At 38.9% G+C, this 226,723-nt stretch overlaps 2 protein-coding genes and 1 long non-coding RNA gene across 10 annotated transcripts; 1 reads left to right on the top strand and 2 right to left on the bottom strand.

Moving 5' to 3' along the window:
* The first annotated feature begins 8,894 nt into the window (after positions 1 to 8,894).
* palld (palladin, cytoskeletal associated protein) lies at positions 8,895 to 198,500 on the top strand. Of its 4 annotated transcripts, XM_018095837.2 has the most exons (22): positions 8,895 to 9,003; positions 9,834 to 11,544; positions 83,746 to 83,924; positions 84,958 to 85,024; positions 91,182 to 91,287; positions 91,824 to 91,898; positions 95,866 to 96,007; positions 100,845 to 100,868; positions 104,700 to 104,819; positions 110,058 to 110,400; positions 165,493 to 166,182; positions 169,182 to 169,317; positions 170,794 to 170,895; positions 172,384 to 172,434; positions 175,902 to 176,123; positions 181,916 to 182,065; positions 186,794 to 186,888; positions 187,039 to 187,171; positions 192,352 to 192,559; positions 193,948 to 194,113; positions 195,045 to 195,178; positions 195,387 to 198,500. In XM_018095837.2, exons 2-22 carry the CDS (start codon positions 9,848 to 9,850, stop codon positions 195,551 to 195,553), a joined length of 5,007 nt encoding a protein of 1,668 aa, XP_017951326.2. In that variant the 5' UTR covers positions 8,895 to 9,003; positions 9,834 to 9,847; the 3' UTR covers positions 195,554 to 198,500. The 4 variants fall into 4 exon arrangements, with proteins under 4 accessions (XP_017951326.2, XP_017951328.2, XP_031751316.1 ...); XM_018095839.2 differs by lacking the exon at positions 172,384 to 172,434 and having other exon boundaries at positions 8,896 to 9,003; XM_031895456.1 differs by lacking the exons at positions 8,895 to 9,003; positions 9,834 to 11,544 and adding an exon at positions 59,168 to 59,472.
* Positions 44,919 to 61,302, bottom strand: LOC116408470. Of its 2 annotated transcripts, none has more exons than XR_004220958.1 (3): positions 61,205 to 61,302; positions 48,635 to 48,701; positions 44,919 to 46,783 (listed from the first exon to the last, which is right to left on the bottom strand). It is a non-coding gene; the product is annotated as an uncharacterized LOC116408470 (long non-coding RNA). The 2 variants fall into 2 exon arrangements; XR_004220957.1 differs by lacking the exon at positions 61,205 to 61,302 and adding an exon at positions 51,064 to 51,330.
* Positions 198,501 to 200,689: 2,189 nt separating the features above from the next.
* cbr4 (carbonyl reductase 4) lies at positions 200,690 to 209,706 on the bottom strand. Of its 4 annotated transcripts, none has more exon segments than NM_001007872.1 (6): positions 200,690 to 201,732; positions 202,330 to 202,464; positions 203,533 to 203,669; positions 207,498 to 207,615; positions 207,714 to 207,855; positions 209,455 to 209,484. In NM_001007872.1, coding segments are annotated over 5 exon segments (711 nt in total). In that variant the 5' UTR covers positions 209,455 to 209,484; the 3' UTR covers positions 200,690 to 201,553.
* Between the last annotated feature and the right edge of the window lie 17,017 nt (positions 209,707 to 226,723).

The raw sequence follows: 226,723 nt of genomic DNA, 5'->3' as shown, positions 1-226,723 counted from the left end.
TTACCGTTTGGCTTACATGGGGCCCCAGCTACGTTTCAGAGAATGATGGATCGCATTCTCAAACCACACAGAGGGTATGCTTCAGCCTACCTGGACGATGTGGTTATCTTTAGCCCGGACTGGGAAAGTCATTTGCCTCGGGTACAAGCGGTCCTTGACTCTATCTGGAAGGCTGGACTGACAGCAAACCCCAAAAAGTGTGCCATGGGGTTAGAAGAGGCCCGCTATTTGGGGTATGTTATTGGAAGAGGGGTAGTCAAGCCCCAGGTGTCCAAAATTGAGGGAATTCAGCAGTGGCCCCGGCCCAATTCCAAGAAGCAAGTGAGGGCTTTTCTTGGGATAGTGGGGTATTACAGGAGATTTGTCCCCAATTTTGCCTCCCTAGCATCCCCACTTACTGACCTCACAAAAGGGAGTAAAGCTGGAGCAATTACTTGGACCCCAGAGGCAGAGGAAGCCTTTCTAAACCTGAAGGCATCCTTGTGCAGATACCCGGTGCTAATAGCTCCTAATTTCAAGAAAGAGTTCCTTGTACAGACTGATGCCTCTGAGGTTGGGTTAGGGGCTGTTCTGTCACAAGTGGTGAATGGGGAAGAGCACCCGGTAGCATACCTAAGTAGGAAACTAACCCCCGCTGAATGCAGGTATGCCATTGTTGAGAGGGAGTGTCTGGCCATCAAGTGGGCATTGGAGAGCCTGAGATATTATCTCTTAGGGAGGCAGTTCAAACTTATCACCGACCATGCCCCACTTAAATGGATGGCCCAAAATAGGGAAAAGAATGCCAGGGTCACCAGGTGGTTCTTATCGCTTCAGAATTTTAAGTTCTCAGTGGAACATAGACCTGGAAAGTTGCAAGGTAATGCAGATGCTCTCTCCAGGGTATATTCATTGATGGCATGCTGTGCTCAGCCCCACGGGCTTGAGCAGAGGGGGGGGATATGTGGTATGGTGACAAAAAGGTCCCCGGTTTCCTGGGGAAAAGTGATTGACAACAGGTATGTTGGGCCACGGATTCTCAGACATTTTTACTGAGGTGAGACCAGCAGTGTTTGGGGCATAGAAACACTTTGTTTCTCTGCAGTTTTTTTAAATTGTTGATCCGGGGCTGGTCTTACTGGGAATCCGCAAGAGCAGGGTGGGTGGATTCCCAAATCCATAGGCCAGGTTTTTCAGGAGGCCCTAGGCCTATTTGTAGTACACCTGAAGCTGTGCAGGGGAGCTGATGAGCCTGTGTGTGTGTGAGAGAGACACGCTGCTGGATTTGCTCAGCTTCAGGAGAAAGAGAAGCATTTATTTTTGTGTTAGCCAGGAGGCTTGATATTTCTGTTCAAACCGTTGTTTTATACCCCCTGCGAGGGGAAACTTCTGCAGCCGCTGAAAAATAAACGCGGGCAGGAAGCCCTTACACCGGTCTTGGTGTGTGAAGTTGCCTCATTTGCAGCCTACCAGCGAGTGAATCCCCACAATATATACATTATATAAACACCTTACCTTTAAATACTCCCCCTTTAGAGTTTCGACAATGGTATTGCACGTTTCAGGTATAATATGTCCTAGAGCTTGAGCAGAAATTCCTGTTGAGAATTTGAGATCTTCAAATGACCTCCCAGTTGCCAGAAACCTCAAAGTTGCAATTAGCCTTTGTTCTGCTGAGATAGATTTTCTCATTACCGTATCTTCTTTTTGAATAAGTGGACCCACCATCTGGAGTAGGGATCGGAAGCATGATTCAGACATCCTCAAATAATTTTTTAAATCATCAGGGTTATGCGCTTTTAACTCCTGCAGAAGTGCCATATGAGACAATGTTTCACGCTTTAAAAGCCATTGCTTACTCCAACATGAACGCTTTTTCTTCTTCTTCTTCTTCTTCTTCTCCTGATATGCTGATGTCAATACTATTGCAAGTGCTGCTCTGTATTTTGCACCCATAAATATTGGACTCATAGTCAGCAAAAACAGAAATAAAACCACAAACCACGATACCTCGTGCACAAACGAAAGATCGTTCGCACAATGAGCGCGTCTTTTCGTATACCGCCGTACTGTATGTACGTACATACGTCATTTCCGGGGTCAACGGATACCTACGCCACTACAGTTCAGTTCCGGGGCATAAAGTTCGTACGGCTATTGTCTGTGCGTTTGTGGTTAGAAAATCGTTTGATTTGTGTTTTAGCCAACTATTATCCTGCTGTTGTGATCGGACTGTTTATGTTAGATCGTTGCAGTTTAACGTACGACCGAAATACGAACGATCGGCGATTGTTCGTCGGCGCAAGACTGAAATCTCAACGTGTATGGCCAGTTTTACTTTCATTTTAGATAAAGGTCAAATTTTAAACAAGGGTACAAATTTTACATGCTTGTAAATAACATAGTTATCATTCATTAGATAAAGGTAGTTTGTAAGCATTTTACATAGTAACAGTCTACGATTAAGTAATAAAAAACTGAGCACTGGCTCTTTCACAAGGTTGCAGTAAATGGCAACAGCAGAAATAGGCTAGGAGGTCTGGGCATACAGTGATAAGATTCATACAGATTACAAGCAATAGACAGAGGCAGGTAACAATAGAATAACATCAGTAAATAGGTTGGGCAGGGGACAGAAAGGAAACACACCAAAGACTATACAGAAACCTTAACTAAAGGTGCCCATACACCTTCAGATCCGCTTGCTTGGCAATGTTGCCAAGCAAGCGGATCTTCTCCCAATATCTTGTTATAGATATTGTTACCCGCCTCTGTCTTTTACTTGTATTCTCTATGAATCTTATCACTGTATGCCCAGACCTCCTAGCCTGTTTTCTGTTGTTGCCATTTACTGCAACCTTGTGAAAGAGCCAGTGCTCTCAGTTTTTTTATTACTTAATCGTAGACATCGGGAGAATCCAGGCTAATTCGATCGTTTGGCCCTGGGGTCAAAATGATGCTGGGGTTAGCCGATGCGGTCCCCTATCCGACTAGATTTTTTAACCTGCCCGATTTATATCTGGCCGATTTCAGGACAGATATCGATAGGGCAGGCCCATGGGTAGTGCCCATACACGGGCCGATTAGCTGTCGAATCGGTCTAAGGGACCGATATTGGCAGCTAGAATCGGCCCGTGTATGGGGACCTTAAGGGTTAGCTGTATGTAGCATTTTAGCTCATTGCTGTCACATAATCACTTTACCATAAAATCGGTACACATATACCTTTGGGCTGGCTGGTACCATGTTTGAGGAGCCCTTGGTCATGCTTTAAAATAGCAAGACATGTGAAAGTGCTTCTAATTATTATGCAGGAGTCAACTCTAGGTAAGATTTACTGTAAATACAACAGTCCAGCTGTATCCAGTTTATCAACTCTATGTCATTGTCTCATGTCTTTTTGCTTTTTATGTGCCTCCTTTTGTAATGATTATATTTATGCACCTAAGCTTCTGTTCTGTTGCATCTGTGAGGTTGCATTTAGGAAAGGAACTACTATTGTTGCAGGAAGTGCATAATAATCAATGAGCCCTATATATTGTAAATACAACATTCACAGTTGCTGTGTACACACCGTCATGACTCTACTAGCCACTAGGCAAGGTTGGCCATGTCCATCAGAGAGCAGCCAGAGCAAGGCTTCACCTCTAGAGAGTGGGAGGGCTGAATCTAGCATCTTTTCTTTCCAGAAAATGAGTTTTCATCCAATGCAAAACATGTTTGGTGGCTAGACCACAAGAGGGCACAGTGCATAAAGATTCGGATATGAACCTTTTCAGAAAAAACATTTACACACATAACATCTCCTGTATCTCTCAACTTTGTTTTTTATGCCAAATTAAAGTTCTGAAATCTTTAGTAACTATCAGGTCAATAAAATATCTCAATAATTTGTATTAGAAACCTCCATTTATATTAGAGATTTACAGTGTAAGAGTGCATTGCCCACCAACCCTGCCCCAGCAACAAAAGGAACTCACCCTCCACTCGTAATTCTGTTTCCAAATTTTGCCCTTAAGCTGTCACCATAGGCACTGGCACAAACATATGGGTAGTATGGCACTGCCTGTAATACAGGTCTGGAATTAGAGAATAGGAGGCCTTACAAATCGAAAAAGGCTGGAAACCCCATCTGAATTAGTAATGTCCAAACTGCTACACTTAAGCTGGTGATGGACAAAAACTCTTAGCACCCCTTTTCATTTGTGTATATTGGGTGCTAGATAACACTGGGTTAATGACATCCTTCCATTGTACCCCATGGGGGGTGTGCCCTGGTGCAGGTGCACCTTCTTCTCCTTGGTAGTTTCACCACTAATTCTGCACACGTTTGCTACTAATTTTCGTGACCCTATAAAACAAAAAATAATCTTGAAATTATATTGTCTAATACAGTTTAATGTATTTTTATGATTCTCCTTTTAGTTGCAGTTATCTAAGTTCTTTTTTTTTGCCAGACATAATTGTAATGACATGTTAGGGTGGTGGCAAATGAAGAGATTTGTTGGCGGCAATAAATCTGCTCTAACGCTGTCAACTAATGTACCCTAAAAAGCTTCCCCTCCAGCAATACTGGTAGAATACGAACCGGTAAATTTCCGGTAATTTTGTAATTACTGGCCAATCCGCTCCTGGCCCACATTTGATCCACTCCTTTCTCCCCTTCATAGCTACAATACTTACCAAATCACCTCAAAATTCCAATCTTGATGACATAACTTCGTCTCTTGACTTCATGACCCCACCCCCATGACATCACTGGCCCTCCCACATGAACCCTTCCCCCACACTGGCAGGTATAGTTTTCCAACATAAAGCTGGCAGCCCTAGTGGCAGGGGGACCCAGTGGTTCAATGTTATACCTGAGTGTTACAGTAGCAAACATAGTTGCTAAATTATACCAGTGCAATTAGCCATAGAAACCAATCAGATCTTTGCTTTCATTTTCATACTTGCAGCAAACTGATTAAAACTTATTGTTGACTGGTTACTCCTGGCAATCTCACTTGTGCAATTTAACTCTCACTTTAGCAAATTAGCCCAAGAGTGTTAAATAGAGGCTGGTTAAAGGAAGTGTATTCCCCTAAACAATGTCAGTCTCTATAAAAAATATATTGCATAAAACTCCTATGTAAAACCCTGATTCATCCAAATAAACAATTTTCATAAGATATACATTTTTTTGTAGTATGTGCAGGCCCAGATTTACATATTGGGTGCCCTAGGCCCCCATCTCCATGCATCAACCCCATCCCCTGTTGTCAGGTATGGAGAATGGTACCAGGGATTGGTGTGTGTGGCACATTTAGTTGGAGCTGCCCAGGCCTTAGTGGTCTTGCCACAAATCCGGGCCTGACAGTATGTGCCATTTGGTAATCCTAAATAGAAAACTACCATTTTAAATACCCAGGGCCACATCAGCCAATTAACAAACACAGGCCCGGATTTGTGGAAAGGCCACAAAGGCCTGGGCCTAGGGCGGCACAAATTTGAGGGCGGCATGCCGCCCCGCTGCACAAAAATATTACGTTTTTTTTCCCATAATGAGCAATGGGTATCTGTGGGCGTCGATCGCGCATTCGTGCATGCACGGGGGGGAGGGGTTATGCAACGGAGGACAGGGGGCGGCCTCGGGGCACCCGGATTACAAATTCGGCAGTTCTGTCTGTCTATTCTGTCTGTTCTTGCTTCCACACTTCTTCCTGTTAAAGTTAGAGCTGCATAATTTCTGGTCATGTGATCTCTAAGGGCCCATCAGAGAATGGTGGATCAAGAGAAAGGATGTAATGGGGCAGTATTTACTGATATACAGTATATATTCCAGTTTGACAAGATTCTTTAATAGGTCACTTAACATAATATAAACTGTCTGTTGGTTAAGTATTCATTCTGAGGGTATAGTTTTCCTTTAATGGACAAAGTTCTGTCTTCCACACTTCATCCACAGTCAGAGCTGCATTATTTCCTGTCAGCTGATCTCTCAGGGAGCGCACAGCCCATCACTAAATGGTGGCTCAAGGGAAAAGATGTAAAAGGACAATATTTACTGACTATATATACACACCAGAACCTTTAAAGGGGTGGTTCACCCCTTTAGAATGTTAAAAAATGTTCTATTCCTAGCAACTTTGCAGCTGATCTAAATTATTTATTTTTTTATAGTTTTCAAATTATTTGCCCTTCACCTCTACCTTTTTTTAATTTGTGGTCACTGACCCCAGCATCTTAAAATGATTGCTCTGTGATCTTACAATTGTATTATTATTGTTGTTTTTTATTAGTTATCTTTATATTCAGTCCCTCTCCTATTCATATTCCAGTCTCTCATTTAAACCACTGCCTGGTTGCTAAGGTAAACAAGACCCTAGCAACCAGATAGCTGTTGAAATTCCAAACTGGAAAGATGCTGAAAAAAAACAAATAATAAAAAATGAAAACTAACTGCAAACTGTCTCAGAATATCACTCTCTACATCATACTAAAAGATAATTTGAAGGTGAACAACCCCTTAATATACTTAATTATACTTATGTATACTTTAATTATACTTAATACAATATACAGAGCTATCAACTTTTTACTGGTGGTGCCAAGGGGGGCAAATTTTTTTCTAATGCCCGGAAGTAACGTCACGTACGTGCTGCACAATTCCGGAAGTGACGTCGCACGCATAGGCAAAATCGCCACTGAAGCCAAAAAATTCTACCCACATATGCACAAATGACATCACCAACTGTTTATTGTGCATGTGTGCCCTGAATTCGTTGCAGGACTTTGTGAGATTTCTGAAGAATTAGGAGAATGCTGCTGGGGGACGGGAGACCGGGGAAGAGCCATCAAAATCTGGTTGGCTAAGTACCTATTCTGGGAGTAGAGTTTTTAGGTTTAGGAGCTACAGAATCTGCTACTGATATTTAATATTGATTTGATTGTATCTTATAAAATAGAATGAAGTAGCACAGTAATTTCTAATTATTCAATGTATGCCTTAATCCTTGTTAAGACGAAGCATTCATAGCTGCACACCAGATATCTCCAGCAACATTCAGTAGGATGTTACATTATTCCTGAGCTGTGTCCGATGCTATTTAAAGACTGTTTTGAGTGCCTGCCTTGCCAACTTACTTTGCAGCTGTGAAACATACTGTGCTGTCAAATGACATTTTTGAGCCAACACAAATATTTAACACACACTTCTTTGTTCATTAGAGGCAGTTCCTCGACTGTTTAGAGATTTCCACCATGCATTTTTTTCCAAATATATTAGGTGTGCTTGCAGAATTAAAAAATTATTTTTAGGCACTGCTCAATGCATGTGTTTTTCACAGTCTGCATCATATAAATAGATCTTGGTACTGTAGGCAAACAAGAGAGCCACAGACAAGCTGAGAAAGGTGGAAACACAGTAGAATAAAGCCACCAACAAAAATGTAAACTGGAAATTACATAGAGGTTCTTTCTTCTCCAACCTTTATTTTCCATTCCCCTTTAACTACGTTCATGCATTTTGTTATGCAATTGTGGTTGCATGCTTTTACAATTTGGACTTTGGATTTGGATTTTTTAGCTGTGTTTCAAAAATTATGTTCTGCTGCTGTCCTATTGATGGAGCCCATTCTGGACACTCTAGAATTACCACCAAGGTATATGGTTTGGTGGCACCAAGGCTTCAAGGTCCCCCTGTGTCAATAGGTGCAATTGTTCATCAGAACAGATTAGATGGGTTCAATAATACTTTGCAAGGAGCATGTTTAGACACAAGTTCCATTAATTAATAACAAACAAAACATTTGGTTCCAGTTTTGCATTACCAGGATCATAAATGAAAGTTGTAGATAAGCAATGCAAAGCAAATGCCCAGAGTGCCCTGCTCAACCAATTTGCAGCTTATCTGCCCATGTATGGGGCCCCTGACAGGCCTGCCTGAACGATATGTGGCCGAAAATTGGCTTGGTGTGAATCAGGCAGGTATGATTTCCCTGTCAGATCAGGGACAGCATCGGCACATTGATGCAGTCCTTGCTTTAAAGGCTCCTATACCTGTTGTTGTAATTAGCCCGATATTGCCTACCTTAGGTGGGCATATTGGGCGAGAGATCCTTTCGTTTGGCAACCTTGCCAAAGGACCATATCCTAAAGTGTTTTAATGTTTAATTTAATGTTTAATTAAATTAATTAAATTTAATGTTCTACCTTTTATTCACTTTATCACACATTTGTTATTACTGTAGTTCTCTCTGTGGTAACCACAGCAATCAACATGGTCTGCTCCACAAACAACTATTGCCTATTTACACACGTGTTTATACAATCATCACTGTTTAGCGCCCTCTATGCCTGCCTTCAGCCAGTTGAAAAGTAGACATTTTTCTAAAAGGTCAAGTTGCTTCCACACAAGAGGAAAAAAGTACATATTCTCTCTATAAGATAAATAGGCTTTCATCTGAGTCAGTTGTTGACTAGGTGTTTATGATGAGATGATTTATTAATTTATTAATCCATCTGCCCTTGGCTGGATAGATAGATAGAAGATCAATTGGAAAGTTAAAGTTACAGGGGTCTTGAATACACAAAGTATTCTACTTTGGCTCTCAACTTATGGTGTACATTGCCATAAAGAAAGAGATCAATACAATTCTATATTAATGGAAACTTTTATACAGTAATAAGAACTGTGTATTAAGCTCTTTTTATAAGGAATAGGAGACCCAAATGCTGTAAGCTTTGTAGAGATAATAAAATGTAACATAGTCCCTCTGATATCTAAGAGGCAAGTGTTGGTGAGTTTATTTTAGCAAGAGCCAATAGCTTTCCTCTGGAATTCCAGATAGCAGCTCACTGAAACATGAGTTCACTTACCAAATATAGATTGCTAGAGGAAGAATGACATGGTCCTTTGGGAACAGATGCAACTTGCAGGCCACAGTCACCTCACTCACTTGGGACAAAGAGGTTTTCAATGCATAAAAGCAGATCTCCTTTATTTCATTAAAGTAAAGGACCAAGCGTGGGCTGTTTGTTAAGGTAAGTGCTTTATTCTACATTTCATAGGCTATATTTTCAACCCTGTCTTTATTGTGAAAGAAGGTTTGTGCTTTGCAGATTCGATAATATTAAAGGTTAGAAACTCCTATTTACCTAAATGCTGCAGTAAAGATTGTTTAGAAAAAATAGGAATATATAGCTGCTGCTGTATGTAGCAAACTGGGAATACGGAGGGTTTTAGAAACCATTCATTCAGCTTTCTAGCATTTTCATTGTTGACTTGAAATTTGTACAGACAAACAGAATTTGTATTGGCAATAACCCATACATACATCACAATCTGTCAAACATCTTACTCATATTACACATAACATTGGGTCTGTGTTTGTGTGTGTTTATATATTATATATATATAATGCTATCTAGCATTAAGCACATTTAAGTCCATGTAAGTTTAGCATTAAGTACATTTAAATGCTTTTACTCTAATTTATATATACAGATATATGATCTGCTGGAAAACCCCAGGTCCTGAGCATTCAGGATAACAGGCCCCATACCTGTATATGTTCTGAATTCTAGTTTAATTTTTTTTTGTTTATTTTTACTGAGTAATGTTCAGCATTGTATGCTATGAGTCCATCAAGCTAATTCTCTTATTCTTTTTCTTATTTTTCTTGTTGTGTTCAGTTATTTAACTACTTAAAAATTATGTTATTATACATTTATTATATTAAATATTTTATTATATATATTATTTTATATTAATACTCGAAAATACATAGTTCAGCATTCATAATTTTTATATATGACTCCGACTATGCATTTTACTAGTTTTAATAGCAGAATGTGTTTTCTTTCTCTAACAGGATTTGTGTCTAAAATGGCAAATAAAATTCTAGATCAAGCTCTGCCTCTTCCGTTAATGCTCAAAAACTCCTACCCAAATGAAACAGCTATGCAAGAAAGCCTCTCGGGAAACATTTCGGAAGCATCCTCGCATGACTCCTTCTATGATTCATTCTCAGATTTGAATGATGAGCCTGCCGATGCCAATTTCCCAGAACTCTCTGCCTTCCTTAGTCAAGATGAGATGAACAAGAGTCTTGACATTGCACGTGAAGCTTTTTCTGGCTCTGAACATGAGGAATCATTCCAAGAACATTTTGCAATCCCCGCTCCCTTAAAAACAAAGGATAGTTTTAAGGATCTTAAACTGAGCAACCCAGAATCATTACGAAAACAGGATAATATAATACGTAACAATGTGCACAATAACCAAAATACTCTTCCTATTACTTCCTGCAAAGTCGTTGCTACTGATGTGCGTAAAATGATATCACCATTGTTAACAACTAGTCCAAGTATAATCAGAACTCTGCAAGCCCAAAAAGCTTCCAAAAACATGGGCAAATGTGATATAAGTAAAACACCCATCCCAAAAACCAGAGCAAAAGCTTTCCATGGGGAATCTGGCACACAGAACAACGAGTGCACAAAGGCAGCTACTTTTATTGATGAGCTTTCTGCAATATTTCGAGAAACTACCAAAGCTAGAAACAGGAGGACAAACGGCGATTCCTCTTCACCAGATAGTGGTTATCTGTCGCCTAAAAAAGACATGCCGATTAATATGACTTCTTCAGTGAATGAAAACGAAGTTGAAATTAAGCAGGAATTAAAACCTAAAGATAGACAATGCATTAAAGAGATTAAGAACAGTTTTCATGAAATCCAGAGCCAATCCAACCAGCCTGAAGAAAAGGTTATCCATGGTAGACAATGTATTAAAGGCATGGAGAACAGTTTTCAGGAAATCCAGAGCCAATCCAACCAGCCTGAAGAAAAGGTTATCCACAATAAACAATTTATTAAAGATATGGATAACAGTTTTCAGAAAATTCAGAGCCAATACAACCAGCCTGAAGAAAAGATTATACAGAGTAGACAATGTAATAAAGGTATGGAGAACAGTTTTCAGGAAATCCAGAGCCAATCCAAACAGCCTGAAGAAAAGGTTATCCACAATAAACAATTTATTAAAGATATGGATAACAGTTTTCAGAAAATTCAGAGCCAATGCAACCAGCCTGAAGAAAAGATTATCCAGGGTAGACAATGTATTAAAGAGATGGAGAACAGTTTTCATGAAATTCAGAGCCTATCCAAACAACCTGAAGAAAAGGTTATCCAGAGTAGAGAGTGTATTAAAGGGATGGAGAACAGTTTTCATGAAATTCAGAGCCTATCCAACCAGCCTGAAGAAAAGGTTATCCAGGGTAGACAGTGTATTAAAGGGATGGAGAACAGTTTTCATGAAATCCAGAGCCTATCCAACCAGCCTGAAGAAAAGGTTATCCAGGGCAGAAAGTGTATTAAAGGGATAGAGAACAGTTTTCAGAAAATTCACAGTCAATCCAACCTGCCTGAAGAAAAGGTTATCCATGGTACAGCCAATAAATCAGTTAATCCTCCGGCAGCTGCTCGATTTATTCAGAAGCTCAGAAGCCAAGAAGTTGCTGAGGGAAGTAGAGTCAAACTAGAATGCAGAGCAACAGGAAATCCGTTGCCAGAAATTAGGTAAGTCCAAAAACTTAAATTTTAAGTATATAGAATAAGCCTCGGTTTTGGTGGTCACTTGTGTGAAATGTGTTTTATATCACATTCTCAAAGCTGTAGAGAGAACTGAATATCATTTATTGTATAATGTGAGAGAATAATCTGATTTTTTACACCCAATGCTGCCTCTACAATAACAAATGTTTCCTGATATGAAAGTATCTTTATCAAATGTATTGTATAATTTACAACAGAACCTACTATAGGTATTGTACATACCCAGGTCTAGAAGACATAAAGAATTTGCGATATGTAACCTAATGTTAACACTTCAACTTGCTTTATACCAATGTGATGACAAAAATGATCAAATTATCACAGGCTTCTGGGATCTTATAATAATAATAATATACACACAATGTATGCGTGTCCGAATGCCAGATATCAGGTGAAGGGATTACAAAAGTATATTTTGTAAAATATACAGATGTATTTTCATGCTTTAAATCAGTGAAAATTATGATTAACTATGCCCTGGCACAGGGTGTGCAAAATGTGCCCCATAGTACTCATTTACATTAGATAGGCAGGATGGGCATGGCTGTGCTCTGCTACTCGTGCCAGAATACAAATCTGGTGTGAGGGGGAAACAGGGGGCTATGTGCCTCCTTTATGTGCACCTCTAATAAACACAATGCTGCTGAAGACAGGCAGCACTGTATTCATAAGGCTCCACTTTGGGGCAAAAAGCTCTCAGCTGTTCTTGCAAGAGCAGCGCAGGGTGTTAAAAAGCAGTTTTTCCCATTTTCCACCCTGCTCTGAACTATGTAAATAAGGTAATAAATTTTTTAAATACTAGGTTTAAATGATCACCAATCAACAGCTCATTTTATACAAAATTATCCAAAAACTGACTCATGTAAAAACGACTACTGACATGTTTTGGTTCATAGTTTGTTACCAAATCTAAACATTTTTCAGTTTAGAGTGACTAGCATGACTATTTCAAAAACAATGTATTTTTTTTTTATTTTAGACTGATTTTCTTTTAATCTAGAGAGTAGCAAGACTAGCAATATATGCTAAATCAAAACTATATATTTTTTTTCTTTCAATACTCTTAAGATATAGTGCTTGACATTACGAAAAGACTCCTTGAAACATCCCAGGCACTTAGGAAATTAGATCCCATATCCATAGTAGTAAATAACTGACAAATCTTGCTATTGTTATTATTTATTATTGATTGTCTATTATACCAACAATAAAGAGATCCTGATCTGCCAGTTAATTGCCCCTTCAATCTGATAGTCACAGGGAGGGCATTTACAAACAAATCTGCTCCTACTGCTGCTTGAATTTTAACAGTACTGCTGGTTTAAGTTGCTTTCAGCAGAAGTGAGAGATCAGTTGCTGCACATGTCTCCTCAACACATGATCCCCACCACTATATAGTAGCCAATTAGTAACATACAGGAGTGCTTCTTTAATAATATGGGTACTAACTGTAATGTTTAACTTTTACTTTACCTTTAGCAGAGCAGAAGCAAAATTAAAGTATATATTATCTGCAATGAATAGATACATTTCTAGTAATATATAACTATATATATCCTTGAGAAAGGTCCTAATGAGGACTGTAACGTTGGGCATTTGTATAATGTACTTACAATAAAAGTATAAAATTTTATTAAGGGTGTGCTGGTCTGGAAACAACATTTTTTATAACTATATATTATATATATATATATATATATATATATATACAGTATATAATATACTGCTCTATCTCCCCTTATACATGCTGATATTCTGTATCCAGTGAACAAATGACAGAGACTAAGCTTCTATCAGTGACAAAAACAGTTGCTGGGTGATGTGACGAGTAAAAGAGAAAAAGTCTGGTCTTAAGTAATAAAAGTAGATCATCCTTGGCAAGAATTATGGGTAAAAAATAAGGTGCTACAAATCCATCCCCAAAAAAGCTAAACACTCTAGAAGAATTATTATAAGCCTTTGTGATACTAAAATTTGAACTGGATGTGAAAGGTCACGTCATTTCTTGCCAGTGTTTTCTGTTAATGCACAAGGAACTCACTATTAATGTGACAATCGCAAGACTTTAACCCATATTAAACCAAACTGGTGAAACATAACCTTTTTTTACTTTGCAAGTCATGACAGGTCATTATCTCTATAACAATAATCTGGGGAAACTTGATATACATTATCTATATGCACGTAATTAAGCATAGCAGTTTTGCATATGTCAATCTGCAACTGTAGGTTGTGATCAAGATCGGGCATCAGTTCACACATACAGACAACAAAAACGTTTTGCAAGTACACCATTTATTTTACAATAGCATTTAACCCTTCTTTTCCGTAAAGGGAATAATTTACAAATGTCGAAACTCACTTTCGTACAGTTGCTAAGTGCAACCAATCGACAATTAGTTTTGAAACGTTTACCACTATGTCAAAATGTTGTGTAACTAAAACAAAACAAGTGTGGTTGCTTTAGTAAGAGATAAATAAATTAAATAAATATTTATTGTTTTATAGCACTATAATATTATGAAGATTAGGAGACATTATCTTGAATAATAGCTTTATAACTGAAGGAAAGAAGCCTTTCTTAGACATGTGGGTAATAGTTTCCAAATCAGAATTATAATTAGCAATAAGCTTTCCTCAGGAGCATCCCAACTTTAGAACAGCGTACAATGTCTTGGAATAGAAAGCAAATAAAACCCAAGTGTCTTGAGTCTCATATCTCCCCTTTCCTATATAGACTTTTCCAAAAAGCTCTAGGCAGGAGGGGTGCAGAATACAGAAAGGTAAATTATGAGCCAACCCCTAAGAATGTTTTTAAAGTGGGAATGTTCAGTACAAATACTTCACTAGACATCTCCCACATTAGATTGTGTTGTGCCCAAAATGTTATCTGTACCAGTGAATAACTTTAGTAATGTACTTTTAATGCCTGGTGTGTTCTTTTTATTTTCTTTGCCCTCTAACTTCAATATGTAAAGGCCACCTACTGCCTGTTTTAGCTAAAACCTTCCCCCTCCCTATCACTACATTTTCCACCTGCTCACTCATTGGTGCAGTGATGGATGCACAGGGCCGGAGGTAGAAAAGGCAGCAGAAGTATCAAGGGGGCCTCCTGAGTGATCTGGACCTTAAAGTTTGCTTTAATGGATAATCCCACAAGTAAACACACCAAGAAGCACTGGGTACAGAGAAGTAACCTAGTCTATTGCAGGTAGAATAATAAATGGATGGGATCTATTGGTGGTTCTGTTCAGATTAGCTTAGGCACTTTGCCTTGTTGCCTGTTTCAAAATAAAACAGAGAAAAATAGCATTGTCTTTTCCCACTTTGCCCAAATGAAGTACCTTAATCAAACTTTTTAGCACTAAAAATTGTGTGTTTTGATTATTTCTCTAAAACACAATTTTTTTTGTTATTTGTCAAAAAACAAAAACTATAGTACCATGCCAGTAGCAAAAATAATAAATAAAAAACACAAATACAAGTATTGTACTGTAGAAATGATACCTATATTGGCTAACAATAGATAAAAGATACATTGCAAGCTTTCGAAACTCCAAGGCCCCTTCGTCAGGCAAAATTTATTAAGTGTAAAAACCACAATAAAACTACACTAAAAACTGGCAAGGTCATGTAGAAGTCAAAGGGAGCTGTCCTTAGCAAATTGAGTTTAGTTGGAGATGAGAAAACCTCTAAAATTACACAAATTCAAATTTTGACAAATCTTCCCCAAAGTCTTTGTTAACATATTTCATTGATACATTAGCCAAAGTTCTTTATATGCAGGAGAAAGAGAAAAGTGGTCACTGATTTGTCAATGTCTAATGGAATGAAAAAGAAAACACACCATATTTGCATATTTCTGCCATTTTCCAACTTTGACACTTGGCCCCAAAGACTTTGGAGGAGATTTATTAAGACACGAACGCTTGAAGCATTCTTTCGAACACTCTGAGAATATTTTCGGCAATTTTTTCACACTTTCGTGATTTTTTCGTACGCCTGCACGACTTTTTCGGAAAGGTTCGCCTGTTGTTTACAATCGTTCGGTACGAAAATTTTGTGACTTTCAGATCGTCAATACAATATTATCGTATACAATTTTTTCGGAAGCATTTTCGTGATATTTACAATCTTCAGAAATGATCGTATCCAATCTGAATTTTTCCCATTTGGGATTCGAATCCCACTTACAATCTGATAGGCCTACCATTATTTTCTTACCAATAAAACTATAGATCTAATAATCCCATTATAGTACAGTTCAATAACACAGTTCCTTTAGCAAACAGATGACATTTGGTAAATCTTCCTTGGAGATCTGAATAACTTGTCAATGCTGTAGAATTTGTGTTTTGAATTATTATGGTTGGTGATTTTGCCCTTTATTTTTTCATTGGTCGGGTGTACTCTGCCTTTACACAGAAGATCTCTAACAGGGTTGCACACAGCTGGAGTAAAGGTCCCCATACACGGGCCGATAGTAACTGCCGATATTGGTCCCTTAGACCAATTCGGCAGCTAATCAGCCGTGTATGGGCACTCCTGACGGGCCTGTCCGACCGATATCTGGCCTGAAATCGGGCAGATCTCGATCGGGCAGGTTAGAAAATCGAGTCGGATCGGGGACCGACTTTTCCTATGCCCATCCTATGCCCCAGGGCCAAACAATCGAATTATCCGGGGTTCTCCTGATATCGCCCACCCGTAGGTGGGGATATCGGGAGAAGATCTGCTCACTTGGCGACCTTTACTCATGGGAACTGCGGAGCAAAGTGAAGCATGTATCTATAATCTCACATGCTACAGCTAAATATAAAACAACCAGGAGGAGCATACATATAGTGTAGTATTTGCTGCTTCCCCAATGGTCATAAAATCAATGCCAAACACACTGTAGAATTCACTTATATTAACATGAGCAAAAACAAGCTCTAAAATAATAAAAAAAAGTTAATGTTTAATAGGAATGACGTACAGGTGTGGGACCTGTTAGAATGCTTCGGACTTCGGACTACGGGGTTTAGCGGATAAGGGATCTTTCAGTGAGTTGGATCATCAAACTTAGGGGCTGATTTACTAAGACACGATTTCGAATCCGAATTGGAAAAATTCCGATTGGAAACGAACATTTTGCGACTTTTTCGTATTTTTTGCGATTTTTTCGGCGTCTTTACGAATTTTGTGTTAAAACGCGAGTTTTTCGGTGTCTTTATGATTTTTGCGTAAAAACGCAAGTTTTTCGGCGTCTTTACGAAAGTTGCGCAAAGGCGCGATTTTTTCGTAGCGTTAACACTTGCGCGCAAAGTCGCGCCTTTTTCGTAGCGTTAAAACTTAAAAGGCGCGACGTTTCGCGCAAGTTTTAACGCTACGAAAAAATCGCGACTTTGCGCAACTTTCGTAAAGACGCCGAAAAACTCGCGTTTTTACGCAAAAATCGTAAAGATGCCGAAAAACTCGCGTTTTTACGCAAAAATCGTAAAGACGCCGAAAAAATCGCAAAAAATACGAAAAAGTCGCAAAATTACCGATCATTACGGAAAAAACGCAATCGGACGCATTCGGCCCGTTCGTGGGTTAGTAAATGTGCCCCTTAAAGTCTACCAACCATTGCCCCAAATGATTACATTTTATTTGGGATCTAATAACAGAGAGAAAGGAAATACGGTTTACATTTTTGAATTATTTGATTCTAAATACATTTTAAAAACGTTCTGGATAATGAGTTTCAGGATAAAGGATCCCATACCTGTATAAGTATGGAATAAATATAATAATCAATTGATGATAGAAATAACAAGATGGTGATGGAAGCAATGAGAAAATCCTTGTTTATTATGGTGTCTTTTAGAGCAGAGACAACTTGATAGGTGTGGCCGGTTAGTAGATTCTCATACACCTTCAGACAAAGCTGAATGGGTTTAAATTAAGACAAAATTATTGTTCATTGCCATCACATTTTAGAGAATTTGGGTTTGCATTGTAGGCAGTGTTTTTGAAGAATTATTTATGGACTTTATTTTCACAAAATTATTTGAATTTGGTGGAAAATATTACAGGAATATTTATGAAACAGCTGTGGGGATCTTTGTGGGTCCATGGAAGAAGGAGCTTATTTGAACTGAATGTATATTATGTTGTTGGACTACTAGCAGACTTTTTTTAGTTACCCCAATGAGATTTCCCTGAGGTTGAGAGATTATATGTGATTAGGGCTTCACATTACAGAATGCATTCAGCAGCACTGTGTTTATAAAGGACAGACCTGAGGGGCAGAATGTAGGCATCCCCTGTTCACCCCCTGCCAGGAATGGCAGGGGGTGAATGCTTGGAAATTAAATTTGAGATGCAAATAGCAATATAGCTACCTTATAACCAACCAAAATGACACGGTGACAGGGCATATATTTTAACATTTCTAAAAAGCATTGGCAACCGTTAAGTTTGGAAAGATATACATTTTAAACTGTATTTGAACAAAAAACTAAAATCAACTGGAAATGTCAGCTGCTTCTATTAGCAAATTAGTAAATATTGCATAAGCCTGCAGGTGGCGCACTAAACCCATGGAAAGGTTGGGCTTACCGTGACACTCATCAATTGTATGTCTGGTAACAAAAAATTTTGAAATTGCAGTGGAAGTTGGAATTGTGCTGTATACACAAACATTGTACTGTACATATTATTCAACAAAAATAATGACATTAAATGAAAGAAAAAGCAATTTGGAGCAAACTAATACTAATACACAATATCTTCTTGGTCCCGGCATGCAATTATCTTGTTTTCAGATGGACAGGGAATAAGAGAGGGGGCACACACACAAGATTTCTATGCACCCAAAGCAGCAGCAAGGATATTGTGTGACCTCAGTTCAGGATTAAAAAACGCTCAAGTGCAGGGTCTCCCTAGCCATGTAAGCAAAAATTATCTTTATTTCATACTTAATAAAATGTATACACAGAGTGGTAAGTGGCTCCAGACTAGAATTAAATGATGTGTAATTTCTCAGGGCACTGATCAATTTGTTGTACAACAACCTTAGAAATTGTGTGCATGCACCAGCAGACAGCTTAGAAGGAGCATCAGCTGGTCAGGAATGTTTGTTGGGACGCTCCACTTTTCCTGGATGACTTTCTAAACAACTGTTAATGGATTAGCTATCAGGTGTTTGGTTCCTTTAGTTTGCCAGGCAACAGCTCATCTCCAGCAAAATGGGGTTCAGATTTAGCAACAGCTGTTCCAAAGCCTGTGAATTCAGTATTACAAGATTGCTGAACAGATAAATCCTGTAAAAAGTCCACTTTCTGTTTGTTTGGGTCAGTGCTTCATAGAAGTTTACTTATAGATATCTGTGTATTTGTTAGGTTAAATTATTTAATCTCTTGTTCTTTTGATTATTTCCATAGTTCCTTTGTTAAAACAGGCACACAAGATATTTCCTGTATGATCCAATAAGTAGGACAAGTAATGTGTGAAGCTTAACTAGGACGCAATGTAGAACCTCTTGTATAGTTGACAATTTACCCGGTAAGAGCTAAGATTAAACTTGTAAAGAGATGGTCTCAAAAAGTATCATATTATAGTATCCTATTACTAGATAGTATCCTATTACTAGATATTGTAATCCTTCCTACTGAGCTTGGCCATTTCTGGTAATTCATTCATGGTGGTTTTCCCCTGGTTGACATGGTTATATATATAATAAATACTTGCTACAAGTTAATTTTAGCATTCAATATTAGTATTCAGAAAGATTATCCAAATAAATCTTCGTTGGGTTGCTTTATTCATTATGTTGGGGATATAAGAAATAGTAAAATTTTCCACTCTCCATACAGAGTGGGACTGCATTAAGAGCAACAATTAGAGGTCCTCTGCACTCACTCATTATCAATATATGTAGTTGGCCAGCTTGAAGTATATTGCAATATATGGACAAACAATTCCTGTTTTGCTTTAAGGGGAGGGCATTTATTTGTAGCTTAATGCACAGAATGTCTTAATGTCCTATATATATTGATAATGGGGGAGTACAGAGGACCTCTTGTTTGTCTATATGAATTTTATGGTCACAACCTCATTGCACCCCCGCCTAATGGTTTAAAATTTAGTGGTGAGCACATCTTTCCCTTTTTTGTTATGTGCATTAAAAGCAAGGTTTGATATACAAAAGGAAAATAATACAGAAGTTTAATGGCTTCAAGCTGGTGTTACTGCCCTTGTGTCAATGTGTGCATGTGCACTTCATTTTACAGAACAGGCTAGGGGTGCAACTTGTCTGGTTTTGAACCAAACAGCCCTGTTTTTGCACAGGCTGTCCAATTAAAAACAACTTTGGAAATCCAGACAAAACTCTGGGCTGATGGCAATTGCAGCCAACCCCACCCACCCAGATTTGGGTATAAAGAAAGGTGGCAACCCTAGAACAGGGTGAGTGGGTGTACTGGTCTAGTTTAAACCACAAGCTGCAACCATCTTGCACCTGTATAGCAGGCTGAGGCGAGGAAGCCCGAATGTGACTGACAGAAAGTTACAAGACACTGGGGCACAGTACATTAAGAAGGGGATGAATCTGGGATATCTGGGAAAAATGGGGGCCTAAGCATTTTCAGTGGGGGCAGAAAGAGACTGTCTTAAGCACTGTCACCTTCAAATGCATTACAAGAAAATGTGAAGCAAATCAGATGCCCACATATCAAACTGGTGCAGTTATTATATGAAAAAGTCCAACTGTATGCAACATTGTAAAAATATGCAGTCATTGTAGTATATTCTAATGATATGAACAGATAAAAACTTAACTCACGTGCAACTGGACAAGCTTCTCAAAGGACATGTATACTTACAAATATCCATCTAGAAGAACATAAAATTAAATGGTTCCAGATGGAGATAGAATAGGTTTCAGATGTACTGGCTGTCAGACATGTATAGCACTCTGTCAGGAAGATGCAGGTGATGCTCATGTTCAATGAAAAATGACGCTGAAGTCTAAAAGGATAGTTTTATGTAATTAATGTGTAAAAAATATTGATGAATGAATCTGTCCCACTTCGCCAAAAATTCATGAAACTGTGGAAAAATTCAGGAAATTGGGCAACCGCATGACTTTTTTGACGCACGAGACTTCTTTGACACGACTGTGACTTCTTTAACGCGACCGCAATGTTTTTGACATGACTTTTTTGCTGCAAATTTTTGACACAACCGTGACTTTTTGATACAACAGCAACTTTTTTTTCCTCTGTGAATTTTTTGTTGCAGCAAATTTTTTTCCAGCAGTTTTGCTGAAAAATTTGCCAATGGTGAAAAGCGGTATTTTCATAGCGGATCTATGCTTGAAAAAAAATGTCCTCATCACTAGTACAAAAAAGGTAAAAGTAAACCAAAAAGCTGTTTTTTTTTGTAAATCTGGCAAACTTAATATTGGCTTGCTTTTAGGATTTTATAATATCAGGCCTCACATTTGGCAGTGGATGGTCAGTTTGTTCTGTACAGGGACACACAATGCAATAGGCATGTTGTTTAGTTCAAAAATGTATTAAACAAATAAGAACATGAACCTAGTTTTCTGTAAACCTTTAAAATAAAAGGACTTATTTATAATTATTAGCTGGTAAAAATGGATGCAGGATTGTGCTCACAAAGTGCTTGTACCTACTTGTGTTCAGCTATACTAGCACCATGTAGGAATTTGCTGGCTAAGCTTGATTTGGTGTATAAGGATCATGCTATAGGCAAGGAAGCACTAACTGTAAGTACCAGTCTCCCTGGATATGTTGCACCTAATACAAATCCTCTTTGTGGCATAAGTTGAATTGCACACAGTTTTGGAGGGAGCACATGTGCACACCCATCTATATGATGCCCCATATGTAAGGATTTGGTTTGGACATTAAAGGAGAAGGAAAGTCATTTTGGCATTTTACTGCCAATAGATTTGCCACATTAGTGCCACCTAGAATAATATATTTATTCTGCAGAAATCATTACCATACCTGAGTAAACAGCTTTAGAAGCTTTCTCCCTTTGCTTAAGGGATCACACAGTCCTAAGGGAGGGGGTGGGAGTTCTTAGCATTCTAGTAGGAGGTCGAGCAGGAGAGAGAGGAGAGAACTGAGCAGACTCTGGCCACCGGAATTAAGGATTTTTCTGAGAGAGGAAGTCAGACACTGGAACATCATGATTACAAAAAAAGAGTCAAGAAATCCTGTGTTTCTTTTGATAGAGGACTCAGCCCAGCATTACTGTAAGTGCTTATAGACCTTTCTGATAAAGCTTACTTAGTTTTTACCTTTCCTTCTCCATTACGAGAATTTGTAATGTTTCTGTGCACCTACTGCTGTGGTTCCTTGGGCCATATACTTTATGCTTTAACAGTGACCTAGAGGGCAATACTTTGTCTGCAGAGACCTCAGGAGGAAGGGGACCTCCCACCATTTTTGGGTGCCAAGAGACCAGAGGTAAAGCTGTCAATGATAGTTACAATATAGGTATTTTTATCATGCTGTGTCAGAAGTGGAATGAAGCATTACCGGTGATGTAGCCTGGATAAATATACCCCCTAGTGTCCTAGGCAGCTTCAATTACCTTTCTCACAATCACTCAGGATCAGGCCCCAAAAAATAAATATCCTGGGTATTTAGATCTCAGAATGGAGGGATTTTGTTTTCTGATGTATTTTCTTATCTTTGGGTTTTTACTCAAACACTGTACTCTGTATGCACATGAATTCTCTGGAAATGTTAAAATAACATTCCATTTTTGAAACTACGGAGGTCAATTAACAGTGCTGAAATATCGAAGGCTGCATTAAAACCATATGTTCTAACAGTATATTTCAGTGAGTTGTCCTTTCAATCACTCTATAAATTTACAGACTGCATTTCGACTGTCCTCTTTTTATGCCTCCTTTGTGATCTGATCACTATTAGAGTAAAATTACTTGAGTGGAAACAGTTTGATGGTGATATGTTGAAATACACAGTCTAATTTATGTATGCAGAGCCTCAGGAATGGCTGCTATAAATTATATAATGTTCATTTTAATAAACCCTGGGGAATTCCTCTAATAGGACCTGCACTATGCAACTACAGAACCCATTTCTTGCATTTCATAGAGCAGGGATAAAAGAACAGTTAGCACAAATCAGTTCAGCTATTATACTTTGCTTATTTTTCATTATTTATTAAGTAGCAATAGTTGCCAAACAATTGCATGGCCGCCCAAGGTAAGGCCCAGCTTGAAGACCAGTTATCATTATTTGATGTGCTTTATATTAAAACAACTATGGCTAAATGGCTGAAAATCACTGTGTTATGGTTTAAGGGGAACCTTGGTCAAATGTTGGGTGTCAAAAGGCTTTGTAAACAAATACGTTTAAAAATCACTGAGGATGTTTCACCTAAATGTCATCAGAAATTGTGAAATTGTACAGACCGCAACCTTTTCATTCAGTTCTTTTAGATGCTTTCCCCAGTTGCAGGGGTATAGCAATAGGAGGAACACATATGTCTGATGTGCCATATTAATATATAAGTGTGCAAAAGTCATGTTCTAGAAGGATTTGGTTTGAATGGTTTTGCTTTAGGGCTTTATAACTTCTATTTTCTCATTTTGACAAGCAACCAGTGAAAATATACTGTATGTTGTCAGTAGAGGTATTTGCCCTGGGCCCCATGGGGAGAGAATGGAGACACCTATTGGGTGGATTCAGGCCATTGTAACTGGAAGGCTGTAAACTGAATTGCAAACTGAATAATTCCAACGCCACTTGGTGGGGGCCACAGCTTTTTATATTGGCATGGCTCTCTGTTCCTGAACTCTTCAACTCAAGCTTTAGAATCTCTAACTTGTGTACTAATAATGATATAATACAGGCATCCAACTGACTTTCAGCTTGTTAGGAATGTAGAACACAATAATTACAGTACCTCCTAGAATACTACTATTTTAGGCACAATTATCAGTTATTTTGGTTTTAACTATGAGTTTTGTTGGACCTAAAGTCAAATCTGGAATGAATCAAAATATTTTTAGTTTTATATCACTGATCCCATGGCTCAACCAGCATATAACCATGCAATCTGCACAAAATGCTGCCCATTGCCAGCTCACAGAAGTGGTTTACCGGTATATAAAAACTTGAAACACTTAAAGCCATAGGAAATTGGACCCCTCTTAGCACTGTTGTCACTCCCTCTTATATAAAAAAAAACAAACCTTTTGAACAGTCATATTTTTTAATAGATTCTTACACTAAGTGGAACATGAAGTAATTATTAACAACACATTTTCACCTAAAATCCTTGGGAAATAGCTGCTAAACATTAAACATGTCTAAAGCTGCCCTCTTTGCATTCCATGCCAGATAAACTAAAATACCTTGGAGCAGATAGCATCCATAAACTCTTGGGCTCATGGCACACATGCCACTGGTGACAGGAAGTTTCCATTAAAACCAAGGATAAGATTTACCAATGGGTTCAGCTGAAAAACAGCATTGGAGAATACTCCATATACCATCAACCTTAATATCAAGGTTTGTGTTAGGTAGGAGAGGTCTAGCTTCTGGTTTACAAACAGCTGTGAAGCTGCCTATTCATGTCCACACCCACCTCGTGAGCAACCCAACCAAGAAACTACAGTTTTTAATTAGTATAGAAGGCTTATTTTATGTATGTATAGTATTTACTCTATGGATAAAGGATTAAACATATAGTATGTGTTGCTTATGTTATTCACAGCAAGCCAAAGATAGAGCTCCCTAGACAGAAGATCTACAGATTTCCATTCACTTATGTAGGATAGTTAGGGGTGCATTTATCAAAATGCTTTCAATCGCCCTGTAATAAATATGCCCCATAAAAACATTAAATAAGGTGAGCTCTAGTTTAGGTTTCATAGTTGTATTGGGTGTATCATTACCTTAATACATTTGCCTTATTAAATTGGGATGTTGAATACAGCTAATGTAAAGCTGCAGAGATTTTATGTAGCAGCCCAAACTACATTTGCTTTAAATCCACATACTCAAGAAATGACTTGTCACTGTACAGCAAGTAATGCAGTACATTCGTAAGACAATGGGGCTCGTTTATGACCACTAAGCGCAGTTGCGGTTGTGCAAAATAGACAGTTGTTGTGCAAAAAAAAAAACATTTATTACTTGCATCTTAAGCCATTCCTTGCCCTTCCACATAGTTGCAATAAACTCCTCTTCTATTGCTGCAGGGGTGGTAGCTCCAGGGTTTCCACAGCAACCTGTGACAAACTTGCAGATAAAGAATCAGGCATGGACATCATTTTGATGCCTAACTCTGAAAATGCCAACATCCCAAAAAGTTTCTTATTTGCAATAAAGCGCACTTGCAACTACAAATGTTTTAGCACATCGGCCACAATAATTTCAAGCACATTGCCACATTATGGCCACAATTAGAGTTGATTTTATGCATTACACAATTTTCCATTCTGAGAATACCTTGAATTGTTCCATTGCAGAAATATATCCAAAGTCAACCAATAAGATAACTTATAAAGCCAAAGTTCTGCTTTCCACAGAACCATAAGGAAATAGCTCTTACCTGAAAATATTATCAGCTAAGAATCACACAATAACTTCCCTTATCAAACAGGAACATGTTTAGGTCTTATTCTTATTGTGATCCTTCTGTAGCCCATATGTGCTTAGCAACCATGCAAATACTGGCCATGGTTTGCTTTGGACCAATAAGGGCAGAAAATGTGAAACTTAATTTGTGTTGGAAAAGATCTGCGTAAAGTCTCCCCATTGCTCCTGTACAGTAATTCTACATTATGATCTCATCTGTAGCCATTCAGTATTTGGCTCTGATCTGATCTACATTCTTTCCAGAGAGCTAACACTTCCTGCAATATAATTCAAGTGAAATGATTGTTTTCATATAAATGTTTAGTAAAGTATGTTGGTAAAGGATAAGGTACACAGAGTCATAAATATCCATATGTTTGTATACAAATATGGCATATATTATTTTGAATCCTGTTATCCAGAAAGATCCAAAATGTAGCAATACCAGTTCCTATTGTGTCTTATTTTAGCAAACAATTATTTGCTTTTACTAGTATGCTAGCCCTCAGTTGTGACAACAACTGCACTAAATATTGCCCCCTTCAGGGTCAGACTAGCGTACCAGAGACTTGGTGCTACCACGCGCTAGAGGACCCCAGCCTAGGATAATTTCAATTAGCTCAACCTTCTTTCCTCCATGGGCCTATATAATAACTGATTCCATTTTGCACTTTCTATATATAATTGGTGTGAGAGAGGGTCCTGTTGTCAGGTAGGACCTTGGAGTCCCAGCTCACCTTGTTACCAGCCACATATTAAATCTTCTTGCTAGCCACACTACATAGGATTCTAAGCTGACTTTTAACTTTTTAATCAATCAATAATCTACCATGTACCATGAGGAACTTACATGTGGTCACTATTCTTGGGATAAGTTAAACCCTACCTCTGTGGTCCACATTTACATGAAAACTGATAAACAACTTTGCATTGTTTTACAAAGGAATACATTTTAAACAATGTCTCAGGCACAGGATTCCCCTTTTGCTTGGAATATAAAATTCCATAAAAACAAGTAATTGTTTTAATGTATAATCAATTAGTATAATGTCCCTTAAATATGATAGTCAACCTCACTGTTTAATTTGACATGGCAACAATGATTAAGACATTTTAATCTACTATAGTCAATCTAATGGTCACATTCTCACTCCTGTGTGTCTATTCAAATGATCTCTGTTTCTGTATAGGATGCAATTGTGTAGGCCACTTCAGTTTCAGACACATCATATTCAGTGGTTTTAGGTATCGGCCCTCCAGGTAACACTTTTCTAAAATCCCACCAACATTTTTTCAATTGACAAAAAGATCACAGTGTCTTAATAACAGTCAGCACATTCATCTTTGCAGTCACCAGGCTTGCTTTTGCCAAATCATTTTAAATCCTTAATATTGTATTTAGCTTCAAGTGAAATGCTTGGGTATATACTGTAACTCTTGTAGGTGTCTATAGGCAGGGATGTCAAATCTGGTTTAAAATTCCCTGCCTTCTATTTCATCTCTAAAGTCCATTATCTCCACCAGCTTTTCTTTCAATCCTTAAGGTGGCCACACACGTGGCGATTTCCGATCTTTCGCAAGAAAGATCGTACAATCGGCCACTAACCTTCAGGGCTGAAACGGCAGATAAGGAGGTAGAAACAATAGGATTTCTACCTCCTTCTGCCGATTCAGCGCTGAAGACAGATTTTGATCAGGCGCCTTCTATGGCGCCCGATCAAAATCTTTTAACCTGGCCGATCGGCAAGTTGACCGATATCAGCAGCCTCCTGCGATATCGGTCGACTCGCCAACTTACCATACACACACCGAATATCGTATGAAACGAGGTTTCGTACAATAATATCAGTGCGTGTATGGCCAGCGTTAGATGCAACCCTTTATTTTGACATATGGCTATTAGTGTATCTTAATAGAATGTTTTATTGTAGTGGATTGTAGTGCATCAAATAAACTTATTTGTAGCACTAATACAATACAAAAAATGTTCTTATGCATTTGTAGGAATCCTATATCTATTATGGTATACAGCTGCTTCAGTGAGTTGTTCAGTAACAGAGACAGTTTGCCTCAGTCCTGTAACACATAACATGAAATCTTATTAATTTTTACTTTATGTTTACTTCCCAGGACCAGTAAAACTATTATGTGGTTGCTCAAAACTGCTTGACTAGATGTTGTCAGTTTTGCCAATGTTACTGCATGTTCACAACCACATGCTGGCACTGGCATCTTCTTTGTTCTGATTTTTACAACCACAAATTCAATTACACAACATCTCAAAGATGTACTAAAATGTAAGGAAAAATGAGTTACATCATCCCCTGCATGCTTTCCAACTGAAACAGCAGGTTTTTTTTTCCAGCAGTAGCCAAACAAATTGACATCTCTTATAAAAGATTTTAAAATTTAGAGTGTTGACCAGGTTGTAATCACAAACCCATAATACGTTGACATCTTTAGACAATTAAAATTGCCATGCATCATGGAGAACAGACATATGTGATATTAATGTAGAAATAGATTAAATAAGCCATCTGGTTATTTACAAATGCAAACGGCTGCAAAACTGAGCACAAAGGTACTTAAAGGACAATGAAAGTTTAATTTAAATTAAAAGTAAGTCTAAAGGCATTCTTTTTAAGTACTTACTGCATATCTAAATTCCCAGATCCCTGCTTGCTTCTCTGAGATATGGTGCTGGCAGCCTACAGCAGTGTGAAGACTACAGTGACATCACTGAAATCTCTCTCCCCTTCCTGTAGGTGCCAGCGGCAGCCTTCCTATTCTCTGAGCATGTGTGTAACTTGATCCTGTCTGCTGTTCTGAGCTACACATACCCACCAGCCAATCAGAAGCGGATCTGGCAGAGGGGAGGGGGGGAAGGGAATGAAACACATGTGCAGTATGAAGCAAGGAGGGAAAGGAAGGGAGAATACCTTTTTAGAGATGGCTGCCTGTTCTAGAAAATGTGAAGTAAGTGTGACTGAGTAAATATTTGATTAGGTGAGCCAAAAGTGTGGCGTTTTTACTAAACAATAGGAGGACTATTGGGCAGTATGCTTTTTAAATTTTGACTTGCATTCTCCTTTAAATTCATTCATGTTCCTTTTTAATTTTTGGTGAGTGCCAACACTCCCTCCTTTCTCTGATGAACTGCACACAGCTGCACACGTAACACTGCTGATTTGTGTACATATTGGTACATTGCAAGCAAGTTGTGGCAGATGCAACTTAGGAAGTGCTGGAATAAAACCATGGTGATTTGAATCCAAATCCTGCACTTTGCATTTGTGCTTCCATTCATAAATGAGCCATCTGGTCTTAAAGATATTTTCTCAGGACACATCTATTGAGCTTTATCAAATGAGTGAGCTTTGAATACAAGGTACTTTTCCTTTGTCAGTGCTTTTTTACAATCCATTGTTGTCAAAGTGACTCAGGGTGATCTTACCGCTTTTGGGCAATAAATTGCTCTCATTCATAACAGTAAGAAGCCTAACTAAAGGATAACAATATTTTAAGGCCTGCATCTTTAATACACAGTGGAGAATTTACCTCACAAAAGTTGAACCGGGTTGATATAAGGAAGAACAAGTTGATATACAGAAAAAGAAATAGAATATAACACTGTTGAGAAGCACTGTTACTACACAGCAGAAATAAACTACAGGCCCCTGTATGACCCTAAAAGGATTGCTTCATTGACAGATATCTAATCAGAGATCATTCATATATCCACAGCCCTGGTTAGGAAATTTTGTAGGCTAAAGATCAGGAAACAGACAGTTATGTGAGAGACAAATCTACACGGGTCTCCTATGTGATCAAATTGTTGGCCCAAAAGAGCAATAAAAAGATCAATACAATTTGATGCGCTACTTTGGTTTGCAAATAAGGCATAACGTTTCTGATATAGTGATCATGCCAATAAAGCATATGTTTCTGTAAATGGCCAGCTTTAGTCTTTTTCAGCGCCTGCAAAACCAACACCATGGATCTCTTAAGGAGTTTAGTTGAAATATTAGAATTAAGGTGGTCATACACTGTAGGATCTGCTCATTTGGCAAGGTCGGCAAGTGAGTGGATCTTCTCCTGATATACCCACCTTCAGGTGGCCGATATTGGGCTAATTCGTTTGGCCCTAGGAATTAGGGTAATTCGCTAATTCATTTGGCCCTAGGAATTAAATCAGCGTGCATAGGCGACATCGGTTCGGGGACCACATCAACGAGTCAATGCGGCCCCTGATCCAATGGAAAAATCAAACCTGCCTGATTTTAGGCCAGATGTTGGTCAGGGAGTCCCTGCCCATACACTGGCAGATAAGCTGCTGAACCTTGGTCTAAAAGGCCAATATCAGCAGATTAAATTGGCCCGTGTATGGCCACCTTGAGAAGGGTTCCCTTTACCAGGTTACCAATGTCCATTACCTTAATTTTTTTACCCCTTTAAAAAAATGTTGGAAACTTTTTCAGGCTAAAACGCTTTTATTTCCCATTTGCTTTGTTTATATTTATTATTGAGGGTTGGCCAGATACAAACAGCTGATATTGGTTTTTCCATGGTCTAGTCTGTTGGAAACAACTCCTAGATTTGCCTTTAGTTTGTACAGTGAGATAGAAAAAATTGTAACAACATGAGAAGTCCTCTGGACAGCATACAGTTTAATAGTACATATTTTCGTGTATAGTGACCTATTATTATTGAATATATTGAATAACTACTTCTACACGGCACTTATGCAACGCATGTTATTCATTTTTATCTAATGAATAAAATTGACTGTGCATTATCGTGGTATTTATAACATCAGTAATGTGAATTGTTCAGGCACCACTATGTCTGTCCTGTTATACAATGAACTCTCTTGTGGGCTTGTCTTAAGTTTATGTTCTCATCTAGGTTCTTTAAGTGTTCCAAACACTCCCACAAGATTTGGAAAACAAAATTTCAATAACTTAAACCTTATCATAACATGCACCTCTTTAAGTCAAGCTATTTCAGAAAGTCAACAGTTGCAGAGTTCAAGTATGTGGACAATAAAAGGGGAGATATAAAAGAGCTATAGACTAAATATGGGCTATATTTAGCAGCACTGTGTGTTTCCATTTAATGTTCCAAGTATTCATAAAAAAACATTGTCTAACCAAACGCTTACACATTTATGACCTGTCTGGTGCATGCTCTAACATTTATTCACCACCAGTTTACTATTAACCCTTGTGAAAATACATTACTTCATTTATTTTACATGGACACCAAAAAATAGGTCTCTAGTGTCTGTTTGTAATCACATTTTTTCAATTTAAAGAAATACCACTTACAAACTGGTCTTTAATTGCAAGGCTTGACCTTTACCTCTTATGAACAAGAAGTAAAATGCTTTCAGCCTTGATCCACATGCAATATTGTCATTATCGGAAACTTTCTAAGTGATGCTGACAGCTGTAGTGGCATGCAGAAAAGGGTTGTTTTTTTTTTTATAAAGCATGCCTATTACATTTTATTCATGCATTCACAGCACTACTGATTTAGCTCTAAAGTTATATCCATCTCTTTGTAAAACCACTTCTTAATTTGCCGTTTGCAGATCATACAATAACCTTGTTAATTTACCACCTAAGGAATTATATAATCTCCAGAGAACTGGCACAGAACCTGCCATTTAAAACTGAATAAAGAAATGTTTTACAGAGACAAAGAAACAGTTAAATGAAAAGTAACCGGTGAATAAATGTAAGAAGATAAGTAAGTTATTTAATGCAAGATCTAAATGACAGCAAAAAGATGAATGCGGGTGTTACTATCCTGTCATTCAGCCTTGAAGTCTACCATCAGGCAAATTTCAGACTAATAGGAATAGCTGGAAAGTATGTGAATATGGTTCTCATATAAATGAACAGTTGATCTTGGTTCATTAGATGATTGCTAAGCTTGTTCTCTTTTCATAAAACCCTGGCTCCAGTTCCGCAGCAGTGAATCTTCTGGGCTTTGTGCAATTTATCTGGCTCCAACATGGCCACATTGCTCTACTATTATTCTACTTTTTCATTATCAAGCTATAAAAAAATACTCCTATAGGCTCAATATATCCCATGGTATTCAGGGTTAAACAAAGTGTGGATTCCAGAAATTATATGTTTTTATTAAGCAAAGTATTTCAAATATTTTATACATGCAAAGCAGAAACATTAGTATGAAAAAATGATAGAAAAAAAAGAGAAAATTTTTTGCTAAAGCAGTATTCCATTTACTCTCTGTGGACCTTAACAGAAATACGTGGATCTTTGGAAGTCCTGGTTTTTCTCAGTCACTCCTTATAGTTATAGACTGAATATTATAAAGGTGTTTTCTGATGCACTGGGAATAATGCTTGGGCTTTTAAGATTATTTCATATTATGTAATGCCAGGGCCAGACAGGTGTCTACCTATTGAAATTACAGCAAGCTAATCATAGGCACAAAATGGCAGCATTTGACTGGGAGCATGCCTGCCATGCTCAGTGTAGTAGGCTACAAACAAAACTAACCTAAATCATTTTCCTATAATAAGTAAATATTAAAAGAAAACTATGCCCCCGAACAATGTAGATCTCTATAAACATATATTGTATAAACCAGCTCATATGTAAAACCAAGCTTCATCTAAATAGACCATTTTCATAAGAATATACTTTTTTAGTGCTATGTGCCATTGAGTAATGTTAAAGATGTAAAAGAGCAATATTTAAGGATATAAATATATATTCCAGGTAGGTGATAGTCTTTAATAGGCCACTTAATATGATATAAATTATCTGTTAGTTAAGAATTCATTTTGGGGTTTAGTTTTCTCCCAGGGGAAGTGGGAGGATGATCCTGTAGCGCCACTGTAGGGTCCAATAAGGCCTAGGCAAAGATCTCATTAGTAGGCCCCTACTGCCAAAAGAAATTTGTAACAGGCAATAAATAAATAGTTTGTCCTTACTAAATTTAATATAATCCCCAGGTGTGCTGTCCTGGACCATCAGCCAAATGATCACACAAAAATAAAAAAAAGTCTCTCTAAAAAAAAGCAGAACAGGTTGGGTAGTAAAACGCTTTCAGTTGATGGAAATGAGGGATCTCCCATATCAGAGGTATATGGTATCAAACATTATTCCAATGTCTGATAGGGGTTCCTTTGTTTGGGTGGACCATTAGCAAATATCCATATTGCCCAGTTATTTAAATGACCCTTGTTACCAGCAGCTTTCATGGTCAAGTGTTTCAACAGGCATTCATTTGTGTGTCACCCACCTGGCCCCTGGCTCTGTCACATGGATATTAGGTGGGATTTACATGTGTAGTTGCTGCCATAGGGGGGTGCAGCCAAGTATTTCCACCTATCTTGCCCCAGCCTTGAACACTTTTACAGTTCACAGGCTGCATTGCTAATTGGAAATTGGTTCAGAGTCATGCTGCAAACAGCACCGAGAAACTATAGATAGTATACAGCTTCCATTTCCAGCGTTAAAAGCAGGTGTATGTTGTAAGCAGTTGCTTCACACAGAGATATTAGGTTTATATTTATGGTGTCAACATGGGCAATTTTAGCACATAGTGGACATGTGATCAGCCAAAAATAGTTCAAGAAAATAGTACAGCAAATGAAAATGAAAGAAAATGGCAGCCTTAGAATGAATCAATGAATGGCTTAACTGGTCCTTTCGTGGCTTTATGTTTTTCCCTTATTATTACTCAGCTCAGATGTATTAAGATGAGCCATAATTGTCCCAGACCAAGTCAGCAGCTTAGTGGCCCCTTCCATGTTTTATACAGAACAGAAGAACTAAAATTTATGGACTTTAATAGCTTACCAATTCATTTTTTTTACTCTTCAGTCTCCCTTTGTCTGCATGGGGTTTTCCAGCACATATTTTTTGTTTCCTCCCACATAAACAGACAAGCTAATTGGCTGCAGATTTAAATTGCCCTGTGTATCTATATGTTGTTTAAGTATGATAGGGTTCTTAGATCATAAGCTCCACTGGGACAGGGACTAATGTGAATGATGACCAATCTCTTTGCATAAATGTGTAATGAAGGATAATAATAATAACTTTTGCATTCAGGCTTCTCAATTCTAAAATGTTTCCTTTGATAATAAACATAGATGCTTATCTTTAGGTGCTGCATTTGGATTCATTTGCTGTAACCTCTAGCCCCACATTCAGTGTATATTATGTCTACAAAATTTTCATTACAAATATTTATTTTTCTATTTAATGAAGCCACATCTAAGAATATAAAAGGGTAAAAAAAAGTAGAGAACCACTCATTATGGTTCGTTTTGATGGAAATAAAATATTCCATACATAAAAGGATATGATCATTTGGGATAATATGAGGAGTTTCTTGTGGTAAGCTAATGCATTTTATAGAGGATTTCCTGTTTCAAGCAGACTGATTATTTTGGTTTTTAAAGGAAATAACAGACGATCAAGGATTCTTTTACAAATTAACAAACTGGTGAGTCACTTATTTTAAGACCTTTTCTAACCTGAAAATCAATTAAAGTACACACTTGTGCACTCTGCTGATTTCATCCTTTATATGCTTTGGATAAATGCAGTAGATAGATCTATAGTGGCGAACTGGCCAACACTTCAAAGCCCACATTTGTTTCAGCCAAAGGCCAGAGTTAAGAAAGGACATATACTTTTTTATACAATCTATACTTTATTAGTAATATGATATTTCCGATTACCAAGAAGAGTGTTGGAACACATAGGTACAATTAATCATTTTAAGGACACCCCACTTGCAAGGCATATGCGGTACTTTCATAAGACTAATCCACAATTTGTACACTTCTTTGGAATTGTGGAACTGCTTCTAAATGCTAGAAAAGGAAACATTGACCAGATACTATTAAGGAAGGAATGTCAGTGACTGAAAACTCGTTCCCCTCTTGGTTTAAATGTGGGGTTTTACCTTTTTTCCCTTTATAAAAAAAATAAATTAGATTAGGACTGCTGTGTTAATCATCTGTGGTTTTGGATATTTCATTATTGTTATACGTCTACTGTGACACTTACACGAACTGCTGCCATGTTCTGCAGATTTTGCAAATGGGCTGTATGGCATTTATTATTACAATATTATAACCAGTAAATGGCCTTGTTATCAGTTCTAGAATATAATGTGGAAATATTGCTCGTCTCCATCTATGTAGTGTTAATGAGGTAGGATTCAAGAATTTGCTAGTGATTTGACCCAAAAAGTTTGATTCCTGACTGTATTCCTTGGTGGTTTATTGACAAGCATTCTCACTTCCTGAATGACGCCTTCTCACTTGTCTCTCCACACAAGTGAGACAGGCTGTTTTATAAGGTTGCGCCCCGTGCGTACTGATGTCACATGAACATATGGGGCGCGATCAATCAGATTCTACTGCTGAGACAGGGCCTGTAATAGATTAGTGGGCCGAGTTCACCCCAAGATCACCCAGGCCCGGGACGACTGTCCCCCCTGTGCTCCCCTGATGGCGGCCTTGCTACACCGAGTCTCCCAGTCAACTGTTATGTCACACCTGTTTAGATATTTAAGGTTTCAAATGGAGGTGATGGATCGTCTATGGCTCTGACGCACTAGGTAGCTGAGTAATGGCCGTTCGGGGGGGGGGCCCATACACGGGCAATTAAGCTGCAGAATTAGTCTGAGGGGCTGAAATTGGCAGCTGAAATCTGCCTGCATTTGGCCACCTTTAATTTTAGAACCAGAAAGCTTCTGAAATTGCAAACTGGTGAGCTGCGGAAAAAAAAGCTAAATAATTCAAAAACCACAAATAATGAAAATAAAGACCATTTGCAGCTTGTCTCAGAATAGCATGCTCTACATTATACTAATGGACCCATTTATAATGGTGTGTTAAAAAAAGGTGCCAAAATTCACCACACATCGCCAGGCTTGGTGTTCGAACAGTGAAATTTGCCATTTAGTTTACAGCTTTTTACATCATTTTTTCCAGAGGATTTCATTTTACACAGCATAATAAATAGGCCCCTAAAAATTAATTTTACGGTAAACTACCACTCATTTTCATAGTATCATGGAAGATTTTCTCTGCTAATTCTGGAGATTAATTACTGCATCTGTATCACTCCAGTAAAAACTCAAAACCCACCTGGACCCACCAGCCATGGTAAGCAATATATATAAGCTGATTTTATAGAACTTGTCACAGTCCTCAGTCCCTTCCAACTCCATGGGAGATAGGCCTTTAACCCAAGATAGAAGTGTTATTACCCTTTGTTTGCAAGGCATCTAGATTGCTGCAGCTCAGTAGGTTGAGGTCTTAGTTAAAATAGGCATTTTGAAGTTTCATTAAAAAACTTTATATGCTAGACTTCCATTTCAGTTTCACTAAATTAGATATTTTTGTAACGTAAACCAGTGATGTGCCATGAACCCAATCTTTTACTTAAAAAACATTCTATTTTTAGCAAGCCACACAAGGCAATTTTTCTTTTACCACTATGGGCCTCCTGGCAGGAGACAGATAATTATTATTACAAGACACAGTCAGAGGTGATGCAGTATTCAGATTCACTGCTACCCCTTTTTGTAAAGATGCTTAAGCAGCAGCAACAGAGATTGTGTTCTGTATAGCCATCCCCTTAATAAAGAATGTGAACCTTCCAGGTAATAATGACAGCACCTCATCACTTTACATGACCTTGATGTCAAAACAAGACCCACACAACTTCCTAATTTTATAGCATCTTAGAGTGCCAACCATCTCTCACCACTGAGGAAACAGCTACCACTAAGCACCAGGGCTTGACTGTACAAGTAACTCATGTAATGCCTTTCTTAAGCATCTTCTTCTATCCCTTTAATATATTATGGACCCTGACCCTTAAAATGCTCTTGCCTGACATTTACTCAACTATCTCTGATATAGAATAAATGGACAAATTTGGTACAGGGAGCATAAGCAAACATGTTTCTATGTGATTGCTACCTTATAGAAGATAACAACTTTATGGTTTAGAATTGCGGAACCCTTGGCAGTAGGCTGTTAACATAAAGTAAATGAAAACATAGATATGCATACTATTTCATTTTATGGTTTCTGTAAAATGTTCTTTTTATGACTGAAAGACAATATTTTTTCACACTTCTAGAGATGCACATTGTACCGCTACATTGATTCTGTAATGTCTTAATTTGTGTAAATAAAAATAAAATATAGTTCTAAAAGTAAAATGCTCTTGCCTTACAACTACCTTACTCATTGCCCTGTTAACACTAGCACACCTATTGCCAGTGCAGCTAGTTTATTCTCTCCTATCCATATCCCCTTCTTTCTCCACTTTGACTGGTGCACTCCTGGTGCCATTAAATCAATGACAGTTCAGCACTTTAGTGTACATACCTGCACCTTAAAAAGTATATTATATTAACCAATTATGGATAAAACATGTCAATAATACATTTTGCATTGTGCTTCTTGATGATTAAGGCAAGGGAATGCTTTGTCTGCTATATAAAAATCAAATAGTTTGAAACACAACCATTTTGCGATACTTGGCACTTGCCACTGAACACACTGTTTATGTTTCACTTTACATTATCAAATTAGGCAGTATGGCAGATCCCTTTTATATGGCATATATACATGGAGACAAAATAAACTCATTAATAATGTGTAATGGGAGTATGAGTTATTCTTATAACAAGGATATGTTTTTCTGTTGAAAAATAATTTATGATATTGAGCTGCAGAGTTATGGAGTTATGCATAGAAACCAATAAACATTTGTCTGTATGTGTGTATATATATATATATATATATATATATATATATACTGTATATGGCATATACATTTATCTTGTCCCTATACCATGGTGTGGAACCTTCCCTACAAACCATGTGAAAGCATAGTTGGTGGTAGCATGGCCTTTCTATTGTTGTAGTATCATGCTTCTCCCACAGGGAGTCCTGGGATTTGTACCAGATGTATTTATTTCAGCCAGCCACATGTTACACCCAGCTCCCTCCGCAGGCTTCCTTATCCAGCCCACTCATGTTTCCTGAATCCCCAGTACTCCCTGTGGAGAAAATAACACCTCAATCCGAAACATCTAAAGAACTTAAACAGTTCATTTGTTGACTGAAATTAATCTTCTTTGTGTGTGGGCAATATTACCATTTCCTACAATTATGCAAAAGACCTGTCAAGAAATGCAGTCATTTTACACAGTCACTTATGGTGTTGTCCTGCTTTTTCGTATAAATAAATATGTATGGAATACACATGACAGGCAGCTCTGACTTGGCTTAGCTGACAGATTAATCCTGTATATTCTCTATACTTGGACATGAAATTATGTTTTATGTTCTGAATATTTTAGCACAGGGGTGCTGAGTAATGCAGTTTATCAATTGCTTAATAAAGTGGTTCCCAAACTACAGGGAAATCCTCCCTAAGGGCCAAATACTTATGTTCCTAGATATTCAGAGAAGAATGACTGAAATATCTGTTGCCTTGTTATGAGCCAAGGTTGAACCTGTTTAAATACTGTGACTCTCAGGGAGCTTGCATTTTTACCTATAGTAATACAGTAAATAAAAGAAGTGGTTTAAATACATAATATATACTTAAAGTAGTGTTTAGCTAGTAAAATGGTCCTGCCTTTAAAGATCCAGTTATATAATATCTTCATATGAATGATGTGGATGTGGAAGGATCATGCTAAAAGATCTTCTCCTATTAATATTATGGCATAGGACCGCTGTGCCACTTAATATAATAGTTCAATTGAACCTGTACCTCCCTCTTGAGTCCCTTATGTTATATTTCATCTTGCCTCTAAGCCAAAGCTCCCAACCAATCTGCACATACAGCACAGGAACTGCATAATATAGTGCTAATATAAAAAGCAATTGTTTATTTGGGACACTACTTAACACTTAAGAACATTTATGCAGTAGAAATCTTATCCCTAAGTTATGCACTGGCTGTGTGGGTTGGTCAGGCAGAAATGTACACCCTGAACTGCCAGTTAGATGCTACTTATTGTCTATCTTGTCATCAATGGATGCCCTGACAAATATGTATCAGTGGCCTATTGCTATAAACACAAATGGGAGCTCAGAGTTTTCCAATAGTTTTAGCATATAGTAGCTAACAAGGGAGTGTCTTTGCTGACAATTATTTATGTGGCTTTTCCCATAGATACCTATAGCATGGTATATTAATGATTAAACACAGCAGTAAGTGTAATGATTTTGGGATGGTTGCACCCAGGTATATCTAATATAACCAAAACAAGTATTACATTCCAGTTTACTTGATACATAACTTTATATGCTGAGAAAGCATATATTAACATTATATAATTTATTATGTTTGTAACTGTTTTTGTCTATGTTTTAGAGACCAAAAGAGCTTCAGCTACAATGTGAGTAATAGTGGTTACTTGGCTACCTAAACATACTACATTTGGTATTTGTGTTTAAAATATAGCATATCCTGCCCAAATGTAAAACACCTAAATGGGACGCTCATATTCTTGTAAGATTACAGGGGTCATTCTTCATCCTAGGGGGTGCAGGAGCACACTAGTAGCATTTGCCCCCCACCCACACACACACACACTGCACCCTGCATTGAGCGCCAGACTCCTGTGTGCATAAAGACAAGGTACGGGGTTGGTAGGGGAAGGAGGGCACCTAGGTTGTTCCCTACACCACCCTTCACTAATACAGCACTGACTATCGCAGTTAGGTCTGTATTAGTGATGCGAGCCACAGGTGTCTGTTCTATGAAACAGAGGCCTGTAGCTATTTGCACTGAAACACAACATGCAAAGTGCAAAAAAAATGCAATAAACAAATTGCCGCATTTGATTTCCCCCTGTTTGAAAATACTTTGCTACCTGTCCTTCCCCCGTCCTCCACAAAAGGCCCTATGGGGTTAAATAGATTAGCACAGGGTATCACACTGGCACAGGCAACTATCATGGTATACATGTTTGTGTTAATTCATACGTGTAGGAGTTACCAAATAGTAAAATATAATATTATCTACAGACTACAGGGCAATGCCTCCATTTATCCAGAGAGCTCACCCTGCCATCCCAGCATGCAGAACAAAAGCTCCTGGCTGTCAGGCAATATTAAGATATCTGTGCATAGCAAACTTTTTGCACGAGGGCAGTTAATTTTCTTGCTCTGGTTTCTTCTCCAGCACATTTCAAGATAATTGCTGTCTCTTTTAAGAATTACAAGTCTGCTCCTTCATGTTCTTTAATGGCAAACAGAACTCACTACAGTATCATGCTGTATATCAATTTGCACTTGATTAATTGACACAAGACCCTAAGACATAGAACAATATATACTTCCCATAAAAAGAGGAATTTGTTCTTTTGAAGACTGCTGTTATGAATTGGGTGCCAATAGTACACTTATCAGCTGCCTGACACCCAATAACCTTTGCAGAGGTTGTGACCCGACCAATAAAATGTTCCAAAACTGGAATGCACAAAAACACTGAATGGAATGTAGAAAATCTTTCATGACTTTCAGTTCTTAAATTCTTTTCTTATCATTTTAAGAGAAAGAGATTTGTTTGCTGCTACACATTGTTTTGATTTATTATTGGCTCCTTTAAAGTCCTGCAAAATAATCAAGATTTACTTTTTTATGTTTTTCATAAAATATTCCTGCTGTTGATTGCCAGCGATACATTTGACCATATTAGATTTCTTACACTGGTGCTTAATTCATCATTTGAACAGATTTGCCTTGCTATAGTTCACTCTTACAAAACTTGTTGCTTTCAAATCATACACTATACATAATTACTTTTTCAATTACTTTATTTTATCTTTTACAGTTTCAGATTAAAAAATGAACATTTTAAAAATTAATTAGTTACATTTCTCCTCTTCTATGTTTCCCAGTGGCAGGTCAATCAGGCAGTTGGATAATAATCTAAACTGTTATATATATTGTTACTATATATTATTTGCTGGCATTTATTTGCAGTGGCACTTCCTAAGCATGTTTCCTGACTTGAAGCTTTACTAATGGCTATTACAGAGCAACAATGTGACCCATTGGTTGGTGGTAAAGATTAGAATCAATTTTTTTTTTTTGGCTGCCCAAGTAAAACAGGTGCAAATCAGCTTTATGTTGGAGTGGACATGTATATGGGTTTTATCCCAAGGGAATCCTCACTGATTTCACTGCTTTACAAAGCAAATATTCCTATTTTTTTTACTTCTGCCACCAGGGAAATACAACTAGAGTTAGAATCAAATTAATTTTTGGCTGTCCAAGTAAAACAGGTGCAAATCAGCTTCATGTTGGAGTGGACACGTATATGGGTTTTATCCCAAGGGAATCCTCACTGATTTAATGCAAATATTCCTGATTTTTTTACTTCTGCCACCAGGGAAATATAACTGTTAAGTTATTTCATCTCCTTGCTCTGTTCTGACAATTGGATGGAAGACAAGTCATATTGGGAATTGTCAGAAAATTATGATTCCAAATGTATTTCCCCAAATTTATATCTGCAACTTAGACATTATTCTTTGTCAATATTCTAAAGGCACAACTCCCTCCTACCCTCCCAATAATAAAACTCATTAAGCATTTGCCAACACAGGTTGATCTTATGGTGGTATTTGTTTATAAACATGTCTGATGTATCACAGAACCCATGAAGAGATGACTTGTTGGGGAGAGACCGCAGAGAAAGTGATTCCTCTATCCACATAGGAGAGAATTCGGGATAATACGAGGAGAACATCACTTTGCACTACCATGAGGGAAAACATATATAGGGTTGTAATGTGATGGTACCATCCCCCCTGCTATTGCACAAACTTTTTTCTGACTCATCATCCTCTGTGTGTTGGCAATGTGAGGAACAAGAAGGCTCATTCATACTTATGCTTGGGAGATGAGTGGAGAGAGTGATCATGATTAATATAAAAGTTAACCCAATGAAATTTACACTAGTAGATAAAATGCCTAGACTGAAAAATCTTCCACAAAAGATCATATAAGAGATAACTTTAGACTTTAGAGGGTATCTATGTATTAGAAATGCATAATGTTAAAAAGATGTAACATGTGGCTTGCCTGCTCATATGTTATATATATATCCTTTGTAATCTGTACCCAATGGTTAATGATGCATAATTATACCCTTTTACTTTCCCTTTATGATACAGATCCTTGGGGCAAGTTGTAAGTTTAAAAGACAAAAAAAAATAGAATCTGACAAATGCAAGCAAATAATACATTCAATTGTAACCATTTGTCTGTAACAGATTTAAGAATGATTTAAGTCAAGCTGCTACTGCTGAGAAATGCCAGCAACTACTGTATCAAATGGTAACAGTTTGCAGATTCCATGACTTGCTTTACTGAGATTACTGGGAAACATTAGACATGGGAAAATTAAATAAACTAATTTTTTAATGTATATTTTAGTAAGTCTTTAAAGAATAAAAAAGAGAAAGCTTTTGCAAAAAAGTAATTATTCCAATAAATATGCTTTGTGAACGTGAACTCCTGACAGAGACAACCAGGCTAACACAGGGATGAACATGTGTGTAATGAACATGTGTGTAGTAAACAGTTAAATAGAAAGGACAACACAATAACTAAGAGAGACCAAAGCTAAAGGTAGCAAAGGTAGAATGTGCATATGTGAAAAATGCACCCAATTTGCTTTCAGCTGGAGATGGCATCGACTAATGTACTGAATCAGAACAGTTTACAGAGTTGGTAAACCACTTCCATAGCTCCCATAGGAAGACATTAGAAGATAAAAAAAAATGAAACTATTCTCTTTGCATTTTTATTTAGAATAAAATGATACTACAAATCATTCCAATATTGGCTATTTTCAGTCAAGTCTCGCTTCACTAGATGCTGCAGAACACCCCCATCATTACCTTCCTTTGCATCTAAATTAAGTAACTGTTATTAGCTAATTATCTGTTACCTAGAAAAGTAAGCAAAAAACCTAGAAACCACAGCACTGGAGCTACTTGCTTGCAGGAGCTGTGAGGAACACAACCTTGCAGGAAGGTAAGCAGAAGGATGATGCACTCACCACCTACTTTGAGAATTATGGTAAAAACACAGTATAGATTATACATTTATATACCACAAAATGTTCTCTCAGCTAAAGTACATCTACTTAAAATCTGGTATCTGCAGCTATACACACCTGCAGCATATTTGCTGGTTTAGGCCCCCCACAATTATCATTGAGAAGCATGTTCTGTACATCTGCACATTTCCCTTATATCAAAATAACTGTCAGTTAGGAACAGGCAAGTTTGGCCAAAAGATTTCTTTGCCAAAGAAAGTTTATTTCATAGCTTAACCACAAGCTGTACAAAAATAGGCAAACATTTAAGGTTCAGGAATAGGGGGATATAAAAGCAACATCTGTCATTCCCCTGAATTCATTTATCAGTTTCCATTTAGTTTTTATTTGCTTTGAAATTGATCAGATAACATGTAATGGTTTTTTTTCTCTTATTGTGAATGGGTTATCATAAGTCTCACTGGTCAGTTATGTAATAAAAAGCAGATTTCCTATGAAATGGAAGTTATGAGGCAGAAATTGGTCTTTAAGTCTTGGGCTTAGTAGACTAACATTTGTCAGGCTACCTTTAAAGTGGACCTGTAACCCAGACATGAAAATCTGTATAATAAAAGTCCTGTTCAAATTAAACATGAAACCCAAATTCATTTTTATATTAACACATCCAAACCCATTATAAAGGCATTTAAAAATCACAGCTGTCAATCATATATTGCTTGCCCCGCCTCTATGCCTTAGGCATAGAGGCGGGGCAGACTATAACTTTAGCTTTCCATTCAGCACTTCCTAGATGTGACTGCACATCTCACTTTTCCCCACCCTCCTCCTCATCTAATTGTGTAGCCAATGCATGGGCCTGGGCAGGTCCCCCATTCTGGAACATAAACAAGATTTTGGCATGATACAAAGCTTGCCTTAATAATAACAGTGTCCACAAAATGGTGCCTGCCTGCTTGCTTTGACTGAGTAATTCCAAGACGGAAGGAAACAAGATTGATATTATTTATATAGAGTAAGTAAAGTTTATTTTGCTCAACTAACAATATAGAAAATAATTTGGACTTATTTCTTAGGGTGACAGGTCCGCTTTAAAGGGGCATAGTGATAACAAACGATGGCTGCTAATAATGCTGTGTAATGGTAAGCAAACAAGGCTTGTGCTGATGATGTGTTTTGACTATTCTTTAATTAAAACATCCAAAGTTTTCTGTTTAAAAAAGGCCAAGTGGATTATTTTTTGGTATTCGTGTTTCCTCTCACTGGAATTTACAGAGTTAGTTTAAGATGAGATAATGAAGTCTGTATAATGAGCTTCTTTCAGTCCCAGTGCTACAGGGCTTTAAAGGGGATCACATTAATCTGCATGGCCCCCAAATGAATATGTGTGACACTCTGCTGTGACTTTCTCCACCCCAATAGCTCACTATGAGTCCTGTATATGTCTCCACTCCTTTGTTAATTTATTGCTGCTCAGGGGTGGGTAAGAGAAGGAGATGTAGAGTGAGTAAAGAAGCTTAAAGGTCCCTACAAATGACATTAGAGAGGTGCATAGAAAGCCATATATACACACCCACCAGGGAGCAAGGGGACCAGATAGAGTACAGAGTCAGTAGCACACAGCCAGATGGGTATACCTAATTTTGAGTATCTTTCTACAAATAATTTCCCATGCTACTTATTTAGATTGAGGGCACAGTTACAACAGACCCATCTGTACATAGAAAGTGACGTACTAATATGTGCTAATCCTGGGTTGCTACCTGGCATGTGTTATAAGTCCATCTCAGAGTTGCTTTCTTGTCAGACTTTGGTGACTGTTGCTGGTGGATGAAGCATCAGCTCCAGTCTTAGGGTTAGATGATCTCAATATGCTGGTATCATACATACTCGAATTTATATTAAGCTGCTGTATAAAGTTTTCTGTGTGGCTCTTTCCCATGCAATATACATAACATGAGTAAGGTAGGAATACACATATTTGGGCTTGGTGTTACTTCCATGGCTCCCCTTGTGTATTGCACCTTCAAACATAACTGACTTGTACTTAATGAATCAAATACGGTGCCAGAAATGATGCAATTGGCACATATGGAGGCAATCAAAAATAATAATTTACCCAAACTGTAAAGTATAAGGATATATGGAGTCCCCTTGATGCTCTACACAGACATTTATGGGTTGTTTTGCTTAGTTTTGTTAGTTCATTTTACTCCACATTCAATTTCTTCACCAACATGCAGGCAGTGCCAAAGATACATAGCAGTTATAAATCCTTGTTGTAACACCTTTATGCTTAGCTAACTGGTTAAACATTAATTATTTTCTCTAGTAATACAGCAAAAACTCTGTAGTTTTTAAATAAGTACCTTGGTGTCACTGGCTTTATACAAGCCATATTATGCGTGACTGCAGTTGGCGGAACAGTGGACGGTTAGAATAAAAAGGCAAATATTACGTTTCTTTACACCTCCTTAAGTTCTCGGAACAAAAAAAGTGATTTATCAGCAGCTGTGTTGACAGAAAGGCACTAAAGTTGTCAGAAGTGCACTGTACTGTTTGGGTGATGATGCACTTGCCGCACCTGCTTCCCTGCTACACAGTTATATAACGTGTTCGCCATTGAAATTCTGTAAAACTTATAGACACATTTGTGTTTGCATAGGGACACGTTCTATCACAATCATCAGTGTTTGAGATTCTGTCTTCATAACATTCTGTGCCACAGTAGTCATACATTATACAGTTATGGGATCTATTATCCACAATGTTAACCCACAGAAAGGACACAGACTGTAATACTCTCCTACATCACAGTTTTTTTCCAGCCTCCACATCTATTAGAGCATTCCATTCTCGCAAATGATCTGGATGGTCAGAAACAATTCACAATTACCACAGTTACACCAACAGCCAGATGAACTGATTTGCTGTTTTTGTGAAAGAGGCTATGATTTACAGGATTATTATTATGCAAAGAAAGAGCCCTGACATACAACCAGGGGGGAACTCCTTTTTATGGCAACATTATAAAGTTTATGGAAACACAATGTTATGATATATTTTAAAAAATGTTTAATTTCAATTGTCAGTATCTCAAGTGCACTAGTAAGACTGTTGCCTTTGATATCTAATTGCTACTTTGACACTTGGATACTTTCTATAACATGTTATTTTCTGTGCACCTCTCGTTGTCACAATATTACAAATACGGCTTGCAGCTTTGGCGGTTCCACAATACAGCTTTGGTTCACTTTAATATTAAGATACTGATACACATGAATATCTCTTTTTATGTGGAGGGTGAAGTGATCAGAATGTGGTGTTGGCTTATGTCCTGGGAATTTGGGGTACAAGGACCACACCACAACAATTCCCTCATGTCTTTAAGTCACCACTCTATTCCACATCCGCAGTCTGTAGTCTATTATCTACTTTCCTCTTTTGCTTTTGAAGCCACTACCCTTTTTCATATTTGTGTCTATCTCTACTCATACAGACTCAAAAGGTTTATTCAGATTTATTGACCATGGAATACACAACAGTTGACTTGCTCCATAGTCACAATATGTGGTTATTAAGTTCTCAGTGATTGGTATGTATACTGTAAATATTACCTCACCGTGGGGTGCGGGTGAGGTGGTTTTGGGTGGTATTGCTATGCACAGCTTTACGTCACATTCTTGTGTCTCCCACCAAACAATGGATATAAGGGTCACTATGAATTATTGTTGTAACCTTGAGAAAGGCTGGTGTAACAGTTGAAACATCAGTTTTTCTATTTTATTATTATTATAAGGGCTCACTGATTAAGGAGATTATTTTGCTATCCCCTGTCTTCCTACCACTTTCTATCCTATGGTACTTTTACTCTGAGCACCATGCTGCCATATTATTTCAGTGCCCCAGAAATCCCCTGCACCTACTGCAGTTTGGGGCATTCACAGTACAGAAATCAACAATAGAAGTTCTGTACTCCAGAGGAAAGGTTCCCTGGGCTATTACATTTTTTTTAAATGGAAGCACTGGCAAGCAACAGTCAGCCTTAATGTAATATTTTTATTCTAATAAAGACACAAAGATATAATTTTGCATGAGATTAAATACAGCTCAAGACTTAGCACACATCATTTTTTGTAATTTTTACTATACATCTTTACACAGGCTGAAGTTGTGTGCTGGCATTTATTTCTGTATGGATTAAGGGAATGTATGACAAAATTAAAATAAAAGTTGATGGTGAGCAATAAAAGGGAAATAAGTAATTTTCCCCATTGTAGCTAAACCTTTTGTCATCCAAACCTTTAGCACTTAGAGCATACCAAAATATATTTTCACTAGGGCACTTTAATCTTGTATCCACTTCAATAGGCAAGAAGCCTCATGCTGAATCTGGATGGCTGCAAATCCTTCCATTGGCAGAAAGAATTCTGTTGTCCATAATGAATCCGGCTATGGCTACAGCTGATTTACATTGTGCTGCAGAACAAAACATATATCAGAAGTGGCATAAACTGAAACTGCCTCTCTTGACAATTTATAACATTGACTTGCAACATGTAAATAACACTTAAAAAATGTTGCTGTTTTACAATCCACCTTGATTGCAATACACAAATCTTGGTTATATTTGTTCTTTTTTTATGGATATAGTAAAAATTGTTTAGCTATGGCACAAGTCTCTGAGTGAGCATTTACATCCATATGAGTGATAGAAACACACAGGACCTGACATGGTTTGGCCCAACACAAAGTACTTATCACATTGCAGATATATAATAAATAACACAACTGCACAGACGTGTGTCTGCACATGCACCTGCATGCCTGAAGGAAAGAGGGCGTGCGGGTGCACGCAGTAATGTTTTGGCGCCCAATTCAAAGTTAAATAGTGCTGAAATGTTTGTTTTATTGAGTATCCAGACCTTACCTAAAGCCTTGTTTTTGATTGTCTCATTGGTTTTTGACTCCCTGCCTGTTTTTTGATGCTGAATCTTCGCTGCCTGTCCCGGAACTTTTGCCTGACTCTGAAATTGCCTCTGCATGATCCCTTTTGTACCGTTTTTCTGTATCAACCATGTATCTGTGCATAGAATCCCTGTCTGACCTGCAGCAGAAAGCCTGATGCCCCAAAAAGGTGTTGGTGAAGACCAGGGTTGCCAGGGCTCTTCTATTTTACCTAAAAGGTTGCTACTAGCAGTCTATGGGCTTTCTCATACTCCAGGCTCGTAATAGCTCTAAACTCTGTGGTTTTAAATAGAGAGGCTACTACCTTATGTTTATGCAAAGTAATTTCTATAGTACATACTACTGTATATATTTACAGTTTACCATAACAGAGAGTACACTAACACCAGGCAGTCAATTACATGACCCTTCATCAGCGTGTGTATGCTCCTCCAAAACAGTGTATTTTGATGAGAACATGCCCCAAAAGATGAAGCAATTATTGCTGGCTCCAAGTCTTATGCAAACAGCAATTTCTAGGGAAGGTTCTCCAAGGGCACAGTACACATATATGGATTTGTAGCATGGAAGCAGGGCCGCCGCTCCCTATAAGCAGAGTACTCAGTCTGCATAGGGCACCAACTCTCAGGGGGGCACCATCCCAGCTGCTCCAAAAAAAAATAATTTTTGTATATTATAACATACCCCCCAACGATGTCCTGTCGGTTTTTATAGCGCATCCCGCTATCCCGGATAGTTCTATCAATCTATGGGGGCTATTGGGGGCACTTACTATGGGGGCAATTGGGGGCACTGTGTGTGGGGCCCCTATAGTAGGTGTTTTTTTTATTATTTTATTTTTACTTCCGTAATATTTGGGGGAGGGGGCACAAAAGTAAATTTCTGCTTAGGGCAACCATTTGGCCAGCAGCGGCCCTGCATGGAAGCAGCATTAGTCCCTCCCAATGGCAAGGCCAAAAAACTCACTTTAGAAAAGGAATCTGCATATCTTAATATGAACTTAGGTTTTTTTTTTGTAACTTCTTTTTTATTAAACATAATCAATAATGACAGTTTACATAGTTTCATTCAGTAAGAAAAGCATGTAATATTACTGTCTTTGATTTATATATGGATAACAAGAGATATATATATAGGGATAGGTTGGAGGTGTAAGTATGGTTCGCCTTTATTGATAGTTAGGTATTAGTTGGGTAAGAGAGGAGAAGAGGAGGATTAGTAACTGAGGAAATAAATTGGGGTAAAGAGAAAACACCGGGTAATATGAACTTAGGTTTAAAAAATGTTTCTTTAATGTTAGCAAGTTACATTAACACATGTTTAGGTTGAATTGAGGTAATGAAGAACAAATTAACAAGTTACCTGTGCATTTGCATTGTTTGGTACACTGCTCAAATTATCCTTCTTCCACAATGAGATTTATCTTGAGCTGAAAGATACACAGATATTCTTGTTTATGCAGCTGACTCTGATCAATAGCCCGGGCTGTAAAACAGCACCATTTCTAGGCAGCAGGTGTTTATTTTTGCATTGTGGCTCTGGAATTCTTGCTTTCTTCAACAAAACATTTACTCCTATTCCTTTAAAATACTTCAAAGTAGGCAGCCCAAGACAGACCAAATGCCTCACATATGCTGGCAGTCAAACATCTTTGAAAACCATTTTTTAGGACTGGGGTAGAATTTTCACCAATGAACCATAATTTAGTAGTATGCATATTCCTAAATGGGGAATACGTACAGTACATAACAACTGAAATTTTTTGTGACTTTTATTCATAAACAATTTAGATTTGAAACAAGTTGATAGAAACAACCTACATTTGGATGTGGCTTACACTATAAAATGGCATCTAGAAATGGGGAAGAACTGGTCAAAAGACAAATACATATGACACTGATTGCTCCAGATAACATGAAGGAGCTTAAACAGTGCAAACAGAAAAAAATGTGTCCAATGGTGCAGAGAAGACTTCTGGAACCAGGGCTAAAGGGCCATGTACCAACAGTTAAGTAGGAAGGAGGTAATATGCTTTGAGTATTTAACTTGCTCAAAATTTGGGGACCTGTAGAGAGTGACAGCAATCTGAAATCAAAGAAACTACAACAGTATATTAGACTAAACATAGTTCCAAGCTCTATCAGATCTATCTGAAGGAAAAGGAAGATAAAGGAAAGCTTAGTGATGACCAAGTTCACATGTGGGTAGTTCTACAACACTAGTTAATTGAACTTTCAACAAATATGTTGAACTTGATTTGCTGTGATCACTACAAATGGTGGCCATTTCCATGAGTTCTGACCTATTTTATGAGTAGCGCTTTCTTTTACCAATTTTACCTGTATCAATTATCAGTTATGTACTTTAATAAATACATACTTCTGTATGTACCCTATACTGTATGTTCAGTGCATACACCATTCTATTGTACAGCACTGGAGAATATGTTGGCGCTTTTTAAATGCTTGTTAATAAGAATAGTAATAATGTTAGTCATTTGTTAATTGGTTGGAATTTATTTTGCCATTCTGTGAGGTTTTACTTGAGGCACTGAATTAAAACATATACAAAAAAACTACAAGTGTTCAACTTTAATTTGAGAAGAGTATATTGCAGCTTTCTGTTGATGTAATTTGTCGTAGTTGGCCCCTCATCTTTCTGTCACAGACACTGTTTTAGGGCAGAGAGGTCATTTGCACTGGGTGCTGCCTAAACCATTTGTAGCTTCTAGAGTCCTAATTAATGTCATACTTGTTTCATTTGACCCATATGCTTATGCTAGTCTAGCCCACATAGAACCAAAATATCCATAGTGCTAAACATAGGTGTACTTTTAATTTGAACAGGGTACTCTTTTGTGGATGAAAAAAACATCACTAGGGATTATACTAGTGCCATGGTCACACTGTCTGCCAGCAAAGCTCTTTTTCTTATTGGCCTCAATGTATTTAGCATAGGCATTTCCTTCTTCTTGATAAAATATTACTAGATGATCTTCAGGCAATTAAAAGATAAAATAGAGAACCCAGCAAACACCCTATTACGTATTGGTGAGTGATGTAAAATAGTCCATTCATATGTATTTATAAAGCGCCAACTTATTGTGCAGCACTGTACATTAAACGGGTATATACACTGAACATATGGTATGGGATCTATTACCTGGAAAACCGTTATCCAGAAAGCTCTGAATTACAGAAAGGCCATCTTCCATAGAACCCATTTTAAGCAAATCATTCTAATTTAAAACAGTACCTTGTACTATAGAAACTAAACTGCATGAATCCATATTGGTGGAAAAACAATTCTATTGGGCTTATTTAATGTTTAATTTATTTTTAGCAGACTTAAGGTATGGAGATCCAAATTATGAAAAGATAAATTATCTGTCCCTAAACATTCTGTATATATACCTGTAGAAATTGCATCCAAATGACCTATACATGAGGTAGAGAAAGCCTGAAAGATCTAAGTCAGATTTTTCCAGGAACTTTATATAAGGCCTTTTGCTTTCTAACACATAGAATTTAAATCCCATTGGTTTTGAAGAACACATTATGGCTTCTACGTACAGTAAGTCATAAAGGGGGGTTGGACAGAGACAACAAGAATGTTTTATATGTATTTTTCTCCTTTGTTATTATTAATATTTCACCTGATTGTTTATTCCTTTTGTCCCAACTGGTTTCAGCTCAACAGGGAAACCAGATACCACCTTGTAACAGATAATGCTATGGCCTGAATGCCAAGAGCATAACACTTTAGACAATCACTAACAATGAGTAATATACCTGACATCCAATGTTCATGCCTCAAGCAGACACACATTATTTTCAAATACATGAAAATCAGTAATGCTCTTGTTATAGTGCATTCCATTAGAAGAATGGTGATATATGTTCCACAATTGAATTTGTCGTAAGGAAACCAGAACTTTACATATTTGTATTTTCGTGGGCAGGAACATATCTTGAGCTCTCCTTTGAAGTTTATTCTCATTTTGGTACACTCTGAAGAACAAAGACAATTTCTGTTCAGTGACGTTTGTCATTGTTTTCAAAACAGAAACTTTCATGTACATAAAATTACATCACTTTTTTTTTTTTTTTACTTATTTCAACAAAAATCAGGTCAGCAAAAAGCAGGCCATGAACATGTGGCTATACAGCAGGATTAACTACACTTAGAGCAAGACTTGGAAATCTGAAAAACAAAAACTAGAACTGGCCAGTAATAAGTAATCATTCAGTAGGAAAAAGTAAAACAAATGATAAGGCTCTGTACCATTTCAAATAATAGTTCTCAAGTCCAGCAGGTTTTGTTAAAATACAAATAAGTCCAGTTTCACATGAATACATGACAGTCTAAGGGGCAGATTTATCAAAATATAAGATTAGAGCTCACCACAGAAAAATTCATCTACTTTCTTTCCATTCCTATGGAATTTTTAGGAGTGTATTTATTAGTGGGTGAAAGAGTTCACCATTTGATAAATACGCTACTAAAAAAAAGAGTGAATAGAAAGTGGGATAATTTTTCTGTGGTAAGTCTAATCTTACTTTTTGGATCAGTCCAATATTGCACACCTGTATGACCAGTTTTAAACTCATTTTTATCTGATTTATTAACAATTCTAGTATTTAATTAGGCATTTCTATAGGAACTATGTTTTACTTGAAACTTGCTTTCCAGGTTTAAAACTCCCAAATGATTGCCCTTTGTTACATATATACCATAATGTTAGTGCATTGAGTTTTTACAAGCCTGTTTAAAAGCAAAAAAAAAATCCTGGTAGAAGCTGGCCTCTTTGTTTACCATACTGTTAGACATGTCTATAAAAACTACAGGGCTCAGATACCAAGTAAGTGCAAAGTGCACACATCAGCATTATTTTCCATATTCCAGTATAATTGCAGGTGCCTGCAAAGTAGCTTACGCTGCAACTTGTGCACCATTTACATTCACAATGGGAAATCACATGGTTGCTATGTTCACATATTTAATTGTAAATACAGGTGACAATTACTAAAGACATTAAGGTGCAGGTATAGGTACAACACCATTAAAATGAAACATCCTAACTCAGGTATAAATTCCAAGGTACCTGCACCATTCCTGATCTCCTACACAGGGAGGGATGTGGTCAACACAATTGCACCACAGCCCTAAGCACCACACTAACCAGTACTGTTTGTTCTGTAGGAGGGCATTTACTTAACCCTCTGCCTCCAACAATGCTTAGTCACCAAATGAACATTATATTAATCTGTGAGCAGTTTGTTTGTGCTACTTGGGTTATTTTATAACAATGTGCCACTCTCAGTCTCATGTGTACATTTTTAAAATATATACATTCCAGCAGAAATGTAACAATAGGGAAAGTGACCATGCGAATGCCAGAGGACCCAGGAACATAGAAGTCTGACTGCTTGCAATTTGAATGGGACATAAACCCTCTTCTGGTGCTCCTCTGAGCACTTTTGCAATTCACATACATTTTATATTTTTATTGTTTTCTCAGCTCTCTTTCTAAGCTGCTGTGTCAGCAACCCTAGGGTTAACAGGTTCCCCCTGCACAGTCAGTCACTTTGCTTTAGATCTCTTTCGAATGGCTATGACTATGACCACTATGACCACATGGGGCTGATACTTGTCTTGGCTATGACCACGTGGGCTGATTCTTGGCTTAAAGGAGAATGCAAGTCAAAAAAAGCATACTGCCCAATAGTCCTCCTATTGTTTAGTAAAAACACCACGCTTTTGGCTCACCTAATCAAATTTACATAGTCACACTTACTTCACATTTTCTATCTGTTTTCTTGAACAGGCAGCCATCCTTAAAAAGGTATTCTCCCTTCCTTTCCCTCCTTGCTTCATACTGCACATGTGTTTCATTCCTTCCCACCCCCCCACCCCCCTGGCAGATCCGCTTCTGATTGGCTGGTGGGCATGTGTAGCTCAGAACAAGAGACAGGATCAAGTTACACACATGTCCATTGCTACTGAAGCCTGCCGCCGGCAGCCTGCAGGAAGGGGAGAGAGATTTCAGTGATGTCACTGTAGTCTTCTAACTGCTGTAGGCTGCTAGCACCATATCTCAGAGAAACAAGCAGGGATCTGGGAATTTAGATATGCACTAAGTACTTAAAAAAATGCCTTTAGACTTACTTTTAATTTATATTACCTTTCCTTGTCCTTTAAATGCAGTCCAAGAAGCCTACACAAGCAGCCTTTGCTCCAAACAGCCTTTTCATGTGCCTGTACTTGGCCCAGGAGCAGGCACACAGAGCGGATTCACGTGTTTCATGTGCCTGCACTCGGGCTGCACAGTGGCTCCAGGTGCAGGCACATCCAAATGCTGAAAGTGGATTTCAGTGCTGCAACGCACAAGTATGCTTTTCAGCAAATAATTCCCTTGTGGCTGTAGCCTTAAGCCTTTGTAACATGGCATAAGCAGCTTTTGGGGTTCTTTGCTTGGCAAAATCCTACCTACTATAGAAGTTATATTTAGTGATGAGCAAATCTGTCCAAATTTTGCTTTGCTGAAAAATCCACAAAACAGCAAAAAACTGTGACTGTAACAATTTTTTTACCAAGCAAATTCACATTTTTTTTTGTGGCAAAACCTGATGAAAAACTTCACTCATCACTAGTCATATTGTTTATTTAACACTTATGAAATACAATATAAATTAACATGAAAAGTATAGTCTGCAAAACCCTTTGTAAATCTGTAGGCACTAAAGAAAGGATAATAAATATGATGGAGTTAGACAGTTACCTTATTGAAATATAGTACTTTGAGATTTAAGTACTTAAAAGTTGATCTGAAGAAGTTAAAGGAAGAGTGCATGTAAATAAGTTGCCTTTAGCTATAGTAACAGCTGCCAGTAAGTAAATCCCATACACTACAGAATTCATTACTGTGCAGAATGTATGCGGTTTTACTTCTTACAGTTCAAGCCAAATATTAATTTAAGAAATATTTTTTGACTTTGGATCTGGCGTAACCGATCTTTGCCCCTTTTACAGGAAATTAGAATACAGAACAGGCAAAAAGTGAAATCCCCTACCAGACAGCGCTGTATCATATTTCATTTACTTGCATTCCTCTCTTGCCCTAGTGAGACCTGCGCAGGTTTGGTGTCAGTCTTTTCTTTGCTTCTAACAAAATGATTTTTTTCCTGACGTGCATTGTGAATTGCCTTCTAAAAACACAGCCGTGCTGAGTGTTTCTTTTCTTCATTCATAAATCACCAGAAGTGTTTTACCTCTTTTGCTGTATAGGTGATATTACAGCAGACAAACCTACTTTAGCACTCACGAGCCCCAGATGCAGCACTATTATTTTAGACTTGCTAACACCTAATACCTAGCTGACACTTGAGCTGAAGTAAACAGCTTGAATGACAGTTTAAAGTAAAATCACATGGGATAATAAGCGAGCAGCACTTACATTTATTCTTTAATGACAATACCATTTTTATTTTAAATCCTCAATGCTTGGTAGGACAAAAATACAGTTCCAGAGGTATTAAACACTTCTGAGATGGCTTCTTTCCAATTGGCACAACTCATTTATATAAGTTTATATGTTACATAATATAACTGATTCAGTAAAGATAGTGCACACAGATATGTGTACAGGTAAGGGATCTGTTATCCAGCATGCTTCAGACCTGATGTTTTCCAGATAAGGGGTCTTTCTGTAATTTGGATAGCCTATAAAAATAATTTAGTTGGGATCAAGTACAAGGTACTGTTTTAATACTACAGAGAAAAAGGAGATCATGTTTTAAAATTTGAATTTTTTCGCAATGCCATGTCCTGGCAAATGAATTAGAAAAATCCACCTTATACTGGACACAAAACTGTTGAACAATGTTCAAATAAACTGGCTCCTGTCAGTGTACGAATTCCAATCTGGCATATTGATAAATACATTTCCCCATAACTATAGGGCCTTTGGCCTAAATTATTTAAGGGCCTGTTTGATTCAGGTAACTACCAAATGATCAGTTCAGGGTCTGGATTTGCCAATCTGCCTTTTCTTCTTTTGTTTCTTTGTGTCTCCTTCTCCCCTCTGCAGTACTTATCTGTATAACCTTTAATTACATTTATTGAACACTATTTCTGTCATCCCTGAAGATGAGGGTAACAATTTAGTTTACAATTACATACATACTTAGAGAGTGTGTTGTTATCTATTTACGCAGTAGTTATTCAAGGCATGTGTAGTATGAAAGCAATACTGCAATTGTCAGAAAAAACTGCTATAGAATAAAAAGGGTGATTCCCACAGTCTTATGTCAGCGGTATCAGAGGAAAGGTATTCGCAATCATCATTATGTATAAAAAGTAGAACAATGCAGCAGGGAAAGCCAGTAGGAGTCAGTTTCAGAATGTTATGACAGTTATGAGGATTTAAAGAAACAATTTCTAACTGGCAACCTGGGATAATACTTTTTTTAATTCTTTGTTTCACAGCCAAATATTGTGCACATTAGTAATGTCTTCAGTTATTCCATTATACTACAATACAATAGTACTTAGATATTGAACAGGTCAGAAATGAAGGCGTACAGTAGGTAAAAAGGGAAAAATCAAGGGAAGGTGAAATGACTACATCTAGGGACGATTACATTAGCCCAAGTCACTGAGAACCAAAAGCTATAAAACACATGGTGTAGGGCAGTGCTGTCCAACTTCTACGGTGCCGAGGGCCGGAATTTCTCTAGCATACATGGTGGAGGGCCGCTAATGGAAGCCAGTTTTGGCCACTCCCCTTTTTGAAACCACACCCACTTCAAACCACACCTATTTTATCACAATGGCGGTAGCACAGCAAAATCCCAAATGCTTGGTCCTTACTGTGTGGATATCAACCATCATTCATATGTGAAAGAATTATGTCATACTAAGATACCCTTAAATTCCATATGCCTCCTCCTCCCCTGTGGATAGCAGAGCAACCCCCAGTACATAATTACACACCTTAGGGACCATTTAATGGTTATTTCCAACTTCTAACAAACTACCACAAACCCCTGCCAGGTTCACCTCCCACAAGCAGCATAGGGCAAGCAGAGTATGGCACACACAGGCAGCACTCTGCCTGTCCTATGCTGTCTGTGTGTGCCATACTCTGCCTGTCCTACCCTGCCTGTGCGTGCCATACTCTGCCTTCCCTATGCTGCCTCTGTGTGCCATACTCTGCCTTCCCTACCCTGCCTGTGTGTGCCATACTCTGCCTGCCCTACCCTTCCTGTGTGTGCCATACCCTCCCTGACCTATGCTGCCTGTGTGTGCCATACTCTGCCTACAGTACCTATGTCTGAGGTGTGAAGAAGTAAACAATGGGAGTGATTACAGTCTGAGCCTGAGGTGTGAACACTGCAGGGGGTGAACAATGCAGGTATTAAAAGGTGTGAAAAACACAGGGGATTACATTTTTAAACAATACAGAGGGATTACAGCCTGAATCTGAGGTGAGAACCATGCAGGGGGCCAGTTAATCTCAGTACTGATACCATTTAATGCTTACTTAAAGGTAAGCCATCAAAGCAGCCAGACAGGTGGGGGGCCACACAGAGGGGGGTTGCGGGCCGCCAGTTGGACAGCACTGGTATAGGGTATCAAACAAAAATTTTAAGATAAATTATGACCTGGTGAGACACTGAGTTGTAGTAATGCACTAGAATCCTCAAGAAAAGCTGAAAGAAAGTGAGTTTCCTATATATAATTAACCCTTGAGAAAAATTGTGTCAGTGATAGGGTGGAAGAAATCCAATTCAAAGCTTTAACCCAATGGACCCAGTGCTGATTCTGGGGCTGCTGCAGAGGCAGGATCCCCAATGTTTCCCACCACTCTGCTCAGTGCAGGGCCAGATTTAAAAGTTGTGTACACCTGGCTGTTCACACTCCCACCCAGCCTGTACTTACCCTTAGCTGCTCACACCACCCTCCAACCACCACAATATGTCCCCAATCCACCCCGCCACCATTGTCAACACCCACTCCTATGCAACCTTCTTCGCTTGGGACTGGGGAGGCAGGAGAGTTGCATTATTTTGCCGCTAAAGGCCTGGGCCTTTGTGGTCTCCCACAAATCCGGGCCTGACTCCGCACTTACAACTTCAGCATTGGAGCAGGTCAAGGAGGGGCACTTTTGCACTCTGTGCACTAGCAGAGCCACATTGCCATTTTAAAAAATTGAAATTTGGCTGTTAAAGTTACCAGAGACTGCTTTCTGCCAACCCTGGTAACTGGGTGCTCATTGCCACCTAAGACAATTGTGTTAAATTAGTTGTAGAATATTTGGAGAGGCCCTGTTTGGGCAAACATAAAAGAGCATGTTGAGCCTGTGTAAGGCAGTGATTCTCAACCAGTGGCTTGTGAGCAACATGTTTCTCACCAACCCTTTGGATGTTGGTCTCAGTGCCCCCAAACCAAGTAGTTATTTTTAAATTTATAACTTGGTGGCAAGCCTCCTGTAAGCTGATAGTGTGCATATAGGCTACCTAATAGCAAATCTTAGCCCTTATTTGGCACCTCCATGAACTTCTATGAAACTTGTGTTGCTCTCCCAGTCTTTTTACATTTGACTGTGGCTCACGAGTAAGAAAGGTTGGGGACCCCTGCTGTAAGGTTACAGGCTCTCTAAATATTGTTTTCTATTGGGCAGATTCACATTATTTATATAAAGGAGGGCTGACCTGCCTGGGACCCTTAAGAATTGTTTTATCTACAGTCCTCGGCATCCTGGCTGCCTTAAAAGACAATTAAATGCCACAAGTAGGGTTACGCTAATATAACTGCCACAATTTTTCCATACTGTATCAGTTGCCATAGCCATTTCCCAGATCCTTTTCTCCTTGCCACTACAGACTCTGCAAGGTAAACATAAGACCAGACGGCTACTGCTCTTAATGTTTGAACCCGCTTACCCCCCAGAGTTAGAGAAGGTGGGCCTGTGGTAATGTAGAAGGAATGATGCCCTTATGTGATGGGGCAAATAACATTGGGATTATAAGCTCTAATGGGCAGGGTCCTCTTTACCCCTTGTATTAGTGTTTTTTTGTTATCTACATATTAAATATATACACCCATTTACTGTAAAGCACTGTGGAATATGTTGGTGCTTTATAAATACATACATACACAATAAATAATAATAAAGGGTGTCCAAATTTCATTGCAACATATGTTGTTAAGTTTGACCTCCCAGCATCCCTCTTCCCATCTGCAGAATGATGGGAGGTTCAGTTCTTTCCTGGCTTTAGTGCCAGCAAGTTTCCCAGCGCTTCATATGAATTAATGGCAAACAGGAGGTTATATAGCACAGCTTTGTGGACAACTAGTGTTTCACACTACCCAACCTGAGCTTGTTGTACATACTAAAAATCAGCCTTCTGAAGCCTTCAGGCTGGGCATTTGTGCAATTAATCTGTCCCGATATCCATACTCTTATATACTTGGAATGATGTTTCCCTATGGAATTCACACTTCATCCACACACAGAAACATAAATAGAAGAAACGTGATCCAGGAACTATGTTATTGCCTGTGGTACCCCAGTAAGACAACAAGGAATGCTTTTATGGACTGGTTATTATCTTTGCCATGACATGGGGACACATAGCTTTCTGTATTTAGAATGTGGGAGAAGCCGTGCATGTGTACCCCCTGTGTATCCCATGTGAGAGAGCGCCCTGTGTCTCCCTTCTCTGTGGGAGTGCACATCCCGAGACAATGAGAGAGATTCTAACTTTGCACAAGTGATAAAAGGGAGGGGAGGACGAGAAGGAGGATCACAGCAGTCACTTTTGTTATTTTTGGATGCTAACATTCCTCCCCAAAATACACACCCTGCCTGCCCTATCAGCCCATGCCCACACACACACACACACGTCGCTATACGAGCAACAGTTACACTGGGCTTTTGCCAGGAAGATTTAGCGCAGGACTTGCCCCTCCTATAGCCGGGAGCCTTTTGTTCTGCACATTCAGGGTCCGAGAGAGAGAGAGAGAGAGAAGGGCTTCCCCTGCCTGTGACTGACTGGAATGTTGGCGCCCTAAGCACCTATCACTCGCCTCTTATATTACTGGCCAGAGCAGGAGGCCGCCTGTACCGGGGCCAAGCTGAGCGCAACGCAGCGCTGCCTCCCCTAGGATCATGCTCAGTGCTGCTTCGGACTCCGGTAAGTGACACAAGTGCAGGAGTTGCAGGGGGCTCTTGTTATCCATCCGCGGCCGGGTTATGTTAGTGCGCGGTGCTGAATGCAAGGTGTTTGGCGCTGGGAGGGGACAGGTGCTTTCCTTACCTGTATACGCAGCTCCTAGCCCTAGCTCTTGCTGTACGCAAATAGGCTGCGCTGGCACTTTGTGCACTGCTAGATATTAAACCTATGTCATTAGGGTGATATTGGTCCATTTTGAGACCCGAGTTCATGCCACTATAAAGAGTGAAGGGAGCGGATCATTATTACCCTAATTATATTGGGTTGTTGACTTGTAGGGGATGCTGGGAGATGTAGTCCACCATCAAACGGGTATGGAATTAGGGAGCCTTCAGCATGGTACAACCATAGATTGTGCACGTTGCCAAACACATCAGCTGCTCCAGGGTCTGGGAGTTTCAGTGTAAGGTGTGTATATGCACCTACAGAAACTGTGACCTGAGGTAATCTCTGGCTTAGCTCCCTTCTGTGCCCTCACAAAGTAGCACTGACTGTAATTCATTAACACACAGGGGAGTTTCCATTCTGTGCCCAGGGACACCAGGAACTGTGTTTATCCAGCATTACCTGCACTCACTGGAGGCGGTGACAGGGGTGCACAGGTTGGAGCAATGGTGCAATAATGCAGGCTGTAAGCCAGGTGAACGTGATAAAAGAAACACTGTCATTTTTGCCTTTATTGTGTTTCCCTTTGTTGTGATCATTGTCTCAGAGAGCCTGCACTAATTATAGAAAGCGTGAATGTCCAGGTGCTCTTGTTTTTGTTGGTTTTTATGTATTTTTTAATCCTGTTTCAGCAAAATGAAAGTACAAATATTCCTGTTTTTTTAGTGGGCAGCAAGGGAAGGTTTGTGAGTGAGGCAGATTAATCCCTTGCTACAGTGATGCCAGCAGCAGGCATCATATATCAGGCCGGTGCCAAACAGGTGTATAAGTGTGTGTTCAGTTGGGGCCTGATTGTCTTACTCATTTCCAGTGGAATTCACACACATATTCACTTCTGTGCTGCATCTGTTACTTGACATACAGTATGTATTGCTCAGATACAGTCTGCCATATTGGATTCTTATTGATAAGAAAGGCAGATCTCATATTTTCCCCTTAGGTTTCTCTCTTGCTGGTGTGTTTAAAGGTGCAGTGATGATTTTGTATATGATGAATCCCCAGCTCTTAAATGTAAACAAATGTGTGCTAAATATGGATAATGGGAACACACTTTAATCGCATTGCTGTTGGCAGGCTGAGATACCAGTGTTTGTTTTGTGCTCTGGCTTATTATTGTGATAGGCCTCTGGGCACATATATTAAATCCTGACCATTACATTTTTTAATCTTATTAGAATAAATTGACTTTTTCTAAGTCATTCTGTTTCCAAAGCCCAAGCATGAATCTTATTTCAAAGCATCTTATAGGGCAAGGCCAAACGGGGATTTTGGATACTTTTGCCATACATTTGGGTATTCTGGGCATTGGACATCCCCTTAAATTACCTAAGATGAATTTATCATTTGTTCGCTGTCAAAGCTGTTTACCCAAAGGTACTGTACATGCAGAGAGACGATTCATACATTCATATAAATGCTACTTTTAAATGGGTATTGTGCCCCTTTTAAAAGGCAACCTGGTGGTCCAGTATAGAATGGCACAATAAATCAGAAAGGCATAACATGTAAATGCTGTTTATTTACTTACATAGTGTTCTTGCCCTGTTTCAGCTGTCACTCATAGCACATAAATGTATATACAGGAGAGCGGTGACCCCTTGGTGTGGTCTGTGCTGAAGCATTGCTGGTGGAATGCAGGACTAAGTGACTGACCTTTCCCCTTTGTGTACTTCACAAAACATTTACTATCTGCCCTACTGTTTCAGTAGTTTAACCATTACTGAGCATTTTATAGACTTGCAAGCAAGAACTAAGCTGAGAATTGAAGTATTCTCTGTAGTTCTCCTTTTTATTTGCTCAGGCTCCTTATGCTTTGCTGAGCGTCTGCTACATCACAGGGTCATTGCCTCTAATTATAGCGTGTTAATGGGCAGGATGAGAGTATCAGTGCAGAAGGAGCATGCGGTTTCTGCAGATTTTCTTCTTTTCCGATGTGGCACGTCACCAGCACTTGTCCATCTCAAAAGCAGCTGGGACTCCTGCAACAACAATGTTGCCAAACTCCACAGCCTTAAATTAACTGGAAGAGGTATCCAATTCCAAAGGAGCAACAGGAGAAGTAATGGAATGGCCCTTACGCCCTTACAACAAGCAATAGGCAATGGTCTTTGGGTGTATATGGGCACATTTACAAAGGGCAGGATCAATATATGTTTTCCCTTTCTTTATGCAGAGACCATAGGTTTCCTTTGCCTGCAGTTGGCATGAAATTGGTTGTGAAACGTCCAGGGAGAGGTGCTAAGAGAGGCATCACTAGCTATTATTTATTATTATAATATTATTATTCTATATGTAGCTATAGTCTTATCATGACCTCACACAGAAGGTCAGGTCAGCATTTTTTGGCTTGCCGAATATATGCGCCATACGCTTTGTGTGGCATTAGCTTTACAATCTAAGCTTCCTATCACATTCCTATAACATTGTGATTGATTTAATTAAAAGCCAATTAACCTGCCTGTATGTTTTTGGAGTGTGGGAGACATCCAGCATAACTAGAGAAATCCACACAGATATTAGGAGAACATGCACAGATAGTGGCTGCTTCCAAATTAAAAGATCCGATTCTGCAAACTACATACCCAGTGTGATTGTTTTGCTGATATGCCTACAAATAGGACATTACACAGCAACTGTTGGAGTGTTGAGTTGCTTCTGTTCAGGGGAGCAGTTTGTCCCAGTTGGTACTGTAAACCTTCTTGATTTAATCACTGCGGGAAAATCTCTGCTATAAATTTCCTCCCTTGTTCAGGGATGCTAAGTCTGGGCTCCCGGCTGTTTTACAACAACAAACCTAATCTGATGAAGGCAGTCATAGTTCTAAAGCAGCTGGAGGCCTGAGGCTGGCCACCCCAGCTTTTTTTTCTTTTGCTCAGGGCCCTCCTTAACTTAAAACAAGATTAAAAATATAGTAAAATAGCAGTATATGAGAAATTCAGCCATAGATCCAAGAATGCCAAGGAGAGCAAATATGTTTTCACCCAGAATCTCACCCTAACTGACCATCAAGCTGAGCTTTCACATGTATGTATAATTTTATTTATAAAGTGACACAAGGGTACGCAGCCCTGTACAATCTTACAATGTACAAAATTACACACAGGGAGGACAAGTGTTATACAGTATCTAGTAGAATTAAATCTAAAAACAACGGGACTTTTCTGAGTTTTTCAAGAGATACTGTATATCATGACCTGGATGAATGAGAATCTTCATAGAGACAAGTGTTATAATAAATACAATAAATAAATATAAATACACATGTGCCATGTGGTATGAGACACAGTAGGAAGGAGGTCACTGCCCCGTAGAGCTTACAATCTAAGTGGTTGGCTAACATACAGGCACAATTGGAAGGTAAGAGTGCACTAGGTATGGGCATTTGCCCTTAAGGGCAGGACTAGGCAAAATAATGTTTTAGTGCTCCAGAAGGTAGCATCTGAGTTTCATCTTAAAGAGAGTGGGTGAGTGTTCCCTACGGAGGGATTCAGGGATAGAGTTCCAGAGGTAAGCAGGATAGAAAGGTTTAAGACGAGAAAGCACAGTGGTTGTAGATGGTGTAAAAAGATTGAGGCTCTGAGAGGAGCGGAGAAGACTACCAGGAACGTGCAGAGAGACCAGTGAAGAAATGTAGTGAGGAGCAGAGGAGTGAAGGATTTTGATTGCTTAAATTGGTACTGTGTGGGGCTGTTAGGCCTTTCATTGGGGCAGCTGGACACAATGCTGCAATATGCAAGTTGTATGAATTGACCAAGCATGGCATTATTGGTTCATTAACATGTAAACAAGGCCAAATAGTAAAAACTGAATTCAATATTTAATATTTTTTTTGTTGTTATTTATAAATATTTGTATAGATTATTTTCCGTGTTGGACAGGGAGTCTTGATGTTGCAGCTAAATAACAGCAAGAATGTTACAGGATAGAAAGCCTTGGTTTTGTTTAGGATGTTTGGATTCCTAGCTCCTTACAAATATGCAGATGTGTAAACGATGGCAGCAGTTTTCTGCTAGCATCCATAGAAAAAGTGGAAAATCTATTTTCAATTTCACATTAGATTTGTAGGAACCTTATTGAGCTCTGTGGTCATTTTGAGCATCACCAGTAGTCAACTAAAAAAATAGGCTTCCTTGTGGTTATATAGGAATTTATGATTCAAATATGATCAGAAGGATACAATAGGCCTCTGTATATGCAATTAGAAGCACAATTGCCAGCTGCCTTGCGGTGTGTGTGTGTATGTTTCTGCAATAAAAGTTTCTTGGCAGGAGAGTACAACGTGCGGCTTGTGGTACAGAGAACTGATTTCTTTTGCAGGACTTGCAGTATTTGCTGAATAGCAAAGAAGTACCCCAATTCTGCTTTAATGAACAATTTATCCTTGCATTTTAAAGTATTAGGATCCTGTGTGGGGTCTGCATGGGCCAGTTTTCTTAAATTTCCTGCCTTCTGTTAAAATATTTTCCCTTTTGTTTTAGTATCTGAAAATCTCTCCAGACCCTTTTGGCCATAAAATCATGACATGTGATTATTAAACGTGCGCCTTAGTCTCCACTCATCCTGAGTAGTGTCCTCATGAGGGTATCAGAGAAAAGCTATATTGTTAAGAAAATTCTTCTGCTTCTGAGCTCTTGCTTAAAGGAGATGACCAGGCAAATGGGTGTAACTAAAGGTTCAAGTGCAGTGTTTAGGAAGTTTGCTAGAGTTAGGTTTACCATAAAAAGGAAACCTTGTGTTTCCAGGCTCTGAGGGGACTTGGTAGAACTGTCACTTTTGAAAAGACATTCTTAGAGGTATTGAATGAAAAATGCCTCTGCTAATATAAGCAGTTTGCAATACAATTTTCATGTCTGGAGTGACTTTGTTTCAAATTGTTTTAAGTGCAGCAGAGCTATGCAAGCGGATAAAGAGTGCAAAGGCAACATTTGGTCATTAGCAGGTGTATAGTACAGGTATGGGATCCGTTATCCAGGAACCTGCTATCCAGAAAGCTTCAAATTACGGAAAGGCCATATCCCATAGATTCAATTCTAATGAAATAATTCTAATTTTTAATAGTGATTTCCTTTTTCTCTGTAATAATAAAAACAGTACATTGTACTTGATCCCAAAGATATTATTAATCCTTATTGGAGGCAAAACAATCCTATTAATGTTTAAATGATTTTTTAATAGACTTGAGGTATGGATATCCAAATTATTAAAAACTCCAGGTCCCATTCTGGATATGTCCTATACCTGTACTCTCTCTGTACCTCTTTTGTGCCATTTTGCACTGATACATTTTATATGGGATTTTTTGGACACCACTAACAACATTAAGCACAAAATATCCCTGCTTGGTGTCAGTTATCTCTGTCATTATTGCTTTTCATTTCAATGTTCGCAAATTTCAAGTTTACCAAATAGTTGGAAGTTTAAGTCGGAGTGAGATGTTGGGTAGTAGATTGTTAGAAGAGTGGTTTGGTGAGTACTTGGAGATCAGTTCAGTTTCCGTTACAGCGTATAAGGGAGACTTTCTGTCTGCTTAGAAGGAGCCATAAAATAATTTGGTCACATTTTTCTCTTCCAGGATGCTCGGAAAGCTTACAGACCTAGCAAAATGTACCATTTGCAAGATGTGTTTTTTTTCTTTGCTGATTCTTAATGGCTCAGTTTATATATTTCTTCTAAAACAATTTGGCAGGAGCAGCAAGATATTCTTTCCAGACTATATGCTGAGTGCTGAAAACTGATCATTAAAAGTCAGGTCAGGTTTTCAGCAAACAAAAAGTTGCCAGGGCTTTTAGTATGGAGCGAGAGTGAACATGGGGTGCAGTATGCGATTATAATTGAAGATAACCGGAGTCAAATAACTCAGGAGAACTGACAATTCAAATGGGAGTCAGGGGCATCTTTTCATTCAGCAGCTGACTAGAATACTTGATGAAAGGCCCGGTCATATGTCACTGAGACTACTTTACTTAAAGGCCTGCCATTCATTTTAGGAACAAAGACTCGAAGGTGTAGCTTAATGAAAGACAATGTTTACTCCTCTAGACATTGTTATATTTCTCTACCACTGTGGCTCTCTTCACTATATACAACGTGCCATAGTGATTAAAGGATATGTGGCAGAATTAGGCACACCACACCCCAAGTGAATGCACAAAAGCTTTGTTGCCATTCACTGACTGATCAATGACATTTTGCTAAATTGGTCTAAATTAATTGTGTTGTCAAAAATGTTGACAGTTTATAAATAAAATATTGTAATAAAATATGAACATATTGTTTAGTATGGGGGGACATGCCCTAGACAGAACATCTTTTTATTGTTTAAAAAATGTTAGGGAAGTCTGGACAGCCAACCTTGAATAAGGGCTGTGATGCATTTCACTGGTATAAGTCAACATCCTTTGAGAGGGGCTGATGTGCCTAGCAGTGGCTGTAGTCTAACCTTGTCTCAGACTGTTTTATTAGAGTCTTGTAAGAGTACCTCCCCCAGCCCACAATGGGCAGAGGATTCTAGCTATGCAACGGACTTTCATTAAGGAGGTTTTTCTACAGGCATGAAATGCTGGTGTTTAAGGTCCTTATAACATAGTACTTTGCTGTAGTTTGTTTTACGGTCTCCATGAATGACTGTGGTCATCAGTGAATTTTATTCACTAAGTCCCGCCGTTTGTGTTATCTGAGTGTGATGTATCTGCTATACTGCATTTATACTACATATAAGAGACAATCTTTCTTACTTCGAAGGTCAAGTGCGATTTTTTTTCCTCTTAAATATGTATCTTCCCTAGTGAAAATGATGTGCTAAAAACACTGACACATTAGCAAGTCTTATTGTTGGAGCAAATACTTACTTTCTGCCCTTCTTCCTTTTCACTGGTCTGTTCAGCATTATTGCAAGCGCAAGTAATGATGGATTGGGGATTTGTCTGTTTTTGAGAAATAAGTGAAACTTTCACAGACAATCACCCTTGAATCGAACACATTCCTCGCAAATGTACTGAGCTTAACAGGGGCATTCTTGTGTTTCAGTCACCTTGAAGCTGTAAGCCATTGAGCATAATGACTCGAGTTCCCTATGCTGCTGTATTCTGTCAAGACTAAACAGATCAGAATAGGTCTCAGAATTATTGTGGAGATGGACCAACTCCAACCTAACACACACAATCATAAAACATTCTAATAAAACTTTAGGTGTACCTAACTATTAAGTCAGTTAAATATATTGTAGTTTTCAGATCCATTGAGGCAACCTAGCTTCCCCACACTCACAAAACAGTCTCCAAACTTTGCAGTTTAAACAAATCGAAAGCAATGTGAAATCAGATTTCCTCAAAACATTTTAAATGTTATTATGTCAGGATATTTTTGCAATTGTCAGTGCCCAGCAAAAGCAATAAAATATTTTGTCTTTTGGGGTTAAGTTTTGATTTTTTCTGATTCAGTTTTTAAAACGTGTTTTTAGGCAGCCAGTCAAAGTTAGTGACTGCTCCCAATATCATACTGCTGAATATTATCAGGTTGATGTTCAGCAATGGACATCATGACTGACAGCCAACCCACAACCAGAATTTCTACCATTTTCCAATTAGTGTTTTACAGTAAGCATATAAAACTTGGGTATCTGGCTGTGCCACAATAAGGAAACATTACCTAGTAGTTTTATAGGACTTCTAAATATTGTCCAGGATTAAGAAAAGTATAGGGCAGTCACTCTGCTTACGGCACACACAAGCAAATGTACTTACACAAAGCTTTGCAAAATACACAAAGCATTGCAAATTCCCTGTGTGTAGTCATCAATAGGAAAAATATATTTTTACTATCGGTCTTCCAGATAGCAAACAGAGTAAAGTGGCCATACACAAGCCGATTTAAGCTGCCGATATAAGTCTTTTAGATCGGTTTGGCAGCTTATCTGCCCGTGTATGGGCACCAACAAAAGGCCTCCCCTGCCCAATGCCTTTACATTACCTTTCTGATCCCCCATGTTTCTTTATGAGGGGTTTGCCATATTTGTGCAGCAGGAGTCCATTAGAAGCTATAACTGACAGTTTGAGAAGGGACAGTCAGGTTGAAAAACAGCTTGTTTAGGAACTTCAGGTTTAGGAACTTCAAGCAACAATTACTTACGAAAGCAGCCCTATCATGATCAGAATGACCTATAGGTAAAATTCATATTTTGAAGAGTAGATTACTGTCAGTATTAGTGTAAGTGAAAGAATAAAATACACAGCATTGTGAAATCCTGGAAAAAAATGAAATGATGACAACATTCCTTTACTAAGTGCAAACATTTGTGTTAGAATCAGTGCCAAATGAATGTAGGTCACTTGGCTTTCTGCATGAACTCCAAAACAACTGCCTAAAAAAACTAACCAAATGAGGGGGCCTTAAAATACCCATAATCACACATGTTATGTGAAGCTTCAGCAACTTTAAAGTGGCATCTGCTTGGTGGCAAGTAACAAGCTGTTTTTTCCCACAGTGTTGCTGGGGAAAGATGTAGTACCTTACAGACCATACAGACTTTGATTCCACACATTAAGTTCTACAACTATACCAGTGGATAAACCATCTAGGACGGTGGACCATTAGAAAAACTAAATACTAATACCCACAGAATAAGCTTATAATAAACCTACAATAGGTGGCACCAGGGCAGATATATCACAAAGTGTTTCAGAAGGGGGTAAAATCAGATGCTGTACAATTCTTCAAAAAGATATGGGCATATAATTTGAGGCTATATATATAATTAGTGTAGTATTTGTAAATGCTCTTACACAGTGAGCCATTGCTAGATACCCAAGAACCAGACACAGGCCCACACTTATATAGCATAGAAAATCATATAAGCATTTTGTTGTACATTAATTGTGCAACATTTATTGCTGATGCACCTTATCCGAATGTTTGTGGTGCATCAGCAGATGATGATATGGAGAGGAGCCAAAGCTGTTCTGTAAGATATTTTGAGTGGTTGGCCCGTATATGGTGTTAATGCAGCATGTAGACTTCCAACTGATTCACCTCACTCAATCTTTGTGCATTTGCCTTTCGGTAAGAGTGAACTACACTCTTTACCCAATCAGAGTAAAGCTCATTCTTGAAGGTAGTTAATCTATGAGGCCCATTGTATAAAGACTAGCAAATAAAGCACCATGGGATAGTTTCAATGGATTTAAAAAGTGTTTGCTCTTAGTATGGAATTAGGCAAGGTGGAGATAGTCACAATCTCCCCCTTCCTCGCCCCAATGAACCATCCCCACCCCCTTTCCATGTGACCCATTTTGTCCTTCTCCCAATTTTTCCTTTCTCCCCCTTCCAATGTACTTACCCTTTTCCATTGAACAATGCTGCACACCACAAGAGCATGCTGCTTTATCCAAACAGACAAAGTCAGAAAAAATGCACAGCCTATAGGGGAAACAAACACCCTGTAAATAATAGGTGTAAGGCAGAGTTGTCTACTGTCATCTGCCAGAAATAATTTAGTGGTCACTTGCCACAGATGAGTACAGATGAACTCCTCCTATTTTTTTGATTTGCACCTCACACAGAGACACACAGGTCAACTAGGGGTATAATGAACCCCCTTGTGATGTACATCCCAAATGAGTCATACCAATAGGCCAAGGGATGAGACACACCTTAAGGGAAGGAAAAGATTATTTTCTGCCTTTTAAACATGTGAGTTGGGTGTTTTGTGACATCTCTTAATTGAGCGTAACTAGAGGTGCTTCCCACCCTGCTTGATTACTTGGATATTACTAATCCTGAAAGCCTTTACAGACGTTACATTGGAAGACAGGATACATAATTAGAGAGACACTCCCTGATATAAGAAGGCTATATTGCCAGACAAAATAGTCATTTTTGGCGCAACTCCAAAAGGAACACATTGAAAACTGCTTCTTCAAATCCCAACTTCTAAACGCCAGAGGAGTAGCAGCATAATGATGATTTTTGTTGCTGAGATTACAGAGGAAAAGCAGGTAATTGCATACAGGGCACTGAGCCAAAAGGGAGACAATGAAGCTGCTCTGGTGTGACCGCATGCTCAGCTCATGCTCTGTTTTGTAAATGTCACAGTTTCAACCACAATTAGAGCCCTTTATAAGACTGGAGAACAGTGCTTTAATTAAAGATCCAAATTTTGGATTCGGTCAAATACTGTATGCTTCACTAAAGATTTGGCCAAATGTTATACCAATTCTGAACCCTAATATGCATATTCAGAGAGGAATTATCATCTTGCACCATCTTTCAAGTCACATGAATTTAAGTGGTTTAACCAAACCTTAAATTTAAATTTACAATTTATTCTCTTACCTGTCTAGATCCAAAATAAACAAAAGTGGGTGTTTTTGTGGGCAAAAATTGTAATGTAGGAACCATTATAAACCTTTAATATAGGATATGTTTTCACTGGGCAGTGTGCAGTGAAATGGCATTAGACTTTCTGATCTTTCATACAAGTAGCAGTAATCAATCCTCTGGGAAATGTGGCAGACAATGCAAAGCACAGTGAGAAGCTCAGGGTTCATTATTATCATGCTAACAATGTGTTTTTCAATTATGGTGGTCTTGTTTCTTTTTTTGAAGGTAAACTTTCGAAACTTTTCTCACGCTGCTATTTAATCCTTTAAAGAGCTCTTCATGCTATAGCGGTGTCAGCAATAAAACATAGCTGCTTTTTATTCATTAATCGTGTTCTGACATGTAGTTATAAAACATATATGAGGTCTTTGTCATAAAAACATAGCCAAAATGTTTAGTGCATTTTACACTAAAAGTATGAAATCTGTATCTTACCAAGAACATTTTCTCTTTCTCTGAACATTCTCTCTTTTTCTCTGAAAGGGGTGCAAGAATCAGAAAAACAAAGTGGACAAAATATTGTCATAGACAAGAGAACACAAGTAAATGCTTTTGCAAATTGTATCACCTGTTGCTTTGTTATAAAGCATATCACAAAAAAAAAAAGTATCTTTGGCACAAAGTTATGTGTAATCAAGTCCTATTGCTGTGAATATAAAGCATTCTGCTTCATGGAAACTTGGCAAGTGAAATAACTAATAACTGGATGATTTATATTAGTCTTTTACAAGAAGAAAGGGACATGAAAGGGTTGTTTGTTGGTTTACTTACCTTTACTGCTGAGCAGTAAAATAATAAGTAAAACAAATATTAATAGGTAGTTTTTTTTGACACAGAAAATTTGGCGTGTTGGGATTAGTGGGCCAATATAAATAATAATAATAAACATATACAGAATCTTTGTACATAAGGGTGAAGGGTATTTGGGAAACTACCAGCAGTAATTAGCAACAAAACAAAGCAAAATAAATAAAACTACACTAGCTAAAATAGCCACGTAACAAATATTTAGACATATCCAGATGTGGCATGACTCTATGATTGTGTAATGTAAGACACAGGGTAATCCTATCTTTCTAACAAAGACATGTGTTTTTGTTTTTTTGCAATCATTTTCATGATAATAATTTCATTTAATTTCAAAATGAAATTCCAAATGTGTTTGTCAACAGTGCAAGTCTTGGTTCAGCCATACTAATGGTACTTAACTGTAAACATTCAATGTGAAGCTAAATAAGAATTAAAGAGTTTGGGTAGAAGATTGCATTAGTGACACTTCTAGTGCTCTAGTATTTTCATAATGTTTATATGCAGCAGTGTCAGATCCTCTCATATTGGCAACAGATACAGTATGACCCATCAAAAACCAGGCACCACATACCTTGAAGCAGTTTGGGTTACATCAGAAACCCAGTTGTAGCTGGATAGAAAGGACATGTTGTTCTTTAGGCCATCTCATTGTTTTCTTTTTTGTTCAGGAATCTGCTAATAGATGGAAATTATGAATATGTTTTTTTTAATTTATTTACTGGTTTATTATTAAATCAATTAGACTATTCAATATGGATATGATATATACGAAGATACACTTGTAGTTACACCTCATGTTCCATGCCTGTGTGGTATACATATATTAGAAATGTTGCGCAGAGCTGTGAAGTCATTTTTTATAGCAGAACCTGTGTTTTTCCACCTAGGATTTTTGCACTTACTAGAGGAGGAACTAACTATCACAGATGTTACTGCTGCTTAAAGAGCAGTGTAGGCACTAATTCAAATGTTCTAGTAATCTGTTCTTAATACTAAGGAATATTTTTATGCTCCATTAAAAGCCTTTTATGGATGATTGGTGGATTTCTCAGTGTGATTCCTGAAAATGGCTTGTCAGTTTCTTTTATCTGTTAATAGAAGGGAGTTATAAGTTCAGCTAGTATAAGATCAGCTAGTAGGAACTGTAGTTTATATAACCCACAATGTCTTTGAACCCTGCATAATCTCTGTAGAAGTAAAATTTATGTTAGTTTGAGCTTGTTTTTAAAGGAGAAGGAAAGGCAAAGTCACTTGGGGGTGCCAAAATGTTGGTGCTGTTTTCTCCTAACAGAGGCACTAGCCCGGGGTACGAGGTAAGCGATTAAAGTTACTTGGGGGTGCCTAACATTTTGGCACCCCCAAGTGACTTAGCCTTTCCTTCTCCTTTAAGGGGTAATCTCAATCTTCTTTTCACCTTTGCTTACTGTGAATGAAATGCATGAGTTCTGTGCATGCTTTTAACCCATTAACAACAATACATTTTCAAATCTCTGGTGTTGGCTGTCCAGTACTGGAATGCCATATTTCTGGTTCTATGCCACGCCCTGTGTTGTTGGCATAATCAAAGTAGCCAGGAAGGAAAGGGTTAATGGCAACTAAAGTGGGCTCCGGATTAGAATGGATACAGTTGTTACATGTATGTGAGTAACCTAGTTGTCTAGTTAAGCATATGTTGGAGAACAGTATAATAGTAAAATTGAGTCAGATATTTCGGTCCTTTACTACTAGTGGATGTTTGCCAATTAATTCAGAACAATGCACTAACTGCTGTCTCATTTCATACACTAATTAAATGTGCAGCAGTTTTAAAACATTGGTTTTCAATATGTATTAATCCTAATAAAAAGGCAAATGATTTGGATGAATCATGATGAGACAGCAGTCTCAACCCCATTTAAGCAATGGAAGACAAGGCAACAATAGACTTGTTTTGAATTTTGTTGACTAGATCAGTAGGCAAGCTCTGTAGACCAGCCACTGGGTGGAACATCTTCCTTCCTCTTCTTAAATCTGCATGACCATTTAATGACTGTGGCATTAGGTGGAGTATAATTCCCTAAATAACCACCATATCTGTATAGATTTCTGCAGAAGCTTAATGCATATAATCACCTAGTATTGGATACCATTTCCACTGATTTCTTTATCTATTTAGTGGCAGCAACTCAAAAACTGCATATTTCTCAATGAGCTGAACATATTCAATTGAAAAGCAGAGCACTTTTGCACCATTGCTTTCATGTCAGGACAGGACATATTAATCACCCCTCATAGCTTTCAGTGACCTAGTGCAGTTAGCATAATGAATTGATCACCAAACGTGACCACCTACATAAAATGACATTTATAGAACCCCAGCGTACCTCCAGTGAAAGGGCTGCACGACAAGTAAAAAATATCTGCTCTGCAGCTCACTATACCTGTTTTTAATCCACTTTCATCAAGGAGTGTGTGTGCTACATTGATAAAGGCAAATAAACCTTGCTGGAAAAATAAACAAGCAACTGTGTGGTCCTTTCTATTTGCCTTCAACTCCTGCAAGCTGGTCAGAGCTATAGAGCAGCAGGCTACCTTCTCAGTCAGAAAAATGCATTAGGCTGAACTGAGTACAAGCAAACAATGACGGTCCTAGGAAGCCTGGGTAGCTAACAATTTCTTGCCTCTTTTTTTCTCTTTAAATAAAATGTGATACTTAAGTGTTTTGTCATTGCAATACTTTAAACCAGCTATTCTTATTACAGTTTCCCTGTAGTATGGTGTAGACAGCATATGTTTTTTAGGGGGGATATATTCAGCTGTTCACTGAGAAATGTTCATTTGTTCATTCTGCAGCAGTTCAACTTGGAAACTGAGCTGTTATTTAACCCCTAGAAACCAGGAAAGAGTTTAGAAATGAAAGTGGAAGATGATAGTAGAAAGCCTGAAAATACAAATAAGCAATAAAAAAAAAAAGGACTGTGGAGACTTGTTCCCTCCCATTATCACTCTTGCCCCGTTGCACCTAGCTGACAAAAGACGCAATGACACCGTTGTGTGGGTGGAGTTCGGCCACAGCTTTATTATCAAATACAACGTCCAAAATTAGTCCTTGCCATGTATATTCAAACTTTTCCAAACAATAAACCATTTTGTTAACGAATTCCGGCCACTGCGAACGCAGTGGGCATGTAGAAGCCATAATACAACATCAGAACTTAAATGGCCAAGGACTACCCCCCGCCATTTGCTGTGACAAACCACAAAGTTATATTGATATGATAATTTTTTTTTTATCTATCTATTTTTTTTTTTTTTTTTTATATAAACAGAGTGTGCTTAAACAGGGAGGGTGGGAGGGGGATGCAGCTCGGTGGAATCCAGGAAGCAGAGTGGCAGCAGCGCAGGAATGCAGGCACAGAGGAGGGAGGAGGAGCAAGCAAGGGGGGGGCTGCCCTTTCCTGATTGCACTGGTAAGTTAACCCCTTACAAGCACGGAGGGAACTGGGCCACGGCTGGCTCCACAGTCCCTCTGCGCTTTCATTATTTATTTCAGCGCTCTCTAAATTGCAGACTCAGACTTAATTCGTTTTTGGATGCTAGGGTCAGTGACCCTAAGATAACCTGTCAACTTTTTCAGTGGCTGGCTGGACAGAGGCATAATAAAAATTTGCCCTGTATTTTCAGAGTAAAGGATCCTAAAAATAGACAGTTCAGTGAGCATCGTAAATCAAGTTGCTTCCATATAGAATAATGACTCTGTTTATAGTTGGGGCTGTATTTTTGCGCTGCTCTTGCCCCAAAAATACATATATTTTTTAGCAAACAAGATGCAGATGATTTTTTTATGTGGAGATGTAAGTATTGCCTATTGGTGCTCCCTTGAAAGATGTCAAGTTAGGGAACAGCTATGGGCATGCTTTCCTAGGCCATGGAAACAGCTCTGTTCAAAGAGCACCATGAAATCATGCCAAAAGCACAGTTCCTTGCACTTACATTCTGTACATTACTATAAGTCTCCACTCCACACTTATTTGTTTAAAATTATTGCAACCAAACCAAATTGTAATGGGTTGTGACTGGGTGTGACTCTGGGAATTCTAGTATGACAGGAGCTGGAGGGCAGCATTCTAAGGCTGCGGCCCGAGGCAATGGCATCTCTATACTTCCTTACAACTGGCCCTGGTTACAGAATATACTGGCATGCTAGCCATAAGCTGAACACATACATTTTCGTTTTCAAGCAGAGACTTGTGCGAATATATTGAGATTTAGCAGGATACTTTAATCCATACAGGATATTTTGCCTTGTAGAAACGCAAGTCTCACATTGCATCTAATGGGCTTTGCAGATGATAAGTGTGCTGGCTATAAACTCCAGCTGTATTGTTTTAATAAGGGGTAAAGCAGCCTGCTGCAGGCCACTACCTGCTTCTCTTTGGCATATAAACTGTAACAACTGTAACACCACACGGTGATAACATTTACAGCTCACAACGTAAATCTTTTAGCAGATTCCCTTGTCCAGTCCTGTTCAGGTGCTGCATCACCTCAGGAGAACTTGTATAGCTTAGTTGTTATCATATTCCACTTATGACACCAACTATAAACAAAGTTGTCTAAGGTGTGATTACACAGGGCTCCTACTTAATGGAGAAGAGATTTGTAGGTTGGAAGAGCAAGGGATAGTATGTACAGGATAGCAGGATGGTGAAGGTATTACATACCACATAATGTTTTTTTGTTATTGGTGAAATATCCCTCTGGATTCCCCAGTTCGATTTTAAATAAATATGTTCCTTAGTGATTGGGTTTCCCAATCTGTGATCCTCCAAGGACCCCCAGAAGGCCAAGGCTTATATACACTGAGCAAGTCAGTTGCTTTTTGTACACAGTGTTAGCTAGGAGATGTGTTCCAAGGTTGGGCAGTGCTCTGTTATATGCATAGAGTGTTCTGCAACAGCAAGCATTTTAGGCTCCCACTTAATTGTAAAAACAATAAATGTGCGTGTTATTGTAACGATGTGTCATATTATTTGTAGAGCTACACCAGGATACGCACGTTCTAACATACTTACATAATGTTAATACAAGCTATGAAGTAAGTTTTGATAGCTGTATTTCAATAAAAAGGGTGGTAAAATGCTCCAGTAAAAGGAAAGGCTGCTTATCCTAGCCAGTTGGGATAATCCTGCTGAAGTCACTGATTACACCATCCATAAGCACGTGAATAAGCTGAAGCATGTGTAACCCTCACATTTGACATAAGGGGCAGATTTATTATTAGTTGACATTTGGGTTTGGGCATATCAATGTAATAACATGCGATTGTTATCTTTATCTAATTAACTGCTTTTTTCGTCTTTCCTTCAAAAAAATAAGAGAGCAGGTGCTTTATTTCTTGAAAAAAAAACATTGATAAAAAAAGCAATGGCAGATAATGTGATTGTGATAAAGATGACAACCATGCTTTCTTATATTGATATGCCCAAAGCTGAAAATTGACTAATAATAATAAAAAATCTGCCCCATGGTGCTGGAAACAAACATCCAATTGGTTGCCCTTGGTTACCATACCTCATACAAGCTTTAAATAGTTCACAATTCAGGTTAATTTGCATCATGCCTGGTAAACCATAGCAACCAATTAGTATTCTATGTTGATTCTATTCCCCTGTTTATAAAATAATAACATCACAATAACATGGCAATTAACATGGGAACTGTTTCATATTTTTACTTGATACAGTTTACATAAGTTTTTTACTGCTACCATGTGATATATACCAGTTTGCAAACTTTCCCAACGTCCTCAGGTGGTAATTGGACTGTTGTGTAAATCTGTCAATACTGCTTCCTGGGATTAAACTATTGTAGTTGGCCTTAAAGAGGATCTCCATCCAAAAACAGTTTTTTTTGCATAGTGTGGAAAATGTAATTTTAGACAACTGTCCGGTATTGAATAATTAAACATTTTCTGTGGTTTTAAATGTATTTGTAAATGTAGTTGTTACTAAAAGCAGTATCTGTCTGGCTTTATTCAATGGGCTTCTGGTTCTGACTCCTGAAACAATGTAGCAGAAGCCAGCTGATTAGCAGACCTGGAGGAGTACTGCCTTCTGACACATTGCCACACTATGCTTTAGTTAAAAGTTAAACATCATCAGTGATGCTGTTTCAGTAACCTCTGTGACTGACAGGTTTACTGATTTGCTTTCCTGGCCCAAATTTCCATGGCCAATTATCAGTACAGCACCCCAAACCCCAAGGCCTCTGGACCAAGCAGATTCTATAGGATCAAAAACTTTAGGATATTTCCAGATTTCCAGCATTGTTGCAGTTGCCCGGGGGGGGGGGGGGGGGGTTGTTTCTAACACAATTGCAGCTAATATGTAAAAATTTACACATTTGTCTTTATAGGAGACCTACCCCCCCACCAAAAAAAAAATACCCAGTCATCTTTTCTTGTAATGCTTTCAATAAAAAACATAAAAACCCTCACCACAGAATCTTTTTCAGTAAACAGTGTCTCTGATAATAAAGCTGACCCATACAAGCGGAACAGTTCAGCGGAGCTAGCAGGCCACATCTTCTGAATCTTCACGTTTTCTTCGGATCAGTTTGGCAACAGAGAGCTACAGAACAGGGAGCAGGGGGGAGGCAGAACCTGTAAGCATAGTTATATGAAAGTGCAAGGGGCGAATTTTGACACAAGAATAGGCTTTTACACGCAACTGACTGCAGGGAAATTTGCACAAATGTAACTGCACTTTTGCAGAAGGCAGTTTCATATTAGCATAGAATGATCATTATTATTTTACAATACGCTGTAGTAGAAAAATAAAAGGCAAGTGACAATTTCCACTATGAAATTAAAAAAGCAAATTAAGAAAAAGTAATGTTCACTATTACATTAACTTTTAGTATGATGTAGATTATGATGTTCTGAGACAATTTGCAATCGGTTTTCATTTTTTATTTTTTGTGTTTTTTTTTTTAGTTATTAAGCTTTTTGTTCAGCAGTTCTACAAATTTCAGCAGTTATCTGGTTGCCAGGGTTTTGTTTACCATATCAACAAGGCAGTGGTTTAAATGAAAAACTGCAATATGAATAGTAAAGGGATTAAATAGATAGATAAGTAATAAAAAGTAACAACAGCAATAATAAAAATTGTAGCCTCCCAGAGCACTGAACGCTGTGCTGTGATGCTCCCATTGCGCTAGAGATAATTAATTGCACACTCCTGAAGGAATTTGTTACACTAAGGAGATTAGGCCTAATTTCAGGTCATGTCCGGTGTAATCAGATGACGATTCCTGCTTTAGATTAAAGTCCAGCTGAGGCTGCACAGATAACATCACAAGTCCAATTAGAATCTTTAAACATTAGAGCAGCACAAGGAGATGTGTTTTTGTAACATTAATGAGCCATGGCTCGTGCATTTCATATTTCATTTAAGTCGCCTGTTCCTCACTGGACTAAACAAGTGATTTAAGGGGAAAATACTTAAATCTGTGTGTTGGGTTTGTTGCATCATTGGGCCCCTAGCAATGAAGGGCAAATATCCTTCCTTTCATTTAAGTGAGTGATGATAATACATCCCAGTTCAGCCTGTGTGCCGGATGATCTAACTCACAAGCTCTGTGTCATTCTTCTAGTGTTTTTCTCTGCTTTCCACAGAAATGATAGCAGAGCGGTGACAAATGTAACGTATAGCTGTTAGCATACCGTGTTTCCCCGAAAATAAGACACTGTCTTATATTTTTTTAAGCTCCAAAATATGCACTAGGTCTTATTTTCAGGGGATGTCTTATTTTTCCATGAAGAAGAATACAGTACACATTTATTCCATTGTTTGAGTGGGTGTCTTATTTTCGGGGGGTGCCTTATTTTCCGAGGGGGGTGAAAAATCGGGGGGTGCCTTGCTTTTGGAGGATGTCCTATTTTCGGGGAAACAGGGTAGTTTCTTATCTTATAGAATATATCTTTATTGTCATTGTCACATAGTAAACAACGAGATTTAAAAGAAGCAAGCAACAACTCAAAGCAGTGGCATAGTAAAAGATAATATCAGTCTACTGTTACATATTTAAAGCCATAATTGCTCTTGGATAAAAGCCTTCTCTGTTTCATAAGGCTTGTTTTTATTGCTGCGGTATTGCTTTATATGCAGTGTGTAGAACATGCTTCCTCATCACTATACCCTCGTACCTCATGTCTGTACCATGGGTGTCAGATTGGTTTAATATCTTGGGAATTCTAAATTGCAGCTGTTTGTTACGCATACATACATAAGATAAGCCAAACATGCATAGACTGTACAATAGATTATCTGGTCCAGTCTTGAGGGTTGCCACCTTACTGCTTTAATACTGGCCACGTATTGAATCCACATCCTGCACAGTTAATTAGAAAATAATTTAGAGACATTCTGCAGACTGAACTAGTTCATGAGAAGCCATGCAGCATGCAGCTAAATTCATCGCTAACTAGCCATGCAGGATGTGGATTTAAGATGTGGCCGGTGTTAAATGGGTAAGGTTGCATCCCTACCAGTATCAGAACCTAAAGGCCCCTCCCTAAAAACTTTGTGCACTTTGTCTTCCTATTTGTGCCTCCATGTTATCCACCTACTAAGACTGTGAGCTCTAGGGGGCAAGGACTTTCTATTTACTTTTTTTCTTACCACGTAATCTCTGCAGGAAGAGTGGGCTGGGAGCTATAATTTGTTAACATAGAGACAGAGGCAAGATGGAAGCAGAAAAATCTTTATATTACTGTTGCCTAACCTGTATCCCTTTTATGGCTGCAGTATGTACTGGCATTTGTATTCCAGACTGCAAGATTTGGGGTTTATGGGGGTGGTAGTTAGACATCTAATCAATTAATCAGTAGTGATTAACATGCAAAGTTAGTTAAATTTATGTAAGGCAAGTCATATAGGTTTCTCCCAAATAACAAACACAAGGAATTATGGGAATTAATCTCAAAGAGCTCCAGATAGGCTAAAGGTGCCCATACTCCTTCAGATTGGATCTTCTCCCGATATCCCCCACCACGGATGGGCGATATCGGGAAAATCCAGGCTAATTCGACAGGTATAATACAACGGGTATAGGCAAAGTCGGTCCGGGGACCACATCAACGAGCCGATGTGGTCCCTGATCCGACTAAATTTTTAATCTGCCCGATCGATATCTGGCCGATTTCAGGCCAGATATCGGTCAGCAGGCCCGTCGTTAGTGCCCATACATGGGCCGATTAGCTGGCGAATTGGTCTAAGGGACCGATATCGGCAGCTAGAAATGGCCTGTGTATGGGGACCTTAAGGCACACCCGCTGGGTTGATCTCTTCAACCCTTTGATTTTGTTGAGGTTTTTCCCAAGAAACTCTCTGATGAAAGCTTTTTGATGATCAATGAGATCAACATACAGTATAATGTACGTTAACATCAATGTATGTGGCCCACTCATTCAGTATGCAGATATCTTCCTGTAAATGTTTTTACATTTGTTGATAAAATGTTCCTTTACATTGCTGCTAACCTACATGCAAATTGTTTTCCTGTAACACATTTACATTATCTCCACAATGGCACATTTACATTATCGCCACTATGGCACATTTACATTACCGCTACAATGGCCATATCAGGAGTTACTGGGGCTTTTAGTTTTCACCTAACTAATTGGCTTAGTTGAGAAAGGATTATGTGAACCCTTCATGTTTAGATGATTAAGTGTTACACGGAGCACATTATAACCTCATAAGTCAGAAGTGAGACAGAGTGAAAAAAGAATTCTGATTATATAGTCACGTGCGCAAGACAGATGTCATCTGAGCTCACCTCTTTGGCCTTGTTGGCTCCATTATAAACATCAGTTAAAAAAATAGATTTGTTTAAGTCTGTCTTGCCGCTTTGGAATTTAATGAAGGAAAGCAGCTTCCTGTCAGATTTCTGAGCATGTGGCATATGTAGCTAACACTTTGTATCTTGTTAAGCGTACAGTAGTCCTGATAAGGTTCTGAGTGCTGTGTGTTGGGGATCATTTGTGATATGGTTATTCCTCAAAGCCAGAGGCTTACACAGCCATTTCCAAAGGTAGGGGGTTTCTTTTGTTCAAGGTATCCCATTTCAGTGCAACGGCATTGTCAAACTGCTGTGGTGGTACTATTAACAATGATCACAATACAGGTATAGGACCTGTTATCCAGAATGTTAAGAATGTTAGGGACCCAGGGCATTCCGGATAAGGGATCTTTCTGTAATTTGGATCTCCATACCTTAAGTCTACTAAAAAATAATTTAAACATAATTTTAACTCAATAGGATTATTTTGCCACCAATAAGGATTCATTATATCTTAGTTGGGATCAAGTACAAGCTACTGTTTTATTATTACAGAGAAAAAGGAAATCATTTTTAAAAATTAGAATTATTTTCTTATAATGGTGTCTATCGGAGATGGCCTTTCCACAATTCCGAACTTTCTGGATAATGGGTTTCCGGATACCTGTACTTCATGCGCAATTGCCCCTAAGTGCCATGGAAAAGTAATGCACTTTGGTTTTCTGGCATTCCTGCACTGCGTTGATATTTGGAGGGATAGCAGCAACCTTCCACTCCAGCTCTCAGTATGTTTGCAGCCCCCACAGCTACTTTTAACTAATGCTTTTAACAGTGTAACTTGGTGAGAGTATCTGGTCAATATCAAGTCATAAGAAAAAACAGTGTGACTTACTTAGTATAACTTAGTATAACTTAAAGATATTTATGCAAGATGGGCAGTTGGCGATGCTCATGTTGCTCCATGTTGACATTAAGAGGGGAGGGGAATACTTTGTAACAATTCTTAAAAAGTGCATGCTTTTACAAATAGAGGGTCTGCATTTACAGGCCATGCTAAGGGAAATCAAGAATAGCAATACTATATAAATATATATATATAATATATAGAGAGCAATATATAGCTAAGCAGATAGTGAGATATATAGTAAGAATCTACTTGTGTTTCTTGATTGGTCACTCCTAGTTTATTTGGGTAGAGAAACCAGAGAAATCCAGAGAAAGTTATTTTAAAGGAAAAGAAAAGTTTCTTTCAGTCCTGTCCACTGGCTGAATCCCAAAATAATGACAGGGACATCTTAGACCTTAAGCCTAATTCAATCATTAAATCATTTTTTGAGAAAAGAAAACTGTACCCTGTACTAATATTTTCATGGTGCGTCTAATTAAAACCAATAGTTGTGGATACGTCGTTCTTCTATGTGACCGATTCAATTATTAAGAGAACTTTCAGTTTCAGTGGTAAAATGGAGAAATTCCACCATGGAAATATTTAGAGTGTCGTTTTACTGATGAAAAGGAATCTCCTATGGGGAAGATTTTCTAGTGATAAGGTAGAGACAACACAGAAGATGATGTCTCTTGGTTGGAGAAAAATTCATTTCTGTCCGGCCAATGAGAGAAGAGCATACATGGAAGGTATTTAAATATTTAAAAATAGTTAGCACCAGACAATATCGCATTTAGACATATTTTACTCTGCTATATAGTTCCAGGAATAGCCTACAGAGTAAAATCATTCTCCCACAAATCTCACCCTAATTAGCTGCAGGTTGCCCCCACTCGATCTACAGCACTAGGCCACTCTAGGGGGCCAGCCCAGGAGTATAGGGACCACTCTTAGTGTAACAGAGTCCAAATGTTGGTGATTTATGGATGCAGCGATCTATAACTCTATCTGTTACATCTCCCTACACAAATATAAATGCATGCCAAGCGAGGTATATATGGAAACTAAGATTTCCCCTGAAGCACAAAATCATAAAGCTAGTGTTGCTTTCAGTAATCAAACCAGATGATAAACTTAACAGGACAGGAGAGAGGAGGGGTCTCCAGGCTATGCAGGAAAGCTGGGTCCCAGATGGAAAAACTAGTCAAACCTGTGACTGTTTTTTGACTCCTTATTCAACTACAACTCCCAGAACCCATGAGAACTACAGGTTGCATATTCCTGATTTAATATATTTTGTGGGCAAACTCTCTGGGGCTGGGGGTAGGAAAAATGCTCTGCTTTAACAAACTTGCCTTACCTGGTGGGTAAGATGAGGCTTGGCTGAAAGTAAAAAGGTTAAGTGAAGTCATTTTAATATTAAATAATACATCAAAAATGCCTTCATAGGATAAATTTCTGCTCTGCATACTCTCTTGCCTATGTCTGTTTTTGCCGCCCTTGACCATAATTTCTCCTGCCTGTTTTTCTCAAGTAGAAGACCACTTTGGCATTTTCACCAGCAGATATTAGCAGCAGCCATTGATGCTGATTTTAAAAATATTCACTAGCCACTAATTGTAAACAAAAGTTTTGAAATAGGAATTTTCTGAAGTGTTGCTTTGCTGTTTGTAACATGTTACAATATAAATAATAAGATATTTTCACAAATTTGCATGTAAAGATTGGTAAAATGTAATGATCTTTAGTAACATAGTAACATGCTGCTATAATCTTACTGAGTTATACGGTATATTGTTCTGTAGTTGTTATGCAAAAAAATTGTAATTCGGGTGCAAGTGTAATTTGATCCAGGTTTGATTCTGGAGTCTAGACAGAGCAGCCATAAATCTTTCCAGCTTATATCATATCCAAGACCTCATAAATCTGTCTTGTCCAATTCAGACACATCCTAAAGCAAGTTGTGCTGTCTGTAGTGCTTTAAAGTACAAAGCATTTATAGACGTATATTCATTTTTGGGAATATATGTTTGTATCCGTCACATGTGTGACTCACTGGCAGTCTGTTCTCTTTACCCATTTGTTTGCAGGCTGCCTCCTTCTCTCTATCCCTGCACCCTTCCCCCTCCTGAGCAGTTTAAATATCTGAGATGCTTTTATGTCTTTAGGTGGTTCTGTGAAGGAAAGGAGCTGAGTAACTCACCCGACATTCATATCTCATCTGATAGCAACGGTCTTCACACCCTAGTCATCGCAGAGGCTTTTGAAGAAGACACAGGACGATATACTTGTGTGGCATCCAATTGCCTTGGTTCTGACACATCATCAGCAGAAATATTTGTTGAAGGTAAATCCAAAGGAAAAATTAATACATATTTACACAAACAGCAGGCTTAATTAAGCATCTGGCACACACTGGAAAACCCTTCATCCCACTTGGTGTGTGTATTATGCACCCGATTCATCATAAGACTGCATCTTATAGATAAAATCTTATTGGTATGTATTTAACTCTTATAAATGAATAATGCTCGTATACTGATGGGCTGGCCCGGATGTATAGCTTAAAGGGGAGAAGTGCCAGTGTCTAGGGCCAGGAGTGTTTTAATGTTGAGCCTGATATGCTCTCCTGCCCAGATAAACTCTTTTACTATATTGTATTGTGAACAGGGTGTAAAAGAGAGAAATAATGGAATATATATGGGGACAGAGGAAGGTTCTGCCAAAGCAATTGGTTATTAGATTAGTATTTGGTTAAAGATGGCTATTTACTGAGGTGCTTGTAACCAATCACTTTCAAATACCTAAAGGAAAGATCACTGATTTTCTATAATTGACCCCTTAGCTTACCAGAAGTCTAAAACTAGTTTAATAAGAATATTAAAAGAGTTTCCTCATCGGCAAAGTTCAGTACTTATTAAACTTGTATTCTCCCCATATATTGTAACATGTAGGCTGTAATGGAATGACCTTTCAAAATAAGAAATACTTTTGAAAACAAGGGTACAGCTGTGTCTGAGAAGTGCTCAGACCAAAACTTGGTTTGGTAAAATTCAGCCTTTGTTCATGACGGTTGCCCACTTCAGTGCTGATACTTAATGGAAAACAGTTTGGCAGACTAAGAAAGTCTAAAAATAGTTACACTCACATGAAGCAACTAAAAAAACACAAATTCGAAAAGATTTCTCATTGTCCCCATATAGACAAGATGGTGCCTAAAGGGGGTGTTGTTCACTAGAAAATGGTTAGGGTATGGTATATTGGAGTCTGTCGCTTGGTCTGGCCAGGCATATCGGATAAGTATTGTCCTGATTTTCCATTAATGAATGTAAATGTTTGGCAACTGGTGTCTTATTCTTAATTTTCTGCTTTAATCCTAGGTGCCAGCTCATCAGACTCAGAAAGTGAAAGTTTTGCTTTTAAATCAAAACAAGGAGCAATGCCGCAGTGAGTTATGTTTTATTCTGTGACATTTGCAAGGATAGGATTTCGAAGACAGAATTAAATGTGTGATTTACATAACTGCCTTTGTTGAATTTAATCTCTTATATACACTCCCCCTTCGGTTTTTAAACTGTTCGATCCCCTACAGTGCCCCTCCTCTAGCCACATTACCACCTTTGGCTTCCAGTGTGCATGCTATTGGTCACCAGAAGTTATGCAGTCAAACATGTAGACCTGTAGATATTTAACCAGTGGGGTTGATGCAGTTGGGGAGACACTTCACAGGAAGTCTAACAGTTAAAAACTGAGGGAGGATTTAGTGTTCCTTAAATTAGACAAATACAAAGGGAAAATAGAAATTTAAAAGTAGAGGTGCCTTTCAAAAGGAGAGATCTTGTATCCTAATGTCATTCTAATTTTGGTGTTCTGACTTAAGTAAATATAACATTGCGTAAAATAAGGCTGGCATCATTCCTTTTCAGACCTTTCTGCCTTTCTGTTCAACATGCAGACTCAGAGTCAGGTGTCTGCCTTCAGCCTGACACATTTGGAAACTTCAAGAACAACTGCTAAGCTATTGCTTGCAAGAAATTAATCAACAAGTTGTCAGCTATGAATTTTTCTCCTGGGTGTTAGACTTTGTACAGAGCTGTGAACTAGTCAGGAGATGGGCTTTTAGGTATATGATAAATGATAAGGTGACAAAATATGCTGGTACAAAAGCATTCATCACATAGCGGATAGTGCAGTAATGATCTACTATGCAGACTGTTCCTTTCTAAACTAAAAACCTTTTAGTTTAAGAGAGAAAGAGAGTTTCTGAATAGGTCAGTGTTTCAGCTAAATATATCCTGTCAACGCTGCGTGGCAGATTTATCAACAAGCATTATGGAACAATTCATTCCAGTCTATCCATAACCACTGTTACAGTCATTAGGCCCAGTATGAAATCTGAATATGGGAGACTTGCTCACAATTCCAGAAAAGTGGAAGTGGGGTGCTGCTTATTATTCCCTATGGGAACCCAAGCAATAGCATATTTATTATAGATAAAAAATGGGTAACCAGAAGTATTCTCAGCAGTTCCTTTTATTTTGCTGATTACCAGCCCCATGCATGAAATAAGGGTTCTGGCCCGAGTAGTAAAAGTAATACATTCAATATTTTTGTTAATAAAAAAAGGAAGCAACAATTACAATTAGAATTGTATTTTTGCAGACAAGGTGACTCCTACCTGCAGCATGACAATAAGTAAAAATAATAGATTTTTCAATGTTATTAATAAGTAAGATAGCCTTCAATCAAATGCCACACCAGTGACTCCCAGCATCAAATAGTACAGAGATCCCCAATGTCAGATAATGTAGTGATTCCCCAATATTAATGGGCACAGTGACTCCAAGCAACCAACTCACATTTCTGCTGTGCTGGTGGTTGCCATCAATTGGTAGGGGCTGTCTTTATACAGGGAAGGTAGCAACTGGCTAGGCCTACACTACAAAGAGGCAGGAAAGGATAGCAGTGCACTACAAGGGCCTAAAGACTAGTCAAGTATAGGGAAGCAGCCAGAATGCAATAATTAGACAGTTTGCTGGAGGGGCAGACTGCTTTTATCTCATTAAATTTTGCTGTTGAAAATGCTAGAAATGGTTTGATGTGTGTCAAAGGGTTGTGAGCCAGTCAGTATTTCATTGGCCTACATTGTAAATATCTGGCCATACATGTCCTGATTTGGTCTGGTAATTTGGCTAATTTCAACCATATAACCCAATCATCTGGGCATCTATGGCTAGTTGAGAGGCAATTTAGACAGATAATCCTGTGATCCTGGTGGTGGATTGATTATTATTTATACAGATTGTTTGGGCAGTCGGATAGAAAGATTGAAACAATAGAAAGGTGACCATGCAGGTGTCTTTGTTTAGGCCTACATGCCTGCAGCGTTTCTATGTACAATATGTTTGTAACTTTGAAAGAAATGTCACATTCTTACGTAGGTTGAATGCCAGTTGGTCAGAGCCATAAAAGTCAGCCTGTGTTTGATCACTTAAAGGCATGGGTTGGTAGAAACAAATTTACTGGCAATACACTGACTGGGAAATTAGGCACCACCATTGTTGAGCAGCCAAGCCAAACCTAATCCAATCCAAGCTCTGTTCAATGCCAGTGTCCCCTAATCTTCCCACTCACTCTCTTTTTTAATTATTCCTATGATTAAAAAAAAAGAAAGTTCCCATAATGCCTCACTTCTGCACCAAGACCAAGACCAGTGAACATGCTCAGTTTGTAAGACTATGAGGAACCTTCCTGCTGATTGACTCAGATCCACATTCCAAGGAGGGGGGGGGGGGTTCTTAGCATTCTTGAGGGAGGGGGGAGCAGTAGAGAGGAGAGGGGGAGAGCTGTGTATCTCAACAAAGAGACAACAAATCCTCTTTCTTTTGACAGAGGACTCAGTGCAGCTTTTCTGTGAGTGCTTATGGCTGTATTTACATGAACCTTTCTGGTAAAGATTACTTAGGGGCTGATTTACTTACCCACGAACGGGTCGAAATGAGTCCGATTGCGTTTTTTTTGTAATGATCGGTATTTTGCGATTTTTTCGTATGTTTTGCGATTTTTTCGGATTCTTTACGAATTTTTCGTTACCAATACGATTTTTGCGTAAAAACGCGAGTTTTTCGTATCCATTACGAAAGTTGCGTAAAAAGTTGCGCATTTTTCGTAGCGTTAAAACTTACGCGAAAAGTTGCGCATTTTTCGTAGCGTTAAAACTTACGCGAAACTTTGCACCTTTTAAGTTTTAAAGCTACGAAAAATGCGCAACTTTTCGCGTAAGTTTTAACGCTACGAAAAATGCGCAACTTTTTACGCAACTTTCGTAATGGATACGAAAAACTTGCGTTTTTACGCAAAAATCGTATTGGTAACGAAAAATTCGTAAAGAATCCAAAAAAATCGCAAAACATACGAAAAAGTCGCAAAATGTTCGTTTTCAAGTCGGAACTTTTCCAATTCGGGTCGGATTCGTGGGTTAGTAAATCAGCCCCTTAGTTTTTACCTTTCCTTCTCCTTTTTTTTTTTATGTAAATAGTTTTTATTGTATTTTTAGCATAGAACAAAGGGATATTCAATTACAGATATTTGTGATTTACAGTCTTGTACTACTCATACTTGTTACAGAGTCTCATATAGTAAACAAGTCTGCATGAAATTGGATTTTTAGGAACTGTTAAACAATAAGGTTATTGTACATAAGAACAAAGTATTAAACAAATAACAGATATTGGGATCACATAATAAATATGTTTCTCTTCATTTTAGCTTGATTGTCTGTATTAATATAAGGTATCAAGTTATCTTGATTAAAATCATATTTTGTTGAAATCACTACCATATTTATTTAACCATTCTTGCCATTATTTATAGAAATTTACAGGGTTTCCCATATATTTTTGATATAGACCTTCCATTGTTGCTTGTGACTTAACTCTTTCTATTACTTCTTGGAGTGAAGGGGGTAGTGAGCCCTTCCAATTCTTAGCAATAGCAAATCTAGCTGCTGTCAGAATGTGCGATAAAATCGCTTTGCTATTATGATCTACAGCATCTATTCCTATATTTAGTAGAGCTAATTCTGGAGTTAGGTCCAGTTTGTGAGGAAGTATTGATTGAATTAAGTTTGATACTTCTAACCAAAATTTTCCCAATTGTGGGCATAGCCACCACATGTGGTAGGAGTCTGCTATTTGTCCACATCCTCTCCAGCATATACCTGTAGAGGATGTAGATATTTTGGAGAATCTTACGGGAGTTAGGTGCCATCTTAATAAGATTTTTCTGCTCAATTCAACATGGTTAATACATTTGGAGGCTTTTTTTGGCCATTTCATAGCCGACACCCATTGTTCCCAAGGATACTCTTTTGCCAGATCTTTTTCCCATTTAATAATGAATGTTGGTTTTCCATGGTAAATGGAGTCATTCAGTAACTTGTAACATACAGATATACCTTTTTGTTTTATGTTTTTTAGATTTAAATACTGTTGGAAGGGAGATACTGTGTTTGTGGTATACAGGATCAATGGGTGTAAAATGTGTCTGATTTGTAGATAGAGAAAAAAGTTATGTTTAGGTACTTTGTAGTTGTTTACAATTTGTTGAAAGGACCATATTGAGGTATTATCTAAAATGTCGCTTACATGGCTGATACCTTTTTCTATCCAAGCCCTAAGTTCAGGGGCTTGAATAATTACTCTAATGGCAGACATGGGGATTTCGGAAATTTTATGTTTCCACCATTTTTCTTGGGATACTACTTCCTTCCACACTTGGAGCATGTGGGTCGTTGTGGATAAAGCTTTGAGTTTGAGATTTGGTTGTATAGTTAACGCACATAATATGTCTTTAGTTGTATTACCTTGTAGAGAGGCATTTTCAATTTCTAGCCACAATTTTTGAGAGTCATTTTCCTAACAGCTTCTACATTGTTCTAAAATAGTAGCTTTCATATACGCAAAAATTAAGGGCGATAATGGGCAACCTTGTCTTGTTCCGTTAGATATTTTAAATTCCTTTGAAATAAACCCTTAAGCTAACACTTTAGCTGTTGGGTTAGAGTACAGAGACATGATAGCGTGTAAAATGGAGCCTTGGAAGCCCAAGGTTTTTAGTAAGCTTTGTAAGTAGCCCCAGTGGACCCGATCAAATGCTTTTTCTGCATCTAACGCCAATAGTATTGAAGGACCTTTCTTTCTCCTTTAAGAGAAATTTTGCACTGAAGCCAATGCACTTATATTTCCAGCACTAACTATGATGCTATATACATTCTAAAACAAATTATATATCATCTTATTTTTAGACTTATATTTATAATATTTAGACTATATTTCTACGTAGCTAAGATAACTAAGCTTGGTGCTTGGACCTTACAAGCAATAAAAAAATGCCATTGTTGAATAGAACATGTGAAAATCCCTGACTTATTAAAATATACTGTATATGAAATAGATTCTATGAAACTGGCTTAAAATTACAATTGTGCTAATTCTTGCTGGGATCCCTTTTGATCTATGTGTGTCGATTGTTTACTGGAAACTGTGTGGCAAGGTCAAATAACCCCTGGGGAAAAAGTCTGCTCTGATCCTGTAACCAATCAACAGTTGCTGTTAGGGCAAAGACACACACAGCAATTATCAGCTGCGACTTTTTAAAAAGTTTCAGCAACTAATCTGCAGCAGAACAAATTGTGCGCGATTAGCTGCAGCGACATGTATAGTAATCTATAGCAGGTACGTTGCAGCGATTTGGCCCAGCAACCAGCTTTTTAAAAAGTCGTGGCAACTAATCGTCCCATGTGTCTTCGCCCTTATAGTAATGAGTTTCTGAAGTTGGCCAAACTGCAGAATTTCTATATACAATATGTTTGTAACTTCGAAAGAAGGTTGAATGGAAAAAATACCAAAGCTGATTAAGTTCAACCTCTCCCAATGAACCCCTGTGCACAGTTGTTTTTTTATTGGAAAAATCACTTAAATACACACTGTTCTCAAGCAGATATTTTAAGACAGCTTCTAGCATAGTAAATTAAGCATTTATTTTGTATAGTGTTACAGGGACACTGTACTCAATTTTCTAAAATGTGAATAATATTCAGCAATGCAGAAAATACCATTTTACATTTTTACTCTTTAGTTACAATCTACATGATCATAATTTAGGATGGATTTTTACAAAGTAAAAGTGCTTTCATTTTTAAAGAAATGTCTACATAATCAAGGCCTGGATAGTACTTGGCTTTATAACAAACAGATGTCGTAGTGTTTGTTTTGCTGTTTCTTTAATCATGTAAAACATTTTCTGGCCATCCCATGTCATTTACAGTTTAAAGGAGCATTAACGTAAATACAAGTTCCCAAGTGAGTTGTGTAACTATCACTTGTATACTTGAATAAACATGTCCATATACACTAAATAGAGATTTTTGTTGTGTTTACGTCATGGTGGGGAACATGCCCACCATCTGTTTTGAACAATAAGCCCCAGCATTCATAGCCATCTCTTGATTGACTGTGATTACAACTTAGTTTGAGCATTTACTCACTTAAACAAAAAAGAACCAAATAACAGGGCAGAAATGTTGTTGTCATCTTTTCCTTAGGGCACAAAAGAAAACATCTTCGGTTTCCTTGACGATAGGCCCATCTTCTCCAAAATGTGGTATAACAACTGCAGTAATGCAGCCAATTTCCATACCTGTTCAGCAGGTAAGTTGACTAACGTTAAAGCGGATTTCTAAGAGTACTTAAACTATCAGATATCAGGTATTCAAAGTAATTATTCTAACGGAATATCCTTTTTTTAGACAGTATTTTTGTTTACAGTCACATGAAGTGCAGGGTTTCTATTCTGTGATTACATTTTATCTGTGACACAAACACATCGGGGGGACTGCTCAAGTTCTAGTAACCCATAGCAACCAAATAGAAGGTAGCATGCACTGGTGTGTTCTTTGAAAGCAAATATCTGATTGGTTGCCTGGGATTACTATTTATACAGCAAATAAATGCCTCTATAAATGCATTATGCCCCATAGTAATATATTCCAGTTAGGAATATCACTGACACGGTGAGAAGTAGAGAAGACTTCTTTCATGAGAGCCTGACCTTGGGGAGGAAAAGCTTCTGGATAGAGGTGGGAAGGGTAGGCTAAATGAAAGTGATAAAGGAAAGAAATGAATGAAATAAAGTTAATCTCATAATCCCCTGATACAGTTAATTTAACAGTGGCATTTATTGACAGGTCAGAAGTCCTACATCCTACCTATACCAAGACAGATCCAAGACACCCACTTTCTGTGCTCCAGCATTTACAAAGGTTTGTATTACTGTTTAATTGCTTGTAAAGTACCTTAGAGTGGAACACACCACTGGCCATTGGCTTCCACTCAAAGAAAATAAATGAGGGATCAAGGGAAATTACAGCAGTATGAGAGAGGTTTTGTTATCTAGTATAGGTAGTATAGGTATATATTACTCGGAATGCTTAGGACCTGGGGTTTTCTGAATAAGTCCTTCTTCTGTGGAGCACCATTCCTTAAAAATAAAAGATTAAAACGTTTAAAAAATAAAAATAAATATATATATATATATATATATATATATATATGATTGTTTTGTTAACAATATGGATATATGCTATATAAATTACCATGAAATACATGCCCAATCTTAATATCACAGGAAAAAAAATAACTCAAAAATGAAGAAACAGCAGTACTCTATTCTGAATCTTTCTGGATAACAAGTTTATAAATAATAGTTTACTACCCTATGCTAATGCGCAAGAATTAAAACCTATATTATGCCCATATGCTTTTGTCTAAAATATATATCACTGATACAATATATATTTAAGCAAGCTTTTACATGCAAAATATCTCATTCTTTATAAACATTTTTCCTGTTTATTTTCCCTCAAACAGAAAACTGTTACATATACAGTATAAAATTCCTTCTTTGCATATTTTCATAAGTATTTAGAAAGTGGCACATATTAGCATCGGAATAAAACATTCTTAAAGAAAAAAAGGTTGAGTAGCAACTAATCTTCCAATAAAAGTATTATATTTTATTTGCTCAGCTTAATAACAAACCAAAGCCTTAATTCTTTATACATTTCGAGTGCTATCACCCTTAATCATAGGCACTCCTGGATAACAGGTTTCTGGCTAAGGGATCCCATCTCAGTAATTTCCACTGTTAATTCTCCTTAAATGATTGTTACAAAGCCAGAAGCTCTGGGGTTATTTTCTTATGCAAAAGGCTTTCCTTATCAAAAGCTTTCTGCCTAAGGCATGATTGTACTAGTCATCATTTATTCTATTGCATTGTTTTTATTATAGTATAATTTCCATGTTGGAGCACTATAAAAAACACAGTACTGGGAGGTGAAAGACTTGCTAAACTGTGAGCTATACTGTGAGCCCTCCAGTCTAGCACAGTAACAAAATAAAGTAAAACGGTGTCAAATAAAGTGAGCAATTTTTTTGCAGTGTCTTATGCTTTCAGGCTTAAATAAAGCATGCTGTTATTTGTGCCAAAAGAAATGTGGATCATCCCAATTACTTGCATGTTGGAACAAATCTTGGCAAGGTCGGGGGGTACCCCATATGTTTTGAAGCTGGGACAACTTGCCCTAAAATAGCAGAAACGGATAAATAATTCAGTATGCTGTCTGGCACTCCTGCACATACATTTCTGGAAATATTGCCCATTGTGTATCCTGGATATGTTTATCTACCCGAAACATAAAGTGTATGGAAAAAAGAAAGCAGTTATTATCACTGAAGAAACTCATTCAGGAAATATTAAGACATTTACTGTTGATAATGGCCAGCTGTTGTATCCAGCACTTGTCTGGTTAGTGCAGAAATAAGTTTGGCAAACAAATCTGTTCGTCTGGTTTTAAAGCAGTGGCTGATTATTTGGGGATGATGACCTAAAAATAACTTATTGCTAATCTTCACAATACAGAATGGTTAGCAGTCACAATAATTGCTGTATAGACGTAAAATTGTGCCATCAATCAGTGGCCACCATGGTTATCAGTATTGGGAATTTTAACATTTAAAAAAGCATTTTGTGTATCCTTTTATTATTGCATTAATATTTGGTTTATTTGTGTTACCAAGTAAATTACATTATAAATTCTGGACCAGAACCTCAAAGTGCCCACCTGTCCACATTGTCTAAAGCAATCTAAACTGAGAGGCCAAAGTGGGTGTAGCTCAAATACAACCAGACACATATGTTTGCTCTAGTTAATATTTAGCAGAAAACAGAAAATGGGGGAATCCCTTTTGAGTCAGAATGAGAAACTTAATCCGGCTGTCAATTTGGTTTCAGTGATTGTCCTGTTGAAGGTGAGTTGTTGGGTGTCTTAGGGCTCTGGCAGACGGGGAGATTAGTCGCCCGCGACAAATCTCCCTGTTCGCGGGCGACTAATCTCCCCGGATTGCCATCCCACCGGCGAAAATGTAAATTGGCGGTGGGATGGCATACGCAGCGGCATGATTTCAGTAAAATCGTGGAAGTTGCCTTGCAGAGAAAACTTCCGTGATTTCACTGAAATCACGCTGCCACGTATGCCATCCCACCGGCGATTTACAATTTCGCCAGTGGGATGGCAATCCGGGGAGATTAGTCGCCCGCGAACAGGGAGATTTGTCGCGGGCGACTAATCTCCCCGTGTGCCAGAGCCCTTAGGCGGCACCATAATTAGGTCAGGTTGGGTGAGTTGTAATCTCTAGGTGTGAGTTGTAATCTCTATAAAATTGCCATAACTTCAGTGTAGGTAGATGGAGAGTATTGTTTATACTGTAGGTAAACAGAAGTCAAAATGGAAATCCCCATCTGTAAGGAATGTTACTATATTGTTATTAGGACTGGTTTAAGGGCTCTCCTTCTTTGTATGGTTTGGGGAGCCAAGTCAGTAAAGATTTGTATTGAATATGAGTAACAGTATTGTATTTTATATGAAATTTGTCCTAGATCTCAGATTGCTAGTATAAGCGATTTTTTTGATCTGGAAAAAGTGCAATTTTGCAATTATGTCTTCTGGGAGGTCTGATTGGAATGATTTGCTCAGGAAACGGTGAACCCTATCTATTTCCAGCCATGTGACATATCAGGGGCAGTTGTTTGGAATAGTTCTGTAATGTCCTGGTCAAGATATTAATATTATTCTGGAAGGCTGCAGATTCTCAAACTAGATCTTCAGGTCTGTTACTTAAAGTTCAATAAATAACTCCAAAGTGCCCTCTTCTGCTTTAGACTTAGCGATGCGGTCTTATGAGGAAAAGAAAAAAGAAAGAAAAAAAAAAATATATAGTGTAATACTGTTATTACTTCACAATGTGCACTCTCATGTGCTTTTTAACACCAGTGATGACTTTTACTTATATCACCCTTTTGTGCCCAGTTGTGATATCCCTTTCCGATTGCCAATCTACTTACAGACCCCCTTGGGTTTATATGGCATCCAGTTGGTTCGCTTGTAGCTCACGACTCTCTGCTTTCCCACCTCTTAATTTCAGGCAGTGTTAGGAACCACTTCACATAGGTAAATTTCCAACTTTAGCAACTTTAGGTTAATTCCACGACCTTTCTGTTTCCCTTCCCCTTCTGTGCATTTACTGCAGTGTCGTTCCTGGGTTCAGCAGTCCTGCCCTGTATAGTGCTCCTCCTCTGCGTCCTCTCTCACCGCTGATGTGTTTTGCCACTTCCGGCTTCCTCCTGAGCGATCAGCGATCTGTTACTTACTTTGTTAGTTTTTGAGTATCAGATTCATGTCGGCCAGGACAGTGAAGCATCGTCCATTTTGTTTTCTGCGTCGTCTGTCTGTTGGCCCAGTTCTTTTATTTCTCTTTTTATTGATTTGATTATTTTATCCAAATCAGTTTGTTTTTTTAACATTTTCATTGGAATATCTGTAGGCAAATACGCATCCACTATGTTTTTAAAAGCACAGCACCATATTGCTGGGCAATAATTGGGCAATTTAAAGTCTTCTGACGTGTCCCTTTCTGATTTGCCAAAATATGAACATTATAATGAATAATTATAGTTCTAGTTAATTTTATACTTTGAGAAGTGTTAGAAGTAAAATTTCCATTTCCTGGTTTCAGTTCAATTTTTATGCTTTTGAAATGTCTCACAGTGGGAAACAAAGTCATGTATTATCTTTATGTTGCTCACTGTCTGGCAAACATTCTAATGGGGATTGGGCTAAAACCCCATCTTGAAATGCAAATGATGAAAACAATATTTGTATTCATATTCAGGAGCTGCAAAACCTGACAGCATCGGAGGGGCAGGTTGTAGTTCTGGAGTGCAGAGTGAAGGGAACACCCCCTGTAAAGGTCAAATGGTTCAGACAAGGATCTGAAATACAGGATTCACCTGACTTCAGAATTCTACAGAAAAGTAAGACCAACTTGAACTGACTGCAAAGCATTAACATCTAAACATTGGCTGCATGTATTCATTTAATTAACCATCAGAATTTTTTGTATTCTTACAAAAGGTACATTGGCACTTACCATTTGGTAAAAACCCATTGGGTGAAGTTCTCCACAGTAATCCCACTGATTCCAGATGATGATCAATACATAAAACAAGATTAAGTTTATTTTTCCCTTAAAGGTGATCATTGTGATGAAGGGAGGGTCTCCCATAATTTTAAATGTTTCTTACTGGTCACATCTATGGCTGGAATAGAGCCTATTTGCATATAATAAATGTTTGTATTTCCTATAGCTTTTAAACTGGGTGGTCAAGTGATAAAAAAAAATTAAATCGATTTTTTTTATTGCAGTGTTTTTTTTTTTACAGAATAGTTTTCTGTATTTAGCTCATTTTAATCCCAACTATTTTTGTCCTTCATTACTAGTAACTGCTTTACTTAAAGAGCATGTCAAGCCAAAAAGTAATTTTTTGCCTAATAAAATAAAATATACTTCCAAGTGACTTTACAGTGTATATTTATTGAAACTTTTAGTGCTTTAAAAGTTATGTGTAAATGTAATTGCTACTAACAGCATTTGCTGAACTCCTGGTTGTTACTTTTTAAACAATGTTGCAAAGGTCAGTCTCCTCCAGCAAGACAGGTCTGTCAGTCTGCAGCCTTGTGTTACATTGTTTCAAACGCCAGAGCTACCAGGGCAGGGAATAGAAAAGGACAGACAAACACTACTACTAATAGCAATTATGTTTACAAATAACTCATAGTAACATAGTAAGTTGGGTTGAAAAAAGACATACGTCCATCACGTTCAACCATAATACCTATATATAACCTGCCTAACTGCTAGTTGATACAGAGGAAGGCAAAAAGCCCCATCTGAAGCCTCTCTAATTTGCCTCTCTAAAATTCCTTCCTGACTCCAAGATGGCAATCGGACCAGTCCCTGGATCAACTTGTACTGAGAGCTATCTCCCATAACCCTGTATTCCCTCACTTGTACTGAGAGCTATCTCCCATACCCCTGTATTCCCTCACTTGTACTGAGAGCTATCTCCCATACCCCTGTATTCCCTCACTTGTACTGAGAGCTATCCCCCCTACCCCTGTATTCCCTCACTTGTACTGAGAGCTATCTCCCATAACCCTGTATTCCCTCACTTGTACTGAGAGCTATCTCCCATAACCCTGTATTCCCTCACTTGTACTGAGAGCTATCTCCCATACCCCTGTATTCCCTCACTTGTACTGAGAGCTATCTCCCATACCCCTGTATTCCCTCACTTGTACTGAGAGCTATCCCCCCTACCCCTGTATTCCCTCACTTGTACTGAGAGCTATCTCCCATAACCCTGTATTCCCTCACTTGTACTGAGAGCTATCTCCCATAACCCCGTATTCCCTCACTTGTACTGAGAGCTATCTCCCATAACCCTGTATTCCCTCACTTGCTAAGAATCCATCCAGCCCCTTCTTAAAGCTATATAATGTATCAGCCAGCTCGGGGAGGGAATTCCATAACTTCACTGCTCTCACAGTAAAAAATCTCGAAAACCATTGTAAATTTGTAATGAATATATATTGCAAAGTTGCTTAGAATTAAGTTTTCTTTTATTAGGCAAAACATTATCTTAGGGTTGACTTGTCTTTTAATGCATGTTTAGCATTTGTGACATGCTAAACACAAGGACCATCACTTGTTTTTTCTCATTAGACCAAGATGGGATGGTTACTGCTTTAAAAATAGATTTCTGTGTGACCTCGCTGCTAGAATATTTTTAGCTATTATGTGTGCCAGGATGATGCTAAAATTGTATTGACACATGTCAATTATATAATCACTTATCATCACAATTATATCATCACTTACGCTGTAAACATGTTTATGGAATAAGGACACAGAAAATGTTGACATTTTTATCATTTTGGAGGCTGTAAGCAAATGAAATTTGTATTAAAAATGTACTGAAATGTAGTAACATGCTATGAGATGGACCCTCAAACTCATACAGGAATGAGATGTTGGCCCCTCTGCTAAAAGTGTCTGGTATTATTAGAACCCTGTGCTACCACCTACTGGTACTAGATAAAATGTGTGTCAGGTACCTGACCTTATGAGGTGGGGACAAGGTGCTAAGTGTAAAAAAAACTGGCTCAGATTGCTATATATTGTCCAAAAGCCCTTTCCCCTTTATGGAGCCTGCCCTGTGCTGTTAGTTCAACTCTTTGCACCACTGTTAGTTGTATCTGATTTAAGTGAAATAGGGTGGCCATACACTATAAGATTGGCTTGTTTGTCGAGATCACCAAATGTGCTGATCCTTCTCCAATAAGCACACCTTGGGTGGGCAATATCATGCTAATATCATGCTAATGTGATCATTTGGCCCTAGGCATCACTGAGGCAATGCGGTCCTTGATCCGACGGGAAAATCAAGCCTTTTTGATAGACATCTAGATTATTTTTGGCCAGATATCAGTCAGGGAGGCGGAATTGGTCTAAAGGACTTGAATTGGCAGCTTAAATCTGCCTGCGTATGGCCATCTTTACACGATAGCAGGATGTAAGGGTCACCAACTTATTCTCAAGTCAGTCAACAGGTACAGAACTTCTTTGCTCAGACACACCTGCCTGTAGTGAATAAGCATTTCAGTTTGGTATTACATGTACTCAGTTAAAATGTATGTAATACACACTATGCCAAGGGAGTGTCTAGTGAAATCCTAGACCTCAGTTTGAAGTTGACTGAAACCCATGACAGCGGATGGTAAATCCTGGTAAATTGGCAGTAAATTGGCATTTTCCATAATGTGCTTCTCTAACGAATATCTAGAAAACTGCTATCTTTGTAAACAGCCTTAGGATAGTGGGGATGCTTTTTTTCCCCATGAGACCCCATATATCATTTTCAGTCCTGTACATAAATACTGTAAGGGCAGAACTGTCAAGTACTTATTGTTCTCTCTCTTGGCTCCTCAGACGAGGGAGAATTATACATTGTACATTGTGGGCCCTAGAGTCAGGAAATTAGTCTGATTATGTTTATTATTACAAGTAAGATACAAACGCACGCGTGTTAGAAGTACATGTTGTTTGTATGTGAATTTTAAATACTCGTAAATGGGAACCCATTAAATGATTCAAAATGTGGCTGGAAATGGTGCAACAATTCAATTTTACTGTTGCTCACCAAATACAATTAGCACATTAATGCTTAACTGTGACCACTGCCCAGCATTGTGATGCCTGCAACCATTTTCTGTGCAGATGCACTTCCAATATTTTGTGAGGCCTCTAGAAGGAATCAATTAAACACAGTGTGCCATATTGCCTGGGTGTGCATTTTATTGTTTAGTAACTGTAAATTGTAGATTGTACAGTAGTAAATGTAAATTGTTTAGTAACTGTAAATGTACACATTCTCACACATAAATATATGCTTTTTTCCTGTGATGATATGATAAGAGCACCTTGTACATAAAGCAAACTAAGCTACCATACATCCATATTAAAGTCTAAACAGTAATGATATTAATGGTAATGGTCTTTTAATGTAAAATCATTTATGGCAGCCATGTTTGCCCAGAATCAGCACCAAAGCAGTCAGTGAAATTGGGCTGGTACAAATATTGAACACTCAAGCCAATGTTAGGATGACATGGAGTTCCCATGTTTAGGACTCAGATCACCTTCAGAAACCTTCAGTACAACAGTTCATTTCCCACACATTGTTTTAAAGTGACAAATAGAGAAAGAGCAACATCTGTTCTCAGAGTTGAAATTCAGACACTAGACACCTTCATAATGCATTTTTCCAGGCAGTCATTTATAACTTGTTATTCCTCAAAGTCATAAATTAACATAGTGCTTTCATGCTTTAAGACCGCCTCTTCTTTTTTCAGCTCAGCCAAGATCAATGATCTTTAATATGAATGGCTTCTGTCACACAGAGAGATTAGTAGTTGTTACTTTCTGCTTCCATTTCTCTAATGGAGATAGCAAATGTTTTTCAAATAATGTATTTAATTCTATTTATGTTTTCATTTAAAAGTAGTACATATTTATTATTTAGTATTTAATGGATTCTGTCATGATTTTCTGGTGTACTTTTTATTTCTAAATTACACATTTACATAGTTTACATGTTTACATAGCAAATAATTCACTATACCATTTAAAATGTTATTCTTGAACCAACAAATGTATTTGTTTAGCTGTAATATTGGTGTGTAGGCATCCATCTCAGTGCATTGTGCCTGAGTCTGAGCTTTCAGAAGGAGCCAGCGCTACACTAGATTAGAACTGCTTTCAGGTTACCTATTGATTTCTTACTATTGAGTGCTATTCTGATATCTACTGGGAGCTGCTATCGTACTGCCTTCCCATTGTTCTGCTGATCGGCTGCTGGGTGGGGGGTGGGGAGGGGGGTGATATCTCTCCAACTTCATGCTCAGCAGTGAAAAATGACTGAAGCTTATCAGAGCACTAGTCACATGGCTGTGGCACCCTGGGAAATAAGGAATATGGCTAGCACCATGTGAAATTTCTAAATTATATATAATTTAAAACACAGATTTCAATGCAGGATTCTACTGGAGAAACTCTATTAACTGATGCGTCCCTGACAGTATTCCTTTAAGCAGTCTAATAATTTGATGGCCTTAACTTTTGCTACTACACATTACTAAAAATGTTTCATAAAAAAGTGTGTTCTGTTGTGGTAAATTAATGCTGGTAATAAACTGTAATTTTTCTCTATGATATTCATTTTTATTTCTCTTTTCTCTGTTTTTCTGTAGAACCTCGTTGTGCGTCGGAGCCTGGTGAGTAGTTGTACACATATAATCCAATACCCCCCCCCTAGAGTGTTGCTAAAACTGCTTGCTATTAAAACATTAAACACACTTTAGGATTTGACAAGCTGCCATAATAACATTTATAATAACTATTTTAGATTGGATATTCAACAAGAGCACAACTGGTGACTTTTAGTGCAGAGTGCATCAGGTACAGGTTGAAATTCAGCTACAGTTTAGCTGCTGCCTGTCCTCCTCTCTGTAAAAAGAAAGAGCCCCTTACTTAATTCACCTTAGGAATTACCTGCACCTTGAATGTTTTCTCATGGTTTCAGGGCTCTGGCACACGGGGGAGATTAGTCGCCCGCGATTAACTCCCTGTTCGCGGGCGACTAATCTCCCCAAGTTGCCTACCCCTGCCATCCCACCGGCAAACATGTTCGCCGGTGGGATGGCAGGGGTAGGCAACTCGGGGAGATTAGTCACCCGCGAACAGGGAGTTAATCGCAGGCGACTAATCTCCCCCGTGTGCCAGAGCCCTCAAGGTACATGCAATATTATTGATTAATACAATGGATTTCCCTGTTCATTGTCTAGAGCATTGTTGCATTAAATCCTCTCAACTGGGAGATTATTTTTTGGTAAAAAGAGCTGCCAGTGGTCTCACTTAGACAATGATATCCTCTGTGGTGTTTACCTTAGTGCATAATTGCCTTTGTAAGTCCCCTTCATAAATAGATTGGGCTGCCCAACCCTTAAACCAGTGATCCCCAACCAGTGGCTCCTGGGCAACATGTTGCTTACCAACCCCTCAGGTAGTTATTTTTCTATTCCTGACTTGGTAGTTTGGGTTTAATAATAACAAGATTTACTACCAAATAAAGCCTCCTGTAAGCTGATAGTGTGCATATAGGCTACCTAATAGCCAATCTTAGCCCTTATTTGGCATCACCATGAACTTTTATGATGCTTGTGTTGCTCTGCAAGTCTTTTTACATTTGATTGTGGCTCACAAGCAAGAAAGGTTGGGGACCCCTGCTTTAAACCATCCTACCATTGTTGAACTATTACTTCAGGAATTTCAGACACCATTTGAATGCTGGTTGATGGTGGTAGGATTAATCCAAAAACAGCTGGAGGCTGCTTCCTTTTGGGGTATCACTCAAAGCTAACACCAAAGCAAATGCCCCTACTTGCAACCTTCTAAAGAAAATTCTGGGTTTTGGCTGTCTGTGTCATATTGGTTTTATAGCAATGCAAGGAATAAAATCACAACCTGTGTCTGTGACACTGATTCACTTATTTCTGGTTTAGGGTTATATTGCTTTTATTAGGTTTCTCTCATGCCAAGTAAGACATGCCTTAACCGCCTATGAGTTCATATTGCCTGGGGCTCCCAGTAGCAACAGGTTTTTCGTATCACTCCTGCCTTCTGTCTGGTTAATGTGCTCTGCACTGATTCTGTCTAGACTGAAATCACAGTCTCACAATCTCTTCAGTTTTGTGACTTAATCAGTTGTCCAGTTTTTTGTTTTTTTTAAAACTAACATCCAGGTTTGTCAGATTAACTGCTTTGTTCTTTTTTATGTTTATTTTGACACAATGCTGACTGAATCCCTCACAGAATAAAAAATGAATCATTGGCCAGCTGTTTTTGGCCATAATTCAGCTGTCTAGTTGTAGCCGCAAAGCCTATCATATTACCTCAGTGTATTGTCTGCAAAGAGACACACTCAAAGAATTAAGTTTTATTTAGATAAAAGGGAATAACTTTATATTATAATGTCAAAAACACAACCATTTACCTTTTCATTACTGCCAATGCAAGCATAGAAAGAGAATGTGTTCTCAATTTAAATATGAATACATAAAAATCAAAGCAAAAAACAAAGATTTTTGCTAACACAAAGAATCTGCAACAAACTAATTATGACTTTCGAATTTAGGGTATAGGGTTACCTTACTAAGTTCCTTACTAAGTTATCCATTATGGACTTATTTAAGGCAGTCGGCGAATATAAAATAAAAGGTATAGGTAATGATGTTGTAGAGTCATAGTAGGCACTAAAGTTTGGATTGGACTTGTTGTATTTTCTTGGCTAGACCCTCTTTGGTTTATTTTACTAGAGTAGAGCTACATCTAAGAGGAGTTGCAAACAGGCCTTGGTCTGTGATTGTCACCCACAAATAATGGCAATCAAAATATCTTGTGTGGGATAAATGATACCAGAATCAGAATAGTTGTATGTAAAAAAAGAGCAGATGCAAAAAAGCATAATGTCAGCAAAATCTAATATTTGTGTTTAATGGAATACGCAGCTGAGCAATGATGAAAAGTTTATCTTTTCGGAATACACAAATGAGCAATATTTTTTAAACATTTGTAAGTAATAGTGTTTAACTTTTTTATATATATATTTTGTTATTTGAGATGCTTTGACTAAAATATACCTCTGGTTTTTCTTGTAAAATGTAAGACGGTATAGTGCAGCCAGGAACTTTCCGACTGATCTGATACCTCCCTTAGTGAATTGGCCGGAGAGATTTCAAGCTACTGAAACAGACATTAAAAATCATTTTGGATTTGTTAGCAGACTGATGTAGGGCAAACTGGCTCCTGTTAGCTCACGCAAACATAGTCTAATGCCTAAACAATTTGCTGGAAGGTACTCTGGGGCTTACAAAGATGCAGTTGCCAACCTTTTATAAAACATAGAGGCTGTATCAACCCCTGGGAATATGGAGTATTAGGCTGACATATCGGTGTCACTTAGAGGAACAATATTGTTCTTTGTGAGATTTTTTGCCTACAGTTTTTCCTATTGCACCTGATCTTTTTTTTCCATAATCAGTATAGCCTCTCCAGCTTTTTTTTCTTTTGCACCAAGTCCCTGAGTGTGCGGCACTCTTTCTCTCTCTCTCTCTCTCTCTCTCTCTATCTATATATATGTATATATATATATATAGACACAGAGCGTTAATGGAGGCTAGAAGTGTTTCAGATTTACCCAAGGTCTTTTTTAGGGATGGTAGAATTTGCATTTTTGCTTGAAACAAGCAAGTGATCTTATAGGGACAGATTTACTAATCCACGAATTTGAATCATGAATGGAAAAATTCGGATTAGAAACGAAAATTTCTGAAGATCGCGAAAAAATCGGCAAGGATACGCTCGGACCGTTCGTACGAATGCTCCGAGCGTTCGTGTCTTAGTGCATCTGCCCCATAGTGTATAAACAGCTTCAGTATTTCTAGTATTCATTTGGGAGATGTCCAACCTAAGACACTAAGCCCCATGTGTAACAAAATGCAATAAGTTTGCCCAGAAGCAATAATCCTTAGCAACCAATAAGATGTTTGCTTTTAAACAGGTGACCAGTAAATGCTTTCTGCTGATTGGTTGCTATGGGTTACTGCACCTGGGCAAACTTAGGGCCTTTAATTACATAACCCCAATAACCTGTTGTTGCACTACAACTGCTATAACCTGAAGGCTGTTTGGGAGAAAGTGGGGTTGCAGCACAGCAGCCGCTGGAGGGTTACAGGTTAGACATCTGTGATTTTAAAGTACATATTTGTGTTTCTCCTGGCTTCATCAGACATCTTTGATTGACCTAGGCTTACAGTAGAATACATTACTACAAACGGGGTAGTAAGATAATAATAGATAAATACAAAGTATTACAATAAATACAGAGTATTACAATAAACACAAATACAAGATACAGTTGCAATAAGATAAGAGTCAAAGACACAAGAGGATGGAGGTCCCTGCCCCGTAGAGCTCAACATTCATTGTACTACTACAGTAATTTTGTGTGCTGTGGCTTCTTCTGACTCCCACCTTGTCTTTTTCAGAGGAGATCTGTACCCTTGTCATAGCTGAGACTTTTCCAGAAGATGCGGGCATTTTCACTTGTACAGCAAGAAATGATTATGGATCGGTTTCTTGCAGTGCTCAGCTAACAGTCCTCTCTGGTAGGTCAGCTGTCCCACTGTGATTTACCCCATTAAGTGTGATACTTTGAACATTATTTGTTAATGCATTGCGTGTTACTGCTCAGTTCATCATGATTCTTTTGTTTAATATTCACCCGGGTACTAAAGTAACTGAAAACAAATTTAAAAAAATAATTTATTTTCAAACTAAACAAAGATAAGGTTTCATTGTGATCTCATATGAGATCCTTCTCATCCATTGTCTAGACTGTAGTTGGGTCAAAATAAAACTTGTGTAGAAATAAGTTTAAAGCTACTTGAATTTCTGAATAATCTTGAAAATGTTTCACCACTAATCTGAACAGCTTCATCAGTTCAACTGAGTGGTAGGGACTTGCCCATCATTTAAACCCCTAAGAATAATACAGTAACCATCATCCAAGCACAGTAGTTCCATAAAAATGATTCAGGTAGGTGTTATCTGAAATTCACAGATGTGTAATCCAATCCCAAAGTAAATGTCAAACAGTTGGATGCTCAAAACTTTAGGGCAAAGGGACACGGTGCGTGTATCCGTTTCTCTTAGCCATGGGTTTTTCAGTCAAGCTGAGAGAAGCAGATGTTTCTTGGATCAGATTTTGGCCTGAAAAACATGAAAGCGGATGTTTTACAGGCCAACCTCCGATCCGCTCCTCTGTATGCCCGCACTTGGACAGTGTGCTGTACTTTAATGCAGGCACACAGAGGAGTGTATTCAAGCGGATCTCTTAGCCTGGCTGAAAAATGCAGGGCTGAGAGAAGTGGGTATACACACCGAGTGCCCTCGCCCTTAAATGTAGTTTGTAAATGTGTTTCTTGTGTAGCTAGGAACTAGTAGTGAATAATTAACTGTAACAAAGTATCAATGCTACAGTAATCATGATTCTTACCACTTTCTACGTGTGGCCCCTGTGCATAAGCCCCAGACCATTCCCCACTTCATCATTTACAATGACTAGGCTACTACAGGTGTGCTGTTTTGACAAAGAGCCAGTCTGGGCACCCATACGTTTTTAAAGCTCCTTTGAGCTGCTTGTACTCATTGTGTTTAGACTCTCCATTGGTTGTCAAAGTTTTAGCCTAATGGTGTTGGGTTCTTATAACCCTCAACTTATGTACCAGAGGGTGGTGGGAATTTAATTCTGATCTGTGGGTTTTATTCATACTTCAATATTCAGGCTCCCCCATTTGAATGCATATAGCACAGTCTAAAATTGTCAGTTTTCTGTCTTTCACATCTTCATTTGTGAATGTTTTCATTAATATTATAAAGTATGTATGTATATATACAGTATATATATTTGTATTTATATAATTCTGCAAAAACTTCAGTCTATAGCTGAAAATGTTTGTGCATGAGCAAGCAGAGGGCTTTGGTCAGGGAACTCATTTTGCAAAGCTCTATAAGTTAAAACCTCCTGACAAGTTTCTTTATGTACTTAAAAGAATATATATAGCCGTTTATAAATAAAATTTATTTTGGTTTTATATATGTGGACATTATGATAATGTAATGTAAAAGGTTAATGTCAATATCCATAGAACAGGAGCCCTAGTGCTGGGCTATACCAATAAATTCCTTTAAAAGAATTATCTGTCATTCATGATCTTTTGGAAACTGATAGTTTATATATGTATAATACTTTTTAACATTTATTATATGCTTAACACTAAGGGGCCAATTTACTTACTCACGAACCGGCCGAATGCGTCCGATTGCGTTTTTTTCGTAATGATCGGTATTTGGCGATTTTTTCGGAAAATTATCGCGACTTTTTCGTTGCTATCCGAATGTTGCGCAAAATCTGGCGATTTTTTCGTAGCATTAAAACTTGCGCGAAAAGTTGTGCCTTTTCCGTAGCCATTCCGAAAGTTGCGCAAAATGTTGCGATTTTTTCGTAGCATTCGGATTCATTCAAGCTTCAGTATGGTGACTTTTCTTGGGCCAGGTTGGAGCTGCAGAGTGCCATTGAGCCCTATGGGTGACTTTCCTTGGGCCAGGTTGGAGCTGCAGAGTGCCATTGAGCCCTATGGGAGACTTTCCGTGGGCCGGGTTGGAGCTGCAGAGTGCCATTGAGCCCTATGGGAGACTTTCCTTGGGCCGGGTTGGAGCTGCAGAGTGCCATTGAGCCCTATGGGAGACTTTCCTTGGGCCGGGTTGGAGCTGCAGAGTGCCATTGAGCCCTATGGGAGACTTTCCTTGGGCCTGGTTGGAGCTGCAGAGTGCCATTGAGCCCTATGGGAGACTTTTCTTGGGCCAGGTTGGAGCTGCAGGGTGCTATTGAGTCCTATGGGAGGCTTCCAAAATCATGCTAAGTCTGAAAGTTTCGGCCGCCGCTTACGAGCGCTCAATACGAAAAAGTCGCCACAAGATACGAGTGAATCGTAATGGCTATGAAAAACTCGCGTTTTTTCGCGAAAATCGTATTGGTAACGAAAAAGTCGCGACAATTTCCGAAAAGTCGTAAAGGCGCCGAAAAAATCGCAAAAAATATGAAAAAGTCGCAAAATGTTCGTTTTCCAATCCGAATTTTTCCAATTCGGATTCGAATTCGTGTCTTAGTAAATCAGCCCCAAAGGCTGACTGTTTTCATTTGCTTTCTGTGCTGAGAAGGTTGATATATTTTCCATATCTCCATAGTGTTAGCACTTCATCATGATCATCACCATCATCATTTATTTGTATACCCATAGCCATGCACATCTTTCATTTGTAGTGATTCTGGTGTTTGATGGATGGTCAGAGATGATACTAATGGAGATCTTTAATAATGGAGAGAGGCCCATGATAATGGCTTTTCCAGACAGAGGGCAGATATCTGGTGGCTAAAATAGTGATCTTTCTAACCCACTAAAATAATAGGGGAAATAAAAATTCTCGCTATAATAGTTACATTCGAATCCAAATGGGAAAGATTCGGATTGGAAATTTTTCGTCGCCGTTACGTTACGTTGCGCAAAAAGTTGCAACTTTTTCGTAGCCGTTACGATTTGCTCATATATTGTTGCGACTTTTTCGTATTGAGCACTCGTAAACGGCGGGCAAAACTTCAAAACTTCAACCTGGCCCAAGAAAAGTCACGATACTGAAGCTTGAATGAATCCGAAACTTTCGTACTCGGCGTGAAGGCTACGAAAAAGTCGCGACAATCTGCGCAAGTCGTAACGCTACGAAAAAGTCATGACAATTTGCGAAACAGTCGTAACGGCTACGAAAAAGTTGCGACAATTTACGAAAAAAAATCGCAAAATACCGATCATTACGAAAAAAACGCATTCGGACGCCTTCGGACCGTTTTAGTTTTACTAAAATTGGAGGGGGGATTAACGAAAGTGGTGATATTGAGACAAAATAAAAGTGGAGATTTGTCAGATTTTTTTACATTACATTAACATTTATTTATAAAGCGCCAACATATTCCGCAGCGCTGTACAATAAGTGGGTTACATACATTGGACATACAGAGTAACATATAAAGCAATCAGTAATCGATACAAGAGGTGAAGAGAGTCCTGCCCAAAAGAGCTTACAATCTACAAGGAGAAAGGGTTGAGACACAAGGTGTGCCAACTTATTCACAAACATTTGTCTCCACTTTTGTAAATCTGATGACATTTTACAGATGATTTTTATGAATTTGTCCTTAGCTTTTATCGAATCTATTGGTGTGCTATCAAACCAAGCCCCACATGAGCCTTGGAATAATGATATTGTCAGCAGGATTTAGCATCATTTTATTTGCTAGTCATTTCACTTTAGGGGTTTTTTTCAAAGGGTAATTTACTTTGCCTAGGAAAACTATTTATCTAGTGTTTGAGGACAAGCTAAAGGTTTGTGTGGCAATACATTCATATGATTATATCAATGCAACATAGTTTTATAATTAAACAATGCAATAGTTTTCTAATTAAAAGAAAAAGAACATTTTAGTAAACATTTTACTGTAGAACATGGATGTGTATGGCCTATTTACACTAAGGCAGCTCACAGTTTTGAGTTTTGGATTTACTCTGCACACAGCCTTTATATTTTGCTGGCCACTTAAAGAAAGACAATGCCTGTTCCATATGTATGAAACCCACTGCAGAAGGCAATGAGTGCTTTTAAATGTGGCACATAAAAGCTGTCCTGTCAGTGTGTAGTTGTGTGTTGTTTATCACCTATGTCAGTGCTGTCCAACTGGCGGCCCGCGGGCCGCATGCGACCCGCAACCCCCCTCTGTGTGGCCCCCCACCTGTCTGGCTGCTTTGATGGCTTACCTTTGAGTAAGCATTAAATGGTATCAGTACTGAGATTAACTGGCCCCCTGCATGGTTCTCACCTCAGATTCAGGCTGTAATCCCTCTGTATTGTTTAAAAATGTAATTCCCTGTGTTTTTCACACCTTTTAATACCTGCATTGTTCACCCCCTGCAGTGTTCACACCTCAGGCTCAGACTGTAATCACTCCCATTGTTTACTTCTTCACACCTGAGACATAGGTACTGTAGGCAGAGTATGGCACACACAGGCAGCATAGGTCAGGGAGGGTATGGCACACACAGGAAGGGTAGGGCAGGCAGAGTATGGCACACACAGGCAGGGTAGGGCAGGCAGAGTATGGCACACAGAGGCAACATAGGGAAGGCAGAGTATGGCACACACAGGCAGCATAGGGAAGGCAGAGTATGGCACGCACAGGCAGGGTAGGACAGGCAGAGTATGGCACACACAGACAGCATAGGACAGGCAGAGTGCTGCCTGTGTGTGCCATACTCTGCTTGCCCTATGCTGCTTGTGGGAGGTGAACCTGGCAGGGGTTTGTGGTAGTTTGTTAGCAGTTGGAAATAACCATTAAATGGTCCCTAAGGTGTGTAATTATGTACTGGGGGTTGCTCTGCTATCCACAGGGGAGGAGGCATATGGAATTTAAGGGTATATCTTAGTATTACATAATTCTTTCACATATGAATGATGGTTGATATCCCCACAGTAAGGACCAAGCATTTGGGATTTTGCTGTGCTATCACCATTGTGATAAAATAGGTGTGGTTTGAAGTGGGTGTGGTTTCAAAAAGGGGAGTGGTCAAAACTGGCTTCCATTAGCGGCCCTCCACCATGTATGCTAGAGAAATTCCGGCCCTCGGCACCGTAGAAGTTGGACAGCACTGACCTATGTGAATAATATAACTGATTATTCCAAATAAAAATATGTATAATTTTTTCTTATTGTGGTTTCCTGTGGTCTTTTTCCTTAGCAAACAATACGCACACTAGAAATAATGTGTCAAGCGAAGAAATTAGTGGTTACGATTCCCAGAAGCCGTCGCCACTTTCTGCAGTTCCTAACAGTAGTTGTCTTGAAATGTCATCCAAGAAGAATTCTGAGTGCTTTCAGACCAGCCAAACAGACTCAGAAGCCAACATGGAAAAAAGTCACTTCCAGTTCTATCCAGTGGAAAACAATAGCAATGGCTTACATGCTAATAATGGAGTTAATGGTGACAGCAATAATGTGGACAGCAAATATATATCTGTCACTTCTCCGTGCACATTTTCGCCAGTCAAGGAACCACCCCCAGTGCCTGCAAAGCCAAAACTGTAAGTCCAATTTAGTTTTTTTAATTCCTACTTGTAATTTCTTCTTACAGTGGTATATATCAGACTCAATGAGGGGGATGGCAATACTTTCTGCACAAGGAGATGGGCAGTACAACATGCAGTACATAAAAGGCTCTTCAGCTTGCCAGGCAGGGGCCAAATCCCATAAGTCCAGGTATTCAACAAGAGAATCAGATGATCCGATTGTATGCAGTTGATCACATACTTAATATTGATCCTGTTTAAATGGTATGATCCTGTTGTTTTGCTGATTCCTTTATTGGCTAATTATTTCTTGTAAGTGCAAGAGGAGGTATCTGGGCTTTTCAGCAACAGACTCTGATCCTGTGTTGATCTCTAAGAAAAAGATTGTGCAGGAACCCCCAAAATGTCTATGTACATGTACAAATTGTATCCAGTGTCAGACTGGCTCACTGGGACACCAGGAAAACTCCCGGGGCCCTCCTTCTTGGCCTATTTCATGGTCATTTCCTGTTTCTATATGAAAACCAAGAGGCTAAATAGATGGAAGAATAGATTATAGTATGTAAAAAAACAGACTAGGAGAATACGGAGGTTGATTGAGGAGAGGAGGAAAATAGCTTGGAAAGTTGGCCCATGAGCTAAGGTTTTCTGTGGGCCCCTGGCTTCCCAGTCTGATGCTGCTTGTATCACTATGTGTGGTGCGAACTTGAAAAACTGTGTTTGCACATTGCAGTTTTAGGGATTGCACTCACAGGAGTGACCCACTCATTAACAACAATGCAGTTTGTCTGGCAAGAATAAGAGTTCCACACGAGCTGTCTAAACTGTGCCTTTACATTTTAGCTGGCTAAATCCAATGGACTATAAACTTTGTTCAATACATTTAGGTCTTAGAAATGTGAAAGTGTACATTAAATAAATTAATACACATGGCATTGACTCAAGGGGTGTTTAACAGTATAACATTTTGACCTATGCCATACATCTTGCAGGTTTGTCTCATAGCACAGTTGTAAGTGGACACAAAAGAAAATAATTGCTAAAAATTCCATGTACCATGTACTGTAAGCCATGCCTGACTTGGCAGGAGAATGTTGAAGGCTGTGAGTCTCACACACACGCAGTGCATGCCCAGCAGGCAACATTATCAGACTGTGTTCAGTGTACACTCTTTCAGTACCCATAGTTGCTACAGCAAATGCAGGTCCTTTCTACATTACATGCTACTGAGCATATTACATCATTTGTTGTATTACTGCTATAGCCCCTCTTTTATGTAGCTTTGATAAATGTTACATTCTTAAAGAGCTATTTCTTTTGTATTATAATTGTAATCATCTTAATAAGATCAAGTACCTCAGTTACACTAGTTTTTCTATTTGTAGGCTGTAAATAATTAGCGTTGTAATAAACAATGTGGTTTAAAATAGTAACGAAATGAGGAACACTTATCACTTAGCTAAAATATCCAGCAGGATAGAAAGCTGAATATTTCTTCTAAAACACAGACATTACTCAAACTAGAAAATAAATCAGAAATTGTACATTAAAAGGCCATGGAATTATCCAACTGTCTTAACTCTAAACCACACAATTGAATGCCAAGCCCAAACTGATGCCAATACTACATCAGATTTCAATGTTTGGAATATATCATCACAGACTTGGCTTTTTGTTATATAAATACAAATCCTGATGTTTTTATACAAAAATGTGCTTATGTTACGAAGTGGTTAGGAAATAGAAAAAGGAACAACAAAAAGAAAAAAGGAGCACTCTCAATATATTTACTAAATGTCCAGGACAAAGTTGTCTTTCAGCCAAACACTGATTGGCCTGTTATTCAGTCTTTCAGTAAGACACACAAATCACACACACAAGGGTGTATGTAAGACCATTTTTATAAATGTTTAAGATTTCACATGGAGCTAGCCCTATTCTCAATTTCCCAGGGTGCCACAGTCATGTGACCTGTGCACTTTACTGCTGCGCTGCAAGTTGGAATAATATCCCCTCCCTTTCCCCCCACAGCAGCCGATCAGACTAACAATGGGAAGGTAGCAAGATAGCAGCTCCCAGTAGATAGCAGCTACCTGACACCTGTATTGCTAACTGGTAGATATCGGAATAGCACTCAGTAGTAAGAAATCCAAGTCCGGCTTGGGACTCCCCCAATTACATGGGAGTAGGAGAAATCATTGGTACTTGAAAGCAGTTCTAATGTGTAGCTCTGACTTCTTCTGAAAGCTCAGACTCAAGCACAATGCACTGCTTACACACCAGTATTACAACAAAAAATATATATTTGTTGGTTCAAGAATAAAATTTTGAATCGTAGAGGGAATTACTGGCTATTTAAACAGTGTAATTTAGAAATAAAAAGTACACCATAAAAATAAAAAACACTTTGAAATGGCTTTAAATCTTCATGTACAAGATACATTTTGCACTGAATTTCCTACCACAGATTTTGCCAATTCTGGCACAGCTGGCAGAGTCACATGCGTAAATAGCAAACTGCGTAAACTGGGTGCTGAATATAAGAACACACACCTAACAATACTTCTTGCCCCCTATATGTATATTCTGTGGCACTTTTAAGGGGTCATTTACTATTGCTTGAGTTTTTCGGTTTGGGTTTTTTGACGGCAAAAAAAGAGGTTTTCAGGATTTTTGACTTTGGCTATGACAATATGAAAAAGTTACGGTTTTCACATTTATTTCCCGCAACTGGCTGCTACACTTTAATAGCATATCTCTGTGCTGGCTAAGAAGAAAACTATTCTACAGAGAATTTAATTTATTACCCCACTCGTATGGCCATGCCCTCAATACTGTGATGCATACAAGCCACTAGTTTATGCTCCTTTTGGCTTCTTGAATGGTGCCTGCGGGAGGTGATGATTAGAAAACTATAAGAAAATGTCAAGACTACAAGTGCATGTTAAGACAGGAACACCTTTTCAGAAGCTGGCATACACAGCAAAGTGAGAACACAAATACATTTGCTTTTTTATTTGGTTAATTAGAGAAATCCAAAATTACAATAAAATATTAAATCCAGTTTTAGTAGTCTTTAAGAGAAAACTAGGATAACCCTTTCTGCCCCCTCTTGTCCACATACATATTTGTTACCCTCAAAACAGAGTGGGAAGGGGTTGTTTTGAGTATTCCCTGGGCAACAAGGATTCTGGCGAATGTTTTTTGCTAAGTAAACGTAGTAAGCTTCCTTTGAATACTTTAAAATTAGCACGTTTCATGGATAAACAAATAAAATATTATCCAGGGAATTAAAGAAACTACAGTCAACAACCCCAGAAACCCTACCCATGCTGAGTGTTGAATATAAATGTTGTTTTGTAGTTTGTTAAATTTAAATAGGATGTTTCTGAACCAACCCCATAGAGAGAAATAATTAGAATCAGAACTGTGGAAATGTATCTGTGGAGACAAAGTTATAATTATGTTGGGCTTTAAATTAAAAACATTTTGAAGGAAAATTTATGATACCCCTAATATAATCATACTGCTTAGTTACGTTACTCAGTGTAACATAAACATCACCCCCCCCCCCCCCCAAAAAAAAATAGAAGGGGGGTCAACAAAGATACTGGATTAATCCATGTCAGTTGTGGATAACCATTGGTTTCAGACATGTTGCGCTAGTGCCAAAACTGCCAGAATCCCGTAATTAAACTCTACAATCCTCAAGAAAAAATATGGCTCCTGGCCTGCAGGGTTGTTAGTTCTGTTGCTTAGCGAAGTCCTACCTATACCTCTAAACAAAGCCCTCAGGAGTGTTCTTTCAGAAAATAATTACGCATTAGCAAACATTTTTGTGCCAGTCTCAAATAGTTTACTGTTGCCTAAAAACAATGAAAATCCCCTGGTTTTTATGAATTGTGTGTTTACAGTTGCAATAAGTTAAGAATCAGAGAGACAAGATAGCAGTCCCAGCCTCGTAGAGCTTACAGTCTAAATAGGAGCGTAACTTACAGACACCAATAGGTGGAAGTGCAGTAGATTGCCTGACAGTGTCTGGTGGAATTTACTTTTAGGCAAACAGCATTGTGCTTTGTGAATTGCTTCCCCTTGAAATCATGAACTATTAAAAGTCTTTTTTATGTTTTGCAATGTATTAAAGCAAATGCATATTTTAAAACACATGTGGGTGTTTGTACTTTGTGCTTAATACGGGACATCTGTGAAAATATGTCCTGCGGGGAAGCACTGAAACAGTATTACAGTATGGAATACATATTTCTGAAATCCGGTCATCTTTATTTTCCTAGTTCTCATACACATATTATTTCATACCTCACAGAACCTTATAATATTTTCTGCAGTCTTTTTTTGGAAAATATAAATTCTTTTAAATTCTTTAAAACCTTTTAATTAGGTTATAAATCAGGTCTCAATGTTGTCAGTACCTAGATTTAATACCGTATGTGTGATACAGAGCATTACATAGAGTTTAAAAAACACACATTTTTTTAAAAAAATTATCTCAGTGATGTTTTTGTTCTATTTACTTATCCAGTAATTTGACATTCCCCACATTTGCAGGGCAGATCATATTTAAATAATGCAAAATAACATCAAGTATAGGAGACATCTTGAGTACTCCATGGTTATAAAAATTAATCTGTCAGCCTAGCTTGTCAGCCATGATCAGGGCTGTATTACCATGTTGCCCACAATGTGCTGTTTTTTTTTTAACTTAATGTAAGGTGCCTGCCATGTACCATCTTTTGAGAGGCTATTATCCCACTGCTACTATAGGCACCATCTCTCCCTACTATACCTGCTATCCCACAGCCACAGTCCCTTCCCAGCGGCTATTATCCCTCCCACTGCTACTATAGGCACCATCTCTCCCTACTATACAGCGCCGGATTTAAAATCCGAGCGCCCGGAGGCCACCCAACTCAGCCGCCCCCCGCACATGCGCAACTCGCCCAGAGCACGCATGCGCAACTCACCCCCCCCCAGCGCACGCATGCGCATTTTTGCGGGCGCCGATATGAACACATACGGAGCAGCGGGGAGAGGTCCCCGCTGCTCCGTATGGGAGCAGAACTTCGGTGCGGCATGCCGCCCCTAAATGTTTGCCGCCCTAGGCCCGGGCCTTTGTGGCCTCGCCACAAATCCGGGCCTGCTACTATACCTGCTATCCCACAGCCACTGTCCCTTCCCAGCAGCTATTATCCCCCCACTGCTACTATAGGCACCATCTCTCCCTACTATACCTGCTATCCCACAGCCACAGTCCCTTCCCAGCAGCTATTATCCCACTGCTACTATAGGCACCATCTCTCCCTACTATACCTGCTATCCCACAGCCACAGTCCCTTCCCAGAGGCTATTATCCCCACTGCTACTATAGGCACCATCTCCCCCTACTATACCTGCTATCCCACAGCCACAGTCCCTTCCCAGAGGCTATTATCCCCCTCACTGCTACTATAGGCACCATCTCTCCCTACTATACCTGCTATCCCACAGCCACAGTCCCTTGCCAGAGGCTATTATCCCCACTGGTACTATAGGCACCATCTCTCCCTACTATATCTGCTATCCCACAGCCACAGACCCTTCCCAAAAGGCTTTTATCCCACTGCTACTATAGGCACCATCTCTCCCTACTATACCTGCTATCCCACAGCCACAGACCCTTCCCAGAGGCTATTATCCCACTGCTACTATAGGCACCATCTCTCCCTACTATACCTGCTATCCCACAGCCAAAGTCCCTTCCCAGAGGCTATTATCCCCCCACTGCTACTATAGGCACCATCTCTCCCTACTATACCTGCTATCCCACAGCCACAGTCCCTTCCCAGAGGCTATTATCCCACTGCTACTACAGGCACCATCTCTCACTACTATACCTGCTAACCCACAGTATTAGCCTTTTCCCAGAGGATAATACTATTGCTATATGCCCTACTCAGGTATTTTCAGAATCTACCAGTTATCGCACACTCCAGTGTCTTGCCGGAACCTATTACGCAGTTTACAAATTGCTCTATTTATCAATCTAATCCTGCTTGCCCTTTACCCCAATATGTAAAAAACAGTCCTGAATACCCTATACATAGTGTTTCAAGAAAATAAAGGTTTTTCAGCTGAGTTAAATTACAGCCTATTTAATTCAATGCAACACAGTCTTTCAGCAAGTCAGAAAAGTCAGGAACAAGGAAGCTGCCTGCCACTATAATCTGTTTAGCATTTCTTCCCCAACATCTGTTTTCCATCTCATTCTGTTGTTTAATTAACATCAATCTTTCAGAACCAATCAAATGTTTTCCCTTTTTGTTTTAGAAAGGAATATCTGAAAGAAATACCCATTCTGTTATAGTTATGCTGGTTGTTGCCGACTGGTTCTGATTAACGTTGCACTCTCCCTGGTTTAAGGCAGATTGTTCATTTTTGATGCACAGTATAGTTAGCTCAGACATAGTGTACTCCTGGGCCTTTTAACTGTAGACATTTTTCAACAATACCAAAAATGGAAGAAATAGTGGCATTTAAATAAACTTGTATTGAGAATTTACCAGAGAATATCCTTGTTTATGTTAATGCATAATGTGTCGTCTTGAGAAATCCCAGTTGCTTTTAAACAACTCTTTATTCTGTTGCCTTCAACAACATCTTATAACTCCTTGTCTCTGAAAGGAACATGGCATTGCTGCTCTTATGATGGATTTATTAAACAGCAAGGCATCGCTTAGTTATCCAGACATGATTGAGCGCAAGCCCTTCAGGGAATGGAAAATAGTGGTTGATGCTGTTGGAGTTGGAGAATTACCATAGAACATAAGAGGATACGGTCTATGGCAGCAATAAGTACTGTAAAGGGAAAACACCTTAATATTGTTTAATTACCTTATAAAATCACCAAGAGGCAGAGCTGGCGAGGTTTATTGAGCAAGAATAGGGGTGGGGAAAATATTTGGATTTCGTTTTTCCTAAACACTAGCGGGTTTTCCCTTTCATTATGGCCAGGGCGACAACATCTATAGTTTAATTCCAGGTCAACACAGTTTCTTGGAACTTTTACTGCAGAAGTATGTGTATGTATGTAGAGACTAAGTAAAGAATCTCCATAGCCAAATCTTATCAGTATGTTCAGGAAATATTATTTTTTATAATAAATAGAGAGCTTCAAATTGAGCTATAAATAATGAAGCCCCTTACATTGCCTGGAAGAAGTAAATACAGATCTACCAAGGAGTCATGGAACTTCTTGGTGACTAATAACTAATATGTTTACAATTACATTTACCTCTCTCTCCCTGCCCCCCCCCCTTCCTCTCTCTCTTCTCTCTCTCTCTCTTCTCTCTCTCTCTCTCTCTCTCTCTCTATATATATATATATATATATGAAGCTTGAGAAACATTGCCTGAAGGTGGCAGAGCAGACTTTCAGATATTAGGAGTTGCACATGTTTTATGCTTGAAACTAGCTTAAAATTCATTGCACTGTGATAGTTTTCCTTTGTTTGCAATGGACAAATAATAATACATATGTATAGCTTATAGTACATATACAAGTCCACTACATCATTTTGTTAAATATCAGCCTGAAACAGAGACCTTAGAATTGTGCAACATTTAGCCACTTTGTTTTCTTTTTTTCACAGTTTGTTTTGTACAGCTAAAAGATGTATTCTTTTATATTTGCTTGTGAGCCTTAGATGGGAAATAAGATTTAAGATACTGTATCTGCAGTAATCCCTTAAGGGCTCTGGCACACGGGGAGATTAGTCGCCCGCGGCAAAACTCCCTGTTCGTGGGCGACTAATCTCCCCGACGCGCCGGGCGATTTTGGGAAATCACCAAAAAAGACTTGCGAGTCTTTTTCGGCGATATGCGCGAAATCGCGCCGCCGCGTCTGCCATCCCGCCGGCGACTTACATGTTCGCCGGTGGGATGGCAGGGGGAAGGCAACTCGGGGAGATTAGTCGCCCGCGAACAGGGAGTTTTGCCGCGGGCGACTAATCTCCCCGTGTGCCAGAGCCCTTATATAAGGATATCACAAGTCCGTTGACCAGGTCTACACCAGTCAAGGTTGTGCCTTCTGCTTAATCAAGCGGTGGGGCAGACTTAACTCGTTGAGTTTCTGTGCATGCTAAACTGTACTGTATATATAATAAACTGTATTTTAAATACACATATAACAACCATAATCCAACCCTTGCCATATTTGCAGGGCTGCATTTTCGAGTTATACGCATCTGTCACTTGACAGTACCTGGTGGTGATTTTTATTCACTTTGAATGTGGGTGATTTCAAGTGTTTTGTCCCTCTCCCAAAGACCTAGAAAACACTCCCATATGTACAGGTATGGGACCCGTTATCCAGAATGCTTGGGACCTGGGGTTTTCTGGATAAGGGGTCTTTCTGTAAGTCTACTAAAAAAATTATTTAAACATTAATGAAACCCAATAGGATTGTTTTGGCCCCAATAAGGATTCATTATATCATAGTTGGGATCAAGTACAAGGTACTGTTTTATTATTACAGAGAAAAAGGAAATCATTTTGAAAAATGTGAATTACAGTGGCTTGCAAAAGTATTCGGCCCCCTTGAACTTTTCCACATTTTGTCACATTACAGCCACAAACATGAATCAATTTTATTGGAATTCCACGTGAAAGACCAATACAAAGTGGTGTACATGTGAGAAGTGGAACGAAAATCATACATGATTCCAAACATTTTTTACAAATATGGCGTCTGCCATCCCGCCGGCGACTTACATGTTCGACGGTGGGATGGCAGGGGTAGGCAACTTGGGGAGATTAGTCGCCCGCGAACAGGGAGTTTTGCCGCGGGCGACTAATCTCCCCGTGTGCCAGAGCCCTAAGAAGTAAGGATTTTATGTAAAATAATTTTATTTAACAGAGTAAAATAAAAAATAGAAAACATTGCAAAAAATCATTATCTGTGGCATACTATTTTGTACCTAATACCTAGTGATACTGACACTAAAAACACTACTCTTCAAAATATTAATGTATGTAAAAAGTTCCCTGTAGGTCATGTTGATCATTTTTCGCTGCTAGGGCTGCTTTTGTACGTAATTGTTACTTGAGGTTCCCAAAACTGACTGTTTTGCCAACCTGACTGTCCCTTCTCAGCCTGTCAGTTGTAGCTTCTAATGCTAACGGACTTCTGCTGCACAAATATGGCCGCCCCCTCATAGAGGAACTTAGGGGATCATATAGGTAATAAAAAAGCATTAGGCAAATACATTTAATGGCAAAATTATAAAGAGCATTCAAATTCAATGTTATAGCAGCTGTAAAAAGGGTTTAATTTCTGGTGTCAGTATCTCTTTAATGAAAGACACAACAATAATGAGCATATTTTTTGCTTTCAAATGAAACATTCTCTTCTATTCAGCTGCACATTCTTACACTTCCAATAAGCATAATAAATGTTTTTCATTTTTCTTTCCTGTAATCATTGCTTGGCAGACACCGAATCCAGTTGCCAAAACAATGCTGTGCTTATTTCCTTAATCTGCACTGGAAGTATTCTGTCAATTATGGCCAAATATGCAGGGCTGGGTGTTCATTTTCACAAATTTCCTGCCTGAAAATGTCGGAATGGCTTTCGGATGGTGTTTTATCTGATATAATTGCTGAACTAGGGTTTTGCTTTTGATTACCCCCCCACCCCCCTTTGTTCAATTGTTAAGGGTGTAACACTAATACAAAGATGTGTTCTCACATCTTGCACCCTTTCTGGCAGCATTTAACACTGACTAAACCTTTTTTCCTGTCTTGGGCAGGCTTCATACAGTTTGCTTGGCACTCTTACAGCTGTCCAGACAGGCTGATGAGACCCTTTGACCTGACTAAAAAAACAAACTGTGGCCCATTTGGCCTTACATATAGAGGGCTAGATTGTCCAGTAATAAACTTTGGCAATAACTTTAGCAATATATTAAGGCAGATTTATTCAAAATTTACCAAAAATATATAAAGTTCATTGAAAGTGTTTGGGCATTATTGAATTAAAATCTGTAGATGAGCAACTGATAAATGTTATAAAAAGTCTCTGTTATGAAGAACACTGACTACAGTCAAATATCACAGTATACATGAAGCCCTAGTGCTTACATTCTGAAAAACCAGCATGGAAGCTTATCAAATCTGGACTAAAAATCTTTTCATTGTGTGGGAAAGGACATCACCAGCCAGTCAGAAGCAGCAGTGGTAAAGCATCTCTTAGATCCATGTAATTGCTTATCTTGCATTCTAAACACGTGTCCCCATGTTATTTAGCTGTCTGTATTTATAGTAAATCATCATACCCAAGTGATTAAATAGTTAAGTCAATGGCATATGTAGGGCCAATGTAGAGTTAGAAGGCAGGCTATAATAAGTGATATGGAGAACTATTAGGGTGAAGACACATGGGGCAATTAGTCACCACTACTTTTTAAAAAGTCACAGTGACTAATCTTCATATGTGTCCTCGCCTTATAGTTCCAAGACACAAACCATTGTCTTCAATTACCCTCTAACACAAGTCAGAATCCATAAAGGAACTGTAACATAAAAATGTTTTAAATTGTTTTATATCATAATGTATAGATGCTCTGCACTTGGAAAAGTTGTGTATTTGCTTCAGGAACACTACTATAGTTTATATAAATAAATTGCTATATAGCCATGGGGAAAGCCATTCAAGCTAGAATAAAGGAGAAAGGGCACAGGTTACATAGCAGATAACAGATTAGCACTGTAGAATACAATGGTAACCTATGCCTTTTCTCCCTTTGAGGCAAACACACCAGTTGTACCAGTGCAGGGCAACAGTACATTATATTGTAATATACATTTGTATTGTAATATACACTTTCATTTTTTGGTGTTACTGTTCCTTTAAGGGTATATTCATCATGCTGTGTAAAAAGTGGAGTGAAGTATTACCGGTAATATCTAGTATAAGTATATCTAGAGCAACTGGACTTGCTAAGTAAGCGTTTCACTACTCATCTGAGCAGCTTCTTCAGTTCAACTGGTATGGGAAGTCCTCAGCATATGAACTCTTCCACTAATCCAATCACAGTGGCACTTTGTAACTCTTCAGAGAGGTGTGAAGGCTGTGGATTTACTTTGATAGGATTACCAAAGTATCATGCAACTCATAGAGACAGGTGTTACTTGTTAGAGTTGCATGAGAGTTCAGAATTTCCTGGGGTACAGATGTTAGAACAGCCTTGTATGTATTACTGGTGATGTTGCCCATGGCAACCAATCAGCAATTAGATTTAGAAAACCAAAGCAAAGCATCTAATTGGCTGCTATGAGCAACATTACTGATAATGTTTTACTCCACTTTTTACACAGCATGGTAAATATACCCCTCAGTTTTCCTTAGTGTTGTGTGTTCCTTCTCCCATCATCCCTTCTGCTCTACCTGGGGGCTTTGACTCACTGGTCACCCCCACCAAATTTGGGACAACTCCAGGGAGTCTTTCTATGTATGTTGACGTGATAAGCATTACAGCGGTCCATACATGACCCAGCAGTGAAGACATGAAAGGCAGATAGAGTGTGTATTTGGAGGTAGGTTGTCTTTGATTAATGGTAGAGGTATGTGTGTCTGAGGTAGGAGAGAGTTCACAGTCAAAGTATTGTCCTCATCAGGCCTTTTTTTCAAGTTTACGTTTTGCTTAAAATAAGGCCTTGGACATATTAAATAACTACTTAATTTACTGCCATGTTTGTTGTGATGTGTTCACCAAACAGTACTAATGTAACCCCCATCTGGGATTCTGTTTAATTAGCTGTTCTTAATGGAATCCATCACTGACCACAATCCTTTCAGTTGGCTTATGATCTTCATTTCCAAAGTGGCAATACTAATTTGCTTACACATAAATAAACTAATTCTAATGATGCTATTTTGTCGGCCGCAAAGCAACCTAATTACAGCTAGTGCCAAATGCAATGTAAAGCCTCCCCGTGATTAATCAAGTGGAATTTATGGCTAGGAAGAGCTCTTTATTATGTGAGAAATATAAATTGCTCTATCAAAATATTCGTTCAGAACACTCAATCATGCAACATTATGCATCCTGAAACTTGGCTTTGCTGAATTGCAGAGACCTTGTTTCTGAAACAAAAAAGTGAAACATTTTCTTATTACTCTTGAAGATCTGGCTGTCTGCCCACTAATTGTTATACTTTGCATTTATGACCCTAAAGTTTATGATCTCTTTGGGGGATATAAACCCCTTTACTTGGCTCGGGTCCAGCAGATTATTGCTTTCCTCTTAAAATAAACCAAGAAGAGGAGAAAAAGGCTGAACCTGGCTTAGGTCCAGCAGATTATTGCTTTCCTCCTAAAATAAACCAAGAAGTTGAAAAAAGGACCCATATTTCAATAGAAACTATCATTGACGATCAAGAGATCAACCTGTGACTTCCCGCTCCATATTTACTAATTGATCCTACTTCGAGGCTGTGAAGAAACAGCAATATAAAGCAAGTGTGCCAAAATGTGGTTTCTGGGTTTTAATAAAGTAATTAGTGTCACACAAATGACCCTGTCTATGTCCTTGAGAAGGCTGAAGGCCACAAGGCTAGATATTGGGGCAACATACTGCCTGGAATGAATGCTGGGTCTGAGGTATAAATGTACAACAAACTAGCGTAACAACATATAAGCTATATTTCAACTCGTCCAGAGAAATGATTACATACCTTGAGCAGCCGGTTTCTTTCAACTAACAAACTGCTGAATTAAATATAGAAATGCTTAACCATACTAGGTGGAATAATTCAATCTAATATTGGCTATTGATAGACTGGCGGTGCTTTACAGTTCTATTTTTCAGTAAATTCTCTGTAATGAATACTGGCATTCATATAAGCTGGGAGAAGCATGGTTGCTCTTAGAAGGAACTTTATCCAAAGACTGGATAACATGGATGTGCACAAAGAATAACACAATAATTTATTGCATTGAAATTAACATAGTATGAGATATTCTTTGTCGTCCATCTGCTGCCGATGCTCGATATATTCCAGTATTCTAGATTTAAGAACTGCGAGCCCTCCGATCTGGTCACCCGCAAACCGTGACCCTTCCCATAAAGTGTTACCCTTTCTTACCCTTTGTAAAATGCCCACCTGTGCAGTTGGGGATCCTTGGCACTGTCCACATTGGACACGAAATGCTGTAATTTGAAACAAAGGAAGGACAGGCCCCCCCACACAAACATAGCACTTGTATAATATTATTTATGAGAAGCATTGGTTTTGTCTGTGGCAGAGGAACATCAGGTGACTGGAGGAGCATTGCGTCACCAGTAAATACGAAGAAATAGTTTACACAGCTTTGCTCCTGATAGTTAGATAACACAGATCGTTGCTATAGTGACTTACTTCAACTTTATGGTGACATCCAGTCATAGACCAGTAACAGACTTACAGCATAAACTGTTTAAATAAAGCAAAGTGAAATCCAAATAGCCTGTTAATATCCTTTGTGTGTAGAGAAGCATATTTATGTGACTGAAGTACAAAACATAAATTCTTAATAGTTTATTTAGCAAAGTTTCCTTATTCTATGAGCATTTCTGTTAGGAACTGAATTTATTTTTATACCGGCACATCCGCACATTTTCTCTAAACATCTGTTTTTTACAACAGAAGGTTTCTAAGGTGAATCTAATGGGGACCCTTATTTTTTCTTATACATGGTTATGAGAAATAAAATAAAGGATAACAAAAGAAGATGTTCATAAATTATTGGAGGTTGTATTCCTACTTTCTAAATTAACAGGGCTCAGCACTGTCACAGTGTTTAAATGCTGGTCTCACTGCTGCATTTGCACCAACCCTTAGGGGGAAGACACACTGAGCTACTAGTAGCAGCTACTTTTTTACAGGCTACTAAACTCCAAAAAATACCATGCCATAGACAATACTGAGAATTGCCTCTGCTAAAACACACGGTTATCAGTAAATGATCAGCATTGTCTATTTTAGTAGCCACAAAGAAGCTGCTACTAGTAGCTCTGTGTGTCTTCACCCTTATTCTTTTATCTATTTTGCATCATTATAAGCATGGTCTTAAAGAGAAACAATATCCCTGAACATTGCAGGTGTCTGTATACTATATCACATGAAGCAGCCCATATATAAAATACTTTATAATTTACAGTGAGTTGTCTTAAAGGGGTGGTTTATTTTTAATACACTGTTTAAAAAATAAGTAGAGATAGTCATTTACATGATATTTGCAATTTGGTTTAATTAAAAAAAAATAGATAGTTTTTTATATATTTACCTGCACTGGTAGAGCTGCATAAAGTATCTTCAGTGTATAGCAGGGAGGAGCAGGCACCGATCATTACTGTGCCCAGCCCTTCATTGATCTGATTGGCTGAATTGTGTCAGCCAATTAGATCATCGATATGCAAATGAAGAGCGCATGTGCAGTATAGATCAATCTCAGTCATGGGCAACTAATCTCCCCGAAATGCCATCCCACCGGCAACGCCGCGATTTGTCGAAGTTGCCGAAGTTTCCTCTCAAGACAACTTCCACGGCTTGGGCAAATCGCGGCCCTGCGTATGTCATCCCACTGGCGATTTACATTCTCGCCGGTGGGATGGCATTTCAGGGAGATTAGACGACCGCAACAAGGTATTTTGTCGCGCGATGACTAATCTCCCCGTCTGTCACGGCCCTAAAGAGGAAATAGCTCCTTTTTACATTTCAGTTATAGCCACCTAATCTTTACATTTTGACTATAGCCACCTTATCTCCTGGTACTGTTAGGGCTCTGGCACATGAGGGAGATTAGTTGCCTGTGACAAATCTACCTTGTTGCGGGCGTCTAATCTCCCCGGTATGACATCCCACTGGCGAAAATGTAAATGGCAACTTCGGCGATCACGCCGCCGCCTATGCCATCCCACCAGCGATTTACATTTTCGCCGGTGGGATGTCATATCGGGGAGATTAGTCGCCCACAACAAGGGAGATTTGTTGCGGGCGATTAATCTTCTTTGTGTGCCAGAGCCCTTAAACAAACCATAATGCCGGGTTTATTAGTTGAAAGTGTCTTATCTACTTGTATTTTGACATGGGATGCAGTACTGCAATTTATTCTGCATTTAACAGCAGATTCCTGTGAAATTGCATCCTTAGAGGTTATTAAAAGTCATGCTATCATGCTATTGATGTCTGCTTTTTTTAAGTACTCTTGGTTAGCCAGCCCAAAACCGCAAGTCTGTCCAGAGTTGGCAGCTGTTTAAAATGCAAAACTGCCATCCATAGAGCCCAAGTTATAAATAATATGATGACTCATTACTTGCTGTAATTCCAGTTAGTTAATGAGGGCCCAAGTCCAATTTGGTAGTCTGTACCTTTGCTAGTCACTCTTTATTCTTTAATCCATTTCATGCAAAAGTAAAGATGTGTTTCAGGACATCAGTGTCATCATTAATTATATAGTGTCTGCAAGTGATTTACAATGATTTATAACAAGCTGAGACCTTATAATAATTTTACAAATAAAGGTTACAGGGTTACAAGAGCTTACAATCTTAGCTCTTATTGGCCATGTGCAGGCAACACTGGCTTTTTTCAGCCTAAAAAAACTTCTTTTATGTTAGTTTCCATTAAGTAAACTGCTTTAAAGATTTACAGAATAGCTAAAGGATGAAACAGGCTAATGTCAAAATACCTGAGGTTTGGCCCCACGCTACTTCAGCATGTCTATGCAGTAATAAAGTCTGCTGTTAAAAATATGATCTGTATGTTCATCGAAGACAAGCAAACAGATCAGATACATGCTAACAGTTTGAAAAAGAAAATCAACTTCAGGCTGTTTGATTGTTTAATGCGTTATTGTTTTGGGTCACTTTTTAAGGTTATTGTGCAGGAAAAGAATACAGGCCCTGATTGGCCCCATCTCTGGCCATGGAGTCCTTAGGGAAAGGCAGCTTTAGGCTTAAGGCACATGGGGAGATTTGTCATCTGTGGTTAAATCAGGGCTACGATGGGTGACAAATATCCCCAGAATGCTTTCCCACCAGCAAAAAAAGTAGCAGAGTAGTAGGAAAACATATGTGGCACTTTGTTTTCAGGAGTTGCCTGAAGTTTCAGGGGCAAAATCAAGGATGGGCATGGGCAAAAGGAGGCAGTGAGAGACAAGCAGCACGGGAGCACACGGAAAAGTTTGTGTTATTCTGCTTGTGCAAGTGTAGGTGAGGTAATGCTTCCAATCTGTCCATTTATGTAGTTATCTTTTCTAACATGTGTGGAGTTAATGGAGCACTCATTGGCCATTTCTACCTTAAACTTACTGAAATGTTTGGGCTTTTTATGGTTTTTATTGTTTAATTATTTTATTTGGGAAGGTTGGCTAAAAGGTGAGCATGGTCAAAACTTTACAAACAATTGTAAACATGCTTAACTATGTCCCTCCTTTCTGGGTTTCAAATTTTGGGAAGTATGGTAACAGCAACAAATGAAATTGTTTCATGTACATTTTAATATAAAGTACTGTTATCTACACAGGTACTCCATTATAGTTTATATAAATAAGGTGCTGTGTAGCCATGAGGGTGGCCGTTCAAGCTGAATAGGCTTAAAATCTCATGTTTACACAGCAAGAACAAATAAGCTGTGTGAAATACTCTTACAGCCATTCATGGCTCTCTACATGACTGCAGAGTGCAGACTGAAAACTTTTCTCATATAAATCAGGACATTTCAATTAGATTAATTGTGGTTGCTGAATAATCAGATATAAAAATTAGGTATAAATAAAGTATTATCAATGTTTTTTTCGTGGTACTGGTCCTTTAACTCACAAAGCCAGATAGCCTGTAATACAATAGCAATATTCATCAGAATTTTGGTTTGTTGTGTGAGGGGATATATATTACAAGGAAAATTAATCTTCTGTGTATGCTGTAGAAAGGACTGGCTGCAAAAAGACATTTGATACATGCTTTTTTTCAACTGAAATTACTAAACTTTTGACTTCTGAGAGCTCTACAATTTCGTCATCATTCATTAATGTTTTGATATCAAACAGAATTTTTTTCTATTCAAATTATCTTCTAATACTAAACTGCAGCTGCTTATTGAGAAGAAATAAGAAGAAAAATGGCTCTAGTCACAGCATCGTGACCCGACACAGGGCATTTAAGGGAATGCTTGGCATCATGAGTGCATTTTAGAGTTAAAAGAGAAGAGGTTTGGGATATGGATAATTTAAGTTTTTACTTTCTGCTTCAGTAACAGTTGGTTTCAGAACCAATGAAAGTTAGAAAATCAATACAACATTCCAGCAATACATATGAGATGAAAAAAAGATAAGCACCATGTTTGGCTCCATAGCAATATATTCTGAACTCTTTGACTATGGCAGACAAAACCCACAAAAATGTAAATTATTTGACTGATATTCTTCATGGATCACGTATGGAACACATCTAAAGGGTCTGGGTTAAGTAGAAAATTTTACTCTGTTACAGGATTCCTACCCACAGTCTTACAACCCACAGAATGTTTGTCTAACAGAATGGTTTGGGCAGATCTTTTGTGCTGTATACATGACTGTAGGGCACCTCTTAGCTTTTCTCTAGGTTTTGGCAACTTACACAGTAAGAAAAGCAGAATTCTGTGGGCACATTCCACCATAATTTGGCATCAAATTGTCTGGGAATGAAACATCTTAATCAAAACCAGGCCTTCATGCATTAAAGGTTTTTACATTACAAGAAAGCCTTCTCAAACCATAGTAATATCTGGTGAAGGGAGTTTTTTTTTTATTTTGGAATTTGTTCCTACCTGTATAAAGTTCAGCTGCTATAATTAGAACCACTTTAGCTGCTGTATTCAAGCCAACAATAGGGCTGAGGAAGAACAGAATTATATTTCTTGAGGAATTAACTTGTTTTGCACAGTTTGACAACTGCTTTTATCATCCGCTTTCAGCCTTTGTTCCAACGCTTGCTGCATATAAAGCTATTGAATTTCCTAATGGCGTAATATCTGATTGTTTCAGGGCAGTTTCTAGGCACTTTGGCTCCCCTTTCTCCCCCCTGTACAATGTCACACTGCTACATGAAATAGCATTGTCTGTATTACACGCTATATGAATTCTTTTAGCAGTTCATTCATGGTCATAGTCATTAACTTAATTTTACTGGAGGCCGTAGGATGGATATTAAAGTCTGTGGCGTTATATTTAATAGCCGTAAATTTATGTGGCACAGCCCAAACAGGTTACATACTGTATCAAGGCTGGCAACCCTCCAATAAGTTGTTTTATTTGTAAACATGTCAGTTTGCTTAATTGTCTGCGACATAAAGACATTTGGCGAAATGTAAGAAAAATCATTAACGAAAAACACATGCAGCGCGAACAATGTTTCTTTTGTGTGAAAAGTCATGATTTTCATATACAAATGAGTACCATTGAAGACAGCAAAGGAACATTTGTAACTGATCTGAAGCACATTGGTTGGCAATTGCACCTTGGCTCATAGCACAACACTCCAGTGACAATCCTAGTGAGCAATTTGTTAATGACACTCAAGGGGCATCCAACATGTGTTGCTTTATATGATGAGGGGCACAAGTTGCACCTGTTTTTTGCACCTTGCACCCTCTTTGTAATCGGGTCCTTTTGACTTAATTTCTTAATTTATGTTGATAAGAAAAATTTATATGCTTAAGCACACAGGGAATGTAAATAAGCACTAGTAGACAAGGGCATTTTTTCACTCCAGATTCTCAGCAAATGCCCCAAAGAAGAAAAGTGCATCTGTAAGAAAGCCACATTGTGCAGAAATAGATTAACTTGTTTTTGAACTGTCAAGCACCTCCTTTATGGATTATTCATTTTTCAGATAGGAAGCTGACAGCAGTTTATTATTTATTTAAAATTATTCCACATCTTGGGAAGTACAGAGTGATGAGAATATCCTTTCAAGAAAAAACTAGACATTAATACGGCAGGCCTTTCCTTAGTGAGAGTGGCAAAGCAGGGAGCATGAGAAAGAACAGACTGCGATTGTTAGTAATGACATGAACAGAATGCAGCTGAAACCAGATAGGGAAGAACTGTGTCTCAGCCAGGGGAAAGAGACTGCCACCTCAGCTCTCAAGAAACCCTGTGATGCAATGTGAGGTTAGCGCTCACATGTACGAGACGTTCTTCAGTTACACTCACAGGCATATGAAACATTTGAAAGTGCTTGTGAGCTTTGCATCCTTGGACACTTGCCCTTAATAACCTGTGGGTTAAATTCCTATGTAAACTTTACAAGAAAAATGAAGGGCATTCTAGGAAATGCTGTGACTTATGTGAGAGTTCTATCAGTAGCTGCAATAAATGTACTAATCCTTAGTACAGGTATGGGATCCCTTATCCGGAAACCCGTTATCCAGAAAGTTTCGAATTACGGAAAGGCTATCTGCCATAGACTCCATTATAAGCAAATAATTCTAATTTTTAAAAATGATTCCTTTTTCTCTGTAATTAGAAACCATTACCTTGTACTTGATCCCAACTAAGATATAATTAATCCTTATTGCAGGCAAAACTATCGTATTGGGTTTATTCAATATTTAAATGATTTTTAGCAGACTTAAGTTACAGAGATCCAAATTACGAAAAGATCTCTTATCTGGAATATCCTAGGTCCTGAGCATTCTGGATAAGAGGTCCCCTACCTGTAGTGTATAATAAATGATTAAAGGAATACAGATAGTAAATTAGAGCTTTCTCATACTGGACACACCATACATACTTCCATTAGAGCCAAGTGAAGGACTCAGAGCCTACATATTGCACAGTGATAGATTTAATGAGCCTACTCAAAAGAATATATTTATTGCACCTGAGGTACAGGGGTATTAGGTAACTTGCTTATGGTTACAGGAAGCTGACACCAGAACCAGTTCCATGTTTCCGTGATTCTACTGCTGTGGGCCAGTGTTTCGGGCCTCTTCACCCTTTCTCCATGCTGTCAGCAGGGGAGGATGTTGCATAGCTGGGCACATATAAGGGCAGTGGCAGATGCAACTTTGGGAAATCGTAGCAACACTTATGCCATCCCACTGGCGATTTACATTCTTGCCGGTGGGATGGCATTGCGGGGAGATTATCCGCCCGCGGCAACGAAGATTTGACACAGGGCGACTAATCTCCCCGTCTGCCACTGCCCTAAGGGTGAAGACACACAGAGCTACTAGTAGCAGCTACTTCTTGTGGCTGCTATAAACAATGCTGATCATTTACTGATAACTGTCTCTACGTGTGTTTTAACAGAGGCAATTCTCAGTATTGTCTATGGCAGGGTATTTTTGGTGTTTAGTAGCTGTGACAAGTAGCTGCTACTAGTAGCTCAGTGTGTCTTCACCCTAAGACTGGGTCAGTTAGAGTGTTTGCTTCTGTTGGGTTACTGACTTGGAACTATAACAAACATTCAATAAGCTGCAGAGGATGTTTAGTAAATATGTTTCACAATGGTTTTAATTGTGTATTATTTATATATATATATATATATATATATATATATATATATATATATATATATATATATATATAGCGCAAGACAATGAGCTGCACACACAGGGACTTTGTTAGAAAACAAAAAATTTTTTAATGACAACGATCCAATGTTTCGAGCACCAACTGTGCTCTTCCTCAGGGACAAACCTCTTTGTCCCTGAGGAAGAGCACAGTTGGTGCTCGAAACGTTGGATCGTTTTCATTAAAAAAATTTTTGTTTTCTAACAAAGTCCCTGTGTGCGGCTCATTGTCTTGCTATATACATGGTTTTTGCAAGCACCCGGGGCATTTGATTACTATTAGGGTGGGCTCTGTTCTTTTCTGTATATATATATATATGTATATATGATATTATAGGATATATATGCAACAGATTATTTGTTGCACAACCTTTTTTTCCTGGGTGTAAACAACACACTGAGGGCCTGATTCACTAAAGGGTGATAAAACGTGCGCTATTTTTATTGTGCGTTAAAATTTTTACCGTGGCTTAATTTTGGCGATTTTTCGCACGATTCACTATAAGCATACTCACGCTTTTTTACGCGCGATATTGCATGCGTTATTTAACTCGCGAAGACTATTTCAATGCGGTATTTGCTGGTACATGTGCTAAATTACGCCCGCGAATAGTCACCGCATATGAATGGTAGCTTAGAAATAGTGTATAAAAATTGTCACCGCATATAAATGGTGTATATAAATATTAGCCACATATAAATGGTAGCATATAAATGGTATCATATAAATAGTAGATGCTTATAAATAGTAGCCACTAGTGATGAGCAAATGTGTTCTGGTTATCTTTAGTGAAAAATTAGCAAATCTTTCGAAAGATCCACGAAACGGCAAAAACGTTGTGTGGGCAAAAAAATTGTTGCTGTGACTATTATTTTTTGACGCTTGTATAAATTTTTGTATGTGCAGTGAATTTTTGCGTGGCCATGCGTTTTGCCATTGGCGGATTGTTTTGCGAAACGCATGAATCCACCGCAAAAAAATTCAACGCATGTCCAAATATTCGCTGCGAATCCATGCCTGGCGAAACATTTCATCACTTGTAGCCAAATATAAATAGTCGCGCAAATGAACGCACGCCATGTTAGCCATACACGCCAATACTTGCAGAAAATTACTGTATTAAAAATGAACATTTCGCTGCAAACTGGCGGCTGCGTCACTCTAGGGGAAACACAGACTTGAATAAATAACACTGTAAGTCCATATTTTATTGCAAAAACTCATTTACTGTACTTATGTATAATTTTTCACCTGCCTGTAGTAGGTGTTAATTTTCGCATAGCCGAATGCGATTTTTAGCGCGCAAAAGTTATAGTGAATCATGCGATCGTATTCTTTTCAGCGCGGAAATTAACGCATGCGGTAAAACTAGTGCGAGAAATAACCCATGCGAAAATGGCGATTTTTTGCATGTGATAATACTATGGTGAATCGCACCGCAAATTATTTTGCGTTTTTTAACGCAAAAAAGCGTGCGATAATTTTTATTGCACTTTAGTGAATCAGGCCCTGTGTTTCTGACAGATTTCACCTAGTCTGTCTAATACTGACAAATAGCATTATTGAGTTGTTAATAGGGGAAGAAAATATTTAGGCCGGGGCCAAACAGGGTATTTTGACTACATCAGTGGCAATACACCATCACCACACCAACTGTATCTCCATGCATAAAATGCTGAGAACTCTGGTACCAAGTTGTTACCACAAAAGCTTAATTCACTGTTCACATTGAGCACCTGGTCAGTATTTTACCAGCCCAGTGGGTAAAACACCTGCCACAGCCGGGGCCAGTATTACATATTTACTGTCAATGTAGTTTTAAGAAAATTTGTAATACCTTTAAGTTTGGTTTAAAAAAAAATGTTTAAAAATATTTCCCAGCATGCCTTGGTGTTGGAAGATGAGGAAAGATTAATTGGAAGGAAAGGTGGGCAGGCTCATTAGTCCCTTACTGAAAATCGTTCTCTATTGTGTCTGGAAAGCTATTCATCATAAAATCAAAGATTGTAGAATTTATTCTGGCAGCAGTTCTTTTGGACTTTGGACAGCTAAGTAGTGCAAGAATGAAAAATGCAAATGAAGCAAATCAGGACACAAGTTATTTATTGCTGGAAGACTCTCTGCTCCTGGGCTCCCCAATATGTTGGATATGGGAGAATAAACAGAGGCTTGGTGCTTGATTAACAGGCATGTTAGTATAGTCTTACTCTTAAATATGCAAGTTAACATCAGTGAAGTTTATTTAATGTCGTCATTTGTTTATGTCAGCCATGAAAGTTTAATTTCCATTTCAGCAGTGTCCTGCAGATTACATTTTTGAATATTTTAATTTTGTGTTCTGCAACTCTACAGTTTATCATGACTCTCATATAGAAATCAACCAACCCGCAGGTCTTTCTTGAAGAGATTGGTGGCTCCATTTTTCTTAAGCTGATCTGTACAGGTTTGGGGGGACATTGAGTTCCCAAAAATTACTACATTGGGCCTGCACCAAGTCTGCAAAAGGAACACCTGGGAGCAGAAGAAGAATGGTGCCTCTGTGCTTCCCAGCAAAGCCACCCATTAGTACAGATAGTCAGGGATTTGTCACTGGGTGGCACATGAAGAGCTGATTAACACTGCTGCCTTTCAGCCCAGGGATATGATGATGTAGAGTCGGGGGGCAGGCCTAGAAAGGGGAGCTGATTTTCTGCAAAAGGGGCAGAGCTATGATGTAGCCAGGCTGGATTGGGTGAAAATTGGGTGAGTAGGAAGAGTCAGAGAGCTTTTGTGGGTTAGAATGATAGTGGGGAGAGTTAGTTTGGGAGGGGCAGGCTGGGGGCACAAACACTGGGGATTACAGGTTTACCAGCAATTACATTGCAGGTAAATTTGTAATATTGGCCCAGCTCTAGCTGCTACGTTACTGGCTAGACCAGTATGGCACCGCCCACAAACCAGGTGGCAACCCGAATACAGACAGGCACAACACTTACAAACTGACACAGTAACAAGGTGCTTATTATATATAAGATTGGATTGCCTTAATGTGGTAATTAATACAGTTTTGAAGCTTTGCAGTTTTGGTTCATAGGAGAGACCTTAGATCAGACATTGGTTTTAGTACGCTTTCTTCTTACAAGACAAACAGTGTAAAAGGCATTCATGGCTCTCTACACTATGGAATTGTCATATAAAGTAGGACAAGTGCTGCAAAGAAATAGTTTATTTCTAGATGCTCAGCAGATACAAACTTCAAGGTGCCCGCTTATCAATGTATGAATGGTTATGAATAGAAAAAAAATTGTAATTTTTCTAACTTTTAGAAATGTGCATATTTTCCGTGACTTTTTCGTTAATTTCCGCGACATTTTCGTACTTTGCGACAATTTGTGCGACAAAATCGTATTTGTTGCAACGAGTACGAAAGTTTCAGATTCATTCAAGCTTCGGTATAGTGACTTTCATTTGGCCAGGTTGGAGCTGCAGAGTGCCATTGAGTCTTTTGGAAAGCTTCCCACATCATGCGCTGAAGTGTCAGTCAGAAAGGGTTTCGCACCGTTTACGATCGTTGGGATATGAAAATTTCCTGACTATCGGATCGCCATACATAAACGATCATTTCAATGCGAAAATTTCGGAACTTTTGGATCGTAAGTACGAAATTTTCTGATTCAAATGAAAATCATTTTCATGACATTTTAGATCATCAGAAATGATCGGATTTCGTGATTTGTATTCGTACATTAGTGAAACGGTCCCTAAAGGTAAATTTGTTAAGGGGGAGGACACTGGGTTTCCAGGATATGACCCATTTGATATCATCATTGGACATACCAGCAATGAAAAGGTTTATACCCACGCCTCTAGAAAACCTGCCACAGTCACAGCTGTCTCTGAACTGTGTTTAGTAAGCCTGTGGCCATGAATTCATTGCTATTTGTTATTCTACAATCTTACTAAAGAGAAATTTAGAATAGTTTTCTGTTTAAAGGTTCCTCCAAGGAGCTCAAATTTCTTAGTCTATAACTTTTAAAACAAGTCCACTTGAAAGATGTGGAAATGTTCCCCTTTATGTTACTGAGTAATGTATGCATTTGCTACTCATTCCAGCGGCTTGTTAATGGGGAGAAAGGAAATGAATGTGCTATGTAACTGTGCCGATCATTGTACCCTTTGCTGTTTTCCTTTAGTGCTGTGAAATTTGTTAGGTTACATTGCAGAGAGCAGAACTCCCTTTAGGCAATTTGAAAGGAAAGGTGCTCCTTAAATGGGCATGAGTGCTCGTGTGATTGGCTAAGGGAGCGCAGTGAGGCAGTCACAGTGACCTGGTGTATGAATCTGTATCTAAGGAGGGAAACGGGATGGCAGTTAGAAAGGGGGCGGAGCTGCCTTCCCAGAATGTTCCAAGGAGACAAAGAACAGCTCCAGCAACCAAATAAGGAAGTCTCAGCGCAGGATTTTCAGAATACAAGTTATTTTGGGGATTTTGAGAAATCTGCAGAGGGTACTGCTTGTGTAACACAGGGATTTCTTTTCAGGCATGAGTCGATAGCAAAGGAGAAACACCCGGCTTATGATCATGATTTCCTTATCCTCTCTGTCTGCACACAACATGTTTGTTCTTTTTCCTTAAGCCTTTAAGTCAGGAGCCTTGTCCTGTAAACCTCAGTGTTTTACAATGCCAAAGACCTAAATATCAAAGGCAGCTAGACAGTAATAGCACAGGATTTTATGTGATGAAAAAGGGTTAACTCCTTAGGGGCTGGTTACTGTATGGCAAATTAATTACCAGTTAGGCTGGTTAAACATTTAAATCAGTATTAAACCATTCCAAGGCATTTTTTGATGGCTGCTTAGGGCAGCTGTGCCAGCATTTAAGAAGAGGGGACCCAACAATGCAGGAGCTCTCTGGCACTTCAGTCTGGGAAGGGGAGTTTGAATAAATGAATTTTCAGCTTGTGGCTGATAAACTACACCTCCCAGTATTCACATCAGTCCCTGTGCCAGTGATGCTTTTCTAGGGAAAAGCCACACAAGCATGGGAGACAATACAAGTGCCTCATATCTTGTGTCATCACCTGTCATCCATATATATATAAGAGATGAACCAAAAACCCCAAAATTTTGGGATTTAAGGTGGCCATACACTGGCCGATTCTAGCTGACAATATCAGTCCCTTTGACCGATTTGGCAGCTTATCGGCCCGTGTTTGGGCACTAACGACGGGCCTGCCCGACCAACATTTGGCCTGAAATCAGCCAGATCTCGATCAAGCAGGTTTGAAATTTAGTTGGATCAGGGGCCGCATCAGCTCGTTGATGCGGTCCCCGAACGGACGGACGCCTATACCTGTCGCCATTGTGTGGCCCCAGGGCTAAATGACCTAATTAGCCCGATATTGCCCACCCGTAGGTGGGGATATCGGGAGAAGATCTCACCAAGCGAGCGGAGCTTAGTGTGTATGGCCACCTTTAGTTGAACCCAAATCCTGCACATATCCAGGCAAATACTGAATCTATGGAGTCAAAGTCAAATATTTTCAATGTATAACAAGAGGAAAAAAAAAATAGTGTATATTCACAACTGAAAAGCAGATAAGCTCACCAGTATATGTGTGGGGTCTGGGTGCACATGCCCAGACCTACAGCTTGAGGAGAAGATATACTTCAATACATATGGCAGGCACTCTCATATCCCACAAGCAGTCAAAAGTAGATTAAATCAAATAAGCTTTATTGTAGACAATTAGACAGCATAATAGCCTTACACGTTTTGTGCACTTGGCACTTAATCATAGGCTCATTGTCTACAATAAAGCTTCTTTGATTTTATCTACTTTTGCCTGCTCTTGGGATCTGTGAGTGCCTGCCATCTGTATTGAAGCAAATATTTTCAACTTTCATGTTCATGTGACAGAAAGTCACATTATTTTAACAATTCGGATTTTATTTGGCCAGGTACTTTGATTCAGCTGAATCCGAATCCTGCTGAAAAAGGCTGAATTCAGTGCATCCCTAATATATATAGGACATTAAGACATTGTGTGCCTGACCAGGCGTGACGTAGTTGGCCAGATCTGTTTAGTTTTAGGGGAGGCCATTTCTTGGTAGCTTAATGCACAGGATGTCCTATATATATTGAAAATGGGTAAGTGTAGGGGACCTCTTGTTGCTGTCTGGATGAATTTTGTGGTCACAGCCTCATTGCTCCCCTGCGAAAAGTTTTAAAATTTTGGTGAGCACAATTTTTTGCTTCAGTATGTATGGCTCCAGGGGAGTTTTGCTTGGTTACTAGATTAATTCCTATTATTTGCCCTGGCCTGTTGGGAGAGCTTGAGGCAGAAGTGTAGAATGAAAGGAACTCCTATTTCATCATTCCCAATATCATACCTAAAGGTGGGCATACACTATAAGATATGTTCGTTTGGTGAGGTCGCAAAACAAGCAGATCTTTCCCCCAATATGCCCACCTAAGGTGGGCAATATCATTCCAATATGATCGTTTGGTCCTAGGGCCAAATGATCACATTACAGTGACAGCAATAATAGCCATCGGAATGAGGTCCACATCACAGTTGATGCGGTCCTCGATCCGATTGACATGGGCCTGAGATAACCATGAGATAGCTTTTTCTCACTAAATGAAATCTGGCCCCATGTAGGATAAAAAAAATAAAGGGTGTGCCACATCATAGGCACAGGTGAGTACACTCTGTTATGCAGAATGCATAGTGATATTATTACATATGCTACGGTTAACAGGATTATGCCCCTGTTCAAAGCATACCTTTTTTTTCTCAGCAGTGTTTTCAGGTTAACTTACGTATTCCTTTTCATGCAAAAGAATTCCATTAATGTAAACTTCTACCCCCCACCAAGTGCAGGTGTTAGATTAATGGATATTTTCATGTGGTGTACAACTAGCCTTATCACCGTCATCAAATCTGAAGAATTCTCATGGGATCATAAGCGCTGTAAGGCCAAGGGGGGAAGGACATTTTTTATTACCTAAAATAATTCCATTTGCAATGGCATGTGGCATAGCCAAGAAATGTGGACAAGCTTGTCCAGTACTGACCGTGTCTGCTTGCTAGGGTCACTGTTAAGCAGATGAACAGGAAAGAGCACATTTCGACGTAAGAGAATAAAAGGAGTTTGAGCAGTTTTATTATTCACCTTTCTGACATTGTGAATATAAGTAGGTAAGGTAGTTTGGAGTTCTTGTGTCTTGCAGCACCGGGGCCAGGGTCTAATTTCAATCTGGGTACTTTCTGCAAGGAGATTGTAAATTTCTCTTACATATGTGGCTATGGGGTACTTTTGTTCCACGCACACCTAAAAACCATACAGCCAGATTTTTGGCTTCTGATGAAATTGCTCCTAGTATTTATGGCATGATAGGTCTGTGGTTTTATTGATGTGACTTAAAGCATTTAGAGTTATTCGCCTGTGTCCTTCTGCATGTCTCAAAACCCATATATACATAGGGTGTTGTTGTTTTTTCCCTGTATTGCACTGTATAAATGCAGCTTTATGAATAATGATAATAATATAAATTATGGGTCAAATTTCAAACAATGGCCTTATGGTTTCTGGCACACAGGCAGTAAATGAATCCCTTGGCAAAATGAAAACATTTTTAGGATGCTGATGTTTAAGGACCTTGCAGCACAAAGAATGTCTGTTAAACTGCTGGAGTGCAAACTCTCATGTCATGTTACTGGAAACAATGAATCAGCGTCCTCTGTTGAGAAGTAGACTGGGACCATAGCACGCTAATTAGCTTGTTGAATGCCTGTAATGTTACACATACTGGAAAATTTTTTAACACATTTTCTCTACTAAACCCAAGTCAGCAAAGATTTTGAGCTGTAGAGACATTGGGGGAAGTCATTTTGGTGAACAATTATCCATGCTATGAAAGCCGAGAAGAGTTAGTCTTGTGCCAGTTGCAGTAGAAAGCATGTCCAGCTTGCGGCCCTTTCACTTTTATTTAACTACAGATTACATTTGCTCTTCACACCATAAACATTAGCTTCAGCTGTTGGATATTTTGCCAGTGGTTGGAGTGTCAGAAATGTAGTGGTCTGGGCTATTCTGCTGTCTGATGAGGAGAGCTGCTTACATTTGGTTTAAACAGACAGGTGTTGGGATGGTCCATGTTTAGTAACCCATAGCAAATAGTCAGGGATTACTGCTCTGCTACTGTTTGGTTCATGAAAGCAAACATCTGACAGTTCCATACAAAGCAAATCAGGTCATCTAACCAGTTTGCCAGGTGGGGGGGGCCTACACACAGAGCAATGAACTGATAGCTTGTTTAGAAATGACCAGTCAGTCCACATGGGGCTATTTTTGGTATTTGAAGTAGAGAGGTGCCTTAGATAATAATATGTAAAGGTCCCCATACACGGGCCGACTATAGCTGCCGATATCAGTCCGTGTATAGGCAGAACAGAGCGGCCTGGCCGACCGATATCTGGCCTGAAATTGGCCAGATCTCGATCGGCCAGGTTAGAAAATCTGGTCGGATCGGGACCACATCGGCTCGTTGATGCGGTCCCCGAACCGACTGCCCCATAACCACAAATGTAATCCGATCATTTGGCCCCAGGGCCAAACGATCGGATTATTTTTTTTTTAAGTTACTTGCTACCCGATATCGCCCACCTGCCAAGCGAGCGGATCTTATAGTGTATGGGCACCTTAAGGAGCCTTTCTGTCGGGTAGTACCAGAGCAGCATATAACCTATAAGGTCTTTTCTTTCATCTCTCACCGCAAATTATGAAATGTCCAAATTTAATCTATAGTAGAGATTTTTGCAGTATATTAGAGCTCATTTACAAAGGGGTAGGAAGAATCACTAGGGCACCAAGGAGCACATAATCACACCCTTTTAAGAGGTTTTAGAGGGCTTTATACTTAGCCCAAAGTGATGTGCATCTTGCTACCAGTTTTGCCTCTGTTGGCATGTCTGGTGCATGGAGCTGATATGGGGAGTGTTAGACTGCCCACCTGCCACCCCTTTACTAACATGAGCAACTTGTCCTTTCTACTCTGATATTTACAATCAGGTCAAAATGTCATTGACTCAAAAGTTCAGGGACACAAACTTGAACATGACAGCAGCGGGCACAGTTTAAGCCCTATTGTGTAGAAGTACATAATAACACATTACTTATTGTGAAGGTTTATGGCTATAAGGGGAGGAGATGCTTGCATAGGAGACATGATATCTCATTGGCATCAAAGGGACAGAATTTCATATAATATATGGGGATTTGCAATAAGAGCTACAAGACAAACTATTCTATAAGTTGATGTCCAGTCATAGCATTCCTGTTCGCATTAGCAACAGAGCTTGTAACATCTAGACATGTATGACAAAACATTAGGCTGTGTCATCAACGTCCCTGAAGGTTTCCTTTTTGTAAATCCAGCAAGAAGAATGTGACTAACAATGAGAAATTCAATAATGTTTTTTTAAGCTGGGGTGAAAAGTTTGCCTCTCTCTTTACTCAGGGACCAAATGACTATCTTACCTTTTGCTGTCGAGACATGTACTGACAGCCTAAATATTGATTAACAGCTATGCAAAAACATCAAAGTTTTGTGCCTCCTGGAGCCCCTGTCTTCTGCAGACTGAGAGCTGTAAACTGGAAGCCTTGTTCTTCCATGTGATTTTAATGTGTTTGCCCTTTTGTTTCATGTTACCATGGAAAGAAACATTAATTATTAAGGTTTAGAAATTGGAAAGCCAAATGGAAATAGGTCATATTTTGCATAAAGAGAGTTAATGCAGTGTAGTGTATACCATTGTCTTTCTGCATATCATAGACATAGGATATTGGTGAAAGCATTGGAATGTAACATGGAAAGTTTAAAAACTTTACTCTGAAACCTATATCAGAGCAGGATCCTCACTGATATTTGCAAAACGGTGCATTCATGCATATTTTATGTTTCTTTTATCAGTGAAGAGTGTTGTATTGTCTCTTCCGGATGTGATATATGTGTGCATTGTGCTGTAGAACCTCATTTTGTTCCCATCTGTTCTGCTTCATATGTACTGCTGCTAACAGATGATACAATACAGGTGTAGGATCTATTACCTGGAATGCTTAGGACATGGGGATTTCCAGAAAAGGGATTGTTCCTATCATATTGTCTGCTAAAAATAATCTAAAAATTAAATTAATCCAATAGGATTGTTTTGCCACCAATATGGAATCATGCAGCTTAGTTACCATCAAGTACAAGGTACTTTTTTATTATTACAGAGAAAAAATTAGAATTATTTGATTAAAATGGAGTCTATGGGAAATGGTCCTCCAGTAATTCAGAGCTTTCTGGATAACACGTTTCCAGTTAAGGGATCCTATACCTGTACAGTGCTAATCTTACCAAAACATATAAATTGGAGCTTTGTTTATGGTTATTTATGGCAGATCTATAACTTTCACTTAGGGCTCTGGCACACGGGGAGATTAGTCGCCCGCGACAAATCTCCCTTGTCACGGGCGACTAATCTCCCCGAGTTGCCATGACCCGCCATCCCACTGGCGAACATGTAAGTCGCCGGCGGCATGGCACACGCGGTGGCGCGATTTTCCGAAATCGCCGAAAAAGACTCGCGAGTGTTTTCCTCTTGTCTGGTCCAAGGATCTGATTACTGATCTGTGCAAGATGATCATTCAAATGTGTAGGGACATTACCCAAATGGTGCAGCTGCTTGTTATTTGATCTAAGAGATGTATGTGGATTTCCATCTGAGAATGGCAGGCAAAGTCATGGTTGGAAATAGTGGGTAACCGAGAGAGAGAGAATTATAATAATAATCAGGAACAGACAAGGCAAGGAGGTGAATGAGAGTCCTTGAAGGGGTAGGCACTGTAAATAAGAAAGAAGATATTTGTATATTTGTTTTCAGAGAAAGAATGGCCATGGGTATCAGAGAACTGGATTGAAGTGTTAGAGGGCTGACATCTGAGGGAATTCTGTATGGCTAACAATCTAGTTTTATTGGCTGAGGCTTTGACTTTGGTTATGGCAGGTTTTCAACCTGTGGTGTAAGAAAGCTTTATAATTGGGCAAAATTATAGCTAATTGTATGCATATTCAGTATGAGTGCTGTGTTATGTACCACAGGCCATTACAGGTACTGTACATTTAGGGTTCAAATTCAGTTTGAACCCAAACATGGGCAGATGAGGATTTGGCATTTTAAATCGGCCAATGTATGGCTACCAAAATGTTGTCTGCCTGCCTGTTCAGTTTTCTGATAGATATTTTAAAGGCCACTAGACTGAGCCGATTAGGATGGGTGTTGGAACACAAAGTTGCGGCTGACTTGCACTGAGTGCCTCCATTGAAAACAAATCTGAATACTTAGATCAGTCAAGTACATTAGGACAAATCAACACATTTATATGACAACCAGGAAAGTGTTGAATAGGAAAAGAGATGAAAAGAGATGAGAGATGAAAACTGAGAGATGAAACTGCTGGTAGGAATGTACAAATAACACACATTTAGAATTTAAACACTCATTTGTTATTTTTAGCAGTTCTTTCAATGCTTGGAAAAGAAACCTACGCAATTTTGCCAGAGTGACATCAGGTTATCATGGGATTTTGACTTGCGATTTTATTTTTAACCTAAACTATTTGTGGAGGAAGAGAAGAATGACAACATTAAAAGAAAATTATACAAACTGCTCTTCTAATGACACGCTGCATGCCTTGTGGAATGATTTGTGCTGTAGCAGGGAGGGCATGTTAATGCCCAGTGTTATCTGCCTTCTGTATATGCTATTCTTTTACTAGTGACCCCACATCACTGGAATGTACCATCTTAACCAGTAGTATCACCTCCCAGAGCTCCCGAGTTCTTGCAGTGGTACTTCAGTGAAAGCTGGAGGGCTGCACTACAGACAACCTTGAGCTAAACACATACTAGTAATAAAATAAGCAGCTCTTAAGCTGGTCATACATGTCTGGTCAGATGTCGGTCGGACAGGCCTTTTGGATGGCACCATACACAGGCAAATAAGCTGCTGACTTGGCTGGTGTAATGGCACACATGACATACTATGTGCCATTAGCCTTATGGCAATGACACAGTGGGCACATGTCACCCATAGAAGAACATCTGTATATGTGATTTCCACGTGTACAGTGTTCCACATGCATGTATTCCAATACAAATGAATGGCTAGATATTTTGGGTGCTTTATTTCCTGTGGGAGAGGTAGTATATACTACAGGCACCAACTTTAAAGGTAAACGTAATTCGGGTAAGGGATCTGTTATCCAGAATGCTCGGGACCCATTGTTTCCAGAAAAGGGGTCTTTCCATAATTTTGATCTCCATACTTTGTCTAATCATTTAAATATTAATTTTACCCAACAGAATTGTTTGGTCTTGAATAAGGATTAATTATATTTTAGTTGGGATCAAGTCCAAGGTACTAGTAATGTGCAGACAATAACCTGCATACTCCCAACCCTCCAAAGCAGCTGTATTTATAGATCCATGCCAATCTGCCCCGGGGGGGGGCAGGCATGCACCTATAATTATAGACTTCTGATGGCGGAAGCTGGGCAGTGGAAGGTCGTGGACAGAGAGGACGGAAGTGAGCACTCAGTCCGAACCCACACACAAGCAGTGTGCGAAGGTCAGTCCCAATCCGCTTAACCCACAGGTTAACCCGCGGGTTTTGAGCCAGCCCGCACACAAGGTAATTATCTTATTATTATTAATAAATTTTATATTTGAATAGTTTCCACATAACGGATCCTATACCTGTACCAGAAAATGTAGTTTAAGAAAGAATTTAAGAACAGCAATTTTATTCCTAATGAAAAAAACTGCACTTTCAGGACCGACTGTAAATAATGACAACTGGAGCAGCTTTGAACTGTTTGCCCTTCGTCTGACATGTACTTTGTTCCAGGATCAGACGTTGCCATACAGTAAAACAATACAGAGAAGTTTCAGACATGCAAAACACGAAGAATTACACTCAGCCTTCTCATTGGCCAGTCCCTAAAATAAAGAATTGGCCCCAGTCACAAATACTTAAACGCTCAATGAAATGGGCACAGAAAGGGGAAAATATAATCCGGCTGCTATCACTGTTTAGATTTGCAGCTACGCCTCTTTTTTAAACACATGCAGGAATTCTGCAAAGGGGGGAGGGACTTTTATTGTGAAACTGCAGCTGGACAGAATAGAGTTTTTTTTTTCTTCTGAAGAATCACTGAGTCATGAAGTTGGTGATCCATCCGAGCTTGTCTGACTAACGTGTGTATGTGCAGTTCTGCTCAAGTACCTGTTGGGCTTCACTACAGCTTACAAGCACTGCTGCCCAGCCATCCGCAGGGAGCACCAGTCACAGGCTTCATTGGTGATCAGAGCAGGAGAGGCAGAGCGGGAGGCTCTCCCCAAGGTAAGATGCTCTATAGAAGGGGCATATAGAGTACATTGCCCTAGTGCTATCAGGAAGGAGTGTGAGGAGAATGAGAGCTACTAATGCTTGCTGAGCTGCAGTCTCACTGTACCCAGCCACTTACTGTACATGTATGGACTTTCTGTAATGCAGGAGTCATGTCTGGCTGGTTTCAGGTATTTGTGGAAATTGCAAACTACTCCAGAACTAAAGGAAAGTTTTACATTATCATTTCACATGCATAGAAAGAATCAAGGTCTTTTCCAGTTTCTTACTGAAATGAGTATTCCAGCAGCTGGCTTTCATTTATGCTTGAGCCGAGGGGTTTTCTCTTAACAAAATGCCTAGCTGTAACCAGCCCATTACCGGAGAGAGATTATAAAGCAATATAATGTTTCCATGAGCATCTCCTGCATTTAACCATTTGGACTGTACATATGGCACAGGGAAAGGATGGCACTTATTGAATTGCAGCCTTCCAGCATTTAATATCACTGATACATATTGGTTTCTAGTGTGTTGTGCATTGTAAATAATGAATCACATGGTGGCCAGTATTAGTGGTATCTGATGCACTACACGGTGCAAGATTGCAAACACAACTAGCATCCAGTGCAATATACAGCATGAAAATAGAAACTCAGCTGGTGGTGCAGTGTAGTATCCAGTGCACTGAGCAGTGTAAAAAAGAAACCCCATTATGTGGAGTTCTAAAGTGGTATCTAGTGTATGTCTGGGAACCCAACATTTGATGGACTGAATGGTATGGTTTTGGACAGTATAATGAGAGAAACCCGGTACCTACTGTGCCAGATTTGTATACACTATGTAGTGTGAGAATGGAAATCCAACATTTACTGTGCAAGAATGGTATCCAGTGCACTAGGCATTATGAGAATGAAATCCCAACATTTACTGTTCCAGGGTGGCATCCACTGCATTATGCAGAGTGGGAATAGAAACCCAGCAACTGTGCCAGTGGGGTATCCAGTTCACTATGCACTGTAAGAATGGAAAGCCAATATGTACTATGTCATAAAAAGATGCATTTTAATTTTAAACAGCATGTAAAGCATAAAGATTGCTTAAATCTCTCACGTGGGCACAACTTGATTATTCTGGTAACTATGTGTACCCACTTGATTTAAAGGAAGGAAAAGGTGGATTGTGGATAGATGCACTACTATTTTGTATGGTAATAGAGCATTACATAATGCTCTATTCCATTTGATATTTTATTCCATTTGATATTTTATAAGATAATTGTGCATTGTCCAATGGTGCTTTATGTGTACTTGCACCAATATTGTAATGCTGCATCATTTGTAGCTGGATCAAGACTCAACTTAGTATAATCTGTTACAATGAACACTAGAAGACTGACATGTGATCAGGCTGAATATTGTAAAATTATAATGCCCAGATTAGTTTTTTTTTATCATTTTCTTTTGTCATTTCCTCTTCTATACAATGACATTTATCAGTTTATTGGGTCCAGACTTTTGAACTTTACTGTCATGTTGAATAAAAGTAGCCTGTCATTTTGAAGCTGTTGCTAAACTACGACTCCCAGCATCTTTATCTAGCCAATGTCTGAAGTCTTTTACTAAAAAATCAGTCTTACCTAGAATATGTACATGCATTTACCTTTTCAACATATAATACTCAGCACTTTTGACTCTTGATCTGTTTGTTGGTCTTGACAGCTTTTGTAACATATTATCTATATAGATATATAATTTCTAAATGTTGTCAATTTCTATATAAAATATTCATACAATGGAGAAAATCAGAAACATACTATGCTGACAGCCTGTACATTTATGTATTTGAGGCAGAATAAAGGGGCTCTCTCCTCTGTCTCCTCGGTTTGGTAAAGGAAAACCGCTCAAGGCAGCTCAGGTTCAGCTTGCGGCTCTGAACATTTGTTTAAAATTGGGCTCCACAGACAAAAATACAGCTAAGTTTCCTGGCAAGAGGAATGTATTTTTAAGGAACGCTGGGAAGGAAAATGAAAAAGACGGGCCTTCTGATGATGTGTTTACAGAAACTTGGCAAGCAGGCATGAAGGACTGGCTTTTGGAAATGGCCCAGCAGCTGCTAAGACAAAGTATTGAAGGGCAGAAACCAACCCAAGAGTGCAAAGCAAGGGGGTACTGCATGCATTTCAGTACTCTCTCTAGAGTAGATCAGCAACAACTGGGTGCATATTTTAAAATTCTTGAAATATTTAACCTTTCTAACTTGTGGCAATTTTGCTGGCATGCTGGAAGTTGTACATCAATAAGAGCGTGTACCAGCTTAAAGCTAGTTCTTGCATTATAAGCGGAATTACTGTTTTTACCTGCACATTATACTGTATGTAGTAGGCCAATGTCATGTAGCATTTTGTCCCAACATTCTTTTCCAGGAAGGAGCCTAATGTACATCTTCTGCAATAAATGACATGCTAAACAATCATAGTTGTAAGGCAATACACAGGCAGATCTACTCATCTTGTGAAATCTGGACCTGATTTGGCCCAATTGGCCTGATCTCATTGCTAGCCCTAGGGTTAACAATCATATCATACAGAGGAGCATATGGAGACCCACTGGACAGGGGCCGCATGAACATGACAATGCACTCCTTCATCAGATGTGATTTTCAAGCCCGTCTGATTGAATTGACCTGATATTGGTTTGGCAGGCCTGACGCTGGGTGCCATACATGAGCACTGAAAGCAAAACACTGGATTTTGCTTTAAGCACCCCTATTTGACAGTGATTGATATTTTTGTATCACATCTTTGAAAAGCAATTAAAATAAGCCATTGTAAAAGTGTGTATGTTTTGTAAATATCATAGGGACAGTTAGATTGTAAGCTTCACTGGGGTGGAAACTGGTAATGAATGATAAACAATCTCTGTAAATCTATGTATAAATATGTCCTACAATACCCATATTTTTTCTTGTCAAAACTTAAGTTCCTCCCCAACCACAAGCAGTGCATATTTTCAGAGTACTAAACAGAAGTACGTGCAGATCAAGAAGCTTATTCATTTGTCCAGGATATGTATAACCTGAAATTATACTTTGTTGGGAAATGGAGTTATTGGCAAGCAACAAAAGTTTTAAATTACTATAGCATGGACTGTAAAAAAATGTGACCATTTGAAGACCACTAACCATACCTTACATAAGTAAAAAGACATCAAGAATATTCATGCACTGGGTAATGGTATACCCTTTCCTCTTCCCTTCCTATATTGTGTCCTATGAATATATATATGCTCTGTGAATTCTGTGAGTTTACATCTATGTTGATCTGGGGTAACCAACACTATTATGCCTTGGTTATTCCAGTAGGTTTCTTGCCTTCAGTATCTGAAAAATGAACAGGCTTAATGGGTCAGCTGATATTTTTGGCGTCTTATTTGTAGATCTGAGCATTTTTGTTTGTCTTTCCCAGAACATTCAAATGTAGAGGGGCCAGAGGTTAAATTGAATTTAAGGAGTTTCCCAATTGGTGAACACTTTTCTGTGGATTGATGGCTACTTTCATATTTCCAACATCTGTTCTACCAGCATATAATCAGATTGGCTTGAAGATTCCATTTAAATAGCATAATCCCATTGTACAGTGACTGGAATCTCATCACAGTGCCGTCTGAACGCTAAGAGATAGAGATGTAAAAAACAGCTCAAAACAATAGGGGACTGCTAAGAAATCTGGAGTTTGAAGTGTATTACCGTCTTTTTTCCTCGTTTGTGAGACAGATCCAAACAAGTGACTGGCATGTTGGTATGACCTGGTCTTCCTGAATGACACATTTCTGGACAGAACCAACACATTCTTATCTGTCCTAGACAAACTTCTTCTATTTTGAGACAGAAAATGAATGACACTGTTATGTTGTTCTAGAGGTGACTCACTGTGATTCCCTATTGCTAAGAAAGGAGCTATTGGCAAGAGAATAGTTTTCTGCTGAGTTTTTTCTTTTTGTTAAACAACTGCTAGTCACCTGAATTTTACATTTAGTCATCAAAATCAGATGTGGAAGCAGACATTGTAACTATAATATATTTATCCCCAGAGCTTAGACCATTCTCAAGATAACAGTTTTCTTTAAAGCACCCCTGTAGTGGAAAGTCTGACAGACTTTCATAGCAAAGAGGGAGTCTTACACAGAGGTTATCCTGCGGTTCCAGCAGATGCTTTATTATAACATGCAGTTAATATTTTTCCACTTGAGCATTAGATAAAATTGAACAAACGAGTTTTCCATATGTTGAGAGCAGACTATAGAACAAAGTGATTCCTTACACAAGCATGGGAAAGCCCTAGTTAGGGTTGCAACCTCCGTTAATCCAAATATCCAGAAATCCAAATGGTGCATGACTGAGTAGTCCTCAGCAGAAATGAGCCAAACAATATGCATTAAATTTTATCAATAATCAGAAATGGTGGCTTTGGGATTTTATAACTGGCCTGAATTATATACCCAGAAGCACACTTGTCTGCCATTTTTCAAACCAATATGCCAATCACATAGTATCATTATCTTCATTGGACCAAATGCTCACATCCATAAGTGTATAAAGTTTTAGGAATCCCCTTACACAATTATAGCAGCATTGCTATTTTCAGGTCTACAACATTTTTAATGACCCAGGCAGCTCAAAATCATAACGATCTTCCATGTAAGTCCATTCACAAGGAGTCAGAGCTACTGTACTTGCATTGTGTCTTGCAGGCTTTGTGGCCAGAATCTGCAGGACAAAATCCAGAACAAACAAGGGCAAGATTTGTGAAAACAAGAGTTGCCCAATGACATCATGAAACAACACAGAAAATGAGTAGGCAGTTTAACAAATTTTGGAGCTGTTTGAATGAACAAGAAAGACTAAGTAGAGTTGGCTTTATGTGTGAACATTAATAAAAGATATTTATAAAATAAAGATATCAGACTTACAGCCCTGTACGTCCCAGCTATAATTAGGTGTAATGCAAGCCAATTAACCAGAGAACTATACTGGATAGTGCACCATGTTGTATTCTTAATGAAATGACAATAATAAAATGCATGCTGTACCCAGATCATGGTAAAGTGACTTTATCTCACCTTGCATTAGTATAGAGAAAACCCTATTAGTGCAGTAGTAACATGTCAGAAAGAAAATTTTATAGCCTTTTAGGAAACTATTATAGCCTATTTGTATTTATTTTTTAACTGCTCAATGTTGCTAACACTAATTTAGCAGCATTCAAATGTGAATATCTGTCCACTAACATCGTGGACCTGTTATAGCTGACATATTCAAGTATATTTTCTGTTTTTATACTGCCATATTACATATTACTGTCTGCTAATTTCCCATTTTCCATGCATGCCATTTGTAAATATTACCCACAAAATATTGTGGTTTAGTGATTTCAACAAGAGAAATTGTCTGCCGGCCATCTTTGTCTATTAATCATGCCAAGAGTAGCAATTGGCCAGAGGGGTTGGTGCACTAAAATTTATGAGCGTGCACTCATACTAAGCAGCTGAGGAGCCCATTATATTAATTAAACTTGTAGGTCTGTAGTTAGCTTGGTTCTGAGCTAAATAAACCATATTTAATGAGGGATATAAATTATAGATTATAGGGTGATCTTCTTAAATTGTACATGTTAAAGGGGAAAACAGATCCCAGATAAGTCACATAACATTTCTTCACAAATGTATTTCATCCAGCAGAGACACATTCATTACCCCTGTGTTCCCCCTATTTGTTCTCCACATTATTAAGAAACCCAAGGAGCAAGATATTGCTAAGAGCTGTTCAGAATAGTTCTTGTATGACAATCAGAGCAAAACAGTGTGTGTCCCTAGTAAATGTGGGTTAATTAAAAAACATTTTTTTTTAAGACCCATGAGCCTTGAAGATGTAGGACATGTTTCTACTATTGTGTGCAGAGAACATACCTTGTCTATACAAAGTATTTGGTATTACTGTATTCTTGAGCCTGAATTGAGCCCTGCTGCAATTGCCTTTGTCTATTTCAGTTTTAAAATTTACAGCTGGATTAACCTACCCGTTTGGCTTATTTTGTAGAAGTTCGTGTTTTTGGCATATGTATTTGGCCTTATGCAACACATGTCAACGTGGTAGTTTTCAAACCTTAAAAGGAGAAAGAGACTGTAAAAATAAACGAGAGTTTAGCAACAGAGATGTTTAAGTAATTACCCATCATCATTATCTGCCATTAAAAGAGCAATTCAGTGCTTCCTGCTCTTCAGCTTTGTGGTTTCCCCCTGCCTCTCATTTGCAGAACATTTTCGGAAGGACTAAAAGGACTATCGCTTTCTGTGTAGGCATTCAGTGAAAGTATGTGCAAGTGAAAAGTTCAGTGGCCTGTAATTCATTCTCATGCTATGTTACAGCTCCTGGCACTTGCTAGACCTTTAAATTCCCCATCACTGACATCAGGCCTGCCTAGGCCTTGCACCGTTTCTTCCAGAAATGCCTTATTATGGATGCTTTATGGGCTGTCATTCCGCACAAATGCACTTTCTACTGTAGACTGCATGCACTGGGAAATAAAGTAAGTGAGCAGCCTACAACAAGCTGTAAATTTGTACAGATTTCATTTATGAGACAGATTAAGGTGGCCATACCCTCGCAAAATAAGCAGATCTTCCCACCAATATGCCCTGGTAAAGTAGGCGATATCGGAGTTATCCAGTCGTTTGGCCAAATGATTGAATTACAATGACGGGAACATCACTTGCCAGCGCAAGGACCTGTATTAAGGTGGCCATCCACGGGGCTATTGTAGCTGCCAATATCGGCCCCCAATTCAACAGCTTATCGGCTCGTGTAGGGGCACCAACGACGGGCCTGCCCGACCAACATCTGGCCTGAAATTGGGCAGATACCAATTGGGCAGGTTAAAAAAATTTGTTGGATCAGGGACTGCACTGCGAACCGGACCGACTGCGCCCAGTACTGTCGTCTAAAATTCGCATGATATCACCCACCTGTAGGTGTGGATATCAGTAGAAGATCCACTAGCTTGGCGACCTCACCAAGCGAGCAGATCTTAACGTGTATGGCCACCTTTAGCCGAGGTAGTCCTCAATCCAATGGGAAAATCAAACCAGCCCAATCGACATCTGGCCAATTTTAGGCCAGATACTGGTCTGGTAGGGCTGTCAGGGGTCCTCATACACAGGAAGATAAGCTGTCTGTAGGACCCGAATTGGCAGCTTAAATCTGGCCGTGTATGGCCACCTCTAGTCTGCATTGTCCTAAAAGAATAGAAAGATTTTTCTTTGCAGAGGAAAGAAGTCCATAGTTGGTCTTGCTGAAGGTTAACACTTCTATCCCCCCCAGTGTCCAGCAAATTAACATACCAGCCAGGGAAGATATACATCGGCATGGGGGTACATATCAAGGAAAAGTTTTTAGTAAATGAAATCAAACCATAAGTGCAAATATTGCTGTATAAGCGCTAATGTACAAGGCTGGGAGCTGCCCAAACCAATTAATTAAAGGAGGCTCAAAATTATTGATAGAAATATAGTCAATTAGATTTCAACTCCATTAAAAAATTAGCATGATCAATTTGCTGTCTGTTCTGGCAGTTTACTTTGCTGACTACTAATGATATCATATGAGGGATGTTGCAGAAAGCCAAGCAGCTGATGCTATACACTACAGCCATTTTGGCCAAACCTAACACACACATGTCATGAAGAGGCAGGAACAAGTTCTGCTCTATAAGATCTTGTTCATTTCATTTAATGAATTTTATTAAGGTAACGGCAAGCAAGGGAAATGATCAAAGAAAAGTTATTTTACTGATCTGACAAGATGTGGCCAATTGTATGTGGTAAATTTAGTGCCAAAATTCTTTTCAGCATTGTAATGGCTTCTAATCAAAAAAGTAAACTTCCCTTATGAATCTCTAAATGTCATTAATGTAGAGAGTACGGCAAAAGACTAAAATGCTATGCTTATTGTAAGTATTCTTATTGTTTCCTTTGCAAAGTCTATATATTTCTTTTTTCATTTAATTTCAGAGCTGAGTGAGTCTCTCCACCTCTGCTACTGTTCAAATAAAATATCTGAGTAAATAAGATTAAGAAAAAGGAAGTACTGAATGAAAGATGCTTTAGCTGTGCATGGTATGGCACTGTAACCATTCAGGGCTCTGGATAAGGAGAAAGCAAATATACCATGTACAGAGCTTTATTGTTAACTGTTAACAGTTAGCATCAACATACTGAATATGAATGATGCCATTAAGCACTTACAGTATGGGGCCTCTTTAAAAAGCAGTTTGTTTAATTATTAGCCAGCCCAAAATAAAGCATGTGTACACAAAAATAAATATAGGCTTCATTCATCAGCTATATTTCAGGACAACCAGTATTTTTATTGTATAATTTCCTGCAAGGGGTACAGTAAATAGCAAACACGGACACCACTCGTTTTGTGTACAGGAACCTTCCACCATTTTCACTGACTTAGCTGGCAAGGCAGTGTTAGCAGTTGTCGTTTCAAAACAGCTTAAACACATGATAATGGTTGTGGTGCTTTAAACTAGACCTTAGATTAGATTCTGAGGCTAAAAGTATTAAAGAAGACAGGAATAGTACAGAGAAGACATACAAACCCAATGGTCTACAGATCAACCACTATAGTGATATCAGACTGTGAAGAGCTTGCATTGCCAATCACTATTCAGATATATTACTCAAAACATCTGATTGGTTTTTGCCTTCTATACCTCCCTTAAGTAACTGTCAAAGCTCAGTTTCAAATACCAGTTTTTACTTCGATTACATAATTTAGAAGATATTTTTAATGTTATCAAGGCTTAAGACGGAGGTAGCATGCTGAATATTTTCCATAGAAGCTAATTCCAGCAGATTTGTTTCTGTGACAAGAGGCCATTGTAATGTAGATAACACTTACTGTGATCTGAAAAGTTTGTGTGTGGTCCAATTTAGAGTCTGTAAGGGCCATTCTAGTAATAATAGCTTGAGCGTGAATGGTGAAACTTCAAAGCTTGTTGGGGGGGCTGACTTTTAGCTAACCACAGACAGTTCTAGGGTGAGTTCTGAGTCAGACCAGAGAGGATATATGCCCTGGGCCCCCATTCTAAAATGAGTCCCACATTGAAAAGAAGATGTCCTTGGTAAATATACAAATGACCTAAATTGTGTAAAGATTTGTAGGTAGGGATGCTAGAATTGTACTTCATCAACAGAAGGGCTGCAAGTTAGCTATTCCAGTCATTAAAGAGTAGATGACATTGAAAAAGTCACAGCCATAAATTTCAACAGATAATTTTCCAAAGTACAAGGCACATAGCCATTTCTGCTTTGTCTAGGGCCAACACCAGCCCTGCACACTAGAATCCCAATTTCTTTAAATTGTGTTTTTTTTATATGCTCTGTACAAAGATTGGTGAGTTCTTATAGAATAATGGACATCTGGGACATTAAGTACTGAACTGATTATACATATTGTGTTTTTATGCACATATCAGCTCAAGAGGCCTCCTAGCCTGTGTCTTTTCTACAGGCCACTCATCTGATCCTCTTTATTTACAGAGAGCACTCTCCAGAAAATGTATAGACTTGATACATCAATCTCATCCCCCAAACCATCTGAATTATTCAGATTCTAGACAAAACACCTTTCAATTCCTAATTTAAGGATCCACATTCACTCTACAATATGATGACTTCATTTTTGTTGCCAGCTGTGTTTATGTCGCATGACTGCTTACCACCAAGACTCTCTGACATTGTTTATTGGGAGTTTCACAGATTGTATGCATTTGTCTTTGGTTTGTGATACTGGAGCGACCAGTCTTGAGATGGCAAATCCCCCCAAGCTGTGCTTTATGATACTAGCGCTTGTCAAAATGTCAGAAAATATTTGTATGATGGGAGCAAGTGATCATCTGCAATGAGCAGATGGACAATATGTTTGAAATTAAGTCTGGATGGTGAACAATCCCCCCCCACAAAAAAAAGGTTGAAGTAAAGGGGGGACACAAATACTTGTATTTGCTGTATGGGCTGGAAAACAACGAATGGTCACAGTATTCAAGGAGTTATTTTTGATTTATAGATTGTTTTGTATGCATTGTTGGGCACCCTACAGTGGAAGAACTGCCTTTGGATCCTTGCAAAGGTTGCAAAGGTACCTACATATTTTAGTCCTTGCATGGCTATCAAGATACTATGTGGTTATCATAGTTGTAAGATCATTTTTGTTCATGGAGCTTACGTGAAACTAGAGGGGAAATTCATTACATACTGTATTCACATTGTTTTTTTCTCATCTTTTATCTTTGTGTCCAACTTAAATCAAAGTACAGTTTATGGTCTCTGTAAGAATATTTCTATAGGGTTTTTTATTTGTCTTTTGTGCTGAGTTACATTTCAGTTTTAAAAGCTCTGTATCGGTGTCTTTGATCTGTAATCACAGCATTTTAATAATCATAATAATTCAGGGTAAATGCCCACAAACCAAAAGCTTAATTTTAATCACATTTCCATTTGATTTTATGCTTGGTACCAGTTCTCATGTAAACAAGTTCCAGCACTGAACTGAATCAAACATTGTGCATAATAACTGGCCTCTGTGGGAAAGGGGTGTAAAACCTCACTGTGAGGGCCCCATTTACCTATATTTACTCCACTGCTTAAAGAAGCACTAATGCCACCATCTCCAACTGGCTCTGCTTAAAAAGTTGTACCTCAAAAAAACAAACAAATACACCAATTTTTACAAACCTGGGCAAACACATCCCCTGGTTTGTTTGCCCAGGTTTGTAAAAATTGGTGTATTTGTTTTGACAACACTAAGGTCAAACCTTTTAAAAATGTAAAGCAAACTTAGAATCTGACAGCTGGAATTCAAACACAGGGAAGTGATTAAATGTCACGTTTTAAATAAAAGCAATAGTTTGAGAATGAGTTTTTCCATTATGATTTTGGTTTTACAGAGCTAGTAAATGTAAAGTGGATGAAAATAATGTACCAAAGACAAACATATTGGGTCATGTTTTGCCAAGTTTAATTTTGGACAAATGTTTCATTTTTCTTCTTTCCCGTCTAGTCCTGGCACAGGAGAGAATTGCTTCCTAGGGTTCTTATAAAATTATTATTATACTGACCAGCTGTACATTTTTAAAATAACATGAAGGCTTGTAAGGCTCTCTTACATTACCACAAGTCTCATAACAATGACAGATGCTTGGTTACATACATGGGAAGACCTGCTCATTTGGTGAGGTTGGCAAACAAGTAGATCTATGCCTGATTTGGCAACCCAAATGTAAGACTAAATTACTCTAATCATCGAAAGGCTTCGAGTATAGACAGCATCGAGCTGGGGATACAGTAGAAAAGGCCCAATGTGGTTGTCATTCATTGGGACCTTCCAGCCTTCTTAATCAATATGTGACTGAGCCCCAGATTTTGATCAGGGAAGCCAATATTTACAATACAAGGACTACATTTCTTCACTGGTCTCCCTGGATGTTCCTGGTTATCTCCTCTGCTCCTCTCAGAGCCTCCGTCTTTTTACACCATCCACACCCACTGCGCTCTCTCGTCTTAAACCTTTCCATCTCGCTGCTCCTTACCTCTGGAACTCTATCCCTGAATCCCTCCGTAGGGAAAACTCACTCACTCTTTTTAAGAAAAAGCTCAGCTGTTACCTTCTGGAGCACTAAAACATTATTTTGCCTAGTCCTGCGCTTAAGGGCAAATGCCCATACCTTGTGCACTCTTACCTTCCAGTTTGTGCCTGTATGTTACCCAACCACTTAGATTGTAAGCTCTACGGGGCAGGGACCTCCTTCCTACTGTGTCTCATACCACATGGCACTTATATATATATATATTTATTGTATTTATTTATTATATCACTTGTCCTCCCTGTGTGTAATTTTGTATTCTGTAAGATTGTACAGCGCTGCGTACCCTTGTGGCGCTTTATAAATAAAGTTATACATACATACATACAAGGACTGATAATCTGATGAATTAATCGGGCAGTGGCCAACCATCTAGATTGTCATCCGCTTTAGTCGATAAAGCAGATGGATTAACAAGTTACTCTTCTACATTTCTACATTGCCAAAAAGTGGGGAAGGCTTGATTGAAGTGGATGGAACTGTGTGTAGCAGCTGGATCCAACAACGTGTGGGCATCTTTGGGAAGATGGGATGGCTGGATCACACGGTGCCTGTCCGGCATATATCACACACTTTTTTTGTAGTTAACAAGATCAGTTTATTAGAAAGGCTGAGATGTAAATTGTATTTTCCTTTTGTTGAAGAACCTTCTGGAAGAATAAATTCAGATGAGTTGACTGCAAGTGATATCACCCTGCTGATAAAATTGTAGGATTATTCAGGATTAAAATAAAGACTCTCCTTTACAGCTAAGGTTGTTTAAAGCAAGTTGTCAGATTTAAGAAAGTTTCCCTAATAAGGCAGAGTGATGTAACAGGCCTGGATACGGGCCAGCTTCCCAACACTCGCACTGTTTATGTGAACAGCATACCTATGGAAAATGCTGCAGGAATGCCACATATATATATATAGCAAGTGCAATTACTTTTATATGGAGTGGAAATAATAAGTAGCTTTTTTTAGGTACATTCAATGATCATTTTCAATGATCTTGCTCATGTGGATAGAAATTGATGGAAAGCTTTATTTTCTTATTATTTTTAGCTCACCTGCTCTAGGGACTGCCTTTAACCCTTTTAGGATTCAGTAAACCTTCTCTCCTTCAATCAAGGCTACATTAGAGTCACAGTATCTTTACATCTGTGTCTATATTATATATTCACTGTGTCTTAGATGTACAGCTCTGTTGGATTTTCATAAGACATAAAGACAAAAAACAACCTGCACATATTCATATTGGTAATTTCCCCCACAGCCAAAGGTCTGATACCTGGCCAGCTCCGGTTGGTTTCCCTTATGCATATTTTTAGCATGTATTAACCTGTGATATAATTACCATTCCACTGGCATTCTTTTCAGCTTTTTCATTTTCTTTCTCTTGATATTTTTTTTTTTTTTACTTTCCTATGAAGGAAAATGTTTTTCTGTTTCTCTTGAGCATGCAGCAATGAAGATTTAAAGGCAGATATTCCACTAAAGAATGTAAGCAAAGCCTTTCATCTTTCTATATACTTTTAAACAAGATTTTTAAAAGGGTAACTGTCAAGCAAGGATAATCCTGTCTTCCCCTTCCAGCTGTGAAACTACAAGTCCCGTCATCCCGACTCACATCAGCAGGCTAAGGATGAGGAGGGGTTTTATGTAACAATAGCAGGAGGCACAGAGAAATGAAAAAGATGTGCATTTACAGCAGACTGGCTGCAATATATTCTCAATTCTATGCAGTGAGTCTTTCTTGGGGACACAGATGTTCAGCACATGAGGATTTATGGGTGGATCAGGGCTGGGATCATTTGGGTATAATGGCTTAGTTTTTATTTGTTATTAGGAAGAGGAAATCGTTGTCAAGTTGTTTTTTATTGTCATTTTCCTCTCCTTTCTCAGCTGCTCTTACTGTCACATGTTACTGGAGACTTAACAGTTCGTATGGCAGTGCTAATTGAAACAGGACCCCATTATGGAATGGATTTGCCTTTTATAGAAGTAAAATATATTTCACTATTAGCTGTCTATCCAGTCACAGTCTGGATACTGATGGAAACGTTTATTATTTTAACCTTCATAACTAATGGGAACTTTACACTACTTCACTATTTGTCATAAAAGTTCACATTGTTTTAGTGAAGTCTGTAGAATGCATCAACCAAGGCAGGAACGCCAAGCCTTGTAGCATCTACTCATGTGAAATTACGGAAATCCATCCAATTTATTACATAAAAATGTGAGTTTAGAGCTTAATACATAAAAACTCACCCACTTTCTCTTCATTTTTATGGGATTGTTATGGGATTTTTATGGGATTTTTATGGGATTTTTAGAAGCAAATATATCAGTGGGTGATAAAGTAAGTAAGAACTCCCCATTTCATTAATATGCTTCTAAAAATCCCATAGGAATGAATAGACTGTGGGCAATTTTTTTATGTATTCTGCTCTAAACTGACATTTAGATAAATCTGTGTCACTTCTTGATAGGAGTCTACTGTTAGGCTCATAACATAACAATTCTCATTACCTAACAAACAAGTTGACTATTTACTTGCTCACAGGGAGGGTGCTCGGATAAATTCCAAGAAAATGATTTAATCAGATGAATCCTAAGAAAATGGTTTATTTTAAAAGGGTTCTTCACATTTGAGTTAACTTTAAGTATGAAGCAGAGAGTATTATTTTGAGACAATTTGAGACAGCTGCTATCTGGTTGCTGGTGTCCAAATTACCTTAGCAACCAGGGAGTGGTTTGAGTCTAGTATAGGTATGGGATCGCTTATCTGAAAACCCCTTATCCAGAAAGTTCCGAATTACTGGAAGGCCATCTCCCATAGACTCCATTATAAACAAATAATTCTAATTTTTAAAAATGATTTCCTTTTTCTCTGTAATAATAAAACAGTACCTTGTACTTGATCCCAACTAACATATAATTCATCCTTACTGGAGGCAAAAACAATCCTGGTTTATTCAATATTTAAATGATTTTTAGCAGACTTGGAGCAGTTATGGAGATCCAAATTATGGAAAGATCCCTTATCCGGGAAAACCCCAGGTCCCGAGCATTCTGGATAACAGGTCCCATACCTGTATATGAATAGAAGAGGTCCTGAATTGAAAAACAAGTTATGAGCAGTAACAATAAAACTGTAGCCTCATCAAGAAATAGTTTTTTGGCTACTGGGGTCAGTGACCACCATTTGAAAGCTGCAAGGAAGAAGAAGGCAAATAGTTCAAAAACTATATAAAAAATTGTTGCTTAGAATCTATAACATACTAAAAGTTAACTTAAAGGTGAAACACTCCTTTAATAAAGTGGTGCTTAGTGGTGCTATGGCAGATGAGAGAGAGAAAATCAAAGACTGTCTCTGCAGATTATTTTGGAAATGCCCTGAGGGAATGCTGTGTTCTGGCAGCTCCTTAGCATAACATGATAAGAACATTGAGTATCTCTTAGATCTGGAGCATGCAGCTGACAGTCTAGTGACAGAAGTTTGGGTTATTCACGTTTATTCTTTCTGAGAAAGGTAATGATTGACAGTGTGTTTCCATTACATATAGGGGGGTACAACCTGAAGTCTTGCAGCTTTGGCTAAGTCAGCTGAACACTGTTTGGGTTTGTACAGATGGAGCCCTGTTGGTTAAAGTGCAAATCCCTGGCATGTCCCCATTCTATAATTGGCCTGTCATGTTCTCTTCAGTTTACATACACCTGCACCGATGCCTGTATTCATTTACAGCAGTGTTGGACTAAAATATATACTACAATATTAAGGGCCAGATCATATTGAACCTATGATAGCATACAAAGGCCTGTAAAGCTGCAGGGCAGGCTGAGACTCCCATCAGAAAGATGCATCCAGTTCATGGGCCTCCAGTTGGACTGCATTCATATCATCTGAAAATGATCTGGTGATAGTACCCTGTAGCAAGTATTAATAGAGGGAGAGAAACAAGATAAAAATGATGTAATGTAATTGTTAGACAAAGAAAGATCGTCCAAGCTTAATAAAATGTCTTCTTTTGAAATGTCCTCTGTAAAGCTGGAATTAGTTCCTCTCTTCTTCTGTAAATCTCAGGGAAGCAACAAGGACCTTAGGATGCACCTATAGTAAATTTTAGATGTTAGCTGTAAAGTGTTTACCTAACTGCCAGGAAACTGCTCGTTGTCAGTGTGTATATATAACTCAGGGCTGTTTTTCCCAAAGCAGATTCATCCGAGCTGTCTGTAAAGGGGGTCCAAGACAAGGTTGGCTGCTGTGGGCAGAATGTGGAATGCTCAGCAGTGGGTATAGCAGATATAATATGGCAAGATTAGTGTAGTATGGCAAATAAATAGCAGTAGGTATAGAACAACTAGGTTATAGTTCAGGTTTAGCTACGTTTTGTTCCAGGGTCCCACACCAGTCCTGCCAGCCCTAGGGTACTGTCTGAGGTACACCTGCACCTTCCTCTCACTAAAGAGAGGCAAGAAGGTTTGTTTTGAATAAGGGAGACTAGGCAGCTGTGCTGGGCCCTGCTATCCATAGGGTGTCTCTGATCACATAAATTAAAAGAAAAACATGTCAGTGTTTCATGCAGCTGTTCTCACACCTTGTCTTTGTTCCAACACCTCCAACTGTCATTGGCTTTTTTTTAAAATACAGCCCATTGAGAAGGGACATTTGAGAAAAAAGGCCTAGGGTGTCAGAGGAGGAGAGATTTATATGCAGTGTGATTTGTGTTGAACAATTGCTCATTTGTGTACAATGTATTTTTATTCAGTAATAATATAAAGCACATACTTTTTTCTATGTAATGAATACTTGAAATAGAGAAATAATAAAATAATGTGTTGCTCATGATAGAAATAGGATATTATATTGTCTTGTACTGAATAATATAGTTTAACACACTGGCATTACAAACCGCTGTTTCTTTGGTAGGTCTCCTGAACTGTGCTTTTACAGCAACAATTGTGTTGTAATGTCAAGGCATCAACCTGTGTTTTGCCTACAGGAATGCTGGACAGAAACCCCCTACAATTTATATCAATATGGAAAAAAAACATAATTTTGGTTTACCTAAAGTCATGAAAAGTTTAAATCATACACCCCTCCAAGCACCAAATAATCCAGATTGCTTGGGCCAGAAACCACTGGGGGTCCATTACTGAAGCTTCACATCACATAGCTCATATTCAATGACATAAAAAATATATTTATCTATTTTCTTTGGTGATTCACTGCAATAGTGACTTCATTCTTGTCTCCTGTAATTATTCATGCTGCTATTTGTGGCCACTTAACATGGGGATGGAGCAGTCCTATTGTTATGAATGACATTAATGAAAGTCATTTAGCTTGCTATGGGTTTTAGCATTAAAATGTTTAATTAGTACCAGGAAAACTTCTGCAGCAATATGGACAAATAACTATAAAAACGTGGAACGTGGCAGTATCACTTTAAGATGTTCTCATTGCCCTTCCCTAACATTACTATTACAGCATGTACTAAAATAATACCCACAGGCAATCTTAGATTTCTTTTCTTAATATCACTGAAGCATTTCCTCATCTTTTCTTTTAAAGGGTGTGTTGTGCATCCTACATACTGCATGTTGCAATTTTTGCTGGTAACTTAATTACAAAAGATGACAACATTATAGAAGATATACTCCAATGAATGTACCTATTGATCCTGACATATGTTTCTATCGTGTACAGAAACAACACAGACAATCTGCCACAACCTGCCAAATATTATATTTTATATACAGTGAGAAGCAACTGCCAGCTCTCTAGATACTGCTGGACTTCAGTCTCCTATAGGGATGTAGGGACACTGCACTTGTATCATCTCTTGTATCCCCATCCATACAAACTAACAGTAGAAAGCTGTTATAAGGTGGGCTTGCCCTTCTTACTAAAGCAGAGAGAGAGGGACTTTGTATAGTAATGTGTTGTTTTCTACTGGTAGATACAGTGTTGTTAATATACAGTATGGCCACCCAGTTTTTCTGTTGCTTGGCTTGCTACTTAGTTAATGCTACTGGCTACTTTGTGCTTTCTTTTTGTGTCAGGTTCCAACATGAGCACAAAATAGCTGTGCCTACCAGCAGTGCATCTAGCAAGGGGGTACAGGTGACACAACCATTATTGCATTGGACCAAGGGTAAAATGTGGATATGTGATTGTGAGCCTGCGTGCCAACAAGGATGTACAAAGATAGCAGATGGAAGATAAAACCTGCCACCCTAGTTCAGAATGTACCATGGACTAGTAATGGTCAGAGCTATTAAAGGGTAGCTAAACGTACTTCCTTGGTTGTTATTCTGTTGGATCAGCACAAAGGGTGCCCACCCCATCCACTTCCAAATCTCCCTTACCTTTCCCTCTACTTTCTGGTGGTTCCGCTTAGCCAGATGTAGGGCACCTCACACTAAAGGCCGGTCTGTGTTCCTGGCTTGGTGATTTGGTTCTGGTCTAGATCTGAAGGCAAAGCACCTGAGAGAGCCACAGAGCATAGGAATGGACCAACCACATTACTGTGTGAATTTTTCCTTTTGTACTGAAATTAGTTTTAGTGTGAAGAGAATGTGTGAACATGTAAATAATTATGCATTATTTTTTTTACCTAATTAACTTATTATAATAAACTTATTATATATAACAAAGTTAGTTTTAATGTTGGGTTTTGTTGTTGTTTTGTATAAACATCAATAACTGCTGTAACTCCATTTTCCACTCATGTCAGACATATTCCGGATAATTCTGGTTAAAAAAAGGACCAGTAATGTGGACTGAGCTCCTTAATCTGGCCCATATGGATGCTCACCATATAAATTACCATTCAGCCATAGGCTTCGTACTGGTCCAGCCTATTTCTTCCCTGCATCTGACATATCACATAGCTTCCTATAAACTAGAGAACTTGTATTTTACATTACGTGCCTGAAGCAGTGTGCACCAGAGTAATTGTGCGGTTGTATCAGCTGATTGAAATGTTTCTGTTTAAATGCGTAGAAATCTGTCTACAGCTGGTTCCCTTTAAATAGGCTTTTATTAACATCATTTCCTTTGAACAGATAAACGGACAAAAAAGGAAAATGGGCATCAGTTCAGCTGCTTGTTCTTCCAGTGATAAAAGGATGAGCTGTCCCAAAGTAAATAACAAATGCTCTTTCGCTGCCTTTTTAGGCTTTGCTTGGCCCGTGTGTGTTTTATTAGCATTTTCTTTCAGCCCATCAGACTGTCTGCTAAATTGATAACTCCCAAATCCTAGTTTATAATTGAAGACAAAAGAACAAGCTTTTTATTCCAATGTAAAGTATTGTTTATTATTTATACAGATGATTGAGACATGAGTGTCAGCTATAGTTCATGTTGTCCATTTTTAAACATTATATATGTTTATTATATATGCTTGTGCTACCATACTTTTCTTCTAATTTTTTAATCAGGAGTTAAGGTGGCCAAACCAGGGCCAATAAAAGCTGCTGACAGTCTGAGTCAACAGCTTATCAGCCCTTGTATGGAGCCCTTAGTTGTCCAGATGTGGTTCAGGCAGGTTTAGAAATCGTGTTGGGACAAGGACCACACAAGGAGTGCATCAGCATGTTGATAATGTTCTCATCCCAACAGCCTGCATCATGTCAATGTGATGCAACCATTCAGCCCGAGGGCCAAACAGTTGGATAAATCAGATACTGACCCACCTCAAGGTGGGCACATTTGTGAAAAATCCACTCATTTGGCGACCTCACCAATCAGCAGATCTTTCTGTGTATCGTCACCTTAAACCTGGGCAGATAGGAAACTGAAGCTCTACCATGTTTGGTCCTTGCAAAGTACATAATTAGATTACCAGTGCACACATCACATTCCCTGGTATAATGGCCTCCTGCAAATCAGTCACATCAGGGGATGGTATATTGGTTATATAGTTATCTACTTTGCAAGGACCAAACATAGAGAAGCTTCATTTTACCTATTTGTCCTGTTTAGCTCAAAAAGTAACAAAAACCATAGTTTTTTTATGATTAAAACAGGCAAAAACTATGTTCAGCTCCTGCCCAAGCCTCATCTAACTGATGTTGAACAAGGGAGTACACTGGCCCTATAACTTATTTTTATTTTCAGACCCTCTACTTTTCATCCTCCAGTCTGACTTCCAAACTGCATCAATCTAAGATAATTATGCCCTAGCAACCAGATAGCAGTTGAAATACCCAGCCTGAGCGTTGCAAAACCAAAAATATAAAAAGGACTAATTGCAAATTGTCTTAACATACTGCTGTCAGCATCATACTAAAATATAACTGTTATATAAATATAAGCTTTTATCTATGATAAACTTCATCAATCAGGTATTAGAAAGGGCAGCACTTTGTTCTGGTGCAGAAAAAGAACATTTGAGAAAGCATACTAATAAAGGTTTAACCCCTATCTGTAATAAAACACATATAATAACATCACTTGTCTCACAGGGATGAGTTGTAGCTCTGTGTGTCTGTGGGATAGCAGTTGATGTGGCTTATTAGAGAGGTAAGCTTGACCTTAGAGACCAAGAAGCACACCATTTCTATTGTAACCATTAAGTAAGCTCCCAAACTCTGTATGTAATCTTGAGAAAACTTAGCCAAAGATTTTCCATGGAGAGAGCACGGATAGGAGTCCTGTTAGAGAGGCCAAATTTTAACATATGATACTTTCCTTATGTTAATCCCTACCTTGTGTGCTATAAACTGTGATTTTCACGGTTCATCATACAGGACTTATCAATGACCCTTACATCACATGCTCTGAAGGGTTTCTTTCGGGGAGTTTGACTGGCTTCCACTAGCTGTTGGAATCATTTATTTAGGCACGCTCACACAGCCTGAACCTGTGTTAGGTTTTATTAAGGAAATGCCTTTTGTTAAATTCTCCCTGTAACACGTTTCTGAGAAACCAAGTTAATGCTGGGTTAGTTTTGTTCCCTTCATCTGTCTCAATTTCCTGTGAAAGTATCTGTGTTGCTTCTGTTACTACCGTCCATTTTATTAGATCTTGTTTTATCCTATAAAATTTTCTCTGGCTGAAAAGTGGAAATAGCACTGGACTAGCTTATCAGCTATTGGTGGACTTCATTTCCCAGGAGTGTCTCAGTAGCTGTCTCCAGACACTGGAAGCTTTGGTTGGATATCAGTTTTGTTCCTTTTGAAAAGTCCATCAGTTACCTTGTGCCTCGGGCATCAAAGCATTGACCGTTAGGCCTAGGAACCTATGAAGAGATTTAGATGGGCTTCACAAAAATAGGTAAAAGTCCAGCATGACTTGTTGGCAAATGTAGATCAGCAGCAGTTCTAGAGCCACATGTTAAAAAATATTTTTATAAAAGTTAAAGACATTAATTGTTTTTCTATCTCTTCTGTCTCCAGGGATACTCAAATAATACAGCAGCTGCAGAACCAGATACGTCTAGAGCAAGAAGGTGCCGTTTGGAAACAAGGAAGTGTTCAGCTAAATACGCCACCATCACCATCTTTTCCTCCTCCACCGTCTTTCCAGGAGCTGGAGGCCAGTCAGCTTATCACTTCCCCAGAGCAAATGAATGTCCTTAACTCACATAATTCTCCAATGCAGCCAGCAAGCTCATTCAACTATGCCAGGCCTAAACAGTTTATTGCTGCTCAGAACATGAGCCCCACCTCAGGCTACATTTCTCCATCTTCTGGTTCCTCTACTTCTAGCCTACCATCACCAATGTCACCCTCAACTCCTCAGAAGCAATTCGGCAGGGCTCCAGTTCCTCCTTTCTCTCAGCCATTTCCCCAAGAGGGAGAACAGTTTTGGTCCCCAGCCTCATCATCTCCTCCGCCTCCCCCTCCTCCTGTTTTAAGTCCAACTGCAAATTATTCTGTTGTTGATGCATTTCCACTTCCACCACCTCCACCACCACCACTTCCAGTTTCTGTACTTTCACCTTCCTATAGTCCATCACCTTCACCAACTGGCAGAGCGCCCAATTCCAGTCAGAGCCCAGCAGCTTTTATCAGTTCCATGCTGCCTACTCAGTCATCACCAATTACTTTCAATGAACTTGGGCTTCCTAAAGGTGTAATGCCTCCGTAAGTACATGATTACTTTCTTTAATTTGCCAGCCTTTCTATAGAAGCCAGTGATTCCTATCTTGTCCCTAAGGTTCCCTGCAGGTTACTGCAATAGAAAGCATACATTAGTGTATGTGTGTTGGTATGCAACCAGCCTACTGTGTACAAAAGATATCACTAAGAGGTTTTCAATGGGAAAAAAACGTGTACCTGTGAAATCGTAAAATTGTTTTGCCATCTGGTGGGAAAAAACATATGTGATACAAGTATTATTCTTTTATTTTAGTTTCATTGATATTTGATCCATTCACAATCTACATTTGTTTAAGGCCTAAGACATGATTCATTTTCCTGCTCTCTCACTTTGGGAAGCTTCCTTAATTGAATAAAGGGAAATACAATATCAAGTCTGACCACTTTTCACTTGTCCAGGAATGGCGAAGGACTAAGTAATTCATAATTTAGTGCAACTGGATAATAGTTTATAAACTTGGCCTCAAATACAACATTTTCTTTCCATTGTTTAACCAATTTTGTGATGTATATATGTGTGTGCGTGTGTGTGTGTGTGTGTACAGGCAAGGTATGTACTATTCTTCTGGGCTTGGTAAACATGTAGACTGCAGTGGTTCCGTAAGCTGTTTACAATTGAGGGATTGTGTTTTTTATAGGCCTGTTAGGCAGTGTTTTACATATTTAAAGCAAGGTATAGCATGTTTTGTTGGCATGGATCAGTAGTTTAAACAGCTTGAGTGCCACTATCCAGAAGCTTATATTTAAGAAACAGGAGGCTGAGGGAACACTTTTTACAAAAGGCAAGTTTCATGTTTAGCTGTCTATGGAATTGTAGATAAGCAACAGCCAAAGATAACTCAGTGTTACCAACTATTAAAGAACTTCCACAATCCCCATATATGACTGTAAAACTCCCATATTGCTTCAGGTATAAACTGTCGGGAAAAGCACAGACAAATTTCAAGATGTGTTTTGTAAAAAAACTATGATATTTGCTCTGTTTCAGTTACCCTCCCCTTTAGCTTCTGGGATTTCAGTTTGCTTTCACCTTATACAGACCAGAAAGTATTTTAAATTCCAAATTGGAAAGCTGCAGAGTAGAATAGTAAATAATTCCAAAAGCCACAACAAATCAAGCAAAGCTGCTTAGATTACTTCCATTAACATGGACCCACTCAGGGTGGGTGCTAGGCATTTTGACCAAAAAAAAACAACCCCCGGGTTCCACAAACCATGGTTCAAAGTCATAGCCTTGGCATCAAATGCAAATATCACTTGTTACATGTCTAAAACACCCACAGGAATTTGATCTTAATAACACAAAAAAATGCCAAGAATTCACTTTCTTCAATAGGTTTATGGAGTTACTGTCTATCATCAAGCTCATTAGGATCAAGGTTCTCTGGGTCTACATACAAACAAGCCTCAAGTCATCCTTTTATATACTTTTAGCTGCCTCACTAAGAACTCTCTCCAGCTGAAATGTTCCTCAGGAGATGATATCAGGGATATATGATCTCTTTGCTTTAATGTTAATTGATGTTATTATGGGGGCACAAAATTGAAGCAATTACAGGGCAATGCAATGGCACCATATGTTAGAAATTACCAGCACCCATGACACGTCCAGTTTTTTTTCTCTTTCCCATATCCATAGTGTAAATATTCTTTTGTTTAAAATAGTTTCCTAAAATTGCTACTTCGCTTATTTTTAACATAAGGATTTGTTTCTAACAATTAATAAATGTATGTATTGTTTGAGACGCATGCCTGTATTGAATTCCAGGGTAACAGAAGAATACCCATAATTAACTTTAGTTTATTCGAGTTCAGTTTTTCTTCTCCTGACAGGTTTCCAGGTTTTAATTTGACACAGTCCATTACTTAGGCCTCACTCAGACCTTCAGTTAAATCAGATTAGCATGGAAAATGGCAGATAAGAAAACAAAATAAAATTATGAATCTGAATTGACTTATCAGTTCTATTACACGTGAAAGCATTCTGTACCCAGCCATTCAGTCTCAGGTTCATTGTTTTTAGTTGAGCTTCCAATAATATAGATTCTTTATTTAAGTTAAAAAGCCCTGTAAAGTTAAATTGAGATTTACTGAAGTGCTGCTCATCACTTTAATGCATCTGGGAACCCCCACTGTCGAGTTGCAAGTAAAGTAAAGAACATTTTAAATACAAATGATCATGCTTTCTATGAATGGCAGGTAACCTTTACTGGTCTGCTAGTTGAAAGCAGACTTTACTTGAGACTGAGTTTGTTTAAAAATCTCAAGAACCCAGTGTTTAAATAAAGAACCACACACTGACGCAGTATAGGGATATGACAGAACTTTCGCCATATCATCCAGCTCCGATGTATCTTATCTGTTACTTACTGTAAAGAGACTATAAACCATTTGCGTGGCCATGCTTCCTTTGCAAGGAATGTCTCTCCCAGCATGGTATTTCCATATAATTACCGCTTTTCCCTTTCAATAGCCAAATAATCATTCCAGATCATAAAATGTGTTATGGGTCAATAAGTGCTAAAGTTTTTTAAAAATGGGTGGTCTTTGATATCTCTCCAAGGAGATATCTTCACAAACATGGATTCTCATTTTATTAGCACTGTAAAAAAGTTTCCCATCACAGCAGAATTTTTGTTAGATGTTTATGTTTGCATTAGACATCTGGACGTCCATGACAGTCACTGAACGGCCAGCAGTCTCCATGTTTCCTAATACAGAGGTCGTACTTTGCACATATTTGTTTATCTAGAGGCAGAGTATTGTATTATAAGGATACATCTACCTGTTTCCCATATAGATGGAGACAACCCTTCAGTCTGAGTGTCTGATAGGACTCTCTTGTGAAGGTTTAACTTTGCCTTTCTTTTTTAAGTGTCTCTTACATAAGTAATACAGTTTTTTAAGTTTTATATATTTTTTAGTATCAGCATATTTTTCTATACAGTCAGGGGCGATATGAAATTTTCTGTTTATTTTGACAGTGGTTTCCCAAAGAAATCCAGCCGGACTGCTCGCATAGCATCAGATGAAGAGATACAGGGCACAAAGGATGCTGTCATACAAGATCTTGAGCGAAAGCTTCGTTTCAAAGAGGAGCTTCTGAACAATGGCCAGCCGGTATTAAACTAACCAGTACATAGAATGGGGTCTGTGTTGCACTAACTTTCTCAGGCTGTTCTTAGATTATAATCAAGGGTCTGTGAGTGGAGTTCATTATTCTTCAGTCAGCATTGTTTTAGGTTCATCCCCCATTTCTTATCTCTGGAGAATCTGTTCAGGAATTGCCAGGTCACTTGTTGAGAGAGTGATAAGCAACTAAGTTCTGTTATTCTTGAAGCACTTCATAATTCAGTGAAATTGCTGACATTTACTAGAGTTTCAGCAATTAAATACATTCTTACACAAACACATTTTCAATTTCAATAATATATATCTAGTATTATATTACAGAGTACTCTATTGAGCTGAAAAAGAATTATTTATTAGCAATTATTATGAGCAATAAAGCTGGTGCAAGGACAGATTAAAATTGCTTAAAGACCCACGTCCTAGGCTTTTAGTAGCTTCACATTGGCGTGACATAACCATGGGTAATTCCAAATAATTATAATAGGAAGTAATCCATTTCCAGAATTTGCAGAGGAAATAACAATAGGTGTATAACTACCAGTGAGGTCCTGATTCCTGAGCTGTTTCTGATCTATACCAAGCAAGTGTTAACTCTATATATATATATATATATATATGAGTACAAAGTATGACATATATTTTAAGTAATGTGTAAATATATAAAAAAAGCCATAAAGACAATCTTCCCAGCAGCACTTTGTTCCTTACGGAGCCAGCTGATGTACTACAGAAGGGAATACCTGTAGTACATTGTATATCACTATTAATCCCTTTACTGGCTTATCAGAATTGGTTACTAGAGAACCAGTTATTGCATAGTATGTTTGTGTATGTCCTAGTACATTGGCCCTACGCCACTAAGGGGAGCATATGCATTTTTAGCAACATTTGAGTGTTATTCAAAAGATCCCTCAAGAAATGCTCAAGTGGATCTCTAAGCCACTAATCACATGGGCCTGCAAGAATCATCTGCCATTGTTACAGATTTGTCTACAATCATGCTAGGCAGCCTTACTAAGTAAAACTTATGCTATCCTTATGTGTCAACATAGTTGTTCAAGGGAGGTTTAGGAATGATAATTGCAATATTACTCTGGGTACACATGCTTAGACCTGGAAGAAGTAGGGAGATAATGCTCAGTTTCTTGACGTGGGAAGTTGGACAATTTGCCAAAGTAAACCCAGAACCAAATCAATGGAGGATTCCAATAAATCCAATCAGCTGATGATCATATGCAGAACCATATCATATCTGAACAGAATACACTTATTATTCTGACTATTACATTCAATGGCCTTATTTTGGGAAAAAACTCGACTTATGGTCAAGCAGATAGTAATGGCTAAAATAGCCAAACCAAACTTTTTTCAAATGCGTGTCCAGTAAATCACATAAATACTAGCCATGCATATCTCAAAATAACACTTAATAACAAAGAAAAACTATTTGTCTTCTGCATCTAGAAATTGACTTATGAGGAGAAAATGGCTCGTCGGTTGCTTGGTGCTGACAGTGCAGCAACAGTGTTTAACATCCAGGAACCAGAGGAGGATGGGAATGCGCAGGTAAGCATTTTCCAGTCCAATTATGTTTGAATTCATAGGCATTTTTGTATATTTATATATTATTATGTTGTTTATTCTGGTATTTATTTTACATGTGTTATAAACAGTGTTTATTTTAAAGCCATCAGTGTTGCATGCATTTTCAGTTAAAGTACATCTAATTTCTTCTTTTCTTGGCTGAATAAGAAAAATACTTGCCAGGGAGTTACCCCTTCATGTTACTGTTACTGGAATGTAGTTATGGAAGAGTGACAATATTTCTTATCTCTTTATATCTCAAAATAATATTTTTCCTAATAGCTACTTAAACACTGAACTAAAAAGAAAGCTTTTTTAACCACAACTGTCACATGAATAAAAGTATACATTTTCTGGAAGAAATTAGAAACCCCATGGTCCTCTTTTCAACTTGTTGGCAGTCTCATCCTGATGAGCGAATGGGGGTTTAATAATGTCACTGACCCTGTCCCTAATAAAACTGCTTTACTTTTGGAAGTTGAACTCCATTCTCAGCATAGATTACCAGCTCTGCAGTGTAGTCTGATGTTGCCAGAGAGATTCCAAGTAATATAGCTTTCATATAAGTCCCTAGTAGATCCTGACAGCCCTGGTTTATGTTTATTGAGATTTTTAAGTGTGCAGGTTATAATTAGGGAATGGAAAGAGACAATGAACAGGGAAAGGAGGGCTGAAAGCATTACACTGGGCATATTTGTACAAAAACCAAAAAGCAAGAGTTTGATATACAATAATATTACATCAACAAGCAGCTCTCTGTTTTACTAATAGCTTTTGATTTTACTTTTGCCTGCCAGAAAAGCTATCCTTCCTATAAATAAAACCTCAATAGGCCTATACAGCATACGGTTCTGTTAATAAAGAAGAGGTCTGTATTCAAAAGAGAAAGCTACATGCCACAGCACACCCCCAAAGAGTTGAGGGAGTTGTATAGTTGTAGTTCAGTAACTTGAGGGCCACGCATGGTCATACGTGTAGACAATGGTGGCTAATATGGATGTGTGTTTGTCTGAGTGAGGCTTCTTGTAAAGTATTACTATTGAGGCCTGGGTGGATTCCTTGGCCCTATTACATGGCAGTAGCTTCTGCCCCTTCCTTATAGAGCTATAATAATACATTATAATTGTTTTTTATACCTAGAGGAAATATCCAAAGGTACATAACAGTAACATTTCCAGATATTTCTTGACTCAACTGGAATTTTAAAGTGATTTTTCAAATAAGTGAGTTCCTACTGTTGGCTGTGATGAACATGCGAGTTCTAGGCAAAAAAGAAACAATGACATTTGCTGCTATAGATAGCTTTTGGCTAATATCCCCAAGTATTTTTAACTGTAGCACTTTCCAGCAAAAGTAAAATACACACTGCTGTACAAAAAGTGGACCATGAAAACAAATCCACTGAACCAACTCATTACTCAAGAACACTTTTCTTAATGTTGGCTTTCATCCTGTTTTCTACCTTTGCAGGAAGTTGACTCTCTTGATGCTTCTGTAGAAAGTCCTCTTGACACTCAAAAGGTTACTCTCTCACTTTTTCTCTGTCCTTTGTTAGAAAACACACCTTTCTGCACTACTTACCCGTGTTATGTTGTTGCCATGGAATTCACATTGTTTATTTTTGTCACAGTTTGTGGATTTATATAAATGGCACAACATTCTTTTTATTATTCTGAAACGAATATCACTGTTAAAATACATGTATCTCTGTATCAGGCTGCATGAAAGTGTGTGTGTGTTTGTTTGTATATATCAGATATATGTTAGAGATGTGACAAAACCTGGATTCAACTCAGGATTTAGACAAATCTTGGCACCTTTTGCAAGATTAAAATTCTATCACATCCATACAATTCAGCCAAATCCTTGATATCATGTTGCTTTCAATCTCTGTACAAGTAAAGGAGACTGCTACTTTGTCTGATGATATAGTTATTTTGCTGAATTTGAATATATATCATAAATGTATGATAATATACAGGTATAGTATCTGTTATTTGGAATGCTCGGAACTGGGTTTTTTGTAAATAATTATAAAGATTGTTTTCACATTAGCATGGATTTATGCAGCTTTGTCAACAATATGTAGAAGGTACTGTGTTATTATTTTGGAGAAAAAGCAAGTGAGAAATATTTGTTTAGATAGGAAACTATAGAAAATGGCAAATTTCATGAGCTTTCTGGATAACAGATTTTATACCTTTGTGTGTGTGTGTGTGTGTGTATATATATATATATATATATGTAAATGTGAGTGTTAAATAAGGCATTAAATAAGGGCCTCAAGAAGTTGTACTTATAACAAAGAATATATATATGTTAGTCATTTTGTGTTTCTATCTACATTTTTTCAAATGAATGTCCTTTTCATTATGGAAAAGCTTTGTCATCTATGTTGTAATTTATAAACTGTAGCACAAAGGGAAACCCTTAGGTATATTACAAAAATATGATTTGCTGGAAATACCAGGGGTTATTTCTGAAAGCTTCTGAAGAATTCAGGATAGAGTAAAAAATACCCTGGGAAATACAATAGGGTATTATGCACCTGCTTGGCCTGCTGCACAGAACTGTTGTGTTTGCTCATTGTAATGAGTCACTATGCAAAGATACACAACCAGTGCGGTGTATTATCTTACTTTAACATTACCCTTCCTGTGTTTTCATAGGTAGCCTACCTGGAAACAAAAATATTATCTCTCTGCAGAAATGTATGCCATCTGACATAGGCATCAAAGTGCCAGGCATTACAACATTTCAAGAGAGCCATGCCTTGAAGGGCTCTTTGAAAAATGAATACCAATTTCCTGTAAAATATAGAAGGAATAAAAATATTACCTCATTGAGAAAAGACCAAAAAGTACCTTGAAATTAATGTCACTGATACTGTAAATTAGAAATTGAAAGCAAAGATGGTGAATGAGACATCGGTGACTCCTCTTACATGGAGTGGAGATTTCACAACAGTAAACAACAGTGAGTCTTTTGGTATAAATCAGTTATGGGCCCTTGTTATTACTCTCACTATACATGAAGAGGCGTCAGTCTGATTCAGTAGGTCAGTCACAAAGATTAGCCTTTACCAGGGGTTTGTGACCCTGAGAGCTCCTCATGGTTTGTAGCACTAAAACTGCCTAGAATCCTAAGTATATCTCATTGTACTGGTTGCTATGTGAGGGTTTATTGTTACATAAGCAAATTCATTTAATACAGATACATTTTTCTTTGCATATCCTTATTAGCACAAAATGTTATTCCACTGCTTAATAAAGGCATACATGGGAATAGCTACACCTTCTGTATATCTGCAAATGTTTCAGCAGATCTTTTTATATATTAAAAGCTACGTGTCTTTTTATGTCCCATAAATTCCTATGTCAATATCTCGTATGTATGTACAATATGTGGGTAATTGCCAAGTCAGTCTGCCAAAAAAAGGGGCTTGCATTTTCAGGCTCACATTACTAAGAATGCAATGAATCGTCTGTTAGGTTTGGGTATCAGTCAAATCTGAGAATTTTTTTGCAGAACTTGCATCTGTCTGAATCTTTAGCCTTAGCCCCAACCCTTATGTGCTTTTACTGCACTGGTCAACTTTAAAACAACACATTTCCACTCATGTAACCTCAAATTTGGATCCGAATAAACCCTGCATAAATACTGCACACAGTGGCAGCCATTCCTTTTTTGTACATTAAGGGGTTATGTAATAAGGGCACTGCCACATGTGATGGATTCTCGGCCTCCGGATAAATGCCCCCAAAAGCTTATTGATGTGCCCCTGGAGCCATTGCGTCAACCTGGGTGCAAACACGGAACTGCATGTATAAGCCAGAATCCACTCTGTGATTATCTACCAGAATGAGCACAATGGCTCTTGGTGCAAGCATATCAATAAGCTTTTTGTAGTGTAGGAGGGGATTCTTTGCATGCATTTTCTGCAGGCAGAGAATTAACCCCATGTGGTAGTGCCCTAAATGGTCTTAAGTTTGCTACTTGTCTAGTAACCCATAGCAACAAATCAGCCAGATCAGCTGTTTGAAAACACACATCTGATTGGTTTCCATTGTTACCTTGTGGTATCACTGTGTTGCAATAAAGATGTTTTTCCTCTTTGTGACTTCACTGGAGGCCTGAAATAGCTCTAACCTTTGTGACTGCTTCCAGCTTATGAGTCACCCCCTATATATTAGGAATGAGTTGTGAGCATTAAGGGAAACTGGAGCTGATGTATGTCAGGGACGATGTATGTCAAATCAGCAATGCTCCAGCAGTTCCAAAGTGCTTCCTTTGCTTCAGTTTAAACATTAGCTTTACTGAAAAAATGCTTTTGATTCATTCCTTGAATTTTTAAAGGTTGTGTTTTTATAACTTCCTTTAGAAATGTAAAGGGCATGTCAAATTACAAAGGTACAAATTTGTAATGGTTTTTAAGTTATTTGTATAGGTTATTGCTATTAAAAGCAGTGTTTTTCTGTCCTTTTCTATTCTATTTTCTATGTATCTATAAGAATTGTGGTACTCTGCTACTAAATAGCAGTCTATACCTGTGCTCCAACAGGACTGGCCTAGGTGGGATCCCTTTTCCATTTTATTAGTCATATTCTTTTAGTAGTAGGCATTATATTTATTATAGTCAGGGCAACTTTTGTGATACCTGACTCTACTGATCTAACCGTGGAAATGTGCAAGTGATGAGCCCATACACATAGCAAATCAAAGGTGCTGGGGGATGCTGAAAGGTATTTGTAGGGAAGATTGGTTGCAGTGCGATGCAGTTCACTGTGTTTGCTGTGTTGCACTATTTATACTAAGCAAAGCAAAAGCCCACAGGACAACAGTAACTTTGCCTGCATGACTTGTGATGTTTGATTGTGTCAAGTTCAGTTATTCGTGCTAATTGCACCCGAGGCCCAAAAATAATAGAAATAAACATAATATATGAAATTAAATCTGTTTGTTATTTTCATATTTTTTTAATCATGTAGGAGTACAAAGTCTCCAGCTTTGAGCAGAGATTAATTAGTGAAATTGAGTACCGTTTGGAACGATCCCCTGTGGAAGAGTCTGATGAAGAGGTAGAGCATGGAGATGAACCGGTGGATAACGGGGAAGCCCCACAGTTTGAGACAAAGCTAAAACATTACAAAATCTTTGAAGGAATGTCATCCACATTCACTTGCAAGGTTACAGGCAATCCAAAGCCCAAGGTAAGTTGCTTTAATACACAGCACAGTGCTTATAGCTTCCTATTCCCTGTGGTAGTTCAAGGTCCTGTTATACCTATGGTACAACTGCACATAACAGCCACAGTCACCATGACAAATTCACACTGATAGAAAGAATGGCCTTGGTGTACAGTAACTGAGCGATTTAAGGCTTTCATGTCTCAAAAAACATGTCTAGGAGCTGTTTATAAATGCAAGGCAAGTTTTGGTCTCTTGCATGGTTTTTGCTCTGTATATGCAGGCTTCACCTTTCTTTTGCAGTGGGTTCTTTACTCTCTGCATATAGTTATAGTAGCCAAGTGACTCTCCAGCTGTTGCTGGTCTACAGCCCTCAGTGCATTGGTGTTCTGGGAGCACTTACTGCAACAGATGGAGAGTTGCACACTGAACAACCCCTTCTCAAGCGACAAATCTTGTAATTGTAACTTTTTTGACATTTTATGACACACAGCTGCTTTTATATTGTAAACACATGGTTCTTCCAGAACAAAATTATGCAGAATCTCCTTGGTTTCTGTAGGAGCAGAATTATGAAGGTGAAACCCTAGTAAGCCTTGATGTATGTGATGCCTTTCAGCCATATTAGCTTCTGTTTAAATGAAAAGATATGATGAACCATATTCACCAAACTGCAACACAGTTATTTTATCAGCTATGTATAATAGATACTATAATATTTTTATTACACACAGGGTTTCTACGGCAGTATATTTTAGGCCTATACTATCTCCTTCATGCCATCTATCATTAATGTGAATGAAAACTGCCAGTCCCTGCTCATGACAAGCAGTGTTTTTTTTTTATCATAAAAACACTAACATACATTTTCTGGCCAAATACTGGTGGTTTCCATTCACGTAAATGATAGGAGGTACAGGGATGGGGATATCATGCTTTAGAGCCTGAGAAGGAAACCCAACCTATAGGTAAGCCTTATTTGGTTGCATAATTCTCATTCCAGGATTCCCTAGAGTTTCTGCCAGGCTGGCAGGTAGTAGGTACATGGCTGCTTGCTTTCCTTGTGGCCATGTCAACATATAGTGGCCCAAAGTAAGTATATTGCAGTCATCACTGGACATTAAACTGAAAAATAGTTAAATACACTCATTTTATCAAACTTTTTAGGTGTGTAAAATATGGAGGTGCAAGTTATTCGGGTCAGTAATGGATGAGAACATGAATGAGTTTGAGCCCTTATACTACATTTTCTCAGATACATATCAAAAACTTCCAACACTTATATAGAATATTGGCTCGCTGGAGAATAAATGTCTTAAGCCGGCCATGCACGCACCTAATATCGTACAAAACAAGGTTTTCGCTCGAAGAGGCGACCGATATCGCAGAAGGCTGTGGATATAGGTCGACTTGACGATTGGCCAGGTTAAAAGATTTTTGGAGGGTGGTTGCACGAAAGATCGGGATTGCTACGTGTATGGCCACCAGTAGGCAGGGCAAAATAAAAACTGCATGGTAAGATGTGGGGTGGACAGGTCTGGGCTCTTTTCCCAAATAGTGCAGCTTTAATAAGAATTTACACCATAATTTAATACCTCAGTTCAGTCTGCATGGGCTGTGCTCCATAAGTTCTGTCTTACTTTTTATGGAAATTTTAATGCCCCATTGCCGGTGTAGAGTTAGCAAAATATACTTTATTTATTAGTGATAATATTTGTTTTCAAATTCTTGAAGTTTTCACTGATATGAATCATTACAGAAATACAGTAGTAATTGTCTTTGAAGCTAGTACTCAATGCTGTCATAAGATGACTTAATGAAAGAAAACTCGTAATTATGAACATGGAGCGGGTTTCTTTAAAAAAAAAAATATAGTGTTCTTTGGTTTCAGGTAATTTCCATTAGCGATAAACCTTTGATTAATGCTCGTACTTCCAGACAAAACGATACATCAAGTCCAACTTCAAAGTAATATGTGGCTTGATTATATATTTTGCTTGTCAATATAGATCCCCAGTTTAATTATATTTTGATGGGGTTAATTTTGTAATGTACTAATGTAAAGTCTTGTTGCACTTGGAAGGCAAGCTTTGGCATCTTTCCTTGGTAAATGTTTTATGTTCCATTTTAAAGCTGCAATGTGCTTGCTGTCATATAAGAAAAATACACCTTTATTTATCGTTCAGCATATTTGTCTGTGCTCTGAATGGGATCTTTCTTCGTTTGAGGTACGAAGGGAGGGGCCCTTTCTAATTATATCCAGAGTGAATATCATTTACATTCATTATCCTGATGCACAAGTATGCAGTAGTTTTGTGGCAGATTATTTGGTAATATGTTCCATAGGTTAAAGGAGAAGGAAAGGTAAAATCACTGGGGGGTACCTGTGAGAGAGCGACCCTCCTCCTTCTCTTGTCTATCTTCAGAACCGGCGTATGCACAATAGAGTGAAAAATCGGCTTTTTTTGTTAAAGTTCGGATTTTCACTCTACTGCACATACGCAATTGGCGCGAGGACTGAAGAAGAAAAGGATCACTCTCTCGCAGCTACCCAGGGTTGGTGCGGTTTTCATCTAAAAATAAACCTAAATGCCTACCTAAATGCCTGTCTCTGTGTTAAATCACAAATAGGTGAGCACAGTTTAGTTTGGTTGCAAGAAAGCCACAGTATATTAATTCACAGAATATTGTTTATTGCAATCTGTTTATTATACTGTCACACATACAAAGGTGATTTCCTGTAGATTAACAAAAAAAAAACACCTAGAAATTCCTGGGAGACGAGGTGGAGGTTTTATGACTCATAAAATTATTCAGTTTAGAAAAAAACTTTACCTGGAAGTGGGTTCTGGCAGCTTGTGGCTTTCTACTGGCGCCAGGTCTGAAATGCTTCCGTCCTGGCATTGCCTCCTAAGCCAGAGAAAAAAGGGCACTCATACAACCACACGCTACAGGGTACAGTTAAGTGTGAGGGATGTAGAGATTAATACTGCCTTTTACTTGTTAATCCTTCCATCACTGACAGCCACCAGCCACTTCTTAATGTCATTTTAGCTCACGATGATCATTGTTTTAGGCTATGCTGTTATTATATACCATTCAGAATGATACAACAAACCATGCATACCAATTCTGAAATGTTCCAGAATAGTTTCCAAATATTGTGTAGATCAGGAGTAGCTGGCAGTGGCGTGATAAACTATGAAGCATATGGGTTGGTACAACAACATCTTTTTAAATTGATGAATTCTGTACAAATCACAATCATGTTTTTGTGGCACATGTGTGTCTGTACAATGTCATTTCTGGTGTGGTGATGCTCGTATCGTGCCTCTTTAAGGCATGGGTTAATTCTAGTGACCCACTTTTTTGGGTTCGGCTAAACCTCCGAACCCACCCAGCAGGATTTGGCCGAATCCTGAACCAAATCCGAATCCTGATTAGCATATGCTGATTAAGATCGGAAGGGGTTCAAAATCGAAAAAAAATTTCACTGCCTATTTAACCCTTTCCGGATTCTAATTAGCATATGCTAATGTGTGGTAATTAGGATTCAGTCGGCTAGGACCGCAGATCCGGCCGAAACCGAATCCTTAAAAAAACGCTGGGATTCGGGAACCAAATCCGGGGATTTGGTGCATCCCTAGTTGATTCATACAGAATTACTTTTCACTTGCGGCCCTTTCAGGGCAGACGTTAGGGGGCAGGACAAAACTTCTCCTCTTCTATACACTGATGGCTCCTCCTCTTCCCACCAGTTCTTTTGTCCTGCCACAGGAGGTAAGGACATTTTGTTGCCACATAAATAATTTTGAATCTACACTGATGGGAACAAGCTGTTTATAGAAGAGTTGCTGAGCGCTCTCCCAACATTTTTATAACTTCATTGTACTGACAAAGGACTCCATAGAACAGGGCATTATAGGGCTCGCAGAGCGGCCCAGCTATACAACCAGGCTAGCTGAGCAGCCTAAAAGGTATCTGATAATACAATAACACAACTATGATAGGAGGCTACTGTGTCATGGTACTCCAGGGCTTGCAGAGCGGCCCATCATAAGACCCTATGAGTACAGCTGAGGAGCCTGTGTCCTGCTGGATATTGCAAATGGCTATCGGAGCAGCCTGACAACAACAGTCATCCCATTAGACCAGCAGAGCAGTAAGTCCTCGCAGCTACCCTGGGCTGGTGCAGTTTTCTCCTAAAAATTTGTCTAAAAGCCTGACTCTGTGTTAAATAATAAATAGGTGATTCATGATTTAACACAAAAAGGACCTAATCAAAAACAGAGAAAAATTTGCTTAAGCTAATGCTGAACACATTGGAAATAAATAATGAAACTACTCCACTGACCAAAGCAGAGACCAAAAAAGCATTGGTATTCCCAATACCCAAGCACAAAGCAAATTATGGGATAACCTCCCAAAAGTGGACACAATAGGTTGTCTGTCTAGGCATAACACACTTCCGGCAGACGACACAGCCTTTTGGAACCGCATGGACAGACGCATGGAAGCAACCCTAAGAAAAGTCTTTGTGTGTGCCACATCCATATTGAAACCAGCATCAGCCACAGTTGATTTAGCCAGAACTGCAGGAAATGATGGATAGGCCACCCGACTCAGATCAGGAACACATGGCAAATCTCCAGAAGATTCATTCAGCTTCATTCATTTATAGCCAATTCGGCAGTAGATACAATTAAACTTGCAGCTAAGTCTTCCATCAACATAGTGGTTACCAAAAGAGCCCTATGGTTCTGGCACTGGTCCGGGGACACAGCATCTAAGGCTAGATCACTCTCCCTTAAATTTACTGGACTAGACGCCCACCCTACAGGGGACAGCTTTTGGACAGGAAAGAGCCGCTAAAGACCCGTACTGTCAGTGCAATAAGTCCCACCCTGTATTAGTGTTAGTACAGAAAGATAGTGTAGTACCTGGCTAGAATTATTCTCCTCTACCTTCTTCTGCTACTCCTATACTACTTTTCCACTGTTATTCTCCTCTCTCTGCCTATCAACTGCCATCAGTATATAGAGGAGAAAAGTTTTGTCCTGCCTCCAGTAAAGAATACCTTAACCTAACATCCTAATCCTTAACCTAACATCTGAGCCCTAAATGCCATTTTAGTATTGTGAAACTGCACCATAGCATGTACCCTATTGCGGTGCTGTGCAGTGGTTTCTCACTTAAAATTATATTCCTGTTAATGTATTACTTTGCTGCTTTTGAACCAAAAATCCATGTAGTTAATTTCTCGATAAAGGTTTGAGCTAGACTTGTAGGAAGTAGATTGTGTTGCCTTAAGTCAAGAGGAAAACACTATGCTCCCTGTAGGAATGTAGGATATCTCAGAGAATAAGTCATTTAAGTGGTTATAATGCGCTATATGATGAGGAATTTATTAGGTATGATCTAATGACCATCTTGTATCAATTAAGCTGTAGTAGCCACAGTCTGGAGTCATAACACAACTTCTATAGCTGCACTCATAGAGGGAGTACAGACCCTTAAGCATGATTTCATGCCATTTTATACCATTCATACGGAATGCATGAAATGTTGACACATGCAGGATGCCTTGTAACCTTTAGAGATTAGCATTCTTGGCAAAGCTTAAATCCATTTTTCCAGCCATTTAAAAATAGCTTTGCGTTTTGGACCAACATGTTCATTTGTTTGGAGAGCAGCTGCTTTTGAGGTTCAGCTGTTATGTCTAGCTACGCCTCATCTTACCGGCACTAACTCTATCTCTTATTAATATGCACCTTTGAATGATTTTTATGAACCATGCCTTTTTCTTTCCACAACAGATATATTGGTTCAAAGATGGGAAACAAATCTCAAAAAGAAGCGAACACTATAGGATTCAGAGAGAACCTGACGGAACCTGCTCCCTTCATACCTCAGCCTCCTCATTGGATGATGATGGGAATTACACTATAATGGCAGCAAATCCACAGGTAACACAGCCAGTAGAACCCCAGACAGGTGGTGGCACTGGAAATATGAAGGTAGAGAAGTCATCCACGTTTGCTTTTTTTTAGAAATCATTTTTATTTACATGTACTTTAAATTCATTTTTTTGCCTTTCAGTACATGGTAACATGACAGTGTTTGTCTGGTACCAGTACTGTTACTTCAAAGCCAAGAAAACAATTAATTATAGGATTAAACTAGGAGCAAGTGATTATCCATACTGCAGAGTTGTGTAGGGATGCACCAACAGATACTAGTCACACAATATCTCCTCTGACCCAAGCAGTTCACTAGTATATTTGAAACAATAATTTACAATGCTTTCTATCTAACCTTAATAAATACTGTGAGCACCTTCAGTTACTGCCCCAGTGACAGCCAACACTTTTGTTAGGATGCTAGGAGTCGAAAAACAGAAACAGATTGAGAACCCCAGTTTATAGAGGACTTGTCTAGTTATAATCTAGTTACCTACCTACACAGTATTGTCCAGACTATATCCCTGAAGCTGTGGCTGCACTTCACTCCCTGCATACATTAACACTTGCTGTGCTATTCCATAAAACCTTCATTCAGAGCTTCATAACCAATGGAAATGCAGAAAACTGAGATTTGGGGGCAGATTTATCAAAATTTGAGTTTAGAGCCTAATACATAAAAAGTCATGTTCTATTAATTCCTATGGGATTTTTAGAATTTAATTTATCAATGGGTAAAATTTAGAACTCGCCATTTGATAAATATGCTTTAAAAATCCCATAGGAATAAATAGAAAGTTTGTGAGTTTTTCGGCTCTAAACTTTTTGATAAATATGCCCCTTAATGTCATTGGTTTCTGATGTGTGCTTCTGTATAGATATTTAGAGATATATAGTGAAATAAATCTGGATACTGTATCAGAGGGCAAGTCCTGGTGATATGGTTAAGTGTAAGATGGATGTCTCTAGCAGGGCAACTGGGAGAGATTAGTATCCATGGGATCTGTTACCTATGAGCTCTGGCAGATGTTTTTCATTCTGCTAGAGATGATAAACCCTTCAAAAAGAAATATTACAGATTAAAACAGAAGATTGTGTTGGACAAGGTGCAAACAAACAGAATGCAGATACACAGCAGAAATTAAAGACTGGGCCTCCCTTAAAAGAATATGATAATTTCATTTCTGTGTACCCTTCTAGTGTTTTGTTATCATCCAATCAGTTCTTTAAGGTCACTTTGGTTAATAATCCACTATATTTTAGATTCCATTACCAGTTATTTAGGTCCCATTAGCAATGGTCCAACTCCCAGCAAGCTCAATTAGCTAACACCTACCAGCTGCAACTTTAACATTCCTGGTCTGTAGCATTATTGAGAACCCCTGAATGTAAAGAGAACTTTCTACCTTGTTGAATTCCCAGTGGCAGTGTGCTTTACAGCTGTGCATGATGGGAGTTAACACAAACTTGAGACCCATAGGTTAATTAGACCAATTTAAGAAAGCTCAGTGCTATGGAACAAATCCATTTGTGAAATGATATAAAACTAAGATTGGAGAAGAGAAGTTGCGTTATTGACCAGCTAGATATAATTGGCCTGGCAGCACGGAGCCAAGATTAAGCACACAAAAAGGGATTACACAGTAAGAAAAACAAACTCTTGTCAGTGAGCTAGCAAATAATCTAAACAGTCGGGCTGTGTTATGTTAATCTGCTGCTTGGTTACAGTGCGTCACTTTTACTGGGGTTTATTGCCTTTCCTGTTCTAAAAGTGACAAAGGGGTCAGTTGGATTGGGACCAGTTTGGTTTGTAGCCCCAAGGACTTTCCCATCCCAACACTTCACAAGTGTCCCATTATACAATATGATATCATTTTAGTGCAAGAAGAGCACATTCATTGTAAAATAGTTGGTAGGGTAGTAAGTTAAAGCAGGGACAGGTGTTATGACTTATTGGCAACCACTGGAGAGACGCAGGTTTTTAGGCCCTCAGTCTAAGACATTAAAGCCCAAAGGCGCAGTGGACATTACGCAAATGCTTGGTTTCAATCCAGCCTGGGGTTTATTACTCAAGGCAGCATTGGAATCCTGACAGAAAAATACTCCTTAAAGCTCACCAGGAGTCTGACACTTGCAGTTTGTCTGTATTCCTAGAAATGTTGCCTTGTGCCATGTGTTTCAGTCTCTGAGTTTTGCCTGTTACATTTGCAAAGCACTATGCAAAGAAGAAATAACTGCCTCAGCCTTTCCCAGGCAATTCCTATAAAATATTATGACATGAACAATATTTATAAGAAGTTGAGTATATTTGCTCATCACTATATCATACTGCTGGTATATATGGAAATGTTTCCTGTTATTCTGATGGTTGATTCCCTTGAATACTTGTGCCCCAAATTTAAATCAGAAAAAAACGATACAGTAGAAAACAATCCCTTCCTGGAGCATAGAAAGAGACATAAACTGTGACAATACTAAATGTCTGTTCAGATGCAATGCTGTACCTATCGTATATATGGAACCGTTTTCTTATTAATGCTTTTTTGTCTGTTTATCCTCACAAGTTGTTCTTTAGAAACAGGGAATCGTCATCTATATTGTAATTTCTTTAAATAATGAGTAGGATATTGGACATGGGACTTCTGGCACTGTCATGTGACAGTCTAGTCTGCCCCATCTCGAAAAATGTGAATGCTTATAGGGTACATGGCTTGACACTGATACCCCTCTGCACAGGTGGGAGATGCCTTGCTGTGCATCATACTCCCCATGAGCCTGACTGAATAATCCTTATGTCTGTACATTGCTAAACCTTTGACATTTAGCAGAAGTAAAGAATTCATTTGCCAATGAGTATTTTTTTTATATATATATATATATATATATATATATATATATATATATATATAGGGATACAGTGAGGGTGATTCAAAAAATAAATACTTTACACCCAGTGTGGACAATAAGACATTTTCATATACATATATATTGAGCCTACAATTTGCTTTTACTAGGTGGTATCTTCCTCCCATACATTATACTTCCATAGCTGTTGTGGGTCTAGGGTTTGGGTAAGCTTTTTCCACTTTTCCTCCTTTTTGCTAATGTAAAACCTTCACTGCAATACAAGGAACAGCATCGGTAATTGGGAATACGGAAAGGATAGCTGACCTGCTAGATGTGGCTGCTCAGACAGTACATAGCCAAGAGACTGGATTGAGCTGTGAGAAAACAAACTCTTGTCTTTTCTTTAGAACATAATCTAAACATAAGGAGTCTGTTATGTTAATCGGCTGCTAGGTTACTGTGCTCCTCTCTATGAGGGTTCATTGCTCTTTCCCTACTCTGATGTGGCATTGGGGTCAACTGGAGCCGAACCAGTTTCGTTTTCAGTCGCACGGACCTTACCACCCCCACATTTCCCAAGGCCAAGCACTCTGTTACTTGTTTATAACATTAATAGTGCAAACAGATCTAGCAAGATTGAATGCTGCTGGCATCATGGAGTCTTCACAGGGACTAACTGTGCTAATATTCAGTGAAAAAAGTGCTAAAATTGATGCCTTTTATTGGCACACTTTTGGGACTACTTATGCACTGCTTCAAGCACGGTATAATACAGAAGCTGCTATATTCTGGTGCAGGGCTGTCCAACTGGCGGTGTGTGCCATACTCTGCCTGTTCTATGCTGCCTGAGAGAGGTGAACCTGGCAGGGGTTTGTTCTGGGAGTTTGTTAGCATTTGAAAATAGTCATTATATGGTCCCTAATGTGTGTACTTATGTGCTGGGGTTGCCGTGCTATCCACAGGGAAAGTATGACATAAAATAATTCTTTCACATATGAATGAAGGGTGATATCCCTACAGTGAGCGCCAACCATTTGGGGTTTTGTTGTGCTACCACCATTAATGTGAGTCTTAAAAGCTCTTGTGATAACATGGGTGTGGTTTAAGTGGGTGTGGTTTAAAAAGGGGGAGTGGTCAAACTGGCTTCCATTATCGGCCCTCTACCGCGTTGGCCAGAAAATTCTGGCCCTCGGTACCACAGAAGTTGGACAGCACTGTTCTGATCAAGCAGCAGGTGAAACCATTTATGCTCAGACAATTTTGTATTAGGGAACTTCTTGTAATGCATAGTGATGCTAATATAGGTGTGACACTCCCAAAATGTGGATGCCAAAGGGAAAGGGGCTTAGCAGAAAGCCAACACATAGGCTTAAATTGTCTCAAACTTTGGTTTTCAAGTATTGGAAGATACACAATTTATTTACAAAGTAAAAAAAACACTATGTTAGAACATGGTATAGAACATGTTTTCTCATTCTTGCTCCCTTGTAGCAGTGAAACCAGTTATAACGAGTGCATGCATGTTTGTAGATATGGTCGAGATGAGATGTATTTTGTTCTTATAACTTTATGCCTCAGCTACACCTTCCAGCCATAGTGATAAGAACACCCTATAAACAGACAGACAAACGTACCACACCCAAGCTCATTATGAAAACCTATTGTGCCAGTGCCCTAATAACAGGGTTGTGGCATTTCTTCACAATGCACTCTCCTACTCGAGTAGTACCATGTCCAACTGCAGATACATTATTCCCTCTTTCCTGTATTATTAAAACTAATGCCTTGCAATTGACTAACTTTGACAGTCTAGACTGGCCATGTCCAGTGCTATGAATAAGCATTCGAATGCTTCTCTGAACATTATTATCATTTGTTCCATAACAGGGCAGAATAAGCTGTACTGGGAGGTTGATGGTACAAGCTGTAAACCAGAGAGGAAGGACTGCCCGTACTCCAACATCCCAGCTCCATGTTAGAAGGTAATATGAAATGATGGTTTCTCCCTATGTCATGTAACTTGTAAAATAAAACCATCTAGGAAGTGTCTGCAATGTGTTTTTGAGAGCCATCAGGGTGATAGCATCACTGTTACTACACTAAACCATAATCCCATATTTTTTTTCTCCTAGACCTCGATCTAGGTCAAGAGATAGTGGAGATGAAAATGAGCCTATCCAAGAGAGATTCTTCCGCCCTCACTTCTTGCAGGCTCCAGGAGACCTCATTGTTCAGGAAGGAAAGCTCTGCAGGATGGACTGCAAGGTACTTATCTCAAACCAGAGATATAACTGGTCATGACCTACAAATCATAAAAAACCCCTCCTGCGTGTAGAGAACTCACTATATCACCCCCAACTTTCTGTAGTGGTTGGGGCAACTGCACCTTGATATTATTGTTAATGCCCCTTCAAATTGACGAACTCACCACATTTCACTAAAGGGGGGGGTTAAAGGAACAGTAACATTGAAAAATAAAAATGTTTTAAAATAATTAAAATATAATGTACTGTTGCCCTGCACTGGTAAAAGTTGTGTGTTTGCTTCAGAAAGACTACTGTAGTTAATAGAAATAGCTGTTGTGTAGCCATGGGGGCAGCCATTTAAATTGAAAAAAGGAGAAAAGGCACAGGTTACATAAGAAGATAACAGATAACTGTGTAGAATACAATGGGAATCTATGCTACTTATCTGTTATCTGCTTAGTAACCTGTGCCTTTTCTCCTTTTTTCAATTTAAATGGCTGCCCCCATGGCTACACAGCAGGGTATTTATATAAGCTGTAGTAGTGTTTATGAAGCAAACACACAACTTTTACCAGTGCAGGGCAATACTACATAATATATTAATTATTTTTATACACTTTCATTTTTTGGTGTTACTGTTCCTTTAAATTTAGGTTAACTTTTGGTGTGTTGTAGATTTATTTGGCCTATTCTTAGCAAGTTTTCCATTGGTCTTAATTTGTTTATAGTTTGTGAATTATTTGCTTTCCTCTTCTTTCCTTTTTCCAGCTTTCAAATCGGGGTCACTATCCCCAGAAACCAAAACATTTTTGCTGTGAGGCTACAATTTTACTATTATAGTTACTTATTATTACTTATTGTTCTATTCAGGCCTCTCCTGTGCAAATTCCAAATTGTCATTCAAACCACTGTCTGGTTGCTTGGGTAATTTGGACCATAACAACCAGATAGCTGCTGAAATTCCAAACCAGAGAGCTGCGGAACAGAAAGCTAAATAGTTAAAAACCCACAAATAATAAAAAAATAACAACCAAATGCAGATTGTGTCAGAATAGCCCTCTCTAGAGCATACAAAAAGTTAATTTAAAAGCGAACAACCTCTTTAAAGAAATTACAACTTTGGTTCATACTAAATTGTCACAACAGTTGTATTTCTCGGTAAAATTAGTACAACTATTGGAATGAACCAAAGAGAACTTAGCTAGTTGTGTCATAATAGGGGCAGTCAGTAGGGGTGTTTACCTGTGCCCATTATCCCAGGGTGGGATAGCAGTAGGTAGCGGATCTGAAGTGGCACAGGGAGAAGAGAAGGGGGCACAAGGCAATTATGTGGTTATGTAATTTAAGGTACAGTTTACTCAGTTCCATATCACCTGTTGGAAAGCTAATATCTGATTGGTTGGTATGCGGAAATAAAAGTGGATCATATCACACTTTTGTTTCATTTCCCCCTTTTAAGATCCGTTTAGAAAGCAGATATTTAGGGTGTCTTTCACAGCATTACCTGTTGGCAATCACAGTGGTTCTGCCAGATTTCCTTGCCAGACTTTTCTAGCTGACATGTTTACAGAGGTATCAGTTATACAATAGGTAACGTCTGCCTTTGTTTATCTTGAAATCTAACCAGCGCTGGTGGCATTAAATATCATTCTCTATGACAGTTCCAGACAAGCAGTTTGATATGACTAAGAACTAATTAAAAACCTAAGACACTAGTGAAATGCAATTTAGAGATTATTGGCAGATGTGTAATGTTAGGTAATGCTTTAAAGAGACGATTGTTTCCTGTGCTCTTCCTTTCTCTCTTTTGAAACCTTCCCATGGGAAAAAGCAAAGCTTAGCACATTCAATAGCATCAGCCTTGCTAGAGAGTCGCGACTGCTGAGACAAATTAGCACATCTTACAATTTGTCAGTTAAAAGAGCTTTGTGCCATTCCAGACTAATTCCCCTCACTATTAAATGCCAACTGTTATTATTCTAAACCTAAGGAATGACATGGAAAGTTTATTCTACAGCAAAAAGCAATATTAACATTACAGGAAAATTCTGTCTGCTTTGCTTATTATGGATGGGTAGGAAAACACCCTAAGCTTTTAAAAGCATTGAGCAGGAAGCTATTGCTGTGGGTTTTTGGCTCTAAACATGTACGGCACACGTCTTCATCCAAAAGCAAATATGTCTTTAAGAGCAAACTGTATATGAAAAGAGCTTTAAGAAAACCATGTTTTGGCTAGAAGTCATCAATTTTGTACTTAAAAAACAGAGGGACTCGCTGGTAATTTTGCATAAAGGCTAAGGTCCCCTTTTTATCTTTTATTTTGTTTTCTGGCCCCCCAAGATTTGACACCTTCTTATTAGGGTTGGTGACCAATATACCAACACTTCAGGCAAAAGGCACTGCTAATATTGTCTTGGTGCCTTGGTCCCTCTGGCTGCACATGTGGGTATTACAGAAGCAGGGCAGTTGTTGCACTGTCTGTAAAATTGAATGAAAGTACTTGGAAGACTTAGTAGCTGAATCAAACTTGTCTTTTTATTAATAGTAGGTGATTGACACAACAAGGCTTCCAATCTAGCTTCAAATTATCAGTTGTACAAGTCTAATCCTTCCAGGCCTCCCTCTCTCCCTACTAAAAAGCTTCATTCCCTGTCTCTCACACTGCCAGAAACACAGCCACCCCTGCTATTATTACTTCCTGCCAAGGCCATTCCCGTCCTCAACCAACTTTATTACTAACTTGAGCATTTTAGGCAAAACCGATTTCACCTCCTTACAAGTCCTATATTGTCCAGAGCTGCTTGCTGCCTCCAGCTGTTCCTGCCAAATGTCATTCAGAGCGGATGTATGGCACTGCAAGACACAAGCTTACATGGGACCACAAAACTCCCCCACTTTCCTAATGTCAGAGCTGTAGTTAAGGAACCTGGAATGTTTGCAGTACAGCCTGTCTGTAAATAATGGGGAAGGAATATTTGGCGAGGGGTAGTATCCAAATGATTGCTTAGGGGTCCCTAACTCTGGCAGCCAGGAAGCATATTTCTTTGCAGCCAAAGAGAAAAAGTTGTTAAAACTGATTAAAGACTAACGTATGGATTGTGGATACACCAAAATACCAAATCTAATTCCTAGTTTTCATATTTGAACAAAAAAAAACCAGAAATATGTTGCTTGTAGTTGTGAAGTCACATGGTTTGGCTGAAATATAAGGATTTGGATGAATCTGAGTCCTGCGAGGCATTTAGGAATCCTGAATTCTGGATATGCTTCATCTCTGACATAAATACCCTGTCCAGAGCCAATAAACGTAGCATTAGTTTCCTTTCCATTTATTTTTGCTAAAGAGGCACTAAAAATGAAATAATGTGTATAGGCCCTGAAACTGGAAAGCTACCATGCAGCCTTTCTATAAAAGGGTATTTATAGAAGTGTGCTAATGTGCCTTATATTGATGGCTTATTTATAGTGGTTAAGGGTTATTTCAGTGTAATGTTAATATTAGCTTAGCCCTTCATTAGGGGCAGTCAGACTGGTTTACACACTAACAACCGCATTTGTTCCCTAGCAGCCATATTCAGAGATCCTGGATAAACATTATTGCTATTTGCACAAATAGGGCACTAATGAAAGCATTCCTCTCAAAAAAGTCACCCTGCATTAAGGCCTCACACAGAAGTACTTTAGCGCAGTTACATTCTCCCTACAATTAGTCATACAACCAATCACACCCTCCCATCCCAACACATAGGGGCCCATTTACTTACTCACGAACCGGCCGAATGCGTCCGATTGCGTTTTTTTCTTAATGATCGGTATTCGATCCGAATGTTGCGCAAAATCTGGCAATTTTTTCGTAGCGTTAAAACTTGCGCGAAAAGTCGCGCCTTTTTCGTAGCCATTCCGCAAGTTGCGCAAAATGTTGCGATTTTTTCGTAGCGTTCGGATTCATTCAAGCTTCAGTATGGTGACTTTTCTTGGGCCAGGTTGGAGCTGCAGGGTGCCATTGAGTCCTATGGGAGGCTTCCAAAATCATGCTAAGTCTGAAAGTTTCGGCCGCCTGCTTACGAGCGCTCAATACGAAAAAGTCGCGACAAGATACGAGCGAATCGTAATGGCTACGAAAAACTCGCATTTTTTCGCGAAAATCGTATTGGTAACGAAAAACTCGCGACAATTTCCGAAAAGTCGTAAAGGCGCCGAAAAAATCACAAAATGTTCGTTTTCCAATCGGAATTTTTCCAATTCGGATTCGAATTCGTGTCTTAGTAAATCAGCCCCATAGAGTTGCAATGTTGAAGTTCTATAGGCACACAGTCGGCTGAGAGCGCTGGAAATAGTCACAGCAATGTCTGGGTTGTGCAGATGTGCACTTTATATGTGAGGGCTGCCAGAACAACTCCAATAATAAAATCCAATCTGAATATTAGTAAAGGCAGGTAGAACTTGTATTCTGTGACTTCTGGTGAGATATGATATCTGAAGTCCTAGTGGGCCCCTGCCAAGGACCCTTACGTATTTTCACTATAGAACTATATAACACCTGTAATATTGATCACTTTTTCTAATTTTTTTTTATCACTTACTCTAATTGTTGCATGAGTGGGCCCTGTACAAGCAATTTTCTGCTAGGCAGAAGTTTCTAGTAGGCCCAGTCCCTCCCTGTCTGAGCAGTTCTTCCAGCCATACTCACATATACATACACAAGTAACCCCTTCCATTCATCCTAACACATTGCCTGCACACCATTTCCAATGGAAAGGTAAAAAGTGAATCCAGTCACATGGCATGAAGTTTGAATCTGGGGACTGACTTAAGTTGCAGTCAATTTGTTGTCAGAGGCCAAACGCCAATGTACGTTTTGAAGCTCCAGCTAAATTATTGTCTGTATCTAGTATACTCTCCTATCTTGTCCTAGACTGTAAAAAACCTTGAGTCCCCATAAGCAGAAAGATAGCATGGAGACACTGTATTCTGTATTATGCTGTGATGTTTTTACTTAGCTTATATACATCTTCAGTAAAAATTGTGCCTCAAAACTGTAGCGATAGGATGTCCTAGACCAGACCTGCTGGCTTTTTGAAGGTTTCAGGCTGTAAGTACAATAGTTTTTCTAGACTGAATAAATCTAGTTGATGAGGTTGTGCCTAAATGCTTAATAATTGATTTCCCTGTTCAAATGTACCAAAATGTACCAATCAGGTTAGTGGCTTGCCAACACCAGATCTCAGCTGGCAACTGAATGGGAGACCTGTCCGTCCGGATAACTCGCACAAAATGCTGGTGAGGGAGAATGGCGTTCACTCATTGGTTATTGAACCTGTCACCACTAGAGATGCTGGAATATACACCTGCGTTGCCTCAAATCGTGCAGGGCAGAACTCATTCACCTTGGAACTCATTGTTGCAGGTATGTAGCCCTGTGTCCTACTCTACCCTAAAAGCAGCACATCCTATGGGCTTACACTTCTCTCTACTTATCTAACTTGAAACTTACAGCAAGATGCTGTGTCTGGTGTAGCCAGGACAACTGGTATAGCAAGTATCAGATACATACAGTTTCATCCAAAAGGAATCAAAACATGACCTTTACTGAGCATGACGAATGTGTGCACAATGGAGAAAAGGAATATTTTATGAAAAAACGGCATTAAGTGACACCAGAACAATTTGTCATTTATATGCAGACAGTAAATAACCAGGGCACACCCGGCAGTGCCTTTTCACCCTAATGCGCAGTTAGAATGGATCACAGAGACCTGCTTTTGCCCTATGAATACAGTGCTGCTTGGCTTCATAAGGGGTGGGCAGGGGGAGATACTTTAACACCCCTCATTCTGCCCACCAACCTGTGCACTATTCAGACAAGCAAGTTAGGGCGAGCTGATGGGTGCAGATCCCAATGGATTTCTGTACTTAACACCCATGCTATGGAAGGCGGTAAGTTTATGGCTGCCCATTCTAGGTGCAGAGCCCAGTCAGACCCCAGCAGCAAGTGCCTGTGTGCCTTTAGTGCTTTAGCACTTGTGTCCAGGGTCATTAGAAATAACCCCTAAGTTTATAATTCATTTTACCTACAATACACACACCCCAATGTCAGTCATTGGCTTTCAGAGGAACCCATGTCCCTTTATATAATTTATATTTTGCAAATTCAATTAAAACTTTACCAATATTTCCTTTTCATATGAAAAATATTATTTTGGGGTATAAATATGTAGTACCTTGATTTCCCTTTTTTGTGTGACAAGGAAAGGGTTAACTGGATTTATTCCAAGAGGTGATTCTCATGACACATACTATAGATGTGTAGCTCCATGAAAAGCAGGTTTCCATTAGGCAAGGTCCCACCAAAGCAGCTATTGATGTGTTCCTCTGGTAGCCATGGGGACAACGGCCGGAGCATAGCTGCCTTGTTTCTCTCGAGGAGTTTGGGGACTCCCTGTTATTCTTTGGCACCAACACTGAAACTCACAGCTATTTTAGTGAATTCACTTTATGACTTCTGCTTCTATGAAAAACACAGGCAGCTCTGGAAAGCCAGATATCCCTGCTCATGCAAAGCAGCACCTCAAGACCTTTTTTGGCAACAGAAAGGGGTTGGAAAGTATTGCACCGGGTCTGGTTGTCATCTGTTTGAAGTAGCGCTTGGCAGGGTTTCCATTTGTTTAGAGTGAGTCTTGCACATTGTCTTATTCTGCATTCATCAGCTACTTTTAACCCTTTCACTGGCAGAACAAATATGTAAGCTCTAAGTGTATATAACTAACGTCTTTTTCCATTGTTTTGCTCCTACAGCCAAGGATGCCCATAAACCCCCTGTGTTTATAGATAAGCTTCAAAATACAGGCGTTGCGGAGGGATACCCTGTGAGGCTGGAGTGCCGTGTCAGCGGGATGCCCCCTCCACAGATATTCTGGAAGAAGGAGAACGAATCGCTGACCTACAGCACAGAAAGAGTCAGGTATAATAGATATATGGGCATTACATTTTTTTATTTACTCAGAGATGGGAGAATTTGCTCTGATTGGCAGGCAGGTTATTTTTTTCAGAATGAATACTGAAAGTTTAAATTATGTTAAGTGACTTATTAATGAATCTCACCACACTGGAATATATATATCAGTAAACATTGCCCTTTTACATCCTTTCCCTTGAGCCACCATTTAGTGATGGGCTGTGTGCTCCCTCAGAGATCAGCTGACAGGAAATAATGCAGCTCTAACTGTAACAGGAAGTAGTGTGGGAGCAAAAGACAGAACTCTGTCTATTAATTGGCTGATGGGGCCTAGCATGTATGTGTGCCTTTGGTTTGTTTGTGTGCACTGTGAATTCTATGATCATAAGAGGTGGCCCTTAATTCTTAAAATGGCAATTTTCTATTTAGGATTACCCAATAGCACATACTACTAAAAAGTATATTTTTATGAAAATGGGTTATTTAGATGAAGCAGGGGTTTACATATGAGCTGGTTTATGCAATATATTTTTATAGAGACCTACATTGTTTGGGGGTATAGTTTTCTTTTAAAGGTAGCAGTGATTTTCCCCTTGGGTCAGGTGGGTTAGGGTGGAAACGTGAGTGACCATTGCAGGTTCAGGTTGGGTGCGGGTCAGACTGGGGAAGTACATTTTTCCTCTGCTCTTGAAGTTTTCATGTATTGGACCTATGGGGTGCGCAGAAGTAGCATAAAGAGTGGAAAGACACCAGTACCGGTTGGATGCAGGTCCTGCAATGGCACATTTTGTGATTAGGGTCGGGTATGTGTGTAGGTTTTGTGGGTTAGGGTCAGGTGGTGGTTGAATTTTCATGGGTTAGTGCAGTTCTGACCCACACACCACTAAAAGGTACTTTAAATGCTGGTACTTACCATGTGTATTATTTTTTTTTCCAGCATGCATCAGGATAACTATGGCTACCTGTGCCTACTAATTCAGGGTGCCACAAAGGAGGATGCTGGTTGGTATACTGTGTCAGCAAAGAATGAAGCTGGTATTGTGTCCTGTACTGCCAGACTGGACGTACACAGTAAGTTTGCCCAACACTCTTTATTTGATACCTTTCCCCAGATCATGCCCAAACTGTTTGGATGTTACCAAGCATTGCTTTACATTTACCAGCAGGTCTGCCATAGGGAGAGCTTTTACATACGAGTGGGAAGTGGTTGTTGGTTGTTATTGTAATTGTCTTCTTTACAAAAGATTTACATGTATTTATGTTCTTTGTGTGTCTCCAGCTCAGTGGCATCAACAGTCTCTTGCCCCAAAGACAAGAAAGGTACGTCCATCAGCCAGTCGCTATGCAGCACTTTCTGACCAAGGCCTGGACATCAAAGCTGCTTTCCTGCCCGAAGCAAACCCTGTGCACTTACAGCCAGCACTGGTAGAAAGTGAAGATCTGTAGACTGGATGTGTGGGACCTTTACCAAGCGGCGGCCACAAAAGGAATACACTGAAAGCTCCAGTCATTGCCTGGCAATACAGCCATGTATTTAGTCAGACAGACCTTCAGCTGTACTGATAAGGACATGCTAAACTCTGTATTCACTTTTTGTATAAGCAGACTAGAAATAGGGAATAGCAGGAATAAATGGCAGGGAAGTGTCACTTACTATTCTGCTTTGTTATAAAAAAAAAAGGGGTCCTTTCCTTACTATGCACCCACATCTCTGAGAAACAAGCCTTCTCAGTATAAGCAGTGCCTTTTGGGCAGGGTAGCAGTGTTAAATGCTTAGGGTTAGAGTGCTTCAAACACCAAACCACCCTTCCACATCTTTATGTGTGCCAAAATATATTCAACCGCTACTATACGTAAAGTCTGAGCATAATGCATTTTACACCTTGTGTATATAATGTTATAGCAATGTAGTTGCTTAATTAGCGCCCTTTTTTGATTCTGCCATTACATAAACAGTGAGACTCTCACTTATGTATACAAAGTCACAGAGCTAACAGCCAATACACTGAGCTAATGGCCGCCATCCAGCTCCGGGGCCCTAACATTGGCGATGATGATTGATGATGGAGGGCAGTGCCTTCTGTCACTCTAGTGGCAATAAAACCACCAGGATGGGACAATTCTGACTCCTTTATGTGCAATACTCTGGCATTTGGAAAGCAAAAAAGGCTTATGAACTTTTCAAACTTAGTTTTTTTTTTTTTTTTTTTTTTTTTAAACGTACGCATTTCATATAGTTATAAGTCACATTAACAAAGAAGCAACTCGGAGCCTTTAAACAAAAGACAGGAGGTAAGAAAGTTCACAGAATGGGTAACAATACACCGGCCTCTTTCCACGGGGCCTCTAATCTAATGGAAAGTGCAAAATGTGGGGGCTAAGACATGAAAAAAACCCCATGTTTAAAATGATGTAACCCAATAAGGAAGCCGTAGTGGAGTAGTCTCAGGCAAGGTCAGTAGGAGAAAGAGCAGTGGCTACATACGTGTATATATTCTAATCACTAGAATAGGAAAGGAAACAGCACAAGCAGAGGAGTAGGTACATTAGTACAATATTGCAAAAGCTTCATGCAAGTGGAAAGAATGGATGTGTGGGGTAGGTCAGTCCTCTCTCAGTGAATACTTACAGAACAGATAAACGGAAGTAAGTATGGCTCCTAAATGAAATCTATTGGCTAACACTTTTTGTCTATAAGTTAATATAGGGTTTCCTTTTTTTGTGCTTTCCAAATGAAATCATGAACTTATATGGAAATTTGCAGATATGTTAGAATTGTGTAGACTGGTAGGCCCCGTGACACGGAACGTACGGCAGTGCTCAGAGCTGAAACACATTGGCTCGGTCACTTGCTCGTATTTATTGACCTGCAGCATCTCCTACAGCGGGGTCACAAAGTATCTAATAAATATATTGTGTTGTTCAGCTCTTTCTGTATGGTAAAAGGTGACTTGCTCATAGGAGCTTGCAGTCTCAAGTGCTCAGATTAGCACTATTATCACTTTAAACAGAACAGCGCAGTCTTGGCTATACCATAACCAAACATTCAACCCCTAAACAATTTCATTACTATGGATGCCTTAAAATACAACCGAATATGCTATTGACGGTACGACAAGGAAGCCAAGAAAGGAAAACACTGTATTCCGTGTATGAAGCACATATAGCCTCTATTATTTATAATAAATATTGACCTGCTTTATCTCGGTTACACTACAAATGTACTTTTTGTTTTTCCTTTTTTTTTTTTTTTACACATATATCATTCACTATATGCATTGCTGTATAGAAACACATTAGCTGTTTTATTTAATGCAAGTTAGTAGCCTATAATGTAGTGCAATAGTTTAGTAGAAAGTCTGGTGCTAATTTTAAACACAGTTATAACAAGTTCATATAACACTTCTTATTTACCACATGCCATCTACGTACATGCCCATGTTTACTAAACCCTAATGCCGACAGAAGCTGGCCTGGCCATACTTGTTACGTCTTTAGGTTTAACCCAGGGCTGTTCGATTCCAGGCCCCAGGGGGCCTCGACAGCTCAGATATTAAGGTTTACAGTAACTAAAAGCCAGTTGGAAATGACTGCAATGCTAATGACCTCATTATGAAGTGGGAATAGATTTGAATTCCTTTATTATGATGACCCTTGGCCTGGATTTGTACAGCACTGTCAGGGAGTTACCAAATCCAGCCATGAGACCCCCATCAATAGACTTTTCAGTATGCCACTAATCCCATTTTAGGTTTGGTGTCCATTCCCATTAAGTGTCGGTTGGCTTCCTATTGGCCTTTTGCCCTATTGTCTAAGTCAGTCCCAGATACAATAAAGTATTACCAACCTAACAACAGAAAATAAGGGCTACACAGACCCAGCTATTTACATGAAAATATGTGGTGATGTCCTGAAAACCTCTGCTGTTGTGGGCCTCCTTAGGCGCAATGCCATTTTCATGGGAAGAGCACCTTAATGTCATAGAAGGGGCAGGCTTTATTTTCAACACATATTTTGTTTAAGGACTTATACTGTATAATAACTGCAATTATGTTTAGGTCATGGAATCGCATCACTTTTAGACAAGGGCCATAGGGCTTTATTTTCTAGTTTTAATGTGGAAAACAGCTTGTCTTATAACATCTTGCAACTGCCTCTGTTAATGTGACTTATTTAGGTAAGGGTTGATTTCACTAGCATTATTATGCTTCCATTTATACGTATTTATATTAAGTGCCACCGTCTGTTAGTAGGAGTAATGTAACAATTTGAGACTGTTCAGAGTTTAACATGAATGTGTGTTAAATACCATGGACAAATGTTTTTTTTTTGTGGGGAAGGTTTTTAAGAATTGCTATGCAAGGATTTAAATAAAGATTGTTTCTTCAAACTGTTTTGGTGCAGAGGGATTATGTTGCACTGGGGCATGGGGAATCATGAAACAGCAATAAAGCAGAGGGGTACTCAGAGCAACGCCCCACTGCATGATGTGCTTATAGCAAAGGGGGATATCTGCTCATAATGTAAGGTTGTCTCTGCAAACTCTTCCTCATGCTTTCTTAAAAAGTTCATTCTGTTCCCTGTGGCCAATAAAAGTGTTTGGTAATAGGAAAATATTTTAAAAAAAAAAAACATTCCTTTTCATTTTTAGCATACACAGACTTGGGGTAAACGCCAATAATCTGACTCTGTATGAAGCTTGTGAGCCAGGCAGCAAAGGCCTATGGGTCAGATAAGCGCTAACTTTAGGGGGTGATTCATTTTTCAACTCAAGCTTTTTACATTTTTCAAATTTTTTTTTTGAGGATTCGTAGACCCTTTTAAAACGGGTAGAATACGAACTTGATGCGTTCAAGTTTTTTTTTTTACAGTTTAATTTGAACAAATTTTTAGATTCAAATATTTTCGTAAATAAGCAAACATTCACATTCAGTAAAATTTCAAGTTTGTTTGAACTGAAAAATACTCTAAAATTCACAAAATTGAAAATTGATAAATAAGCCTTTAAATGTAAAGAAAAGGTCCTGTTGCCAAAATGGTTACTTGGGCTATAGGACAGGGACGGCATGGGGAGATATGTACACAAATTAAACTTTTTCTTTAAAAACAAACTGTGAGACATTGTGACTGTGAGGATTATAGTAATTTTTTCCATGCACTTCACAGAATGCTATATTGTTCAAAGCTTTTGTTATAGATGGGCATGATGGAAAGCTTTATAGAGTTAAAGGCATACTAAAGTGTATGCTAAATAAATAAATATATATATATATATATAGCACTGTAATAAGGAATAGGGCTGCTGTTTTACTTTCCACTGCCAGCAGCCCTGTGCCCATTAGTTACATACCTACCTGCAAGGCCACCTTTCCTTAGGCACAACCTCATTCTGCAAGTCCTGGCAGGATGCACTGCACATACACATCCTCTAAACTGATAAGTGACATTTCACAATCTTGCAGTCTGAGGAAAAAGTCTGGGTTTGGTAGATGACAGAAGAAAATGATCTGCCGGAATGCATAATGCAGATGATAAAAGTATGGTGTAGGAGGAATACCTGGGCTGCATGTCCCCCTGTGAGTAAGGGCTGTTTATATCACACAGGATCCTTCATCGGGTGCAAGTCTACTCTTTTGGAAATGCTTTCCACTTGATGTTGGAACATTGTTGGTGGGATTTGCTTCCATTCAGCCACAATATCATTAGGGAGGTTGATATTTATGCATTTTTGTAAAACTTCTGTTGGATTTGTTGAACATATACTACTGAAAAGGGAAACGACTACCCCTACCCAATGTAGGATTTGCTCTAGACATACTTGGATACAGGCAGCAGTAATTATAAGGGACTTGCTGAGTTCTGGATACTTTTGGCCATGTAGTGGACCAGGGATTTATTAAACAGGCCCCAATACAGGAAAGCTATGCCCTCAGAATGAATACTTAACCAAGAGATAGTTTATATTGTGTTAAGAGACCTATTAAAGAATCTCGCCAAACTGAAATGGATATTTCAGTAAATATTGCCCTTTTACATCCTTTCCCTTGATCCACCATTTAGTGACGGGCTGTGTGCTCCCTCAGAGATCAGCTGACAGGAAATAATGCAGCTCTAACTGTAACAGCAAGTAGTGTGGAAGCAAAAGACAAAACTCTGTCCATTAATTGACTGATGGGGACTAGTATGGATGTGTGCCATTGGCTTGTTTGTGTGCACTGTGAATCCTATGATCCCAGGGGGTGGCACTTAATTCTTAATATGGCAATTTTCTATTTCTATTTTAATAATACATACAACTAAAAAAGTATATTTTTATGAAAATGGTTTATTTAGATGGAGCAGGGTTTTACATATGAGCTTGTTTGTGCAATATATTTTTATAGAGACCTACATTGTTTGGGGGTATAGTTTAAATGTTTGACACATCCTTGTAGTAAACAAAGCACAGGTATTTTATTCATGAGCAATGTTCCAAGCAAAGAGATCCCCCTGTAAAACTGCTGTATGTGACATTCTATTATGGGTGTTACTTTTCCACAATGCCACTAGCAGCAGGATATCCTTAAGAAACCACTGAAAATATTTTTTGCACTGAAAATCATTTATTACCCACAAAGAATGATATACAGTGTCACATGACTGTGCATATAATTCCTAGATATAACAAATATGATTAAATAGATGGGTTGTATGTATTATATTACTCAAATAGGGTATAGGGCAAGAATGCAGCTCAGTGAATTAAATCATCCCCAAACCAAACTTCATGGGCCCTTACTGATATCTGTTAATTTGGACTGTGTTCTGTTTTTGAGGCCTTTTGCAGGGGAAACTTCAACCCACACTTTCTGTAGCTCTTCTAGGGATGTGACTGACTGACATGGACTTTTCTGCTGATCTTACAGTGAAGCTCTTCCCAAAAAGCTCACTAGGGTTGAGGGCTGTTGAGATGCTGGCCAGTCCATCGTTGGCTTCCTGTTCTTTTTTGCATAACTTAAAAGTATCTTTCTGACGATCTTCCTGCTTCATGGTGAATTAGCATCAATTAAGAACTGATCACAGGGGATGGCATAATGTTACAGCAAACACATTTTGCTAGTGTATATGGGTGCAGCCTTCCATGTGTAAGTTAACAAAAACAGCCCTTGAGAATGTGGAGTCCTTCTGTCTGATTTTGCTTCATTAGCCATAACTATATTCTTTTTATTCAATGTAAAAAGCAACTTGGTGCAGCCATACATAAAGTATGCTTAAGGTAAATGAAACCCACACTGAACAACTTCCTAAGTGAGATTTTATATATACAATAATATCTGAACAACATTTACTATTCTTATAATAGTTATTTAAAGAAACAGTAATCATAATAATCAATATAAAAGTTTAAACCATTTACACCATCAGGAATTCACATGTTTTGATATATATTTTGGGACATTAAAAATCCTACATTTGTAGCTGGAGGCCACCATCAACCACTAAAACATGCCCTGTGATATAGGGGGATTCCAATAGAAAGAGGACTGACTGGGCAACTTCTTCTGGATCTCCAAACCTGCCCAAGGGGACCATTTTAGTCAGGGAATCTTCTTCTAAACCTAAAGTCATATCAGTGTGAATGAATCCTGAAACACAAAGAAGATACATAACCCAACACTGAGCTTCTGGGCTAAACCTAGTACTGAGCTGATGCTGTATAAATGTAGCTTTGGCATTAATGCTATGTAGGAGATCTCAGCATGAGAACCAGCTGTTAGTTTAAAAGAATAATTACTATATTTGTAACCTGCATTTTGGCAAAAAACAGGGAGCGATCTGTACAGAAATAATACTTATAATAAATAAGTAAAATATGTTGAAGATTCGACATTTTAGAGAGTCAGACATTTATATACATTTATTCAATTTTAACATTTGTCTATTCCATGGATATGTACACCGCAATGACCCTTGTTTGCATACACAAGCCTTATATGTAAGTGGCAAAATGTACTTTGTTTGCCATGCCACCGGCCCTTTATGAGCCTAAAATACCAACAAGACAGGGGCAAACTTATCCTGAGTACTAAAAGGATCACAGCCTCCACACAATATATATGTAGCATACTTGATTGTGATTTGGGTGCTCTGGACCCCTCTTTTGCTCCTGACCTATCATTAATCACTTAGTGTTAAATAATTAAATTGTTTTTAGACAAGAGGGAAGAGTGGCCCAGTCTTACCTGGTGCGACTACATTAACACGGATGTTCCTCTTTGCCACTTCTTTAGCGAGGGACTTGGAGAATCCAATTAATCCTTCCTTACTGGCACCGTAAATGCTCTGACCAATATTCCCTTTGTGACCAACAATGCTTCCTACAATAATATTGAAAGAATAAAACAGGGGCAGAAAACCAAGCAGAAATACAAACATTAGGGTAAATTACCCTGGATGGGCTCCAACAACAGGCAAATGCCAACTTGGCACATAACCTATATGTTATTTTAATGTGGGCTCTCGTAACACATAGGAGAATGACAATCACTAAGCTGAACAAACAGGGGAAAAGCTCAAATTTCTGCCACTGTTCTGACAGGTTCCTCCAATACAAAATACAGGAAAGCTGTTACTGATGTATCACTGAATTGTTCAAACAGGGTGCCCAGTACAGCCCTAGGATCTGTGGCCCTGAGCTGGGCACTTCTACCCATAAATGTAACAGTATTAATGCTCAACAGTTGGGCCATGACAATTCCTTTTTTAATGGTTTGTATAGGGTATTAACAATCTGGAAGTACTCTCTCCCAACTCCTACATCTTTATATAGAAAAATGAATGGCTTTTGTTCCATGCTGCCACACGTGTGTGAATTAACACCTTGATATAGAGCCAGACACTGTACTGTATCTGCTGCTCTTACATTCACCCCTACATACAATGCTACAGCCTCACTCCTATTAACTATCCCTAACAAGGTCATCTTGTACCTGTTGTTCATCTGTCTCCAAATGGACAGTGCTTGTCAAGGAGCTAAAGCATAGCACACAGGCCACAAGACACAGAATTTGCTGTGGAGCCGTGTGACATGTAGTTTTGCTGCTGTCTATAAGCTATGCTTTTTAGTCTTATAAGTTGTACAATCTGTGTCTGTGTCTCATGATGTGCGGTGATGTTTGATGCATGTGCTTGAGAGTCCACATGGGGGGTGCTGGGGCACCCTCACCCTTTTTTTTTGGTTATTTTTATTCATTATTTTCCTCTTCTACTCTTCACTCCATTTTCCTTTTTCCTTTGCTTTGTACCTTTCTTTCTTGTGAAGGATTAAAGTTAATACTTTACAAGAAACGTATGAAAAAATAGAACGAATGAAACAAGAGGGCAATAAATGAATCCCAGAGAAGCTGCAATATAATAGTTATGAAAGGAATGGCTGGTGCTGTTACCTATGTTTACAATGGCCCCTCCTTGCTGCTGAATCATACTCCTTAGTGCCAACTTGCATGTTTGGATTGTGCCCACCAGATTGACAGAGAGGAGAGACCTTATGTCCTCAGATCTTGTTCTTAGTAACAAAGCATCTCTAGAAAACAACAGCAACAAAAAGAAAGACAGAAAAGATCAACTGACTCAATTTAAGTACTGTATATACTCGAGTATAAGCCTAGTTTTTCAGCACCCAAAATGTGCTGAAAAAGTCACCTTCGGCTTATACTCGAGTCGGGTGCCATGGGTCCCTCTAGACTAGCACCCCCTCTGTCCTTTGTGTGCAAATTAGGCCTCCTGCAACCAGACCCTCCAGTGCCCTCGCCTAGACTCCCACTAGCAATACTTATTTCCCCTTACATCTCCTCCGGGAGCGGGTCTGCTGCCAGTTTGCCAATGTGCAATGAGCGTGGGGTAGTACTCATATTGTTTTTGTTGACCCTCTTCTCCGCTTACAGAGCTAGTTTACTGTTTTTCTTTGAAATAAATATTGAAAAATATATACCCCACTGATGCCTCAATTAATGTAATTTTATTGGTATTTATTTTGATTATTAAAACTTAGCAGTAGCTGCTGCATTTCCCACCCTAGGCTTATACTCGAGTCAATAAGTTTTTCCAGTTTTCTTAGGTAAAATTAGGTACCTCGGCTTATATTCGGATCGGCTTATACTCGAGTAAATACGGGTAAAAAGATGTAAAGGGCAGCCACCGTTAGAATCCTTAAAGCCTATTTCACAGCTTCCTTCAATGGACCCTTAGTGCTGATTAGGGATGTACCGAATCCACTATTTTCAGATTTGCAGAATCCTGAATCCTTCGTAAAAGATAAGGCCGAATACTGAACTGAACTTGAATCCTAATTTGCATATGTAAATTAGGGTATGGAAGGGTTAAAGAGCGAAAAATTTTGACTTTCGTGGTTGTGACAAAAGTCACATGATTTTAAGGACTCGTTCGGACAGGAGTGGAGATTCACTTGAATCCAATCCTGCTGAAAAAGGCAGAATCTTGGCCAAATCCTGAATTGAATTGTGGATTGGGTGCATCCCTAGTGCTGATTGCAACATACCTCTACAGAGTGGTCTCTAGGGAACATAGTGGGTCACCTGCTTACAGTTCAGTTATAGAGATTTCAAGTTATCATCTTCCATACAATTACACCCACATACGAGGATGCCAAGAAGCACACCCTCTTAAAGGGAGAGGATACCCCCTTGTTTAACTTGAATCAAATGAACAGGACTTGTACTAAACATTATTTTGCCTATTGTTCAGTTTCTGGTTAGCTAAAAAAAAATAACAAAATCCATCCATTTTTTAATGATTAAAACAATAGTGGCACAAGCACTATTGAATGAGCTCATGCTACACAAGGGGGAATACTGCCCCTTTAATTTGAATCAGATGGTTCTTTCCATTAATTATTTATTAAGACACTTTAAAAATATGACAATAAACTAATAGTAACATGAAATTTTTATATGTCTATTCTTCCACCTTCAAAAATTACCAGTACAAAATTCTATACACTATTTATGTGCTTATAGTACTGTTGAAAATGGCTGTTTTGGATGCCTGTGGGAGGAAACTTTGCATAGAATGAATTTCCACCAGCAACTTCTATTCACAAGTGATGTACAAGCTCTTGTTTCCTCATTTGTAACTTTCCCAGTTCTGTAGAAAGCACACCCATACTCTGACTATAAAGTTATACATCTACGGCTTTTCCATTTGCTCAGGCAACTCAATTACAATGCAACACAACCCCCGCACCACATGTAACTGCATTGCCCCCAGATCCTCAGCACCCCTGCTTGTCACTTCACTAAAGGTGGGGCACAATTAATCAGCTACAGACTAGCTAAATGCAGCAGTGAAAGAAAAATAAAGATTTGGGAATAATAGGGATTAACGAATAGTCATCTCCTATACAACCAGGCAAAATCTAACTACTTAACTATGAAAAATCAAACCATGACAAAAAAATACCATTACTTTCACAAGCAGATGCAACACTAGATAAGGGTTACAATATAAACTAAAAGTTTTCTGCTGCTTGAAAAGCTTGTGTCAAATAAAATAATACTATTTTTAGTAAATAAGTGGAGCACTGCCACCCTCTGGACAACTGAGGAAATAATGCACACAATCAGATCAGACTTTCAACTTCATAATGTTATTAGCCACCCGATGTCTACCAATAAAGAAAACAAATAAGAAATATAAAATGTATTTTTTGTGGCAGAGTAATAGAAGGTGGAGAATAAAATTATTAGAGCAATATCAACTTCATTTATTCCCATACTTTTTAAACACATCCTTCTGTTGCCTAAAAAATGTATATTTTGTTCAAGGCAACAGTGTCTAAAAAAAACACTTTTAACAGTATTTCAAAGGCTTACCTTAGCTATAACCTCACAAGCCCCCCAGGCGCACTTTCGGTCAGCCTGTGACACTATCGGGAGTGAGCTGTTATGGAAGTGATCAAAAACGTGACGACTGCAGAGATACAGTTAGTAAAGAACTGTAAGTGCAGCCCGAGACTGTGATTTCAAGGGAAAACTTGCACAGGGGTATATGTGAGGTTGCATACTTTCCGCTGACATGTTTGTAACATATAAATGTCAAAGGCAAGCCTTTAAAGTGCTCTTACTTAAGCACTATAGGGTTAGTTCACCTTCAAGTTAACTTTTAGGATGTTATAGAATTGCCAATTCTTAGCAACTTTGCAGTTGGTCCTCGTTTCTTATTTTTTTACAGTTTACTGCAGCTGCATTTGTTACATGGCAATGGAAAACAGAATCTAGTGAGCTGCATTTAGCAGCAGTGAGTAATGATTTCATTTCTGCAGGTCACTTCCCGTAAACAATATGAGCCAAATGTCAGCAAGTATTGCTTAAAATGCGTACCAGTATATTCGCCTGGGTTATGTTTTATCTCAAAGCAGAACATAAAGAGATGCTCAATAGTAAATGTAGGCACATAACAGGCATTTGCATTGGTCCACCAGGACACTACTAGTCTAAGTCTTTTGTCACACATGTGAATTTGTCTGCTTTGCCTCTGCAATATTTCTTGCCAAAAGACTTCGGTGACAAAACATTATAAGCAATGGGAATTGTCAGGAGTAACATTCAGGCAATAACTGCTCCTATGTGCCATGCCAGCAGTGATTTCATTATAAAGGGGAATCAATGTAAGACTTTTCATGTTTTGTCATCAAAGTCTTTTGCCAAAAATGTAGCAGAGAGAAACCAGAAACAAATCCTAATGTGACATCACCCTTATATTAGTAGTGTCTACAGAGACAGATGAATGTCTGTTTTGTGCCTACACACATTTACTGCTTTACGGTTGGTCTAGTTTATTGCAGGATTTAAAAGCAACCAAAAAATTTTGGCTATGCCCAGTATAGCTGATGCAACAATATCAATTAGCAGCTGAGGCATAAACTTGTAAATGCAGCAGGAAAGTTTCCCCAGTGACCATTGTATTTCAGGAACTGCTTAGCTGCCAATATCCAATAGTTATTACAGAGCAAAGTTGGACACTGCTTAAGATGCAATAGGGCATGGTGCAGCCAAGCCCACTGCCCTTTCTGGAGTGTCAAAGCCACAGGCCTTCTAACAAGGCTCTCATCTCTGAATGCAAACAGTGCTTCATGATTCTTACAGAATGGGCTAAATAATGCCTATAATAAGTGCAAATTCAGTTTATTCCCATGGTGCAGTATAATCTCTCAAACCGTACATCATTTGAAACATGTCACTAAAGTTCTGGTAGGTTTATGCTTAGTTTGTCAGACTCCATTACTCAAAAGTTGGTCATGTGGATGTGTATGCAAAAGGAGAGGTCACAAAAACAGCCCCTAGATATAAATAACAGCAAAAAAATGAAGACTGCTGATAAGGAAAGGGCCTACCTACGGATGCCTGCTGAATTAACAAGATAGTCAACGTTGCCCAAATTGTTCGTAATTTCTTTGAATGTGTCCTGGATCTCATTTTCCTTGGAAACATCACAGCTGAGGGCCAGGTGAGCTTCACAGCACGGAGAAATTGAACATGATCAAAATGTGCCATTTACAGGCCAGTCACCTTACAAAACCAAGATGCGTGTTAAATTCAGTTATACTCACCTCCAACCTCTGCTGCTGCTGCTTTAGCTACTTCCAGGTCCCTAGATATAACTGCAACTTTATAGTCTCTCTGAGCCAACAATTTAGACACAGCTTTACCTATTCCCCTAGATCCTCCAAAAACAGCACAAACCTTGGTCATCTGGAAACAAGACAATAAGAGTTAGCACTGATGTTTTCAGGCCCCTTTGCTGGTGTTAGGAACTGCCAAAACTAACGAAGGACTTCACCTTTTACCCTTCTTGCCTGCCATATGCCTCAACCTGTTTATGGCTTGTCTTGTAGGCTACTTTAAGCTCACTTTCTGTTATTAGTCTATCTCCCCCATCTACAGGGTTATTCAGCATACAGCCCAGTTCTTTCATGCCAGTCATTCATCTAGGGTTCCCCCTGACACTTAGCATTTTCTTTAAACATTGTTACTCACAGAAAAAAGAGAAAGAAGGTACTTAAAGTGGACCTGTCACCCAGGCATAAAAAGCTGTATAATAAAAGTCCTTTTCAAATTAAATATGAAACCAAAAGCCATTTTTTTATGAACACATCCATGCCCATTATAAAAGCATGTAAAAATCCCAGCTGTCAATCATATATTGCCTGCCCCGCCTCTATGCCTTAGGCATAGAGGTGGGGCAGACAGTTACTTTCACTCGGCAGCATGTAATTGTGTAACCAGTGCATGGACATGGGCATCAGGTCCCCCCATACTGGCACAGAAACAAGAATTTGGCAGGATTTAAAGCTTGCCTTAATAACAGTGTCCACAAAATGGTACCTGCCTGCTTGCTGCAATTGTGAATTCCAAGGCTGAAGAAAATAAGATTAAAATAATTTCTACAGTGTAGGTGAAGTTTATTTTGCTTGACAAACACAATAGAAAACAATTTGAAATTGTTTCTTAGGGTGACAGGTCCGCTTTAAGGGAACAACTGGTTTATATCCATGATTTTACTGCTAACCAGCCACAGCTGCCATTCACCTGCACATCAACTTTTCAAATGACAGCAGGACTAGCCAAGGGAAGGAATAACAAATAAATGTGAAAACATAATTTTTATGCAGTAGTTGTAAATGTGTCCAAGGCTGCCCTGTCCCTATGGTGGCATCACAGATGGGCTCGCTGGGGCTGGGCAGGCTTGGGAGTGGGAGTGTTAGGCTTCGGTGGGTGAGTTGGATTATTGTTGACCGGCACATTTATCTGCCCATTAGGTATAGTCCCTCAACATAACAAATTTTCTAATTGATGCTGGAAAGTTCAGCACATAGTGCAATGATCCCCTACCAGTAGTTCCCCAACCCCTCGGCTGCTGATCCTACTGGCAGATGCCCATTTTTAAATTTCTGACTTGGAGGCAAATTTTGGAGGTATAAAGACAATGGGGGTAATTTATCAACACTGGGCTATGTTTTACCTGCAGGCCCACCCCCCTGCTTATGGGCAGGTAGCGGCTGATGGAGAGACCCTCCTACATATAAACATTCTGTTACTGTGCAGCCATTGGTGCTGACGGTGCGGCACACTGGGGGCTTCGGCGCGTACATGACAGTAGGCAGCGTTAGGAATAGATGCACACTTTACATTTAAAAGCATAAGTAAATAGATATAACATATATAAGTAACTATATTTGGCGTTGCTGCTCCTGTAGACGCAGTGCAGCTCACATGAGGGCAAGCATTACACCCCTTCCCTACAGAATCAGCCGCCTCATATCCAACACATTCACTAACAACACAATGAACCTTTCCAGCAGCGCCATTCAACTACGGGGCAGTGTAAGAGACATTCTGCTTCAGCGTGTAACTGAGGCTACGGGTCCCGTACAGAGACAAAACTTGTAGCTAATCGGAGGTCATAACAAAGTAAAAGACAGATACCCCACTAGCAGTAAACGCGTTGTAGCGGAGAACTTAGTAAATTGAAAGAGAATTTTACGTGCTAATTATACAAAATGACAATTGTGTCCAAGGAGTATTGTCTAGTCAATACTTTCTTTTAGTTTGTTAATGCCCAGACTGTACTTCACAGTCACATCTCGCGAGACTTGCGCGGCGCACACGTTGATTCGCTGCTCTATTCCCGTCTCATTTTCTATCCAATGTCCTCCCTGGGCTCTCCTAGGCTCCATTTCATGCTTAGTACTCTGTCTGTGTGCCTAACCTTCAGTGTTTATGGAAGAGGGAGTTGGACAGCTGAAGGAGGAGTGTACAGGGGAGATATATGACGGAAAGTTTAAAGACAACTGAATGGCGCTAAAACTCTGTGGCACAGTAGGGTAGAAGCGTCTTTTTGATATGTAAAATGTCATGACTCCCTGAGATGGTAGAAGTGTACTTGATATGATTTAAAGAGGACCTGTCACCCAGAGCTAAGAAGCTGTATAATAAAAGCCCCTTTCAAATCAAACCTGTAACCCAAATTCCTTTTTTTATTAACACATCCATACCCATTATAAATGCAGTAAAATTCCCAGCTGTCAATCATTCATTGGCTTCCCCAGCTCTATGCCTTAGGCCAGCGGTTCTCAACCTGTGGGTCTTAGGAATAATTTTATGGTTGGGGGTCACCAAAACATTATGAACTGTATTAAAGGGTCACGGCATTAGGAAGGGTGAGAACCACTGCCTTAGGCATAGAGGCGGGGCAGACAATTACTGTCACTTTCCATTCACCGCTTATTTTCCCCCTCCCTCCTAGCCATCTAATTGTGTAGCCAGGGCATGGGTATCAGGCCCCCATTCTGGCACATAAACAAGATTTTGGCAGGATACAAAGCTTGCCTTAATAACAGTGTAATTCCAAGACCGAAGGAAACAAGATTGATATTATTATATAGTGTAAATGAATTTTATTTTGCTCAATAAATACAATAGAATCAAATTTGGAATTTCTTAGGGGAACGGATCCCCTTTAAATACATCCATCCTCCTCCTCCACCCACATGGCTTGTGCAACACTGAGTCCCCTCTGTCATGAAATGCTGGGGCGCTTGTGTCTGTCATGCATTGCAGCTGCCACAGTGTGTCATGGAATGCTTAGCACCACATTATTTCCTAAAATGTTGGAGGTGACTGTGTCATTTTTAAAACACTAGTGCACTTTGTGCATCTGATGTTGCGTTCCAACCAGAAAAACATCAGGGCTTTGTAAAATGGATGTGTTTGTGGGTAGTGGCTACAAAGTGGACATGGCCAGAAAATGTTGTTGTATCATGCGAGCAAGGTATTATGGTCCCTCTGTCTGGTTTTAAAATGTATGCTTTGTTGAACTGAAGAAGCCGGTGAAGTGTTTTCAAGTTTACTCAGAAACAGGGCCGGAACTAAAGGGAGCTAGGCAGGTGGGTGGGGGCGGGAGGGAGAGAGGTTTGCTAGGCACAAACCTCTTCTGTTACCTACCCCTAGTGTGGGCACTTGTAACTGTGCTAGTTTGCTCTCACGCATTCCTGAATGAACATAGACATTCCTTTATTATTCTACAGTGTTGGCCCCATTACCCAACCGTTGGCAGCTTGATGGTGTTCCACCCTAGGGGCTCTGGGGAGCAACATAATGCATGCAGGCCAACATTTACACCAATGGACCTTCATTTTGTGTTTTTTTAGGGGAACAAATACGTTTTTCTCTAAATCTCACCTCAGTCATGAGGGTTATTTTGATCTACTGCAAAAATCGAGACCTTGTTTTGGATCATTATCCCCCTCATGACACAGGGTTAGTTGATATACAGTATCTGCTTTTGGCTAAGATCAAGTGTAGTATCAAAAAGAGAAACACTTGGTCCTTGGGCCATTAGGTTGCCAAGCGGGAGTTTTTTTCTTTCCGCCTGCCAGCTGGAGCCTTGCCAAGGCAATCAATGGCATTGCACCCGCACACTTCAGCATCTTTTTTGTGTTTGATTTGTGTACCTTGGATGGGTGTTATAGTCCTTTGGGCTGGACCCCAGGCCAAGACTTATGCCCTGGGGGAAGCTTTGGCAGAACCAAGGGTAGACGAGGACTCCCCCTAGCTGCAAGGTCGAAGGGCACATGAGCATCGGAACCCATGCCTTTGCATAGGACTCACTGGCGATGATTCAATATCATCTGTTGTTCCTGATCAGGACTGGACAAATAAATGGCATTTTCAAAAGAAGGAGTGATGCTGCCTGTAAAAAGAACAGGGTTTGGGCAGATTAAGCAAATTTGAGCAGGTCATAGGTGCGACCATCTAGGTGTATAAGCCCCTTAATTTAGTATGGAAACCCTGCTGTAGGCCTCAAGAACAACACTTTAGGAGCCACATGATACTCCAAAGGAGGCTACTACTATGTAATATTAAAAACAAGGGGAACTATCGCAAAAATGTAATATAAACTTCATCATACTGAAATAACAAACTTTCTAAGTGTTATTGATTACAAATTCTGCACAGTTTCTGATATTACCAAGTCACTCCTCACTTACCCCCTCTCAGCATCTGTGTTTCTTTATTCTTTCTTTATGTAGGAGTTGGGACTCACATTTTTATTGACAGTTAGATCTAATATATCTATTGCGGGCACATTTCCCAGCAGATGTATTAGGGCTTTGGCACACGGGGAGATTAGTCGCCCGCGACAAAACCCCCCTGTTCGCGGGCGACTAATCTCCCCGAGTTGCCTTCACATGCCATCCCACCGGCGAAAATGTAAGTCGCCGGTGGGATGGCACACGCGGCGGCGCGATTTCGGGAAATCGCCGAAAAAGCCTCGCGGGGCTTTTTTTTTACCCAACCCTCCCTTTCTCCACCCACCCGTGTTCCCTGCTCCCTTGCCTATAATGCGGGGTAGGTGAGAGACTGAGGTGGGATCTCTGGTAGATCCTGCAGTCTGGGTGCCCTGTCCCCACCCCCCCACCCCCCCCCCCTCAGGGGTCTACTTGCTCTATAGGTACACCACTATAACTGTTATTTTTGGAGACAACGGAGTTATATAAATAATATCTGTGCTTTCTGTTTTAGGATTCACTTAGCACAACTTACCACTAGGTGTCACTCTTTCTACAAAGTTTACAATTTGTGGCAAAAGTACAATGCAAAATTACTTTAGATTATGTTTTAATCATGTTGGGGTTTCAGTTACCCAGAAACTCAAGGAATAGTAGAGCAGTTTCTCAAGACAAGGTTTTTTGGGCATATGCAAATATGCAGCTTTTTTTTTATGGGAATGAACTTTATATTATTATGTGTATTATACCTATTGCCCTGAACTTTTCCCTCTATGATAGTTGTTTTCCACTGATACAATATTATAAAGTGACATAGGCTAGTGAAGCTAACAAGCACTATATGCTCTCAAATGAGCAACTTACTACTACCTATAATACAGGCTTTTTGTCTTTCCTAAAGGCACAACTTTACCCACTAACACAAACGAAGAAGCTCTACACCAGGATTAAGATGTCTTCAAAGATGCTTGAGTGCAGAGATAATGCAAAAATGCTAAAGAACTGCACTCTAGGACTTAAAGGGGTTGTTTACCTTTTAGTTAACTTTTAATATGATGTAGAGAGTGCTATTCTGAGACAATTTGCAGTTTTTTAATTATTTTCGATTTTTAGAATTTCAGCAGCATCTAGTTGCTAGGGTGCAATTTACCTTAGTAACCAGGGAGTGGTTTGAGAGAGGGACTGATATATGAATAGGAGAGGGGCTGAATAGAAAAATAAGTAATAAAAATTAGGTTTTTGGCTGCCAGGGTCATTGACCCCCATTTAAAAGCTGGCTAGGCATTGTCAAGCAGTGGTGTTTATTTTCCCTTTATACTTGTGGAGAAATACCTTTGTTTGCATGCACATATACAGTATATAGGGGGCTATGTACGTACCTCTTTACTCTGCCTATCATCAGCTGGCTAGGCATCGCGACAAATTATAGTATTAATATCTAATATCTACCTTATTTGCTAAGGCAGTGCTGTCCAACTTCTGTGGTACAGAGGGCCGGAATTTTTCTAGCCTACATGGTAGAGGGCCGATAATGGAAGCCAGTTTTGACCACTCCCCTTTTTTAAACCACACCCACTTCAAACTACACCCATGCTATCACAAGAGCTTTTAAGACCATCCCCACATTAATGGTGGCAACACAGCAAAATCCCAATGGTTGGTGCTCACTGAAGGGATATCACCCTTCATTTATATATGAAAGAATTATATTATGTCATACACTTAAATCGATATGCCTCCTCCTCTTCTGTGGATAGCACAGCAACCCCCCAGCATATAATTATACCCCTTGGGGACCATATAATGACTATTTCCAAATGCCAAACTCCAGGAACAAACCCCTGCCAGGTTCACCTGCATAGGGCAGGGAGAGTATGGCACACACAGGCAGCATAGAAAAGGCAGAGTATGGCACACACAGGCAGCATAGGGAAGGCAGAGTATGGCACACACAGGCAGCATAGGGGAGGCATAGAGCAGGCAGAGTACTGCCTGCCCTCCCCTGCCTATGTGTGCCATACTATGCTTGCCCTCCCCTGCCTATGTGTGCCATACTATGCTTGCCCTCCCCTGCCTATGTGTGCCATACTATGCCTGCCCCCCCGCCTATGTGTGCCATACTATTCCTGCCCATCCCTGCCTATGTGTGCCATATTATTCCTGCCCTCCCCTGCCTATGTGTGCCATACTATGCTTGCCCTCCCCTGCCTATATGTGCCATACTATGCCTGCCCCCCCGCCTATGTGTTCCATACTATTCCTGCCCACCCCTGCCTATGTGTGCCATACTATTCCTGCCCACCCCTGCCTATGTGTGCCATACTATGCCTGCCCTATTGCACACACAGGCAGCATACAGTGACACAATGCTGGATGTGTCAGAGGGAATGTCTGAGGTGTGAACAGGGGAACAATGTGGGTGTTTACAGCCTGAGCCTGAGGTGTGAACACTGCAGGGGGAAAACAATGAAGGCATTAAAAGGTGTGAACAGTACAGGGGATTACATGATTAAACAATACAGGGGGATTACAGCCTGAATCTGAGGTGTGAGCAATGCAGGGGGGCAGTTAATCTCAGTACTGATACCATTTAAAGGTAATACACAAAGGTAAGCCATCAAAGCAGCCAGACAGGTGGGGGGCCACACATGCGGCCCGCGGGCCGCCAGTTGGACAGCCCTGTGCTAAGATATTGGCCACAAGGCTGGCCACACACACCTCCAGATCAAACATACTATTATATGGTCCAGGATCCTGGTGTCATTGGATGTATAGGTTTACCTAAGTATTTGACATGTAAAAACACGAATGGTCCAATCGAACAAACAATGTAGTGACAGAAGAACATTGTTGATTCAAATGTGTACACCAGATATTTGAGGAAATCATGTGGCCTTGACTGCATCATGAATGTGAACCATTGTTTGTTGCTATTTGTTTCTCCATTTCCCCCCCTTCACTTGAAAATTGAAAATAAAGGCCTTGAAAAAAAGAATAAAGGACTAGCAATAAGGGAAAGCAACAGATCGGCAGTGGCTGTGAATTTAGTCCACTTAGATCCAAGTCCAAGTAGATTTCCTGCTCCACTATAATATAGAGGGCCTCATTTATTAACAATGAGCAAATGTGACCAAGTGCAATAACCTATAACAGCTATGCTCTGTCTACTTTAGGTATAGTGATACAGATTACTTACATTTGGGGGTAGCAGTTTTTATCACTGTGTGGGCAAAATTTGTTTTTGCTGCCCTTTTTTGTGCCAGTAGCCCTTGAAAGGGCCATTTGGACAATAAATGTTTAATATGCCACAGTATGAAACATGAAAGCATCCTTTCATTTATAGCTACCAGACTTATTTTCCTAATATTTGCAATGAATCGTGCTTCTGAACAATAGTGCTAGTTTTTTCAGTAATAAAATAATTTAAAAAGAATATGAAAAATGTTTCCTGAAACATTAATGATAATTTATTGTCCTTTCTACCTCCTGTCTCTTTCTCCTAATTAAGGTAAAGTGATGATATATCTGACACTTATTTTTAATTATACAATTATGTTTTTCATCCTATGCAGAGTTCATTTCTATCCCTAAGGCTTATATAATTAATCATGTTGAATTAATTCTATCTGTGATGTGATATTCCTTTAGCTGTGGATAAAATTAGACCCACATATCAGGCAAATTTTATCTTAACTCATAAAATCAGCAACTGTTGTGTTTTGCTAGTTTTAGAAATCATATTGAGTGTTTGCCTGTTATTTAGATATCAGTGTTTTTGTGTTTTATATAATATTTCCCACTTGAAATGTACCTTAGATAAAACATGGCACAGACAAGGGTTTACCAAGTTTATTTTCTAATAGCTGATCCAGATTTACTTTTTACACATAACTGATAACAGATTATTAATTGCTTTCTACAGGGGCCTAACCTGCACACCCTAAACCCCCTACAAAAATTATTTCTGGGCCCCACCACCATCATTTTTCTCCAACCTGCTGCACGTGTCTGTGGGCCCTGTGGGAAAAAGCCTATTTTGTACCTTCCTGTTTCTCATTGGACCTCTTTCACCAGGCTCCTTTCCATAATCAGGGTTTCTGCTCCCACTTCTCACAAATGAATTCTAGCCAGAGGTTCAGAGTTAAAAATATAAATTTGATGTCAAGAAAATTGAAAGATACAGGGCCTTGTTTGCAAATGCCCTGGACACAAGTAGTAAAATGTCGCCCTTCATTGCTCACTCAGTTAGTAAGAACTTGCATCCAAGCAACTAGCAGTCTGTATCTTGCACTGGATTTTTAACATGATGTGAGATTTAGAGCTCAGTGATTCAGGCTCTACAGCTGTAGTTAGCCCTATGGCGGGTTGCAAGTACAGGGCTCCATTGTACCTCGTGGCCACCAACACTTCTTAACTCTTTCCTGTGTTGCTTGGTGTCAAAAATTGTTTTGTTTTAAATAAAAGTTTTAGAGGAAATTGATGGTGCTTAGCCTTCCAGTTGATAAACAAGCAACATAAATTGTTATTTAATGCCAAGGGACACCATAAATATTCTAATCAGTTAAGTAAAGTGCATTTGACATAAAAAAAGCAATTTCAGTAAATTCCATTACTGAACAGCCTATTTACCTCCGTTATCCATTTCAAGTTCAGGGCTACAGTGTGGCTTGTGTCCAGTTGCATGTCTGAATGCCTCTGTGCCATTCTCCTCCTGCCCCCTCATTAGCAGTGTACTGTTGAACAAGAGCTGAGACCTGCGCCAATCCATTTATGCTTGAAGGAAGGGTGCATAGTGCCAAGTAAACGGCTAATTGTGCTCATGTTTTGCACTTTGCATCACTCCTTTCATAAATGAGCCATTTAATTTAGCTGAGCATTCTGATTTCAAAAAACATTCAGTTTAGTTGGACAATTCCATTTTACTTAAAGTGATACTGACACACAAAAATTTCTTATAAAAATATGAACCTAGTTCCAAACCTACTGTACCTATAGGTCATATTGACTATTTTTCCTAAAAGTCCTGCTTCTCTACATAAATCCTACTGAAGATCCTGAACCCGACTGTCTGGCAGCCTGACTGTAGCTTCTCTGTGGATGTGCTTTTAAACCAATTGTGGGAGACTCAGGTATTCCCCGAAAATGAAGTTGGAAGTGTTAATTATGGACTAAACTATGTGCTGAAGCTTACCGGCTAGGTTATAAAGCACAGCCAGAGTTGTTGCTGATCAGATCTTAACTGCAAACCAGTGTAGGGACCCATAGGGTTATTGACTTATTCCCTACCAATTCCTAGTTTGCTGTTACTATGTGGAAATACATGTTACCAATTCTCCTATTTACATATGTAAAGTTATTGTCCTTTAGATGGGATGACCACTTCCAGCACAATGTTATATAGTGTCAGGCAGGAGGTGGGAACTTCCTATAATACTCTAGTCAGTTAAGTACAGTGAATTTGACATGAAAAAAAACAATTTCAGTAAAATTCCATTACTGAACCTATTGGGGGAGCCACTCATGTATTCCCCGAAAATAATATTGAAAGTGTTGAGAGTTAATTATGGAATATTATGGAATAACCTACGTGCTGAAGCTTACTGGCTGGGCTTTTAAAGCACAGCCAGAGTTGTTGCTGATCAGATCTATAGAGTTACTGACTTATTCCCTACCACTTCCTAGTTTGCTGTTACTATGCGGAAATACATGTTACCAATTCTCCTATTTACATATGTGAAATTATTGGCCTTTAGATGGGATTACCACTTCCAGCACAAAGGTTGTGATCCAGGGAGTCTGGACCAAGTAGGCCCAGAACCATCGAGCCCCAGAGGAAAGTCATAGCTCAAGAGAAAAGTTGGGGAGCGGGGCCCGGTTAATGAGGGTAAGTTAGTGTGCAGGTTATTAATTTATAAGAGCACGTTCTGGAAACGTGAGTTAGTTAAGGATTATTTAGAGTAGTTGTGTGCTCCAACAGGAAGAAATTAGTTGGAGTAGTTCCCCGTTAATACTTTAGCGAATCGCACGGTTTTTTTTCGCGTCAATTTTAACGCAAAAAAGTGTGCGATAAAACTTATCGACCTTTAGTGATTCAACCCTCCCGATTCAAGTCGGCTGTAGGGGTCCAGGCCATTGAAGTTGGAAACCCTTGGGACTTCTGTCTACTTGGCCACATTTGTCTACACAGTGGTGCTACAACACCCTGCTTGTTTATAACTGCACCTGATATTCTGCTGTACTACCTCATTGCTGTGAGTATTCATCATGCACAACTTGTCTTGGACAAATAAATCAGGTTCTTTGCAAAAAAACTCTGGTGTCCTAGTCTTATTAAAAAGTACTAATACCTTTGGCATTGGAGTGGTGTAATTACACAACATCTTTCAAGCACATTCTTTCCTCTAGCGAAGGCCCATCCTGTGTGTTAGTCACATGTACCCATGTCCAGTACTATCTAGCATTGGCCTAATGCTAGCCAAAATAGGGTTACACCAGTTACACCCTGGAGAGCTCAATACTGTAATTCATGGTTTTCTGATTAGAGAACACATTTGGTTTCTTCAATATACTCAGGTTTCCAACACTACAAAACATACAGGCAGGTTAATTGACTAATAAAAACTGCTCTTGGTGTGTGTGAATTTGATAGGGTCATTAGATTGTAAGCTTCTGTACATCTACCTTCCATTTCACCAAACATTCCATTTAAAGTACAAAGAAAGGGGGGGAGCCATCCCCAGTGTATTAAATTGCTAACTTTTTTGCCCCGGCCAGTGCTCCAGTTTGAAAATGTATTGAATTGATCTTTTTTTCCCCTGGATAATACATACGGTTATGCTGTTCAAAAGTGTACTAAATGCCTATTCTCCCCAGACTGGAAAAAGTTGCCATCTTTTTAGAATTTTCGAGCTATCAAGACTTGCGCTCTACTTGCATTTTAGCAAAACTGGAACATTTTACTATTGTGCACAAGCACAAGTCTACAAGTTTGAAGAAGCCTCAAGGAGCCTAGTTTGGGGCTAAGATATTGGCACCACCCAATGTATCGCCATTTCCTTGTCCTTTAGTAAGCATTTTGGAAATAGGTGCTTGCTGATCCTGAGGTTCAGAGCTGCCATGTTGAATAAGGGAGATGCCCCTCCCACTCCATCACCTTGATGTAAGGTTTTGCCATATATACCCAGGTAGAGAGATGGGGCACACAGTAGTACTTTTCGTTATTTATATAGGCATTATATAGGCATATGTATAATTTGTGTGTTCGCACTGCTGAAAAATATTATTTCAAAAGTTCAGCATGATGAGAGTATTTAATGAACCCATATTCATATTCTCGCATATTCTCTATTCTGTATTCCCTTAATACTCAATGACATATTAAGCCCAATAAATGAAATCCACATCTAATATGATTTCCATCCCTTGCGACTAAAAGCCAGAACATGTATTTCTAATTTGCTGTATTTATAAATTCTGTTAGCCAGCGCATATTTGATAGGTATCATTTAACGATCACCCTATGTAATCTGACAGATTACAATTTCCTGTAACATGTGCAGAAGGCAGAATGCCCTCATCTGTAGTGCACATTTTGTACTCCTCTTGCTTTTGTTATCTCTGACTGTAGAACTGGAAGAAAAGTTGCAGTAAGGCTGGATGAAGGGTAGGACAAAGTAGGCTTTTGCCCTAGGGCCCTTACCAGTGGTGTAACTATAGAGGTGGGGGACAGGGGGCCCACAGGTGACCCATGATGCCCCCTAAAGTTATGCCCCCTAGCTGTAACCCAAATAATTTACTTGGTAAAAATATAAATTAAATGTTTATCTCTTACTTGGAGCTCACAAGCTGTTAAACACTATGCCAATGGCAACTGCAGGTGAACCAGCATCAAGTAACCCTTTCAGTGCCAGCCAATTGTACACATACTATAGGTGCATGCTATTTACCAAGTTCTTTGCTTTTGTCACTCATTAGGTTTAATGAGGGTTGCAAAAAGGAAAGGTATGTGATTATTAAGATGCAGTTACCGAACACCCTAAGACAGGGGCAATGCAAAAGGTATTTTGGTGGACTTTGGAACTGTGCTTTAAGGGCAGAGTCACACATGGTGGATCATCCTCTTTTCTCAGCCTGTGTTTCTTCTGTAGCTCTGTGTAGTTGCACTGGCAAGCACAGTGTTGGCCTGAATGCAGCTACACGGAGTGGAGATTGGCCCAAAAATGCCTGCATTTTTGCCAATCTCAGCTCCTTAAAATAATTTAAAGCTGCAAGGTGAGCACTTAGGCCAGAAGCACACATGGTGGATCATCCATTTTTAACCAACAGCGTATGGAACAGCAGAGATCCGCTGTGCGCAGTGTCGGACTGGGACCCCAGGGGCCCACCAAAAAACTTTAGACCATAGGCCCACTCTGAAAACTATTTTTCCTCCTTTCCTCACCAACCTCTTTATTCTCCTAGTCTATTTTATTTACATGCTAGCATCTATTATTTCATCGATTTCCCATTCAGAAATAGGGAATGACCAAGAAGTAGGTCAAAGGGGGGGAGCAGGACGGCCCACATACACCTGGGCCCACCGGGAGTTTTCCTAGTAACCTGGTGGGCCAGTCCAACACTGGCTGTGCGTAACTCTTGCTTTAATGCACACCTTGCAGCTTTTGGGTATATGAAAATACGTATAATATGTATAATGAAAATACAAATTAAAATACAGATTATGTCTGATGTCAAACGGGGATGATTCCCGGCCTGCGGAAAAACACTGGCATCAGCCTTCTACCTTTCCTGCACCCTGAAGCATCATGCCTGCCTGGGTGCAGGCACAAGTGGGAGATATCAGCAAAAAACACAAGAGTTTGCATTTCAAACCGATACCAACCGCGGGTGCCCCCATGGAGTTTACAGTCTAAGGTCCCTATCACAAACACATACTATGGTCAATATTATAAATTAACCTGCCTGTATGTTTTGGAATGTGCAAGGAAACTGGCATATGTGAAGAAAACCCAAGCACAGGTGGAGAACATGCAAAATCCTTGCAGATAGTGCCCAATTCATAATCAGGACCCCAGCACTGCAAGGCAGCTGTGGTAACTGTTGCACCATGGTGTTGCCCACTTGTGCAATTTATCTGATATATTAGTAATTAAGCCCTTCTACCTGGTCAGTGACAAATGTAAAGTACAGGGGCCCCTTGTGTATTGCGTAATTTAAATTAATAGTGCAATAATCAGGTACCTTAGGCCATAATCTATTTTTTTGTGTGCATTTTGTGGCTAGAGTGTTTAAACTGTTATCAGCCATCTGACAGGGGAAAAGATTGTGTGCATTTCAGCATGGCTACTGTGAATAGTACATTGTGGCACTGGCTGTCTCAGCAACGCTCCGTATGAGACAAGGATGAATGCGAGCAGATGAGGCTGATAATGTTCCATGGCAGTGAGACAAACACAATGAAAGAAAGAGCCCATTTGGCCAGAGGGTGTTTAGGACTGTCCAGATGGAAGAGAAATATATTAAAGCTGAGAAGGCACAAGGTTACATTTGAATAAAATGAAACAAATTCCATCTGTGCATATTTTCTTTAAGGAAGTAAAAATGTAAGAGCAATTGGCTTTAGCCCATATGGTGCCCTAGTGTAATGACTAAACATCATTATTTTGGCTGCAGATTAGACAGAACCATTTTAGGACAGAGAAAAAAAGACAGTTGCTCTGGAGAGGGCAGGGTTTAGCCATGAAATGGCTTTGGAAAATGTAATGCAAATGATCGTTATATTAAATATTCCATTATTCCTGTCTGTGATGCTCACAAAATGGCCCCTCAGCTGTTGCTGAACATTTTCCATCTGTAGCTGGAGGATCCTTCCTTTGTTTTTCTATTTCTTCGTCAATTTCAGGCCCCAGCCTTACTGCATTCGCACTAAATCCCTTTTTTAACTTTAGTACTCAGTATGAAGCATCCCCCTTGCTTACTGTGCATTTGGCCAAGTGGCCCTGACACAAGCTTGCATTACTGTCCTCATATGCATGCATCATATATGCCTTACAGCTAATGAATCTATGGGCCTCTCAATGTTGCTATGGTTTGTATGACAAGACATCCCTGTGTAGGAAGCCTGACTGTGAACTTCATTCATATTAGCCTGATGTAGCTAAAATGGGGACTTCATTAAACTGAATTGCATTTCTAGTTCCCTAGAATTTCAGACTTTTTCTAGCAGAACATTTTTTAGAACAGACCCAATAGCGTTTATCCAACCTCTTTTACATAAGTCCAACTAAATGACTTCATGTCAAAAAGGGGGCATAGTTTCATTTTAACATAAATAATATATTTGTGCATACAAAAAACAAAAATGTGTGTGAGAGACATTTCCCGTCAGACACTGAGCATTGTGCCTGAATAAGGTTGCAGGTGCTTCCATGTGGCAATAATCCTATTGCTAAACCTGAGCTCTCCTCCGTAATACCCATTTATTCCTATAATTCTAAGGAGTGATAACACTTCTCTCCATGTTTTATTGTATTGGCCTCATTTATTTAAAGCCATATCTGTGACCTGTGCTTAGTTCCTTTAATATGTGCCTTAGCAAATCAAGACAACTTCCCCCAGGATGAATACTTATCAGAGATTTTATTGTATTAAGTGACCTATTAAAGAATCTTACCATACTGGAATATATATATATATGTAAATACTGCCCTTTTTTGCCGCCATTTTGTCCTGGGCTGTGTGCTCTCTCAGAGATCACCTGACAGGAAATAATGCAGCTCTGTAACTCTGTAACAGAAAGAAGTGTGGGAGTAGACAGAACTTTGTCCATTTATTGGCTAGTGTGACTTAAAATGTATGTGTGCCCTTGGTTTGTTTGTGTGCACTGTGAATTGTATGATCCCAGTACCCTCAGTACTTAAAAAAGTGAATTTTATAAACATAGAAAGTGTGCAGACACCAGCGCTGGCGACTTACATATGATTCTCACCAGAGAGCGTGCACCTACACGGAATATCACTATGTTGTGACCCCCACTTTAATAGAAACAATGGTGATGGAATAGAGATTTGTCAGCATGTTTACATTAAACTGCATGAGGGAAATGAATGTCTCCTTCTGAGTTCTGAGCCTATTTGCCCCTGCACATCCTCCAGCTGTTATGTACAGCACAGCGGCCAAGCCTGAAATCATGGTTACAGTAATTATAGTTTGCCGAGTCAGTATGATGTGTCTGCTGTGGGTTCTGCCTTGTGATCTCCCGTGTCTTACCCTGAGGTACAATGAGCCAAGCAAGGAGGGAGCTGTTCAATCTCGCACACAGTGGGACCGACAAGCGCTGCTTGTGCCCTGAGGTGCTGCAATTATTAGCATCTTTTATTTATGTAACACCTGTATATTCCCCTCAGTTGTAGAACGGGGCAAGTGAACACTGGGAGGTAAAAACGTAAAAAAAAGAAATATCATCACAAACAGGAGTGAGAGCACAATTAGTTTGTTTGTAAATATCATCCCCCTGGCACATTTCCATATTCCCGGGCACACTTGTGCCATGCTGAGAGGCTCTGAACACATCCTTTGCCCAGGTTCACTCCACAGCTTTGTCAACCAACCAGCAGATGCCCCTGTACACTGCAACATGCATGGGGGCAGATTTCTATTTTTTTTATTTTAAGATTTGAATAAACTCTTTCCCACCAATGTCTTTCATTTACTAAAAAGTCTGAACTGAAAAGATCAGCATGGAAAAAGTCCCAGAAAAGTTGCGAAAATTCAGAATTTTTCAAATGGTCGCATGAAAACTGAAACTTTTTCAAATTGTCACACAAGAAACCAGCATCAAAAATCCGAAACCTCTAAAGTTTCGAAGCAAAAGAAGGTTCCTCCAGGGAAGGGACATCTGCCATTGACTTCTACATGATTTTCTAGCTGGCAAATTTGCAAATTCAGATTTTAACGCTTAGTTAACCTTTGAAAAGTTGCACATTTTTTTCTGCAAAAAAAAATTTGATGGTTAGTAAATGGCCCCCAAGAAAACTCTGCAAGTACCACCTCAAGGCAGGTGTTAATTCAAGGGCACTTTTGTGCCTGTGTGCCCTACACTGGCTGAATCAGGGCATTAACATTACACACATTTTAAAGGACAAGGAAAGGTTACTATAAATTAAAAGTAAGTCTAAAGGCATTCTTTTTAAGTACTTACTGCATATCTAAATTCCCAGATCCCTGCTTGCTTCTCTGAGATATGGTGCTTGCAGCCTACAGCAGTGTGAAGCCTACAGTGACATCACTGAAATCTCTCTCTCCTTCCTGTAGGTGCCAGCGGCAGCCTTCCTATTCTCTGAGCATGTGTGTAACTTGATCCTGTCTGCTGTTCTGAGCTACACATGCCCACCAGCCAATCAGAAGCGGATCTGGCAGAGGGGAGGGGGGAAGGGAATGAAACACATGTGCAGTATGAAGCAAGGAGGGAAAGGAAGGGAGAATACCTTTTTAGAGATGGCTGCCTGTTCTAGAAAATGTGAAGTAACTGTGACTGAGTAAATATTTGATTAGGTGAGCCAAAAGTGTGGCGTTTTTACTAAACAATAGGAGGACTATTGGGCAGTATGCTTTTTAAATTTTGACTTGCATTCTCCTTTAAGGATCATGTATGGGTACAAGTATCTTTGTTAATAGCCTTTCAACAAGTGTTCCCTCCTCACCCCATTAATATTGGCCACATATTAAATCCACATCTTGCATTGCTAGTTAGCAACTAACTAGATGCATGCTGCATTGCTGAAGGGTAAGTTACCGCACACCTGAATGAAGAACCACTGCACTGGTGGTGCAAGCCTTCTATAAGACAGACAAGGTCCCTCCAACAGCAGAAGAATTGTAACGGAGCCGCACACACTAGATATATGCAGCTGGGGAGCTTACCCTATTTATTTAGACCACCTTAGATCAACGTTTCGGGGGGGCACCCTCCCTTTGTTTATCTAAGGTGCCTATATAAATGGGGAAAGCTCCCCAGCTGCATATACCTAGGGGCTGATTTACTTACCCACGAACGGGTCGAATGGAGTCCGATTGTGTTTTTTTCGTAATGATCGGTACTTTGCGATTTTTTCGTATGTTTTGCGATTTTTTCGGATTCTTTACGAATTTTTCGGATCCAATACGATTTTTGCGTAAAAACGCGAGTTTTCCTATCCATTACGAAAGTTGCGTAAAAAGTTGCGCATTTTGCGTAGCGTTAAAACTTACGCGAAAAGTTGCGCATTTTTCGTAGCGTTAAGTTTTAACGCTACGAAAAATGCTCAACTTTTCGCGTAAGTTTTAACGCTACGCAAAATGCGCAACTTTTCGCGTAAGTTTTAACGCTACTCAAAATGCGCAACTTTTTACGCAACTTTTGTAATGGATACGAAAAACTCGCGTTTTTACGCAAAAATCGTATTGGTAACGAAAAATTCGTACAGAATCCGAAAAAATCGCAAAACATACGAAAAAGTCGCAAAATGTTCGTTTTCAAGTCGGAACTTTTCCAATTCGGGTCGGATTCGTGGGTTAGTAAATCAGCCCCTTAGTGTGTGCGGCTCCGTTACAATTCGTTACAATGACTTATGTGCAGCCATGCACTAACTAGCCATACACGATGTGGATTCAATATGTGCCTGGTATCATCAGCGTTTTTTTAATGTGTTTACAAATCCATGCTGAGTGGTAAAAAAAAAAGCATTTATTGCCTTTGTGTTTTTTAAATGCAGCTAAGTGCATTTTTGTCAGTTCCAAATGCAACGCTCTATTCTACAGAATTATGATTGTGCATCAAGCACAAGAAAATGTGTTTAAAAATGCAAATGGAGTGAAACAAAACTCTAAAATCTCATGAGTACAACAAGGTAGAATATAATGGAATCAATTAGCAAATGCATTTAGGTGCGCACAAACATGCATCTCAAACGCACATCGTCCCCATAAAAAACCGTTGTGAGTAGGGGTGAATAGGCAATCCTAATTTCAACTGGTGCATTGCGCTTGTAAATGAGCCTTGGCTCTTCCTACCATTAAAGTGACTATTGTCCTCCATCGCAGTAAATATTCTTGCCAATAACCTTATGTACATTAATCATTCAGAGAAGAAAAGAAATCACAAAAATCACAGTTTTTAAGACTAATTTTATTTTTGATGAAAAAAATTAATTCCGTTTTTATAAATGTACTGCTATGCAACAAATCCTTGTTACAAAACATTCATCTAGAATCCTCTGAAAAACATCAAAAAGATCATAAAAAAACGACATGACAATTTTCTAACAGAGCCAACAGTCTTTCATTTGTGAGTACATAGAACTGCAAAGTCAGAATTCTGTAGCTTGACATTACCTTGTGGCTGCTGCTGCCATTGTATTCATATATGCACTTTATTTATATAGGCACCCTAATGGGCAGCTCATCCAGTGCCACAGCTATGCCAGGGCAATGCCAGCTTCATTAACACAACAGCTTCATATTCAAGTAGGCTAGTACAGAGAGATGTACAGAACCAATACAGATACACAAAC

Source organism: Xenopus tropicalis, chromosome 1 (genome assembly GCF_000004195.4).
Source record: "Xenopus tropicalis strain Nigerian chromosome 1, UCB_Xtro_10.0, whole genome shotgun sequence".
NCBI classification, from domain to species: domain Eukaryota; kingdom Metazoa; phylum Chordata; class Amphibia; order Anura; family Pipidae; genus Xenopus; species Xenopus tropicalis.
The sequence above is the reverse complement of the archived record's forward strand: the minus strand, read 5'-3'. Positions and strand labels throughout refer to the sequence as shown.

Coding starts and splice junctions, on each gene's coding strand:
- palld (XM_018095837.2), top strand. CDS start 9,848: ATGGCAAATAAAATTCTAGATCAAGCTCTGCCTCTTCCGTTAATGCTC. Junction 11,545..83,745: donor AATCCGTTGCCAGAAATTAG/GTAAGTCCAAAA, acceptor TTATGTCTTTAG/GTGGTTCTGTGAAGGAAAGG. Junction 187,172..192,351: donor TCTGCAGGATGGACTGCAAG/GTACTTATCTCA, acceptor TGTACCAATCAG/GTTAGTGGCTTGCCAACACC.
- cbr4 (XM_012960250.3), bottom strand. CDS start 207,855: ATGACCAAGGTTTGTGCTGTTTTTGGAGGATCTAGGGGAATAGGTAAA. Junction 207,616..207,713: donor AGCAGCAGCAGAGGTTGGAG/GTGAGTATAACT, acceptor CGTGCTGTGAAG/CTCACCTGGCCCTCAGCTGT. Junction 202,465..203,532: donor AGGGGCCATTGTAAACATAG/GTAACAGCACCA, acceptor ATATTATTGTAG/GAAGCATTGTTGGTCACAAA.